At 37.9% G+C, this 288358-nt stretch overlaps 1 protein-coding gene across 4 annotated transcripts; it reads right to left on the bottom strand.

Moving 5' to 3' along the window:
• Positions 1-60519: 60519 nt before the first annotated feature.
• LOC124284587 (zwei Ig domain protein zig-8-like) lies at positions 60520-287374 on the bottom strand. Of its 4 annotated transcripts, none has more exons than XM_046720689.1 (11): positions 287308-287374; positions 206050-206648; positions 197977-198211; positions 130570-130700; positions 91112-91331; positions 87641-87661; positions 85705-85725; positions 79578-79868; positions 76845-76889; positions 68807-68830; positions 60520-65204 (listed from the first exon to the last, which is right to left on the bottom strand). In XM_046720689.1, the coding sequence occupies exons 3-11, from the start codon at positions 198095-198097 to the stop codon at positions 65089-65091; spliced, it is 990 nt and encodes a 329-aa protein (XP_046576645.1). In that variant the 5' UTR covers positions 198098-198211; positions 206050-206648; positions 287308-287374; the 3' UTR covers positions 60520-65088. The 4 variants fall into 4 exon arrangements, with proteins under 4 accessions (XP_046576645.1, XP_046576644.1, XP_046576647.1 ...); XM_046720688.1 differs by lacking the exon at positions 287308-287374 and adding an exon at positions 248586-248915; XM_046720691.1 differs by lacking the exons at positions 76845-76889; positions 287308-287374 and adding an exon at positions 248586-248915.
• Positions 287375-288358: the final 984 nt, after the last annotated feature.

The raw sequence follows: 288358 nt of genomic DNA, 5'->3' as shown, positions 1-288358 counted from the left end.
CATATTATGAATAAAGGATAATTGGGAATATTATACAAATAATGACCAAAACCTCGTATAATAAAATTTTCAAATTTATTTATAATATATCACATTTAAGATACTGAAACAGACTAACAATCTCTGTTTCGTATAATTCTATTTTAATGTTAACCAAAATTAAAGTCATGTTTTCACTCCCTCAAAAAAATCGCGTTTGAAAACAGTGTCTGATTTGTTGAACCACTCCATTTATTATTCAATGTAATACGATGCTGATTGCTCGGAGGTTCTGTAAACGTTAAAATGCAGATTCATACAACATGCTTGTTTAACATGTTGATGTCAATACGCAGGTAGGCTGCACAAAAAGATCACTTCTCTAAATACTGGCAAGGAAAACTAACCATTTACATTGGTGACTCGATCCGTGAAGATCCGGGTTAGCGTTGATCTTCAGTAACCCATACTTGTCGTAAGAGGCGACTAACTGGGTCGGGTGGTCAGGCTCGCACACGTGGTTGACACGTCATCGGTTCCCAATTGCGCAGATCGATGCTCCTGCTGTTGATCACTGGATTGTCTGGTCCAGACTGGACTATTTACAGACTACCGCCATATAGCTGGAATATTGTTGATTGCGGCGTAAAACTAAACTCAATCACTCATTGGTGACTCGATTTTTGGCACGAAAAGTAGCTGTGTTTCGCCGTGTTTAGCAATATGGTAGTATTATCACCGACACTGAGAATGGGTTTCTTTAACTGTACTCGCGGTACTCAACCAAGACTAATGAAGGTCAAGTGATCATTATATCCACTGGCAACCCTCGTCGCCATAAAAACCAGAGCACATGTTACCATTAACGGATGATACTGTATCAAACAATTGGCTGCCACAACAGATATAGCCTGGGTGGCATTTAGCTATATCGCTGTCAACTGTTATTGCTTCAATGAAATTGCGTCACAATGTACTTTGCAGGCTATCATGCCACAATGGATTCATAATCAAATGCCAAACTATTATTCCTGCCTGGTTAGCTATACTGTTGACACTCTAAGCTATACTTTTGACACTCGCAATCGTGTGTGTATGACTGAAATATTGCCAATGTGTGGTTAACGTTTAACTTACACTCAAGACATTACCCATTACTGTCACAAAACGGAAACACTTAAAGGATTGTTTCGAATAATAAATAGAATCGTGGCCTTGTAATTTTTTATCATATTAAAAGAGTCGATGAAAGTTTCCAGTGTTGTCACCGATACTGAGAATGAATTTCCTAAACTGATCCTCGGAATACCTGGAATCAAGTGATCGCTTTAACCACTGGGCTACCGCCGTCGCCATGTAACAGTAACTGATGATGAGATTAACTGGTGACTGTAACCTCTTGATCGGCATGGTCAGTTTCATGTACATGTGGTGCATTCTGGATAGTTGAGTGAGTGAGTGAGTTGGGGTTTTACGCCGCTTTTAGCAATAGTCTGCAAAATCACGGCGGGGCATGACGAGTGAACGCTTTAACCACTTGGGTACCCCACCGCCCCTCTGGATAGTTGTTTCGCAGAGTGAGTGAGTGAACGATTGCTACAAACGTGTTTTGCTATCAATACACTTCCTCCTTTCGTCATAAACCGAATATTGCGGACGTTACTACAAACTGGCATAATAAAACCATTTGCAATCGCACGGTACGATAAGTTTATGATGAATTGATTTCAAACCGTTTTAAACATGAAAGACTCCGCTCTTGGAAGCATTTTATTGAAATTGCTTTCAATATTCACTTTCAAATTTATGATGCGTTTTATTATAGCACGTAACAACAATATTGTATCGAACCCATTCGACCACAGACACGTGGAGCAAGCATTTTGGTGAAAGGTTCGGGAATTTCAACATCAATCAATATCAAATGTCTTCAAACACATTAGCAAAGCTGAACTTAACGTATTTTCAATGGTATGTTGTTGATACAATACGTAGGGGTGTTTGGCCAACCACCCGCCCCTACCAGAAAGAGAAGAGAGCGACAAAGAGAGAGCTATTGGCAAAGACTTACGATGACCTTAATGCTCTTAACGCATGCTAGTCATCAGCGGGCGTCTAAGTGTTATGGTTTTTTGGTGCTTTTCAATGCACTTTTTAATATTCCTGTCTTGCGACGTCGGATTTTAAATAACCGAGTATGAACACACCATTGAGAAATGTTCATGACATGCCAAGAAGCAAATCACTAATCCACCAATCCTGAACCATCCTGCACGAGCAGCATAGGTTGCAAGGTACACATTCCATCCAGGGATCTCCAGGGGGTCTTTGTGGGTCTGCGTTTAATGTTCATAAATATTGTTTGAATTCATATTTATTCTTTAAATAGCGCAGACACCATATGGCTGGAATATTGATGTGTGCGGCGTAAAACTAAACTCACTCACTCACTCACAAACAGTGCAGCTCGAGAGGTCATGTGGGTAACTGGCCAGTAGTTACTAAAATCAACATCAGTCACTGGTTTCATATAAGGTACACGTGTTAAGAATAGAACTAAAGGGTTCGAGAGGATTCAGTAACCGATGGACCACCCAAGCTTCATCACCTTCCAGGATGATTATCGTGGTGGCATCTGCATGTAACCATACTATCTAACTACTCAAAAAAGTTTAAATAACACTCAACTATTTCATATCATCTATAAACGGTTTCTCGTGGGTTCTCTCCAGCTTTAATTACTGTCAGCTGATGAACTATAGCACTGTGAAAGAATGGCGAGTTCTGTAACCTCTTTAATAGTATTTTTCACATGGAAACATACCTTTGCTTGGCATCATCAGTATCGACAGAAGCAGTTGGGATACGATGACATGTGTCAATCACGTCACGGAGCCTGGAGAACCGATTCCGTTAGTCACCTCTCACGACAAGCATTGGTTGCTGAAGATGTATTCTAACCCGAATCTTCAATTTAGAGACGGTTGTAACGCTGAGGTGACTTTAGGGAGCGGGACCGGTCCTCTGACCAAACTGATCGTTTGAAACCAATGGTAAATGTTGTTTCTAGCACTGGAAGGGTGTGTATGGACCAGGAACACACTCGTAAATAGCTGACTTCTGAATTCTTTCACATACATGGTGTTCAGGCTTAGACGTTGTCTTCAAATTAACATCTCACAAAATGTCATCCACTGTTAAGGACGACAAATGAGATTGCATAAGGTAAATACATTTCGCTCCCCCTTCTACTCTAAGGGTGTGATGGTGCCCGTGTCAGGACCTGTGACATTTAATCTCACATGATGGTGAAACTTTCCGTGAAATCAATTTTGCAATTTAATCGCATAATTTGCTTCTATTCTACAGTAGCCGAATTTGCCTTTCCTGTGCAGTGAAAAATGGAATCGCTTTTACCTCGAGCTGTGTGTCGGAGCTTGGAGTAGCTCAACAAGATTTTCCGTTCACATTTAAATGACTTTGCCGCCAAATTGATAACATTATATTTCGTGCGTGTGTATTTGTGTACTGGCATATGTAATTAATGGTTATTTGAGGGGAATGAAGTTAAAATCTACTGACTTGATGATGGGGTGGACTATGTAACCATCTTCAAGTCAAACAAAAAGCTCATTTTAACTTCCACCTCATTTACGCGCTGCTTCCAATTTAAAATCATTGTGAAAATCGTTCACTCTGAAGAGAAGGTTTATTCATTTGAATCATCTAGTTATATTACATAGTGTACGTTAAGCGGAAAAACTACGTGCAGTTTTAAAGCTAGCTCACTAGACAAGGAACCTTTTTTAATGTCTGTTTCTTCTATTGATCCTGATAACTTAAGCGTTATTTCTGTATGGCGAAAGAGTGTCGCCGTGTTTGGGCATGAAACATATCGTCTAGTTTATATTGAAACGTGGATGTATAGCACTGTTTTCTGAGACAAATCTGTCACTTGAACCCACAAAGATTCTTTAAATGTACAGCATACGCACTGTAATGGGAATAGTAATGTTTCATACTGATGTACAGCATATTTGCATGCTTGTGTTTGCTATGTATAGCTTCACCAAGGCTTTATACGCCCGCAAGGTAACGAATGATTTAATGCCAGGCACATCATCCCTCATTCACCGATGCGCTTAGAAGCATCATAGCTTTATGTTGTCTTCGGATAACGTTATCGTCTTACTACAGATCATACGGGACAACGAACAGTTTTCATATAGACTGGATCCCAGTTTGCTTGCGAAGGTGTTTTAGAGGGCGTGTCGTGGCTGGTTTGCTGCCTTGGTTGATGCATGTCATCGCATCTCAGTTGCGTAGACCGATCTTCATGATGTCAGTCTGTAGAAAATCTGCCCCAGGCTTGATATTTTCCAGATCGCTGACATATAGCTGGAATATAGCTGAGTGCATCCTTAAACAACAACAACAACAACAGCCAATAATCAGATTCCATTACGAGCCGTTTAGTATAAACATACTGAGCCTAGATTTTCGAAGTTCTCTTGGCGCTAAGATAGTCGTAAGTTAATGTTAATGTATGGCACTTACGACTATCTTAGCGCTAAGAGAGCTTCGAAAATCTAGGCCCTGGGATAGGGGGGCCTAGCCTGTTGCAGAATCCATCAATCTGCTATCAAGAGTTAAGTCTAGCATAACATTAAGAGGATGTTTCGGAACTGCTTGACGAAAGGAGATACAAACAACTTCAATTACCCATTCTGAAGGATTATTAACAATGGCGTTTGGAAAAACCCTTCTGTCAACCCTTTCGTTGAACAAAAGACGATCCATCCCCTTGACAGGCAGTGAAACATCAAGTACCGCCTTGTTACATATTTTAATGATATTACATGGCCTAGGATCGAACCCGCCCACCTCGGCTCCCCGGGAAGACACCCTATCCATTACACCACGTCGGGTTTACAAGGTCATAAAACAGTACATACAATTGCTAATCGTTAGCACATTATTAAACTGATTCATGACCCGTTATGATTACAATAAAGTGGCTCTCCGCTGCCTAAAAATTATCTTAAAGTTCATACACAATGTGATCTCACATTACAAATGAAACCCGGCCTACATCTAAACAAGCTACTGGACTGGTTTTTGTTTTAAAATTCCCTACCACTTTCACCACCATTACTCAAGCAATGTATCTGAATAGTGGTGTAACGGTTCTCACAATCCAACATTCACCTAATCATTACAACCAATCCCTCGAACGTTATATGAATTTGGATTCCAACATCGGAGAATTTGTGAAGTGTGTATTTTACGTTATGGTGTCGTGATGGCCACGCATTCCCTAAATAAGTTTTCAGAAACGTTCATTTCAATTCAATTCAATCATATCATCACTGACCTCAATTTCTCCAAACACTCAATCCATTCATTTAGAAAACTCACCAGTACCAAAAATCAGTTAGATGTGCGTGTAGGGAAAGATAAACCGATTCCATAGCCATTCCGAAGAATTTTCCCATTCAACCATTTGCTGTGTAACAGACTGAAAAAAACAGCGCCGGACCCAATAGGCACATTTGACAGGATTTGGAAAATTGCTTCCAAATTATATCTTAACCCAAATAGCATTGCGATGGATGGGGTTCAGCAATTAGCCTCGTTCTGATCTTCATCAGTGTGTTTGATAGGCTGTCAACGGCAGCAGCTCAGCCATGAGACGGATCCGCTCACAAAGATAGTCAATATTCCTGAACGCCACTCATAAATACCAGTCAATATTTCCTCTTCCTGCTTTAGGGAAGTGGCCCTTACAACGTCACTTGAATGACGTTTTCAATGCCAGCGTTTTCATAGAGTAACGTCAATATTCTTTGAAGAGAGTAGTACGTGCGTGAAGGTTCTATAGCAATACTGTGCGTCTGCGCGTGCATGCTCGCGTGCGGGTGTGTAAACTCATGCCTCATGATTAGCTAGTCTTTGCAATCCAAATAATCTTTAATAATGTTTAACAATATGTGTTGTTTAATAATGAAAAGAAGAAGTCCAGATAATCTTTAAAAGAGAAATGTAATGTTAATGATAAAATTAATCCCTTTCATTATGATGTCATGCACAATATGTGTGTTGCATTATTGACATAAGTACCCCGGACAAACATTCATACAATTATATCAACTTCAAACCGTCAGGGCCGATGGGGTAGCCTAGTGGTTAAAGCGTTGACTCGTCACGCCGAAGACCCGGGTTCGAATCCCCTCATGGGTACAATGTGTGAAGCCCATTTCTGGTGTCCTCCCCCGTGATGTTGCTGGAATATTGCTAAAAGCGGCGTAAAACCAAACTCAGTCAGTCAAATCGTCAGATAGTCTCCCTTTCAAGAAGCCAACCACAAGTGCCAGCCAAAAGTGACGAACCCCTGCAGGGCCTCTTTTCCGAGTAACATGACCCTCAGATGAACTTCGCAGGTCGATTGCCCAGTTGAGCTGATAAGAAATACTGTTTGATCAGCTTACCATATACGTGAATAAATGTGTTTACGTGACAGCCAGCAAAAACTTCAGCTTGTAATGGAGGTTCGTGGCCTCGCGATATTGTACAGATATAATGGAAAAACGTTAGCTCAGGAAGTTCATAAAAAAACAGTTGGGTTACATGGATATTGAACGTTTGATTGGGTTGGGTTAGTCTGGGACAATGCAACCTTAACGAAGGAAGAAGATGAACATGGGCATGGCGCAAGCCGGCCATGGAACTTTATCGGGTCGAATCTTGCAACCACTCCAAATACCAACCGATATCCAGAGCAGACCCAGAATCCCCACCCGGAACCCAGCCTTCAGACAGCTGTATGACATATGACCGCCAGTACCTTTGTATCGAAAACATAAGCCAACTAGGATTAAATAGTCGAGGAATTAATAGATTTGTGATTTATTGGATGTACTATGGCCCTGGCAGTGGGTAGAGAGGCTGGCAGTTGTTGGAGAGGTGTGTCAGTTGGTTGTAAAGCGCGTCAGTTGGTAGAGAGGTGTGTAAGTTTCTAGGAAGTAATTACAGTTGGTAGAGAGGTTTAACAGTTGGTAGGGAGTCATGACAGTTGGTAGGGGAGTCATGACATTTGGTTTGGTATAGAGGTATGAATGTTTCTGGAGATGTGTGACTGTTGGTATAGAGGTGTGGCAGTTGCTTCAGAGGTGCAATAGTTGGCAGAGCGCCATGGCCGCTGGTGGAGTGGTGTGACAATTGGCAGAGATGTGTGAACGTTGGTTGGAAGTCATGAAGTTTTAGGGCGGTGTGACAGTTGGTATAAAGGTGTGACAGTTGGTAGGGAATTATGACGGTAGGGCGATGTGACAGTTGGTATAAAGGTGTGACATTTTTTGGTAGGGAGTCATGACAGTTAGTAGGGAGTCATGAACTTGGTAGTGCGATGTGACAGTTGGTATAAAGGTGTGACAGTTGGTAGGGAGTCATGAAGTTGGTAGGGCGGTGTGATAGTTGGTATAAAGGTGTGACAGTTGGTAGGGAGTCATGACAGTAGGTAGGGAATTATGACGGTAGGGATGTGTGACAGTTTCTGAGGACTCATGACAGTGAGTAAGGTGTGACAATTGGTAGGAAGTCATGACAGTTGGTAGAGAGGTGTGACAGCTGGTAGAGAGTTGTGACGAGGTTTTTATACTTTGGTCAGCATCAGTGCAGCAATGTGAAGGCGGGACTACGTTTTGGCAAGTGTGAATAAGGTTGTACGCCTTGTTAAGAAACATCTCGGTGGATGGACGTTTCAAAGAGTTTGTTCTGATGTTTAATACTATTCAAGAAATACGTACAGTAATATTGCACTCAGCAGCATTCCAGCTATATTACGGTGGTCTAAACGAGTGTGGACAATACAGTGCTTGTCATAATGAGCATTGATGTATAAAATTGGGAGGACATGCATCAGGTCAGTGCCCGCTCGATCCTGCAGGCTGACTCTTACGACGAGCATTGGCTGCGGAAGACCAGTTCTAGATTGGATCTACAAAGTGAGTGAGTGAGTTTAGTGTTACGCCGCACTCAGCAATATTCCATCTATATGGCGGAGGATCTACAAAGTCCTGCTGACTGAACTGTCTTACTTGTATCAATGTAAGTGTAACATGTGAGGGAGTTCCAAGCGTGAGAAGTTGACGCCTTCAACAAGTTTACAACACTATCAAGCTGAATGTAGCGATCTACGATAGTGAATAATATATGGGCTTTATTCAACAACCTTATAAACTGCTTCACGCATGCCCATTGGTTCAATGTTCACAATTCAAGGCTTATTTACAAAGGTTTAGGGAGTGCATGAGTTGAATATCTAGTTAAGCAGCAATCCAGCCATATGCCGTGTATCTGTTCTGAGGTCTGAGCATGTAACCAGTATAGTGTGCCATCCTAGTTTACCAATTATTCGTTCAACACAAGGAGAGGAACTAAATGTTTTCCCAAGTCTATCCCCTGGGGATTCGAACCTGGTCTTTGCATACCTCCAGAATATCGCTCAGCCTCAAGATGTAACTGCCAAAGAATGAGCTAATAAAGTGGAAACATTTCATCTGCATTTAGACAGTTTTCACCTAATACATCTAGCAGAACAGAACAGAACTCATGGATGTTAGTTTCACATTATCTAAGCATTTTTTCAACGCTGAGCAGAAATTAAATTTGCTCCTGGAAAACTTTCGAATACTTTTTCATCGACGCATTCCGGGGTAAGATTTCCTAGCAATCCGATAAGGAAAATAAGGACAATTTCTACTGCAATTGCCTTGTTTATAACTTGAACGTTAATTCCTCAATACTCGATGGAGCCTTTGGTCTTGCGCAGACATCTATTATTCTGAATCCAGTAGTTTGAAGAGGTTCATTGCATTCAGAACGGAAATTAGCTCTTACAATTTCCTGTGTGGATGCATTTTGAACTGCTCGGGTTTTAATCACGTGTACAGTACTCTGTGACTTGAAACTGATTTTGATTGTGAAACATGATGACATCATTCTTCAATGAAATTAGTCAATCTGAACCTTTCGGAAGTAAGTGGTCGATTGTGTCTCAAAACGGCCGATAACTCGAGTCGAGGGGAGTTGAAATCACAAACTATTGTGGACGACGTTTATTACGAAGTATTACTCTATGCAAATTCTTTAAATTGTTCGGCAGATTAGTGTGAAATCTCCTCACAAAAACCGACACTTGCGTGGGCTTATCACTTATCTTCCAATCGGAATGTCTGTAAACCTTCGTTTTTCTTTGGTTTCCTAGACTCATATTAATATTTCTATATACATTATAAAAGATTTATGGCATATTTGATCTGTTTTGTGGTAGAAACAACCAGAAATGAAGATGAGCATGCCTCATTACATGGTGAGGTTTTCTTTTAAGTCAATGCCTCTTACAAAGAAAGTGTGCTGGTGCTGTTTATGACACTGGGCAGATGCTGAAACTTAGTCTCACAGTCCCTGAACCACATTATTTTCCCTACTGCCTAGCCGTCCCTGCAATGCTAAAGCCCTAAAGCAGGACTAAATTCCTTCAGATTCTGACTTTCACATCTAGCTCGGGCTCTTTTTAAATCCAAATGGGTTTATTTGTTGCTATCCAAATAATATATATTCAGAGACTAAGCGTTAGTCTAACTGTGACATAATATTTATCAGAAGTGCACCAGGACCTTTTTGTTGTTGTAATCTACCAGAAAGTATTAATTTTGTAACAAGAGCTTCTGTTTAGTAAGACAATATTTATGATATTATCAGACACGAAATGTACAGATAATATGGTTTTTGTTTGGCAAATTCGTAAAGATGGGTCGTAAAGGATTTATGGCGTTCAAGATTTTATCACTTCCATGTTGACGTGTTGTGTGCATGTGTTTGCACGTGTGTGTATGTGTATGTGTTTATGTGCGTGTTTGGCTGCTTGTACCAGCTTTGACTAATGCCCGTTTTACAATGCCAGCCCACAGAGATACCGTGCCCTAGTTTAACAATGGACACCAAACTGAGACACGGTTTACTGACTTCGAGAAAACCAGTCGTTGTTTTCTTATCTTAACACCAGACAGGGTAACACGTTCCATCTTTTGACGTCACTGAGATTGACCTACCCCTCTCCGGGCAGACACCCTATCCACTGGACCAGCGATGTGATATAAACTCAACGAGATGACTGATGGAATATGCCGCTGTTGTAACACACTGACGCCAGGCTCAAGTAATCAGTGGTTGCTTCGGTTCCATTCAGCTTTCAATACTTCTCCAGCAATATCGGAACAAGTTAAATATTCCAGCAATATTCCAGCAATATCACGGCAGGGGACACCAGAAATGGGCTTCACAAATTGTACCCATGTGGGGAATCGAACCCGGGCCTTCGGCGTGACGAGCGAACGCTTTAACCACTAGGTTACCCCACAGCCCCTTGTCGTAAGATGGTCTAACAGGATCGGATGGTCATCCCCGCTGACTTGGTTGACACATGTAATCGTATTCCAATTGCGTAGATTGATGGTCACATGATGTTGATCACCGGATTGTCTGATCGAGACTCGATTAATTATAGACCGCCGCCATATAGCTGGAATATTGTTGAGTGCGTTGTAAAACTAAACTCACTCTCTCATTCAAAAAGGTCAAGCTAGTTAGGAAAATGTAGCAAAGAACAGGTAACGATGTGACCAAAGGCATTGACACCCAAATTATTATCTCTACTTACTTAGGCTGTATAGGCATAAAGCATATTTTGTAACGAACAAATGCTAGTAGTTTTGGGGGTTGAGTGTCATCCGGGATTCGAAACAACACTCAAAACGAGACACTTAATTTGCATCGCATTAAACATGTTACAAGATCAGACTCAGTATTCACGTGTGTCCTCTTTGTTCTTTAATACATGTTGAATTTATATTCAATGTCGTGGCATAAATATACTGAACATCATTGAAAACGCACCACTTATAAAAGGTCAGATTATTCAAAGCACGTATAAGGAATTGATATTTTTTGAGTGGATAATAACAGATGGACGACTGACAAAAACAGCAACACAGAAAAAAAGCTCATTCATTGAAATGTTCCACAGTCAGAAAGGATCAAACATACGTGGGGTCAAATCGAAAAGTCAATATCGCGTGTGACCGCCATTTGCATTGACACATGCAGTTCAACGTCTCCTCATTGAGTCAATAAGCGTCCGAATAGAGTTCTTGAGGATGGAATTCCACTTCTGCAGTAGTGCAGCCTCAAGTTCCCGGATGTTTCGCATCTGTTGTCGCCGCGAAAGACTTTGACCAATTTCGTCCCACAAGTGATCCATGGGGGATACATCTGGCGACTGTGCTGGCCAATGAATAACCTGGATGTGTTGCTGGGCCAGATACTGCATGGACACGTAATCGGCCGTCAGCTTTATGTAGATGAAGAGACTCGTCAGTGACTACCACACCATGCCATTGTTGTAACCTTTACTGAAAATGCCTGCTAGCCCATTGTATACGCCCATCACGGTGTCTGTCAGTCAGAATTGGTCCAACGTAAGGACGTCGAGCATGGAGCCCTGTAGCGTGTAGACGGCGTTGCATGGAGTCAGCGCTGATGACCCCCACGTCAACCTTGAACTAGTGCAGCAGTCCTGGCAGTCGGCAGTGTTCAATCACTTATACGGACACGGTCAATATGGCGATCCTGATGGAGCGTCGTAACACGTTGTTGCCAAGGTCATTGAAGGTCACGGCAGCCTGTCTACTGATGTCGTTTATGAAGCCTAACGATGGTGGAGTGGCCAGGTCCAAGTTGTCGAGAAATATCCCTGCTGCTGGTGCCAACCTGAATCATGCCTCATGCACGTTCTCTTCCGTGAGGTGTTAACCCCGGCATCTCTGTCCTCGTTTCACAATCGTTAGTGAAGCAATGAGAATCGGTTCTCATACACCTGCTTTTAATGTCACAGTCAGTATGATTTCAGAATGAAATTCGCGCTTTTGTATGGCGTGGCTGCATGTTGATGCATTTTGGAATTAAGAGTCACACTGTGGACAGGAATTTGTATCTAAAGCATTTTTTCAACTGGACATGCCCTTCGACTTCATGTTAGTTATATTCATCGATCATTGTCATGCTGAAATCCATCTTGATGAAAATATGGACAATTTTAGATTGGTGCGTTTTCAATGATGTTCAGTATATATGTTTGTTTTCGGATTCCAACGTAACGAATGAATGTTGTTTTACAACACCTACATCATCTGAGAGGGACTTCGAGAGGACATGAGGTTTTCTAAACAGAGCGTTCATCTTCACCGAAGAGAAAGTGACCTAATGTTACAGTTGGAATCCCCAAGTAAACCTGAAACGGCTTTTAGAACTAGATATACATGTATTTACACTCTGTGTCATAAACAGTAGGATAAATCGTGAAAAGCGCATATCTTTTTAGGCAAAGACTTAAAAAATATTCATATGTCTCTTAGAAAATATGGGATTTCCATTCAATTAGGCACTTACAAGTAAAGAAAGTTTCCAAACGCTCTTCACATACGAAACATTTCAAAAGAAAAAAAATCATATTACTTCCGCATGTATCAATCACAGGACCATGCTGGAGTCGTCTTAACCACCCGAATAGAGTCTGAATCACCATAATATATGAGATACGACAAGTGTTGTAATCTCGAAATGTTAATGTTGTCCACAGAAATACAGCGACAATATTTTTTCTATTCGTAACTGGAATAGAACGAAGATGGCCGAGTGCACCGTTCATATGGAGATAATTAAGAGGTGAATTAGCGGAACGAAACTTGGTCATGTTCCAAGCTGGCAGCTTAGTTGGAAAATGAGGTTTCTGTCAGATTATTACTAAACAAACCCTTTATTTACACAGTTCAGTTGGTTACATATTTCCTTGTGGTCGACTGTATAAATTCCAAACGCCAGTTGCAACGTAATACCACGCGAAACTGCATGGTCTCCTTCACAAACACATGCAGAGCCTCGTGAATGGATCCTCTAAAGAAGAAAAACAGAAACTGGGAAAAGAAGAAGAAAAACAGAAACTGGGAAAAGGCGAAGAATGGGATCTGAGGATCAGAATGTAATGATTTCGTTCATCTCATTGTATCATTATTGCATACATCGATGCTCATGATATCAATCACTGGGATGTTTGCTCCTGACCTCTATCTAGATGGAATATTGCAGAGTGAAAACTAACAAACAAACATGTTACATATCTACGCACAAGTCTGCACTCGCCTTGCAAAAACCTAAAGTTGATTACAGAATCTAAAACGACTTAACCACAGTATTTGAGGTCAGGTTGTACAAATCTCATGAAACTCAATACAGGATGATGATGACGAGACAAAAAGCAACTAAACTACTTAGATAATTGAACGCAAAAATTAAGATTTCGCTTTTGCTCCCAATGTGATTCCAATTCGTCTCTGATGCTGGTTCGATATTTGGTCGAAACAGATTATGTTACAGATTCAGCTCCAACTCTTTCCTCGACTGCCCTGATTACCTACAAGATAAATAATCGTATCTTTCAAAGAAACGTTTCACATGAAGACTTAAAAAATCGTACCTCCTTAAGTTTGAATCATTTCTTTGCAGTCAAGCTAAGTGATGCGTTGTTTGGCAAGACCCATTCGGAAGGCTAGGCTAGTTTTAACTCCACTGATTCCGATAAATCTCCAGGTTCGTTGTAACTACACTCACTCACGGATTCTTTTCTGTTCTGCGTATCGCCGTCTGCACAAAAAGCAGCAGCGGACGGATTAAGGGAAATAAGAAAGCTATTCTTGATTTCCCAATTTCTGAGTTCTTTTAATACAATCATTGCTCGTAACCTGTTTCTATTAATCAATTATTCCTTAAAACTGGTTTCTATGACTCAAAAAAGGTTGGTATCGTGATGAGGATCTTTTATCAATGATTATCTTTATTTCGAGTTATTTGTATTAAATACCATGTGACTAAAGACATTATGAAAACAGTTAAACGTTTTAAGCCAGAGCCATTCTTAATAAAATATGTCTGTGTTTCGAGTGTGTATTTTTATTCTATAGGGAATTCTTGTGAAGATCTTGATGCCAAACTCACATGATTCAAGATGATTATAATCTAAATTCTGATTCTGAAGTTTGATTTAACAAGATATGGTTTTACATTACTTCTTTCAACTGCTTGCTAATTAACTTTCTTAAATAGGTAATAAGGAACAGAAACATTTTGCGTCTCAGTTTTATTTGTACCACTAAAGGATAATATATGTAAACGGAGATTTAAATACGTTCTCAAAATTACTAATTTCGAATATGGTGGACTCAATTCCGGGATTACCTTTTACCAAAAAGTCATGCTTTTATTTTAGTTCAAAAGCGTGTAGACTGTAATATCTTGTGGATATCGTCCCACAAAACGTCGCAAATACGACGTTTAGAAAACAGACATTGCACTGAAAAGAGTTTACAAAAACCTTAGAGTGCAATTAATCAGTTCTCGTGTGTACACAATATCACCACGTCTTGCACAGGTCGTGGAGGGAATGAGATTGGATGATGTAATGTCAGCCCATGAAACCGATGCGTATTTTACACGGGATAATATAAACGTCCAACATTTAAACACGCCTTATTGTAATTGCAAAAGCATGTAATTTAATCCGCTGTGAAATATGGTATGCCGGAACGCATGTGTTGAAATTAGAAATTCGATATATTGAAGTGCACGTATCAAGGTTCTCACGTGCATAGGGGTCGTATTATGAGCACTCGGGAAAGACAAAAAAGGCTTTCGACCAATGATCAATCTCCTAAGGAAAACAACTTAAAACCAAGATCAAAAACGAGCAAATCTCTTCATTTTAAGTGCATTATCTAACATTAACTATCTGGTCCTTCAACAGAATAGAACAAGACACCCTACGCTCTTAGGTATCTGATTGAACTGTCGACTGTTTCCATCCTCTTGACAAAATGAAATCTACACGCATAATATGAAAATAATTTCAAACTTAATCACAAGATATAAGAGCATGGTCAGTTAACGGTGAAAGACAGCAGGGTGTGAATGTCAACCAGACATTTAATCTGACGAAGATAGGAAATAAGAGTCTCTGTGTCCCTTCAACACAGCAGGAAGCCAAAGCACATATTCGGTGACTCTTTTATACAGGCTTTGTTGCAACCACACTGCGATGTCAACTCTCTGTTAAGTTGAGTTGAGTTGAGTTGAGTTGAGTTGGGTTTTGCGTCACGTCGGCATTATTCCAGCCATATAGTGACGAGAACAAGTTTGCATTAATAAACATTGTAAGTATATACTCGGAATGAGTTTTATTTCAAAAACATATATTCATTACATTGTCATTTAAAATCAGAAAAACTCATAGCGCCAAATTTAAAGGCAGGCAATTTGTTAGTCACATTTCACAGTTACGATTTATGATAGTCACATTTCACAGTTACAATTTATGATACAGATCAACTTCCCTCAGGTAGTACTTGTTATGAATTACCATGAAATAGTAAGGATATTAGGTGTTTGCGGAGCGTTGTCCCTTCACAAACACATGCAGAGCCTCGTCAATGATTCCTCTGAAGAATGAAAACCCCAAGCCCACTGGGAAAAGTCGATGAACGGGATCGGATGATCAAGCTTGGTGACGTGGTTGATGTCATAGCATCCCAATTGTGTGGACCGATGTTCATGATATTAGGCACGGATTGTCTGTTGAATATAAAGAACGTTGTCAGATGTAACATATGTTATATTTGGGATTACACTTTCTTACTAAAGTACAAAATCTAGTACTTTTTTATTTGAGCCCCAACCCACCAACGGTGATACATGAGAAAGGTACAATATGCATTCACATATGATAATATAATCAAGATGACAAGGATATAAGATAAATACATAATAGTGAGTGAGATTTTCAATGAAATATGACAGAATTAAGTTCACATGATTGCTTTAATCCAAGACCAGTATCTCTTATTGTGTTGGTTATGCTAAAATATCCATCTGTATTTACTTCGTTGTCATTATTCCGCGTTGGTCAAGTCACGCGCGTCTCACGTATGCATACGTGTCATATTCGCAACTGGTCAGCTATCTTACACATTTATCGTCAATGCAAGGGTCAAACTAAATGATGTAATTCTGTCGAGACATTTGGTGTCTTCTACTTTGTTCAATCTTTATCTTTAATCTATTGTACCTGAACCCTATGAACCCTTGGCACCACTTTTAGGTCCATGTGGAACTATGTCATGCTTTGTTGAATTTCTGCTTCTGCCAGTTTTCTTTTGGTGAAGTTTTCTTCTGGTTTTTATGATATTTCCAAATTTACGTGTATGTTGTGATTAGGCCAGTTGATGATATGGTCTCAGATGGCTGATTTTCGGTCTGAAATTGTGATACAAGTTAAGTGTTCTTTGATGCTGATGTTTATGGGACCAAAAGAAAACTGGCCGAAGCAGTTCAGATCCGCCGACAGAACTTAAGCCTTCAATTTACAGAGACCAATGATATCTCATCCCATCTGCATACAATGAACTGATACATACAGAGCAGAGCACTTCAATGATAATTTCTAATTAATCCTCTCAACCGTGTATGTTTTGTTACGCCTCATGAACAGTTGGCTTCCTCTTATAGTCACTGATTTATTACCAATATCAAAAATATGGTTGTTGTAAATCCTTGTCATGCATACCCCGCATGTTGTCTTATTTATTCCCCTGTTTGATGTAATAAGCCTGTTCTGTGCTGCAGTGTGAGAAAATTACTGTTCGTAATACTTCTAGTATTCTGTTTACTTTTGAATATGTATTCTTTCTATATATGCAGTATACATTGTGTGACTGACCACTGTGACGATGTACTAGGTTTAGTTGGTCAGACATTTGACATTCAAACTGTTGTGTTAAGTTTGAACGCGTATCAAAAAACACTATCTAAATTGTGTGTTTCTTTTTATTACTGCTGTCCCTTGAGATGTACTTTTACAAGTAACATAAACATAATTTAATATTGGTTTGCAAGCATTAGTTTGTTAACTGATCATATATAAATCACACTGACTAATAAACTCATTCATTTTTATACTGAGGTCTTGTGTTGTGTTGTGTTGTCGTGTGAGTGAGTATGGTTTTCACGCCGCTTTTAGCAATATTCCAGCAATATCACGACAGGGACACACAATGTTCCAGCAATATCACGACGTGGAACACCAGAAATGGGCTTTTCACATTGTACCCATGTGGGGACTCGAACCCGGGTCTTCGGCGTGACGAGCGAACACTTAGACCACTTTGCTACCCCACCACCCCGTGTTGTGTGGGCTGGTTGTGTACATTGTCTCCTCAGCTGCACGAGGTGATTTCAGCACGTTGGGACCCTGAGAGGTTTTTAATCATATGTTTGCGTGCATGAGACAGTTTGGGTAGATTGTGTTATGCATAAATACCGTATGTTTGTTAGGTGAATTGTACGTCGATGAAACAAATAGTTGTTTCGTTGATTACAAGCAAAGAATTTTGCACTCAGCATTCTGCCTGAGATGTCCATGTTATACTGGTGCGTGCTATCGGACTGGGTTAGTTCTTTATAACCTTCACCAGTCCGGACTAGTACCCATAGTCTCACATGTGAGTGGAAATTCTTCAAAGTGAAGTCCGTTTCACCATATATATATATATATATTGCATAGATAAATAAAAACAGAATGCCTTTTTCTCCAACATGTTTCGTTCTTTACTCTTCAGGGAGATTGTAGCGGTTAGAATTGTAACCGCTACAATCTCCTTGAAGAGTAAAGAACGAAACATGTTGGAGAAAAAGGCATTACTTTTTTATTTATGCAATATTATATGACTGAACATCTATACTACTTTGAACATTTTGTATATATATCTATATATCTATATATCTATATATATATATATATATATATCTATATATATATATATATATATATATATATATATATATATATATATATACAGGATGGCATGGTCGTGTTTGCGTTTGATATTCATATTATTTTGGTTTAAAACAATTATCATATGGTAAATTCAACATATTGTACCACCACTCATGAAACGTCCGAATGTATAAATACACTGCCTGCTAAATGTGTCTCCCAAAATAGCTCATGTTTCTATTTTACGAACGATTAAACAGTTTTTTTAAATCCTCTGCTAAACTTCTATAACCAGATAGTTTTTATCGTCGTCTAATAGTCTGATATTTTCAATGTTTTCGCACAAGTTTAAAGTAAATTATAGATTTGTTACCATTCTTTCTGCATAGTTATTAACAATATAACATGTTAGAATTACAATATCTTTTAAACTCGCTTAGACGAAAGCTGGAGGGAGAAGTTGTTATGCAAACTATCTGGAGCCATCAGTGTTGTGTTGTCGGTTCAAAGACATATATTAATACACTCCCTCAAAGAAAACAGAAACGCATAAGAGATAATGACTATCTTTTGCTTTTGTTTATTCATGAAACTTTAAAAACCTTTGTAGCCTTATAAAGCAATTCAATGTCAAAGAAGAGTTTGTCGACTCAATGGAAGTGGTAAACATCATGCTGCCAGTTGCCACATCGCCGTAGGAGGATTTTGAAGCAGGAGAGTACCAGGCTGCTGTTGCACGTCCTTCCAAAGTACACCACCTTATCATTCGGGATACGTATACACACCTCAATTCAACCCATGATATAGTTCGAGAAGTGGAAGACCAAGGGTTGGATTAGATCGTTACATCCAGGTGTTTCATCTACGTCATCGACATGAAACTGCCACCGAGACTGCACAGCATGGGCCTGGTTGGAGGAGGGTATCGGACCAAACAATCAGAAATCGCCTGAGTAAGATCCATCAGTCCGGTATTTGTCTCTGTATTGCAGAGGAAACAATGTATCCGATAGCGTAGTCTGTCTCACCCTCCCTGAACCATATTATTTTCCCTACAGGCAAGCCCTTCCTGCAATGTTAAAGCCCCAAACGAAGCAAGTCTAGATTTTCCCAGGTTCTGAATCTCCGGTCTCATTGAGGCACTTTTTCAGTTTAAATGGATTTACAATCAAAATATATTCAGAGACAGCGTTAGTATAGCGACAGCGCAACGCTAGTCTCTGAGAAACTGGCAGCATGTGTGGTTCAGTGATGAATTACGATTTTTTCTCCAAAGCCGAGATGGGAGACCGCGTGACTGCCGACGTCCATATGAGATTTTTGCACCGAACCTCGTTCGACAGGTCGACAGATTTGGTGTCGAAAGTGCGATGATGTGGGAAACCATACCGTCCACGTGGAGATCTGACTTGGTGGTGGTACAGGGGAATCTCACAACAAATCTGTACATCGACCAAAGTTTTCAAGTCACCTTCTTCCGATTATCAACCGACACAGGATTGTTTCCACACGTCATCGATACCGCATGTCACTGTCGACGTTCTTCTTTCAAACGTCATTGTCTAGAGCATGGTCAGTTAATGGTGAAAAACTGCAGGGTGTGAATGTCAACCAGACATTTAATCTGATGGAAGACAGGAAATATGAGTCTCTGTGTCCCTTCAACACAACAGGAAGCCAAAGTTTATATTCTGTGACTCTTTTATACAGGCTTTGTTGCAACCACACTGCAGTAATGATTCCATATATCGTTCATAATAATACCATGCAGTTATTGTTGGGTTAAGCCAGACTATGTCATGTTAGTAGGACAAGGGCGGTTGGAATAAATATCGCAAATAGAAGCCAACAAAATACTTTTCATAATCATAGAAAACCTCTGCAAAAAAACAGTGCCTATTGTATGATGCCAACTATCTGTTTTGCACTTGTTATGAATTATTTGATGTTACCGCTATCCCTTCACCAACACAGGCAGACCCTCGTCAATGGTTCCTCTGAGGAAGAAAAAAAGACAGAAACTGGGAGAAGGCGATGAATGGGATCGGATGATCAGGCTTGGTAATTTCGTTCATGTCATTGTATCATTATTGCATACATCGATGCTCATGATGTCAATCACTGGAATGTTTGCTCCTGACCACTATCAAGATGAAATATGGCAGAGGAGGCTATTGAAAACTAACAAACACACATGTTACATATCTACGCACATGACTGAACTTCCCTTGCGTTGATTACAAATTCCAAAACGACTTAACCACAGTATTTGAAGTCAAGTTGTACAAATCTCATGAAACTCAATACAGGTCATGATGACGAGACAAAAAGCAACCAAACTACTTAGATAATTGAAAGCGAAAAATAAAGATTTCGCTTTTGCTCCCAATGTGATTCCAATTCGTCTCTGATGCTGGTTCGATATTTGGTCGAAACAGATAATGTTCCGGATTCAGCTCCAACTCTTTCCTCGACTGCCCTGATTACCAACAAGATAAATAATCGTATCTTTCAAAGAAACGTTTCACATGAAGACTTAAAAAATCGTACCTCCTTAAGTTTGAATCATTTCTTTGCAGTCAAGCTAAGCGATGCGTTGTTTGGCAAGACCCATTCGGAAGGCTAGGCTAGTTTTTACTCCACTGATTCCGATAAATCTCCAGGTTCGTTGTAACTACACTCACTAACGGATTCTTTTCTTTTCTGCGTATCGCCGTCTGCATAAAAGGCAGCAGCGGACGGATTAAGGGAAATAAGGAAGCTATTCTTGATTTCCCAATTTCTGAGTTCTTTCAATACAATCATTGCTCGTAACCTGTTTCTATTAATCAATTATTCCTTAAAACTGGTTTCTATGACTCCAAAAAGGTTGGTATCCTGATGACGATCTTTTATCAATGATTATCTTAATTTCGAGTTATTTGTATTTAATACCATGTGACTAAAGACATTATGAAAACAGTTAAACGTTTTAAGCCAGAGCCATTCTTAATAAAATATATCTGTGTTTCTAGTGTGTATTTTTATTCTGTAGGGGATTCTTGTGAGGACCATGATGCCAAACTCACATGATTCAAGAGAACTGAGAGTTCACTTTAAAAAGTATTATAATCTAAATTCAGATTTAATTTGATTTGAAAGGATATGGTTTTACATTACTTCTTGCGACTGTTTGCTAATGTAGTAGCAATTAACGTTTTTAATAGGTAATGAGGAACAGAAACATTTTGCGTCTCAGTTTTATTTGTACCTCTAAAGCACGATATCTGTAAACGGAGATTTAAATACGTTCTCAAAATTACAAATTTCGTTTATGACTGACTCAATTCCGGGATTACCTTTCATTATAAAGTTATGTTTTTATCTTCGTTTAAAAGCAAGTGGATGGTAAAATCTTGCGGATGTCATTGCAAATACGACACTAAGACTTGAAATATAGAAATTATACTGAAAGTAGTTTACAAAAACCTCAGAGTGCAATTAATCAGTTCTCGTGTGTACACAACATCGTCACGTCTTACACAGGTCATGGAGGTAGAGAGATTGGATGGTGTAATGTCAGCTCATGAAACCGATGCGTATTTTACACGGCATAATATAAACGTCCAACACTTAAACACGCAGTATTGTTATTGCAAAAGCATGTCATTTAATCCGCTGTGAAATATGATACTAGTATGTTGGAACGCATGAGTTGAAATTAGAAATTCGATATATTGAAGTGCACGTATCACGGTTCTCACGTGTATAAGGGTCGTATTATGAGCACTCGGGAGAGACAAAAAAGGCTTTCGACCAATGATCAATCTCCTTCCAAGGAAAACAACTTAAAACTACAATGAAAAACGAGCAAATGTCTCCATTTTAAGTGCATTACCTAACATTGAGTGCCCACTATCTCGTCCTTCAACAGAATAGAACAAGACACCCTACACTCAAAGGTCTCTGGTTGAACTGACGACTGTTTCCATCCTCTTTACAAAAAGAAATCTACACGCATAGTATGAAAATAACTTCAAACTTAATCACAAGATATAGAGCATGGTCAGTTAATGGTGAAAAACAGCAGGGTGTGAATGTCAACCAGACATTTAATCTGACGAAAGATAGGAAATGTGAGTCTCTGTGTCCCTTCAACACAGCGGGAAGCCAAAACACATATTCGGTGACTCTTCAATCCAGGCTTTGTTGCATCCACACTGGGAAATGCTTCGATAAATCGTTAATATTAATGCCATGCAGTTTTTGTTGGGTTATGCTTGACTCTGTCGAGTTAGTAGGACTAGGGCGGTTGGCAAAGATCTAGATAATTAATAACCCTTTCCATAATCATAAAACATGTCCTCCCCAAACAGTCTCCACTGAACGATTTCAACTCTCTGATGAGTACTTGTTATGAATTACTATGACATAGTAATGGTATTAGGTGTTTTACATGCAAAGGGCTTGTCAATGGTTCCTCTGAAGACGAAAAACAAACTGGCAAAAGGCAACGAACAGGATCGGATGATCAGGCTTGGTGACGTAGTTGATGCCATAGTATTTGAATTGTGTAGACCGATGCTCATGATATTAATCACGGATTGTCTATTCACGCCATAATGTGCAAAACTGTCATCCTATACCTGGAATATTGCTGAGTGTGTCCTTAAATTACAAAGAAACGCAACCTGGGGCTTTCCTGAACCGGTAAGCCTACAGCATGGCACCAGCGAAAGAACGTTGTCAGACATGACATCTCAAGGCTAAATGTACAGTGTCTACTGGCGGCGTTGCCCGGATGAGGAGCTCCCTGTCGGGATTTAAATGGTTGGTGTTAAAGTCAAAATATCTCGATATTGTCATGAAGCAATTCAAATAAAAGTCAGTCTTTTACAAGTTCGTGTAGTGACTAAGTGTACCCAGGGGTCTAACACGTCATATGTGATCTGTTTCACGCTAAGAAGCCTCTTTCCAATTAAGTAATATCCCACATAGAAATCTTTCATGTCACATCAGAATTTATGATCAAATCCAAATTGTTTTAAAAAATGGTGTTTCTGGCTATAAGGTGTCAGACATCTTTGAATTATTAACATCTCGCAGTTATATACGATACTCGCCACGATAATTTCATTGGAGATAAGCTATTTACAGCATCAGAAACATATGTGGAGAAAAACGCAAAACAACACTTGAATGTATACTGTCAAATTGTACTGTTGGATGGTTGTGCAACACATCTTTCATACACAGGAAGGTACCGGAACGTTATAAATATACTTGTTAACATAAATAGGTTAAAACAAAACGGAAACTTTTTTTGGCCTCTTTGGAACTTTCGATTTCCCCAAAGTGCTTATCTCCCTACATATATTCATTTACAAGCTCTTCACAGCGACTGCCCGTTGGTCGATCACTCAATTCAACATATCTAGAGGGGAAACAATGTCCAAAGCGCTAGTATTGAGCTTAATTAAATAAGAGATATTTCACCTTTCCATGATCTATTCTACAGCGTAAAGTATCAGAATAGCGGAAAACTGTAGTGTTGGCAAAAATATTCGTAAAGATGTCTTTAAAACAATTCAGATTTTCACTTGGGAAGCACAGTAACCTGAAGGAGAGTTGTACACATGTATATTGTGGAACACTTCTTTTGTTTATGAATGACATTCGTTTTGTGCAAGACTGCATATCAACAAATTAAAGTAATGACGGAAAACCTTGGCCCCGAGATCTCCCATCACTAAATGCTAAAAAAATGACCTCTGAGTTGATCCTAAGTTCCTGTATTTGAGCTTCCTTCCCACATTACAGGTTCTACATCATAATAAACATGGGGAGCTTGGACATAGTTCTATATGCGATTGAAAATTGTAAATATTACGGAATAACTGACCATGTTCACTATCTCAAACCTGCAAAGATCACAAGTGATAAACATCATCGGACATAATCCAGTTTGTTTTGTTCTCAGAAGAACCCACCAACGGTGGTACATGAGAAAGGTACAATATAAATTCACTGGTCAGCTATCTTACAGATTTATCATCAATGCAACGGTCAAGCTTAATGATATAATTTTGTCGAGATAGCACTACTAAAGTTCACAAAAATAGCTTTTGGTGTCTTCTACTTTGTTCAATCTTTACCTTTAATCTATTGTACATAAACCATATGAACCCTTGGCACCACTTTTCGGTCCATGTGGAACTATGTCATACTTTTTTGTATTTCTGCTTCTGCTAATTTTCTTTTGGTGAAGTTTTCTTTTGGTTTTTATGATATTTCTACATTGACTGAGAATTTTCAATTTAAATGGATTTACAATCAAAATTAGAAATATTCAGAGCCTGAGCGTTAGTCTAGCGACAGCGCAACGCTAGTCTCTGAGAAACTGGCAGCGTGTGTGGTTTAGAATTACAATTTTTTTCTCCAACGCCAAGATCGGGGACAGCTGACGTCCATATGAGAATTTCGTCCCGAAAACCTCGTTCGACAGGTCGACAGATTTGGTGTCGAAAGTGCGATGATGTGGGAAGCCATACCGTCCAGGTGGAGATCTGACTTGGGGTTAGTACAGGGGAATCTCACAACAAATCTGTACATCGACCACAGTTTTCAAGTCACCTTCTTCCGGTTATCAACCGACACAGGATTGTTTCCACACGTCAACGATACCGCATGTCACTGTCGACGTTCTTCTTTCAAACGTCATTGTCTTGAGCATGGTCAGTTAATGGTGAAAATCTGCAGGGTGTGAATGTCAACCAGACATTTAATCTGACGAAAGATAGGAAATGTGAGTCTCTGTGTCCCTTCAACACAGCGGGAAGCCAAAGTATATATTCTGCGACTCTTTTATACAGGCCTTGTTGCAACCACACTGCGGTAATGTTTCCATACCATGCAGTTATTGTTGGATTAAGCCAGACTATGTCATGTTAGTAGGACAAGGGCGGTTGGAATAAATATCGCAAATAGAAGCCAACAAAATACTTTTCATAATCATAGAAAACCTCTGCAAAAATCAGTGCCTATTGTATGATGTCAACAATCTATTTTGCACTTGTTATGAATTATTTGATGTTACCGCTATCCCTTCACCAACACAGGCAGACCCTCGTCAATGGTTCCTCTGAAGAAGAAAAACACTCGTAATTTCGTTCATGTCATTGTATCACTATTGCATACATCGATGCTCATGATGTCAATCACTGGAATGTTTGCTCCTGACCACTATCAAGATGGAATATCGCAGAGTGTGGCATTAAAACTAACAAACACACATGTAACATATCTACCCACAAGACTGAACTTCCCTTTTGCGTTGATTACAAATGCCAAAACGACTTAACCACAGTATTTGAAGTCAAGTTGTACAAATCTCATGAAACTCAATACAGGATATGATGACGAGACAAAAAGCAACTAAACTACTTAGATAATTGAAAGCAAAAATGAAGATTTCGCTTTTGCTCCCAATGTGATTCCAATTCGTCTCTGATGCTGGTTCAATATTTGGTCGAAACAGATTATGTTCCGGATTCAGCTCCAACTCTTTCCTCGACTGCCCTGATTACCAACAAGATAAATAATCGTATCTTTCAAAGAAACGTTTCACATGAAGACTTAAAAAATCGTACCTCCTTAAGTTTGAATCATTTCTTTGCAGTCAAGCTAAGCGATGCGTTGTTTGGCAAGACCCATTCGGAAGGCTAGGCTAGTTTTTGCTCCACTGATTCCGATAAATCTCCAGGTTCGTTGTAACTACACTCACTCATGGATTCCCTTCTCTTCTGCGTATCGCCGTCTGCATAAAAGGCAGCAGCGGACGGATTAAGAGAAATAAGGATGCTATTCTTGATTTCCCAATTTCTGAGTTCTTTTAATACAATCATTGCTCGTAACCTGTTTCTATTAATCAATTATTCCTTGAAACTGGTTTCTATGACTCAAAAAGGTTGGTATCTTGATGAGGATCTTTTATCACTGATTATCCTAATTTGGAGTTATTAGTATTTAATACCATGTGACTAAAAACATTATGAAAACCGTAAAAGGCTTTAAGCCAGAGCTATTGTTCATAAAATATGTCTGTGTTCTAGTGTGTATTTTAATTCTGTAAGGAACTTCTTGAGAGGATATTGATGTCAAACTCACATGATTCAAGAGAACTGAGAGTTCACTTTAAAAAGTATTATAATTTAAATTCAGATTTAATTTGATTTGACAAGATATGGTTTTACATTACTTCTTTCGACTGTTGGCTAATGTGGTTCCAATTAACTTTTTCAATAGGTTATGAGGAACAGAAACATTTTGCGTCTCAGTTTTATTTGTACCACAAAAGCACGATATCTGTAAACGGAAATTTAAATACGTTCTCAAAATAACACAATTCCGTGTATGACTGACTCAATTCCGGGATTACCTTTCATAGTAAAGTTATGTTTTTATCTTCGTTCAAAAGCACGTGGAAGGTAATATCTTGCGGATGTCATCGCAGAAAACGTCGCAAATACGACGCTTAGAAAATAGAAATTATACTGAAAATAGTTTACAAAAACCTCGGAGTGCAATTAATCAGTTCTCATGTATACACAACATCGCCACGTCTTGCACAGGTCGTGGAGGGAGTGAGATTGGATGATGTAATGTCAGCTCATGAAACTGATGCGTATTTTACAAGGCATAATATAAACGTCCAACATTTAAACACGCCTTATTGTAATTGCAAAAGTATGTCATTTAATCCGCTGTGAAATATGGTGTGTTGGAACGCATGTGTTGAAATTAGAAATTCGATATATTGAAGTGCACATATCTCGGTTCTCACGTGCATAGAGGTCGTATTATGAGCACTCGGGAGATACAAAAAAGGCTTTCGACCAATGATCTTTCTCCTTCCAAGGAAAACAACTTAAAACCAAGATGAAAAACGAGCAAATGTCTCTATTTTAAGTGCATTACCTAACATTGAGTGCCCACTATCTGGTCCTTCAACAGAATAGAACAAGACACCCTACACTCAAAGGTCTCTGGTTGAACTGACGACTGTTTCCATCCTCTTTACAACATGAAATCTACACGCATAATATGAAAATAATTTCAATCTTAATCACGAGATATAGAGCATGGTCAGTTAGTGGTGAAAAACAACAGGGTGTGAATGTCAACCAGACATTTAATCTGACGAAAGATAGGAAATGTGAGTCTCTGTGTCCCTTCAACACGGCGGGAAGCCAAAACACATATTCGGTGACTCTTTTATACAGGCTTTTTTGCATCCACACTGGGAAATGCTTCGATAAATCGTTAATATTAATGCCATGCAGTTTTTGTTGGGTTATGCCTGACTATGTCATGTCAGTAGGACTAGGGCGGATGGAATAAATATCGCAAATAGAAGCCAACAAAATCCTTTTCATAATCATAGAAAATCTTTGCCGAAAAACAATGTCTATTGTATGAAGTCAACTGTCTGTTTTGCGCTTGTTATGAATTACTTGATGTTTGCGGAAGGTGTCCTACCGCTATCCCCTCACAAACACATGCAGAGCCTCGTCAATGGTTCCTCTGAAGAAGAAAAAAGAAACTGGGAGAAGGCTATGATTGGGATCGGATGATCAGAAATGGTAATTTCGTTCATGTCATTGTATCACTATTGCATACATCGATGCTCATGATGTCAATCACTGGAATGTTTTCTCCTGACCACTATCAAGATGGAATATCACAGAGGACGCCATTGAAAACTAACAAACACACATGTTACATATCTACCCACAAGACTGAACTTCCCTTTTGCGTTGATTACAAATTCCAAAACGACTTAACCACAGTATTTAAATCCAAGTTGTACAAATCTCATGAAACTCAATACAGGATATGATGACGAGACAAAAAACAACCCAACTACTTAGATAATTGAAAGCAAAATGAAGATTTCGCTTTTACTCCCAATGTGATTCCAATTCGTCTCTGATGCTGGTTCGATATTTGGTCGAAACAGATTATGTTCCGGATTCAGCTCCAACTCTTTCCTCAACTGCCCTGATTACCAACAAGATAAATAATCGTACCTTTCAAAGAAACGTTTCACATGAAGACTGGGCTAGTTCTTGCTCCACTGATTCCGATAAATCTCCAGGTTCGTTGTAACTACACTCACTCATGGATTCCCTTCTGTTCTGCGTATCGCCGTCTGCATAAAAAGCAGCAGCGGGCGGATTAAGGGAAATAAGGAAGCTATTCTTGATTTCCCAATTTCTGAGTTCCTTCAATACAATCATTGCTCGTAACCTGTTTCTATTAATCTATTATTCCTTGAAACTGGTTTCTATGACTCCAAAAAGGTTGGTATCCTGATGAGGATCTTTTATCACTGATTATCCTAATTTGGAGTTATTAGTATTTAATACCATGTGACTAAAAAACATTATGAAAACCTTAAAACGTTTTAAGCCAGAGCCATTCTTAATAAAATATGTCTGTGTTTCTAGTGTGTATTTTTATTCTATAGGGAATTCTTGTGAGAATATTGATGCCAAACTCACATGATTCAAGAGAACTTTAAAAAGTATTATAATCTAAATTCTGATTTAATTTGATTTAACAAGATATGGTTTTACATTACTTCTTGCGACTGTTTGCTAATGTAGCAGCAATTTAACTTTTTAAATAGGTAATGAGGAACAGAAACATTTTGCGTCTCAGTTTTATTTGTACCGCTAAAGCACGATATCTGTAAACGGAGATTTAAATACGTTCTCAAAATTACACAATTCCGTGTATGACTGACTCAATTCCGGGATTACCTTTCATTATAAAGTTATGTTTTTATCTTCGTTCAAAAGCACGTGGAAGGTAATATCTTGCGGATGTCATCGCACAATACGTCGCAAATACGACGCTTGGAAAATAGAAATTATACTGAAAATAGTTCACAAAAACCTCAGAGTACAATTAATCAGTTCTCGTGTGTACACAATATCAAAACGTCTTGCACCGGTCGTGGAGGGAGTGAGATTGGATGGTGTAATGTCAGCTCATGAAACCGATGCGTATTTTACACGGGATAATATAAACGTCCAACATTTAAACACGCTTTTTGTAATTGTAAATGCATGTAATTTAATCCGCTGTGAAATATGATATGTTGGAACGCATGTGTTGAAATTAGAAATTCAATATATTGAAGTGCACGTATCACGGTTCTCACGTGTATAAGGGTCGTATTATGAGCACTCGGGAGATACAAAAAAGGCTTTCGACCAATGATCAATCTCCTTCCAAGGAAAACAACTTAAACTACAATGAAAAACGAGCAAATGTCTCTATTTTAAGTGCATTACCTAACATTGAATGCCCACTATCTCGTCCTTCAACAGAATAGAACAAGACACCCTACACTCAAAGGTCTCTAGTTGAACTGACGACTGTTTCCATCCTCTTTACAACATGAAATCTACACGCATAATATGAACATAATTTCAAACTTAATCACAAGATATAGAGCATGGTCAGTTAATGGTGAAAAACAGCAGGGCGTGAATGTCAACCAGACATTTAATCTGACGAAAGATAGGAAATGTGAGTCTCTGTGTCCCTTCAACACGGCGGGAAGCCAAAGCACATATTCAGTGACTCTTCAATCCAGGCTTTGTTGCATCCACACTGGGAAATGCCTCAATATATCATTCATGCGATGCAGATTTTGTTGGGTTATGCCTGACTCTGTCGTGTTAGTAGGACTAGGGCGGTTGGCTAGATCTAGATAATTAATTACCCTTTCCATAATCATAGAAAATGTCCTCCCCAAACAGTGTCCACTGAATTTTTTCAACTCTCTGATGAGTACTTGTTATGAATTACTACGACATAGTAATGGTATTAGGTGTTTTACATGCAAAGGGCTCGTCAATGGTTCCTCTGAAGATGAAAAACAAACTGGCAAAAGGCAACGAACGGGATCGGATGATCAGGCTTGGTGACGTAGTTGTTGCCATAGTATTCGAATTGTGTAGACCGATGCTCATGATATTAATCACGGATTGTCTGTTGACGCCATAATGTGCAAAACTGTCATCCTATACCTGGAATATTGCTGAGTGTGTCCTTAAATTACAAAGAAACGCAACCTGGGGCTTTCCTCAACCAGAAAGCCTACATCATGGCACCAGCGAAAGAACATTGTCAGACATGACATCTCAAGGCTAAATGTACAGTGTCTACTGGCGGCGTTGCCCGGATGAGGAGCTCCCTGTCGGGGTTTAAATGGTTGGTGTTAAAGTCAAAATATCTCGATATTGTCATGAAGCAATTCAAATAAAAGTCAGTCTTTTACAAGTTCGTGCAGTGACTAAGTGTACCCAGGGGTCTAACACGTCATATGTGATCTGTTTCACGCTAAGAAGCCTCTTTCCAATTAAGTAATATCCCACATAGACATCTTTCATGTCACATCAGAATTTATGATCAAATCCAAATTGTTTTAAAAATTGGTGTTTCTGGCTATAAGGTGTCAGACATCTTTGAATTATTAACATCTCGCAGTTATATACGATACTCGCCACGATAATTTCATTGGAGATAAGCTATTTACAGCATCAGAAACATATGTGGAGAAAAACGCAAAACAACACTTGAATGTATACTGTCAAATTGTACTGTTGGGTGGTTGTGCAACACATTTTTCATACACATGAAGGTACCGGAACGTTATAAATATACTTGTTAACATAAATAAGTTAAAACAAAACGGAAACTTTTTTTGGCCTCTTTGGAACTTTCGATTCCCCAAAGTGCTTATCTCCCTACAGATATTCATTTACAAGCTCTTCACAGCGACTGCCCGTTGGTCGATCACTCAATTCAACATATCTAGAGGGGAAACAATGTCCAAAGCGCTAGTATTGAGCTTAATTAAATAAGAGATATTTCACCTTTCCATGATCTATTCTACAGCGTAAAGTGTCAGAATAGCGGAAAACTGTAGTGTTGGCAAAAAGTATTCGTAAAGATGTCTTTAAAACAATTCAGTTTTTCACTTGGGAAGGACAGTAACCTGAAGGAAAGTTGTACACATGTATATTTTGGAACACTTCTTTTGTTTATGAATGACATTCGTTTTGTGCAAGACTGCATATCAACAAATTAAAGTAATGACGGAAAGTCGTTACCCTGAGATCTCCCATCACTAAATACTAACAAAATGACCTCTGAGTTGATCCTAAGTTCCTGCATTTGAGTTTCCTTCACACATTACAGGTTCTACATCATAATAAACATGGGGAGCTTGGACATATTTGTATATGTGATTGAAAATTGTAAATATTACGGAATAACTGACCATGTCCACTATCTTAAACCTGCTAAGGTCACAAGTGATAAACATCATCGGACATAATCCAGTTTGTTTTGTTCTCAGAAGAACCACCAACGGTGGTACATGAGAAAGGTACAAAATAAATTCACTGGTCAGCTATCTTACAGATTTATCATCAATGCAACGGTCAAGCTTAATGATATAATTTTGTCGAGATAGCACTACTAAAGTTCACAAAAATAACATTTAGTGTCTTCTACTTTGTTCAATCTTTACCTTTAATCTATTGTACATAGACCATATGAACCCTTGGCACCACCTTTAGGTCAAAGTGGAACGTGTCATACATTGTTGTATTTCTGCTTCTGCTAGTTTTCTTTTGGTGAAGTTTTCTTTTGTTTTTATGATATTTCTACATTGTCCAACTTTACGAGTATGTTGTGATTAGGCCAGTTGATGATATGGTCTGAAATGGCTGATTTTCGGTCTGAAATTGTGATACAAGTTAAGTGTTCTTTGATTCTGATGTTTATGTGATCAAAAGAAAACTGGCCGAAGCAGTTCAGATCCGCCGACAGAAGCCCTCAATTAACAGAGACCAAGGATATCTCATCCTATTTGCATACAATGAACTGATACATACAGAGCAGAGCACTCCAATGATAATTTCTAATTAATCCTCTCAACCGTGTATATTTTGTTACGCCTCATGAACTGTTGGCTTCCTCTTATAGTCTCTGATTTATTTCCAATATTAAAAAAAGGTTGTTGTAAATGCTTTTCATGCATACCCCTAATGTTGTCCCACTTATTCCCTGTTTGATGTAAATAAGCCTGTTCTGTGCTGCAGTGTGAGAAAACATGCATTATGTCGGAAAATGCACGTTAAATATCCAAATCCTCCTCCTCATGCAGTACTTCGCTCTTGCTTGACAACAGTAAATGAACCTATTCTGAAACCTCGTATCATAACATGATGAAGAAGTTGTCATCCATAAAGTACAGTACCTTTCTTATTATTCATCAACTTCTAAAATGCCAATCAAGCAGATTATTCTCAGGTGGCACTGTTCATAATATTCTATTCTGTTTACCTTTGAATACTAGCATGTATTACTCATTCGTTTATATACTCGGGTCTTGTGTTGTGTTGTCGTGTGGGTGAGTATGGTTTTCACGTCGCTTTTAGCAATGTTCCAGCAATCTCACGACGGGGACACACAATGTTCCAGCAATCTCACGACGGGGACACACAATGTTCCAGCAATATCACGACGTGGAACACCAGAAATGGGCTTCGCACATTGTGCCCATGTGGGGACTCGAACTCGGGTCTACGGTTTGACCACTAGGCTACCCCACCACCCCGTGTTAACGTGTGGGCTGGTTGTGTACATTGGTACCTCGGCTGCACGAGGTGATTCCCAGTTCGTTTTTATATCATGTTAAATACAGCACGTTGGGACCCTGAGAGGTTTATAATCATATGTTTGCGTGCATGAGACTGTTTGGGTAGATTGTGTTATGCATAAATACCGTATGTTTCTTTGGTGAATTGTACGTCGATGAAACATAGAAGAATGAGGATAATTTTAAGGATATACAACTTCTTTATTCTGTATAGGCGACGCTTCGACATTGATTCTAATGTCGTTGTCAAGCAAGTTGCATATCCACAAAATTGTTCTCATTCTTCATATCCTCAACTTCTGGAATGCCAAACAAAGAAGATGAAACATATAGTTGTTTCCTTGATTACAAGCAAAGACCTTTCCACTCAGCATACTGCGTGAGATGTCCATGTTAAACTGTGGCGCGCTATCGGACTGTGCTAGTAAGTTCTATAAAACCGGCGCTGGTCTGGCCTGGTACACATACTCTCACGCATACTTGAGTGGCTGTTCGATAGCAAAATTCTCCGTTTCACCATACAGCTGAGCAGTCACGAGTCCAGGATGGCATGGTCGTGTTTGAGTTTCATGGTCATGTTATTTTGGTTTAAAACATAATTATCACATGGTAAATTCAATACATTGTACCACCACTCATGAAGCGTCCGCATTATAAATACACTGCATGTAAATGTGTCTCCCAAAATGCTTTATGGTTCTATTTTTCGAATGATTTAACCGTTTAACAGTTTGCTTAAATCCCCGGCAATCACAAGTGGCCCCAATGGCCATCTATAACCAGATAGTTTTATTGTCGTCTAATAGTCTGATATTTTCAATGTTTTCGCACAAGTTTTAAAGTAAATTATAGATCGGTTAGCATTGTTTCTGCATAGTTAGAAACAATATAACATTTTAGAATTACAATATGTCTGAAATATTACCAAAGGAACTTTAAACTCGCTTACACGAAAGCTGGAGGGAGAAGTTGTTATGCAAACTGTCTGGGTCCATCATTGTTGTGTTTTCGGTTCAAAGACATATATTAATACACTCCCTCAAAGAAAACATAAACGCATAAGATCTATATTGACAACTCTTTTGCTTTCGTTTATTCATGAAACCATGAAAACCTTCGTAGCCTTATAAGCAATTCTGTAAGAGGACAATGTCTTGCAAAGGAGATTAAGAGCAGAATGCACGTGCAAGTTGTGTCATTTACGTGCCGTGACAAAGACCATATGTCAAAGAGGAGGTTGTTGACTCAATGGAAGTGGTAAACATCATGCTGCCAGTTGCCACATCGCCATAGGTGGTTTTGAAGTAGGAGAATACCAGGCTGCTGTTGCACGTCATTCCAACGTACACCACCTTATCATTGAGGATCCGAAAACACACCTCAATTCAACCCATGATATAGTTCGAGCAGCGGAAGACCAAGGGTTTGATTAGATCACTACATCCAGGTGTTTCATCTACGTCATCGACATGAGTAAGGTCCATCAGTCCGGTATTTGTCTCTTTATTGCAGAGGAAACAACGTATGCAATAGCATAGTCTGTCTCACTGTCCCTGAATCATATTATTTTCCCTATAGGCGAGCCCTCCCTGCAATGCTAAAGCCCCAAACGAAGCAAGTCTATCTAGATTTACACAGGTTCTGAATCTCTGGTCTCATTGGGGCACCTTTTCAATTTAAATGGATTTACAATCAAAATTACATATATACAGAGCCTGAGCGTTAGTCTAGCGACAGCTCAACGCTAGTCTCTGGGAAACTGGCAGCGTGTATTGTTCAGAATTACAATTGTTTCACCAACGCCAAGTTCGGGGACAACGTGACTGCCGACATCCATATGAGAATTTCGTCCCGAACCTCGTTCCACAGGTCGACAGATTTGGTGTCGAAAGTGCGATGATGTGGGAAGCCATACCGTCCACGTGGAGATCTGACTTGGTGGTGGTACAGGGGAATCTCACAACAAATTTGTACATCGACCAATGTTTTCAAGTCACCTTCTTCCGACTATCAACCGACACAGAGTTGTTTCCACACGTCAACGCTACACTGCATGTCACTGTCGACGTTCTTCATTTAAACGTCACTGTCTTGAGCATGGTCAATCAATGGTGAAAAAGAGCATGGTGTGAATGTCAACCAGACATTTAATCTGATGGAAGACAGGAAATATCAGTCTCTGTGTGTCCTACCGCTATCCCCTCACAAACACATGCAGAGCCTCGTCAATGGTTCCTCTGAAGAAGAAAAAAGAAACTGGGAGAAGGCTATGAATGGGATCGGATGATCAGAAATGGTAATTTCGTTCATGTCATTGTATCACTATTGCATACATCGATGCTCATGATGTCAATCACTGGAATGTTTTCTCCTGACCACTATCAAGATGGAATATCGCAGAGGACGCCATTGAAAACTAACAAACACACATGTTACATATCTACCCACAAGACTGAACTTCCCTTTTGCGTTGATTACAAATTCCAAAACGACTTAACCACAGTATTTGAAGTCAAGTTGTACAAATCTCATGAAACTCAATACAGGATATGATGACGAGACAAAAAGCAACTAAACTACTTAGATAATTGAAAGCAAAAATGAAGATTTTGCTTTTGCTCCCAATGTGATTCCAATTCGTCTCTAATGCTGGTTCGATATTTGGTCGAAACAGATTATGTTCCGGATTCAGCTCCAACTCTTTCCTCGACTGTCCTGATTACCAACAAGATAAATAATCGTATCTTTCAAAGAAACATGTCACATTCAGACGTAAAATATCGTACCTCCTTAAGTTTGAATCATTTCTTTGCAGTCAAGCTAAGCGATGCGTTGTTTGGCAAGACCCATTCGGAAGGCTAGGCTAGTTTTTGCTCCACTGATTCCGATAAATCTCCAGGTTCGTTGTAACTACACTCACTCATGGATTCCCTTCTCTTCTGCGTATCGCCGTCTGCATAAAAGGCAGCAGCGGACGGATTAAGGGAAATAAGGATGCTATTCTTGATTCCCCAATTTCTGAGTTCTTTTAATACAATCATTGCTCGTAACCTGTTTCTATTAATCAATTATTCCTTGAAACTGGTTTCTATGACTCAAAAAAGGTTGGTATCCTGATGAGGATCTTTTATCACTGATTATCCTAATTTGGAGTTATTGCATTTTAATACCATATGACTAAAAACATTATGAAAACCGTAAAACGTTTTAAGCAAGAACCATTGTTAATAAAATATGTCTGTGTTTCTAGTGTGTATTTTTATTGTATAGGGAATTCTTGTGAGGATCATGATGCCAAACTTACATGATTCAAGAGAACTGTTTAAAAAATATTATAATCTAAATTCTGATTTAATTTGATTTAACAAGATATGGTTTTACATTACTTCTTTCAACTGTTTGCTAATGTAGTAGCAATTAACTTTTACAATAGGTAATGAGGAACAGAAACATTTTGCGTCACAATTTTATTTGTACCACTAAAGCACGATATCTGTAAACTGAGATTTAAATACGTTCTCAAAATTACAAATTTCGATTATGGCGGAGTCAATTCCGGGATTACCTTTTACCAAAACGTCATGCTTTTATTTTAGTTCAAAAGCGTGTAGACTGTAATATCTTGCGGATATCGTCCCGAAAATACGACGTTTAGAAAACAGACATTGCACTGAAAATAGTTTACAAAAACCTCAGAGTGCAATTAATCAGTTGTCATGTGTACACAACATTGTCACGTCTTGCACAGGTCGTGGAGGGAGTGAGATTGGATGATGTAATGTCAGCTCATGAAACCGTTGCGTATTTTACAAGGCATAATATAAACGTCCAACACTTAAACACGCATTATTGTTATTGCAAAAGCATGTCATTTAATCCGCTGTGAAATATGATATGTTGGAACGCATATGTTGAAATTAGAAATTCGATATATTGAAGTGCACGTATCACGGTTCTCACGTGTATAAGGGTCGTATTATGAGCACTCGGGAGAGACAAAAAAGGCTTTCGACCAATGATCAATCTCCTTCCAAGGAAAACAACTTAAAACTACGATGAAAAACGAGCAAATGTCTCTGTTTTAAGTGCATTACCTAACATTGAGTGCCCACTATCTGGTCCTTCAACAGAATAGAACAAGACATCCTCAACTCGAAGGTGTCTGGTTGAACTGCCGACTGTTTCCATCCTCTTTACAACATGAAATCTACACGCATAATATGAAAATAATTTCAAACTTAATCACAAGATATAGAGCATGGTCAGTTAATGGTGAAAAACAGCAGGGTGTGAATGTCAACCAGACATTTAATCTGACGAAAGATAGGAAATATGAGTCTCTGTGTCCCTTCAACACGGCGGGAAGCCAAAGCACATATTCTGCGACTCTTTTATCCAGGCTTTGTTGCATCCACACTGGGAAATGCTTTGATAATCGTTCATAATAATGCCATGCAGTTTTTGTTGGGTTATGCTTGACTCTGTCGTGTTAGTAGGACTAGGACGGTTGGGAAAGATCTAGATAATTAATAACCCTTTCCATAATCATAGAAAATGTCCTCCCCAAACAGTGTCCACTGAACGATTTCAACTCTCTGTTGAGTACATATGTACTTGTTATGAATTACCATGAAATAGTAATGGTATTTGGTGTTTTAGATGCAAAGGGCTCGTCAATGGTTCCTCTGAAGACGAAAAAAAACTGGCAAAAGGCAACGAACAGGATCGGATGATCAGGCTTGGTGACGTAGTTGATGCCATAGTATTCGAATTGTGTAGACCGATGCTCATGATATTATTCACGGATTGTCTGTTGACGCCATAATGTGCAAAACTGTCATCCTATACCTGGAATATTGCTGAGTGTGTCCTTAAATTACAAAGGAACGCAACCTTGGGCCTTTCCTCAACCGGAAAGCCTACATCATGGCACCAGCGAAAGAACATTGTCAGACATGACATCTCAAGGCTAAATGTACAGTGTCTACTGGCGGCGCTGCCCGGATGAGGAGCTCCCTGTCGGGGTTTAAATAGTTGGTGTTAAAGTCAAAATATCTCGATATTATCATGAAGCAATTCAAATAGAAGTCAGTCTTTTACAAGTTCGTGCAGTGACTAAGTGTACCCAGAGGTCTAACACGTCATATGTGATCTGTTTCACACTAAGAAGCCTCTTTCCAATTAAGTAATATCCCACATAGAAATCTTTCATGTCACATCAGAATTTATGATCAAATCCAAAATGTTTTAAAAAATGGTGTTTCGTGCTATAAGGTGTCAGACATCTTTGAATTATTAACATCTCGCAGTTATATACGATACTCGCCACGATAATTTCATTGGAGATAAGCTATTTACAGCATCAGAAACATATGTGGAGAAAAACGCAAAACAACACTTGAATGTATACTGTCAAATTGTACTGTTGGGTGGTTGTGCAACACATTTTTCATACACATGAAGGTACCGGAACGTTATAAATATACTTGTTAACATAAATAAGTTAAAACAAAACGGAAACTTTTTTTGGCCTCTTTGGAACTTTCGATTTCCCCAAAGTGCTTATCTCCCTACAGATATTCATTTACAAGCTCTTCACAGCGACTGCCCGTTGGTCGATCACTCAATTCAACATATCTAGAGGGGAAACAATGTCCAAAGCGCTAGTATTGAGCTTAATTAAATAAGAGATATTTCACCTTTCCGGATGATCTATTCTACAGCGTACACATGTATATTTTGGAACACTTCTTTTGTTTATGAATGACTGCATATCAACAAATTAAAGTACTGACGGAAAGCCGTGGCCCCGAGATCTCCCATCACTAAATACTAACAAAATGACCTCTAAGTTGATCCTAAGTTCCTGCATTTGAGTTTCCTTCCCACATTACAGGTTCTACATCATAATAAACATGGGGAGCTTGGACATAGTTGTATATGTGATTGAAAATTGTAAATATTACGGAATAACTGACCATGTCCACTATCTTAAACCTGCTAAGATCACAAGTGATAAACAGCATCAGACATAATCCAGTTTGTTTTGTTCTCAGAAGAACCCACCAACGGTGGTACATAAGAAAGATACAATGTAAATTCACTGGTCACCTATCTTACAGATTTTTCATGAACGCAACGGTCAAACTAAATGATATAATTTTGTCGAGATAGCGCAACTAAAGTTCACAAAAATAACTTTTACTATCTCAATCTGCGTTAAATATTTACCTTTAATCTATTGTACATAAACCATATGAACCCTTGGCACGACCTTTAGGTCCATGTCGAACTATGTCATACATTGTTGTATTTCTGCCTCTGCCAGTTTTCTTTTGGTAAAGTCCTGGAGGTTGTTTTATAATATTTCTACATTGTCCAACTTTACGAGTATGTTGTGATTAGGCCAGTTGATGTAAATATTGTATGTTTCTTTGGTGAATTGTGCGTCGATAAAACATATACAGAAATGAGGATACTTTTATGGATATACAACTTCTTCGTTTTGTATAAGCGACGCTTCGACATTGATTCTAATGTCGTTGTCAAGCAAGTTGCATATCCACAAAATTGTCCTCAATCTTCATATCCTTAACTTCTGGAATGTCAAACAAAGAAGATGAAACATATAGTTGTTTCCTTGATTACAAGCAAAGACTTTTCCACTCAGTATTCTGCGTGAGATGTCCATGTTAAACTGTGGCGCGCTATCGGACTGTGCTAGTAAGTTCTATAAAACCGGCGCTGGTCTGGCCTGGTACACATAGCCTCACGCATGTGCCTGCAAGTGGCTGAACGATAGCAAAATTTTCCGTTTCACCATACAGCTGAATAGTTCCCAGTCCAGGATGGCATGGTCGTGTTTGAGTTTCATTGTCATATTATTTTGTTTTAAGGAGGGTATCGGACCAAACAACCAGAAATCGCCTGAGCGAGATCCATCAGACCGGTTTTGACCCTGTATTGCAAAGGAAACAACGTATGCAATAGCGTAGTCTGTCTCACCGTCCCTGAACCATATTGTTTCCCCCTACAGGCCTAGCCCCCTAGCCTTATAAAGCAATAGCCAGAATGCCCTCTACAATGCGAACGCCCCAAACAAAGCAAGTCTAGATTTTCCCAGGTTCTGAATCTCTGGGGCACCTTTTCAATTTAATTGGTTTCAAAATTATATACATATATATTCAGAGACCAAGCGTTAGTCTAGCAGCACAACACCGCTCTCTGAGACACTGGCAGCATCTGTGGTTCCATGAAGAATAACAATTTCATCTCCAACGCCATGATCGTGACTGACGACGTCCGTATGAGCCTGTTGCACTGAACCTCGTTCGACAGGTCGACAGATTTGGTGACGAAAGTGCGATGGTGTGAGAAGCCATATCGTTTGGTGGTGGTGGTTCAGGGGAATCTCACAACAAATTTGTACATCGCCAAAGTTTTCAAGTCACCTTCTTCCACTTATCAACCGACACAGAGTTGTTTCCACACGTCAACGCTACACCGCACGTCACTGTCGACTTTCTTCATTCAGACGTCATTGTCTTGCCGTGGCCTTCCAGATCAGCGCTTTTGAACCCGATGGGATGTGGGATGGACTTGATAGACGTGTACAACAGTCTAAAAATTAGCAAGATACTTGCACAACTGGCCAACGGGTTGCAGGAAGAATGGAGGAGAATTCCACAGGGTAAACTCCCAAGGCCTACCAAGGAGGTGTGGAGTCTCAACTCAGAACTCACCTTCCCTATCTGTGTTAGAAGCGATAGACGTGTACGTCAACGTCAACATACACCACAGACACTTGCACAACTGGCCAACGGGTTGCAGGCAGAATTGAGCAGAATTCCACAAGGTAAACTCCCTAGACTTACCAAGGAGGTGTGGAGCAGTGATAACAGCACGTGATGGTCACTCACCTGATCAGAACTCTCGTTCCCTTATAGATGTACGTGACGGGATAGTTAGTATAAGCATTATGTCACAGATATGTGACTACCATCATGTTAAGTTCATCCTTGTATCATCCTAAGATGAAGAATGTTTAATGGAACACAGTGAAAATATTGAAAGTTAACGTATGCGGTTTAGGAATGTATCTAGATCATTTCTTCTATGTCGCAAACTAAATATATACATGATACATGAAAAACACGTGCACCTTACCCATTAAATCCATGGGCACAATTGAAGGCGTTTAAGATTACGCCTTATGGAGCATGAAGGTGAATATTTCCTTATTGATATGAAAGTGTCATCATCGCATCCTTTATTATGTATGTTTTGTCAATTTGGGATACATGTATGAACACGTAAGATATGTGTTATCGTAATACCATATCGAATACCTTGCCATCTACAATCTTAAAGATCAATGTATAAACGACTACAACAACGATATCGCTTAGAACTGTCTCTTTCTATATTTTGACCAAATCTAAATTAGGTATTTCGACTCTTTAATCGAAGTACGTTTTCCCACACGTCTTGTCCACAGTGACACAGCCGAGTCGCCATGTGAAGGATCAGAAGTCCGCCTCAAGGGTACGGACACAATCCTTTCGCTACTCGATCTCTGTGACATTGAAAACGTCAACCTAAAAATGACGGCCGATATCCTGTGGCCGTAGCCTTCGTCTGCCCTCCTGCCATATCTAGATTTGCAGTGGCGGGAACTGTCATGAGAGGTGGCGTTCTTTTGTTCCAGATCCGACACAGACAGAAGGAGCAGACGACATCAAATACCTAGTCACATGCAACAGTTGCTTGGAGATAGAAGTGTCGCTGTCAGACACATTCACGCGCAGGAACCAGCTCAGACATTGCCCAACATCCATTACACTTTCATCTTTTGGGGTCGTAGGGCGGATACGTCACCGCATTTGGCTGTAGTGACTCCTGATGTCGCGAGATCCATGTCACGACCTTGGGTACGGAGTTCACTTTCGAATTATATAAGAGAAATTAGAATCGAACTCAGGAAAGCGGATCCGGACGCTGCTACAGCACGGTAACAAGTGCACCAAGATCAGTAAAGGGTCGCTTTATGGAATGAGACATGGAACATGTCTACCATCTGCAGCTGTTGTGATTTCAAAATGTTCATGCACGAGTGGGGTGCGTATATGGTTAAAGTAAATGCCATTCAGTTCTGTGATTATTTACAAGCAAAGGCGTCCACTTATGAACATCATTTTGAACTGCAGGGATATATATCAATGATCAAATTTGTTAAAGGTTATTCATGGTAGTCATGTCACATCAGGTAGCCTAGTTGTTAAAGCGTTTGCTAATCATGCTTACCATGCATTGGTTCGATTCCCAACATTGGTACGATGTGACATTGCTAGAATGCAGCTGAAAATTGCATAATAGCTAACTCTCGCAAATACAGATTCAGTTCTGATTTAGTACTTCCATACGACTTGAACCATGTGAATTCCAATGTACGTGTTTCTATCACAATTGCACCTACATACCCCTCCCCCCTTTCTGGCATCTGACACCAATTCAACCACCGAGGGATTAAATGTTTCTTTATGATGAACAATTATCTGTTTGAAAAAAATACACATCCAAAGTCAAACATCAAACAAACCATTTCAAATGAGATTATAAGTTCAAAAGAACATGGGCGTTTTTTATTCAGCAAAAACGTCATGACCTTTGCCATTACATCTACATGAATGCAATCGGACTGATATAGGTTCGTTCTACGTAACTCGCGCTCCACCAAAACCAATAACTACACAATTGTTATCTATATTAATCATTTACCACATACATTCTTAACCGATGGAAGGAAAACACGGCTTGACAAAAGTCGCTATTCTTCTTTTGATCGTCTATTCTCTGTAGGGAAATGTCCTCTGCGTGGTGTACCCCCTACCTGCCTCCATGGATTATATATCTGACTCCTGTAGTAGCAACAATAACCTATTCCTCTCCTGCAGCGCCCCCTGGCGGAGATGATATGTACATCCCAGTGGTTGATATATACATTATTGGCTAGTCTTGTAAACAGCCAGATCAATTGACTTGCGTCCGTGCTCTTATCGCCATCTACTAGCTCCAGTGGCTGCTAATCTGAATCAGTCAATGTCTCTTTGATGTATGTGTTCATATGGAGCAGGATAAATAATGCATTTTGGTAGCAAGGTTGGCATCCAGTGTTACGTGAAGAGTTTTCCACAGAATAATGGAAAGGTCACCAGCATGAGCAGCCGTTCGTCTTGGTGTGTCAAACTGTTCATATGTTCTGACACCGCAGGGACGACACTGATGCATTGTTCGAGCAAGTAATGGGTTCGAAATGATAGCTCAGATACATACGTCTGATCCTAGGTTAAAAAGGTTGTCTTTGTTGTATATGCTCGTCCGAGGATATTTCTTTTCGGAAAAATCTACACCTTCCAGCATCTTTCGGCCGTAAAATGCTGTGAAGGTTTCTTGTTGTTGTCTGATCTGGTGCCAGCCTGTATCATATGGTTTTATATGGTGACAGAACCTCCCTCACCTTTATCCTTCTAAGAACACAAAGCCATTCTGAATTCTATCTTCGGTCGAGAACTATGTGCAGTGGGAAGAAAGTCAATTGCGCCATGTTGAATAAAGCATTCATAAAAAGAGTGCAAGCTTTGATCATATACTCTCCCAAAACAGAAACGCGTCGTGAAAATAGCAATTTCATGTAGCAATGAATTAAAACGTGATTCATTTTACAAAAGGTTTGGCTCTGTTTATGAGTCCTATGGTGTTTATGTTTTGAAACATCACAACAAAACGCACCATCCGTAAAATACCCGTATTTAACAGCATGATTTTCAATTTCGGCGTGTAGTGTCACAGAATACAGTGTCACATGCAATGCACGTGAAAGTTTGGGATCAGATAGTCTCAATGATGGGTATAAAAGGTTGATCGCTGTCTGTCGATTATTCACTGTATTTGGAATATTGTTGACGAACGCAAAATGCCACGTCTAAGTGAAGCCAACCGTCATATCGCCATCGGTTTTTGATTGAAGCTGGCCAGTCAAACGTGCAGTTGCCAAAGCACCATTTCACGGCTCTGGGAGAGATATCGCCGGCAGAATGCGGTAGCAGATGCCCCTCGTAGTGGGCGACCTCGAGCGACCACTGCGGCGCAGGATCGCTACATCCGGGTACATCACCTGCGTCATCGAACAGCTACGGCGACCAGTACCGCTCGACAAATACCCGGATTGAGGAGGCTTTCTGCACAGACCGTCGGGAACAGGTTGAGTGAGGCTGGTTTACGTGCCAGAAGACCTTTTTTTGGCCCTGTGCTTCGACAACAACATCGTCGACATCGACTTCAATGGTGCACCAATGTTCAGGCCTGGAACCTACCGAATTGGCGTAGAATATGGTTCAGTGATGAATCACGATTTCTATTGGAACGACGGGATGGAAGAATGCGGGTGTGCAGACGTCGACGTGAACGTTTCGCCGACGCTTGCGTTCCCCAGGTGGACGGGGAAGTGTTATGATGTGGGGAGTGATCACCTGCCGTAGGAGAAGTGATTTGGTGATGATCCAGGGCAACCTGACAGCTCAACGGTACTGTGACGAAATCCTTCGCTCACACCTCCTTCCAATGATTGATCGCCAGAGGGAGTTGTTTCAACAGGGCAATGCCAGGCCCCACACAACACGTCACACTAGAGACTTCCTCCAGAACCACAACATCAATGTGCTCCCCTGGCCCTCAAGATCACCGGACTTAAACCCGATCGAACATCTGTGGGATGCCCTGGACAGACGGGTACGACGCCGTAACCCTCAGCCCCAGACACTTCAGCAACTCGCACAGGCACTACAGGCAGAGTGGGCTGCGATTGGGCAACACGAGATTCTGAGACATATTCGTTCGATGCCGAGGCGATGCCGTGCAGTTCTTGATGCCCACGGTGGTCACACGACGTATTAACTTCAGCGCCACCACACGTCTCCATGTGACACTCAAACTGACTTTCCTCGAGTCGGTGCCAAAGACGGATCAGTCTGCATTCCCAGTGTGCAATTTCGCTATATTTCATTGACTCATAAAGCCTACAACATGTTTCAAAATAAACATAAAAATACAGTTGAAATTCCTATATGCGTTTCTTTTTGGGGAGAGTATATTATACCTTTACCTTTTATAGATACTCGTTAATAAGCTATGTTGTCTAGACACTGTAGACTCCATGAACATCAGACAGAGACATTAGAGATACATGATACAAACTTCAAGTTTGCTTATTGAGTTGTTTGTTGTCCACTTTGGCAAAAATTTCGAAGTAATCTGTTGGGCAAAAGAAAACAAACCCTTAAAAATTACATTTGACCCAAACATTGCAAACGTTACTCGGATGAGATAGTCGTTGTTGGAATTCATGTAAATTCTCCTTTGATACCTGTACCATCGAAAAGCCATATCGTTTGTTCCATGTTAGCTATGATCAAACAAGCTGGTATATATAATGTTTCTCATTACTTTAGTCTTAACGCCTCAAATGGCATGATTCAACCTTTGTTAAAGATTAGTAATTCTGGGAGGGCACAATCACACGTTACATGTTTGAACACAACATGGTCATGCTCGGAAGCTATACAGTTGTATCACAATATCACACAGTTTTTGTGACATATGACGATAATGAATAACGAAAGTCGTCCAGCTTACCATTACCCACTGAGGTGTCTCGCTCTTTGGACGGAAACATACAGCAACGGTTATATTGATCCATGTTCTGTCCAGCTGAAGATTTGACTTCATTTATAACTTGGCCCTGGTGCGGTATGTTAGTTGGGTATTTAACCTGTCAGTAGTGTGATTGTTAATGGTTGACTCTTGTGGAACCCCTTCAGATGTTAACGACCTTCACCCCTTCAGATACAGGAAGGACAACCTATTCCAACTATGAAATGAAGGAACACAATAAAACTTTGGCTTTTATTATGATAGATTGTTTGCAAATTTAATCTTATTAGATGTTTATTTACAGTAATCAAACGTCACCAGTTTGTGTCGTAAGAAAGAAAAGAGTCCCATTTCATTGGCACTATTGCCAAATGAATACTGGATAGTAATATCCGTTTTTCTGGTCTGTGTTCAGATCAAATAGGACTTAATGTGTTCATTTCCTTACACATTTTACGACTCTTTATGTACACTCTCTCAAAAAAGAAACGCAACCCCTATCTAAATATCTGACATCATTTCTAGAATAAAGATGGTGAATGTAAATTAGAATTTTCTTCAAAATACTGTTAATACGTTCCCATCTGATCAGTATAAGCTCCCAAACGGAACCATTTTCACACTTGATGACCTTTGTAGCCGTGTTATTTGAGAAAGTGCGAAATTGTCATCTACAAAATGCTAAAAGCCTGTTGCACGTGCAAATCGTTGAAAACACAGTTCATGTAGAGGGTTTTAAAAGCACGCATAGTTTGTAATTTTTCTCTCATAACTTGCTCTGCAAATCAAGTTCGAAAATGCCCCGTTTGAGTACAGCAAAATCGAAATATTGCCATTGGTCGCATTGAGGCCGGGGAAAGCTGGAACAGTTGCCCGTCATCTAAACGTACACAAAACAACAATCTCACGACTTTGGAATCGTTACACACAGTTCCATGCAATTGAAGATCGTCCCAGAGCGGTAGACCTAGGATCACCACACCGGCTCAGGATCGCTTTATTCGACTCAGCCACCTACGTAATCGGCATGCCACACCCACCATCACTGCAACACAGGTGCCAGGTTTGAGGAGAGTATCGGCCCAAACCATCAGGAACCGTTTACATGAGGCAAATTTACGTGCAAGAAGACCAGTTGTTGGGCCCGTCTTGAACGCCAACATCGACGCCAACGTCTCAGGTGGTGTACTAACGTAAGGAGATGGACCCTAAGAAACTGGAGAAGAGTCTTGTTTAGTGACGAGTCTCGTTTTCTTCTTCAACGACGTGACGGTAGACAACGTGTCTATAGACGAGCAAATGAACGTTTTGCACCGAACTGCGTTCGACAGGTCGACAGATTTGGAGGAGAAAGCATCATGGTATGGGGAGCCATGTCTTACAACCAACGGTCAGACTTGGTCATCATTCGTGGCAATTTGACGGCACAACGGTACATTGATGACGTCTTACAGCCACATCTTCTGCCGATAATCGACCAACAGAGGGAGTTGTTTCAACATGACAATGCCCGCCCTCATACAGCTCGTGCAAAAGTGGCATTCCTACAGAATTCAAACGTCAACGTGATGCCGTGGCCCTCCAGATCGCCAGACATCAATCCTATCGAACATCTGTGGGACCAGCTGGATCGTCGTGTTCGTGCACGTACACCACAACCGCACACGTTGGTTGAACTGGCCGCAGCACTCCAGGAAGAGTGGAGAGCAATCCCCCAGGAAAACATCCGCCGTCTGATTCGTTCTGTTCCGAGGAGGTGCACTGCTGTGATTAGAGCTCGTGGCTCTACAACGAGATACTGAAGACAACGCCCCCTATCGTAAATTGAGAGTTCGATACTGACCTGCATTAACTGTTACCTTATACCGTGCTGACCTAAGGTTCACCATGTCAAATTTCATGGCATTATCTTTAAAAATACAAATGTAAAAACCAGTTAAAATTGATATAAACATTACCAAAAAAAACAGGGGTTGCGTTTCTTTTTTGAGAGAGTGTATATTGGTATCCGCTTTGCGATTTTAAAGCGCAATTCTCTAGAATTCGGCTTCGTAAGTTAAACCATACCGACTCATATGATTGGTTGAGTCAATATGTTGTTTTTGTCGCCTTTAGCAATATTCCAGCGATATCATCTAGATGGATACCGGAAATGGGTTTCACATATTGCACATATATGGATCTTCGGAATTTCGGCGTGACCAGCGAACGATTTAATTCCTAAGCTTACCCACCACCCGACATACCCGGGTTAGAATTGGTCTTCAGCAACCAAGGCTAGTCGTTGTGCGACTAACGGGATCGGGTGGGCAGGCACGCTGACTTGGTTGACACATGTTGTCGTATCCTAGTTGCGCAGATGGATGCTCACGCTGTTGATCATTGGACCAATGGATTGTCTGGTCCAGACTCGATTATTAACATAATATTGCTGAGTGCGGCGTTTAACAACAAACAAACAAACCTCCCCATAAGTCAGGAAAGATTTAAAGTTTTGCTCTTCACTTGTATGAAAGACTGACTGAGTTTTGGTTTTACGCCGCTTTTAGCAATATTCCAGCAATATCACGGCGGGGGACACCAGAAATGGGCTTCACTCATTGTACCCATGTGGGGATTCGAACCCGGGTCTCCGGCGTGACGAGCCAACGCTTTAACCACTAGACTACCCCACCGCCCCTTGTATGAAAGAAGAGGTACATTTAGGATATGGTCATGCCTCTCACATCTAGTTTTTCTACTTCTTTCACATGCAAACGGCGGCCGACTGGCATGATGAAATATATACATACAGTTAATGTCGCCCTGCACCACAGACGTAATGAAAAATACGGGGTAATATAAGTACAAGGCCAAAGATGAATATTGTAGCCTATGCATGTACAGTTTTATCAGCGTCTCCTTGTCAGCATCATACCTCCGCCAGAGTGGAACATGTCTGTTACCCGTATCACTTTAGGCGTTTTCCCCAACCAGTCGTCATGACGTTATCTAACTAACTGCTTTTATAAGTGACCCACTAACTCATTGTATATGTAGGAAAGCGAACTCGAAGAGACCAATCATAAGACAAATCATTAGACCACTGAGTGTGGTCTTGCACATTGACCATACACAGTGCGGTAAGTATCAGTTATATTATTTATAGAATATGTGGACCCATTTGCGTACATTGATGCTCAGAATGTCAATCACTAGATTGTCTGGTCCAGATTATTTACATATAGTTGGAATGTTGCCGGAGGCGGCATGAAATAATAGACAAATAACTCCACACATTCGATTTGATATAATATAATGATAACATTTATATCTTTGAGTAGGAAGTGTATGGTTATTTATTCATTACCTAAAAAACTATACTTGTAACTGATTCATATATTTCAGTAATTTCAATTTTAATCGTGCTCTTACATGATTTAGATACAGTTCACATACACGGCATACAGTGACTGGAAGATATAATAAAACTTATGCCAGATGTATGATGATCTCTGGAAACAGTTCTTATCGGCTAAATACTATGTAAACCCTACTCTATAAAAGTTCAACATATCGATGTCTTGCGAAAGTGAACATGTAATTAGAAATGTGGATGCATTCATATACTATGGAATGCGCCCGAGAATGGCATTTTGAGACATACAACTATAAAACAATTGTATTGAATAATGCTACGTGTACATCTGTGCAATATGATTGGTTTAAGTATGGTTTGATGATACATCCTTGTTTGATATTGTGTGATGTATTTATCTATTTTATATGGACCAATATTGTACTATGGGCCGATGGCCTACATTTGTGCAAACAAAGTGAATGAATAAGAAGAAATGTATATTGTAAATTTGTGTCAGTGTCATCGCGCAACGTTTCGAATTAAGTTCTTGTATGGTAACCCAAAAACAGAAAGGTTCACAGTCCATAAGCGTGTGTTCGTCACTTCGAAATGCCCGTTACTTTGAACTGCGTTAGGTTTCATCACTACATATCACCTGCCCGTGTGTCTGTGGCATGGTCACTGTGACACGTCTAACGCTGGTATATCTCGATATAGAAGCAACATTAAAGTAATCGAGTACATATCAAGTTAATGTCCGACCACGACAAATGCTTCCGTTTTAAAGGGCAAGACACGCTGTTATTCCACACAGATCTGAAATAGCTCCAGAATTACAACTAACAAGGGTCAAGTCAAAGAAAAAGTTTATGTTTTGAAAGATCAATTACAAAATTGTTCTTGAACCTCTTTACACGGTTATGTTTTGTCAACACAACACTTTTCACCTCCAGGGCTGCTTCCTCCTGTGTTTAAAGCAGGGGCTCTTTTAATCAAAGCGAACGCGAACACGAAGGAGGCTACGCGAGTCATTATGGTACAATGGACTGGTGTCATGCGATGCTTCTGGTGGGGCAATTCATGTGTCTTTGTGACTAAATACTTGAGAGACATGTTTCCTCACGAAGGGACTGATTACTGCCAAATTACAGCCTTGGCATTTGGTAGTCCTCGGCCAGATGGGCAACTAATGAAATTTAAAGAGATTTGGTGGATATAAATGGAAGTTTGTACTCGCAAACATTAAGACTGTTTGTGAGTTTGAAAGTTTTTATATATGTTCATATTAGTTTCGACACAGTTTCCGAGGCATTTCTTGAACCCGAATTTGTATTGCCTTGGATATACCAACATGTTCTAAGGCGTTCTGTGGTACTCGATAATATACTACGAAAATAAGTTACGGATCATGCCATGACAGATTTACTGTTGTAATAGGAAAGAATATGTTGATCCTTAACTTGGATTTTAGTAATATACATGGGAAATTCACACGAAGGGATTAAGTATAGTGGCATGGTTTGTCATGGGCACTCTTTTCTTATCGATATGTTCATTTAGAGAAAACATGAAAGGTCCAAAAGTTGTATCATGTCTTACTAAACCACCGTTCAAGGCTTTCAAATGATTGATATAACGCCGTATTTAGCACTGTCGAAATAGACGCTGTTGAGAAAATGCCAATTTTTTGGCTTGACAGAAGGTGTAGTCAAGATAAATCTTGTAGTCGTACTCAGTGAAAATTGTCGAATTCTTAACAAAACTTCATACCAATACGCAGCTGTTTACATGCACGATATTTGAACATGCTTTTCAGAAATGTGATGCATGACCTTGTGCAATTCATCTGCATAAGGCTTGCAGTTGGTTCCTCCAAGTTAATGGAGAAATTCATCTTCGATGTAACCATATATATACTAGTATATTATGTTCATAACATATAGTGAGTGAGTCTAAACTTTTGATGGGTAGTATATATATATATACCTTACGTGTCTTTTGTTCAAGATGTAATACTGAGGCATTACTTGACAATTGTTTACAAGTAATAGTTTTCTTTTAATCAGGCACATATTTAGCCATTGTAATCAAGTATTCCAAATTAAATGTATTTCTTTTTAATTTTTAGTAAATGGATCGAACTGACGTCACGTTACGAATGAAAAATATCAAGAATAATTGCTTTAAATGTTTACCATACACGAATGCCACCTACTGAGCTACATGCAGGACGCACATCCTTAGTTTCAAGTTTGACCTTGACCTTTCCGACTTCTGAACAACCATTTTGGCCACCTGAACTAAAGAGGTTACGCTAGGTTAGATAGTATTTATGATCGTATTCACTCGCACTTGCAAACTGCCAGGGTTCCAGTTACTACACGGTCAGTGGCTGATGAGGCTCCAAGTGCCCAGTAGCCACAGGCTTCCCTTTAATCCTAGGCCGTTCCCTTTGATGTGATATGCTTGTCAAGTTCATTCATCACGTTAGTGGCGTGTTTGTATCAGTAAGAGGAATACATCAGTTTTGGTGTCAACTGTAGAAGTGGATAGGTGCTAGATGAGAGAGAGAGAGAGAGAGAGAGAGAGAGAGAGAGAGAGAGAGAGAGAGAGAGAGAGAGAGAGAGAGAGAGAGAGAGAGAGAGAGAGAGAGAGAGAGAGAGAGAGAGAGAGAGAGAGAGAGAGAGAGAGAGAGAGAGAGAGAGAGATAATAGTCCCTCTCAATAGTACCGGCAACAGTGTACAAGTCATGACGTTATTCATACCATAACCATCACCCATTGTGTCCACCCAATCCACACGTGATTCTACACGGCGTACGGGAAACTTAATAACCATCCCCAAATCCTCACATCAGGAAGTAGCATTAAAATGAATACCTTCAGAAGTAATAGAAGCATCCGAATCCATGCGGAAGATAATGTTTCACGGTACATCAGCAATCATTCATCTATTGGAAAACTGGTAGTTGTATGTGCATATCATCCATATAGACGCATCTACGGTCGCTTCGAAGAGCATGTTCATTCCAGTGTGTCAGACTCAAACTGCTTGGAGATCTAAAGATTTTAAATATGGTAACCTCAAAATGTCATCCTTTCATGGCTGTTTTGAATTGTTTATTATTTCTGTTCTGCGCTACTTGCCATTTAAAACTTCGTATGACAGTCCATTAAGTACTGACTATAATTCATGGAGTAATGGAAGTGAAAATTAATGAGCCTGTGTTTCCGGTTTCAAATGGCTTTCTGAAGTCTAAAAATGTTTCTTCAATGCTTCTTTCAGCTAATCGTGACCATTATTAAATCTTGCTGAAGTATATCTCATTCACGGCAAGTTAAGATTTGTATTTCCTCGGTGAGCTATAGATCTGCTGAAGCATGCTTATCAGCTTAGGAAGTCGATGTTTTGCAGGATTCGTTGTGGATATTGACAAAGGTTGTCCGAGTGAAACCATTGAGGAAACAGATAGGGAATAAATCTAAGGCATTCCTCGGTTAGATAATTCTCAATGTCTTATGTAAGTAAGCAGTTTTGCGCTGCATGGTGCTCCACGGGAGCATAGGTTCCACAAACCTCATATATAATAGCCAACTGACGTTGGGATTGGGTGCTGGACTCACTGAGTCGTGTGCCATTGTACATTTATGCTTTCAGAGTTACAATCGATTTTGAGAAACCATACTTGCAAAGGGCAACTATCCGATCGGATAGACAGGCTTTGTTGACTGCAGGCCATCATATCCCAGTTGTATAGAACGATGCTCATGATGTCAGTCACTGAATTGTCTGGACCAGACTTGATTATTTACAGGCTATCGTCAGATAGCAGGAATATTGAATGTATAAGTAACATAAGGATGAGAGGTTTAATGGATGTCAACTTCTTTATTATGAGGAACACAATGTTTCGGACTATATCCTTACTCTTTCCATACTTCACCTGATGAAGGAGTAAGGATATAGTCCGAAACGTTGTGTTCCTCATAATAAAGAAGTTGACATCCACAAAAACTCTCTTCCTTGTGTGTATCACTTCTAAATGCCATTCAACGACATATAAGTAACAGACAACCAAATATATGTAATGTTTCTGTTTCTGATTTTTCTTGGCTCGGATACGATTGGGTCGTGCCGTAAACACCAGTCACTCACACAACCAAAGATAGACACTGTGTTTGTAATCGGTGACAAAATACGGCCGAGTTGTAGTTGCGCCAAATATCCTATATAAGTAAACTCAAGTCAGTTTGAGGTGCTACCAATGAACATTCATTAACAGATATATATTACAAAAAAAAGTATTGGAACACCCTAAATTTGATAGACATATATACACTTAAACGTGGTGAGGTCATTTATACTCTAAGGTAAATGCAACTTTTTGTGTGCTTAATGGGCACTTTCAACGACATGTTAGAACATGCAGTGACGCAGCTGATTCCATATTCGTTGTGTTTGAGTAAAATGAAACATTGTCAAAAACAACGAAAAACAAGGGTCCTGAAACACACCAGCACCAACTTAGATTCAAAGGCCCAAACACAACAGCTTAGTGCATGTGGAAGACAGACTTGCCATGCAGCGTGTGGCAGTGAAGCTGTAGACAGTATTGAAGCCTCACAACTTCTTCACCTTGCCACAGCGCAGACCGTTCGGCGCCCACAACAGAAGCAGGGCCTTTGCAAGGTTACAGGATAGTGAATCCATAAGAAGTATTACTCACTGTCTTCAGGTGTCTTCCTCTGTCCTTCACAGACTGAGGGACAGGTTCCAGGACACTGGTAGAGGACAGGGCAGAATTCTCTCTTGAAGACCCAGACATCAAGGGCAGATGACCGATGTGATTTGTTCCAAGAACTTCGGAACCGATTCACAACTGCCAGTGTCCAGTTGCCTCAAGCTGCATGTGACGTCTGTCTTCCACATGCACTAGGCTGTTGTGTTTGGGCGTTTGAATCAAACATTGTGCTGGTGTGTTTCAGCACCCTTGTTTTTCGATGTTTTTGATAATGTTTCATTTCACTCAAACTCAACGAATATTGAATCAGTTACTTCATTGCATGTTCTAATGTGTCATTTAAAGTGCCCATTAAGCACACAAAAAGTTGCATTTACCTTAAAATATAAATGACCTCACTACGTTTAAGTTTATATATGACTATCAAATTTTAGGGTGTTCCCATACCGTTTGTTTGTAGTATATTATTTTACTTATATGCAAAATGAAAACTGGCTGTAATGACCATTCTCTTGGATCGCTACGATGAACAACACGGAATGGACAGTGTTTGCTTTGGGGGTGGTATAATAGTATACTCAGACGCACTTGTATTAAAGTAGACCAGACCTTGAAGTTATCAAACGAGGTGGTTTAAAATTAATCTTCCCATGAAATATGTAATTGTATGTTTTATCTACCGCCCAAATGACCCGACTGTTTGTTGGATTGTCCTTGGAACACAATAGTCATACTAGAAAGCGCACTTGATGTTTATCATGGTTCTTGTTGGTGACCTAAATACAGACTTGCTAAGTAATTTTAAAACGTCAAAGCCAGAAAATAACCAGTCAGTATTATCAGCCATTCCACAGGGCATAAAAGACAAAATATTGGTGAAAAAAGTATGAAAAACAGTGTTCAACAAATACGTGATATCATCACCAGTAACCATTTACGAAATGTGATCATGGAACCTCTCTGTCCAACACGAAGACCTTGACATATCTTATCCTCATCAGCAATTGTTATCATATACTTGTAGTTGTTACCAGTTTTGCAAACCAACAACAAATGAATGTTCGCGACTGAATTAGAAGATAAAGCTACTGTGTTTTCAATTTTGCGGTCCTTTATCGTTGATTTAAGACCGCTAAATTAAACATTTAGTGGTCTTTAAATCAACGATAAAGGACCGCAAAATTGAAAACAGAGTAGCTTTATCTTCATTCTAGCACGACTGATAAGCGTTCTAAAACCGAACTGTTTGGTGCGCAAGAACACAATGCGTGAAGGGGCCTTTTTCCTGGAAATCGCTTGGAATCGTCCCGTTGAGGGACAGGTTGTGTAATGAACAAAATACGACATTTTCAACAACATAAATGCTTTATTTCAGGAACCAGTATGCTTGTAGCTAGTAGCATACATAAATATAAAAAAATACAGTTTATACTGTGAGCAAGTACAATTATTTGATTTTTCTCAAGCGAATTATTGATCTCTCCTACTGTATGACAATCGACTCGCCCCAATTCAAGCCCGTGAACTCGCCAAGTTTAGTCGCCGCTCAGTTTTTATTCACGGAAATAATTGTTGATAACCACCCTACTATTCCCAATTTGGAAAATACCTGACATGCCACGTTTTATGTGGGATACATGGACAGTGGAAATGGAAGGACTGGGCATTACGGCCGGGACGGAAGCGGTCAGGTTAAGACGTGTGGGCCGACGTGTGATCTGGACCCGGTTTGAATATACTGCCGCTTTTGCGCTGATGACGGATTTTCCAGCTTCGTAGTTTCTTCACTGGGATTAGGGTCTAGAAATTCTTCTTCAAACCATTCGCATTTTACTTCAAAAACACCAAAGATGCTGCCGAGGTAGAAATTGCCGATGTCCGACATGTTTGTTTACAAACAATAGGGTCAACGGGTTCGTTGTATTCATACGGTGTGAATCGGTCACTTTAATTAGCGGTCTTAAACTGCCATTTAAGTACGGTTTTGATGAGCTCTCAGCCAATCAGAATCGAGTATCACACAATGTCGTGCTAGAATATTCTTTAAAACACAAAACATTCATGTACAAACGGCCTTGGCTTTAGAGACAACATGACCTTAATAAACTCGCAAACACTTAAATGTTGAATTATTGAGATGCATGTAATATCATCAGCGACTACTGATATTGTCGAGGAAGACGCTGAAGATCGTTGTGATTGTTTTGTTTCTATAAACCATCAAATCCATAGACTAACGATTCTTGAATATCAGACGAAACAGATTCGATTTGGCATGAAAAGCAAAATGATGAACAATATATAGATGGATCACTGACAATCTCTGATGACACCAAGTGCCCGCGATGAATAACGTTCAAGTTACTGATCGGCTACTTCAAACACTCGTTCCTTCCTGATATCACGATGCATGAACAAGACGTCTTACCATGTAACATATTCCGTAGTCCCTATAGCGTTAATCAAAGACTGTTGAAGTTACTAGCTGATACAAATGAAAACCAATATGCATTATCTTCATTAAATTCCACAATGCTCTACATTTCCGTTTGACTGGAAACTAGCTCACGGCATCTCATTGTATAAGAAAGGAAACACATCCCTTTCCATATAATACAACCATTTTCTTTGAAATACGTTCTTTTGTAAGGTTACATGTGGACTTATTCCAGGACATCCTACTGCCCCACTATTACTTGAATTCTCTGATTATATTTTTATCTGATGGCCTGCATGAGTGCCATAGTATGATATTCTGTGATATCACCAAAGGTTTCGATAAGGTTTGGCACTGCTCAAGGCTGACGTCATGATTTTGAAAAATAAGGCATTAATATTTTTCATGGTTAAAAGATTAATGTTTTAAATGTAGTGTTAAACCCAAAATAATTCATGTCCTTGTTACTGCTTTGTTTTTTGTTATAGAAGAGTCAATTTACTTCGTTCCCGTTTAAGATTTTGCTGTAATTCCTTCAATACAGTAATACTTACAGTAGAAAACAAATGTGGAAATACATGCGAACACAACTTTTACACTTTTCTTAAATGACCTCAATATGATGCCATAAGAAGTATATTGTAAAACATTATATCATCAAATAGGGTAAATTATCAATCAATGATTTGGGACAATATATAGTTTGAAATCTGGCGCTTCTCGACCTTTTAATGTGACACCGTTTTCATCTATGTGAGCGAGGTGGGCTCCAATTTAGTTCTGAGCCTTGTAAGGCTCGCGTCCTCTATGTTGCGGGTTTCCATACAAAGTAACATAGCTACACTCTATTAGTGCCTATATGCGAAACAGGTATACCAACGTAAAAAACATATATGAGAATATACACTGACACACTTAATTGTAATATCAATGCACTCAAATCTACTCGATACAACACAATTAAGACACCCCAATAAAAGCGTCAAAATATATTTCCATGATCATAATACGTCTCTCCTAATGCCAGAATCCAACGTACACTTCCAACTACATCTTAGGCAGATGTTCATGCATCACGATCAAATACATGAAGTGTTTCCTTCATCACGTTTGACATGGTAGAATGGAGACAACTATACTGTTTAGAGTGTAGAGTTATGGCACCTGCAGGTTTGACTGTGCTAAATTTGATCACACTTACGGTTCCAATTAATCGACAACAAACTAGCATGAAGCAATTATACACTGGAAACCCTTATCACCAACCTTCCTACATGATTTTTGTTTGCTTGGAAACTACAGTGTGTTCATCCTCTCATCAACGACATGAACCTTCAAGATCTGTTCATCTTGCAGGACGGCACCTATGTGCTACTGTGTCTTGAGGTGCCGAGATCTGAGAAAGAGTCTGTCTGAAGATAAGGTTTGAATCCTTCTGAAGACATTTTCTTTGAGGTGTGTTCTTCTGTGTCCTTATCATGACCAGTAACCGTTAAATCATTTGTTGAAGGGAAGAATGAACTTTCTGATAGCATGTTTATTTTGCATCAGCTTTATGTGGATCAGTCAGCGTGTGATAGTGTTGATTTTCATGCAAGGGTCTACAATCCCATTCACACGACAACCTCACGAAACATAACATGTATTTGCCCCATTGTTGTAAAGGAGTCACCTCCAAAAGGACTAAACATATAGCTCTGTAGTCCTGACGAGCATGCACTTTCTTTTTGTTTGCAAGGGTGTCCAAGCAATGTCATAATGTGATCCTACAGTATCGATTTCAGATGATGGTCACCATGTTTTCTGATACTAATCCATAATGGAATGGTTCACTGTTTATCAAGACACACCGCCATCAATGATCTGTATCATCGCACGTCTTATCACAACAAGGATTCAAATGGCAATCAATACCTAGACATTCAGTTATTTTGTTCTTTTCCTTAACGGTTCCGCTATATTCAAGCTATATGACGTCAGACTGAAACATATTTTGGTCCGGGCAACCCATGCTTGCCGTCAGAGGCGACAAACAGGGTCGGGTGGTCAGGTTCCCTGACTAGGTTGGCACGTGTCGTCGTATCGCAGTTACATAGATCGAGGCTCGTTGTGCTAATCACTGTTTTTTCTGGTGAGATTCGATTATTTACAGACCGCCGCCATATAACTGGAATATTGCTGACTGCGGCGTTAAAAACTAACCAAACCAAATCTTACCCAACCCAACAAAAGTACTAGTATCTGTACTTTACTATGAAAGAGCAATCCCAAATATAACATGTTACATTTGATCACTTTCTAAATGGCATTGTGTATTCAGATCTCTCACCTTTTCTAAAATCGACAATCGTATGTTCATATGACCAATATGGACTGATGGAGTCCTATTCTAATCTTGAACCCCCGCATGGGTGAAACGAGTCGAGCTGGTATGTACAGCACCTTTAATTAGCGCTGAATGTACAAATGGTCTTGGACCAACCAGGATTGCTGATTTTAAGCAGGGATAATCTATATAGTCTCCCTGTTTTAAGTTAGATCTAAGATTCCTCCTTTTCATTATTCTGTGTTGGTCATCAGCATAATATCCAGGCCCAGAAAAATGCTGAATGATATTCACACTTTCCTCTATTAGATACGTGTTTTTTTATCACCAACATTGGATTCAAACCAACTGACTAAAAAGCGGGCAGTGTCCAAGGTAACAACATACAAAATCGTGTCTTTAGGTGTCCTGTCATGATGAATTCTCACGGAATAATAATAATTACTGTACTGTTGTTTTGTGTAATATTACCGACAATTGCCGACCCTTGAACACAAACAATAAAGATCTAAAATTATTGGAGTTTGACCGAAAAAAATACGGATGGTGGAGAAATAACCTGTAAAATTGAATCCATCATCACATATGGAGATAAGTATTGTACATTGGGACAAAACTCATGTCCTGGCCATTGAGAATGGCAGCCAGATCATTGTATTTGGCTTACCTGTTCTTCATGTTGGACAGTAGCCTAATAGACACTTGACTAACCCAAGAGCAGTGTATGTGGTTGACAATCAAAGATCACAAATTTTCCAATCCATGATAAGCAGCTTCTGGTGTGACTATGCGAGGCAACTCTGAACAGGGAGCTGAAATGGCATGTTGCCACCAACGGCTTTTATACATGTACTCTAGTCAACAGAATAACCAAAGATTGCTGTTGTAAAGTGATCAGCAAACTTGGTAGCAAGACGATGATTGCCAGTTCATCCTGACATTGAATATCAAAGTCACAGATTGTATTGAAACCATTGGCATCAACTGCTTGGTCTGCTGGTGAAGCAGGAAATACTTCTCCCTGATGACCAAAATTGTTCAAAATTAGAGAGACAGATCTGCTTCAGATGGGAGATATTCGAGAGAGAGAAAGATTACTATATATTATCAGCCTTTTTCTAAAGAAGACTTTCTGATCTTTTGTCAGTATGTTGGAAAAGGTTAGTCCATCTTAATTTGTGTTTTGGAGTTTGACAGCATATACATTCTGGATCATATATGATGGGGAAGCCTAATACCCTTATTGTGATTGCATCCTGGTATCAAAGTTTATGTATTCTTTGATGGTAATCATCTGTGATGATTAGGGTGAGCCACTTAAGGGTGAGCCATGGTGGGTGTTGCCCTGATTCCTAAGCATAACAACATAAAAGCAAAACACATAATTTGTTTAATGTTTACTTTAATCAGATATCCTGATATTTATGTCAGTACATTGCACACAGTCTTCATGCGAATCAACATTTGAACTAAATACATGAGACTTAATCTCTTACACAAATATATCCTTGTTAATGATTGTGATGGAAACACAAATAGAAGATGACCTTGACCTTGATAAAGTGACTTGATTAGCTGAGGTAGAGCAAGCAGCAGCCATGGTGATGCACCATTGTATGCTAATCAAAAACAAATAACAAAAACATAACAGAATAGAAACGCAACTGGTCTATACTGATTTGATAAATTTGCTGTTTCTATTTACAACAGATGAAACAAGATCTCTGTTGGTCACTAAAAAGCTAGTGCTAACACCATATTCAAACAAATCTTGTTGATAGCATAACTTATTTCCAATGCAGTGAACTTAGACTACTACACCAAGGTATTCCAAAAAGCTATTCTAATCCTAAATACATAACAAGAGCATGTGTTTGTTTCATCTGGTATACACAATGTGGATTCTGTGAAACTTCACTAATCCTGAAAATGTGGCCAGTGAAACTGTTTGGAGAAAAATATATGTGACACAATGTTCCTCAGTGTGTTGTTTTTATGTTTCTTTGCATCTTCTTGATGTTCCCTAGCAAATTTGGTGTTCCAGGAAGTCTCTGGAAAGGTCAAGACTTATACAGTTAACTGAACTTGAAAATTAATATAAGTGATTGTAAATCATTTGTTTGAGAAATACTTCAGCCAAAGGCATTATTATTACAACAGAAATTTGATCAAAATATCACAAAAATACTTACCAGAAACCAAAATTTGGAAGAATAAATTTAAAAATCTGAAAAACAATTTCAGTATGTGTCACAGTTGACTTGCTCTTCACTTTAACATTGGATGTATTTTCATGTTTGGGGCTAAAACAAATGAGAGTAACATTTATTAGAGGTACCCAGTTCAGAGTATATTTGCTCCCCATCATTTTCTGTTCAACCAAATGTTGTCTAGCTTAACAGGATTCACTGCTTGAAGATTCTAAAATTATTTCTCAAGCCTATCTCATTATTTCCTCAAACCATGCATTTCAAGTGCTGTGTCAGAAAGGTACGCAGAAATCCATAATTCAATCTGTTCTTATAGACTTCTGAAAAATCAGTATCAAATAAAGATTTCATGGTTTATTTGACACAATGAAATTTATTTCCATGTAAACATTATCAACAAGCAATGGTTGGAATGATGGTTTTAAATGTAAAAAAATTACCAGTTCCTGCATATTTTGCTATTTTTCTTGCATTGCCTTTTAAGTAGAGTGTCAGACACAGTATGAACATACTCGTGGGGTCTCTGCACTCCTCCTCAAGGTAATGGAGTGAAACCCACAGAGGAGATTAACGAGGAGAAGACTGGAGAAGATGCGTATACAGCTGACGTCAAATCTGCTTTTTTAATCAGCCGCGTTATTTTGAAGTTTCATCTGTATTTAAGATGCATTCTTTAACACTTGGTGATTTGGGCAGAAAATGAGAGTTCAAGGCCTATGACTTAGATTTCAAACACTAATATTGTGTTCCCATGAAATATCTTATACCTGGGATGTATTTTTTAAATTTATTCAACTTCTTACAATCAGGAAAAAAAGTTAAAAGTAACGGGTACCTTAGACAATACTTTTTAAATGTACAATTATTTTCAATGCCAACATAAAATAATTCTATATCATAAGGGCAGCCTTCAAGAAGTTATGAAAATATTAATTAGTATTAATCAAGAACTTTATGTGACAAAATATATAATATAACAAAACATGGCATCCATAGAAGCCTAATCTATGCATCATTTGTCAGTAAACATGTGGAAGTTGTCTTTTTTCAAACAATGTGAATAGAATTAACTTAATGTTTTTTATATGATTATGATGATGATTATGATGATGAATAAGTCTTGATCAATTCATATATGTACATCAGGCTCTGATAAGTGTAAAAAAGTCCAGTTTTGAAATATCCTCAAGATCGCAGGAGTACCGGTATTCAAATTTGTTTTCACTCATTAGTGAAAAAAACCCAACAAATATATATTTCAGCTTGAAACGTTTTCCCGAGTTCTTGAAAATATTCCCTTCAATGTGCTGTAATGTAATGTCAATGGATAAATGACAACCATTGTGACCAGAAGGAATACTTTTGGTTTTCAAATAGAAAGGTATTTTTATTATGAGTTATTACTTGCATGAATCTAATAAGTTATAAAAGTATTAAAAACACAACAGTTCCCAATCAAGATAGATGTTTTTGTACAATGTCTTGATATCAATTTAACTCGTAGAGAACAAATAATAGATCTTTTGAAATATTTTAGTTTAAAGAAAAACACAACCAAAATAGGACAGTACCAGTACTGACATGACAGCTGATCCATTTCCAACAAATGAAATAGAAACTGTTTGAAGCATTTCAAAGGAAGACAGAATATTACTATTTCTTGACATATTCACAAAGTCTGCTATTAAACTGATCTGATATTCACCAGAAATACCAAGTGGCTAATTACTTTATTTTTGTTAAATACTAAGTAAGGGTCCTTATAACGTGAAAATAATAACTTATGATGTCAATGCACAAAACAAAACAAAACACAAACACATGCCATGGACACAAATCTACACTGACTTTTGCACTATTCAGGATTGACCATTTAATATCCTGTGGATGAAGAGGGGGTGGAAATATTTTTGTTTGAATTTTAATATTTTTTTTGTCATTTTTTCAAAATACAAACATACTTCTAAGACACCTTACAAAGGAGAGACAGAGGTATACTGTTTGTTTTCTCTCATGAGACTTATTTCAAGAACAGTAACTTGACTAGCCTTTGACACATGTCACTGGAAAGGCAAGATATATTTTCGGCTTTTATGAATTTATCATTAACACATGATTATGATATAGCCAGAATAGTACAGTGGACATTTGGTTTGATTTGTTTATTTAGTTTTCACCTCTCTTTAACCTTTTACACCCAAATGGAATATGTTTCATGAGATAATCAAGTAGTTTGTCCATTTGTGTTAACCCTGGACAATATTAATTTTCCCCCATGTTTTCTGTGACAAACGTTTTTTTTAATGCCATACTCTGCCCCTCAGAATGGGAAATGGTCAATACCTTACAGCATAAATAACTAAATGTTGTAGTTCCAATATTTCAGCAAATCCTACTATTTGTTTGTCCATTGTTCAGGTTATATACTCAGGGAAACAAATAAGGGAACACATGTAAGCACAAGTGTTCCTATATTCTTTGCCATGTTCCTTCACAAACTTTGTATAGCACTGTGGGTGACAACACAAAAATACATACAGGAACACTGATGAAGTGGTGTTTCCTTATTTGTTTCCCTCAGTATATTTACATCCATTTCATTACAGATGCAACATTGCTAATCAGCTTGATATATTCTGTCAATACCTGATTGACATGATGATCAATCCTAAGATGGTTGTTGTGTAATTGAATCACAACATTCCTATTTAAGCCTAATTTGATTGAACTGCTTGATGCTTAGCATCAGTCAAACCTACAGAAAGTGATCCAACATACATCTTAGTCATATATATATTTACTTTCAGAAATTATATTTCTTATATGATTAAATGAAAATACAAAGTTAAAATCATTATCAGGTATAATTTATTATATAACACTAAATTTTGAAGCATGTCATGTTTAAGTTCAGGAAAATTATAAAATATTTGCTATATGATCACTATTTATTTGATTCCAATAGCATACATTTAATTTCATATAAATATAAAACAAACATATATTGTTTGACAAATTTGTCAGATACGAGTACCTTCAAAGTTATTGTGTAATTATATATGTTCAAATTTATACGGTATATAACCCTTTTTAACATGTGCATATCACAAATTCCTGATATATTATACAGTGTATACTGTACAACAAAATCTAACCTATCCAATCTGTACACCTTTGAACTGTACATGCCTCTCTGTACATGTAAATGTGAATACATACTTTACAAATTGTACAACTTTGTTATTGACATTTCTTATATACAATTATACTGTTTGTGAAAGAACACATTAACAGCAGTTAGGAAATCAGTATATCAAGATGTACACTGGGGTGGATCTCAAGCAGTCACTTTCGTGAAATCTTGATTTTTTTCCCCTAAAATAATTGGTGTGGCAGTTGGCGAATAAGTCGGTCATGGAGTCAGTCTTCAGGAGTCACAGTCCTTTACCGTCAAAGCTGTGCTTGTCTTGTGGTGCATCTAATCTCATTTCAAAACTTTGTTCTTGATTGTTGTTTTTTAACACCATGTTTGTGAAAAAATGGGAAGCCGTCAACTCCAGATCCCAAAGAATTCAATTCACTGAAAAATGTTTCAATGTTCAATCAAAGTCAACTTTGGTCTCTCATTGAACAAATTACACAGTTTAAACTCATGCCTGAAGTGATGTTTCAGCCAATCATCCAGCATCAACCTTGCAAATGTGTCTGTGCAAACACACCTGATTTGCAAAAACTGAATTCCCAATGAAATGCAGTCATCACAACCTTTGAGAAATGTTCCAAATAACTGGCATTGAAATCAAGTCCGTAATGTCTCTGAAATATACAAAGCTTGAATGTTTATGCCCCGATTCAAGTTGAGGCGAAACTCGGAAGCAAGCAACATATACAACATGGCTGACAGACATCGTGAAACATCACATCTGTGTTAAAGGACACAACTCTAGTTTGATGAGTCCAATTCAGTGTTAGATGTTAGTCAGAGAACCTGTTAAGTACAATGGCATTGTATGAAATTTAATTTGGGAGAAAGAAACAGTTCTAGGCCTCCGTAACTGAAGTTGACTCATGGACAGCTTCTAAAGAAATGTACGAGTTCAACATCAGCCTGTTATGCTGCCTTATTCCAAACCAGCCAATCATGGCTGGAGGTGTTTCATTTGCACCAATCAGATTGCACAAATCCCTTTACAGGTAAGGGCTCAGGTTATAATGTAACTGAAGCTCTTCTTCATCTGACAGTTGATGTGAGAACAGATTGCACTCTCCCATGTTATTATTAAAATTATCCTGTACAAGTTGGGTGAAATATTTTAGGACATAAACATGTCTTGTCAAATCAAATGTTTATTTTATGGAAGTCTCACACTTGTTTAGTCATTGGAAGGTTTACCTCCTTAGATTTCATTTCACTTTCACAAGCAACATCACTGGATCCTTTCTGACCAATCAGGTGAAAGCTTTCACAGATCTTCCTCTCTCATTGGCTGTAACTCCATCCATCTTCCCCTGCATTCCATTGGTCAGTGTCAACAACCAATAGAAACCAACCTCCAGCCTGTTTGATGTCTCATTGGTTGATTTGAAAGTGGAAAATAGATTGCACCAATCATATTGCTGACTGCTTGTTCAGCTACATGTACACCAGACTGTATAAGGCACAGATAACTTGATCTAGGTGTCAGTGTCATAAGACACAGGGGACTAGGACAAGGGAGACAACTAGTGACAACATCAGTGATGTTTTTGCATAGCTTGAGATAGACACCCCAGCATGGTTCGGATGGATCTGTGAACCAGTACCTGCAAAAGACAGATGAGTTTATTGTCACTCTGTATCTCTAAAATGAAGCAGATGTTGAGAATTTTTTTCCAGATTTTAAATCTATGTACCAGGGCCAAGTTTCACAAAGCGATCATACATAGACTTACGCCAGTCGTAGCGCTACGATCACTCTGTGAAATGGGCCCCTGATCTTCAGTCTAGTACATCAAATGAAAACAATTGTTGCCATGCACATTACCTTTAGTAGGCCCTTGAAACGTTGTACAGTCAAACACCCTTGTGTCACACTTGATTTGTTTGTTTAACGCCACACTCAGCAATATTCCAGCTCTATGGTGGTGTTCTGTAAATATTCTAATCTCGACCAGACACTCCAGTGACCAACATCATGAACATTGATGTACATACTTGGGATATATGATGACATGAGTCAACAAAGTCGGTGAGAAAGATCACCACCCGCATAACTATAAGTATGGGTTGCAAGGGTCACAGGTCAAAGAGACATACGTAAATACTTTGAGTTATCCAAGGGTTCACATAAACTGATGACTTAATAAAGAATATGCAGTGACTAAGGTATTACTTCAAAACAACCATATCACAATAGTGTTTGACTGTACTGATATCAATTTCTGAAACAGATAAGTCTCATCTCACAAAATTGATCAATTTGCATTTTTGTCCTGTTTGCATCCTAGTTTGTTACCCTTAAGATAAATTTGTCGAATTCTGATGTGTCAGTAGTCAAAGCATACGTAATCATTTAGGCGGATTTGCCAGGGTGTACAAACCGTACACCCCGTCAAATCTGTCACGTGACACACTACGCAGGTTGTACAAATGACCTTGACCTTAGATGGAATGTGGCTGCCAAACGGCTGATTGCTTCGAAATTTTAGAGTTGGTGTATTCAATTATGAGCATAAACAGAGTAATAAAATTGTTGCCATAATTTCTTATTTGTTTGTGTCAATAAATATATCCAAAAAATAAAAAGTTATGGCTTTTCACTTGTTGTTTAACAAAAACTCAAATTCGATAATTTTGTCATAAACTAAGCCATCCTAAGTTATCTACCTTTATGACCGTTCGGGAAAAATCATGGCGAAACGATTTGCATCTCATTCTGCCGATGATTGAATGTTGTTGTTTAAAGATAAGCTAAATAAAAAAGATCTTAAGGGTAATAAATTCGTCACACAGTGTTTTGAAAGGGTGTACGGGACTGTAAGACCCTTGTAAATTCCGTATTTCCTGAGGCTTTCACTTACTGAATAATGCAGTTACTTTGTGTAACAATCTATAGCAATTCCTGTCCCGTACACCCTTTCAAAACACCGTGTAACTAATAGTATGGCATAATAAATACAACTTCATTAGGTCCTCATCTACAGCTCAACTGTAGATACACACTGTATAAAGCAACAAGCCTCCTTTTGCAGTCATGATCCTAAATTGCTTGACTTGCATTCTACGAGTTCGTGAGCACAAAAGAAAACATACAACTTTATTGATAACAACTTCCAATAAACCAGAAATTATCCACAAATTTGTATGTATTTTTATTATGAGACGATTACTGTATACAAGCTACAGAACAAAATGAGGAAACATGTCTCCACACCGTAATAATATTTGATTAGCTTGTTAGAATAATGACTACAATTTCCAATTTTACCCATAGAAAAACTATGTGTCTTGGACTGGAAGGAACAGAGCACACTGTGAAATCAGAGACAAGATGCTGTGGGACTACAGATAAATATGCCTGTGACTTAGAACAAAAGGAATAGAGTATGGCAATTGCTCATTTTGCCCATACCTCAGCAATATTCCCATATGGCCTGACAGTGATCTATCAGCTGAAGTGCCTTTGAAACACAGCTCTAACACCAAAGCAATCTAAACTTCTAGGAACTAGTTAACAACAGCAATAAACATAAAAGATATCAATTCAAAAACATATTGTTTTACTTAGATTTACTTCATACAGAATTTATCATCCACAACTGATTAAACATGACAACATTCAAACTAAAACCAAATAATGGATCACAGAAAATGTATAATTAGATCTTTATTTCTCAATATTTCTTTGAAATATATCAAAGATAAACCTTGGTATTTCAGTGTTTGTTCACATCTGATAGCATTATAATGACATACTGCTTTAGGGATGATCCCCTGTGATACATTTCCTGACTCAATATGTTTCCTATTTGCCATCATCAACAGAAATCTCCATCACGTTATCACTACATCCTTGTTCCACCCACCCACACTTCCATATGTCAGTGACTACTCTGCTAGATTCTAGGAAGGGTTCATAGCCAGGAACTGCACTGTTCTTTGCTGCCAGAATTTCTAAAGAATACTTGTTCCAGATAATAGACTGATATTCCTAGAACACTGGCTGAAGTCCCCTTGGTTATCTGGTAAGCTAGTAGGACGTAGGGATGAATAATGCAGTCATTTTGTGTAACAATCTATAGCAATTCATGTTGGCTTTACTACAGTGTGTATCGATACATTTAGGCAACAAAGAGAACTGACTGACTGACTGAGTTTGGTTTTAGCCGCTTTTAGCATTATTCCAGCAACATCACGGCGGGGACACCAGAAATGGGCTTCACACATTGTACCCATGTGGGATTCGAACCCGGGTCTTCGCCGTGATATGCCAACGCTTTAACCATTAGGCTCCCCCACCGCCCCTCAACAAAGAGAAGGTACCGAGGGTTGTAACTAGCAGTGTGTACACATGAACATAAAATTTTGGTCATTTGTGCCTTCATAAATTATGAATAAAGACGTAGGCATTTGAATCATTAATGATTATACTTGGGTAAACATAATTTTGTCTTGCTTCCAAAACTGTTGCAATTTATTTTTGTACATTGTTGTTGTCTACTTTCTCAATACTTTTTACATTTTTTTAAATAATACTTTAAAATGGTTCAGCAAGATTGTATTTATTTACACCATTAGATAAATTGCAATGCAGTGACCTAGAGCATTATTTTATTGTTACATCTCTGGCAGAAGACATGGATGTTTATTTGGCCATCAGAAGTAAACAAAATTGTTTTGAAGTTGATAATTAACAATTCACATTTGATATCCACTAGCCAACAATGTCTTTATATTTCAAACCAAATAATCTACACAGGTGTCAATTTTTAAACATGAAAATATTCCTCGACAATATTTTCATTCACCATTTTAATGAATTTAAATCTTTTGCTATCATTTGTCTTTAATGTAAACCTAATGTAAGAAAAAAACAACAACAGAAAAAGACATGCAAAAGTTGTTACACACACAGCATCACTGACAATCTTTGAATTAAAAATACAGACGAAACAAAAGAATTTGACATAAAGGTACATACTATAGCTAAATACTGAATCAAGTTTAGAAAAACGTCAGATATGCATTCAGTACATAAAAAGGTAGAATTGTTGAATCATGATTACTATTCAACAGTGAATGAATTATTGATTGAAACATTATGTACAAAAGGTGCATAAGATGTGCGATACAGATTATACTTCTGAGATTTATGTGAACTGCATGCATAATTCTTGAAAACAAAGGACCAAAAACATGTACTTACCACGTTTTACATTTGTTGTGTCAGCTGAAATGAAAGAATAAATACATAAAATATAAAGGAATTATGGTATACGAATGACATTTCTCTCAAGTGTTTTGTAGTTCATATCCATAAGATATTCTTTCCTAAATTGTTTGGACATTGACACTTTTATCATCTGAAGTTTCACATGAATGAATACAAACTATGAACCACAAACATGTATCTTGAAATTAAAATAGATATAAATGGATACTTTCTGTAGGTAACAACAGTATGAGAGTGTAATTGGCAAAGGAAACTTCAATAAAATAGTTTTTCATGTTGAAGGAAGAGAGATCCTGATACAGTGGGTGTTCTCAAGGATGATATTCACTATATTCTCAAGGATGATATTCACCATGTTCTCAAGGATAATATTCATCATGTTCTCAAGGATGATATTCACCATGTTCTCAAGGATGATATTCACCATGCTCTCAAGGATGATATTCACCATGTTCTCAAGGATGATATTCACCATGTTCTCAAGGATGATATTCACCATGTTCTCAAGGATGATATTCATCATGTTCTCAAGGATGATATTCACCATGTTCTCAAGGATGATATTCATCATGTTCTCAAGGATGATATTCATCATGTTCTCAAGGATGATATTCATCATGTTCTCAAGGATGATATTCACCATGTTCTCAAGGATGATATTCATCATGTTCTCAAGGATGATATTCACCATGTTCTCAAGGATGATATTCATCATGTTCTCAAGGATGATATTCACCATGTTCTCAAGGATGATATGCATCTCTTCCTACATCTCCTTGGCAATCAGAAGAACACTCATTTGATGTTGAATTGATTTCACTCAAAAGGTGTGTGGAATAAAATGTGTAGATAGAAAGAGACAATATTCAAACACTTCACACAATTAAATGTATCATTAAGTAATATATTTGCCTACATGAACTATTAATACTGAGAACAACAGTAAATATAGTTCAGCCATGTTAGTTCACCTATTTTGTCAGTATATTTACTGTTGTATATAAATGAATTAATTTCATCAAACAAATATCTAACAAGTATTGTCTACTGAAGTTCTTGGTAAGCTGAAATAGTAAAGACAAAAATTCAAAACACCAAAGAAACAAAATTAATCTCACCTATCTAGGAAATGAAAACAGTCTACAGGTAATGTGACCCAAAGGAAGGATTCTATTCATAAAGCAAGAGAAGATCTGTGTTGACCAACGTATAATTTGGTTACAGATAGAAAAGACCACAACCAAAGTATTCAGTAAGAATATATTAAATCATACTATGATAATATCATGTGTATTATATAAAGTTGAACAAACACTGTCTTCTTAACTAGATTTGCCATACATTATTGATAAAATGGTTTATGAAAATCTTTTTAGACCAAAGCTAATAACCAATTTCTAAAATTTCTATTAGAAACAGACTGCTTATATATTATATATATATTATGATGACATATTGTTACTGGATGGATTATTGGGCATATATATAATACTATGTCTATACTTCCATAGATTTACTGTTTGAGCCGCAGATAAAATATCATTGATGTTATAACTCTGCAATATGCAATATTCCAGCTCTGTCATGGTAAGGACGGAAATATGTGAATGTTGTTTCTCGAAATAATCAACATATTAGCTGTAATGGAAGTGTTTGATTTACAAGACCTCATTTAGACAAACAGTTTACAATGACACAATCACTCTGAATACCCAAACAATCATAAAAGCAAAAAGCACTTTTTGAAAATCAAAACTGTGTCTCCATGCAAGTATGGAGGTCAAAGACCCTACTGGATGTCATATATTGGCAAGTTCTGTATGTCTATGGAGGACAAAGGTGTTGATGGATGTCATGTATTGGCAAGTTCTGTATGTCTGTGGTAAACAAAGAGGCTAAAACATGCAATGTATTGGCCAGTTCTGTATGTCTGGAGAACAAAGAGGCTAAAGGATGCCATATATTGGCAAGTTCTGTATATCTGTGGAAGACACAGACGTTGATGGATGCCATGGATTTCAAAGTTCTGTATGTCTGTGGAAGACAAAGACGTTGATGGATGCCATGTATTTCAAAGTTCTGTATGTCTGTGGAAGACAAAGACATTGATGGATGCCATGTATTTCAAAGCTCTGTATGTCTGTGGAAGACAAAGACGTTGATGGATGCCATGTATTTCAAAGGTCTGTATGTCTGTGGAAGACAAAGAGGCTGAAGGATGTCATGTATTTTAAAGTTCTGCATCAACATCAGTAATTACAAACTGATAATTCTGCAGATATATTATGTGAAATGTTTCTTTAGAAACATGATTTTACACAAAAGGGCTGAATGAAATCTGCAAACAATTTTTTTTGTTAAACTCTATTTTCCACCTCTATGGTTGGTTCTTTACATGATGAGCACCGAGCCATGTCACTGCTCGTGGAGTATGCCGTGGTAGTATTCTGGTCATATTCCACGACTAGGCGCTGTAATTTCATCATGTCCATAGCATATTGATATCAAGAAGACAGAGCAGTGAAGTCATAGTGCAGACTATCTAAGCAATCAGTCTGGACTAATTTGATCCAATTCCTCGAGGACTTTGTTATAACAATATTTACAGACTCGTCTAGATTCGGGACCAGTGAAAGAGAAAGAGACACTATAATCTTCAGTTTTAGTCAGTGGAGAGGAGGTGTTTGAGTGGGGAGAGGGATTTGAGTGGGAGGGGTGTTTGAGTGGAGAGAGGTGTTTGAGTGGGGAGGGGGTTTGAGTAGGGAAAGGTGTTTGAGTGGGAGAGGTGTTTGAGTGGAGAGAGGTGTTTGAGTGGGGAGAGGGGTTTGAGCGGAGAGGATGTGTTTGAGTGGGGAGGGGGTTTGAGTACAGAGGGCTGTTTGAGTGGGGAGAGGGGAGAGGCTTAAAGCTAGGAAGGATGTATATTTTTGCAGGGCGTAAGGCTGGGCAGAGTGTAAGGTTGGGCAGGGTGTAAGGTTGGGCAGGGTGTAAGGCTGGGAAGGGTGTAAGGTGGGGAAGGGTGTAAGGCTGGGAAGGGTGTAAGGTTGGGCAGGGTGTAAGTTTGGGCAGGGTGTAAGGTTGGGCAGAGTGTAAGGCTGGGAAGGGTGTAAGGTTGGACAAGATGTAAGGCTGGGACGGGTGTCAGGCTGGGAAGGGTGTAAGTTTGGGCAGGGTGTAAGGTTGGACAGGGTGTAAGGTTGGGCAGGGTGTAAGGTTGGACAAGATGTAAGGCTGGGAAGGGTGTAAGTTTGGGCAGGGTGTAAGGTTGGGCAGAGTGTAAGGCTGGGAAGGGTGTAAGGCTGGGAAGGGTGTAAGGTTGGACAAGATGTAAGGCTGGGACGGGTGTCAGGCTGGGAAGGGTGTAAGTTTGGGCAGGGTGTAAGGTTGGGAAGGGTGTAAGGCTGGGAAGAGTGTAAGGTTGGACAAGATGTAAGGCTGGGAAAGGTGTAAGTTTGGGCAGGGTGTAAGGATGGGCAGAGTGTAAGGCTTGGAAGGGTGTAAGGTTGGACAAGATGTAAAGGCTGGGACGGGTGTCAGGCTGGGAAGGGGTGTAAGTTTGGGCAGGGTGTGTGTAAGGTTGGGCAGGGTGTAAGGCTGGGAAGAGTGTAAGGTTGGACAAGATGTAAGGCTGGGAAAGGTGTAAGTTTGGGCAGGGTGTAAGGATGGGCAGAGTGTAAGGCTGGGAAGGGTGTAAGGTTGGACAAGATGTAAGGCTGGGATGGGTGTCAGGCTGGGAAGGGTGTAAGTTTGGGCAGGGTGTAAGGTTGGGCAGGGTGTAAGGCTGGGAAGAGAGTAAGGTTGGACAAGATGTAAGACTGGGAAGGGAGTAAGTTTGGGCAGGGTGTAAGGTTGGGCAGAGTGTAAGGCTGGGAAGGGTGTAAGGCTGGGAAGGGTGTAAGGTTGGACAAGATGTAAGGCTGGGACGGGTGTCAGGCTGGGAAGGGTGTAAGTTTGGGCAGGGTGTAAGGTTGGGCAGGGTGTAAGGCTGGGAAGAGTGTAAGGCTGGGAAGAGTGTAAGGTTGGACAAGATGTAAGGCTGGGAAGGGTGTAAGTTTGGGCAGGGTGTAAGGTTGGGCAGAGTGTAAGGCTGGGAAGGGTGTAAGGTGGGGAAGGGTGTAAGGCTGGGACGGGTGTCAGGCTGGGAAGGGTGTAAGTTTGGGCAGGGTGTAAGGTTGGACAGGGTGTAAGGTTGGGCAGGGTGTAAGGTTGGACAAGATGTAAGGCTGGGAAGGGTGTAAGTTTGGGCAGGGTGTAAGGCTGGAAGGGTGTAAGGTTGGGCAGGGTGTAAGGCTGGGAAGGGTGTAAGGTTGGGAAGAGTGTAAGGTTGGGAAGGGTGTAAGGCTGGGAAGGGCTTAAGGCTGGGAAGGGTGTAAGGCTGGGAAGGGTGTAAGGCTGGGAAGGGTGTAAGGCTGGGAAGGGCTTAAGGCTGGGCAGGGTGTAAGGTTGGGAAGGGTGTAAGGCTGGGAAGGGTGTAAGGTTGGGCAGGGTGTAAGGTTGGGAAGGGTGTAAGGCTGGGAAGAGTGTAAGGCTGGGAAGGGTATAAGGCTGGGAGATGTGTTTGAGTGTGGTGGAGGAGTATGTATGGGAAAGGCTGCTTGAGTGGGGACTGGGGTGTAAGAGTGTGAAGGAGCGTTAGTGAAGGGAGTGTGGAAGAATGAGAAAGTGATGATGGGTGGTGCTGATTATGCTCATCCTGATCAGGAAGCTAAGTTCTGGCGCCAGACTGACGCACTTAAGGTTAAATTTATCTTGTACTGTTTGTTCACCCAATCTAATCATTAAATAGCTGTTGCATGAGCAATTTGGCCTTGTGGCTTGTTAAACGAATATCAAACATGCACTAAGTGAATCAAAAGTCATGTAATGGAATAAAAACAGATTAGCAAATTAGCATCTTTATGTAACACGGCCCTAAAGTTTAAGAAACTACAAGAAGCTTCATCCAATAATTGGATATTAATTTCATGTGTCTTTGGCTGCACTCGCAGTCTTAATTCTTATAATAGCTTTTATCATATTGATCTTTCAATACTCCTCATTTCTCACATCCCTATTTCAGACATTTGGGAAGCATGATATGATCTTGATTTTTAAAGTTAAAAAACTGAACAAAAAATTTAACAGAAATGGTATCCTTATCATCTTTATCAAACAGAATTTGACAAACATTCATCCATCAATGTTAATTATGGGCTTGAAACCAGTGCATTGGTAACTGATGTCACTAACAGCTTGTTTATAAATCATGATTTACAGCCATTTTCGTATTTGTCAGACTTACAGCACAATCACTGACAATTGTTCAAGATGATTCGAATCCCCACATTGGTAAGATGTGTGAAGCCCATTTTTGGTGTGCCCCGCCGTGATATTGTTGGAATATTGCTAAAAGCGGCGTAAAACCAAACTCAGTCAGTCAGTCAGTGTTCAAGATGATGATGGGGACAATGTTGATGATGATGTTGGAGATTTTATGGGTGCTTTCAGTGGACCTGATTTTGCACTTGGATGTTGTGAGTGAGTGAATACTGTTTGCTGGTACTGTCGGCAATATTCCAGGCAAACCAGTGGTTGAGAGCATGAGCACAGTATTGGTTGAAAGCATGAGTACACTATCAGTAAGGTCACTCAAGTACTTTTATTTTAGGTGACTCTTGTAAGAACCATGAGCACCCCCTCCTCCCTACTGTCAACAATAGCATAAAACCCCGTAAGAGTGAGTGAGTAAGTAAGGTTTTATGCTGATTTTAACAATATTCCAGCAATATTATGCCGGGGGACACCAGGAATAGGCTTCACACACACCTATGTGAGGATTCGAACCAGGGTCTTCAGTGTGACGAGTGGTCACTTTAATCATTAGGCTGCCCCACCACCCCCCAACCCACGAAGAGTACACAGGGATATATTCTGACCACAGTGTATTGTACACTTTGCTTGGCACCAAAAAGCCAATTACCACTAAAAAACAAACCATGAAAAGCTTAGATTTGACCTTCCTGCTCCAATAGGGTTGACATGCTTGCAATGACATGACCAAACTTATGAAAAAAGCCACAAAAAGAACAAGAAGTCACATACACCAGAACCAGACAACACCATAAACAATTTAGTCAAATTGCTGGGGACTACTAAACAATGTGTTCTCGGAATGGACTGATTTTATTGTTTGTTGGAGTGATCCTGCAAAGACGCACCAAAAGGGACACCACATTTGCTTTGAAAGATATTTCAGATATATCATGTATGTCAGCTTGTGGGGAAAAAAGCAGAAGAAACACAGGTTGAAGACCATAGTCTCACTCCACAAAGCCATCGTAGCACTACGACTGTCGTAAATCTGTGTTAAAGTATACGAGTTACGATAATCTCAGGGCTAAGATCACTCTGTAGAATTGGGCCCAGGTGGATCTACAAATGATGAATTGGGTCCCAATCCACAAAGCATTTGTAACATTACGACCTGTCGTAACTATACAGTTTACCATGGACTTACGAATGTCGTAGTGCTACAAACGCTTTGTGGATTAGGATCCTGACTCAGGCACAGCATGGGGATACACCTCAACACAGTTACACACTACAAAGCATATAATTGCGAGCTGACCTAAAAAAATACCTTGCTTCAAGAAAATCCTATCAATCTCTTTAAACTAGTGAATGCAACAGTGTCAAAATAAATTGTCCGCTACTTCAGTTTCGCACCTGACATCAACCTCAAAGGAATAGTATACTAATTTGTTTACAACAGTGACAGACATAAAAGCACTTAACGATGGCCAAGGACAGAGTTGTTACCCAGAATTCATAGACTGCCTGTATCGTAAGTTAGCCATCATTCACTAAAGTATGTTTGGTTGCAAATGAGACTGTAACACCTACCCTTCTAGAACACAAGGGACCAGCAGAGCTAGACATTGTAATAGATCCTTGTCAGACACAGAACCTGTACTAAACAGCGTAGGGTTGTACCGTGTACAGTGTCACTATTCAGGCAGCTCAGATTGTGATTAAAATGTATGGCTACTTACTCCCTACCTACATGCAACCATTTATCACATCCTGTTTGATATACTGATAGAGTAGATCTTACTGAACTTATCAGAGAGCCTGACGACCTTGAGCAGTAACTGCCATACATCAGTGTTCAAGTTGTTTGAGTTAAGGAGTCATAGAAATTGGTGTCTAGTGGTCTTCACTGTGCAGAGTTGTGTCCCTTTGCCATGCTAGGATTACCAACACTAGGTTTAGATTTTGGGTTATAAATGAGTGAGTGAGTGGTTTTACGCCACTTTTAGCAATATTCCAGTAATATCACAGTGGGGAACACCAGAAGTGGGCTTCACACATTGTACCCATGTTGATAAATCCAACCCAGGTCTTTGGCATGACGAGTGAACGCTTTAACCACTAGGCTACCCCACCACCCCTGGTTATAAATGAGCTGTCAGCACCATGTATGTGCTGTGAGTTTAACCAATACGCCAAATGTCTAAAACCTGGACAACATTTCATCTTTCCTCCCACATTAAGCTGACATGTCACAATAATCCTGAAATACTTTTCAAAGTTACACTAACCAATAATTCTAAAATAGCTTTGTGGTACAGGCCTTCAAGACATACCCTGCTTTCAACAGGCCCAGGATACATAATTTCAATCTTCTGGATCCTAGTGTGACAATCCCTACAGACTGCAGGTATTGAAGCAGTGTTGGACAAAGGACCATAACAATGATTCTTACCCAGATATTTTGGATCTATATCACGGAAATATTTCAATGGTGCAACAGTAGCCAATAACACAGAGGTGCAAACAGATGACTAGGACAAATAAACAAACATAAATTAACTTACATCCACTACCTATGTTTTAACTATCATGGTTCAAATTGAAATTGCACTTTAATAGGATCTTCTTTCATTTCGCAAAAAAGATCGAACAAAACAAGATTCAAAACCAAAGACAGTGCAATTCCAAATGTGCCGACCATCGAGGACAAAATACTCACTGCTATAATTTGATTTCCGCTGAAATCGTTCTAGTACTGTCGATGCTACAATAAAATTTACAAAATTCTGTCAAATACATAACCTTGGATATGACTTTTACGATAGTTTATTTTGACTTGATTTACATGAGGAGGACCAATTTTCTGTTCAAGTATGGACATTTGAGTGACATTATTTTTAAATAGATAAAAAATATTGTTGATTGATGTTTCAGCAGTTTGACCTATTAGCCATACTTCTATCTAAACTTTTGCCCACTACAGCCAGTTTAATATTGCTTACTTCTTGAAAGAGAATTCCCCTATGCCTAAACTATTAAAGGCCAACAGATCCTTTCGGAAAAAGATTTTCCGTTACCAATAAAGGATGAATTGTTGTTATAGGATAGACATAATGTCATTTGTACTTTTGAGGTGTTATTAATCCATATCAACAAATCATATTGCATTTATACTGTAGTTTTCTTGATAATACACTAAGAGATGAATAGTTTAACATCTGTAGAGACATGCTTTTTTGTTGCTTTTTTGTTGGCTATTAAAACTTTGCTTCATAATTATGTTAGGGAAGTCAATATCAGACATCCTGGTCAGGTATTAACAAGGTGTGTGGCTGTTAAAACTTTGGTTTTAATTATGTCACTCAATATTCCAGGTGTATGAATGTGGCTTGAAATAACCAAGCATGACATTCAATCCTCTCAAGACCGGAATAGGTTTATGTGGACCTATTCTAACTAAAGGTCTTACATATTAGTATACGAACATATCAGTGTATATAGACTGTATTCATCAGACTCTTTGTCATCACCTTGGTTCCTTTTTGATTGCATTTAGAAGAAAAGGGTGAGCAAGAATTGTTTCAGGACACTTTAAGCAATATCCCAAAAATATTGAAGTTTTTTTTTGCAGGGTTGCAAGAAATGGGCATTATACATTGTGCCCATGTGGGATTTGTTTGTTTTGGTGTGATGAGCAAACACTTTAACCACAGGCTACCTCACTAACCCTTAGTTGTGAGGGTGTCCAACAAGAACAGACATTATTAACCTGACCAATGAGAACTGCATGTTGATGTTTGTTGTTAGCTTCAAACATATTTTTCCCATCACATCTTTTTCATGATGTATAGATTTACAAGTATGCAATTAAAACATATAATAAAAGAAACAAAAACAGAGAAAACATTAACGAGAAACATTCACATCACTCACTGAGACCTTTTTGAATGATTTATGAATGTATGTACTTCACATCTTGTAATGGTTTTTGCTTTAACATGATTCGGTAAAAGTGTATTGCTGATTACCATATTGTATAGCAATATCTTCAGGTTAATCTGAGAAAAAGAAAGCAGTGTCATGGTACTGTAGCTCACCCATATATGTAAAAGAGTATATAATCTCAGATAGAGTGAATGAGTGAGTTTATTTTTACGCTGCACTCCGCAATATTCCAGCTGTATGGCGGCGGTGTGTAAATAATTGAGTCTGCACAAGACAATCCAGTGAGCAACAGCATGAGCATCAATCTGCACAATTGGGAACCAATGACATGTGTCAACCAAGTCAGCGAGCCTCACCACCCGATCCCGTTAGTCACCTCTTACAACAAGCATGGGTTACTGAATGGCAATATTCTAACCCGGACCTTCACGGGTATAATCTCAAATGGACACAACATAGGTTGATATTCAAACATTTTCTGTATAAACACTAAAATCAAATATATATTTTTCTAAAATGCAAACCAGCTTCAATGGTTTGAAGTTTGCGCAAGAGGATGCATGATGGAAACTGGATGTTGGATGTCTGACAAACAAGCCTTAACATAAGATCACTTGAAATTCGGCCTGGTGAACTAGTGAAATGAAAATGTTTTTCTAACAGAAGTTTAGAACTATTTATCCCTTTTCCATACAAAACATGATTTAGCAAACACCAGTATGTTTCATTTTGTATGCAAATGTTACATTTGAGTTATTATGACAAATAACTGAACAACCATTTATCTATTAAACAGAGCTGTCCAGAGTACTCTCACAATGACAAACAATATTCACACCCTCATGGCTCTGTATCTACAACCAGCTTACAGATATATACATATATGACTACTGTGAGGTGAATTCCCATCTCTTATTGCAAACCATTACCCAGAAACATGGAATTACCAGACTCGCTAGTCTTCAGTCCTAACAAGCTGACACAAATAGTTCAAACACTACTTTTACTATCAACTCAAACATGATGCCGAATAACAATCAAACAAAACTGAATACCCGATTATTATTAATATTTTATGTTCTGTGATGTCGCACTCTGCAATATTCCAGGTGTATGACAAGGATTGGTAAAAAATGTAGTCTGGACCAGATAACCCTGTGATTTACATCATCATCTTTGATAGAGTAGTTGGGATACAAAGACATGCATCTACCAAGGCGGTGAGTCTGAACACCCGATCCCAATATTTGCCTCTTACGACAAGAATGGATTGCTCAAGACCAATTCTAATCAACATCTTCCTAGGTAGAGACGCAATGTGTCAAAGGCTTACAATGATTAACATATCTTAAACTAGGTATCAAACCATGGAGATAATCTTTAAGGGAAAAAACTCTAAAAATATAAGGGATTTTAAAAACTACATGGCTATGTCTATGGGAAGGTTTGAAAGATTTTCTAATAGGAACAAACAACAATAATGCACAGTTTATATCGACATACTGACCAACAAGGACTGTGACTTTAATGCTGGCGATGACATCTTGTGAGCTTCTGCAGATGTATGTTCCTGAATGGTCAGTCGTGCTTCGGTCCACGAGGAGCTCACTTGTCATCGACTGTAACCGCAGTGACCGATATTTTGTTATAACAATATCATTATATTTGTGTGAATCTATTTTATCTCCATCCTTGAACCAGTCAATCTCTTCGGGTATGTGCGGCCCTCCAGTCGCGTTACATATCAGCTTGATTGGGTCCCCATAGTCCACATAGGTACTGCCGATCACTGAAATTGCTGAAAAATATTTATAAGAAGGTGTAAACAAACAACTCCAAAATACAAATGGTCATGCTTACATTAAACTAAATGAATATATTCATAAATCAGTTATACTTACTTTATGCTGAACTAATATATTCATAGACCAGTTCAAGGAATATGTTCTTAATAGTTCAAAACTCTCGTTGTATTTAAGTCTAAACTTAACAGATCCAATTTCCATAGTGAGTCTGCTTTTAACATGATTAGATGGGTGTGTTGATATATATCCCATGTATGGCATTACTCAAACAAAACAAACACACGAGTAACAAAATGAAGCATTTGTTTTTTAGTAATATTTGTGTCAATAGAATGATGTTTTCAAACAGAATGGTATTATTTATTACAAAAATAAATCACTGGAACCATGAATAAAATTTAGATCTGTAGGAACCCTGACAATCATGCACTTACTGCATAAATGCCTACCGATAAGGACAATATGTACATGGTTGGTCTTAACATACACTGCTACATAACACACTATTCTGATGCCTAACATGATGCTATGACACATTAATGTGTTGATTATTACAAGTGACATCATGCTTTATGATTTTATGATCATATTCAACCTGCTAGTGAACTAGGGTGACACAAGGGTATTACAGGTGTGTGAATGTGTACACAGAAATTACAGGCTCTGTAGCTCACCTTTATAGCTACATGACTACATGTAAAGCATATTGTACACAAACATCCTTCGTAACTTGACTAAAGTTTCATTAGATCAGTTAGGCTCAGGTTATTACACTTTCGTACCAACATTTTGATTTTTTATTCTGTTAGCTCTTAGCTCTTACAACAAACATAGGTCACAGACAACCGGTTCTAGCCCTGGGCCTAGATTTTCGAAGCTCTCTTAGCGCTAAGATAGTCGTAAGTCAATGCTAATGAATGGCACATACGACTATCTTAGTGCTAAGAGAGCTTAGAAAATCTCGGCCCAGATCTTCACAGGTCCACATGCTACTGGTTGGGCAGAACACACTTCTTGTTGACACCAGGTGTCATCACAGATTTATAATTTTCTATTCATATAATTTTCATAGTTATTTTGCCTTTTAGTCATTGTTATTCTGTGGCATTGGCGTTTCATATTTACCTCAAAACCCTAAGCTATTCATCAATAAAACCCAAAGATTTTTTTCATGTTCTGCAACACACAGACAAACTAGTACAACTGCCAATATACTGTCTGCAAATTTCCAATGTGCTTGATTACATTGACAGACTCATTATATGCCAGCTTCCAACATTAGTCATATGAGCAGCACACAATTTGTGAAAATACCATCTACACCGGCAATAACTTTGAGAAGTAGATTAGTTGCCTTGGCACTTTGTTTACTGTTACCTCATGCAGTGACTTTCAGCAAGAATTCACCTACAACCGAAAACAAGTGCCAAATCCTAGTAAAATACATGTCTGCTGAAAACAGAGCTTCATGATGTCCATAACCCTTCCAGTTTGTTTCTTTGTTGTTAACGCTGCACTCAGCAATATTCCAGCTATATGGCAGCAGTCTGTAAATAATCGAGTCTGGACGACAATCCAGTGATCAACATCATGAGCATCAATCTACGCAATTGGGATACGATGACATGTGTCAACAAAGTCAGTGAGCCAGACCACCTGATTTAAACCTTCCAGAAGCATGCTAGATGGAAAACATAAGATACAGTTTAAAAAACTCAACTGGTCTGTGACCAGCGGAGCTAAAATTAATTTCAGTTGCTTTATCAGAATGACGTGTGAACAAACATGGAGAACGTGAAGTATGAGGTCTGTGTCAGTGTCACATGTGATAACACGCTTTCTAGGATGTTGAAACACAAAAACAATAATTGTGAAACAATGAAAATTGCAACAAAGATTTTGTAAAGTGATATAATACAAAGAACGAGTGATAAATGAAAACATTAATGAAATTCAGTGAAAACTTCTTTAGGAATTTATGGATTTTGATCTAATAATTCAGAAAAGTTGGTTATCTACAGAACATCAAAGGGAGATCATTTATTGCCCATGCACAAATAGGGTCAGAGTGTAACAGCTTTGGACTTTTAGATGGGGATGATTTGCTGCTAGTTGACCATGTCAGTAGAATCATGCTTATTCTTATTTTGAAGACTTCAAGGAATTGATCTTGAGACACTAAGCTCGAAACCTCCACAAGATGGTGGTAGCACCTATGACAGTATTAAAGATAATACAGGAATACTTATTACATTTCTGCATAGCTTCGAGCTGTGTTTCCGTCACATGTGTGACAAACACAATCTGGAAGAGTAATAACACGACCTGGCAGGCGTTGCCACAATATGCGCCACGGCAATCCATACCTTTATGTCCATAGTGTTCAATTAGCATGAAATTATCATTTTAGGGGAAGCTTAACTGTAACATTGTATGAGTATAATCATGTTAGATGTGCCATTCATTTTGACCTGTTTCCTTAGGAATTTCATTTCAGCAGTGAGCTATCTCACGAACAGGAAGCAAAGATAAATACACATATTCTTTGCAGATGGAAAATTGTAAACGCAAGATTTACAAGGCAATGGCCCACTAAAATGATGCTAAAAATATTTCCTGCAAACTTGGTAACAGTCTCTGTCATGCTTTCTGTGCATGAACAGCAAAGCGAGTTATGTCCATGTGTAAGAGGGAAGCACTAATGGCTACAAGGGAGTGCAATTATGACCATTTAGAGTTGACCAAATGGATCTGTGGTCAGGATCAGTGGTGTGGTTGTTTGTGTGTCTTTGTACCACAACAATGTAGACTGTTGTTCACAATATCGACCACTGGGTTGTTGGATCCTTCTTGATTAATTACAGACAGGAATCATGTAGCTTGAAGTATTGTTCATTGAAGCTATATGTGTTTATATGCATGCATGCACACACACACACGCACACACACACACACACACATCTGCTGTGTACAGGATTGCAGTTATCACTCAGTGGATGAAGGCAGCTGTCTTTGCCAGGAATCTCTCAAGGAACAGATAACAGAAGTTGTGATCAGTACATGCTTGCTGACAATACTGTGTACTTAACAAGCAATAAGATATTTTTAAACCAGAACCTGGTCACTATCACTAGAGAGGTTCACTACAAATCCCAGGGGTGAAATGGTGAATGGACTCTCAGTTTCAACTACTGGTCAAGGATGAGTGTCCAGGAACAGCATCAGTAGGCAGTTCCAGCTGCCACTTCTGTCACAAGGCTGTCAGTGTATCAGGCTGCTACATGAACAGGCAGGCATCTTTGACAAGGATCAAAATTGAATGGACCTTCAGAAGTTTTTGAACCACAAGGTGACATACATTGGAGTAACTGCTGCCCCAAGATGTATAACAGATAAGAGAAATAACACCCTCTCTCACTCCAAGACACATGGACTGTCATCTTGTCCCTGTCCCTGTAGCCGCATGCTACAAGAATTGGTACCAAAGGCCACAGTGAGATCAAGCCAAAGACTAGAAGCTCATTGCTGGCAGGTTAGACAATCATGGCTACAGAACAATAAATTATAGACCAGTTTAACTTATGTTCTTGGGGAAATATTGGCACACAGAATCATAAACTAGGGATAACTACAATTTAATAACGCAGTGCAACATTATTATTTATATTCAAATATAATTCCTATTCCTCCACCTCCCTAACACCTGGATGACTAGGTAACTGCACGTACTACCTGTCGGCATCATCACAAGAGGAATCTCAACATACAATAGAGGATGAAGATGAGAGTGAGTGAGTTTAGTTTTACATCATTTTGATCAATATTCCAGCAATATCACAGTGGGGACACCACAAATGGGCTTCACATATTGTACCAAAAGGGAGAATCAAAGCCGGTCTTCAGTGTGATGAGCAAACACTTTAACCACTGGGCTACCCCATTGCTCATTGAAGGATGAAGATGAGAGGCAGTATTATGAGACTTGAAGGATGGGGTATAGAATGAAGGGACATAAGGAAACTAGCTATAGCTCCCACTATGAATGAAGGACAAAGAATGCAGCAAAGTTTGTCTTCACCATTCAGATGTGCTGCCAGAACAAAGAGAATAAGAAGGTATTGGCTCAGAAGTTTTGCACAGGACATTGAGCATGGAAAGTATGAAAGCAGGGTTCATATATATATATCATCTCTGTGTTCAGACACAGGTAGGTCAACAGACAATCAGAACACAGAAGAAATATCAGATGATATTGCTAAAGAGAAAATATATTTTGGTTCAGATCTGAATTTGTGTACATAGTACCAAGATATTTCTTAATACCCGAGCCATGTTGTTTTGATTTTGTTACAAGGCAATTACAAGTGGATCCTTCAAGAATTATATCGTTCAGAAATTATACAACTGTACATGGTACATATCAAATGTTCTTGTCTATGTAATGACATTATTCATCTTAAATAGAAAACATTCATTTTTCATACAGAAGCATTTATAGGAATTATTGTTCATAGGGGCACATTTTCTATGAAATCATGATATATCAAATCACAGGATGTAAGAATGCAAGGGCACATGTCGTTAAGTTTAAAGTTCATCTTTGGGGGAATACCATACTCCTACTGTTCTAGACTTGACAGAGACAGGACCAAGACATGTGAGGGAACTGAGAACAATTCATGCTGTTAGATGTAGGCAATCAGAAGCACTATAATCTACTATTCAGGACATCCGTTCACACATGCACGAATTGTTCCACTTCATCAAACATGTACTAGTTGACACAAGAGTTGGTCATGCAAGAAATTATTTAGCATCCCACCATGCAGTGCGAAGACGTCACAGGTAGTACGTACATTCTGAATATTTAATCCAATTTTTTGTTACTTTCTCATGGTGCTGGTATTGAGACGTACCGCTACATTGATCTCATTCCCAGATGATCTGTTGTTCACTATTTGTTTCAAGTGGTTGATCAAGTGAAAGATTTGTGAAAGAAAACTGAATTAAAAGAAGGCATAACAAATCATATCTTGCGTTGGAGTCAGAATTTTCTGGGATGAATATAGTGTGAAACAAAATCCATAATTCCATAAACAATTTCCTCGCTCTGCTGGCATGGTGAACAACAATTGTATTCTACCCATCATGACACTGCTTGCCATCATAACAAATATGAACAATTTCACAAATACAGTGCCAAGTGAAAAGTTTGTTCTTGTGGGCTTGTTTGGAATGTTACATATAGTCCATCATGAGATCTGTCTCTAGAGCCTTTACTTCTTCTTCACTTCATTTGACCTTGAAAACCTTTAGAACAGTTATCCAATTGTCAAGACTGTTTTCACACCATATTAGACAGGAGCTGACTTAACTTGGCTTTGTCTTTGGTTGCCAGGGAATATAACAAAGAGCAATTTTTCACTTGCCAGATTTGACATTGGAGCAGAGTTTATATCCTCATGATGATTCTCAGCTCGGGTTGTCAAGGTTACAAAAGACAGAAAGTGTGTTCATTTTTAATTATTTCAAGTATAACTGCATTTTGTCATTAAAAATAATTTTTGATAGGGAGAGGATGATGATATCTCTGCACTGCATGAAAAGCAACATTTTATTTAATCTGAAATTAAACAGGGGAACATATACCAACAACCTGTTATGCACCATGCGTTTTTAATCTACAGCCCAATCCACTCTTTTAAAATAAACAAATCGAAACCAAGATAAAAACACCAAACAGACAGTGAAAGCTAAAACATGTAAACGTGTGATCACGTGACGAACACACAAACTGATGACTAGCACCACAAACTGTGCTTTATTCACCTGGTTTGGAAGTGCGTATATCTGTGTTAAATCAGAAATAAATATAGATAAGCTTATTGATGCCATAGACACATTCAGGATCAGCATTCCAGCAATTCAGTAACATTTGGTACCTCATGCACCAACAATCTGCACATTGGTACTCTCCTAGACGACTGGTTCAGTGGATTTCGTCAGCCCACAAACGGTTTGTTTATCGATTCCCAATGAACCAAAATCCACAATATTCAGCTAATTTCACACAATATGCAGCATTATCTGCAGACTTAACACACAATATTACACTTAACAAATTTTACGTGGCACATGCTGAGTTAACAGGGCACCTGACACTAGACACATAAAGTTTCAGTAAAATAAATATGATGCGTACAATATGATCGAAAATGACATTTTTAAAAATCATATATCATATATCATTTATATGTATTCATATAAAAACCATTGTAAGCCACATATGAACCATAGCGAAATTATTTCAAACACAACCAAAAAACTATACTCCATATGGATGAAGCTGCTGAGCTGGTCGATCTGATGACCAGCATCAATATTCTATGAAAAGAGACTGGCTTCAGAGGCTGCACTCATGCATAGATTACTTGACTGTCCTGTTATGGATGCTAAGAGTAGCATATGGGGAAATATCCACAGATAGTAATGCCTTTTTATATATTTATGTGGAAAGAAGCTACTCATTTTCAGTTTTAACACCTTTTAGTAGGCATTATTATTGATGGTAAAAACAGTTTTAACATAGAAAGTGAATTTTGGACTATTTGGAAACTTTATTCATTGGTAATTCATACCTTAACCACAAGATCAGAGATTTCTTGAAGTTGTTTGTTTCAAAGTTTAAACAAAAATATATTAAATCTATTTGCTTTTTTAACAATTAGAACTAATCTAAATGGATATCATTATTTGAGACAAAAATATTAAGAAATAAGTTAAATGACAAAGTAGAGTTACTGCAAGCGTACACAATCTTGAGGGAAAATTAAATCTTTCCGCAACATGAAAATATATCTGTGTTCTAATTAGTAAGCATAAAATGATTACATTTCAAATCGTAATCAACACAGATCCTTTGAACCAGTTCTGTTGCAAAAAAACATGGACTTCTGGATAGGTAAAAATATGAAAACTTTATAAGTATTGATGGGAACGCTTGACATATTGACAAGAAGTAGACATGCTATAGGATTGTGCGCTTTGATTACATGAGTCAGAGGATAACATGACAGGTAGTCAGTCATGGGATTGATTTAACAAAGATAAAATATCTTCCTGTTCCGCTGCCAAAATGTTATCCAAGTATTTTTCCAGACATGATTCGAAAGTGAGCATGAAAAATAGGATGAAATATCAAGGTATATCAAAATGAAACCAAAAGAAAAAATAAATTTTCTGAAAGTAATTTGGAAAAGTTTAAAGGAATATTAGGATGAAAAATTAAATGCTATAATTTGGAATTTTACCAAAAATATAATGAGGGAACTAATAGAATTTACAAAACTTTTTATCATTTTAATACTTAATATTTCAGTTGTATTAGTTGTTAGTAAGCTCAATGGATACATATATTATATAGCAAGACTATCCAAAGTTGTTACAAATCATAAATTATTTCAACTCTAGATTATTCTTAAAAAGATTATTTACAAACATATCAGATTATAACATCATGTCTCAAACATTTTATCATAAATTTACAAATCTTTTGCGCAAGTGTAACAACCTTGAAGACGTTTGCTATAAATTCATATGGAGTATGAAGATCTTCCATGCTTCCCTCACTTCCATGCAAACAGAGACTTGTATCATGGTATTTAACATACACATATGAAAACAGACTTGTCAGTTGATTAGTCATCATGGAAATAGTACCAAAATTAGACTTAACTAAAATTGTGTATAAACAATTTTCACTTACCTGGGTTTGTGATTGGTGGACCTGTTGAGAAGAAATCAGTACAATATTATTCAAGGCCAAATGTAACATTTTCGTAACATTAATCAAACAAACAAAAAACATGTCTAATGGATGGTCTGGCCATTACGTGTATTTTCCAAGGTCAGACAATTTTTTCTGATTGATAATCAGAATATGTTTTGTAGAAAGAAGAAACACGCATTTGGCAGGCAGACCAAAAAGACATAAAACAAAAGACTGATAATAGTTTGTCTTCACCGATATTGAGAAGACGTGATTTCTCTTGGGCTTTGATTACAGAAAGTTTGAAGGTTTGTTTGAAAAAAAGACACGTCTGTCGGAGGCACTGTAACTTGTTAAAAAAGGTCTGTTCAATATAAATGCCAACCAAATTCACAAAGGGTCTCAGTGACTGTTAGACAGTTCTTCATGGGAGGATGGAAAATTTGAAATTTATCAGCTCTAAGTTTCAAACCACAGAATGTGAACTTCTGAAATAATGTTCAGAAAATGAGTTTACATTCAAGAATGTCAAACTTACTAGAAGAGATGTATATTGCTCGAACTACAGTGGTTTGAAAAGTTACAATTATTTTTGGACAACATCTTGTTCAAATGCGAACCTGGTTTTTAATAAGAAGCACAGTTAAAAATTATCTATATGACTTGAACTCTTAAATAGAGCTTTCAAGTAAATTATGGATACAAGCACAAGGTATAGTTTACCATATAAAAGTGTCAGGGAACACCAAGAGTGAGTGAGGGAGACAATGAAAGCATTCCCGCTATGTATGACATTATCTCAGCAGGATTGGACACCTGGTGTCATATTCATCAGTTGCATACAGGACATACATTTCACACCTTTAGCAATTCCCGACAGCAAAAGGTGTCATACCTTGAAATCTAATCTCCTGAACCTTAGACTGGCTATAGAGGGTGAGTGCTACAGCATTTGTAAGTTTGGATGGGTCTGAGCCTACACCAATACAGCCAGACCACACCCAAAAATTATCCATCTTGGGAAGCAAATCGTCAAAGAATGTAAGGAACACTGCACACCTTTACATATTATTCATCTTGGAAAGATGTGACATTCATAATATTTGTGGTGCCATATTCAGCAACGTTAACTTGTGTATAATACATCCTCTTTAAGAGAATTTCCACTTCCTTCAGGCCATGAATAGCTGTAATATTGTTGATGCGGTGTACAGCAATAATTATTCATTCATTATTCACTTCTTTCAGATACTGTCCAGAATGGTATGGTACAAGGTCACAAACTCAAGACCTCTGAAAGGTCAATCCCCCTTGACCATCTGGACAAGTGATGCTCTAACTCAGACCAAATTTGGTTCCATTTAATCCCCTTCACATATAACCAATTTTGCCTCTTCCAATACTAGTTGTAAGGTTTATACCCTAACCCCTGGATTGAAGCCTGGCCTCTTACACTAAAGACAGTCTTGATAGTAGCCAGGAACTCTGCTAATACCGGGTGATATAAATTACACTCCAAGCTTTCAAAGTGACCCCAACACCTGGCTAATTCCTCGCGCAGCTTTGTGAAGCATCAGGGAGTTTACTGGGCTAATGAGTTCACACATACATAATGGTATACTGGTAATTGTCTGGAAGTGGTTAGATTCAACAACATTGTTACATTGTTATGTCAGTTGACATGTACTGTTACAATCAATTTTACTTTTGCAACACATGTACTATCATAACGAATGTTAATCTATCATTTATGGTTGTTTTGTTGTTTAACATCGCACTCAGCAATACTCCAGCTATATGGCGATGGTCTCATGACCTCATGCAGTTTTTAGATGTTTACGACTTTAAGGAAATTCATGACCCGGGATATGTTGCTGACAAACACTGAAACATGATCGGGGCGAAGATGTGACATGAATATGCATGAAGCCTTTAAGTTCATATTAAATTGAATATTAATATTTTTCCAGTTTTTTTCCAGCTATTCCTGAATCAGCATTGAGAAATGAACCAGTGAACAGGAACACAAAAAGACAAGGGTAATGGCCCATAAGTTGTATTCACCGAAAATCATTTCTGCATCATTAACTTGCTCACCAAAATGACAAGCAAAGATGGCAAAATGGACAAAAGATGCTGAAATTGTTGTTTATATCAATTTAACAAGTTGCAAAACAAAACTAGTGCAAAAGGTTATCTCTAACATCTGAACGTACTGCGATCACATATATGCATCGTCATACAGCGTGTGTAACTAAGTGGTCATAGCTGATTGTGCAATGTTTAGTGCTTGACACATCAGCAATGTTTCAGCAAAAAGTATTACTGATCATGTCACATCAGCAAGGTTTCAGCAGTATAGCATTACTGATCATGTCACATCAGCAAGGTTTCAGCAGTAAAGCATCACTGATCTTGTCACATCAGCAAGGTTTCAGCAGTATAGCATCACTGATCATGTCATATCAGCAAGGTTTCAGCAGTACAGCATCACTGATCATGTCATATCAGCAAGGTTTCAGCAGTACAGCATCACTGATCATGTCATATCAGCAGGGTTTCAGCAGTATAGCATCACTGATTATGTCACATCAGCAAGGTTTCAGCAGTAAAGCATCACTGATCATGTCACATCAGCAAGGTTTCAGCAGTATAGCATCACTAATCATGGCATATCAGCAAGGTTTCAGCAGTATAGCAGCACTGATCATGTCACATCAGCAAGGTTTCAGCAGTATAGCAGCACTGATCATGTCATATCAGCAAGGTTTCAGCAGTATAGCAGCACTGATCATGTCACTGATCATGTCATATCAGCAAGGTTTCAGCAGTATAGCACCACTGATCATGTCACATCAGCAAGGTTTCAGCAGTAAAGCATCACTGATCATGTCACAACAGCAAGGTTTCAGCAGTATAGCATCACTAATCATGGCATATCAGCAAGGTTTCAGCAGTATAGCAGCACTGATCATGTCACATCAGCAAGGTTTCAGCAGTATAGCAGCACTGATCATGTCATATCAGCAAGGTTTCAGCAGTATAGCAGCACTGATCATGTCATATCAGCAAGGTTTCAGCAGTATAGCAGCACTGATCATGTCACTGATCATGTCATATCAGCAAGGTTTCAGCAGTATAGCAGCACTGATCATGTCACATCAGCAAGGTTTCAGCAGTATAGCAGCACTGATCATGTCATATCAGCAAGGTTTCAGAACAATATAAGCTTTGATCATTCAGCAAATTGTGACTATGGCCAAATCAATGTGGGTAATTGCTATTTTCACACCCCACTGAGCTTAATGGTCAATGTGCTATAATCTGACAAGTACCATAATGGTTTGATGGTTATGAAAAGATTGCCATTCATATCAAACACACAAAACATATCTACCAACAAAGATATATATATTCTTCAAGGGACAAAATGATATGTAATGACACTGAGCCCCAGCATGAACTTACCAACGACATTCAACTGTATGTGATATGCATATTCCCGTGTAGATGTGATCTGGCACTCGTAAATCCCTGAATCGTTGGCCTTGACATTTTTTATCAACAAGTCCCATGTAGTTATGTCCCCTGGCTGACTTTCATGCTCCACCATCATATTGACTTGCTTGATCCATGTAATCTTGCCAATTGTCAGAAACTGGTCAGAGTTAAGTCGCCGCCAAGCTACCTGAAAAATGGTAATAGTACATTCAATGAATGATCACAAGGATGGAAATAGTTATCTGAAACATATCAATTTATATTTCGTAATATACAGCTAAAAAATATATCATTTGCAATAGGCCAATTTAAAGGTAACCTGAGGCACAGTAGCTCACCTATACAATACACCATGGACAAGTTCATTTTGAGTGGTGACATTTACTACAGCATTCAAAATAGATGACTTATGATGAAAAAGATTCCACAAAAGATGTCTTCACAGGTAACCTCCATCATCTCACCAAGCCCTCAGTGTCACTCAGTTTCAAAGAGAAATTGGTTCATCATTTTCAAATTCAAGATCTTTTTTCAAATTTTGCTATTTGGACCTTTTCATCTGATAGTTTCTGAATTGGAAAATGATGAATTACTTTGAAATTTCTGTCATTTGATTCCCATGGTAACAAAAGTAACATGTTCTGAACCAGTTGCAAAGGTTCTAGCCTAGATACCATCACTTTGTGCTTCCTGCATCAAAGAGGATGATGGACATTTTGGTGGAAAGAACAGACAATTTAAAGGATTGAAAGCCAGATCTCAACTAGCATAGTTTAAGTATTGGTAGAAAGTAATGTTTCCAAAGAAATGCTAAGAAAAGGACACAGACGTAATATACCAGTTTGATAAATCGTCATGACAACACATTACCAAACAATCTTCATTTATTTCAAGTAAGATACACATAATGACAGTAGTAGCATTTTTAATTCAAAATAATTTGAAAACAAGGTATGATGTATTATGTCAAGTAGCAATTTAAGTCCTACAATATGAATTATTTGCCACAATCTTCCTTAATCACATTTTTTTTCATTTCTTTGCAGACTGCTTTGACTTCATGTGTGCTGCTTTGATGAATGAGGATAGGAATATGAGGGAAACTTAATTTCATTACCAAGCTATTTCCTGACCTTTCCAGAAAGAAGTAATGAACAATGTGAAATCAGCATCAATCTTGTCTCAACATTTATGTTTTCAAACGTATTGGTTACACAAATGAATTATATTTGAAATCTTACTTCAAGGCTGTTTTGTTTTCTTACAAGATACAAATGGCAGACAAATTAGACGGCAACATGCAAAAACACATTTTGATAGGAGCTTTTGACCCTCTCCACACAAACAGGAGCAGGTCTCAGGTCATGTCTTATCACTGACATCACAACAGGAAATAAGTCTGAGATAATACTTTCCTGATGAATTATTCATTCAATTACGGACATGCCACTTTCCTAACAACATCTCTTATCTGCACAGCAATGAAAGGATTCCTCTGCTGAATGAGGATGAAGGGAATGAGCACTTTAGTGCAACATGTTAAAGAAGCTGATTCCAATGTGCAGGACGATTATGGACGTAAAGAGTTGGGTGAATGAAATCATCAATACATGGCTGATTCAATATCAGACTGACACATCTGGAATAGTTGCCTAACCCTTAGTATTGTTAAATAATTGCTGTACAATTGCCCATTTGTTCTCTATGTATAATGGAAAGAAGAATATAAATAATTATTCTGGGACTATCTTGGAAGTCTCCCTGCTTTGAGGTAGGATATCCTTAAATAACACTGAAATAACATAACCCTGATATCAGTTCGAAACAACCTTGGGATTATTCTGAAGCAACTCAAAAATAATCATGACAGTAGCTGAAACAACCATCATTTGGAAACAATTGTGAAATTACCCTGAAATTACAAAAAGAATAGTCTGAATTCTGAAGCAAGAAGTCTGACAACTAAATGTTCACTGTACAAGGATTGGTGAAATAAATGAACTCTTCAAAATAACAACTTGTAATGAAGCAAGGAACTCAACAACTTCAGAATAGGCTGTAAAGATGACCAGGGCATTATCTGTACCGCATGAAGTGACCACTTTGATGATCCTAATTGAAGCCGAACACATTCTGGCCCCTATATATATTTCAGTGGCAGCAGGAGGATTTGAGGGCTTGTAGCTTTGAGGTTAAATAAAGCACAGACTTCTCAATCATGCAGCACACCTGCCAGCTCACTTCCCTACACAGATACAATTTGTGCAAACTCAGTACCTATGTCCATCCATCCACCCATCCATGCATCCGCCCACCCATCCATCCCCCCATCCATGCATCCGCCCATCCATGCATCCGCCCATCCATCCATCCATCTATGGACCCGCCCACCCATCATCCATCCATCCATCCAACCATGAGTTAACATTGAAAGTCACTTAGGCATTTTTTCAGCCATTTCATGACTATGAAACTGATACCTTAAAAATGATACATTTGGACAATATAACAACCTGCCAGAATGTCTTAGAAACCAGACTATGAATAATGAAGTCTTTTTGAACAGTATATGCATTTATCCACTGGGCAACTTCAATGAACATATGCATTACTGGCTGACCAAGATGCACATTCCCTTCCAAGTGAACAAAATCATTGCAATAATACTTGTGTCCAAAGGGAGTTTCCACTCCATCATCAAAGACAAAAATTTGCACTGTCTTGCACAGAAAATGAGATTATGGAAATCACAGGAGGGTATTTGAATAGCCATTTCATTGTCTAGACCGTCTAAAGAGAGTTGTACAGAATTACAAATTACCAATCTGGTCAAAAGTAAGTACTACATTGTGGGACAATGCCATATGAGTATACATAATGCTTATAAAACACGAATATATCTCAATTACAGGAAAATGTCCTTTGTTAATAGAATCTGAACAGATTTCTGAGGTGTGTTTAGGTCAGGGTCTACGCAGGATGTAGTTTTGACTGAGAGATGTATGTATAACAGAAAACCTGAATCAAAGCCATGATGCATATAACGCAAAAGTTTCTTCAATATTGGCCTGAAAAAAAAAGTGGCCATAAACTTTCACTCTTTTAAGGAATAGATTTAAAAATGTCTGCAGGAACATCTGGTCAGTTTTACAGATTTGTCTTTTTATATGGAATGTATTCCTCTTTGGCATTTTTTTAAGTGCAAGAAATGCCAGAATTTGAACAGAATTGAATATTTTTGTCTTCGTTAATAATGTAAATGCAATATGACTGTGGAAGGGACATAATTCAATCTTGATCTGATTTGCAATTTCAAAGAGTATTCCAGTCATATTTTTGTGGTAATAATGGTATCTTTGACACCAATCCGGATGTCTGATTGCCTTGCCCAGTAGAGTAGAAGTATTGAAGCCTCTGAAATTTCTGTAAGGTACAGCAAGCGTTGTAATTGCTGAAGATGGTGATCAGTTCAGAACTGTAGATGAATGTAATTAGTTGTACTACAATCAGGTCCATCCGCCCACTAATCTAACATTCATGAGCTGCTTGATTACAGGTGCTGAAACTAGCACAATGACAACTGATTAAAAGAAAATCTATTAACACAAACTATGCCCCAATTTCTTAAGTGTAAATCTTGTAAGAAAATAGCTGAATTGGTGTTTGATAACATTTTAACAAGATTAAATCTTGAACAAAATAAAAAGAGGAGGAATCAGTAATGTTTCTTGGAAACTTTGTTTTCGAGTTCATGCATCTTTGAAATGAAACTGGTGGCTTCAGCACATGTAGTTATTGTAAAAGTATTGAGTTGCAGACAACAAAGGTTTTAATTCTTCACAGTGATGGCACTTAGAAAGGGATGTTAGTTCACCTACATGCTTGAGGTAATTTGTGAGCATGAGAGCAGGAGGGTGGATACAGATTGCAGCTGATTAACAGCCATTCCAAACTTACAAAGCCCCCCAAAAAAATTTCTTTCATGATGGGCAAAGAAGTTAGGTTTTATATTGCTTTTGGTTTTATCCTTTCCATATCTTGAAATGAGACACAAGATTACAACCAACTATACCTACCCATGTGGACAATCAGAACGAGGCCCTAAAATTTATTTATGAGAAATGCTTTTTAAAACTATTTCTTTCTTGATTTGATTTTAATTGTACTGTGCTCTACTGCATATGTGATGTAAATTAGCCTTGATACTATTCAACAACATATCTTTGATGGGCAGATATGCATGGCAAAAGGATCTTTGTTTGCAATAGGGCGTATTCCTTAAGTAACAACAGATATGACCAGCAAATGAAAGTGTCTCTTGTAAGATGGCCTTGGTGATACAAGTGATATCGATGATGAATATTTCATCAACTGTTTGGGTGCTCACTCAATTATATCCTTATTCCTCAGCAAAAGTAAACTTGGATAAAAATTATAAAAATCCAAGCTTTCCTTTTCACTGAGTAGGCATTAGCACCAAATTCTGAAATCACACATTTCTATTTGAGTCAAATGAATGCTTGTTCTTGAACCGTAAGCTTTATCGTTTTTATACAAAAATGATTATGCAATTTTCAAAAGGAAATGATTCAGGAATCAAACTCTGAAAAACTGAAAATTATTCCAAAATAATTCATCAATACAACCCAATTGTAAGACAGTACTAACTAGATCCTTCAAGAAATATGCTTTCCATGGTTCACCAATTCCTGATGGTGTCCCAAAATGTGATTGATACTGGCTCACAACATCAAAGGTGGAGAAATTGAATGTCCCTGTATGCGAACATTTTAAAGCATCTTTTATGTCCACTTCTCTAATCTGGACTTGTTAAAAGCACTGACTACGACAAGTTGTTGGCGAAGACGACAGCTATTTAACCTGAAACTGGCATTTCCGCAGCACGTACTGTAATGTCAACAGAGTTAAGGCACTAAATAGTTCCTTTTTTGAATATATTTGCCGAAAAGGAATGCAAAATCAATCATAGATATTTGAACGTCAGATATTCAATAACTGCTGGGAAATGAAATTTATAGGAATGTGAAATATTTACCACTTGAGTATCGACTATATCTTCAGATATCAGCATTCATGACTTCAACAAGTAATTTGTTCAGAACTGAAGTCAACATCTTAAAAGGATGATGGAAGTGTTTACTTAATAGCCAATTAAATCATCTAGTCATCTCACCACACAGACCAGACATACTGGCCAATACAATAATTGATAAATTTGTTACGATTCATTACGGATAGACATTTACGTCCTCCTCCATTTATTTTTCCTCCTGAAGTGGCTTAGTTCAAATCTTAAATTTCACTGATGACAGCTTCTGAGAATAAATTGTATAGATGGTAAAGATGTACTTAAGATTGTCAATAAAACCGCTAATTTGTGCCATTATCTGAAGAGAAAATTACATACACTTGGCTGAATCACTACAATGTCTAAATGATGACTTTTCAATCAATGTCTGATCATGAAGTTGTTTGAACATCAAATGTATTACACAGCTAAGACCACTCTCCAATAAACATGTCAGTGAAAGTTATATTTTGTCTTTCTGTGCATGTAAATGTGGGTGATTGAGTTACAATACGAATGATCAATATTATGTGTATCAACATCCACTGCATGTAGAGGCGGTGAGGTAGCCTAATGGTTAAAGCGTTCACTTGTCATGCTGAAGCCCAAGTTTGATTCCCCACATGGGTACAATGTCGGAGGCCCATTTCTGGTGTCCCCTGCCGTGATATTGCTGGAATATTGCTAAAAACAGCACAAAACTCACTCACTCAACTGCATGTACTTTACATCTTCTCTACTGGATCCGGGCGGTGGGGTAGCCTAGTTGTTAAAGCGTTCGACTCATCACCCCGAAGACCCGGGTTCGATTCCCCACATGGGTACAATGTGTGAAGCACATTTCTGGTGTCCCCCGCCGTGATATTGCTGGAATATTGCCAAAATGCGGCGTAAAACCATACTCACTCTCTCTACTGGATCCAAGGTGTGGATAGAGCAACTGCCCAGAGAGTGGAATGGTGATGGTTTGATCCATATCAGAGAAGCCAACCCTGAATCTAAGGAAATCCAGGCCTGAGCACCAAAGGTGTGAGTTGTTGAGCGCATGGTCGGCTCTGCCATTTTGTTTTACTTTCATACGGACTATGACATGCATTCAAAAACACTTTGTGAAAGTTCATCGTCAATAACATACAATATAGACAATCCACACCAAAAGGATCACATGCTAAGCTTCTGAATACTTTTACCAGTGTTTACTCAAATAAATCACCAGTGACTTACGAAATTGTATACCATAAAAATAAATTCAGAATTTTTTTCTAAAGAAATCAGAGTTTTTTAAAGAGAAATCGGAGAGCATATTATGTGTTTGAAAATCGGAGTAACTCTGCCCAAATCAGAATGGTTGGTATCTCTGCCATATCATACCACAATGCATAAATCACTGTTATATGTTGTTGCCCTGACTGGCGGTCGGCATCAAGGGAACAGAACAATGACTGGTCAGCTAAGGGTCAGCTTACTGTGACTGAGAGGGATACCCATGCTACTGGAGGCATTTCTATTCATAAGAATATATGCTCAACAATGCCTGTGGCTTTAACAGGAATACCCTTGTCACTTCTCCACTGGAACCAGGGTAAACAAGTGTGGCTGCATTACATGGCTGGCATCAACAAATGATTTGTAGTTGGTTGTAACATATAGGGGCATATCTCATGGATATCATTATGCTGTAACACTTGTCAATTCCATCGATCAAATAAACATTTGCTGATCATGTTGACAACAAAGAGAAACTGCATGATATTCTTCATAGAAAATTCAGTCACACTGAAGATAAACAATTGTTAAAGCTCATCATAGCAAAGAGGACTATTTGACACAATGACCATGTTTTTGCAACTGGAAAATCAATAGATATTTGTCAAATTGAACAGAAAATCTTTACCAACTGTATGCAGTGACATGTGTTGAAGACAAAATGTCAATATCTTGTTCATTGAAACTATATTTGATTCTTATTACAACAGGCAGTTAAAAAAGCTCTGACACTGGATCACAGGCTTGGGATCAATGGCTGTTATTATTTCAACTCTGAAGTCAGAGATTGCTGTTAATGACAACTACAATTATATGCCATTCCAACGAACAATTTAGTCAATTCTGCTAGAACAAATATGCTAATGAAATGTTCTTATAGTCTATTAATATCCGATACCAGTTGCCAATAGCTGCAAAATTGCTGATGCGGTGTAAAGCCACTTTCACTCACTCATATCAGCTACTGATGAAATTATAAAATAATCACAAACTACGATTTAAACATTAAATGATAACAAAGATAAATGAATTCAATAATTATATTGTTCCACATATTCACAAAATACATTTTGAGGAAAATCCTTTTTCCTTGAGCAGGACCGAGAGATATCTGAGGTTTTGTGATGAGGCAAGAAAGTCCAAACCAATTAAGACAGCATTATAGATGCATAGCAGCATGATTACATAGACACAAAGCTAACAACATATGTGTACAATTACAAATGGAAATGTATTTCCTCGGCAATGATTAATAACAATTTTAACAATATACATACAGCATACATGTACATTACTAGGCATTGCGACTATCACTATTTAAACTGTCTACTTGAAGAAATAATGGAGTGCTCCTCTCTGTCAATTCAAACTTTTATAATGAGAGTAGAGTCACAAGGCTTAAATTCCTTGATCCGACTTTGATTATCACTTCTTAAAGTAACCAGGAAGTGCCAAAGTGTGAACTGAGTCCAACGTTCGTGAGAGTATAAGGTCTTTTTATCTTGATTGGCAGGTTTCTCAGCAGAATAAAGCCAACAGATAAAACCATATGTGTTGGGGTTATATGTAGTGAGTGAGTATGGTTTTACGACGCTGTTAGCAATATTCCAGCAATATCATGGTGGGGAACACCAGAAATGGGCTTCACACATTGTACCCATGGGAGAAATCGAACCTGGGTCTTCAGCGTGATGAGCGGACACTTTAACCATTAGGCTACCCCACCACTCCTGGGGTTATATGTATATATGGATAGGAATCCAAACATGAAAGGTCGAATAGGGACCACTTTCCATGTTCCACAAAAACATGGCATGGACCTTGACAGAATTAAAAATTGGGAATATGGAAAAACTATGATGATCATTACTATCATCATGAAAACAATACAGTTAGATACTGAAAATGAGTGTCTATCTTGAACCCTTCTCGGGCAGTTTGAGCAATTTGGCGATATATAATATGAAACAATCTACTGGTGACACAGGCCAAAGAGGATCACTTACTCAATAATGCTTACAGAGCTCTGTAACTTTGGGCCTTGTTCCTTATTTAAAAGAGATTTTTTTCACCAAAATATGTCTCATTTGTTACCTTGTTTAATCCTGTTGCTGTGTGTACATCTCACTCTGCACTAACATAATGACAGGCCAGGCAGACGTGATGTCTCCTTGACTTGGGTTAAAGTAGCTTCCCTTTGATAAAGGCCTGTTATTCAAACACGCAGATCGATGGATTTGAATGAAAAACAAGTAGCAAGAAAGTAGAAAGTAGAAACAACATATTTCGGCAATGATTATTTTGCCTGTATGTAGTTATGCCACAGTCTTGTCAGTTGCATCTATATTGACTTACGTCACAGTCCAATAGACAAATCAATGACCATATGAAGTAATATATATTAATGAGCAACGTCCACAGAAACTTACAATGTTTGGCCAATGTTGATGTTAGATAAGAACTGGTATTTCAATAACAGAATTTAAAAATGACATTATATTAAAAAGAGTAGGTGAGTGAGTTAATTTTAATATCAAATTTGCAATATTTCAGCCATATTGGACCCGTGAAGATCCGGGGTAGAATAGGTCTTCAGCAACCCATGCTTGCGACAAAAGGCAACTATGCTTGTCGTAAGAAGCGACTAACGGGATCGGGTGGTCAGGCTCGCTGACTTGGTTGACATATGTCATCGGTTCCCAATAGCGCAGATCGATGCTCATGCTGTTGATCACTGGATTGTCTGGTCCAGACTCGATTATTTACAGACCGCTGCCAGATGGTTGGAATATTGCTGAGTGCAGCGTAAAACTAAACTCACTCACTCACTCAAACTCACTCAGCCATATCGCCATGAGGACAATTTATACATTAAAAATGAATAATGTAGAGCATAAAAACCTGTTGTGATAACAAATTATCATATGGGTACGTTTTAGGATGGTAAATATCATTAATTAGGAATAAACACTATTTTTTGCTTGCAAGAGCAGATAAAATGCAATGTGTTTTCCTAATACAGCCCAAAACACACTATTATGACAACCTTATCTATTTAGCGAGGTGATTAAGACGGGAGAATAGGTTCACGATATGGCTATATTCAACATGATGGGAGTTCTTGATGAGGCTTGACTGTACATAGACGATCATGTTTCAATCTATAGTAATATTATCCTCTGTATAAACCCAAAACATGAAACACATTTTCAAAATCAGTCTGAAAGACTTTCAAGAAATGACGAGTGTTCAAACTAAGATGGAAATATAATCCCATTCCACATGCACACTGGTGAGACATATGACTGTATTTGAAAAAAATAAATTCATAAAGGACATTTCTCTTTGTGACTCATAGCCCAGACTGAACTGGGAGACTACATACCTATTCATTGTTATTAAAAGTAACAAATCGGACGAGTGTACCAGTCACTATGAACTTTATCATCATTATAAAGATGATTTATAGGAAAGTCCTTTCCTTTGATGCTTCATAAAACATTGCTATGGACTACATATAAATCATGTACTATACGCATGACAAAAGTTAGAAAGTAAATAAATATTTCATACTTGAAATATCTGTACAGGGGACGATGTGCACTGTGAAATCCTCCATTCAAGGAAGATGATTTTCGTCACTGACAAACAGCACTACAAAATGCGGCATCATTATCGAAGCAAATAATCTACTTTGAGTTTCAAAATAGACATAACTCACATAATGAGAAATCAAATTGAGCATATTCTTGAGCAAAGAATAGAAACACAAATTGAAAATTTCATGTCTAATTCATCGATAATTTGTCCCAGAATGAAGCTCACAGTTTTATTTACAGTAGAGTGATGCATAATAACCATGCTGAATTTGTTTGAATCCAAAGCATGAGATTTGTATATCAAGTAGAAATTTTAGCACTGACAAATTAATTGCAGATGTGCCTCCCCTGAGCAATGTGTACATCAGAATACATATTGACGCGTAACAAAAGAACCCTCAATTAATGCATCCAGTCAATGCTGGTGATGATGAACAATTCTGATTCGGCCAGGAAAACGGTCTATTGGGAATCACGGCCCAGATTCATTAACGAACCTCCAGAAAAGTCATGAAAAATTCAAACATTAGTCCTTATCATTGGCGGAAAGTGAAACGAGCCACTCTGTTTTATCCCATTTACCATGTAGCTGCGAAATACGTATTTCGGCTTGACTGTTCTGGTTAAGTGAACAGCACGAGCCCAGGTATAATGCTTAAGGTTTAAGCCACCTATGAATCTCCCCTTTCCCATCTTCTATTTCTTCATCCAAGGATATGTGAAACAGAATGTCAAGAGCATCAGTATTTCATACATAGTTTCATTGAAGCTTTAACAGATTGGTTGAGAGAATGAAGGGAACAAAATATCTGAGGATGGATCATGTTGAAAAGAATTAAACAAGATTTGAGATCTCAAAACAAGTATCAATTCATGATGATGTTGAGTATTAAAGGTCCATAGATCCATATTTGAAGGTAACGGATCAGGTTGAAACAATTAAAAATCACTTGAGAAGAGATACCGGTAAACCCATGCTGATGGTGAGGTGATGTTCAGTAACACAGGACTCACATTCAGACTTCAACAATTCAACACAATAACAGTTCATTTTTAAGATACCTTAACTTCAGCTTTTCCAGATTAATTCATTCCACTTTGGAACAAGGTGAACTGAAATGAACTGCATGCTTTCTTCTGAAACAGGCCCCTTATAAGTTATGCTGATTATTTCAACAACCAACAATACCTGTTCTTGACCTGCTGAAGCAATGCACAAACTAGAGAGTCAGTGAAACCACAGGATCAGAGGTAATTATCGGAAGTAAAAGAGTCAGAAATAGATTATGACCATTAGTGAGTGAGTGAGTGAGTGAGTGAGTGAGTGAGTGAGTGAGTTTACTGGATGTAATGCAGCTTTGATCACTATTCCATTTCTACCACAGCTCTCAGCTTACTGTAAGAGAGAGCACCAGGTAATGTACATCTCCAGCATTTACCATTTTTGGGAAACCGACAAGCATGATCAGGGAAAATGGAGATTCAAACACGCAATCACATGTTTAAAGGGACACAACTCTGCACAGTGGATTGCAATGCTTGTATTTTATGGTCTCATCTGAAAGTCAGCAGATAACACTTTTTCACTTTTTTCTGCGACAATATCTGATAAGTGACTGACATATGTTGATGAAAGCTTGTGTACTCGACTTCGCTTATTTTTAGAGAATCAGACGTATCTCAGCATGATGTTTTTCTACAAGACATAAACAAGGTCATCAAGTCTCAAGCTCAGCCTCTACCATCTCTCAATCTAAATGCCATTCAAAGGCTTAATATCTCTCAATCTGTTCTCTAAAATACTGTTCTAATCCTCTGTGAATATGCTGCTTTTATATGTATTTTTCTCCCCTGGATTTACAGAGTATGTTCTCATGGCCTCGACATTCTGGAAACGAGTGGTAAGAAAAATTCCTGATGTGCAAAATGTAACTTAATTCTGCCATTACGTCATTCAAATGTCATATAAAGATTTTTCACAATGAATTGATTGAAATTAAAACCTGACTTAGAACATCACTGAATACTTAAAGAGAAAAGGAGGATGAAAGCTATACCCATTCTTTACCGGAGACAATCCTCACGGGATTCAGGGCCTCAAAGCTACAACTTGTCCTGGGAAGCAATCCTGCCCTGTAGGAATACTGTACTAGGCAAATATTTGTGCAGTTTGTTTTCTGTCCAATTTTAAACAAAGCAACAAAATGGTCAACTGATGGCAGTTTGTTAGTTGTATGACGCCACACTACTCAATATTTCAAGCTCAGGACCATGCACTCCAGTGAGTAGGGGTGACTATTGCGGGGGAAACAACTATTGCGATAGTGATAGTCTATTGCAACATACTATTGCGACCAACTATTGCAATAGTTTTTTTTCTCTCCTTGAATTGTCTCATTTGAAGTCATTTCCCAAACGAAGGAAGTAGTTTCAGTCTCTTTTAATAACTAACAAAAAAACTTGAACAGGTAACAGGGGTGGATAACTCTAAATCAAAGTGAACCAATCTGTTCATTTATCAATGGAAGTCAATTACTAAAACTATCGATAGTCAAACATACATTTTTTTGTTTCTACCATCGATTAATTGCTATCGGAGGCTCAACAACTGCAATCCATCGATAGTTTGATGCATCGTTACACCCTACCAGTGAGCACGGAAAATGCTGCTTTAGCAATATTCCAGCAATATCCAGGCTTGGGACACCAGAACATTGTACCCATGTTGGGAATTGAAGCCCAGTCTTCAGCATAACAAGCAAACGCTTTGACCACTGGGCTACCCCATCGCCCAATATGCAATACTGATACAAAGACATGGTTCCATCTGGTCACTGATGCCGACCACCTCATTCTGATGGTTGTCTCAAACAACAAACATGGGTAGCTGATGACCTTTCTTTATGATTGATGGTGGCCTGTTAAAAAAAAAAATTAACAAAACAATCCAATGATTGATGCTATGAACAATGTTCCACACATTCAGAATATGGTACATGTAAGATGCAATCATAGTTATAACTAAAGTAATCCCATGTAAATTCTCACAACAAGCATAACATATTTTGATGATGCGAAAAAGCATACTGTAGAAAGGTGAGGTGAGGTGAAAATGGGTTTATCGTTGGCTTGAGAATATTTCGCTCATAAGACGACGTGCATGCGTGTGTATGGGTATGTGCGGCTGCTTGTACTAGCCCAGACACCGCAGTGAAGCATGAATACCCCACTCAGACACATTATACTGACTCCGAGCCAACCAGTTCTTGTTGTACCCATTGATGCCGAGCGCCAGGCAGGGACCAACAAGTACCATATTTTAACGTCTTTTGGTATGACGCGGTCGGGGATTGAACCCGCGACCTTCTGCTCTCCGGGCGGACGCTCTAACCACTACACCACGGAGACTGTAGAAAGGGGGCAGCTTATGTAAAGGTACCACTTTCATCAAACTATTTTTCTAGTGGTTCCAAAATTACGTCATGAATTGCTTCATCTACCCTAAGCAAGGGACTTAACTGAATGTTATGGTCCTCCTGGGTTCCTCCCCTGCTGACCGAGGCTGGATTAACAAATCAATGGATTTTCAATGGCATAGAGGGGACATAACTCATAATATCCACTTGTAGGGCTACAACCAAGTCATGGAATTCCAGCCTAGTTTGACAAAGGTGAAAACAGGACTTTTATTACCAATTAACTCCCTTGCCTGGAAGCTACAGAGGTTCCAGAATTTTTAACTAGAAATTTGTTTTTAAGTTGACATGATAGCATGACATGTATGTGTAAGAAAAATCATGTTTCTTTTCCTGTTTCATAACAAATTTATTGCCACTGTATTTAGTTTTCAAAAGGAATTAACAAAGTTATGGCATTTGCTGAGCTTAGAGGAGAGAGGCATTCAGCAAATGGCTAAAACATGAAGATTATCTTCTAATAAATATCCATCTTTCTAAATAACAGCACAACATAAATCCAGCTTTCTTTCCAAAACATTCATTATGCCAGAGTTATGTATGGAAAACAAGAAATTTTACATTTTCAGTGACAGTAAATTTAAGGATTATTGACTGCCTAATGGCAAAACTGTTTTACATGATGGAGAGGATCTCAATAAATCTAACAGTGATGATGGTTTCAATGTAATTCACTTGTGCTAAAAACATCACTATGATTTTTCATCTTTCAGAAAACAAATAAATAGATAATCTCACCTGATTGTCTCTTGCTGTCAAATATATTACCAGTAGCAAACAACAGCTTTAATCTCTAATCAACTCATGTTGACCTATTGGCTATTAAAAGACTGGTGAGATTTTGTTTGGCATCCCAAATCATTCCTAAAGTTTGTTCAGTTTGTAAACAGTACTGACTGAGTTTGGTTTTATGCCGCTTTTAGCAATATTCCAGCAACATCACGGCAGGGGACACCAGAAATGGGCTTCACGCATTGTGCCCATTGTAAACAGTAACAGAATAAACAGTGTTTTGAGTGTAAAAAGTAATCCTAACCAACTTTAGTGGCAGAGAAATTAGAGATGTCATTTTAAGTCTTTGAACGGAATTTAGAAGACATATACATAGAGGCGAAAATAATGAATAATGTCAACTTCGTTATCTGAGGAACAGTGTTTCAGAGAGTATATTCTTACTCCTATATCAGTGAAATGTATCTTAGTATTCCGCCTGATGAAGAAGTAAGAATATACTCTGAAATGTTCCTCTAAATATAGAAGTTGACATCAATAAATTTTCGCCTCTTAAGCGTCATTTAATTGTGATGGTCAAAATTGTTAGCAAAGCATTGTACTGCAGTTTCAGTGTAGTGATATCTCGTAGGATTTTCAGGATCTTGTTTTGCCGTTAATGCCCAAGGGAATCTGTTTCATCAGAGTTTTTCTCTGTCATTTACGATTTATATTATCATCATGAAAAGGGTTCCCTGGCTTATATTGTCAGGATCATAAAATGTAAAGATGTGAATATGTATATATTTTGCCCAACCAAAGCTTTATGATTTACAATGAGACAAAAAGATGCTATGAAAAGCATCACAGATGAAAGGATCAATGTGTTTATCAAAGGTATCAGTCATTTTTAATTATAATGGATCAATTTCTACAAAACCAACATTCATGTTGAAACATCTGTGTATTCTTTTGACAACCCTTCAAAAATATTCCAAATATAAATATTGCTCAGCTGTGTATTAACAAGCTTTATATTTTGCAGACATTGTAAACACTATCATAAACAGTGTCATGAACATAAATGCCATGGACATTTCCAGGCTCTTATAAAGGTTCATATGACTGAATTCATTGAACTTGACAGCAACTCACAAGCGGCACAGAAGTGTCAAGATGTCAAGACTGCATTCTCAAGTGGTCAGTGTGTGGTCATGTTTACACTGACCACAACCCTACAAAACAAAACATGACATTTCCACTCTCTCTTGACCATTGAGGACAAACAATACAATGTTTCCCCAGGGGATGGTTAGCTGCAAGATAGATACATGGGTGGTCAGAACCATATGTCGTATGAATTGTAGGATTTTCACTGAATGCCTGCTTTCTAGTCTCAGAGTTCAAGAAAAGTCACATCAAAGGAAACTATTAACAGTTTCTTTTGTCATGTAAACCATGGCAGTGGCATTCTCCATGACACCCTGAGTATATCTTTGACACTTTTTCACAGTTATTTAATCTTATTAAACATTTAATACAATTGCTCCAGAAGAACAAAGACAAATGGTGACCAGATGTGTTGTAGCTCACCTATACCTAAATATTAAATATTCAGCAACCTAAACAAACAGATATAAATTTCCAGTATTTTCTACTTGTTGCTGAGGATATTATTTAACTCATTTTCTAAATGAGCAGGAATCTTTTTAGGGCTTCCACATTGAAAGACAGACAAAACAAAACACACAATACTTAAAAGTTCGTACAGATGAAATTTTGAGTGTGAGTGAGATAGTTTTACGCTGCAATCAGCAATATTCCAGGTATATGGTGGCAGTCTGTAATTAATCAAGTCTGGACCAGACAATCCAGTGATCAACAGCATCAGCATCGATCTATGCAATTCTATACGATGGCGTGTGTCAACCAAGTCAGCGAGCCTGACCACCCGATCCTGTTAGTCACCTCTTACGACAAGCATGGGTTACTGAAGACCAGTTGTAGCCCGGATCTTCACGGGTCCGAAATTTTGAAATTGTACAAAAAAATCATACAGGTTGAAACACACAGACACTTATTGGGAGCCTGAAAAGGGGTACCAGGCAAATGACAGCTGAGATTTGTTTGCTAAACATGTTTTCCCCCCTAATATTGTCTTTGGCTGTTTCAAAAGATGCACTCACTAATTCATATGACCTTTCAAAATGGTAATCCTTTACAAACTTTGAGGAGTATACACAGATATTGTGTTACATGGTGAGCCAAAAACCTTTCAGCTGCTGTGCACTTTCTTTTGATGTTTCTTGCCTTTCACTTGTTGTTTTTTAACATTTCGAACATAAACACTTCCACATTGTGCACTTGAAATCCAAACAGTAAAAGGTTAAATTCAGTTCCCAAGACTGGTATAGATTTTATTAAACCCAAACGTGAATGCAGTACACCTAACAATGCGAAATAATTCCAAAATGTCATGGCTGTCTTTCATAGATGCCATCTCTCAATAAGGTAAATTCCCCAAACCACAAACCTTATCCAAATCTGCCTTTGACTTAAGAAATTAGCAATTTAATTGTAAGGGCACATTCTGCTATTGCCAGGAGCTGAATATTGATAGATAAGTCTGATGTAAAACACCATGTCAATGGCAGTGAAATCCATCACAGGGCTGTGATTGACAAGCAGACTATTCAATTTCAGCTTGTATCTTTCCTCTAAATGACATACCATTACATTTACTCTTGTGTCTGTACTGTCCGAACAGCTGTACAATAAACACAGCAAGAATCTAATCACAGATATCACTGTTAGATAATCCTACCGCCCTGTTCACCTGTTTTGGATTAATTTGGATTGCAGTTTCAATAATCATGCATACATTCTCTGAGACACTAAGCATTAGAATCTTCTGATATTAGTGAAACATACCTTGATTTGTTGTTGGGATGAAATGGGTGGAACAACAGTGTAAGATTACAATTTGGTGTACAGACTTTCATCTTGAAACCCAGGATTTAGGGAAAGAGTTGGCATGAGAGAAAGTAGGAGATATTAGTACTGGGAATAATCAGAGAGGAGAAGAGAGGTCAGGATGAGATGAGAAGAGTGAGTGAGTGAGTTTAGTTTTATGCCGCACTCAGCAATGTTCCAGCTATATGGCAGCGGGAGATGAAAAGAGCTGGAGTAAATGAGTGAGTATGGTTTTATGCTGCTTTTAGCAGTATTCCAGCAATAGCACTGTGGGGATCAGACAAATGACCTTCACACATTGTACCCATGTGGGAAATCGAACCCGGGTCTTCAGTGTGATGATCGAACGGTTAAACCACTGCGCTTCTCCACTGCCACTGGATTCAGAGGGTGACAAGAACAGATGCAGGCAAACCAATCTGTGCCAAGACTCTCTGCTACAATAAGGCACATAAAAATTCTTGAAATATCATCCAGACTCATTTAATTCTAAGATACCCTAAAATCACCATCTTGTACAAACAAATGGGACCCATGAAGATCCAGGTTAAGATTGGTTTTCAGCAACCCATGCTTCTCATAAAAGGCAACTAACTGGATCAGGTGGTCAGGCTTGCTGAGTTGGTTGACACATGACGTCTCATCCCAGTTGGATAGATAGATGCTCAAGCTGTTGATCAGTGGATAGTCTGGTCCAGACTCGATTATTTACAGACCACCACCACCAAATAGCTGGAATATTCTTGCGTGCGGAGTTGTCAAACCAACTAATAACAAGGGGCGGTGGGGTAGCCTAGTGGTTAAGGCGTTCGCTCGTCATGCCACATGGGTACAACGTGTTAAGCCCATTTCTGGTGTCCCCTGCCGTGATATTGCTGGAATATTGCTAAAAGCGGCGTAAAACCAAACTCACTCACTCACTCACTAATAACAAAACACACAAATGGACATCCATTTCAGAAGGACCTATGTTGTCATACAAAAAAGAAAGACAACATTAAATACAGGAATATTTTTGATGAACATCAATAAATTATTCCTTTCAATAATCACCTGCCTTTTACGGATTGAATACACAAACCACACAAATGGCACCTCTCATTACTCTCAAGTTATTCAAATTGCTCATAAAATGTTTGTGCCACTCTGCCCTGCACTCTTAATGGGGTGAAGCAACCCATTTCAATTACAAATCAAATCCATGAATGTTGGTACTTTTAAGAAGCATGTCTATGACGAGGAAGTACATGCCATGTGCATCAGAACATTGGTCCACAGGGCAAAGGACTGAAAACTTCATCTTCATCATAATCAATATCTCCTCATGATGAACCATGTGTAATTAGCAGAGCCTTGGTCGCTGGCCAAACAGTTGCCCTTTCCCTCACCCACCACCAATCACTGTCAGTGGTAATACCTGGACATATGTCAATATCCGGGCGTTAATTTCTGATAGTCCATGCTGCTACTTGCTACTGGTTACTGAGGACTAGAAAATAGACCTGTATGGTCACACTGATGACGAGGATGAAGACCGCAAGGAGAATGTATTGAAGCATTTGTTGGAAGAGACGCGCAGGTATAGACAATGTTGAGGGGTTCCGAAAATAGGCTTTCATTATGATTTGGTTGTTGAAAAGAATTTTATTGACGGACAGAGTATGAAATATTTAGGGAAGGGAGGAATGATTGGGCACATCGATGAGGAGGTGTTTTATTTGCATTAGACATGCACAGGCAATGCAAAAAGCTGTAGAGGCTAGGAACTGGCTTCAGAGCTAATTTCAAACTTTACCCAACTGTACATGTTGCAGCAATAACTGACTTAATTCCAGTGAACCATTTAGGACATTTGTATAACAACTGGTAATTGTCATATAGACACATGAGTTGGAAATGGGTTTTTTAAAAGGAGATAAGTTGGACCTACTAGTTAACATTGGGTCAGCTTAATGTGGAAGGTGACAAGTGTGCACAACCTTGTGGTGGTGAGTGAGCGAGTGAGTGAGTGAGTGAGTGAGTGAGTGAGTGAGTGAGTGAGTGAGTGAGTGAGTGAGTGAGTGAGTGAGTGAGTGAGTGAGTGAGTGAGTGTCAGAAGCTAAGGTGTGGTATCACTTCAAGCCTGTAAAAGCTCCATGTATTGTTCTTATGGTAGTGATGCCACCTTTAGCCTCCATTTTCAGAAACAAGGGTAGATCTTTTACATCTGCCAAGACAGTTTGGTGGTAAAAATATTACAGTGAGTGTGGATTTACCTCAATCTCAGATGTAATAGCAGGATAGCAATAATGAAATTCACATATTGAACCCATGTGGGGAATCAAACCCACATGTTCTTTAATGAGTCAACACATTAACCACAAGGCTACCCCACCCTGTTTTTGTTTCATTACAAATGTGTCCTAAACTTAGGGTTTCTATACCGTAATTGTGTCTGAAAAAAAAAGATATGAACTTAACTCCCTTTTATGACTTGAGTTTTTTATGAAACTGGACTCAGTGCTCTGATATTAGCAGTGATGCTGACGAAAACACAATTACCATGCACCAAACATAAGGAAACGCCGAGGTTCTAGATGTTTGGATCAGCAATTCAGGTCGACCTGAGTGGTGAAAGAATGTACTGGGGATGAATGACAAGGGATTCAGCTCTCAGGATTGAGCAGTGCAAGTATGAAATGGTGGCTAGGCTATCACCCCTGTCAGGAACATACAGAGCCAGCAGATTAATCAGGCTGAACATAGCCTAGGGATGTCATTTCCTTGGCATTGTGTGTGCTTATATCTAGATTCCTGGGAGAATTTCTGATGATAATTCTGACTTGTGTTGTCATCGAGTAAGTCATTTATCACAAAACTGGAACACCCTATCTAATTGAATTTTATACACAAGGCAGATGATGTTAATTTCTAGCCCCTTATTCTCTCAATACTGGGTGACAGCAGCACTTTTCAAGGTCTTTGGAATATATGCAAGGACTTTAGATTAATTTCATTTGAATACATCTGCAATTTCATTTCAATACAATGTTTCTTAATTTGCAACAACAAGGAATAACAGTATTCTATTTACTAACATTTTTGCAGACTCTTTCCAATAAATATTTCCAATCATGTGCTTCTAGCAAAGGCCTATATTCACCAAATACTACCCACCTACCAAAATTCTATTTCATAATGGACTGAAATTTCATTTAAAAATTTATATTTCTGTTAGATATGGATGTCAACAATTTTTATTGAGGTCTTTGGACAAAGAATATCTGATGCAATGTGGTCCTGTTTTTCACTGAATATATTCCTCCTTCAAAAAAATTCCAGCTGACATGTGTCAACCATGACAGCCTGAACACCTGTTTCCTATAACATTAATTCACCTACAAGATAATAAAACCTATCTTCACATTCAACACAGAAATGAGCTGTTTATCACAAGCAAAACATCCATGACACCTGTTTCCTATAACATTATGAAATGAACTATATTCCCTATTTCACAGCTACTGTACATGTATTCATCTAGAAACAAGCTGTTTCTTACTATATTTATGCATTCAACATTACAGCTGATACAGTTATGGTTTTGAAAACAACAAAGGACACACGTACCAGAAACAATGGAGTAACCTCTGTCAGAAATATAATATTATATGTCTGTGATTAATCACAGGGACAGTGACAACACAGTGATATAGTTGAAAACAAAACCTATTTCTCCAGACTCCAGGTTAGAATTGACCTTCAGTAACCCATGCTTGTCGTAAGAGGTGACTAACGGAACCGGTGGTCAGACTGGCTGACTTGGTAGACCACATGTCATCGTTTCCCAATTGCGTAGATCAATGCTCATGCTGTTGATCATTGGATTGTCTGGTCCAGACTCGATTATCTACAGACTGCCACCATAGTTGGAATATTGCTGGATGTGGCATAAAACTAAACTCACTCACTCACTATTTCTTTAGACAGTGCTATAACTACATATTGGCAAAATGCCCACACGTTTTGGCTTCCATAGTGCCACCCACAAGAGTAATTCCCCTTTATCAAAGGGAAGCTACTCTTGTCTATGATATGATACTTGCTGTTTGGCAGTCATAGTGATAAAAGCAGTCAGTTATCCATTCAGCAAGAACAATTTGGACATATTTGCGACATAAACCAAATGTTTCAAATGGGTAAAAAGAAGCAAAGGTACAGAGGTTTACAAACACAGATTTGGACACTAATCCAGCTTATCTCCTCTCTGAATAACTTTGCATTTTCTATCTCCACACTGCAATGCAAAATGACTCCACTACTTCCATTTTAATCACTTATTCTCATTATTTTGATAATGACAACAATTATCCCAGAAATTTCCCCAAATCCCTGATGGATTTGCCCATTGATTATAAGACATTGTGAGGGCAAGAAAGTAGTACCACCTGACCTTTTATGTTTGCATGTAATCTCCATATGACCCTATAACATACGGTTATCATTACAATTCATTACCTACACCTTGCTGGGGCAGTGGGGTAGCCTAGTGGTTAAAGTATTCGCTTATCATGTCAAAGATCTGGGTTCAATTCCCCACAAGGGAACAATGTGTGAAGCCCATTTCTTGTGTCCCCCACCATGATATTGTTGGAATATTGCTAAAAGCAGCAAAACAAAACTCACTCACTCAATCAATTAAACAAAATCATGAACAACCCAACATGAGGATCTAGATGTTCTGTGAGCTGACTCACATGATCTTTCAGATGCTTTCTGTTCCCCAACCTCATCCTTTTCAATAAATACCTCTGCCTCTCCACACAGGGCGAACACATGCCTGCATTGCCAATATGTAGTACAGGCATCATGAGCAACATGACAGGCACCAATATACCGTCTGTCATATTGGGACCCAACCACAACACTGATCAGCAGACGCGTGATTAATGTCACCTTGACCAAGGATGTCAATAACATCAGTAATCAGACAAGCAAGGCATCGGCAATGGAACCAAGGAACATCAAGCATCACACATGCCAGTCAACATGCCACACTTCTGGACAAAAAACATAATTGTTCCTGGAGCACCATCCCAAATTACAAATATGGAGTCCAATATTCATTGCATAAAATACACTCATTTTTCACATGGAATCATTTAAAACAATGACACTGAATATTTCTTTGTTCATGTCTGAATGTACAGTAAATGATATCAATGAATGACATTATGAGACTGTAACTGCGCAGATGTCAGTCTTTAGTTTGGTGATATGACGTCCCTTTGATAAGAAAACACATCAGCAATGCATGTCAGGTATAGGTCAGACAGAAGAGAAACTTCCAAACGACTACTTGTCTGACAAGCTTGTGTTCATAATGTACCTAGGATGCCTGGCGATGCTGTCAACATAATACTTCAGGGAGCCAATGCCACAATCCACTTTTCTTCTTGATAGACTCCACAACCCATAAATCTTGTATCCCTATTTTAATACTTATTGATTATGAAAATTCTATAATGTAAACCCATGACAAGAATTCCTAGAAGCTCCTTGGGGAGACAGAAATGAGTCAATCAGTACACATCTTGTCCTGAGTGCCAGTTCCACATCGTTCAGCCATCCACTTTTGCCTATGCCATTTGTGACATAATTACCTTAAAATGACAAACATAAAACCCCCGAGATGAACAAGCAAGAAGTTCCAAGATGTCTAATAGCCTGTTATCTTCTTGTATATGGCTAATATCAAATTTCCCAAACTCAATTTCCAAGGTACTTTGGACCTCCTGAAAAGGCTCTGAAGGAAAGAAGAAACTTTTGTCAAACAAATTCATTAGCACAGTATTCAACTTGACATCAGGTACTTATCTTTATATTCATATTGAAGGGAATTTATTCCTTACACTCTGGCGTTATAAATGTCATGTTGTTCTAAAAGAAATGGAATATATCTCAATACATACCAGTATGACATCAGTTTTAAAATCAATTAAATAGTCAATCCATGGAACCCCTTTGGGCATGGTTTTTCCTTTTCAAATTAACATAAGTGTGAATCTATACCTGGAGAAGAGATTACCATGCTTGCCTATTTTGGGGCCTAAATTATTAATCAGGTCCTTAAGAAATGTACAATATGGTCATGCTCTGCATATACACAGCAACAGATACAATATTCATCTATTCTATTATGTATGACGCCTAGTACCAAATGACAGTAAATATGTAAAACAAAATTAACTGTCTATTTGCAAAAGTATGTTTGGATGTTTGGATGAATCATTTGTAAAGTCTCAAAGTCTCAAAATGTCAATATGTTTCTTTCATATTTCAGAAAAGTTTTGTCAAACGCAAAATACTGATGGTGAATCAATTCAAGGAAATGATGCATGTCAGATGATACCAGATCATTATATCAGAAATTTATTTTCGACAAAACAGATTAAAGTGTAATACCGTTTGAAGTTTCTGACAGTGTTGTACATAGATCATATTTCAAAGATCTTCAAAGTGTTGTGTGTGAAACTGCTATAGTATTTTTCAGAAAGAATTTTGGAAAAAGCATCTGTCTTTAGTTGATTCTAAGCTCCCTTTGATTCCATGAAGTTTTAATATAAAACTTAACAATATCTTGTCATTTGTAACAGATCCTATTGTGACATTTTACCACCCCGTCCTTCCTTACTTGCAAAATGACCACAGAGAGTGAGAGAGATACAGAGAGAGACAGAGAAACAGAGAGATAGACTCAGAGATAGTGACACTCAGAGAGCAAGAGAAACAGAGAGAGAGAGAGAGAGAGAGAGAGAGAGGAGACTCAGAGATAGTGACACTCAGAGAGCAAGACAGAGAGAGAGAGAGAGAGAGGAGACTCAGAGATAGTGACACTCAGAGAGCAAGAGAGAGAGAGAGAGAGAGAGAGAGGAGAGAGATAGTGACACTCAGAGAGCAAGAGAAACACAGAGAGAGAGAGAGAGAGGAGACTCAGATATAGTGACTCAGAGAGCAAGAGAGACAGAGAGAGAGAGGATAGACTCAGAGATAGTGACACTCAGAGAGCAAGAGACAGAGAGAGAGAGAGGATAGACTCAGAGATAGTGACACTCAGAGAGACAGAGAGAGAGAGAGAGAAAGAGAGAGAAAGAGGAGACTCAGAGATAGTGACGCTCAGAGAGCAAGAGAGACACAGAGAGAGAGAGGATAGACTCAGATAGTGACACTCAGAGAGAGAGAGAGAGAGAGAGAGAGGAGACTCAGAGATAGTGACACTCAGAGAGCAAGAGAGACACAGAGAGAGAGAGAGAGGAGACTCAGAGATAGTGACACTCAGAGAGCAAGAGAGAGAGAGAGAGAGAGAGAGAGAGGATGGACTCAGAGATAGTGACACTCAGAGAGCAAGAGAGAGAGAGAGAGAGAGAGAGAGAGAGAGAGAGAGAGAGAGAGAGAGCACTGAAAGTCTGCCACTAATTTTTATTGGCGAAAATTTGAAACTAAAAATCCACTGATGACCCTCTTTCCATGTTGTAGGTATAAAATTTGAAAGCAAACAGAAAGAGAACAAATATAAACAGCCTCAAACATGACCGCCTCTGTGTTGGGCATGTTGACTGACATGTTGGTCTTGTGAGTAATTTTAAGTAGAAGCAGGCTTGTTGTATTTGGTGACACTCTACGTGAAATCCAACCCTTCTTATTGCTATGGATATAGGAATCTTCATCACCTGTTCTTTGTTATCCATTGAAGAAATTGCTGATGTTTTTCTCAAACAATTTTTTGCTTGCAACTTCCTCAACAGAACATAGTTTTTTCAGACAAGCTTTTGTTTACACTCTCATATAGCTATTTCTTAGATGCTTGTATGCAGTCTCGATACCATCAGAATGTCTTGACTACAAATTTACACATATTTGCATAGTATGATATTCCATATATATAGCAGGCAGAATGGGTGGTCATATGAATGGTAGAATGGTAGTTTTTTAGATGAGTTTCATTAAGAGTTATCTCCCCTTTCCCAGGTACAAAGAATGTTCACTTGAGTTGTAGATTAAATGACATCTGGTCTCTTGTTTACAGAAACAATCGGGAAATCTTAATGTGAGTGAGTGAGTGAGTGAGCAAGCGAGTTTAGTTTTACGCTGCTTATGGCTTGAACATACGGCTTGACTAAAACAGTTGAATAGTTAAAAGGATTCCCAGTGAAATATGTTTCAGTCTGTAGACTGGCTAACTCAGTATGGTTTTACGCCACTTTTAGCAATATTCCAGCAATATCATGGCAGGGCACACCACAAATGGGGCTTCACACATTGTATCAAAGTGGGGAATCAAACCCGGGCCTTCGGTGTGACGAGCGAACACTTTAACACTAGGCTACCCACTGATCCCTGTAGACCACACCTCCATGTTTGGAAAGAAAACAAGTTTGAGTGAGAAATGTCTGTACACCTTTAAGACCTGATCGTGCGACCCAAGATGCCTGACCTTCAATGCTCACACATATGTTATCCCACATCGCCCAGTCTACATCCCTATAACACAGTTGTTCCAACCGATGTCAACTTCTATGTCAGCTTTGATTCTACAAAGCACCTCTGTGTACTGAAAGATTGGCTTGTCTCCTGATAAAAGCACACTTGACTGACTGTTTTTTAACTTTTTTCATGATAAGAACGCAATACAATCTCGGAGTCTTATTCCACGTAATGGCTATCACAGTGTAAAAGTACTTACATTCATCTATCTTCAGGCATGGTAATCTGAATTTTCTCAACATATCATCAAAACTGAGACCAAACACGCAAAAATGATTTCAATGTTTTCTCCCTATTGTTTAAATCTATTTTTCCAATATATATGTCGCTACATACAGATAATGAATAAGTGAATTATGTTTGTGTTTCAGTTTTTTTGAAGACATGCCAGCAATGTTTCCCGAATACATTCTCCATTACAACTGCACATTTTTCAGATGATTAATCATATTTGGAATTGATTATGAAGGAGTGACTCATCAATGTTTTTGATAAAAGCCAACATATTGATTAAAATCTTCAAAGCAGTTTAAAACTATTTTGCAAATTAGAAGGAAAAAAAATGCATTGAAATTGAATTGAATATTAATGTAGACTGGTTATTTTGACACAAAAATATCTGTCAATAAATTCAAATTATATTTACTCTTTATGAGGGTGACACATTTTACCTACAAATGATTATCCTGCTAAAAAAAATAGAGTGAGTGAGTGAGATTAGTTTTACGCCACACTCAGCAATATTCCAGCTATATGGCGGCGGTCTGTAAATAATCGAGTCTGGACCAGACAATCCAGTGATCAACAGCAGGAGCATCAATCTGCGCAATTGGGAACCGATGACAAGTGTCAACTAAGTCAGCGAGCCTGACCACCGAATCCCGTTGGTCGCCTCTTAGGACAAGCATGGGTTACTGAAGGTTCATTCTAACCCAGACCTTCACGGGTTAAAAAAATGGAAGTAAGAAGATATGGTATATGTTTAATATATATGTCATTATGTAAATGATGTATATCATGTTTCAAGAAAGGTCATACATTAAAAATATATCTTCTTCATCATAAACTACCAACACATATTAACAGGTAACAACTGAAAGTGATTAAAATCTTCATAAAATATGTTTTCACAGAAAAATCTGCATGAATTCTAAAAAAACACCTTTATCATAGATATCATGATAATTTAATTTATTTTCAATTCAGGTGAAAATAGAAATGGTCTGTAAACATCACTCTATAAATTTCAAGTAGCACCTGCTGATAGAGATCCATACAGCCTTAATACCAGTAGCTCTTTTGCTCTTTTATCTTTTAATGAAAGTCATGATCTGATATCACACAATGTCAATGATTCTGACATTTCTTACACTTTGAGATTTTACACATCTGCAAGGGCGAATCCTCAAAGTTACTTCTTCGGTCTGTAAGGGCTGTTTTTCCTTCAGGAATTCTCCACCAACAGTTCATTTAAAACTGAAGACAGAAATAATGAAGAACACCTGTCTTTCCCATAATATGGATTTATGCCACCATAAAGACAATCCCATGGCTCCTTGGTATAATAACCTAATTAAATCCCAGATAACAGGCTTACCTGCCTCATTCTCCATCACAAATCATATCAATATTTCAATCTGGGATTGTATATGGTCCTCTCATGTGCAGGCAATATTCCCCCCTCTTCTACTGCAGAGATGCAGCACTCAACAATTTAGCTATTACAAGGCAAATTATTGCTGTTGTTACTCTAAATATTGAAGATGAAAAGAAGCAAATGAACAATGCGTCCCTGTTAAAATCTGGAATGAATGGAAAAATTGTTTCTTAACTATCAATTAATTCAGTGCAAAGGAGGATCAAATTGTTGAAAAAGGTTGAAACTTCCTGAAAACTACAAATAGAATGTTCTTATTTTCCATGATGAATGTATGCAGATATAGGTGTGTCAGTTAAATTGGGCATTGTTGTATTAGAAGTGTGTTTTCAAAGGGGAAAGTCTTTCAGAGATGGTTGTTACATGAATGATATTGCTTACAGTCATCAAGGTCTGCTTATGGTGGTGGGGTAGCTGTGTGGTTGAAGTGTTTGCTCATCACAATAGACAGGGGTTGATTTTCTACATGTTCAGAGTGTGAAGCCCATTTTTGGTGTCACCTATCATTATATTGCTGGAATAATGCTAAAAGTAGTGTAAAGACATACTCACTCACCAAGTTCGTCAATCTTTGTCAGATGGACAAAGTTTCTTTAAATGCATGCACAAACTCTACTGCAGTGACTTTTTCAAGTTGGTAAAGTTGTGCAAACAGTTTGATACTTCATCTAGTTATCGCTTGAAGCATTCGTAACTACTCGCCTATTTCCGTGACCTACAAGAAGACTCGTACCCGTATTGTATACCATTATTGCCAAGAATCGTGGCAAACCAATCAAATCGCGCGTAGTAAAACTCATTTCGAAGGATGAAAATGGCGGCACCATTGAACTTTGAAACTTCGCTAACTATGCAAAGCACAATTTAAACATAAACTTTGAGCTAAAGGATCAGCAACTTTCAACACTGAAACATACTTACAAAGGGAATGACTGTATAGTTGTTTTGTCCACGGGATATAGTTATAGGATATTCTTGGAGTAGCCATGTTTGGAAATTCAGAGTTATCGTTCCTTGGTACTAGTATTAGACTATTTTCATCTCTGTGCCCGTTTGCACTTAGACAGGGCCTAGTCGTAAACATGGCCCTTGCCAGAATGACACGAGTAGTTACGAATGCGCTTGAAGATGATGACTTGTTTGTGAACATTGGAAAATAGTGAAGCACTGTGTTGATTACATTTCTGGGTTTAAAACATTTCAAGGTATATTTTTTCAGATACAATACACTATAGGAGCTTACTGTAAATGTTGACATACCAAGGATTAATCAGGGTGAGTCTGGGATTGACAGCCATGATCGGTCACTACACAACACCTTGGATAACTAGATCACCTTTACTCATTAAATGAACAGATTATGGGTGTCCGTTGATGGCTGAATTGCGAAAGGCTGTCTGTTGATGGGTAAGCTGTGGGTGTCTGTCTGTTGATGGGTGAGTTGTGAAAGGCTGTCTGTTGATGAGTAAGCTGTGGGTGTCTGTCTGTTGATGGGTTAGTTGTGAAAGGCTGTCTGTTGATGGGTGAGTTGTGAATGGTGTCTGTTGATGGATGACTGTTTAGCATGGTGGATGGGTGAGTTGCAATGGTGTCTGTTGATGGATGAGTTGTGCATGGTGTCTGTTGATGGGTGAGTTGTGAATGGTGTCTGTTGATGGATGAGTTGTGCATGGTATCTGTTGATTGGTGAGTTGTGCGTGGTCTGTTGATGGGTGAGTTGTGCATGATGTCTTTTGATAGGTGAGTTGTGCATGGTGTCTGTTGATGGATGAGTTGTGCATGGTGTCTGTTGATGGGTGAGTTGTACATGATGTCTGTTGATGGGTGAGTTGTGAATGGTGTCTGTTGATGGGTGAGTTGTGAAAGGCTGTCTGTTGATGGGTGAGTTGTGAATGGTGTCTGTTGATGGGTGAGTTGTGAAAGGCTGTCTGTTGATGGGTGAGTTGTGAATGGTGTCTGTTGATGGATGAGTTGTGCATGGTGTCTGTTGATTGGTGAGTTGTGAATGGTCTGTTGATGGGTGAGTTGTGCATGATGTCTGTTGATGGGTGAGTTGTGCATGGTGTCTGTTGATGGATGAGTTGTGCATGGTGTCTGTTGATGGGCGAGCTGTGAATGGTGTCTGTTGATGGGTGAGTTGTGGATAGTGTCTGTTGATGGGTGAGTTTAGGATGGTTGGCTGTTGATGGTTGACCCATGAATGGGTGTCGGTTGAAGTTGTGATGGTTGAGTGGTGGATTGGTGAGTGGAGGGTTGTTGATTGATGGACAGGCATGTGATATGGGTGGTTTCATGCTGTATTCAGCATCACCACAGCTAACTCCCTGCAGATTACAGCACAACCAGTGATCTGTTAGGTAACAATCGAAGCAGAGTATTACATGCTACTCGTATTGATTTCCACAGCGAAATATGCGAAATGCAATATTCCCTCAAGATTCAGAAAGTGTACATCCAGTCGCAAGTCCTGTACATCAACAACAAACTGCTTAAAATATTTCATTGTCTTTCATCATGCTATTTGAAGAGAAAGAAAAACGTCAGTTAACCTTACAATATATTGTATTCAGGCAATGTCAATAACAGAGTCACATATCTTGCTTTCACTCACAAACCCATTCAAGTGCTAGCCATGTCTCTATCCAGTGTTACCAAATCCATGTTAGTTGCCCGCTCAAGCTCAAACTCCACTTGGATTTTGAAAAATCAGTAAGTTTCATGTGACTTTCTGTCATTCATAGTAGTCAGTGGACTGCAACAGGAGACTGAGAGAATAACATAGCACGTTGTGGATGAACATGTGCCAGTTCAGGTTTCTTCAAAACACAATGGTGGTGAATCCATTGTTAGTGGTTTAACATACCTACAATTGGGGAGGTGGATGGTAGGCAAGTGGGTGGGTGTGTTGATGAGTGGGTTGGCGGGTGAGTGAGTGAGGTTGTGAGATTGTAACTGAGTGAGTGAGTGGGTGATCGAGCGAGTGGTTGAGTGAGTGGTCGAGTGGTTCAGTGGTTCAGTAGGTGAGTGAGTGAGATTTCAATTATATAACACCACATAAGCATAATCTCTCTAACATGTACCACTTTGGTGAAAGTGACAAATTGGGACAACTTATGGTGCTAACAAACCAGGAATCCTCCAGGATTTGATCCCCCACACATACCCCAGAAGCACTGATGTCATGTGTTCCAAGCCATCTGGCCACCAGGTCTTCAGCCCATCCGGCCATCAAGTCTTCAGCCACAAAGAATACAAAATGCTGCAACTGTTGTCTAACATAAACCTTGTCACAAAGCAATTTTGGATGTTTCATGTTGTTTAAAAATGGCAGGCACAATCCCATATACCTAAATGTATTGTACTACATGAGTTATTCAGAAGCACTCAAAAACGCCAGGAAGTCAAACAGACAGAAATTGCTCCCATATTGGAAATTTGCATGTAAATATGAAATAATAATGACAAGCAAAGCTAAGTGTCTCTCCAAAATGTGCACAAAGCTAAGTCTCCCTCCGAAATGTGCATGTCAGCAGTTGCCAGCTCTCATTTTCAATATTAAATGAACATGCGATGTTTGCAAGAGTCAAGATGAATACATAACAACATTTAAAAGTTTCAAGAAACTATTTGCGTAACAATATTTCCTTCAAATCGCATAAAAATGATTTTTTGTCAGATATGGCAGAAGACATTGAGATGATTTACAACATGAAATTTAAATTAAATTGAACTTTTCTGTTACTCGTTACAGATCCATATTTAATGATTACTGCAGTTTACAACCACTTAACTGAAACGCTATGAAATATACTACAAAAAGAAAGTTGAGGATCACCTGACTATTTCATATTACCATAGCTAATCAGTCAGGGCATTAAAACTTTGGTAACTTGTAACTTTTGTAACCAGAATCTTTTGGAGTGGCATATACTGACACGCAATGAACGAAAAAATAATAATGGCAGACCACAAATTTTTTCTAAAGCTAAAAGTTTATGTGGCATTAATACGATTGACTCACTGAGTTGAAACCAGGATTAGAATTGGTCTTCAGCAACCCCTGCTTGTCGTAAGAGGCGACTAACAGGATCGGGTGTTAAGGCTTTCTGACTTGGTCGACACATGTCATCGCATCCCAATTACGTATATCGATGCTCATGCTCTTGATCACTGTTTTGTCTGGTCCAGACTCGATTATTTACAAACCGTCGCCATATAGCTGTAATATTACTGAGTGCGGAGTTAAACAACAAACAAACAAACATTAAGTTGAATGGGGAGATTCATGGGGAAATTTGGTACCAGTTATCAGATTAATTAAATGGCAACAGTTGGCAGTGAATAGTGATATTGTTTGGCTTTTCTCACTGTATCATCTTTCCCATGAGATAGAAGCAAGAAAAGGTATTGTGACTGTGGAGAATTTAGCATGTACACGCACTGTATACTTCTCTGGGAGCTGAGAATGAAAATAGTGAGTGAGTGAGTTTAGTTAAGTTTCACTCCACTTTTAGCATTATTCCAGCAATAGTGAGTGAGTGAGTTTATTTTTACGCTGCTTTTTGTATTATTCCAGCAATATCACAGCAGGAAACAGCAGAAATGAGCTTCGCACATTGTGCCCATGTGGGGAATTGAACCCGGATCTTCAACATGATAAGCGAGAAAGATAATAGAGTGAACAGTGATCCAGTGACCCGGTAATAATAAAACGTATCATGGTATAAGTGTGTTTGAGCTGTTATAACATGGAAAGTTTTCTGTACAGATTCATAATATGATATACAGCCATGGATACACCTGGGGCTTGATGCTAGAGGGACCTGTGAAAACACAAGGTTATCCGAGATTCAATGCAACTGTGAAAAATATGGGTCCAAGCTTATATTTCAAGACAACGATATATTCAACACATCAAAATTTGACACAACAGTGTTTGAATGTAATATTAAAACCAACACTCATGCTATCAATGACAATTTCATCACTATTTACAAACCAGCATGATATAGATGTAACACTGCTGTTGTCAACATGAATGAGTGAGTGAAGTTTTATGCCACTTTTAGAAATATTCCAGCAATATCACCGTGGGGGACACCAGAAATTGTCTTCACACATTGTACCCATGTGGGGAATCGAGCCCGGGTCTTCAACGTGACGAGCTGAACGCTTTAACCACTAGGCTACCCACCCCACAACATGAATGAAGACAAGAGACCAAGTGCTAAGCATGGCATTACTTTCTCTTAGCCTCTTACCTTCTGACCATGATAGTCAAAAGCTTTTGCTTTTCCTAAATCGGTTCTCCAGGACTTCAAAGAGTATGCATCAATATTAGCTTCATGACTATAAGTCATTTACACACAACTGGAGGTTCAAGCTTTAAGTATGATCCTCCAACAACGAAAATAAACTTTTAATAGAAAACAAAATCAATATGAACATTTATCCATCAGGCTAGATATTTGTAATACCACTGATGACTTTAAGAGAAAACATGCAAGCTATTATCCATTTTAATCACCTCCATAAACAAATCCATTTTAACGGATCATGTGTATTCAGCTAGAAATGAACAAGTTTGTTCCACGAAAACACATTTATTCTTAGAACAAAATGAAACGAATCTTAATTAGATAAAGACTGATTCATTAAGATGACTCATGTCAAAAATTTCAAACCATTTCTGATCTTAATTATAGAATTAAGGGGGATGGTTAAAACATATCCATTTCAGCAGAAAATATTCACCGAAGAACTGATATCAACATTCTTTTCAGCAGAACCATTCATGTGCAAATACATTTTTGACCATCTCATATCTATTTATATTTTTTTTATAAAAGTTGATAAATGTGCGTCTTAAAACAAATTCCATCATCAGGTCAATTTAACTTTTTATTCAAAGATAGTTCCTTCACACTCAGCACAAAATTCTACTTTTATTACCAGAAACCGGTGCCAGTTTCAAGTGAGAATATAAAGTGGCTACTTTTGATACAACCCCCTGTCTATTTCACTCTAATTATTGTCGTTACAGTGATTTACATCCAAGAAGACTTTTCAGTGCTGTCAAAATGAGGTGATAAAATCCTTAAGCCATTACCAAGAACTGTGAAAATCAATTCTTGTTTAGAAGTTTGTTAACAGTTAAATTCACAAGCACTTTTTCACCAGTTAACAATACTTGGGAATATCCTGAGAGAAAATAAAGAAGCTGTACGTATCATCTCATGAGAAATTGCATGTTAAAATGCCTAAAAACATCCACTCTGAAGAATTTAACACTACTCAATAGAGTAAATTAGTTGATTACAAGGTTTCTCACTTTTTAGTTTCCAGAAAAAGAAGCTCTATCCATTATCGATGCGTTCACAAATATGGTGTCATCTTTGTCACCTTAAACTGAATGTTAAAATGTAGCCGAAGCTGCTCTTAAGCTGATCACACATCGGGAGGAAGAGGCAGGCTTGAGGACTAAACCAGTGAATAGCTCTCTCTAAGCTAGGCATAAACTCCACACACATGAAGCTATGTTTTAGTTTATTGTGCCAAAATATAACTCTTCAGATTCTTCAGCTAGGTTCCTCAGCTTCATGACATCTGGCAATAAATTCCTAGGAATTTATGCCCATGTTCAGATATCTTATATCTTTTCAATACATATTCCTCATTTTGAAAGTTCAGATTGGTGCCTGGCTATATTTCTTTGCTATCTGATACATGTTTCATGTTGAGAAAAACAAGATAACGACAATCTAAATTACATCCATGGAAACATAGAAAAACATGTACATGAATCTGGTATTCAATGACATAGAATTCCCAAAGTAAGGATAAATTCCTGCCAGCCCTGTTACCTACTGCTTAATCTCTCATTTAGGAGCAACCGCAATTAACAAAATATACATTTCAAATTAAAATGAAATAAGATTACAATAATGTGAATGAGGGTTGAATTTCATGTTCAACTCCAACAGGGTATGTGGAATATTTGAACCATCAGACCCTCAAAGCGTGTCATTTAGTGGGCATAAGCCAAGTTTGAAAAAAAACAAATTCCCAAAATACAAAATTATGGATTGATTTTTTTGTTTTAATGACTGATTTATCTTACACAAGCAGCCACTGGCTCCATGTTACATCAAAGGCTTCAAATGAAGACCATGACTGCTTTAGGGCTGAGAGGGGAAGAGAAGGATCATTTACTACCACGGAATCACCGAGTTATTTGAGACAGCATCAAGCATCATGTGTAGTTCGGCCTGAAATTTGTCACTTTAATATAATGCTTCCAAACACTAAACCATTCCATAGAGAACCTACATGAGTGCAGTCATACTACCAATGACCCAGTGGTTTACATGACGCTTGAGAGAATCACTAAAGTGAACATCTGTAGATACACAGGGGATTCCAGGGAGGTACTTGACACTCTCTGCTTCTGATAATCACCAGGGACATGTACCCTTGACACTTGACTCACCCTCAAAACACCTCCCTGACAGGAACCTGGAATCTCTGTTAAGGACTGGAGTCCCCAGGGACCACCCCTGACACTCTGGATCTGCCATTCTCACCTCAACTTTCTGCTTGACCCAGCATCATCAAATTGTCTGCTAACTTGTTTCCAGTATCTTTGAGCCGAGACAAGAGGATGCTCTCTAACAGACCTATTAACACCCACTGGTTCCGAGATAGGCGTTTAAAGTAATTTCTGTTGTACGTAACCACTATGGGATATGAGGTAATGAGACAATCCAAATTGCCTTGCTGTTTAAACTCAGTGAACAAGCCAGTGACATTTTACTGATATAATCACAGTTTGGTATTCAATAGGTCAATCAGGAAATGGTTTGAACCATATTTTTAAATAAAGATTGAAATTTACCTACTTTTACTACAGGAGCCACATCAACATCTGCTAGTGTTTAGCTAGAGTAACACTTGGTTCTTGAAAATCAATCATTTTGATAGAAACAAGCGACTATATTTAAATGGAGAAGATGTCCGGGTGACAAGAACCTATGGAAAATCCTGACTTGCTTCATTTAGAGCCATAGCACTGTAGTAAGGTGGAAGGGAAAATTATATAGTACAGGGACCATGGGACAGACTAATTGCAGTCAAGTCAACATGAATTGCTATAGATTGTTACGTAAGTAACTGCATTATTCATTCCCATGTCCTACTAGCTTACCAAATAACCAAGGGGACTTCAGCCAGTGTTCTAGGAATATCAGTCTATTATCTGGAACAAGTATTCTTTAGAAATTCTGGCAGCAAAGAACAGTGCAGTTCATGGGTATGAACCCTTCTTAGAATCTAGCAGAGTAGTCACTGCCATATGGAAGTGTGGGTGGGTGGAACCAGGTTGTAGTGATAAAGTGATGGAGATGTCTGTTGATGATGGCAAATAGGAAACATATTGGGTCAGGAAATGTATCAAAGGGGATCAACCCTAAAGCAGTATGTCATAATATGCTATCAGATTTGAACAAACACTGAAATATCAAGGTTTATCTTTGATATATTTCAAAGAAATGTTGAGAAATAAAGATCTAATTAGACATTTTTTGTGAATAATTTTTGCTTTAATCTAAATATTGTAGTCTTTAATCAGCTGTGGGTAATAAAGCGTGTATGGAGTTATCAAAGTAACACAATAATGTTGTACCTTTGAAAATCTGAATATCACATGGCACATTCTCTACTAAATTAGTAGTGATTGCGATAATGTTTCTCCTCATACACACCAATTAGTAGAAGATTGAACATTGCCATAATTGAATTGACATGCTTGTGTTACAGCAATAGCTAGTTTGAAAATGATGAACTTCCACCTACACTGTAACAAACTTCATCTTCTACAAGGAACTCATCTTCCTTGAGACAAGTACAAGACTTACAAAAGGACTGTGTTACCTCATTAACATGGTAAAGTGGGCAATGTGGAGGGCATACTATTGCTTTATATTGGTGGAACTAGTGCATTTGGTACTTCCTGTACTCAACACACAGAGCTGAGGTGAGAGAGGAGACGCGTTTACTCAGCTTTAGGTCCTTCAAGGACATAACTGAAAATGAATCCCTGTGAGGGACAGGGTCCATGCTTGAAACACAAGTGTCCCTATCTATGACACAAGACAGTCCCTACCAAGAGTTGTAACTTGTAACATCTGTAACCAGTAACTTGTAACAACTGTGCCAATAGGTACAGGTGTGGTACAGAAAGATGGATCATGGTAAGGATTTGGTCCTTAAAGAACATAACTTACAAAAGTGTCCATAGTCCCTAAGTGGTACCGGGTCCATGCTTGAAACACAAGTGACCCTATCTATGACACAAGACAGAGTCCCTACCAAGATGCAGCACTTGCGACATCTGTAACCTTTGCTACCACTTGAAGCCCATCAAAGCAGGTTTTGTACAGAAAGATCATGGATAAGGGTCAATGGTGTGGTCCTTCAAGGACATAACTGACAAAAGAGTCCCTATACCCCATGTATGATAGGGTCATACTTGAAACACAAGTGTCCCTATCTATGACACAAGACAGACTCCCTACCAAGAGGCATAACTTGTGACATCTATAACCTTTGTTACCATTTGATGACCATGGTTACAGGTCTGGTACAGGAACATCATGGATCATGGTCAATCTGGGATTGAGAACAATTACAGAGCTTTAAATCCTTCATAGATATAACTGACAAACAAATCACTTGTCCCTGTGCAAGACAGGTCTCTACCTGAAACACAAGTGTCCCTATCTATGACACAAGACAGACTCCCTACCAAGAGTCAGAACTAATGACATCTATAACCTTTGTTACCACTTGAAGACCATGGTCACAAGTCTGGTACAGGAAGATCATGGATCATAGTCAATCTGGGATTCAGTACAGTTACAGAGCTTTAGATGCTTCATAGATATAACTGACAAACAAATCACTAGTCCGTATGTATGACAGGTTCTATGCTTGAAACACAACAAGGATGACACAAGGCAGAGTTCCTACCAAGAGGCATAACTTGTAACATCCTTAACCTTTGTTACCACTTGAAGCCCATGGGCACAGCCTAGTACAGAAAGATCATGGATCATGGCTGATGTGGGATGTGAATCTATAAGTAGTAAGTAGTGGCACACTAGGACAATTATCCCTGTATAGTGAATTTCAGTGCAACTAGGACACTCATGCCTCACTAGAAATTAATCCTGGTGGACTACAAACCTCATGGGTAATTGTGGTTCCATTGACCACCTTATTGCACATTGTCTAAAGAAGTTGATTTCCTTAGAGAATAAAACATCTGTCAGTGATTGTTTCTTTAAGAACATGCTGACCAAAGACATAATTTGAAATATTGTTAAAAAGGTAATTAAATCATTATTAAAGAAAGGTTTCTATTTTGAATTTCTTTTTTCTGACCTCGTTCAAGTTAACTATTTGTGATTTACTGATTAGAACTTTCTTTTCAAAGTAACATGATACTTCCTGAGGAAATTGCCCATGAACATGAAATTTGTCAAAAGTTTATAATCATTTGCCGGCCCTCATGACAGACAGGCAATTACATGTTTTCTTAGATCAAAATTGATCTATAAATACACATGCAATTTCATCAGTAGTAAATTTTCAACACAAAAATCATTCATCCATCTATCTTAGTCAATGCTTCAAACTTCTCTGGGGTTCTACGCACGGCTTTTGAACACTTTTTTACTTAATATCAGCAATTAAGGTCCATGGAAGAGAAAGATACGCCCTAGATATCTGGTCATTTCTCATCAGAAGTTATGATTAACATGTTAACTTTTAAAGAATATTATCATGTGTGATGATTCAAACCATTCTAACTCTATCGTGTCAAAGCATGTCAATTTTTAATCATTTCAGAAAATGAATATTAGAATCCATTTCAGAGCCAGAGCTATCTAAAACTGAATGTGTTCTGAATCTTAAATTTTGTACATACAAAAACTAACATGTGAACAGTTTCAAGGAAAGCTCATGGCACAAACCACCCAATTTCCCAGGATACTTAGCTCATCAACTTTTTCAGCAACCTGCAAGCAAAGTTATCTTGTGAACTGTCGCTGAGTGATTAAGGTATTGACAGGATTGAAAAAAGAATTTCCCAATAGTCTGAGGAAGACGCTTCGAGTCATGGAATCACGACCTTGAACCTGACCATGTCAAGTTTGGGGTAATGAAACTACTTGACATGAAAATGTTCACTGCTCTGCAGTGGCAGCTGAAACCAGCGCCATAATCAGTGTCCATGTTTAAAGGAAATCAAATTTTGTTTTTATAAATTTGTGTGTGTGTGTGTGTGTGTGTGCGTGCGCGCGCGTGCACATGCATGTGTGTATGTATGATTGAATAGTAAGTAAGTTAGCTTGAATAGTAAGTGTGATCAGTGTGTGTGTGCTTGCATGCGTGTGTGCACATGTGTGTGTATGTATGTATGTATGCATGTAAGTTAGCTTGAATAGTAAATAGGAAGTGGTGTATGATTCACTTGCATCTTCCAATATGCTTGTACCTTTCCAAAATAAATAGAAAGCTCATCGCCAGCACACAAAGTCAGCCATCTAACCCACTCAGCCATCACAGTTAGAAGCTGACTTTGTATGCCGGCAATAAGTTGTCTGAGTGTTGGTTTAAATCCTGGATGGGACTCAACCCAACAAAAGTACTAGAATCTGTTCTTTACTGAGAAAGTGTAACCTCACATATAACAAATGTTACATTTGACACCTTTCTAAATGGCATTGTGTATTAACAGAAAGCTCTTTACACAATAAGAATAATTGGGCCTTCCAATAGGAGTGAGTGAGTTTGATCACTGCATGTCAGCTTCCCATGGGAACAAAGCCCAAAGTGACTCAGGTCTCAGATCTCTACCACTTCAGAAAACCCACAAGTACAGCCATAGTGGTCACAGACCTAAGAACATTAGCACAAACCAGGATTCGAACAAAAAACAAAAGTTTCTGGAATGCCCAAGGGAAGCAACTCTGCAAGGTAATTGTGGTGCCTGAGCTGATTGGTCCACCTGCTCCCTGACTCATGGTATGAGCCTTTGTTTAGAAGGGATATCAGTATTTGTTTCTTACCTTTTTAGTTCCTAAATTTCTTATTTTACAGGGTAAAACTGCCATGGCACCCTGCCTCACTGTAACGTTCATATTTCCCGGCAGGAACTTGGGAGTTGGTGTCAACTGTCGTTTGACAGACTCACTGCAACCTGTGAAAGATAAAACATAAAGTTTCAGATCAACTTGTTCTGTGGTGATGATTCAGTTTACTACAAAAGCTGAGAAAACAAATTCCATGTTCAATTAATTATGGTAAAACTTGGTTACAAAGTTTTCATACATTAGTATGTGCAACTGTACTGAAGTCCCAGTGTGCTGGTGAAAGTCTTTCAGAGTCACTCACACGGACCTATTTAAATCAATAGATGCAAATTTTATGCAGGATCTGACATATTCGATGACATGACCTCCGGTAGGTGTTCCACCAATCATGTCTTAAAAAATAGATATGTTTTTTTGCTCAACACATACAGATGTAATTTTACTTGTGTTGTTCGTACTGTTTTTCCCACATACTGTAGAGGTACTGGCAGAAATATTCAGCTGAACAAAGTAGCCTAAGTAATCATCATGAGTGTCCACTTTGGGAACTATCAATTCTCCCTGGGTGTTGGAGATTCTGAATAATGTTGGTAACTTTGTAAATGTAGGTCACGATATACTGAGTAGAGTTCCATGAATGCCAATTAATAAGAAATTCCTTCATGAATCTGCCACATTGAAATTCAACAGAGCCACTTCATATTGTCAAACATGACATGATGTCCCTACAGGCAATGGATGGCTATAGCACTGTATAACAAGGATTGTCTTGAATAACTATGGTGCCAATCGAAAGTGAAAATGCTTGAGGAAAATAAAATATTATGATAGTATCAATATTATTGGGAAGGAAATGATATGTTACCATTTGAGTTTTGACTGGCAGTGTCAACTAATTAAAAAGTATACAGGTATCACACAAGGATATCCTGGCTACCTAGGTATGACAATGTATTTACAGACACAAAGATGAAACACACCTTTGTATGATCTATAGCAGATCAGACACATCCTCACCATCTTGACCTTTATGATGGGAACCATTCACTTATCATATCATTTGGGCATGAAAACACAAATACTCATTAAACAGATTGTAATATTGTGAGATCACAAATATTCAGTGACAAGATAATGTTATGAGAATGACAATAGAAGAAAAAGAAGCAGATGTTATGAGAATGGAAATATGCAAGAAGTAGATGTCATGAGATCGGGTGGTCAGGCTCGCTGACTTGGTTGACACATGTCATTGTATCCCAATTGTGTAGATCAATGCTCATGTTGTTGATCACTGGATTGCCTGGTCCAGACTCAATTATTTGCAGACTGCCATCATATAGAAGGAATATTGCTCAGTGAGGCATAAAACAAAACTCACTCACTCACCCATTATGCTAGGGGCAGATGTCATGAGACGAACCATTATGCTAGAGGCAGATGTCATGAGATGAAGCATTATGCTACAGGCAGATGTCATGAGATGAACTATTATGGTAGAAGCAGATGTCATGACATGAACCATTATGGTAGAAGCAGATGTCATGACATGAACCATTATGGTAGAAGCAGATGTCATGACATGAACCATTATGGTAGAAGCAGATGTCATGACATGAACCATTATGGTAGAAGCAGATGTCATGAGATGAACCATTATGGTAAAAGCAGATGTCATGACATGAACCATTATGGTAGAAGCAGATGTCATGACATGAACCATTATGGTAGAAGCAGATGTCATGACATGAACCATTATGGTAGAAGCAGATGTCATGACATGAACCATTATGGTAGAAGCAGACTGACTGACTGAGTTTGGTTTTACGCCGCTTTTAGCAATATTCCAGCAACATCACGGCGGGGGACACCAGAAATGGGCTTCACACATTTTACCCATGTGGGGATTCGAACCCGGGTCTTCAGCCCGACGAGCCAACACTTTAACAATTAGGATACCCTAGAAGCAGATGTCATGAGATGAACCATTATGCTGGAGGCAGATGTCATGAGATAAACCATTATGCTACAGGCAGATGTCATGAGATGAACCATTATGCTACAGGCAGATGTCATGAGATGAACCATTATGCTACAGGCAGACTGACTGACTGACTGAGTTTGGTTTTACGCCGCTTTTAGCAATATTCCAGCAATATCACGGCGGGGGACACCAGAAATGGGCTTCACTCATTGTACCCATGTGGGGATTCGAACGCGGTCTTCAGCGTGACGAGCCAACGCTTTAACCACTAGACTACCACTAGACCGCCCCGCTACAGGCAGATGTCACGAGATGAACCATTATGCTACAGGCAGATGTCATGAGATCTCCATTATGCAAGAAGCAGATGTCACGAGATCCCCATTATGCAGGAGGCAAGATCCCAATATACAGAACCCAAACAGTCATGTGACGTTAGCTGATGCCAGCTAGTCATAGCCTAACACTGAGGCAGTTCCCTAATGCAACACACTGACCTGTTTCACAGTGGCCCTCCTACCTAAAGTATGTAAAGACCTCCTCAAGGCAGCATTACAGAGATCAATGGTCTTACTGGCACTGCAAGATTGCGTGAGACTCGGAGTATCCTGCATACATAATCTCCCTTGGGGCAATTCCCTCTCCTTAGTGACATCCTTACTATATCATCTACACGGGGACTCCACTTGTTGTCTATGCTATCATTTACTGTCACAAGACATGAAACATTCGCACTTAATTAACTTTTATGATGCCAAGAAACATCAATGGTTACTGATGGACAATGTGCCAATTCTGACATTCCATACTTTAGTTAGGTGTTTAGGTACACGAAAATCAAGTTTCTGAAATGAAAACCAGCATAAAGAAAAATGTAAATTTTCTTAACAAAACCTCACAGTCTCTTCATTTTCAGCATTGATCAATGGATTGTCCAGACTCGATTATTTACAGACCGCTGCCATATAGCTGGAATATTGCTGAGTGCAACTTAAAACTAAACTCACTCACTCATTTTCAGAGAGAGCAGTAATCAAAGCTTGCCAGCTATTGCTGACTTGCATTGGGTATGTCTGTCTCAGGGTCTGTCAGATGGACCAAGGTGTAACATGTAATGGTATCACAGTGGGGTAGCCTAGTGGTTAAAGCGTTTGCTTGTCACGCCGAAGACACAAGTTTGATTCCTCACATGGGTACAATTAGTGAAGCCCATTTCTGGTGTCCCCTACGGTGATATTGCTGGAATATTGCTAAAAGCGGCATAAAACTAAACTCACTTACTCACTCACTCATGAAATGGTGATGTGAACAGTTCCATTCTGTAATAACGATGACAAATTGGAACATAACCATCTACATTTTTTTTTTGTCATATACTTTTACATACAGGCATATCAGTATAGCACTATAGTTTGTTTGTGTTTGTTTGAGCAACATTCTTTCTGCATCATCATTGTAAAGTGTAAGTGATTACAATAAGCAAACACCTCCCATCCTATTTCATTTTTTGAAACCATTTTTTGCCTCAAGATCATTATCCAAACTGTGAACTTTTGGATACTTATTTGTCATTCTTTCTCTTCCAAAGATTCCAGTGTTCATGTTATATTAAAACATACGGAATAGTAGTAAAACATGTTTGCCATTCTTCATGAGGGAATGTGTCTGAGTCTAATAAGGAATTCAACATTTTCAGTATTAAGATTTGGGTGGGGGGATGTTTCAAAACTTAACAATTTTTTTATGAAACATTATTAAACTTTTGAAATGGTCATATTTTAGGATAAAAAGTCAGAATCCATTTGCTAAAAGAGCTTCATTTTGTCCAAACAGAATGATGCTGATACTGAATATCCAGTAATATTATCCTCATGTAAAGTTCTGCAATGTAAACAGTTTGCTATTTTGGCTTTATCATGAACATTGTTGTCATGACAGTATGTGTACATTATGACAAATGCCTCAGTTTCAACTCTATTCACTGTGTCTTTGAATGACTACTAAATAGTGATGCTACCAACAGTTAGCAAAGAGTGATGATAAGCAAATGTTCAAACCACTGGCCTTTCCTTCTGCCATCTATTTACATGGAAATGGGTTTTAAATTTAAGGTTCTTGAAAAATTAATGTATTCTTTAAGCTATGATTGCGAGCAGGCAAAATGAGATCCTTGAAAGTCCTGTGTCAATTGCCCGCAATTTTTGTGCAAATCTTCACAACATAAACCAACCATTGTCAGCACAATCTGCATGTTATTAGCAAGCACACAATTAAACCAACAGCAAAACTGAAGATCCATCTTCCAGAAGATCATCAATCTAATTTTGTCAGAATTCTCTGCCCCTTGGGTCTTCCTGTTCTGATTTTAATTGCCTTTCATATGAAGCATGGGTCAGTGGGGAGTTATTCTATCTCCAAGTTCCTATAAATGTTGACAAATTCAATGTCAAAGTCATAAATATATACGACACAAATGCCATTTCCATCTGATGTATTGTTAAAATTGCTTATTTGCCGATCTTGCCAAAATATTCACAGCAATATTCACAGAATAATCTACAAGTGCTTTGACAATCAATATAAAATCATTGACTATTCCTTCAGCAGTACCAAACAGGACAGTTTTCAGTGGATGTCACATTAATTCAGTTGAAAAAGAATCACAAATGAGGCAAAAACATCACAAAAATGTGTTCATTTTCTTCAAGTGTCCTCTCTTGTGCCTAACGGACTACAAGACATCAAGGCTTAGATCTGACACTGTCAGCCATTTCTCATGGAAATCACTACTAACAGTTATGTAACATCATCACAATGATCATGCAATGCCATCATAATAATAACTGATGTTGTCAAACTATGACAAATTGCTTTAAGAGTTACCATCATGGGACATTTTATGCAGTTATTCAGAATTTCTTAAGTTTCTATTGAATCTTGTGTGCCTTTGAACCAAGAAGTTCATGACAGCCTCGTCTCAGGAGAGACATAATGGCTGCTAGAGTATAGACTGTTTATCTATGTATTGGAAGTAACGCAGTGTAAAAATCACTTTATTTTTTTTAAAGCTCTTGATCTCATCTTGGGGCATGTCAGGAAATGGGTACAAAGTTCTTTGGCAGTTCAAAGACACATTTCAAAATCAGGAATCAAGATTTTTACTTTTGCAATTTATGATAGGGCCAAGAAAACCCTAAGAGCTAAGATGGTAGAGAGTTCATCCCTTATAGCATACATTTTGACATGAAACAAAGATAATATAGAAATCAATACACTCAGATGTTGTTAAAATATGAATTTATCAATTTTAAGATCACTGGTATAGGATTTTTCAACCAAATCAAAGGCATCATACTGAGATAACATGCTTCAGCTCAACATAGATACTCCAGTCAGATACAGCATCCTGGCTGCAAGCTGGCCAGTCATTGTCTTTATTGTAATGCTGAGTGCCAGACAGTCCGTCATACAGACCCTGAAACAAACATATCAAAGAAAGCCCATGCAAGTCTAGATTATGTGGCAAGTCTAGATTTCCACAGCTTCAGGAATGAAAATGAAAATGAAGAAAGTCTCAGGTCACCTTTTCATTATATTTTATGTTTTTTTATTATGAGCTGTTTTTATCTGTAAAATATGTTCATTTCAGAGACTAATTGTTAGTCTAAGCGCCAGACAGTTACAAAAAGCACCACTTTTACCATCTTTCGGTGTGCTGCAGCAATGGCATGAAATCACTCACTCACTGATGCTCTATTGACTACACAACGATGTCCCTTGCACCACACTCAGCAATATTCTAGCTATATGGCAAATCCTAAATCAGTTTTAAACCAGACAGTCCGGTTTTTGACATGATCAATGTTTACAATTTGGATATTGCTGTCAAACAAGTACACAAGCCTCACAAACTGATCCTGTTAGTCACCTCTTACAACAAGCAATGGGCAGTCAGTCCAGTGACTGACATAATGAGCATCAATGTTTGCAATTGGCTATGATGCCATGCATCAACCAAGTACACAAGCCTCACCGCCTGATCCTGTTAGTCACCTCTTACAACAAGCAATGGGCAGTCAGTCCAGTGACTGACATAATGAGCATCAATGTTTGCAATTGGCTATGATGCCATGCATCAACCAAGTACACAAGCCTCACCACCTGATTATGTTAGTCACCTTTTACAACAAGCAATGGGCAGTCAGTCCAGTGACTGACATAATGAGCATCAATGTATACAATTGGATACGATGCCATGCATCAACCAAGTACACAAGCCTCACCACCTGATCCTGTCAGTCACCTCTTACAACAAGCATTGGGCAGTCAGTCCAGTGACTGACATAATGAGCATCAATGTTTGCAATTGGCTATGATGCCATGCATCAACCAAGTACACAAGCCTCACCACCTGATCCTGTCAGTCACCTCTTACAACAAGCATTGGGCAGTCAGTCCAGTGACTGACATAATGAGCATCAATGTTTACAATTGGCTACGATGCCATGCATCAACCAAGTAAGCAAGCCTCACCACCTGATCCTGTTAGTCACCTTTTACATCACTTACAACAGAGGAAGGGATGTTGAAGACCCAAGTCTAAACTGGATCTTTCTTGGTACTGAGATGTAGTTTCCTGAGATACGCACATCTATATTGTACCTGTATACGCCTCCAATATGATCAGATGATCTGGGAATATCTAGGAATCAATCATGATCCTATGGCCTTTAAAACCATTGATTTACCCATAGATCCTGTCATAAACAACCCACAGACTGTAATGAAACACTGATGTCAGTAATAACTAAATCTGGTCAAGAAAAAGTAATGTTTTTCATTACTGAAAATATTAATTCATAGATACAGACATACATTAATCTGACATACAAGTAACAAGGTATCTTCTTTTATCCAGCAAAGACAAATGGCTACAGCAGGCTGTACATCATGACTTTATCTTTAATAATTAGTTTTGTTATAGTCAGTTCTCACCTCAAATTGGCATCTTTATATGTTTGACCTTGTGAGATGTCAATTAGTATGACCTGTGATATATTGAACATTGAAATGTCATCTCCTGTGTACTTTCATGAATTCATTTGTAACTGAAATGAAACTACTTACTCTAATTATATTGTCAGTTGGCAATAGCTGCTATATGCCTTTGAGTAGGTGGACTTAATTATGGCAAAATGAGGAGAAGATGCTGACGTTTGCAGTTGAAATAAATTAACACTTGTGGAAGACCAAGTGTATGAGTGAATGTGTTGAGTTAAATACCAATAATGACTTTATTCCAGTTAAACCATTCCCATATACAGAGCATAATGTCATGCAGTAATTATGCATTTATATTTATAATATAAGTCAAGCATGTTAAATATATATGGAAACTTCAGAATCACACTTAATATTTCATCAATGTATTAACGTTTAAGTTTTAGGACTAAAGCAAATGAATGCCTGGATTATATGTAGTTTGAATAGAAGAATGAAAACTTACACAATCAAATGTGAGGAAAGTGCCCTTTTTAAAGTCTAGCAATTTGTTGACAATGAATTGTTTGTAAAACCCTGTTAGGGGACAGTCGTCCATGTAGCCCGCAATCAATGAGTTTAAATCCATCAAAATCTAATTTAAAATCTCCTGATAAAAAAAAGCAATCAAATTAAAGTCCCTGCAACTCTTAGGGACTTCTATGTCTTTAATCAATGTCTGATTAGCTGGTGGCCATTTTGAAATGCAGACCGGAGATGACTGCCTCTCAAACTGCTACATTGATGAGGAAGGACGATCGCTGCCAGTGCCAATGATGTTAGATAGGTCAAGCTTAATTACAAACTGATCAGTGACCTATTTCCTTATTTGGATTGGTTTCTTGGTTCACAGTCTGGTGATAGGTTCCTGACGCGCCAGCTGGATTAATCCACATATTATTGGAAATATTGGGACAAATATTAGTCTGTGTGAAGCTAGACATAGCCAATTTCATATATCTTTTTAACATTAACAGGAAATGAACATATTTGTAGCATTCATAAGATGACTCAGGACTGTAGACATCAAGAGAAACATCAGCAAAAAATTATCAAATAGGAACATTTCAGTTTTATCTCTAACTAAATTACAATACTTCTTCAACAGAAAGGGTGTAGCTAGTGAAGCATTAGCTTGTCCATTCCTCACATGGGTACAATGTGTGAAGCCCATTTCTGGTATTCCCCGCCGTGATATAGTTGGAATATTGCTAAAAATTGGCATAAAACTAAACTCACTCACTCTTACACATACACAGGTAGGGAAGAAAAATTTTACAAAATTTATAGAAATCCAGTATTCTTCTTAAATGAAAAAAACTTCAGAATTAAAATAGTTCATGTAAAAAATGAAAAGTATGAGACAGAACACATCAAATGGAAGATTTTCAGGCGTAAAGGACATACTATTACTTTCATAGCTGCCATTGCTCATCTGTCAATGTTTACAGCCAGGACAACAAGCATAAATAAGATCAAAAGAAACCATGACAATAAAAGCAAGCATGATGACAATACATAATTCTTCATTACATATACACCTCCAGGAAATAAGCATACTTGAATAGATTCCCATGTTCTTTGATTATAGTTGTGTGACTAATGCTCGAACTGTGCATACATACATCAAGACTGATAAAGCCTGGACATACATCAAACTCGTTGATGCCTAGGTAGTTTGCATCTGTCCACAGAACTGCATATTGCAATCAGGAAGATAAATGTTTTCGTCTATTTTTCATTTGTGGAAGTTTATTCCTGTTATATATAAAATAAATGTAATGTATTGATCCCGGTGCTTCTCATTTATCAGCCATGACATGCTGTTCAGACAGGGATGTTTACTAGTGATTACATCAAGCAGTGAGTTTGGTTTGAACTTTCATTAAATAAAGCTGGAATGGATACAGTACTGACCAAATGTTATCTACCGATTGTCAAATATGGTGGAATTCAAAACATAAAAGAGTTAAACCCTTTTAATTCATGTGCCTCTTTACAATATTTATATGTACAACAAAAGAACCATGTCTACACATTTGTCATGACTTAAGTTCATACTCAAGATAATTGCACTTAAATAGCATTGTGTGTGTATGTGTGTACATCTGTGTGCATGTGTATGTGTGCATGTGCATGCGTGCGTGCGTGAGTCTTTTTGTCTGTGAGTGTTTGTTTGAGACAAATACCATTTCTATAGTGCCAGCTCAATGAGATATGATACAGCATTAACATGGATACCCCATTCAGATACAGTTTACTGACACTTAGCAAACCTGTCCTTGTGTTTTACATAATGCCAAGTTCTAGGCAGAGAAATAACAAGTACCATCTTCTTACATCTGGTCTAATGTGACCAGGAATCAAACCACTGACCATGTGCTTACAGCAGAATGCTCTACCCACTAGACCACGGAGGCAGTCCATCAGTATATACATGGTCTCTGAATGGGATATGTGATTTCAGTTTTATGCTCTTAGAACAGTGTATTCAGATACATGTTAATGTAACAGCTTCACTCGTGAGGAAAACTAAAATGTTTTCGGGGTTGTAGATGTGTATCTCCAAACAGCAAGCATACAATGCTGACAAACCCATGATCACAGGTCAGATCTGAGATTCAAACCCAGAACAGTTGATACTTGCAAGGATATCATGAATGCAACTCAGAAAACAGGACTGCAAGGACAACATGGTCACAAGTGCCTCCAACTTTCAATAAGGAAATTCTCGTTGACCAAACTCAGTTTTGAAAGCCTCAACCAAAATCTATTCTTTCAGATAACCTCTAAAAGTGATGCAGTCTGTTAGTGAATGACACTTGATGGTAAAGAGAAAAGATGTTGAGTATAATTATACAGTATAAAAGAGTTGGACATGTAAGAGAAGCACTCTACAGGTACATAAAATTCAATATGATATCAATATTAAACTGTTTATGTTATGGCCTTGCAATAGACTATCATGAGCTAATTCATCTAATTTTATACATTTACAATTAAGTTGAATTCTATGACCTTGTGACAGTGCTAAGACAAAGGAATATATATATATTTACATTTTCATGCTACAATATCAGCATTTGTGTGATTACCGTGTTAGAAATTAAATAGTGATAGTGTTAATGCATAAATATTATATTTTTTGTAAACTCAAACTGAAATGGGCAGTGGGGTAGAAGTTAAAGTGTTTGCTCATCACATGGAAGGCCTGGGTTTGATTCTCAAAATGGGTACATTGAGTGAAGCCCATTTCTGGCATATCATTACTGGAACATTGCTAAAAGTGGTCTAAAAGCCAACTCATTTAATTTCCAAGTTTCATGTAATAAAGGAGCACTAATTGCTTTACATTGTACAAGTATCATGTTATTGCTGTGTTCTAAGTTCAGTTGGATACGAGTAGGGGTATAAGTATATGTCCAATAAGAAGATTTGATCTGTGACTGATGGATGAATATATACATTGCATTATTCTGTAATTTGCAGAACATGAAACACTTCTATGCTCAATTTATCGCTCTTTTTACATACTCCCTACCAACGCCTGATGCACATATCTTGACAGATAAATGCCTCCATCATGAAAATCAAGTAGATCCCTGCAAAAACCTGGTCTGAGAAGGAGACAAGAATGACAGCAAATGAGGATTTTTCTTCCATGATATCAGAGTCCATCACAACATCCCCCAGAAGGTGTGATTGAAACTTGTACTAAACTACCACTGTCGGCATGAATCTCAATGGTAAAAAGAGCCTGTTAAGCTTCAATAAAAGCATCCCACACCTATATGCCGGAGATAAATTGAACCATTTTGGTAATCACTCCCCATGGCTCCTCCGTACAGGAAGCAAATTTAGCAATATGCCGATTTTCATTTGTGAAAGGCAGAGGTAATGACTGGCAAGGGAGAGCGAGTATTAGGCACCAGGTGATCACATACAGTTCCTTTTTTCTTTAATCTTGAATTTGTCATGAGAGTGTTGATAAGTGCACCACTGAGAGTGCAGTGAAATATAGACATATCTTCAAGGGTAAAGTTAAGGTTGGAAAAAGAAAAGTGTCTGCAGTGTAGGCGAGAGTTAATCTAAAACATCTTGGCAAGGACCATTATGTGCTCATTTTGAGGGTAAAAATAACATCTAGACACATTTTTATTATGTGGAATCCATTTTTGTATCCTATCAACAGGCATGGATTTTAGTCCCCCTTCAAATGGGCTTCATTCACTATGTCCATATGTTTTTATCTGTATTGTGTGTAAACCATTTTCTCTATTCAAAATTTCATTTCTCATTATACTTTGACAACTCGCATATCACAAACATCCAAACAAAAATGCTTTTGTTGACAGCTTCATTCCCTGTTGTTTGTTTTTTAAATTTCAAAATGAAGTTTTCAGTAACTTTCTGGTACCCCTTTACAAAGATGACATGGTGTGTGAAGGAGTTTTATACCTTGCATGAATTCAGGATGATGGATCAAAAGCTGTATTGAACAATATTTCAGTTTTACACTACATTAACTGCGGGAGGAAATGAAAACTCAAAGTCAGTCATGAAGTTAATAATGCCACCACAATATCACCTTGAGCACAGGTGAGCCATTCAGGATCATAATTTCTCTGAAAATGAGATAAATCCATTGGTAGTAGATTCACACAACAAAGGGACACAACTCTGTCAACTGCAGTACTGAAGACCACTAGCAGGAATACATTGCTCAGATTGGCTGACAACTCTCTACACCTGACAATAAAGATCTTATTTCCTGAAGCAGCAAACCTTCTTATCTGTTGCAGACAGGTACTTGGTTGCAGAGATTACATAATTAACCCAGTCTGGCATCAAGTTACTATCCAATTACAATCAGCTCCCTGGGGAGGCTACACTAAGTATACTTGACCACCTTGTTTGACCCACCTGATACCCTCATCGCTCTTGGGAGCTAAATTATTCCACACATACTTGATTAGGCGGCTGATTCACATTTACCAATATCAACTAAAGCTAGCCTTGGATTATGTTTCAAAGAGTCATATGACCCTTCCTTGATCAAGGTCACAACATTCGAAGCCCTTTGTTTTATGACAGACATGTGGAGGATATTCTCATTTGGGGAAACGGTGACTGTCTGATGCAACTGACTATTTTGACATGTAAAAGGAGTTCCTATGGTTCTTCAGGTAAAACCAATTGATTTGCCTTTGCGTGTGTTTGTAATGGGTGCCTCGGTAAGATAGGTTACATTTAACTAGTGTGAACTCCTGGTATCATCACTATTTGATACTGATCCATAACCACATGCTAATGTATAGTTGAAATCATGCAACAGAATCGCATTTAGCATGGATGTATCATGGTAGCTGAAAAGTGGTTGTGACACTATTATTTACTATCCAGGACAGCAAGTCCTTTTTCTGTTGGGCCGGTGGGGAAGCCTAGTGGCTAAAGCATTCGCTCATCATGTCAAAGGCCCAGGTTTGATTCCCCACATGGGAACAATGTGTGAAGCCCATTTCTGGTGTCCCCCGCCATTATATTGCTAGAATATTGCTAAAAGCGATGTAAAACCATACTCACTCACTCACATTTTCCATTGCTGGACGTACCAAATGCTATTTATTTGTATCATATTAAGAAATATGGATGCTGTTTCACTCCCAGTCAGCCAATTCCAGATATCATGCACTTTTTAAAAAATGCTAGGCCACCCAAACAGCATAAGCAACCATGACACTGATTGGGTACAATGGCCCATAACTGGAACAATCCACAAATACTCAGGTTAGAATCGGTCTTTTATAGCAACCCTTGTTGTACAGGGTCATCAGACTCACTGAACTGACGAATGTATGTCTCTGTTTGCCAGTTATTGCATATAGATGCTCATTATGTCAATCACTGGATTGTATGGTCCAGACACAATTATTTACAGATTGCCATCATGTAGCTCTGATATTGCTGAGTGCTGCATTTAACAACAAACACATTGTAACCAACCAGAAGTTACTACTGTTTGTTTATAGAAGTAACTTTACACATGTCATGTTTTCAATATTGCTAAGATACATTTCATCAAAACAGGCACAATGATTCATGATGGACTGTTTCAGAAAGTATTGCCACAGTCATATTTAAATTGAACAAGAATATATGAACATGATTATTAACAAACAAAATGCTACTATTCATGCAAATATCATTATGAAAAATATATATTGATATTCAAGCACAATAGGTGTAACAATGTCATGCTTTGAATTAATACAGTCCTGGAAAGCACTGAACCACAGTGCTGATACAGACTAACCATTATTAGCCATGGTGCCAGACATGCAATAATGGATTAACTTTGAGATTGCCATCTTGCCCACTTGCTTCAAACTACTCCCTACTTCTTCTTTTCATCAATGCATAAATTAATGTGAGAAAAGTGAGGTTTGCAATTAAATTGGAAAATATATGTTTGTGGCCATCCTTTTGAAACCATATTTGGCGCTCTAATAATTAGAGATAAGCAGGATTTGATCAGCTGTTGTAAATGAAGGGTACAACTCCATGCCCTATTTCCAGACACAAATAGCCATGGAGTACATCCCTTGTTTTCTGACCTAGATATGGCAGATAAAGGGCAATTCTAGGAATTCATATGAGATTCAAACCTTCCAGCTTAGGGACTGCTCCAGAGCTCTGTGCTGCACAATAAGTAGCATGCTAGTAGTATTTCAGTGACAGTTTTCATTAGAATTGAACCATAACCATTTTATTCTCTTTGTTCCATTCCCACAGGATTCCTTGTACATTGATAACAGGAAGATGGCCTAACTCTTCTTCAAAACTGGAAACGTTCCATACAGTGGATCTGACACAGAACTTGACAGGCACCAATGGACAGTTAAAGTTTGTTAGTGACACAGATACAGATATCAATTGAATCATCGACACACTTTGTAATGGTATAACAGCTCCCAAGGTTCTAGTTCTGTGCCACAGATATTAGTTTCAGTGTTGTTGCCAATGGTAACCACTTTCTGAAAAATGGGTAATGATGATGCTGTGAAACATAATGCTGCTCTGTGGAGATTAGATAATTTTATTTACCTATGTACATCAAGATCATTAGTTGTATTTAAACTAACATGAAATTATATCTTATAATGCAGAATAATTAACAATAATGGTTTAAGTTTCAGTTGTCCTATTGCTGTACTTTGAGTGAGTGAGAAAGACTTCATGACAGTATTGTAGTACATGTATTCTTGAATTCTTGAAGCACTGGACATGGTAAATGGGTTTCACATATTGTACTTTCCAGGTCAGCAAGTCCTTTTTCCGTTGCTGGACAACCAAATGTTCTGACCACTGGACTTTATCACTCCTCTACACTGAACTCCAGCATCATACATATTCAAAACAGACTACCATGCATTCACTTTTCTAAGCATAATCAAACCAGTGTTGCCTTAAAAAGTGTCTTCAAAGGAATTATTTAATTTTTAGTGTGAGGCGAGGAAATACAAAAATATATTTTGTGTTAGTTTGGGGACAATTTATCTGAATACAATGAGATACAGATTCATTCCATTGTAATATGCAATACTTTTAGAAAGGGCTTGCTTCATTTCAGATTCATCAACAACCAAGCTTCTAACACTAGTATGGGTCCACCTCTGGTATCTGGTTATGTGTTCAAATTCATTTCTTTAGGTATCTTCAAGTGCAGTACAGGACAAAACGATCATAGTCAAAGTACACACACCTAGTATCTGGCAATGTATTCACATGTAAGTCCTACAGGTATCCTTCAAGTGCTTTACAGGACAAATTGATGGAACAGTAGCACCTTCTGACAACATCAACATAACTGTAATAATAATTTAACAAGGGACTGATTTCAACATTTTCTTTGTGACAATAAATAGAATACTAGCCTGGCAGGGGATTCATTATTTTCTATTGTTTATGTTCGGTAAAGAATTTTAAATCTGATACTGTTCCTAAATTGGTTCAAGTACATTTCCAAATCCGCTGTTGATGATAATTATCTATTATACATACTTCACTGTCAAAGTATATAGCCTTGCACCTGTCTACAACGTACCTGTATTGTAATATCGGCACACAACGCAGATACGTTACAATTCCCAGTGGATACCATGCCAGTGGCACCAACGTCAGATCTTGGTGCTTTACCAATCCCGGTGGAATGACTAACAGGATTAACATGTTAACTTAACTGACGCATGCTCCTCTTGTGTACAACTTTATTTGTGTATGCAGTAACAATCAACTTCTAATTCAATGTCAGGGGACTAGAATGGCATTGGCACTGTATCAAAGGTTATTTATATCCACAACATTTACTTTTTAATGAGAGAGACATGTTATTTTATTAGTACTATGTAATTGCAATCAAGCTTTAATTCGATTAGCTCGTTATCATACAATTCAAGGCTATTTACACCCAACATTTTAAACAAAGGTGCAGGTTATTCAAATAAACCCATAACAAATAACTGATGGGGTATACAAATACTCTAACCATTGCCACACAAGTCAAAGGGAAATAAAGGCATGTAATATAGGGAAGCAGGTGGATGTGAGCCTGCGTTTGGCAAATGAACTCCATAGTTTCTAGTGCCAACACTTACAGACATGTTGTAAATGTGGTGTCCCTCACATGGATGATTTGATTACAATATGTTTCCGATTACCAGCAGTAAAGGGGTACCCGAGAGGATGAGATGGTAGAAGCATCATGGCTTATACATTCTACAGAAGTTGAGAATGAAAATGGCTGTTCAAACAGATAAAAGGACTTCGGTTATAGTGAGTAAGTGAGTTTAGTTTTACACCGCATTCAGCAATATTCCAGCTATATGGCGCTGTAAATAATCGAGTCTGGGCCAGACAATCCAGTGATCAACAGCAGGAGCATCGATCTGCGCAATTGGGAACCGATGACATGTGTCAACCAATTCAGCAAGCCTGACCACCCGATCCTGTTAGTCGCCTCTTACGACAAGCATGGGTTACTGAAGATCAATATTCTAACCTGGACCTTCACGGGTCACTTCACTTATAACAATGTAAAGTGCCTTTGAGCAGACAAGATGCCATTATTAGATTATGTCTATCAGAATCATTTGTTAAGTGCAAAGAAATATATGTATGCATAATGTCGTGATACCAAGTTGAGATGTAAAACATTAGATACATGCTACAACCTACATATTATTCTAATTACTCGAGAAACAGAAAGAATCCATTGGGGGAGCATACTACGAGCAACTGCTCTTCGATAATCTCGGTCAAGAACCTGGGGAGATGCTTATGCAAATGTGATGTGATTGTAAGTCACATTCACACAGACTTATAAAAGTCAAAAGATTAAGGTTGCTCTGTACAGTGGTACCATGGATTATACAATACAGAAAAAATGCAAACTAATGAATGGAATTTCATTGCTTCTATTTGAAAATACATAGTAGAGATTCCTACAGAGGTTAAAGATAGAATAAGCAATAGGAATCATTCAACATATACCAGGATCCATGAAAGTGAGTGAGTGAGTGAGTATAGTATAGCCCCGCTTTTAGCAATATTCCAGCAATATCATGGCAGGGGACACCAGAAATGGGCTTCACACATTGTACCCATGTGGGAAATCAAACTTGAGTCTTCAGCGGTATCCATGAAAGAATATATTGGCAATCCTCAAACAGCTGTATCAAGAATAACAAAACAATTAAAAACAGAAGGTTCTATGATGATGAACTTTAGAATTGTATTGTGGATACAGATGACCCTGCAAAAATGGAAAAGACATCTTACCTGGGAGTTTTATTCATCTTTGAAATATCATCTGGCAAACAAAAACAATTCTCAAACAATGAACATTAAAAATATTTAATTACTGGTTTCTCTTTTGAACTGTCAGAGATTTCAGCTTCTTTTGGAACTCATTCTAAGCAATTGGAATGACGCTGCGCGAATTCAGATGAGACTTGCTGATTTTCAGGAGCAGGTGAAAACCAGCGACTTGTCAAAAGGATGGTCATGATTGAAACCATGGTTTTGGTAAGACCAGCAGAAACCTTGATCCTAAGGCCATCATGATAATAATAGCTTAATCAAATGTCAGCATGTCCACAGTGATAAATGGCTCCCTGCTCCTCCAGACACCCACACATATCTCCGTCAAAGACTAATTAATCAACAGGGAGGTTCTCTCCCTCTCACTAACCTCCATGGACCACAAGCCACAGACATTGTTCCTTCCCAGTCAAACAGCCATTGAAAAAAAGGATCATCAAAGATTTTGGGAAAAAATGTTTAATTACTAGCAACTGTTAAAAGAACTTTGGGCTTTCTCAGAGGTGTGCTGCAGAGTGAATGTTGTTTTATGCCTAGGTAGCTATATTCAGTTATATATTACAACATGAAACCAATCATAACAAGGTAAAAACAGTTTAAGCAAAACAACATGCTGTAAGACATCATGATTGGTTGGTTGGTTTGTTGTTTAACGCCCCACTCAGCAATATTCCAGGTATATGGCGGCAGTCTGTAAATAATAAAGTCTGGAACAGACAATCCAGTGATCAACAGCATGAGCATCGATCTACGCAATGGGATGCGATAACATGTCTCAACCAGATCAGCGAGCCTCACCACCTGATCCCGTTAGTCGCCTCTTACAACAAGCATGGCATACTGAAGACCAATTCTAACCTGGATCTTCACGGGTATCAGACATCATGACACGCACTCAGACAGGTCAAATATATATACTGTGGCCACCTTGTCTTCATACAGTGGTCGTCAACCTGTATTCACCAAAAATAGCTGCAAACCGCAGATGCAGCGTTAAGCAATTCTCACTCACTCCCTCTTACAGCTTGTACAAGAAAGTGTTGACCTCTTGTTAAGTCCCAGTGGGAGAACGTCATGCCCAAACGTTTGGCAACAGTAGTTTATACTTGTTATTGATCAGTCTGTCAATGAAATGACTTCATACTTTCTTGGTTATATTTTCTTATCAATAATTCATCCTTGTAAACAGGACTTTACAACAGGAAACTGGGCAGTACAACTGAGTATTGGTTTGTTTTGTTTAACACTTAGCACCAGTTTAGCAGTCACTATAGCTCAGTGTGATTGCTCTGTTGTAAAGAATTGGTTTAGTATTGGAACAATCCAAATGTGCTGTTTCAGAGTACATGTATATGCCAACTCCTTCATTAGGTGAATGAATGTTAGAATGCAGAGTGTATATATGTGTACATACAAGAACACAAGTAATAGCAGAACGAAAGTCAAGGCTTTACGAGGGAAGTCAACAGTTAATTAGTGCTGAATGATGAAAACAACTGGAACAGGAGTTGAGTTCTTTTGGTAATAAGCGCTGATAGTAAAAAGAATAAGGAAGACAATGGGTAAATAGTAGAGGTATATAATTCTCTTCTCTCAATTAGTGAGTGAGTGAGTGAGTTTAGTTTTATGCCACTTTTAGTAATATTCCGGCAACATCACGGCGGGGGACACCAGAAATGGGCTTCACACATTGTATCCATGTAGGGAATCAAACCCGGGTCTTAAACGTGACGAGCGAACGCTTTAACCACCAGGCTACCTCACCGCCCCTCCTCTCAATTACATTTTTAGGGGTACAGTGTCTTATTCCTTATTACTTACTTGTTCATTTTTTAGTTTGGTTTGGTTTGGTTTGGGTTGTTGTTTATGCCATACTCAGAAATATTCCAGCTATATGGCAGCAGTTGGTAAATAATCAAGTCTGGACCATACAATACAGTGATCAACAGCATGAGCATCGATCTGCGCAATTGGGAACTGATGACCTGTGTCAACCAAGTCAGTGAGCCTGACCACCCGATTCCATTTGTCTTTCCTACGACATGCATAAGTTACTGAAGACCAATTCTAACCTAGATCTTCACAGGTCAATTTCATCAGTGCCATACGCTTTGGCCTAAAGCCGATGTTAAAATGATAATGAAAATTAATTCTCTCCCTTTTGGGTATCAGTGATAAATACTATTCAAAGTCTTAATACAGCAATGTTCTGATTGACGGATGGTCTTCCTTTGTGGGTGGGGCAGTGGGTAGGGCAGTGGGTAGGGCAGTGGGGGCCAGTGGGGCCCAGCAATTAAAACTTCTGCTCGTTACAACAAAAGAATGGGTACAATGTGTGAAGCCCACCATATCTAGCTTCCCCTGCCATGATATTGGTGGAATATTGCTAAAAGTGGCACAATACCCAGCTCACTCACTCACATACTGATAATAAATCATAAACATCTGATATGCAGTCTAGAAACTCTCCCTCAATCCAGTGGGGTCGATGCTTCAATACACATACAGGTCATTCTGACCAGTCCTTTTAAAAAAACTTGCCATCCATTCATGTATAAAGAAGCACATCTGGGAATCCATATTCAATTCAAACACACACAATTTAAATAAATTACTTTCTGTATCAGATTATCTCCAGCAATACTGTGAGAGTAGGCACATGGGTATTATCCTCAAACAGCTAAATTGATTGGGATGCAGTTAAGCGTCATGATACACATATCCTCCACAGGTGAACTACACAACAGGTAGACATGGCTCCTCTGGAAACAAAACAGATTTTGTTTTGACTGACTGCCCGATATTGGGGATCTGCCCCCTGAATGAGTAGCCTGTAAAGCATGGCATGAGGGAGTGAGTATGGTTTTACGCAGCTTTTAGCAATATTCCAGCAATATTACATTGGGGACACCGAAAATAGGGCTTCACATGTACCCATATCAGGAATGGAACCAGGGTCTTCGGTCGAATGAGCAAACACTTTAACCACTTGGCTACCCCACTGCCCAGTATGGTGTAAAAGATGCATTTATACATGCACTGACCACAAGATTAAACTTTCCAATGTTCGCTTAAAAGACCATTTGCATGATGCTTTCCTCAGAGCTATATATTAGTATTTTACTGCAGCAAATGACCATTAAGACTGATGTCTATTGAACATGTTGTATTTATTACCAATAAACTCTGTTGGTGGGCCAATAAAATTATATTGCTAGCAGACATTTCTATTAATACAATTATAGCTGAACCAAAGAATTAATGGTCAGAATTGTGGGGAAATCTATGGTAACATGTTCTTTTATGAAGGCATCATCATAAAGCAGCATGGCATAGTAATATATAGTGCTTCTTCGTTTCCTTCACAGACAAACATGACAGTTCATTCATTAAAGCCTTTAATGCTTCAACACTTGAACACAATAGTACACATTGGTCAGATGTTCCCGAACGTCATTACCGTGACACACTTCTCACACTAAAAGTGATTATGGCAAAATGTCAAAATCTAAATATATCCAAGTATTGTCAAATTGGAATCATGGACCTTCCAACATGAACATTTCTCCTCATGCCAACAATGAAGTGGGTTTGAAGTTACCACGATTTGCATGCTTATACCAAAACATCATAGTATTGTTAATTTTTTGTGAAGGTCGACAGAATGATATCCTGACCTTAATTTCACACATCACAGACAACATCACTTCACATCTTACAGGCGGTAAACCAACTATGACAGACAACACATATAAAAATAATTAGATTTTGGGGTCTATGGCCATTGAAGATTCATTAAGACCAATGTCATGATTACAAGGACATTAAAATGCTGAAGCCCAAAGAAATCTATCCCTGGTAATCAAAGGTTTCTGACCTTTATCTCATCTGACTGTGCCTGGTTATTTTACCATAATGAGGAATTTATACAATTAACCCTAATATGCAGCGAAGGTCAAATGACTCAATAAAAGGATGCAAACCATAAACGAATCTTAATTAAAAATATCCTTCATAATGACCAAACATTTTATCATTAAAGATATACAGTAGTTCATAAAACTCTATATTCAGTGCACAACATATACTTAAAGCATCAAATTGAATTTTCATTGTGAACATTGTAATTATTATAATCTATTTGGCCAAACTGATCACATGATATTGCATTCATTCCCTAATGAAAAAACTATTAAACCACGCCCATCAAAGTGGACTACTTTTACCAGTATGGATTGTCAGAGGATCCCACTTACAGTCGAGGGAATTCTTGTTCCTGATCATTAAAACCACATGTGTTCATACAGTCAATACATCTGTTTTCGATTTCATACCTCAATGAACAAAAAAACAAAGTCAACCTTCAGGTATAATTTGTTAAATTGGTCAATAGTCTTAACATATACTGCCCTAATTTTATTTAACAGTAAAACTTGGGTTCCTATCATTGGACATACAGGATAAAGTACATTAGCAGTAGCCCAAGTATTAATCTTCACATAAAAGGTAATTCAACAAGACACAGGCTTTGTATAACCGATCCATGATTCCATATAATACAGGAAAGCCCATAACCAAATATACAGTAGAAGTCATGATTGTGATAAAGCTACCAGCCCCTGAGGGAATCGTTCTTCTGGCCACCTATCTCAGTGTTGACCATCACTTCATCTGGCCACCATCCCTGTGATGACCATCACATCACGTTCTTGTAGTTTCATTATGCATCCCCAATTGACCATCCTCCTGAAATGCATGGAACTAACAAGCTCCAGGAGTTCAGTGTGTTTGGTTTATGTTTCCGCACACACAAATAATCCCAAAAGACGGCCCTCACCAATCAATTACCATCTCCTGCTGGAAACAGCTAAACACTCTGGTTGTAAACACTTAGTAAACTAAGCCCAGAGGACTATAGTTCATCTTTGTTTAATGTGTCCTGATAGCCTAATTAATTCCAGAGAACCTTGTATCCTATTTGATGAAGGCCTTTCGCACATCCAGATACTCAGTGGGTCTTCCTCAGCCTGAGGAACACAACCTTCTTAGGGACACTTTTCATCTGCTGATACCAAAAATGGAGGAGGTTTAAGTCTAATCTTTCAAGAATTTGATTTAAAAGGCAAAGAACTATTTATCAATGAACACCCTTCAGAGGAAATATGTAAATATCTCCCAATGTTTCAACATGGCTATCACTATTCAGAGGACTACACATGGGACGCACTCATACATACATGAGAAGAACTAAAGGCTTAACTTTGATCATTGCAAAGTTAACATTCCGAAGAGTATTTCGCTTCAGCGGTACATACATATTCCTTGTCATTTGACACAAGTATTGGTATAACTGAAACAGGAGACCTTGTTCCTGGAATTCAGAAATAAGGACATTCATCAATCAGCAAGACATATATTTTGAATGTCTGTTACATATTCAAAATCATGAAGTTGATTTACAATCCTGTTTCTTTGAAAAATAGCCTTGGGATCATGATTTTGCTTCCTCATCCTTCATAGGAATTGTTATGCAATACTTTTGCAAATATCTCTATGGTTTCCTGGGTTTGGTATTCATCAGATGCCAGTTTGGACATCAGCTACAGAATGATAGAGTAACTTCACTTATGTAAATATATTACTTACTTGGTCATCATGGTTCTCACTTAAATCATTTCATTTCAATACATACACAATGAGGATTATTTTAATAAATTTACAGCATATAAAATCAAACCAGTGATAGCAAAGAAATTCTTCCTAGCACATAGGTATTGCTGGTTGGTGCTAACAGTTTAGTTTTGGATCTATATCATCTTGATATTTGGTTATATTGATTGTTCCTAGACATCTATACTGATCTACTGAACAACCGGACCACAGTGGTTTTCATGTCTCCTCTCAGATTCAGTGAGTGAGTGAGTGTTTCTTCACACTGCCTTCAGTCATTCCATTTTTATAATGGCAGCCCCAAATAATCAAGTTTGGGTCTGATAAACAGACATGATAATGTTTCCAAACAACTGGTGCCTGTTTAAGTTTTGAAGAATTTAATGAATTCTGTCCATGATATACTATGAGTTCTCCTTGCATAGTTCATTATTATCTCAACTCAAGCTAGGCTCCACATTTTAAATTTCAGCATAATGTGTACAAGAGTCATTTGAGTTTCATTCCTAACTTAAAGCTTAGATGCAACCAACAAAATACACATAATTAAAACACAATTATCATTTAATATACATTGAAAAAATAAATAAATAAATTTGTAAGTGTACAATCGCAAATCAAAAGTGCAATATTTCGTACTTGGGTTTACTACCCTCGGAAGAAGCACCTGGGATACCAAACCCAGTCAGAGCGGATGGGCGTGCACTTAAGTGTAATGAAGCCTTTCATTGGCTGGTTCATTTGCTGATATGCCCAGGGCTCTTTGTGTGTGTATGGGCATCCCAGCTCAAGCACTGCAAACCTATTCACTGCGCATGCGCGCTATGAGCACAGCGCAGCACAGCTGTTGAAACCACTTTTCACCCCAGCTTTTTTTTAGTGAATCGTTTGAACTCCGATTTCGCGTTATTTTTTTCATAGTGTTATTTTGCAACTTTATAAGTTGAATTTGCATTTTTTGATAATTTGTTACTGTAAGTCCATACCAAAAGGTATCAGAATCTGCAGAGTTGTATTTTGCATTGCATGTGACCATTAGAATAAAACAAAACGCAAAACTCATCTGCTGTTATCACAGAACCACCATAGATGTGAAACCCTTGATTTCTGCCTTGACAATAGCTTTGTACTCACACAATAAAGTGTCTCCAAGGTATCATCAACCTACTGTTGTTGTAATGATTTATTTGACTCTTCCCTTCTTTCTCCCATTATCTGGTTCCACTCTTGTATATTTCATGGAGATGTATTGAAAAACGTCCTTAGGAACCAATTCCATGACTTTGTATGTGACACACTTTGTCTCTCAGAGGTGCACTTACAGGAAGGTACATAATGCACAAACACAGAGGTCTGAGGAGATATTTTTCATGATCCGGATTGGAAATCTTCTCATGATCGGAAAAAGATCATACAGATTTTTAAAATGACAAGTCCTTTGAAAGACAATTTAAAGAATTAGTAAGTTTGTGTTGTCATAATGAAGAAAGCAACCTAACCACTACACTTTCTTTTGTTTCTCTTTTCAACTGTAAACTGTGCTAGATTGATGCACAGGTACCTTTACCATGATACAAGCAATTTCCCCCAAGTTGATATGGTCTTTACAGTCAGGCAGGTTGATGATTTACAAGCGGTATTGAAACTTAAATGTGTAATAAATAACACAGCAGAGTATATTGGTGATAGTGTTGCAAAGACTGTCACTCAAATCACTCACTCATTCATTGTAGACCTTGGAAGCATTTTCTACTTCAATAGAGGTCAAAACGTAACTTCCCTAAACCCCTATTCACACACCCAGGCATGATGCAAACAGTTTTATTGACTACTTGACAAGTTAAAGACATTTTTTACACTTGACATATTTGAATTTAAAAAGGATGGAACTGCATTTAGCAAAGAAAGAAAGATAATTTTGTTGGACAGGACTACTGGTACTTCAGTAGTAGACATCGGGACTCAGTAGTATTACTGTCAGCTGATGGAAATAACTGCCACACACTAGCACCAGCAGGTCTCTTGACGGTCTCTCCTTCACTTTCAAACTTGGTATGTGTAATGACAAATATGTGAGTGAGTGGGTGGGTTTGGGGTGAGTGAGTGAGTGAGTTTAGTTTTATGCCACATTTAGCATCATTCCAGCAATATCACGGCGTGGGACACCAGAAATGGGCTTCTAACATCATACCCATGTGGTGAATCAAACCCGGGCCTTTGGCATGATGAGCAAATGCCTTAACCACTGGGCTACCCCACCGGTCTGACAAATATATACCGATACATGGTATCTGTATTGCGATAAATTGCAATACAAGTATCCACACTGCGATATATTGGGAGGAAAAATGACTCTGACTGTACATGCAGGGCCTTTTTTCTACATAATATGGCCCTAAAATTATGTTTTACAGATCTGATAATAGCAATCTCACAATTTGGTTGGGTAGATAGGGATTCTTTGTTTCTTTCAGTACAATTCGTATTATGCAACCTATCCCGGTTTGTCATTTGCTTACAAAGATAAAGTTGTGAATGAAAACTGTACATTTTACCTTAACCCATAGAGATGATCATCAAACTTGTTACATATTTTTACCCAATATAACAGTACTCAGAAAAATGTTTGAAATACATATTACTTGAAAAGGGTACTGTGGCATACCGGTAATACCAAAGAGCACATTTGGAAGTTTGGTTGTATCTCTGAATTGGGATTCCAAAATAGTTACAGGATTGTCCTCCCTTTTCAAAAGCAGAATGCAAGGAAACAGAATGATTGTTTCTGACTCTAACAATTTTCAAAGTTGAATTTATTTGATTTCTTTAGTTACTAGCATTTTTAATTTTCCACAATTCATGTTTTACTTCTAAGATAAAGTGTTTTACTTCTATCACTCTTTAACAGTAATGGGCAGCCAATTCAAACTATATCACACTAATCAACATGAGTTATTTTACCATTAGGTGTGGCTTAAAACTGTACCTACATAAAAGCAGTACAAATTCACTCAAGACATTTCCTAATATGGATTGAGAATATACACGATGATAAAATGAAATAATACATTTAGTATTCCCTGGTGTAAAACCAACATAACAGTACAAGGGCAGACCAATTCAATTACCAAATGGCAGCTGGGACACAAACATGAAGTTTATGAGGAAAGTGGGTACCATAGACCTAGTCCTAACCCAAGGGTTAGTCGTAACGACTAGTCACATTGTACAGGGAATCAATAACGAGAGAATCTAACTTTCATCCATCAAGATATGACAAAGATATTCAAGTTTGTCTAGATTTTTTTGCGTGCTGATTCAGGTGTTGGCGACAGTGGAGGAATGATTTTGATTTATTAGATTTTGGAAATGTAATATAAGTTGTTTTTTTCAGGTTACCAAGAACATATGTAGGAATGTAATTATGGTGGAAGATGTTCGATAAATGCATGCATCACTGTAATCTGTTTTATTACTAGGACTCATTAGTCTCTGATTTTTACATCTTTGATAATGGATTGGTTTTAGTTGCGGGGATGCCTAGTGTTAAACTGTGGGAGATCGGAGAGAAAGATGATGGTGTCCACTGGTAGGGCAGGACAGCTTAAACTTTTTGTGAACACCTGGTGTCATAACTGATTTTCAGTGGTTTGTTCCTATTGTTTTCAGAGCTGTGTTTACCTTTACACCAAATTGAATGATTTCTGAACAGAGTCAAGACAGGCTATTCCTTTGCACGAACATTTGATATTCAAGACGATTGTGTTAAGGAGATTAGGAAAAAAGCAAAGGGTGTCTTAACAGCATGGTGTTAAATTTAAGGAAATTATAAAAAAAAGTAGAAAATTGTATGACTGGATCAGAGGGAAGAGTGTGGTGCATGTTTGTTATGTTTTCTTGTTTGTTTGATGTTTATGGTTCTCCAGTGCATGATAGTGGTCAGTCAATAATCAACTCTGGGCTAAGCAATCCAGTGATTTAAAAAGTGTGCATCAATCTCTGCAATTGGAATATGGTGACATGTGTGAACCAAGTCATGCATTAACCAAACTCTTGATCCTGGTGGATCCGAGAGAAAGCACATGAAGGGTGAGGAAGATGGAGTTAAATTGTATGGGTGGAACCAAGAGGAAGAACATGAAAAAGAAGTAGATGGTGTTATATTGTACGTGTGGATTCTGAGAGGAAGAACATGAAGTGTAAAGAAAATGGTGTTCAACTGTATGGGTGGAACCGAGAGGAAGAACATGAAGGGTGAGGAAGATGGTGTTCAACTGTATGGGTGGAACCGAGAGGAAGAACATGAAGGGTGAGGAAGATGGTGTTCAACTGTATGGGTGTATCCAAGAGGAAGAACATGAGAGTGGGAAAGATGAGGTTAAAATTGAATGTGTGGAACTGAGAGGAAGAACATGAAGGTGAGGAAGATGGTGTTCAACTATATGGGTGGAACCGAGAGGAAGAACATGAAGGTGATGAAGATGGTGTTCAACTGAATGGGTGCATCCAAGAGGAAGAACATGAAAGTGGAAAAGATGAGGTTAAATTGTATGTGTGGAACCGAGAGGAAGAACATGAAGGTGAGGAAGATGGTGTCAAATTGTAGTGGACAATAACACATAGTTAAACAGGTTGTGATATGGAGATTGACAGACAGATGGCAGATAAATAATGGGAGAATATACATTTTGTTTTTAGATTGCAATGGACATGCATGAGCTGCTGGAATAGCCAAAGAGATAGATGAGTGAATAACTGCAAGCATGATGCCTTAGTCATCAATATCAATATTTCCAATATTAACAGTCTATCCTACTATCATTAATATTATTATTTAGCCGATATCACATCATGATAGGCATCTCCATCATACACACCAATCTACTCCAGCTTCAGATGCAGCAATTTTGAAACATTTACACAACTCTCTGACAATATATATGCCATGCAACATTTAGGAAACATAAACAAGTAAGGTAAGATCATTACTCCTTATGGCTACATCAACATAATCATTTCTGGCCAATCCATCAGGTTGCAAATCATTCAAATGAGACTTCAACATTTTTAAACCACACCACCCTGTCTGTAAACCACACCACCCTGTCTGTGGTCACTGTAAACAAGTGCATACATATAAATGGAGAGTTATAATATGCATCACCATAGGAGCTGAATTCCATGAATATGCATGACATCAACCTTCTCCTTTATGTAAAGAGCTATACGCTTGTGTAACAGATTTTTATGCCTGACGAATAAAACTCTCTTTTATCAGTGATAATCGACAAGCCAAAGTGAGAAAATGCATTCCAAATGAGGCATGACTCTGATGAGTTGGTTGTACCTCTGTTCTGTCCTGTAAAATCATTCAAATACCAAACAGTTCTATCATCGCTGGTCAAGACATATTCATTGTCAATCTGTTAGAGGTATATTGGAAAAAGAATCTAACCTAAATGCAAATGATTTTATCCATTATGTCGAATCAATAGCAGGTACCGATTCTCCAACAGCTGTTAAAAGGATTCACTTAAAAGTACTTCAAACCAGCCTCCCTGGGCCCTCTTAAGAAATAAATCCCATGCTATTTATAGCTGTCCCACTAACCAAAAATGGAAGAAGGTTCTGAAATGTAAAGAGACAACCCTCCTAGAAAAAGTTTTGATTTGACAGCCATAAGTAGTGTTTGAACCTGATAAAGGCACCGTTGATGAAGACACCCCATAAGCAGTATGCCAACGGTATTAATAATCAGTAATTGTATATTATTCATGCCAATGCACATGCATTTCTCCATTTTTTTAAATCCTTGAAAACCACAAACCAGATGATCCAAAATGACTGAATATTCCAGCTATATTCTATAAAAAGAGACATTTATATGGTACAAATACTTTGAATGCAATGTTTTTCCCAAGCTGTGACTACCTCAATTTGTCGTACCTCAATTTTTCAATTTCATAAATGTTATTCGCTGGGGTTTGATACAGGAGCTTGTTCATTCTCTTTCTGCCATTTACCAATAATGACAAAGTAATTGAAAGAGGTAAAAGCATTCATGTAATAATTTCATGCCTTAAATTTTCCCCACTTCTTTGAGAAGGGATTTTGAAAGGATTCTGGAATAACTCTGCAATGACTGCATGCTCATTTGGGCCATAATATCTTTGAAGCTAAAGCATGGAGAGGGCATCAAACCTGATTAATATCAATGACAGAAAATACTGAGGGAAATCTACATTCAGATATGGCACTCACATTGCAATGGCTAAGCCAGAATTTGCTTTTCTTTAATTCAAATCGTAGGAAAGCAGTCGGAATGTTTCTGGCTGTTAATTTGTTTGGATGGACAAATTCATCAAAAAATCATCAATGTGAGTAGCAAGCCTCCAAACTGAGACTTTTTTTTTAATTTCTGAAATTTGATTCAATTGATGAAGTTATTGATGAATATATTTCAAATCATTTATGACATGAACATGATGAAATATGATTATGATATGAATATGTTGAATGAACAGCACTGAAATAATGGTTGACACAAGAGTTAAAGGTCAACTTTGTTTATGATATGAATATCATTGGTATAGCACTGAGACAGGACATTTTAAGTCAACTTTGTTTATGATATGAATATCATGCATATAGCTTTAGGACAATGATCACATTCATAAGGCATTTTAATCCAACTATCTTAGTACAGGTCAGGTATATAGCAATAGAGCCATGCATGCCTAACACTGACAGAGGAGATCGGCTTAATGTTAATATTCCACAAAGCAATGTATTTTCTATTGAGATGAGAACTTTAAAATCGATTCAATTCTACAAGGTTATTTTCAAATTGATTGACAAATGACCATTTTTTCCCTAATGTTAGAGATCTCATGAAAATGGTGATGTAAAAAATGAAGGTCATTAATCAAGACTTTAAATAAAAAAATTACACAGGAATTCAAATTCCAACAAACAGTTGGCAACAAGGGCGTGACTTTACAAATGTTTCCTGCTGAGAACTGCAAGTAATATGTTGCTATTAAATATCAACCAATTCTTTTTAGGCCCTACACTGACTCATTCCCCAATGGGGTTGTACAGTCTTTTGAGGAAACATCACCAGGATGTTATAATGGGTGTTTAGCACCAAAGGCAGAACCAAGCCATTTTCATGATTAACTCTAAATTTAGTGGACACTTTTCCTGTGTCCTCCCTGCGAATATGCCAATTGCCACAGTTTTTCTTGCACTGCATGTCATAATGCAGTGACAGATTCTCCACACTCATGCAAGATCGGCCAATTGTCTCTCGTCATACGCTCATTATTACAGGGTATAGGCTTCGCCTAACAAGCAAAATAGAAGATAATTTGGCATGATGCCACGAGGAACGTCCTTTGTTTGTAATCCTGAATTTTCATCTCTCGGCTAAATGAGTATGGTGGGAGCTCACTGCTTTTCCTGACATGAATGTGAGATGTCGTAACTGCAAGGCAGCTTGATTAGGTCTAATGCCATTGACAGCACTGATTTGAACTAAACACTGAAATGAGAGAACCAAAAATGTCATAAGGACAGGTTGGGTGACCTTGGCTCAAGGAAACATTTTTGAGTTTCATTTAAGAAATAAAAAAATGGAATAGATCAAATGAACTTCAAACTTTAAACTACCATGTACACTAAATAATTCTTGTATTTAAATGAAAATATCATTATTTAGTTAACATTATGGTTACATACCGAAGCATATATATCTTCTAGCCTCATTGAGATATTTTTCTGGGCTGAGTAATAGAAAGATTATTCACTTGGCATATTAGCTAAATATCAAATATTGAATGATACAAATTTGTTGATTAGCTCACCACAGCTATCTTTCTATAATTATGTGCATATATGATGAGGTGGTATACCACTGATGGACCTACCTCAAATTAATCACATGACCCTGGGATCAAATGTCATTTCTCATCTAGGTCAGTACACCCAATCAATTACAAGTTCTAAGGTCAGTGGGTTAAAATGATTTGTAATTAATTCTTCAGACGAGAATTGAGTTATCCCAGAGTGTGGGGGCCATTTTTCAGTTATATCAAGACATTAAGCTTAGTGGGTCTTAAGAGCTTGCAACAAATAAAATCAAAGCCTGACACAAATTGGCTTTAAAGAGACTATAATACAGAAGAAATTGGTAAGATGCATTCCCTGGGTAATGTTCAATATGCAATTTATCATGCATAGGGTATTTGATAAAGGAATTTTGAACGAAAGAATGGCTTTGTTCTGATTTATACACAGCTTTCATTTGTACTGCAACAATTTATCAAAAACTGGATCAAATTTATGAGCTTTGCCCACCAGCGGAATCAAACCCTGATATTTAGTGGAGTGAATTAAACTCTAACTGCTAGACTACCCCATCATTGCACTTACCTATTGAAACTGACACTGAATCAATATTGGTCAACGTTTTTCCTTAACTGGTCATTAATTAGAAAGGATTACAGTCCAATTCTGGTTATTGTCTGTCTGGGGATCTTGAAGAGACAATATTTGCTGTCTAATATTGCAAATTAATAGTCTCTTGAACACAAATTATTTCTACAAATACTCTCGTAAAGTGCAATATCGGGATAAAAGTCTGTAGAAGTTTATATAAGACTCCATTCCTGCCTTTATTCTGAAAAGTTTGATCAAATACCGTGACAATGTTTTGTACAACCTCCGGGGCATTTACAAATGCAAGGGATTATCAAAAAGTTTTGAGCCTAAAATACTTCTGACATGTGCATGACGTAAATAACTGTATGATATTGAAGAATGGTTTATACCATTCACATAAACATAACATTGACAAGCTCATGTCGCTAGTTTCCGGTCACGTGACATCTAATCACATGTACCCCTATTAAAACGGCAGAAATGGATAAGCTGTGTACAGAGCAGTCATAAAGTTTTTGGTCCTCGAGTACTCAAGTGATGCAGTATTGACAGTAGTATGAGTACCGAGTCCCATGGTCGCCTACATTCCCTCTTCAAGTTTTGTACAACCTCCCAGGTATTTACCCACAAAAGCTTCAATACCTATCTCTGTTACCTTCAAGTTTTATACACCCTCCCAGGTATTTACCCACAAAAGCTTCAATCCTTTTCTCTGTTACCTTCAGGTTTTATACACCCTCCCAGGTATTTACCCACAAAAGCTTCAATCCTTATCTCTGTTACCTTCAAGTTTTATACAACCTCCCAGGTATTTACCCACAAAAGCTTCAATCCTTATCTCTGTTACCTTCAGGTTTTATACACCCTCCCAGGTATTTACCCACAAAAGCTTCAATCCCTATCTCTGTTACCTTCAAGTTTTATACACCCTCCCAGGTATTTACCCACAAAAGCTTCAATCCCTATCTCTGTTACCTTCAAGTTTTATACAACCTCCCAGGTATTTACCTACAAAAGCTTCAATCCCTATCTCTGTTACCTTCAAGTTTTATACACCCTACCGGGTATTTACCCACAAAAGCTTCAATCCCTATCTCTGTTACCTTCAAGTTTTATACACCCTCCTGGGTATTTACCCACAAAAGCTTCAATCCCTATCTCTGTTACCTTCAAGTTTGATACAACCTCCCAGGTATTTACCAACAAAAGCTTCAATCCTTATCTCTGTTACCTTCAAGTTTTATACACCCTCCCAGGTATTTACCCACAAAAGCTTCAATACCTATCTCTGTTACCTTTAAGTTTTATACACCCTCCCGGGTATTTACCCACAAAAGCTTCAATCCCTATCTCTGTTACCTTCAAGTTTTATACAACCTCAAGGATGTTCACCCCAAATAAGCCTTCAACCCTACCTCTGTTCAGAATTTCCCTGTTTTCATACATTTTCAGTTGTTTGCTGAAGTTGTTTTGCATTTAGTTTTATAATGAGTTTAAAATATATTTGATATTTTCTATTGTGGTAAGACACACAAGATTCTTTCAAAGTAATCACTAAACTATGAGATAAATCAAATTAATTTCCATTTAACAGTGCCATCTATTTTCAGGAATTGTCTTAATAACTGAATATGACTCTGAGTTCTGCAAGCAATTTAATTAAGAACATCACTGCCTCAGAAGTATTGATGATATCTGTAAACCTATATTAAAGGTACAATTGACAGAAAATGGATTTCACAAAAAGTAACAGCAGTAAAGGTGCAAGAGCATTTTCTGCCCTTTCAGTAGAAACCTTTAGGTATCATGATGGACAAGTGCTGTTAGTGATAAGATGTAGTTCTCAAACCAGCAAGGAGTAATGATTGTAAAGATGATTTGTCATGCACCAATAGGAGATCCTAATTCAGATCCCAATCATCATGGTAGTTGTTAGCTTGGTCTCCTGTCTCATATTGGGATCACGTATCTTAGTATGACAGGTAGTTAAGCTTGGAAATTGATGGATGGAATGAAATATTGTAGACCAGGATATATTCCTGAGAAATAAGGTATCATTCTTTGATCATAAGTCCCTTATTAGATTTTTGCATTTTGTTTGTAAATGATCTGACATTACAACGACCTGTTGCTGGCTCTGAAATTGGGATTTAATCTTGACATCTGATACTTGCCAGGGAGGTTTACAATGCAAAATATAATACTGGGGTGTAATGGAATGCACTTTTAGAATGCTTTGGAGGAGTCCACTACTACTACTACTACTACTACTACTACTACTACTACTGTGGGGCAGTGGGGTAGCCTAGTGGTTAAAGGGCTTACTCGTCTTGCCGAAGACCGAGGTTCGATTCCCACATCAATATGATATTGCTAAATATTGCTAAAAGCAGCATAAAACCATACTCACTACTCACTATGAGATATCATTATTTTTTATTTCTCTGTTATCTGTTCTTTTGTTATATGTTTGGTCTTGTTGCATTTGATTAATCTCAGTAAAACTCAATAAAGCTTTTAATCAATTTCATGCCAGAAATATAGTGTACAGTTCCAACTTCTATGACAAAAACAATGTCAGATGCAACTGCCTCTTTAGACTTGTGCCACATCTTGCCCTGTTATTGTAGCTGAATTGAACTGCCTTTGCATGTGGTTGTGATGGGTGCCATCACTATAGTCTGTTTGCAGTGAAAACGCACTTTAAACAAAAATTTAAATCGAATAAAGTGAAATTAAGATTGAGAATCCTCATAATTCTACCTTGCCAATTAAACATTTAAATCTTAGATTTTTATTCCACTTAGGAAAAAAGTTGTTTAACAAACGATCATAGTTTCAAATCGCTCATATTGGTTTGTATTACAAGGGGGTAAGCGCAGTAGTTGGAACAGTGAAACAAATGCACGTGCAGTACGTGATGAGCGTTAACTTAGACCAACCCTCCTTGTTCTCGGTGTTTCATTTAATGTGCATACCCCCTTGTAATACAAACCAATAATACCGATTTGAAACTATGATCATTTGTTAAACAACTTTTATCATAAGTTGAATAAAATTCTGAGATTTAAATTTTCAAATGGCAAGGTAAAATTAGGAGGATTCGCAATCTGAATTTCACTTTATTTGATTTACTTTTTTGTTTATAGTGAAATTCATCGGTACATTTGCACCGCAAATAGACTATACGACAGGATACATCTACTTTTTCCCGAACACCTGGTGTCATCTATATTTGTGTAGTTAGTTTCTGCCAATACCGATAACTTATGGATATAGAGCTGGTTTGGTTGTGATCTTTTGTGTTCCTCATTGCCATAATACCAAATTTGGCTGTTTTTCAATACAAATTGTATCACAAGGGGTAGACATGGTTTTATGCATCCTGCAGTTCTATACAAGCCTGAGATGAGCGGTATAAAATCTATCAAGGGAAACATAAAACCACATATATCTAGCCTGATACTGCTGCAAACAATTTATCTCACCAGCATGATTCAATCTGCCATTGCAAAGGAATTAAGAGAAATTGAATACTGATAGAAAACGGTTTCATTTGAGCTCAGATTAACTTGTAGCATCACGTGACTTTCATTGACTCGTGAGCTACATGCTGCATTGTGCTTCAGCATGGGTATGAGGAACATATTCTGAGAAATCCACGAGCAGCCTGTTTTCTGTGTGGAAGGTAAAAGCGATCTATTCTCCTGTTCAAAATTTATTTCTCTCACAGGTGTGATGAATATTATCTTATCAAGATCACATGAACCACATTTCAAAATGGTGGAGAAATAGTGAGTGAGTTGGGTTTTACGTCGCTTTTAGCAATATTCCAGCAATATCACGGCATGGGACACCAGAATTGGGCTTCACACATTGTACCCATGTGGGGAATCGAACACAAGTCTTCGGCTTGACAAGCGATTGCTTTAACCACTGGGCTACCCTACCACCTGGTGGTAAAAAAAGATCTTACTGAAAGCAGGTTGATTTCAATAATATCTTCGTACAGCAAAACAATCAGGAATCATTGTTTTGTAAAATATGTTACAAAAATGAAAAGAAAAGAAAACAGAGAGACCATAAAATATCTGGAAATATTGTCCTTGTTTTGTAATAGCAATATCTATCAAGTCACAGACAATCCTGACAATATGCCAGGTGTTTGACGTGCATAATCTGTTTACATATTCATTTGTCAAGCTGAGGGTGGCAGCGTAATCATGGATTCCACTTGAAACATCATTGGTGACTGCTAATCACTTGATGAATGAAAGTTGAGATAGATCGGGTACAGAAATCAATCGACTATTGTTCTTTAGCAATCCACTTACAAGTGTCCCACACTTAGCGAAACATCTTCAGCTTGGCGTAATTATAATTACGACCATGGAAAAACATATCACAGAAGAGCTGTGACAAATTACGCTCTAAGCACGTTGCATGTGATCCGATTATGCGAAAAGATGCTATCAAATCAATCATGACTTCGGATAAAGGATCTGAGGAATTCATGTCAACCAACAATGATACCGGATAAAATCCACATTGACTATGCTGAACGTCATTTGTGAACGTCATGTGACACTTGTAGAAGTCCAGACATTCTCATCAAGACTTATTTCGCTATTTACGATGGTCAGTTTCTCAATGAATCAATTACTGTTAGGCTATTGTAAACTGGACTGAGCCCGAAGAGACATGATCAGACAGTATTGAGGCATAAGATGATTATAGCGATACTTGAATGATTGCCAACAAATCAGCAAGACTCTTGCATGATGTGTTTATCAATACTTTGGTGTCTATAGGTGATATATAGGACAAGAGGATAAAGACATGAAACAGGCATCCTCACAACTACTTGTTCTTTGCCTGTCGTTCCAGTCATTATCATTTCTGATGTTTGGGTTTGATTCAATAACACTGATTCATCAAAAGGAAATGATATGACCGTCAAATGCAACACATCGCTTAATTGGTTAATTAAGTTATATTAATTTCTACTGATGTTTATATACATCCTTTAATTACAGACATTATGGCAAGCAACAAATGTTTTGTTGTGTTTGTTAGCTATTTAATGCCACAATGAGTAAAATTGTAGCTCTATGATGGGTCCTAAATAATCATATCAGGATGACAGAAACAGTGATTGACATCATCAAAATTGATCAATGCAGTTTGGATACAATGTCATGCATTGTTAAAGCCTGTGCGCATGACCACCAACCATTTGCTGAAGACCAATTTTTCACCAGACCTACATGGTCTAATCCACAAATGAAACATGCTGACCTTCATAAAGAAATTCAACCTAAAAATATATACTGAAGGAAACAAATAAGGGATCACATGAAAGCACAAGCGTTCCTATATGTTTTCCCAAGGTTTCTTCACAAGCCTTGAATCGCACAACTTGTGAAGTAACCTGGAAATAATAAAGGAACACTTGTATTTTCATGTGATCCCTTATTTTCCTCCTTCAGTATATTTGTATTGATACTTTCACAACGTATAATACACAGTATATAATTTTCATTTCAATCACCTTGCACTAACCAGGTTAGAACTGAACTACTGCAGTACCATATATGTACCTCCTAAAAAACACTCCACACAGGACAACATGAACACTCTCTCAGTAAGTGTTTGCCTCGTTGGGATGATTGCAGTTTTTTTTAACTTTCTCTCACTAATAGGTATTACAACAGCGCAACAAAACATATTCCCCTTGGAACTGGGGCCATTTTCTGAACCTGAAAATGTTCCTGAACAAGTTGATTGCTTCCTTTGGGACAATTTTGCGCAAATAGGAATTATTCAGAGCTGATAGCCTCTACCAGACAAGGTTTTTTTTAAAATTCTATAGGAATGTCTTCTTGGGCCATAAGTAAGAATTTGGGTTAATCAACTTTAAGAGATGCCTACTTGCATTTGGCTTCTCCTGTGATGATGGTGATTAACTACATTGGTCAAAGAAGGACACCTTGTTGAAGACCTCTATAGTTTAAAGTGAGTGAGTGAATGAGTTTAGTTTTACGCTGCTTTAGCAATATTCCAGCAATATCACAGTTGATAAGGACAAACTTTATGGATGAACATCTTCTATATTCAGGTAATGCAACCTTTAGATATAGCTTCTTGTATCATTGTAACATTGACAACAATACAAGAATCTGTATTGAAATGTCGCATCACCTGAATAAAGAAGTTGTTCATCCATAAAGTTTGTCCTTATCTACTCTCCAAATTCTAAAAATGCCACTCAAAGAAGTCAATATCACAGTGGGGAACCTATAGTTGAAAGGATAATTGTTGACTCCAGAATCCCTGATTACTTTAGGGGAAGTGTATGAACAGTCTGCCCAGAGAATGGAAGATTGGTTGTTCAATCCCCTGCTCGTCACACAGTGCTACTTTTTCTTACCCTGCCTGGTGTTTGACATTATGGGAATAAAACAGGGACTGGCCAGTATACTGTTCTGGTAGGATATCCATGTTCTACTGTGCTACTGCATTCAAGTCATTTGGATGGTAGTACAGAACCAGCAACAGTAACAGACCTCAACAAGAGCCACCATGCATTCACATGTTATTACGCAAATGCGATAAGTTTGAAAGAGACATTAAATACCATTTCACCCCATCACACCCCATCACCTACCCCAATCAGCACCAGATGTTTATACGAACACTGAAGCAAGACATTGAAATTGTAATGATAATGTGTATAATTGCTTTGTACTAATGTCTTTCGCAATAATCATGTAATCTCATCCAGGTAGTGTCAGGTAAAACAAGCACCTGCAACAAATGTGGCAATTAGTGTTTCCTCAGATAATATAAGCTTTTATGCAGTCTGACATATAATAAAAATCAGCAATATAATATTGATATGCTTTAGCTACATACCTAAAGCACTGTTGGAAGAAGCCCTTAATTTTTATCCAATCAACTGACAATAGTATACTGCAAACCAAGAATCCAAGAAGTGTCAACAAAATTTGGATGAGTGAGTGAATATGGTTTTATGCTGCTTTTAGCAATATTCAAGCAATATCATGGCATGGGACACCAGAAATGGGCTTCACACATTGTACCCATTTGGGGAATCGAACCCTGGTCTTCGGCATGACGAGTGAACGCTTTAACCATTAGGCTACTCCAATGCCCCCATCAACAAAAGGTCCACTGGTTATGTGTTGGGTTTGTGATAGTCACAGAATCTTGGTAACAAATAGTGGGTCAGTGTGGGAGAATCGAACCCTGGTCTTCGGCATGAAGAGTGAACCCTTTAACCATTAGGCTACTCCAATGTCCCCATCAACAAAAGGTCCACTGGTTATGTGTTGGGTTTGTGATAGTCACAGAATCTTGGTAACAAATAGTGGGTCAGTGTGGGAGAATCGAACCCTGGTCTTCGGCATGGCGAGTGAACCCTTTAACCATTAGGCTACCCCAATGTCCCCATCAACAAAAGGTCCACTGGTTATGTGTTGGGTTTGTGTTTTTTACAAGACAGAGAACAGCTCTTTTTTATGCAGTACCTTAAATTAATTTCTTAAATGTATATATTCCACAAAAGTATAGTATTATAGTTCATGCATATATGTATATATACCATGCAAATATAGTATTTCTTTGCAACCTAATTTAAGAGCTAAGACAAGCTGGTTGTTGAAATAATTTATTGTCTCACTAAGTGCTAAGAATTGATTCCTGACAATATATGAAGCCAGTTTCTAGTGTCTCATCATTATACTGGTGGAATAACAAAATACACAATGCCATGAAATACACGATGACATTTAGAAAGTGGTCAAATGTACCATATGTTATATTTGGGATTACACTTTCTTTGTAAAGTACAGATTCTAGTACTTTTGTTGGGTTGAGTCCCATCCGGGATTCGAACCCACACCCTCAGAGTCAGGCACCTAATCGCCAGCACACAAAGTCAGACGCCTAGACCGCTCAGCCACCGCGGCTTCCAAATATAACATATGTTACATGGTGGAATAACGGCCATGTAAAACCACACCCATCTTGTAAGTCACAGACTTTTATTTCACAGTATAGTTTTTTCTGTTGCCAATAACGTATAAGCGGTAGTTGCATTCTACTTGGAAGCCCAGTTTATGACTACCTTGACTCCAATAGTAACCAGCCCAGTTTATGACTAGTTCCATTTCATATGACAATCTGTAGTCTAGTTTATTACTAATTTTGTTTCACTAGACTGTGGCCAAGTTTAGGACCAGTTTGATTATGCTGTTCAATGACCTAATTCATGATTCGTCTGAGTCAGGATAGGCAGCATGCTCTTTGGGTAAACATGTTGTGTGAGCTATCGATAGAGTATGGCGACTTCAATATGCTCACAATGCACTTAAAAGCTAGCTAGCATGTTCGTGAAGTCTGTGCTAGTTGGACCACATTGGTGTTGTTCATGCAAACTTCTCATTGGCTGCCATGTTACATGGGGAAGCAATGGACTTCAATGGACTTGAATGTTTTCAAATTCTGACCTTTAATGTTCTTAAAGGCCACACCAAACAAATGACAAATTGTTTCGAAACAAAGCACTTTGAATATGTGTTGTGGGTTTCTGGGCGAATTTTATGAATGAGTGTCTTGGAATGTGTTAGTTTAAATGCAAATGACATATGTGTAGAAAGTTTAATGTTTCAGAGTTCATGCTATTGCAGACAAAAAAATTATAAAGCATTGCTGGCATTTACATTTGGGTTCATGTTAACATACACTCAGTTGTCTTGTAATCTTTATGAATTTTGCTTGAGAAAAGTAAGACAGTAAAATCTCTAGAAAATCTTGATGGATCACAAGCTTTGTGTGGATAATTAATATGTTATTGAATAGCTCATTCATTAACAATGACTTCATCTACAGATTGATGCACTTAGAATTTGTGATGACCTTGTGGCAATGGGCAGTTTCTGGTGTGGGTGTGGGAAATGGTCGAATTGGTGCAGTGAAAGTGGGTAAGGGGTGCAGTTTGTGGTGAGGGTGGAGGTAGAATGAGTGAGTGAGAATGGTTTTACGCCACTTTTAGCAACATTCCAGCAACATCACAGCAGGGACAGTGGAGGTAGAGGTGGAGGTGTTAGTGTTAGAGAGGGGTGCAGTTTTTGGTGTTGACAGACAGACAGGCAGAGTTATTTCTGCAATTTTATGCCAAAGGCCCATAATACAAAAATGCAGGCACATTGGTACATCATATTGTACATGTTTAAGTGTTTGTACTGTGAATAAAATGAATTACATATTGTAATATCATCCTTTGGATCAGGGCATGGATGTGTATGTAGGTGAGGGTGTGGGTGAGGGCACAGACAAGGGTGTGGGCCAGGGTGAGGGCGTAGGTGAAGGCGTGAGCGAGGACGTTGATGTACATGTGCTTTAGGTGTGATTGTGGGTGTGGCCATGGGCATGTGCAATGGCAAGGGCATAGCATAGGCATTATGTGTGCATGTGAGCATGGTAGTGTAAATGGGTGTACATGTTGCATGTGTGAGGTCAAGCAAATGGGTGTTGGTAAGCAGCAAAGGTCGTTTCATGGGAGTCATATTACTACTGACCTTACGTCTCTCTGTTATCTGGTGTGAGTAAACGCTAAACAAGTTCAGAGATCCATTTGAATACACAGAAGGGAGGTAAGCCATATTGGTAAAATCTCTTTCATAATGTTGATTACAAAATCCCAAATATCATTTCATGAATTCTCAAGTGTAAGCAGGGAAATAAAACCTACATGAAGTTATTCATTGTGTTAAGCAACTGTCAACCTAATTTGGACTGCAGGTGGCCTGGATAAACATCTCCAAGCAACAAAAAATCACCTGTTAAGCAACTGAAACCCAAAGGCCTGGAGCACAATCACTGTCCAACTTCTGGGAATAGAAGCCATTATCTGACAACCAACTGCTGGCAGCAGACATCACATCTCCTTTCCTTTCCAACTCCGAAGTTACCCAAGCAGATAAACATTTGATTTTACCAACCCTGAAACCTGCATTATTTGGTAATTTGGTCATCAGTTGTAGACAATCTGGAGCTGATGGGGGTCATTTGGAGATCCTGACATTCAGTCAGCTGAAGACAAAACATGACGTGATTACACACCAAACTTGACTGCCTGGTGTGGAAGATGGCCCGCAGCCAGTGGAAGTATCCTTATGGTCAGCATTCTATATTCGGAGTTTGAACAGCAGATGGGCTTTGTTCCAGGTAATTTTAATTAAACCTAATGCAACCCCAAATTACAGAATCATGTTGTCAGCATGTCGTTTCTTCTAGCTGTGTTTAATGTCAATAGGAAACCCTAGCTAGGAAACAAAGACCAGATGGATTTGATTAAAAGGTTAACATAGAGGCTGCAGCTGGCAAATTGAATATTTCATGGTAGTGGGTTGTCCTGGGATCTGCGTTTACAAACAGCTCCTAGTCAAACTGTCATCATTCCACAGACAGGAGGCAGGTGGTTTATGAATAGTTGATGTTTCAAATTCTTCACAATATGAAGGACTGGTGTAACGAAGCGTGTAAGGTGAATCAGTGGATCCGACTGCTTTTTTCCACGCAATCAGGATCAGATGGAAGAAAGTGACATGCCGAGAAGCCCTGCTAGGTCAAACAGTTGTCGCTCACTGAGATTCATGACTCATTAAATCAGATAAAAGATGATATCTTAGCAGCTATGAAATTAACTGATCTGTTAACAATGACAATTGATACATGAGTGATTTATTGATCATAGCCTTGTTTCAATCATATTATAATCTGATCAAAGTCAGCAACACTAAGGGCAGACAACTGGCTAGCCAGCACGGCTGTATGAAACATAAATACATTCTAAAGATCATTCCCTCCATAATAAATATGACTAGAGGAATTCTTATACAGGGGTCGACTGACACTAAGTGCTCCCAGTCATGAGATTTGAAAGGGCAGATATATAAATATTGAAACAGAAGATAGAATCTGTGAATTATGTAAACCTGATGAAATTGACAATGAGTTTGTTTCGCCAGTGGGCCATTTAGACAGAAGAAACATCTTAACTGACAAGGCAATGTTTTTGTATTTTAAAGATTTTTGCTAACAACTGACATTAGACACAATGTTTGTGTGTCACTAATTATTTTCTATTACTTTCTAGAAAATATAAAATAATTATTTTCGGGGGGTTTTCACATTACATTGTAATGTCCGTCAGTTAACCAAGAAAAAGACAATTTGAATTTGAGTTTTTCAGCAAACTGGCAACACATATTAAATTGTTCTCTTTACAAGACAGAGTGAGTGAGTCAGGTTCAGTTTCACTTTGAATAGTATTTCAGTCATATCACAGCATATCAGATTAAAGTGGGATGACATCTAAACTAATGCTACGTCTCTGAAAATACAAATTCTGAGAGAAATAACTCCATTATATTTAAAAGGAGCCCCATTGACATGAGTTATTCAGAACCTGAGGACATCTAGACTTGCTTTATTTCAGAGGGATTCATAAACACATGCTCTGTCATCATATTATCAGTGGATTGTCTGGTCCAGACTAGATTTGTCTACAAACAACATCGTACAGCTGTACTACTGCTGAAACAAATATATGCTCATGATATTGTCACAATTGTACAATCGACTCTGCTTTTAGCAGAGATTTCATATTGATATGGAAGAGTTACAGGAAGAGTGAGTGAGTATGGTTTTATGCTGTTTTTAGCAATATTCCAGCAGCATCAAGGTGGGGGGAGACCAGAAATGGGCTTCACACATTGGACCGAAGTAATCTGGGAAATAAAACACCTTACTGTTTTCATTATATTTTCTGACTGACCATCAAATATGAGTAATCAGGGATATAGAACACCTTACTGTTTTTATTTTATTCTCTGATTGAGCCTTTAAGTATTGATCAGTCAACTTAACGGAACAATAAAAAAACTTATCCCTACAATTGCACCCAAGTTATCACCTAAAACACTAAATGAAAAATACAGAAAATATATAACCTACACAAAATACACAAAATTTACAAAATATGGAGATTAATGTGAAATCTGAACTACATTACATGCAAAAGCAATTCACAATATTTCCTTCTGCTTGCTCTAGAGAAATAACACATCAGGCCAGACCAATTTTATTTCTTGTTTTACGGATCCGCCGGTCGTATTTTTTCAAGAATAAGAAAAAAAAATACAAATTATGAAAAAATGAAATCATAATGCTTTTATTGGCCATAAGTGTAAACTTACAAGAATTTTGGGGGTATTTTTTTTGCCACATATACACTTCATAAATTGCCAAAAATAAAATACTTTTAATATTCAGAAGGAATATTACTTTGAGTGGTTATTTTTTTATTTTTTTTCCCTACTGCTTTTTGGTTTTCTGAGGACAAAAATCTGTAAAACAAGAAACAAAATTGGTCAGGCCTTTGTATATAAAAGTACATGAAAGTGCACTCCCATCACTTCTCTCTGTTTGTACGAGGTGTGAAATCAATCACTTACACACTGTTTCTCTATCACAATAGAAGCCTGATTATGTGCATAGAGGAACGTGTAAGGTCAATATGAAAACCAAAACATCATTTTCTTCATCTTAATTTCCCTTCAGAGCATATTAATTGAGTTCATTTCAAGCAATTTCCTTTTACCATACAAATCCCAACCAAATACAGAAGAAGTAATTTGTCTCATGGAAGATAATTTGGTCCTTGTTCAAAGGTCGGAGGCGATATGTCTCTGGCGACAATACTCTGCCCTTCATTAGGATATAGCTTAATTGCATCATGTGACCTTCAGATACTAATCTGACCTTGAGTCAAATGGATTTGCAATTTATGTGTAAATGATCTCATAGATAGCTTTTGATATATGGCTTGTCAGATGTAAGTACTACAATGGTCAGGACTATGTGGTAAAAAAGTAGAGATTCAACATAAATTTTAACAAAATGTACTCTGAAATATGTAATGAGTAAAAAGATATTGGTTTTGGGTTTGTAACTGAGTGTGTGAGTGAGTAAGTAACAGTAAATAACTGTGGGTGAGTGGTTGTGTTTGAGGATTAACTATTTACGATACATCACACCATATTGGTTTAATTTCTCTAATATAAGCCAAAAGATATTGGATTTTGGTTGGTGGGTGGTGGCTGGTTGGTGCGTTTGTTGAGTGAGTGAGTGAGTGAGTGAGTGAGTGAGTGAGTGAGTGAGTGAGTGAGTGAGTGAGTGAGTGAGTGAGTGAGTGAGTGAGTGAGTGAGTGAGTGAGTGAGTGATAAAAGCTGGTTTGGAATTGAAGCAAGAGGAATAAGTGACTTTGGTTTTCAGAAATATTTAAAACATAATGGTACCTAGATCAGGAGTCAAACTCAGTCCTTTTGGTGTGACAAGCCAACACTTTAGCAACTAGGCTACACCATACAAGCAAGGATGAAAAACTGAGCAATGGGCATGATAATTATCTTGTTACATATTTGCCAGAATTTCTAACAGGCAAATCAACCTTCACAAAACAGAAATTGACCACATGCCAGGTTGCACATAAACATGCAATTCATTCCACTTCAAGATAACTATCATTCAAGAAATTATATAAATGTCACTCATGGAACCTGAAAATATTCCAAAATTTATCAGTCCCTAGCATTGTGCTGTAAAAACATGTGTCTAGTAGAATGTTTAAGACCACGGTAAACATCCAAAGGAGGACCATGCTCCTTAAAGTGGATGTCAAGGAAAAGCTATCAAACCAGCCAGAATCACATAAAAATCTGCTTTTGGAAACAAGGTCTGTCATAAAAATTGCATCCTTGGTGTAGAAAAGCTGTGTAATTGTTCCATGAAATGATTGTTGAGATCTTTAAGATCATTCTGATTTCCAGGTGAAGAAATGAGAAGCAATAAAGAAAACATAACTCCTTGTTTATTGTCGTTCATATCCTTATTACAGTTAAAGACTGAGTTTGGTGTTACATCACCTTGAGCAGTATATCAGTTATACCAGTGGATGTCAACTTGATGTGAGATGAAAACCCAAAGTCATGCAACTCTCAGACATACATCCTTTCACATTTCTATTCAGAGTGAGTGATTATGGTTTTATGCCGCTTTTAGCAATATTCCAGCAATATCGCGGCGGGAGACACCAGAAATGGGCTTCACACATGGTACCCATATGCATGTGGGAAATCGAACCCGGTTTTTCAGCTTTAAGAAAGGAAGCTTTAACAATTAGGCTACCCAACTGCCCCTAATTCTACTGGGATATGTCAGTAATGTTAGCAGTAATGCCTACAAAGAAGACCTTGAAAGTCTCCTGTAATGACAGACCAAATAATTTTCTTGTGTTTTTTATGGATTTTCTTCAGAAAACCTTGCTTGTTTTTTTATGGATTTTCTTCAGTTTCTTCACCTGGTATCACCACCATTTCACAGTTATGACACAAGCTCAGGACAGCCATGTACAATCTACTGAGCCTTGGGATCAACATCGTAAAAATGTGGCAAGGGTTTTGTATCTTGTGTTTATTGGAGAGGCAGTCACAAAACAAAAACTGAAAAATGTTGTCAGTTTTGAGCTTAGCTAAATTCCCAAGAAACCATCATGTAAGAAATAGCAAAATACAAATACACAAAAACAAACAAAATACAAATACACCAAACAAACATATCTGCCTTCATTAACAGCATTTAAATATTTTGTTCCTTCTACTTGTGAAGCAAATTAGGACAGGCACATTTACAGACTATGAGAATATATTAGTGTTGGTTAAAATCTCATAACTGATGATTGGTCCATTACAACCGATCAATAATCGAAAATAATTGGTTAGCATCATTTATCAAATGTTCCTCTTATCTTTGTAAATGCACAAAAACAAAAACAAAAATAAAGAAAAAACAAATAGTTCTTTGAGTTGTTGTTAAATTGCACAAAATGCATTTATAAAAGGAGGACTAGCATGTTCGGAACATAATTTTTCTGAAGATTTTTAGATAAATTTAATCATGACTTGGAACGTAGTGCTTATGAAATGTAAATTGAATGACACAGACAAAACCAACCTGGTGAAAAATATTGTTAATGCAAACAAGTGTTCCAAAATTGTTTGTGTTCGATTATGCGAAAATATGTTCGATTGCTTGGTTGTCTAGTCAGTGCAACCAATCTTCGATTATTTCAATTGATTCTACCACCACTAGAATATATATGTTTTGAAAAACATTGAATATGGTAAAAGCCATAAAACTAAAAGCTTCAGATACTCAAAAAAAAAATAGACTCTATCTGAAACAAAAAATGAGTTCAAGTTAATTGACAAAGAAACTGTATGCCCTCATCCATTTTTCATGAAACCATGATAGGAGAGTTTACCGTTTACTGTTTCAGCCATTAGTTGATATCATAAATGGTTAATCGGTGTTATCGTGACATATATATGTTCTCAAAGAAAACGAAGGTAAACGAATTAACTGATTTTTTAATGAACCTCACTTAAGCAAATGTATTCAAAACCATTATATGTAATTATCTAAGTAATTCATAATTTAGCTGTAAATCATTGCAATGTGTTATAAAATATTAATGTCATAATACTCAATTTATCTATGATATTTAACTTAAATATACAATTGAAACATCACAGAAAACAACAGTAATTACTTCATTAACCTTTACAATCACACATAGATAGCCCTTAGTTCAGGTTGGTCGGTTTGCCAAGTGGAGAAAGTTTTTTAGCATTGCATTTCATTGACTGGGTTCATTGACTTTGTACATGACATGCATGTGTGTGTGTGTGCGTGTGCGTGCGTGAGCATGTGCGCTCGTGCGTGTGTGTGGTAACTTACATTGTACATGCTTCTCCATAAAAATCATCATCACCCCCTCTAGCCATAGATTATGAATGGTCCCTAAGCTAAATATTATCCATAAAGACCTTCAACCTAAATATTCATCACCTTTTTGAAGTTTTGGAAACAGGCAAGTACACCCCTACACAAATTCTGTCAGCACAGGACTATCTCACAGTATCTCAATCACAACAAATATCATCAAAATTTGTATTTTGTTCATTTTTATTCATTTGAAATCATTCAAATAACAATAAGCATTCAATTAGAAATGAATGGAAAATATGTTACTCTCATCAGCTGATCTGTAAATTGCAAATTTAAATTCCTGCAGCTTCTACTTCAGAGTTTCAGAACTGATCAAGCAAGAAGCATGGTCCCTAACTATCATACGCTGTAAGAATCAAACTGGGTACTGTGCATGGCAGCTACCTCCAGGGATGTATGGACTGTCAGTGTCAGACAGAAGGTCAGTGGGATTTCATTACCTAAGTATATAGACATCAAAGGAAGACACATTCTAATTTGCCATTGATTTTGTGGACATGATCATTCATTAGAAAGAGTATCACCCATGCAGGTGTTTCAGTGTGGAAACATAAATATTTCTTTCAATAAGTTTCCCCTTTTGTAAGGGAAATTCAACAGGTGGGGAGAGAAATCAATACTTGTCACACATGAAGATTTGTAAGGAGTGAGTGGAACTATACGGTATATGTACTGACATATAAAGACGTCAAGCATTTTGTCTACAGGCTTCCGTTAACCTCTCAATGTAAAGTGCAGTCAAAATATACCCCAAACATAACAACCTTAGTCTGTTGTGTGTGCTAACACTCAGATCATCATTGTAAATATGTTCCCAGCTCATCTCTCGCCAAGCCACAGCAAGTATTTTTGTGATGTCGATATTTCCTCTTTGGGCCTAGGGGGCCCACTAGAGCACAGCAGATTTCAACAGGCTGTTTAGAAGTCATAAAATTGCCTGCGAGAGGTATGTGGCAGCTCAAACAGCCCCAACAACTGCAAGTTTCTTGTGGAAGATCCACGAAGCGCCTGTAGCAAAGCATGAAGGGCTCCTAACGTGTCTTCTTCTGGTTCCACCATTGCCGCCAGCAACAATGGTAAAATAACAAACAATAATTACTTGTTAGGCTTCCCTACAGTTCCCTTTGGACATGACACTAACAGAGCATAAGAATTATCATATGTTCCAAATACAATTAAGATGTACAGAATAAAATATTTATCATTTCAAACTGGGTAATTAAAACTGTAAGAAACATTCCCCTTGTGTTATTATTGCATTAATTTTCTGAATCAAATGACTTCTGAACAGAAATCATCCAAAATTTAAAATAGTTTTGAAGCAAAGGTAATTCATCCATACATTAACTATGAGGTTAGAAAAAAACTTCAAAGTTCTGCAATTTGTACATCTGAACAAATGTGATATTAACCCAATTCACATAAATACGGAAACATATATCAAAAGCCCACATAACCAATATTTTGAATGAATGAAATGTCAACATGTTTTCTGAAGTGTTTGTTATTTCCACAGACTCAACAGGAAACACAACCCTAGGAACAGCAACAGCAGCACTCTACAGGTTCACAGCATGCACACAGCGCTGCGGTGAGCTCCTGCACAGCCCAGCTTGTGTGTCTGTATGTGCCCCCTCTATGCCCTCAACATCTGTTGTTTCACAAAGGAAACCTTAGTTTATGCAAGCTTTTGTCTTTTATCGCAAACAACAGGTCTGTGAGAATGTCTTGGACCTGATCCTCTAGCTGACGTAGTTCCATTGAATCTCTGAACAGAGACCACCTCTAATTACTGACAACTATGTGGAGACTGCCTCAGCGTGAACTAGAGGAACATCTAATGAAGACTTTACAGAGGCTGAGCAAGGAGGGAAAAACATCCATGGTCTTGCTAACTTCATTAATTCCTTGGCATTTGAGTGTTTGTTGTCAGTGCCTGTTGGTGTAATTCTCAACCAGGACCAAACAAACCACTCAAAATGTCATTGTATCTTGACAAAAACCAGAAAATATCTCCCTGTCTCGAATGGAATTCAATTTGCTGTTGTGTTCAACTTGCAACAGATATTGGGTGTACATCTTCTGATCATATATCAACCAGAAGTGTTTGTAAATGTTTTTTTTTTTTAAGCTCATACACACATTTTGAATCCATTGTTTGAACTCAAAACAGATCTATGTTAAAATTGAAGTATTAGACCCACAAATGCATTAATTAATTGTCTTTTGACGATGACAGTTTTCTTCTGAGTGAGATTGTTTCAAACAAATACAGAATAGTGTTCAAAAATGACATTATTCATATGAATACATTTAGGACATAAACATACTGTGTTGGAAAACCAGAGGTATCTAACGAAATTATAATAGCTCTAAATTTGATTTAATACCGAACGCGTAGCGTGAGGTTGTAAATAATTTTTTTTAGAGCTATTATAATTTCGTTATATACTTCTGATTTTCCAACACAGTACGTTTATCTCCATTCTACCATAACTGCGTTATTAAGATTTTGCAAAAAATACATACTGTGTTGGAAAATCAGAGGTATGTAACCTGATTATATACCTCTGAATGACTTTGATTAACCAATCACAATCCAGTATTTACTGAAGTCATGGTAGAATGATGGATGAGCAAAACAGAATCAAGAGGTCATTGTGTTAATAAGCATTGGCTAAATATTGACAGGACACTGATATAACGTGCAAAAACGTTTATTTGATAATAAATGGAAGTAAATAGGGTGTCGTGAAAATTCTGAAAGGCATCAGGGAAATTCCCTGAAGAAAACGTTTTCATTAAACAGGATATGAGGAAGTTTTTTCTTCTTTGTTTCCCCAGCTTTGAGTGACATCTCTGACTTTCGATAGATAATCGTATAGTGGCATTGAAGGACTAAATTTCCAACACAACTTTGATAATTATGGCTCAGATCCTATTTTGCTTGTGATAGTGTCAGAGTATACATCAAAAGTAAAAACATATGGGCTCCATTAGCTATTCTGATTGTAACTGACCATGCTTACGATATCCATGAACACCTGGTGTCATGCATTTCCAGTGATCAATTCACATAACTGATTACCACCGACCTTGCTGTTTTTGTGTGTGAACACCTGGTGTCATCAAAGGTGAGGTGAGGTGAAATTGGGTTTAATGTCGTACTTGAGAATATTTCGCTCATATGACGATGTGCATGCGAGTGTATGTGTATGTGCTGCTGCTTGTACTAGCCCAGATTTAAGCTGGTTTTATAGTGCTAGCTCACTGAGATACCATGCCACAGTGAAGCATGAATACCCTACTCAGACACATTATACTGACTCCCGAGCTGACCAAACCTTGTTGTACCCATTAATGCCGAGCGCCAGACAGGGACCAACAAGTACCATATTTTAATGTCTTTTGGTATGACGCGGTCGGGGATTGAACCCACGACCTTCAGCTCTCCCGGGCGGACGCTCTTACCACTACACCACAGAAGCGGTTCGTGTCATCAAAGGAATGACAGTTATATATTTATATAATCGATTGTTAATGACAGTACTGACCATTTTAGAACACATGGTGTCCTCACTGGTTTTAGTGATCCACGCAAATGATTGACCACTATTTGCCTTTATGACCAAGGGGATAATTTTAGTGGTTATTCTACACAGTTGATATTTTATATTTAACAGCAGGAATCAACTTAAGATATGCACATATATTCATAACATGTTCATCATATTAAACAAAAAGGGAATCATGCAAAACAAACAATTCAAAACTATTGTATTTTATGACTGACTTTTTACAAAGTTTTCATATGTTTAAGAAAAATACAACCATAAAAATATGAGCTGATCCGCCCTGTCCTCTTTCTACACCATATACTTGCAAACAGTCTTTGGGGAGAGAAGATTTAAAACATTCCACCTGAGAATACTTAACAACTATTAAAACTGCCTTCTTGACAGTAACCCATTCTCGAGGAACACAAAACATAATTGATTCTGCAGAAAAAAGATAACGTATGAATCGTTTTGGATGCAGATTGCATTTTGAGAAAATTCTCTGCTTTCATACATAAATCCATATCCAATTTTGCTGAAATGCATTTTCTGGCAGCCAAACTAACATATGAAGAAGCAAAATGTAAATATATTTAGAAAACATCTTCAGAACATTTTGAGTTGCATGAAAGAGGCAAATTTACAACAAAACTGTGTTCATTAGGGATGAACAGGATGAAATTGATAGGCTTGTTCCATAGGTATTAGTTTGCGCAAGCCATTTAAAACTGCTTCAGAATAGATCAGGTATTCTCTGTTTTCTTTACTTTTCTTTGTTGAAGAACCCATACAGCTAAAGGTAATTAACCTTTCACAAAATAAGTGCCTGTAATTACTTGACACAAACAATTACTGGTTATTAACCAATAACTGATGAAGGGCCATTACTATGCCCTTTTTAGTACTGCCATAATGAGTGTTTTAGGGAGTACCCATAATATCAGTTGACATATGTCAAATTATGTGTCATCTATGTCAAAGTATATGGCCAATTAGGTCTACGCAGCTTAATTCCTGGGCCCTGTAAAACCAAATTCCAGAGCCTTTCAGGAGTATACCTGCCATCAATAAACATGGCTTTTCCAGAACGGAAGTAGTGTCAAGTGTAAGGTGAAACCTACAGGGCAGGATATGTTCGGCATTTTCTGAACACCTGGTGTGATCATTGTAAGTTAACATTAATTCTTGAAGAATACAGCTTAGTAATTTGTCACAATTCATTTTTTCAAATATGTTCTTTCTCTTGCGACAGAGGTACAAGTTATACCTTAAGTATACCCTTATTATAATAGGCATTACCTTCATTTTGCATTCTTGTCAGCACACTTGACTCTATGTCTAAACATCCATATCATGTTATATCTCAATGACAAAATTAGAATTGTGTCATTTGTTGAGGAAATATACATCACAAGTGCCAAGAAACAAAAATATGATCACACTGAGTGTTTTCTTTTATTTGCTAACTCTCCTGATCCAATACCTGTGCAAGAATTTCCCATTTCCTCCAGCGTGCATTTCAACTGTCTGATGGGATACTGCTGGCATTCACAGCCCAGTGTTGTCTCAATCAACATGTAGACTTAAGGAGCTGTTACTGTCGATGCTGCTCAAGATGAACAGACAACTAGCCCCCACTTGAGGCTATTTAATACAAGATTTTTGACATGAGTGATAAAAACATTTATCAGGAAGGGTAAATACCCTCCAACTATCCTCAACCCGGAACCACTGTCAGAGTTGATTCTTGCCTCCATCCATTAGCGAACAGCCCAGGTGGTCTGGATAGTCGCATAGCTCATATAGAGTTACCTGCCCTTGTCCTAAAGCTGCACATGTGCATGAGTGCACTCATATGTCTATATACCTGCAGCCACAACCGTGTAGAAAATGTGCATAGTTGCACTAAAGCTACTGGTGGTTGCACTCTAGGTTTCGAGGTGCCTGCATAAATGGTTTCCATTAAAAGCGTTGATGAACGAATCACGTCAGCTCTTGTGTTATTTACAACTGTAAATTCTGATTATAAATTCTATTACATGTGTTACACTGCTATAAATACATGCAAGCTATCAAGGATAAAAAAGCAACACAATGTTGTGTAAGGAGCTGATAAGAGTTTGCCAGTTGCTTGGAGAGATAGAGGAATAATGATTGGGAGGTACGATGGGTTCTGCGTAAACAACATCCGTTTTTAAATCCTTGATCCTGTACTTGTCCTGGCTCTGAACATTCAAAACAAACTGACATATGTAGGCCTCGTTAACATACAAACAACTAGTAGTTATAGGTGAGAAATGATCTGTTAATAAAATGAGTGAGTTGTGAGTGAGTATGGTTTTACACCCGCTCTGGGCAATATTCCAGCGATATAACAGCGGGGGACACCAGAAATAGGCTTCACACCTACATGGGAATCGAACCTGGGTCTTTCGCATGATGAGCGAACGCTTTAACCACAAGGTTACCCCACCACCCCTGTTAACAACATGACAAAACTTACGAAACAGGATTTATACTTGATTCAGAATTATCACAGTTAAGTGAACAAACAATCTCTTCAACATAAAACACATTCTGACTCCAGCAACGAGAAAGAATTACTTGATATCAACATAATTATCATTGATTGAACATCACAGATGTTGTCGATTTAATAACAGACATTGATTTAATATCACCTTTATCATTGATATAACAACAAGCTTAGATAATATTTCAAAATCATATACCACAATTAAATCATATCAAACACATATTTTCATGAGGTTCATTACAGCTTTTCAAGGTGGTGTAGATCCACTATATATCAATACAGTTTTCACACAACTAGTACACAGAGATTATTATTTCAATACATTTAAAACCCTGGCAACGCGTCAAGAAAATGGATATGAAATATGGGTCTTGTACACATCTTTAGCTAATTGTGTCTTGCCATAAATTAATTACTTCCCTGTGCAGGCGTAAGCATATTGAACAGGATTAAAGCTGAAAGGAGTACCTTCCTATAAAACTGTCTGCATAGTTTCCCCTGGTATATAATTGATTGCACTCTCTCAACACCAGCATCAGAGGATCTGAGACTGCAGTACCAAACAGATCATAGCTGTAGCAGATCCAATTCCATACACTGTGGGTTACCATGAATGGTGCCTATTTTAATAAACTAATTAGTCTTCTACAGCATATATGCTGCACCATAAGCAATGAAACCATGTGTGTCTGGACTGCTTCAAGTGAAATCTTTGGGTTATTAGAGTTTGGGGTGAAGAAATAATGTTGGTCTATATAATATGTCCATTTGTACTTAACCTCAGTGGGGCAGTGGAGTAGCCGAGTGGTAAAAGCATTCACTCATCACGACGAAGACCCGGGTTTGATTCCCCACATGGTAACAATGTGTGAAGCCCATTTCTGGTGTCCCCTGCTGTGATATTGCTGGAATATTGCTAAAAGTGGCGTAAAAGAAAACTCACTCACTATAACCACAGTGTTTGGGGACTATCATGTTACACTGTATATGCTCAAGCGGAAGTTTTTGTTTTCATTTTAAAACATGTATATTAGTCAGAGCTTTGTCTCATGCAAACAACAAATTATGTCAACTTCAGCAACATTGGTTGATAGTAGATGGATTGGTAGCCACACCATTTGGTAAGTTTCACTCCAAATTGTTTCTTGAGCTCCAGTCCTTCCCCCACAACAATGCCCATGAACACATTGCAGTTAAGGTAAGAGTCTTTGTTAAAAATATTTGTGTTCTTGCAGCAGTGAATGGGTACCAAACAGGGTGTGACCATTAATCTTCTAGTGCTTCATGAAGCAGTGTAGGCTATATGTTCCCCAGGGAGAATTAAATTCCCGTTATTACCGTTCAAGGATGAAATATTGTTATTGGAGGTAACCAGGTGCAGTAAACCAGTTCTGCCAATAACCTTGGAGTAAATCTTAGCCAGATTCATAACAGACAACATGCCAATAGCCAGGTTAACAAAGTTCCTTATAAACATCCATAATTTCTGCTATAGATTATTTTACCTTTTAAACTTTGAGGGGATTAGGAAGCTAATCAAACAAACATGGAGAACATCAATTTGCGTACACTGATCCACTTCTTATGTATGTTAACTATTGCAAAACATTCTGCTTTGTTTATTGTTTAACATACTGCACTTACCAATAGTTCACATATATGATGGCAGTCTGTAAATAATAAAGTCTGGACCAGACATTCCAGTGATTGGTGTCATGAGCATTGATCTATGCAACTAGGATACTAAAACATGCATCAACCAAAACAAACAGGTCTGACACCCAATATGATAAACAGGTCTGACACCCAATATGATAAACAGGTCTGACACCCAATATGATAAGCAGCCTCTTACAACAAGCAAAGGTTGCAGAACACTGATCTTTGCGGACAAAAAGATTCTGGTAACAAAATAATTATTCTATTTAATTATAATTAAAAAAAGGGCAGGAAAATCGAACAAAATAGACAATAATTTGTAGCAAATACGATTGTCACAAGGACCAAATGTCCACACCACCAACTGACAGGAGATGAATCAGTGTTGGAGACACCCTAAGCTATGACTTGGGGTTAAAATTTTCATTTCATTTTCTGTATGTGTCTGTGGAAACCACAGCATTAAGGCAACCATAACTGACTGACTGAGTTTGGTTTTACGCCACTTTTAGCAATATTCCAGCAACATCACGGAGGGGGACACCAGAAATGGGCTTCACACATTGTACCCATGTGGGGATTCGAACCCGGGTCTTCGGTGTGACAGGCCAACGCTTTAACCACTAGGCTACCCCACCGCCCTAAGGCAACCATAATCCAGAGGAAATGTTTACGCTATAATTATTATAACCATTCTTATTCAGGGACACATAACACAGCAAGAATATCTGTATGAGATTTTTAAATAGAAAGACTGCAGTTTCACATTCTGAATGGCATAGTTCATGTTGTACCTTGGTTTGTCAATACTTTCAAAGAAATTGATGAATACAGAATAAAAATATTGATACACTCTGGAGCTTATGACAGTTAATTAGGTTTCCATATTGAACAGCTTTGCAAAATTAATTTGATTTCTACAGAGAGGCATCAGAGTATATATTACTCACACAGAGTAATGATTAATGTAATGGAGCTTCATAAAAGTGGCTCAGGCCTAGTTAATCCTGTTAAAAACAAATGACTAATAAAATCAATGTGTTCAGTATTGGTTAGCCCCCGACACAAGCAATAACAAACACTGTCGAAACTGTTCCGCAACACATTCATCACTGTACACGCTATGACAGACTTATATACCAAAAAATGTGAGCAACAGGACCAGGTGCAAGGTTGTTTTTTTTCATTTCTTTAAAAAATCCCAGACAAATTAAGTGAAGTATGCCAGGTTATGCAGACTGCTACTGCCAGCATTGAAATTTTCTGCACAGCAGTAAATTTAGTAGGATATTAGGGGCTATATTTGCTAGCTTTTGAAAGTCAAATATGTTGAAACAAACGGCTAATTACTACGTCGTAAATATTTCATTACTGACGATGCTACGCCAAGGGCCACAACTGTGTAAATAATCAGTCGTGTTTGTTTTGGAAACATTTCAAACAGCAAATATAATAGAATCCTCAAAACTTGCTTGTAAAAGATTAAGAATATATCTTTTGAAACATTTCTTGTTTTGTTTTATTGCTTATACTGTGTCAGTTTTTACAGTAAAACACACACTTTACTGAGAAAAAATGTTACTGAAAGAGTGAGTGTGGTTTCACTCAATATGTATTTACAATTTTCTATGACATATTTGTTGGAGGAAACCAAGAATGGGATTAGAACATATTTGGGGAAATGCTTATACATAAGGCTAATGGTCAGAGCCTTTAACGTCAAATTCATCCTACAAGATCATGTGTCCATATATATTGAGACCATAGTAACTGATTCTTTTGTATTTGAATATATTCACATATGAAAAAAAGGTGCAAAATTCTACACTCAATCACAAGAAATTGCTCCTAAAATCAGAGTCCTTCTTATGATCCCAACTATACCATGAGCAAGTGTTTATGAATAACTATCAAATATTGATGATATAATGTGTTTTTGAAAAGGTGAGCTGCTGAACTAGTGGCACTAATCACAAACACATGCAAAGGCAAGACAACTGTCAGCCTGAACAAAACAGCGAAACATATGGAACAATTCAAGCTATGGAATTGCATCAGAAATTATTTTTGTCAAACTTGGAAATGTCCTCCACACATGTTCCACAAAATGTCTTGAAAGCTTTACATTTAAAGGCGTTTAAACAAACAAACTTTTTCAAAATCGTATGACTCTCTTTGAACTATCTTCATAACACACTCAAACAAGGGGTAACAAAGTACAACATTTTGTATCACATGAATGCAAACAACCTTCCATAGAGAAGTGGTCGTTATCAAAATGGACATATTTTGTAACCCTGGACACTGAAATAGACCATCCACACGAACTGTTTCCCTTCAGGCGAGCCGAGTCCGGTTCACCAGTGTCTGTTATCCTCGCAGGAAATGTACCAACTATGCAATTTGGTCTGAATTAGACATTAATATCTATGTACAAGAACAGACATACCACTAGGGGTAGACACAGGGCTGCATGGCACAGAGACAAAATGGAGTCATTCTCATATAATGGAAACAGCAGTGGTAATTGTCCATACAAGTTATTCCAGGAACATGCACTGCTGTGCAGTTGGTGCATGGATTTCAGGAATATTGTTGACCGCTTCCAATGCAATGTATGCCACATAATGGTTTAATTGTGCAATTAATTAGCACGTGTTCAAGTTCAGGATCCAGATGTGGTCACATCAGAACCCATTTTGTTACCTATCACCAGATGCAGGAAATTATTGGCAGGTTTTTCCCTGGTTTGAACAGTGCTTTTACATCGAGACTTGACCTCCATGCTGCTCAATGGAATACCATCATCAACATCTTACATATCTTGTTCCATCTGCGCATGTTTTACTTGTAAAATTCAGTAACAATATCCAGACAGAAATACACCGAATTCTCAACATATGCCGAACGCCCCGAGTGTGTTCAGTATCAAAAACAAGCTGAACGGCCTCACTTTCATCCAATTCTTATTTTCCTGATACCATTTGCACCAGTCTGACAGATATTGCAAGATTCATTTGTTTATTTTGCTAAAAATGTGATTAGAGGCAGACCGGGAGTCTTAAATATTTGTAGGAAATCAAGTGCATTCCTGTAAACACAAAATGATTGAGTAATCTGGTCTAGTGCTTTCGATTACGATATGTGTTTAGTTTATTCACAAGTGATAAAGCTATCACCCTGCTGCATCCTTTGAAATCCCTTTTCATTATGAAATTGCCTCGCTTTCATGTATGAAATCTATCATCCATTAACCCTTGCACTGTCATGAAGTTTCTCATTGAATTGAGTAAAGTATATGTTATAAGCTGAATTCAAGAACATTAAAACTTATCACATTTTTAATGGTTTTGTGTTTTTAATTTAGTATTCATAATTAAAATATCATGTTTTCATGTGTGGCAGAAACATCGAGTTAATGTCATTAACAGTTTCAGGGGAGTTATAATTAAACCATTACTCATCAAAGAAAGCTGATAGTTGGGAGTATATTATTCTTTTGAACATTTTTAGGACTATCTTCTGACAGATAATAACTTACACTTTGAAATCTGCAGCTTTCTTAGATTTGGCAGTTTATGTATTGAAGACGTATCATCAAGTTTTTGCTTGGAGTTTTTCTTTCGAAAACCTCAGAGTGATGAATAGTTTAGCTCATGCACCAAAGAAACTTGCTCAAAATCAATAGTATAAATTAATATGTTCAAGTAATTTTGCCATTGCAATACATCAAATTCGAGAAATGTCATTTTAACATCTTAAAAGATTAAATTCTCATACCTTAAAAACATATCCTTTTTAAAAATTACTTCAAGAGAAATAGGCCGACGTGCAATCTCTTTTAATGTAATGCATAATTCTATTTGAGACTGTCTCAAATCACAGCTGCATTGCATCAAGAGAAACAATGCTTTAAAAAGAAACGCCAAGCATATTGCCATGTGTGAGTGAACAGAGGCTGGATTGTTGTTATATTGATTGGTGCGAAGTCTCTTCATAGCAATTTAAAGATCACTGTGACTTAAACACCCGCTCATGCCAAATGAACAAAGTGGAAAGTACTTTCACCTTGAAGTTGCCCAGCTTTGAGAGCAGCGAGGGACCCTTTTACGCAATACCAAACCACTGGGAGATCATCTTAACTGAATAGACTCACCTCTGTTGGTGGTAACAGGCTTGGCTATTGTCTATGCTGTGTTTGATGTGGAATTAATTCCATTAGCTAGAAAACGACATGTTCCAGAACAGTCAAAAGTGGATATATAACTCGAAGACATTGAGTTTGGTCCTCAGGCAATGGCTCTTTGCTTTTGTCACACAAATGACAAACAGTTAGATCAGAGTCATTCTGACCTACAAAACTAGACCACTATACCCAGACACTTAACTGTTCAATATAGGACTTTAATCAAGGAACCGATACAATAACAGATGTGATGTCCATTCTGGACATCTTCATTAACCTTTAAGCACAGATGTAAAACATTGATTCCTGTTCTGCCATCAGTTCAATTCAATGTAAAAAATATATTCTTGTCAACTATCAACAACAAATTAAATCAATAATCATAAAACAGAAAAAATATTTATCTGATCTTTTTATAAGTCCAAGTGAATCAATGCCTATGTTGGAGAGTCTTATCATGTTTATTCACTGAATATACTATGTGCCTAAACACTGACTATCTGGTTGTGGGAAACTTTATGCGTATCCACACACAGTACGAGGGATTTGGTAGTGAGACAATATTGTTCTACTGATTAAAAGCAGTTACATACACCAGACTTCGTGTTAAATAAGTATCAGGGCTTTTCCTTAAAATAACATATCCCTTCTCAGACTTTTGATTCAATTCTGACGGGACATGGAGAGCTTTTCGTAGTACCGGTGATCCTTACATCAATACGTCAATATAATCATGGAGTTATTCATGATATGGCAACCCTCAGTCTTACATGATCACATCCTTTGCGATCAACACTGTCATTTACCACATCTTGTACGGAAAGGATAATTACTGGCTAAAAAAACATGTTTTTCATATTTTTGTAATTGGACATGACATGTTGCTAGCATGCTGATATTACTGATTGAATATTTTTGACATATGTTACAATGCAAAACTGCAGATGTTGTTATGCCAGATTTCAACTGCTGAAATAATCCAGATATTCCAAAGCCCACTTCTTCTGCCATAAACTATTGATTTCATAACATGCTACATGGATGGGTTTTATTAATATGGCCATGATCCCACTGAGATATGATATTTGCATGACTAATCTTGTGTCATGTACAAATACTGTCATAATTGTTCATGCATGATAATATTTAATTTTTGTCATGTCAACTATTGTTCTGCAAGATCGCTAACAGGAAAGGGTAGAATTTGGGCATAACTTGCGCAATGTTAATAAACTGTTGTAGTAGTAATAAACTTTCACTATGGTAATAAACTTTCACTATGCTAATCTCCCCATCCCCATCCCATGATATTGCTGGAATATTGCTAAACTCACTCACTCACTCACTTCACTAATAAACTTTCATTATGATAACAAACTTTCACTATGGTAATAAACTTTCACTACACTAACAAGCTTTCACTATAGTAATAACTTTCACTATGGTAACAAATTTTCATTATGGTAATAAACTTTTGCCATGGTAACATCAAGCACCATGTTATGGTCTTACAGAATGATGCATGCCAGAGACTGAAACAGTAACATTCCACTCCAGACATTCCATCAATCACACTACATAAGCAATACAGTAATATTTAAGTAATACAGTTCGCTCTACCACCATGTATAGTGTAATAAAACACACTTTCGCCCTGAACTATTATAGTTAAAGTACGAGGACTCTTTAGTTTCTGCAAACCAAGAAACGGAACGCAACGGAGTAGTTTACTGTAGGAGGCCGTATGAGGCGATGACAACTGACATGCATCGTGACGTTGCTTACATTGTGACGTAATGTAAAATGGTTCGATTACGAGGGGGCACACTAGAATGGCGCAGTGATGGGATAACGTCATTCAATTGGTACGTCATCAAAAAACTATACCTTTATTGTCTGATAATGTATTTTTTGTTCGATTGTTCTAACCGCTAAGCATCTTAGAAAAGTATTTTGAAGTGTCCTGAATTGAAATATATTGTTATATTTCTCCTCGTCTGGCAATCTGTGATGAAAGAAAGTACTTATTGGAGTGATATCAATACATGTTCATTTTTGATGCCCAAACTGTTCATGGTCTAATTCTGTAGATGTAAACACTACAGTGATTAAGTATACTTAGGTGTCCTAAACAGACATCATTATTATAGGATATTAATATAGGGCACATATCCACGCAACTAGTACATGCTCAAGGCGCTGGTATTTTTCCCCCTCCATTATTGGATGTCATTCTCAACGGCACATCGTATTATCAATATCAACTCACTGGGGAGCATACAACTCTTGCAGCCACTAGGCTCACCGAGTTATTGTGGCTTTCCCATCCTTACAAGGTACCCATTCACAGCTGGGTGGACTGGGACACATAGTCACAGTACTTTATCCAAGTTTGCTGCCCGTTGATGTACCCCCAACTAGGTGTTTGCACGTATTAATGTGCCAACCATCTGGTCATATACCAATGGATTTGTAGGTTCTTTTATGTGCACGGGGTTGTGTACTGTACACTAGGGGTTGTGACAACAATGAAATTGATGTGTATCTCTGAGTTTAGCAGTCTGTGATGGAAACGAATACAAAAGTACTTACTGGCGTGATTTCAATATATTTTCATTCTTGAAACCAAACTGTCCATAGTCTAGTAGCTTATATGTCAAAATAGTGATGATTTCTTTTTACTGCCAGTCCATATAACTTAATGAACTAATGATCTTTTAACTTGTCGCTGGTTTTTGTACTGTCTCTATATATTCTATTTCAATGTCAAGTGTTCTCGTCACGATATGGCTGAAATATTGCCGATGTGACGTTAAATAATAACTCACTCACTAACTCACTCTTTTAACTTGTCATCGATGAAGTACCATCAGGTGATGGTCAACTGAAATTCTATGGTAGTGCCATCAATCATTACATCCTTAGTGAGAAATATATTATTAATATTGCTTTATTGACCTACTGACAGGCTATAATGGAAAACTTACAACACCTCCCAATATCAACATCATAAATGTGATATCTTGGACTATGTACAGAACAATGACTCAACTCTTTGAACCATGATACTAAACAAACATGATATTTTGATCCTTCCTGTTTGAACTGAACTACACCATATCCTGATGAAAATTGAGGCTACCCCTTTTATGCCCTTTTCAGCATTCCACTGAATAAATTACCTTTTCCATTTCCTGTGTTGTATTTGCAAAGAGTGCCATGAAATTTTGTATTAGGAAAGTATTGGGAACTTCCTTTTCACCATATTCCAATTCCAGTTCTAACTGAAATGACTGTTTGATGTTTGTATGGGTCATAAGCTTCTAATGATATTTGCACATTTTCACACTGAATGATCCAAGTTCAAAATGGGGGTATGCCGTTAATATCTCGCGAGATCACAAACGACTTAAAAAATCAATAACAATTGTCATTATATTCAATATCGAGACCTTTGATGCATTGCGTCATGTAAGCGTGTTTTGCATAATACTCATCAGCTGGAACAATCACATTGTCACGGAATGCCCGGAGAACCGAATTGTGCTTTTAATACTACATGTATATGGCTTTCATATGGATCACTGATTTAAATATGAACAAAAGATGTTTTGTTTTTATAAAAGCATGATTCTGTTAAGTGAAGCTGCATTATATGCCTCTATTACTGCACTATTGGGAGATGTATGTATAAATTATTGATTTGACTAAAAACAATCTTATCATTCTTGAAGTAGCTGGGCCATATATCAAAGAGAATTCTTTTATCATTTTATCAATTTACATACTTCCTTAAACTCAGACCGTTCATAACAAAATCTGCATGTAATTCATGAAGTAGTGAATTGTACACATGGAAAATTTAAATTTATTGCCATAGAAACAAATTCAAATAATTGGGAAACTAAAAATCTTGAAGTGAAAAGATTTCAATGAATACCTCCCACGGCCTGTCTTTGCTAAACCTATACAAAAACAGTTGCTTCATCCCAGTTTCAAAATGAGCATTTGAATTTCAAAATACAATATTTCATTCTAATAATCGCTATGAAGCACACAACACCAGCATGATTTCAAAAAGAGGCTAATTTTATGAAATATTTAAAGAGTTTTGGATAATTATATGAAAAAGCAACGTAGGTTTTAATATTGGTAATTGAGTTTGTCTGCCTAAATAATGCACATGAGGTCAGTTGAGTGAGTGGGTGAGTGGGTGAGCAGGTGAGGGAGTATGGTTTTACGCCGCTTTTAGCAATATTCCAGCAATATCATGGCAGGGGACACCAGAAATAGGCTTCATACATTATACCCATGTCAGGAATTGAACTCGGGTCTTCAGTGTGATATGTGGAGTAGGGCTGCAACGATTTGGTTCGATTTATCGAAAATCGAAACTGACACCTTAGTATCGATTTTCGATAACCATTATCACTATATCGATTCAATATTTGAATATTGTTTAAACACCGCAGTACGTATTTTTGACTCCAACTCGAGCAGCTCAAATCAGGCAAAACGTGATTGGTTGACGACGGGTTTATTATCCAATGAGAATCCTTGTTAATAGACATCGCCAAGTTAAGGATGGATTTCACGCTAAAAAAGCCGACTATGAGAGTTAAATGAAATGGGATGTGTTTACTTGTATGAACACTCGAAGTGAAAATGATCGTATTGAAGGTCCACAACTGAAAATCAAATCAAATTGAGGTCTGGGTGAATTGTTGCAAGTGTGGACGAGATGATAGATGAAATGAAAAATGGGAAATGTGTGAAATTGTGTGATTGTACTATTCCGACCATATCACTCGCAGGTGTTTGCAACAAGGTGAGTTCATCCTGCATCAGGTATCTATGGTACAAGTCCAAATAGCCAATTATATTGGACACCAATTTTGTCAAGTTTGGAAAAGTTGTCCATATGTCTACCATAATGTCTTACTGAGACCTTCAATATTGTAACCCACCATATAGCTCTAATATTGCTGAGTGCAGCGTTAAACAACAAACTACCAATCAATATTGAAACCTTGATGGAACAACTTCTGAGAAATATGAAGAATGACGTGTTAAGATTGCAACAGAGTGAGTGAGTAAATGTTGTTCTAAGCTGCATCTGGAATATTCACAGCTTGGTTGCAACAGAACAATTGTTTCTGTGACAGAAAAGAAATGCCATGGTCTCCAACAGAGATCCCATGACAAAAGATTGGCTTTGACAGATTGCATCTGTAGATAAAGATGATGGAACTCTATGGGGTATATAGGTAATGAATGACTGATGAATAAATCATTCAACAAACAATGGCATGGTGCTGGGTTCCTGCAAGACTTTAAATGGAATTCCCTGTGAAGAATGACAAATCCCATGGTAGACATGGGATATGCCAGGAATATTTGTTTGTTGGGCTAATAGTGTCATAGGGGACTCCAAATGAGAGTTAACTGTCATCTGATTGTGCTTTTCGTTCAAGATGACAGATCCAGGCGATCTTGGGAATTACAAACTCTTGAGACTTCACTGAATTAAATGCTGACCATTCCTCAGAGATCATTCGCTCTAACTACATTGTCGCTTGGTGGCAGTAAATCTTCTGAAAGGGATAGACATTCGCAGTGTATTCAGGAACTTTCTTTAACGTAACTTGGTGCATACAGAACTTAAGCGACCAAATTAAAGGGCTTTAAGGTTCTTTAATGCTTTGCTTTAACTCACTTTATTATGGAATGTTCCAACTAGATCCCCATAAGGGAATCCATGTGGAATTCACATATACACCAGTACATGACAAGAAATAAACATAGTAAGGTAATTGGTGAGTACATTTTACTACTTTTCTTGTACAATCAATTGCAAGCACACCCTGTTAATGAAGATTCCACAGGTAGGGCAAAATACCAACACTTTTCATAACATCTGGTATCATCACTATTTCATAATGATCATACAAACATACTTATGATCTTTTGGGATTTGTACAATAGGATCTGATTTCATTGGACATTTCTAATCATGGTGAGTGAGTTTAGTTTTACGCCACTTTTAGCAATGTTCAAGCAATATTCTGGTGAGGGACACCAGAAATGGGCTTCACATATTGTACCAATCTGGGGAATCAAACCCGGGTCTTCTGCATGGCGAGCAAATGCTTTAACCACTAGGCTACCCAATCACCTTCTGATGATCATGGAAATGGTTTAGTCACATTTATTCGACACTTTAACCAAAAGTCTGACTGTCTAAATTATTCTTGTCAAGTAAGAGCCAGAACACATTGTTATGATAAATAAATGTTACATATTGACATGAAATAAATCTGTTCATTTTTTCAGTGCTTCTCGGTGTCGTGGGGAGTGTTACAAATAACAAACTAATTCCATCCAGGTGTGACCTACCTGTTTCACATCTCTTTCACAGCAACAGGAAGGCTTTGTCATCATGTGTTACACATTATCTTTAATTTATATGCAAATCCTCTATCAATATCATTATCATAAAAATCCTCGATACATAAATAACAAAAATATCCAAAATATTGCCCGTCTGACGACATACACTTATCTAGAATAATATTTAATGAGAATATGCTCAGGTGATATTCTATTTTCACCCTGATAACTAAAATAAATGTTCATTTTGGTTTGAGTCGTATGAAATATGACCACAATGGGAACAGATCTTGCCACTTGTTTTGAAATGGCTGTTGAATAATGGCAAATAAAATCTGAAATTGGGACCTTAAGCGGATGCAATATGTGTGGGACTGGGTATTATGTTTCATGAATTGATGTCCCTGCCAATTGCAGCATTTATCATGAAATGTTTGCAAGGATGATACACATAAAAGATATGTATTTATGTATTATGTTTGTCTTTTCCCACCCACAAAAGTACTCATTGTAATCTGTCTACTGAGTGTGAGTGAGTGAGTTTAGTTTTATGCCACACTCAGTAATATTCCAGCTATATGGCAGCGGTCTGTAAATATTTGAGTCTGGACCAGACAATCCAATGATCAATAGCATGAGCATCGATCTGTGCAGTTGGGAACCAATGACATGTGTCAGCCAAGTCAGCGAACCTGACCACCCGATCCCGTTAGTCGCCTCTTACGACAAGCATGGGTTACTGAAGGCCAATATTCTAAACCGGACTTTCATGGGTATAATCTGTCTATTAAGCACTGCTATAACTTCTGCACTGTTGCAAACCTATTCACAAGACGTTTCACAGTTTTAATAAATATCAAATTAAAACTTACTAAAAATTAAAATTGACTAACTTTAATTGAGTCTGGACTTTTCAAAGTTACATTTCCACATAAAAATCCAATAAATGATATGATGGTTTATTGACTTTCATTTTCATACAAAAATAACTTCAAGGAATCACTGGCTATCTTGACAAGCTGCTTGATGGGTGAATGGTTGGAAGATTGACTTCACAGCAAACCTTGGATCGGTTTTGTACACAGCACACATTTGCCATCAATGTCCTGCTAACAGTACACTTATATAAGCATGGTATTTTTCCTGTTTACATAAAAGGATTTAATGTTATTGGTCCCACAGGACCCAGATAAGATATCTAGTGGATACTGCTGTACTATCTTACAGTGGTGGAGTTACCACCACTTCAACCCACTTGGGTCTCATTCCACTAAGCAACATAAACGCTATACCTATCATAAATCTTATGCTTACAACCATAATATGGACTTACGCTTGTTGTATTGCTAAGATCGCTATTGGAATCAGGCCCTTGGCACAGTTCTTCCCAGTGATCTTAGCACTACAGCTAACGTAAGTCAGCTTAAAGTATGAGAGTTATGAGAATTTCATACGATCGCTTTGTGAAAGGAGCCCTTTGATCCCAATTCAACAAAGGTCCATAGTGCTGTAACCATCGTAAGAGTCAAAGAAGGTGAGTTACAACAAACTTTCAGTAAGGTCTCTTAGTGGAATAAGACCAACGTTCATCATTTGCACAATAAACACACACTCACTAAACAGGAAATGTAACATAATTGCTGGGATTCAAATCCACGAGCATGGGATTTTAGGATGCTCATGGGTACAACTTCACAAAAAGAATTGCATCTCCCATGAAATTTGTCAACCTATGACCTTCATTAGCCATTGACAGACACAAGCAATATGGTCAGTGACCATTTTCTTTCAAGGTGACTTCCTCATTTGTTAATAAATAGCAGCCATTGAGAAACGTTCATCCAAATTTTTGTCAATTCTTGGAGGAAGATGAAGGTTACAGAATTATTTCCATGGATCCAGTTGGGACTTGAGAAAGTATTATCACAAACATCTGGTTTGATCATTTATATTTACAGCCACCATAGAGACATAACCACAAATGATGTTCCCATTAAAATGGGTGAAAACCTTGTCTCTGGTTTAACATCCACCCTGAAAAGCAGTCCGGTTGTAATTCAGCATTTCTCATTTTCTGGACATGATGCAAGTGCTGCCACCTACCTGAGAGTGCCACAGAGATGACGAGGAAGATGAGAAGCTGTAGTAGACGACAATACAGTGAACTGATCACCTGCCACGCCCGGCAGATGCTACTCTTCGGCTGACCGGCCTCAAACCTCATCTTTGGCGGTCAACACTCATTAGACCACTGGTAAAATCCCACAGCAGGTCAGATAGTAATAAGAAGTATCCAAAGATTGTCACTGGACCTGGGTTACTTGGTCACATTTCAGATCTGAAACAGGGATTCCATGTATTACAACATCAGCTTGATGCTGGTCAGAGTACAAGCACAGCTTATGGCAAGGTAAATAGGGTCTGGGTCTGACATGAACAACATAGTCAATGACAGTAAATGGGGTTTTATACAATCTGTGTCTGACACAAACAAGCACAGTCAGTGAGAAGGTAAATGGGGTTTTATACAATCTGTGTCTGACATGACCAAGCATAGTCTATGTCAAAGTAAATGAGGTTTTACACAATCTGTGTCTGACACAAACAAGCATAGTCTATGTCAAAGTAAATGGGGTTTTATGTCATCTGTGTCGGACACAAACAAGCACAGTCAGTGAGAAGATAAATGGGATTTTATACAATCTGTGTCTGAGATGAACAAGCACCGAGTGAGTCAGTGAGAAGGTAAATGGGTGATTTATATCATCTCTATCAGAGACGTTCAAGCTCAATCAGTGAGAAGACAAATGGGGTTTTATACAATCTGTGTCTGAGATGAAGAAACACTGTCAGTGAGAAAACAAATGGGGTTTTATACAATCTGTGTCTGAGATGTAGCTTGGCAGTTGAAGTGAAAATTTGAGTGTTTTCATTTACAATCACCACTAACAAAGTGCTGAGTTGATATTTTAATTTTTTGACCCATCTTCTATTATTGTGACAATTAAATCTCCATTTTAGGCCTCTTTTATCTCAAAGATCTGAAAGAAAGCTAGAACTAGAAATCATTTAAATGTTAGCTCAACTGTGCTGTGTTGACCAGAACCCAAGACTGGCTAATTTGGATGCTTTACATACGATTTCGAATTTGGCATGGGTCTTCATTTATCAAAAGTTCTTTCACATGGAAAATATTATCTTTGACAACTGTAATATTGACCAAAATCGAGGGCAATTAAATTCAGTGAAGGACTGCTAAAAGACCTAATGTTCAACTGTTTTTGTAGAAGTTATATCATAAAGAAGTCAGTCTTTGAAAAGTTGAAATGAACATAATGTAACCTGGCACCTTGCTAACAAAAACACCATAATTCTCATTTTCCTACATGTAACTCCTACATGTGGTTCCAATTATCATTATCAGGAAACCTTTCAGATACCAATTTCACAATAGCTATGGCCATTCCACTCCACAAATGGTCATGTTTCTGTTGACATCCTAACACTGATCAGCTTTACCTCGCCTTCATCAGACATTATGCATACACAAAAGTTGGTCAAAATTCAAATTTTGTCCAGCAACAAAAGGTGACAATAGATGAAGTTGACCTTGGATGAAGATGCATGACGATGACAGATGCTGCCACTCTGCTGGTCCATACCATTTGAATATAAATGAAAGTCTTCATTAAATCAGAAGGCTAGCTTGACCAAAGTTGGCTTCACTCTGTACAACATTTGTTTCATTTGCTTGGCTATCACTGTTGACATTTTTAAATGTATTACACACAAAAAAGAACACACCAATGACTGACTGACTGACTGAGTTTGGTTTTACGCCGCTTTTAGCAATATTCCAGCAACATCACGGCGGGGGACACCAGAAATCGAACACACCAATGACAATAGAGAGAAGTTGGAATTAGGATACAGCTACCATGCGTTTAATTTTTCTAAATTCTAAATCAATGAAGAAACACTATGTCAGTTTATAATCTACACTGTTTATTTCATATCAAAGTTTCAGTGAGTTTGTTTGTTTGTTGTTTAAGGCTGAATTCAGCAATATTTCAGCTATATGGCAACAGTCTGTAAATAATCAAGTCTGGACCACACAATCTGGTGATCAACAGCATGAGCATCGATCTACGCTATTGGGTTACGATGAGATAAAGTTTAAATGAGAATATCCAACTGACCATGTGACAGTTATATATAACCCACATTTATTACATGCAACAAGGAGGCTATTTCAATACAAGTTTCGTTTCTACCTCAAATACACACTGACAAATGACCAAATTCATTCAAACACAAGCACCAGAAAATCAATATAACTGTCCTTCGGAAAGTACCATCCATAACAGTGTAGTGTCCAGAATTTCAACAGTATTACAACTTTATAAGTGGCAACGACATTTGAGGTAGGCAGTTACAACCCTCGTATCTCACACCTGCTCTTGGAATAACCTGACCTTCTCCTTTGCTCTGTGTCTACATGCTAGCACAAAACATCACCTCTTTATGGCTCACATGAAACTGTGCTTGAAGGCTCAATAGGCTTGTTTCATTTTAATCAGTGCTATTCTGATACGATGGGTAATTTTAGCATTGGCAACCTGTTATTTTTTCACTTCTTTCACACAATAGATCCTCTCAACTCACGCCTGGTTTATAGGGTAAAAACCAGATTGAGGTTCACGGATTTCATTGATTCAGTACTAGTCATAGACTAACATATGGGAGCGCCTCCGTGGTGTAGTGGTTAGAGCGTCCGCCCGGAGTGCGGAAGGTCGCGGGTTTGATCCCCGACCGCGTCATACCAAAAGACGTTAAACTATGGAACTTGTGGGTCCCTGCCTGGCTCTCTGCATTAATGGGTACAACAAGGACTGGTTGGCTCGGAGTCAGTATAATGTGTCTGAGTGGGGTATTCATGCTTCACTGCGGCATGGTATCTCAGTGGGCTAGCACTATAAAACCAGCTTCAGTCTGGGCTAGTACAAGCAGCCGCACATACACATACACACGCATGCACGTTGTCATATGAGCAAAATATTCTCAAGCACGACGTTAAACCCAATTCCACCACCACCACTAACATACGGTCTCTGATACAAAAATAGTTTACAGAAAAATACAGTTGTTACATTGTCTTAACAAAATATAATGAAAAGTAACCCAGAGTTTCTTTGTTTGCAGACATCAGTAATCTTGACTTCCACATATTATAGATTTGTAAGTCTGGTGTTGGATATATTAGTTTCAGGGTCTGTCTGAAAGATTACACTAGTTGAAGAGGATAATGTTTCACACACTTCTCTTCAATCCTGGATATATGCTGTGTACATCTTTTAACAATATACTAGCCATATCACAGAAAGGGACACCAGGAATGGTATAATTATAATTAATGATTATAAAAATGAATGGTGCTCATGATGTTGATCACTGGATTGTCTGGTCCAGACAAGATTATTACAGACCACCGCCATATAGCTGGAATATTGCTGAGTGTGCCATAAAACTAAACTCACTCACTTTAATAATAATATTAATAATTTAATCTATATTTAATTGCAAATATATGTGGGTAAGACAGATAAAGCTGCATGACCCTCATGGTCCAGCTTTTGACTGTCGATGATTATTTTCCAGGACCTTCAGTTACTTTTTTAGTAGGTACACTATTGATAATTACTGGAAAAAAATGCTAGAACAAAGTAATAAAAAAGAAATATATGACAAAATGGAATATCTTCACAATAGAATGATTCCTAATTGAAAAATAGGAGCTACTTTTAGTATAACTGAACAGGTGAACAGGGTTAGAGGACGACTAACAGGATCAGGTGGTCAGACTCACTGACTTGGTTGACACATGTCATCGTATCCCAGTTGCGTAGATCAATGCTCATGCTGTTGATCACTGGATTGCCTGGTCCAGACATGATTATTTACAGACCACCATCATATAGCTGGAATATTCTTGAGTGCAGTATAAAACTGAACTCACTCACTCGCTTGTATAACTGAGTCAGACTGAAAGTAAGTGTTTTAATAGGCCATCAATGGTTATTTTCATCATGTCATCATTTCATGGCTAACTCCATCATTAATTCAATGTGTTAATTAACTGAAGGATGTCCTTGTGTGTAGTAGGGGAAATGTTATATTCCACCCCCCCCCCCTGTGATGCCATCTATTATTTCACTATCTTTTTAAGTTTTCACAATTCAGATTTGAGAAGAAAGGATATATGGAACTATCATCAATATACTTATACACAATATTTCAACTATTTTCTTTTAGTTTGGTCACAGTGACCAACCTTTGCAGAATGAGGACAGATATCATCAGATTAATACATATATATACAAAATTATTTTCACTATTGTTAGTTTTTATAAGAATAACTTTTTTACAATCTTTATCACTCTACATTACAAAACCATACAAACCACTGAACAATGTCTTGATCTAAAATTGCATGCACATGATAATTATTAAAAAACAACTTCTTCTCAAATCTTTCACTTGATGGTCATGGCAACTGTAACTACATGTTGTACATCTTTAATGCTTTAAATTGTAACTCTGGGTCCTTCAACAGCGAGACCTTAGTGCTGTGATTGACAAAAGTCAAAAGGTATGATTAACGATTATCTCAGCGAAAGACTTTTTTTTATCCAATATGATATAGTTCATAAATAATTAAACTGCAATAAAGTTCTACTGTATTTGACAGGAATATCACAGCTCAAATATTGCTAAAAGTGTCATGGAAATACACTCTCTTATCTAATTAGATTGTTGTATATTGGCCACGTATTGGCTCCACCAAAGCACTTAACATAAGGATGGGTAGGAAAAGTCAACTATAATTCCCACTTCGGTAATGACAATAAATACTGTATTCTCCCCAGGGTGTTGAGTCAATTATGTGTCACGACAAATCACCAAACTGAGATAATGATGCCATTTGGAGCCTTATAGTATTAACAACAATGTGGTATACATTCAGTCGTTGTAAACAGATCATTAGCATAACAAATGGGATTCTGAAACGGAATGCCACTTCAATTACGAAACAAGCGGAACATAAACATGACTCAATCAGAAGTCCCAAGCTCTATTTCCAAATCTATGACACTTGAACTCTAAAGACTGCCAACACAGCAAAGATTGCATTTTTCAACCCATCCCTGAAATTAATTTGTTGAAGTTTTGACACAGCATCGTTCTGCTTGTTTCACGGCATCATGCAAGCCATGCAGACAGCATGTATATTCCATTGTTTGTTCCAAGAACCAAAGCTAATGATGCTGGAGCTTGATATCTTAAATTCAAAATGTCAATGTCAGAGAATAATCACTTTCGGTTATCTACCGAAACAGATTCCATTGATGTGCAGTATGTGGGCTCTTCTCTGCCTTTTTCTGAATTCCCAAAGCTCATCACATACTATTTCTTGCTTATCCGATATAAACAGTTTCAGAAACAGCTGGAGTTCCATTACTCAATATGGCTACCTGAATCACCCCCATTTGTCTGTTGCAGTACTTTCATGCCTCAAACTGCATAAGGTTTTGTAAGAGATGTTCGACTCAGTCTAACAAACGACATTGACTACAACATTGACTTTATTTATAGTGAGTGAGTGAGTTTAGTTTTACGCCGCACTCAGCAATATTCCAGCTATACGGCAGCAGTCTGTAAATAATAGAGTCTGGACCAGACAATCCAGTGATCAATAGCATGAGCATCGATCTGCGCATATCGGAACCAATGACATGTGTCAACCAAGTCAGTGAACCTGACCACCCGATCCCGTTAGTCGCCTCTTACGACAAGCATGGGTTACTGAAGATCAATATTCTAACCCGGATCTTCATGGGTATATATAGAGTTATAAGGCGAGGTAGTGCCCCTTAATATTACTAGAATACTTACAATGTTACAGATCAAATAAAGTAACATAAATACAGAAATCAAGTAAGCTCAAATAGTGAGTGAGTGAGTTTAGTTTTCCAGCAATATCACAGCAGGGGATACAGAAATGGGCTTCACACATTGTACCCATGTGGGGAATCGAACCTGGTTCTTCGACACGACGAGTGGACCACTAGGCTACCCCCACCACCCCATAAGTTGAAATAAGATCATAAATAAACACGGAGGTCAAGAATAAAACCTACACAAAAAGTGGGGACAGGTTTCAACAGAACAGAAATATTTTGCGTACTAATACATAAAGATATGTATAATTTGCTGAAGACATTTCAGGGTAGAAATTCTTTTCTTATTGCACCAGAGGCGAGACAAAAATCATGACAGCACAGAAATAGGCATTCCTCATGGCTGAAAGGCACATTTACATGTATTATACATTTGAAAAACTGACGGTCAGAAAATTGGGGAAAATTGATGATTTGTATTACATAAAGTCAGTGAAAGCATGTTCTCTCACAAAAGTTACCACAAAAGCATTGAACATATTTATATACAGACATGTTTCATCAAATATAACTGGGGATTTAGAAGTTAAAGAAATGCTATCAATATCAATTAAAAGAAAGAAGATAAAACTTTCATTACAATTGCTTATCATCTACAATGTATATACAATGTACATTTTTCATGTTGAAATGACATTTCCACATGTCAGATGCAGATGGACCAATATTCTTCTTGTTGCTACACTTTAATCCTTACATCATACAAAAGTACCTTTTCAAAAGATTAATGTGACTGCATTTAAATATGGCTGCTGAGCTGGCCATTAAAAATGACGATAAATGTATAACACTGTCCTGTACACTCGAAGGGACAACACTACAGCAGAACACTGTCGACGATGAGACATCTGATGTAGCATCATTTGAAAACAAAAGATTAATATGACTGCATTTAAATATGGCCACTGAGGCAGCCATTAAAAATGATGTTGGAAATATAACACAGTCCTGTACATACAAAGGGACAACACTACAGCAGAACACTGTTGAAGATGAGACCTCTAATGTAGCATCATTTGAAAACAAAAGATTAATGTGACTGCATTTAAATATGGCCGCTGAGGTGGCCATTAAAAATGATGTTCGATGTATAACACTGTCCTGTACACACAAAGGGACAACACTACTAAGTCTGTTGAAGACCTCTGATGTAGCATCAGGTTTAAGGGCTATATGTATTAAGATTAAAGCTCATATATCAGGGTAAGGGCAATAGTGTAGCCTAGTGGTTAGCATTCACTCATCATGGTGAAGATCCAGGTTCGATTCTTGGGTACAGTGCATGAAGTCCATTTCTGGCATATCTCACCATGATATTGCTGGAGTATTGCTGAAAGCAGCATGATACCATACTCACACCCCATATCAGTGTACAATATCACAATTCACCAATACCTACAACATACTTCTACAAAATAAACATAATCACCATATATTATCGTTAGACACAAATCAATAAACAATGGAATAAATGGTTCGCCAATGAGCCAGGCTGGTGTTTTGGTGACCATAATGACAACTGAAGTACTGACAAGCTTAAAATGAAATCAAAATCTGATCCTTGTATTCCTAGAAACTAATGTACCATTTGTCAGATTGTATATGCAGTAATATGTATGCAAGGCTTAATTAAAAGTTAAGTGTAGGTAACAGCTGTGTTATAGTGAACAAAGTGGCAATTATTGAACAAACTAGCTGTTAGATTTGACATCTGTGTAGTGAAGGTCATTATATCGTTATGAAGTAATCATTATTCCTTTTTCATTACTTGTCTTGACAGCATAATAATAATAACAATGTTAAAATTTGTATAGCGCCTGGATCCAAGGTTTGCTTTAAGGCGCTTGGTCGAATGTTCTGTTGAAGGTAACTGTTTTTAGTTCTTTTTTGAGAATTAATTCGATTAGATTCAATGATATTCAATGTGAAACATGTAATCAACTTTTCAAATAAAATGATAACAAAACTGATAATAAGATAATAATCATAAATCTGCACTTATATTGTGCATCACTTCACACAAATATATGCAGATAGTTCACTGTTAATATTTTGATATCAATATAATTCAAACTGTTAAAGTTCAACATGTAATAAAGCAAAACACAATTTGTTCAATTTATGGGGATGGGAAGATTATAATAAAACACCTCCTCACCTCTTTAAATAGTGTCTTCTCTCTGTAGTGTTCTCCAGTGTTGACGTTCACACTGTATCCGAATCAGAGATCCACCACAGTATTGGTCACACGTCTCATAAATGTCTAAGATTCTTCTATATCCCAGAATACAGCCTTCAGTCACCTGATCACATTGTACTTCACAGTCACCAATACTCCGATCGCTCAATTGAAATGTACATTCATTGTACAAGAATATCCACTGTTAAAGTATTTTGTGTGAAACCTAAAGAATTATGAAATATATGTCCTGTTCGCAAGACTTTCGAAAAACAGGTTATGAAATACAGCCGTATTCACATGCTTGGAATGAGGGATGAAACGCCTTCCTTGCTGTGAACTGTATTAAAATCCTTGTAGTCAAGTTTTCTGTTAACACACCTGGTGCATAATCAGCTCCTCTTCCTATCACTCCTTCCGTCTGTCATTCAATCCCAGATTTTCTCTGACAATGTGGAGGATTACTTTGAGCAGAGAGTTATCTGCGTAATTTGGTCCATATCATTGCCTACACGGTTTCCGAACATGCACTACTTAATCCAGCCTGCTCCTAGTCTTGTACACCTGCGGTTCCCAACCTGAAATTCACAACAAAGTATTTTGATTAGCTTAATTACACACCACATTACCTCCAGGGAATGAAGCTCTGGTCTCAACGTGGAGGCGAGAGTGGTTTGTTTACACTACACCACACATGTCAAAATAGTCGTCTTCAAACAAACAAATTAAACCCAACTGACATAAAACAGAGAAGAGATTCTTCTCCAGGGATTCTTCTCTGTCTCCAGTGACAATGCACTAGTCTTATGTAGCTAGAAATATGCATGTATGCATATATGCATGATACAAAAGAACTCTCCTTTGAGTTTTGAGTATAATGTTGTGGCAATAAGAAAAATCCTTTGATAATTTTGCATGAAAAGATCTTGACAGACAATTCTAGATTTGAAATGGCTTCTTAAGAAACCTAGAGCCACATAAAAATGTGTTTTCAGTCTAGCTATGATATTGCAAAAGAAAAGAATAATCACTGTATTGAAAACACTTTTTTTGGGGTGATAAAGACCAACTTTATGGATGAACAAATTCTTTAATCAGGTGATGCGATGTTTCAATACAGATTCTTGTGATTCTTGTCTCACAGTCAAGCAGATTCTTGTATCTGCTTGACAACGAGACAAGAATCTGTATAGAAATGTCACATTACCTGAATAAAGAAGTTGTTCATCCATAAAGTCTGTCCTTATCTGACTCTCCAACTTCTAAAAATGCCATTCAAAGAAGTCATCTTTGTGCATTACTTTATAACTTTTCTTTCAAGAACTAAGTTATTTAATAAACCTCAAATCAATGTACACAATCTTTAGTCTTTTGGCATTATAACAAAACAACCAAGTAAATGTATGTGGAATAAAGATGATGAAAATAATAAAAATGGAAGCATGAGACCTATTGTCTGGAAACAGATGGGAAATCTTAAGGTTAAAAAGAGTGCTAAAAACTTACAACGTGACAGCCTGAGTTAATAGTCCCTTTTAATATGAGTAACAAGACTATTCAGGTTAATGATACTAAGAAAGTGTAATCTCAAATATAACATATGTTACAAGACTATTCAGGTACATGACTTCAAATTAAGAAACATAATCATTGTGATTTCAGAAATATCATCAAAATGTGTTCATGATACAGAATGAAGCATGGAGAACACCAGGTGTTAAAACCATCTGGTTATCTTAATGACAGCATAAACTGACCCCTAAATCTATGTGAATCTACTTTACATTGTGTACATCAGTAAGGAGCAAAAGTCTAAGCTGCAATATATTATTAAATTGTGACATTTGCACAGACAGACTGATTGCTTATTAATTTACTTGTTTAAAGTTATTTGTGGATATCTGCAGACAGAATGGATATATTATTAAAGAATTGCTTCAAGAATGTCTTGCCAAGTACCAAATCACTGTCAACTTAATATTCGGTTCTTCATCTTCAATTTTTCCAACATGTTTCATCAACATCTTTTTTTTTCATTTTGGAGAAACACATACTTCTTTCAAGTACATATGATCTTTTAGGTTCAGACTGTAAACAGACTGTGCTGTAAAATATTAATGACATGTTTGGTAAATGGTTTTGAAAATGTAGTTCCTAAATAAAATAGCAGATCAAACATAGCAAGATGCATGCCCTGCTGAGATAACAGAAGAAATGTATGTATCACCAAAATCCATTTATGAATAATTCATATTCATAAAATTATTATCTCAAAATGGTTGGATGCAGTAGATTTTACAACTGGACCACAGAGATTGGACTGTTTTATGAAGTCAATTTTCTAAACAGTTTTATGCAGCAATTTAATTTAGACAATTTGAGTAGAATCCCAAACATTAAAATCACATAAGGAATTTGTGTCAAAGTTTATTCTGACATTCCTGCTTAAGTCTGACATAAAGTTTAAATTTGTATTATCCAGGGAACAATATTCTTTTAATATTACTACGCTCTAGTATTGAGTAAAATGAGTAACAAGTAAAAGTTACATTTGTTAATAAAATACTAAAGTACAAAATATATGAAACTATTCAGCTCATAATAACAAGGTTATATGTATGTTAAAAACGGTAAGAAATACCACAAGAGTCGTCAGAAGATAAGAAATTCACCAAACCCCTACCAATTCAAAAGAAAATATAATCTTTTTGTGACACCAAGCGAACAGAGAATTCCTATCTCATCTGTCTGTCCGTATCCAGGAGTGTTATTGAACACTCATACCAAGGCCACAGACTTGGGATTTGGAATCTTGTATTTGTGTCTGGTCCTATTTTGCAAAGATATCACACAATATCTGAAATCCTATGAAGATTTAATAGCACCAGCTTACAATCTGGTCATTGTACATGTTTTGAGAAATAAATAGGTACTTTTGGAGGTATGCTCTGGAAAATAATGCGTTGAGCCAAAGTCAAACTTGTTGAAAATGAACAAATGATATTTCTAAAATTCCTAAATAGCAAAAAGGCAGCAATTGACACCATATCTTAATATGTGCAATTTTTCCTAAAAGAATATCTGTTAGTCTTAGAATTATGGAGCAATCAAAATTGATTATGACAGACAGATTACTATAGTACTCCATATTATATGATTTAAAAACATTTCAGATAATAAGAACAATTACTCAAAACCTTTATCCTTTAAAAACATCTTTAAAAATGTATTGTTAATGTATGCATATATGAAGTGTTTTGAATGTCAGGTAAACTGTAACGTGAACACTTTCAAGGGAATGGATCTTACATCACAGGTAAGGAATTGATGCCTGTAAGTACAGTTTCATGCACAAATAGAGACAATCAGTATAAGCACAACATTCATGTCATATTGGAGACAGATAGAATTACTGAAGGATAATATTGGGGAAAGATTTATGATAAAACAACACCAAACCACACTAAAACACTGATAATCACGCATGCCTGGTAAATTGTCAAATATTAGCAGCTTGTGATAAGATGCTGACTATTCTTCTCAGGTGTTCCACAGTAAGTAAGTGAGTGAGTGAGTGAATGAGTATGGTTTTATGTCACTTTTAGCAATATTCCAGCAATATCGCGGCAGGGCACCAGAAATGGGCTTCACATATTATACCCATGTGGGGAATTCGAGCCCGGGTCTTTGGTGTGACGTGTGAATGCTTTAACCACTAGGCTACCCCACCACCCGTCTGTTAAGAGTAATGTTTTGATACTGTAAATAATGGCGTCTGGACCAGACAATCCAGTAATGGACATTATGAGCATCAATCTTCACAATGGGATATAATGACATGCATCAACCAGGGTAGCGTGTCTGACTGCCGGGTTCTGTTAGTTACCTCTGAAGACATCGAGTGAGTAAGTGAGTTTAGTTTTATTCGCACTCAGCAATATTCCAGTTATATGGCGGACGTCTGTAAATAATAGAGTCTGGACAAGACAATACAGTGATCAACAGCATGAGCATTGATCTGCACAATTGGGAACCGATGACATGTGTCAACCAAGCCAGCGAGCCTGACCACCCGATCCCGTTAGTCGCCTCTTACAACAAGCATGGGTTACTGAAGGTTCACTCTAACCCGGCACCTTCATGAGTTAAGACATCAGGTACAGGTTATAGAAGTAAAGACAGTTCCCCACTAAACTTGTTACCCTATTCTGCTTTCTGCAAGCCCATCTGCTATAGTTTCATAGGCCATTACATGCCAACATACTATCCATTAATACACTTTTGTGATAACATCAGTAATGTTTACATGTAATAGTGTAAACTAATGTTCACTAAATGCATGAATGCAACAAGTTCATGGTTATTCACCTTATGAAAACAATTAAGCAAATTTGATGAAAAAACATAACATATCATGAAAGATATATTATTATATATCATGAAAATATTGGCTGCATTCCAGTGAGAATGATCACAACATGATTTGAATAATATCGAAATACATCTTGTTACGCATAGTAGTAGTGATAGTGCTGGGGTTTATGATCATCAGCGATTCATACTGCTGGGGTTTGGTGGTCTTCAGTGATTCATACTGCTGGGGTTTGGTGGTCTTCAGTGATTCATACTGCTGGGTTTGGTGGTGCTCAGTGATTCATACTGCTGGGGTTTGGTGGTCTTCAGTGATTCATACTGCTGGGGTTTGGTGGTCTTCAGCAATTCCTACTGCTGGGGTTTGGTGGTCTTCAGTGATTCCTACTGCTGGGGTTTGGTGGTCTTCAGTGATTCCTACTGCTGGGGTTTGGTGGTGCTCAGTGATTCCTACTGCTGGGGTTTGGTGGTCTTCAGCGATTCATACTGCTGCTGGGTGATTTGGGGTTTGGTGGTCTCTTCAGTACTGCTGGGGTTTGGTGGTGCTCAGTGATTCCTACTGCTGGGGTTTGGTGGTCTTCAGCAATTCATACTGCTGGGGTTTGGTGGTGCTCAGTGATTCATACTGCTGGGGTTTGGTGGTCTTCAGCAATTCCTACTGCTGGGGTTTGGTGGTCTCAGTGATTCAGGTCTTCAGTGATTCTCATACTGCTGGGGCTGGGGTTTGGTGGTCTTCAGTGATTCATACTGCTGGGGTTTGGTGGTCTTCAGTGATTCCTACTGCTGGGGTTTGGTGGTCTTCAGTGATTCATACTGCTGGGGTTTGGTGGTCTTCAGTGATTCCTACTGCTGGGGTTTGGTGGTCTTCAGCAATTCATACTGCTGGGGTTTGGTGGTCTTCAGTGATTCATACTGCTGGGGTTTGGTGGTGCTCAGTGATTCCATACTGCTGGGGTTTGGTGGTCTTCAGTGATTCCTACTGCTGGGGTTTGGTGGTCTTCAGCAATTCATACTGCTGGGGTTTGGTGGTGCTCAGTGATTCATACTGCTGGGGTTTGGTGGTGCTCAGTGATTCATACTGCTGGGGTTTGGTGGTCTTCAGTGATTCATACTGCTGGGGTTTGGTGGTCTCAGTGAATTCATACTGCTGGGGTTTGGTGGTGCTCAGTGATTCATACTGCTGGGGTTTGGTGGTCTTCAGTGATTCATACTGCTGGGGTTTGGTGGTCTTCAGTGATTCATACTGCTGGGGTTTGGTGGTCTTCAGTGATTCATACTGCTGGGGTTTGGTGGTCTTCAGTGATTCCGTACTGCTGGGGTTTGGTGGTCTTCAGCAATTCCTACTGCTGGGGTTTGGTGGTCTTCAGTGATTCCTACTGCTGGGGTTTGGTGGTCTTCAGTGATTCCTACTGCTGGGGTTTGGTGGTCTTCAGTGATTCATACTGCTGGGGTCTGTTGTGATCTTCAGTAATGGGGTTTGATGTGATCATTGATTAATACTGCTGGGAATTGATGTGATCATGACTGATTAGTAGCGCTAGGGTTTGATGTGATCATCTTTGATTAATACTGCTTGGGTTTGGTGGTCCTCAGTAATTCTTAACCATCTGATATTGAATAATGCACACTTATTGATACAATTTCTATCATTAACACAATCAAGTTCATAGAACAGATGACAATCCTTAGAATTGTTTTCAAAGCGTTCATACACCTAGCACTCCATGTCAAACACCTGGGTAAACAGTATGTACCTTGGCAGTTCATGTAAAACACCATATCATGTTTGCCTGATTTGTCGTCTATGATCTCCTGGTAAAGAGAAAAAGAAGCACACACTGTCATCTTTCACTGCTCAAGCCCATCTACGATATTCATAAAATATTCATGACCAGTATTCATGGCTAAAGTCATACCATCACGCTACCTCAATGGCTAGACAGAGATGACTGTTTTTAATAAGCCTGAGTTTCTAGTTTAATACTTAATGTAGGGAGTATTGTTTAACTCGAGACACTCTACAAATGTAACCGTACAGTGATGGAAACAAAAGCCACAGCCTTACACAAGAGAACACCTAAAAATACTGTGATTGAAATATTGATGGTAAGGAGGTGGAACAAGCAGACCTGTGAGATATGCTGGCTGATTCATGACTACAGCCTTGTGGTCCTCAACTGAAGCATAATACTCTAATAGTTTACTTTCGCATTCAATGTTGTCCTTACCTGATGAAGCATGATGTATAACATATCTCCATTGCTGGAGGCGTTACAAGGGGATTAGCCCTGGCGAGATAACAATAGTCGAGATTCTATTATCAATGGCTGTTTGTTTTCATGGCCATGATAAATCTCTAATAAGTGAAATGGACAGTGGGCTCTTATGTGGGTATGGTCATTAAATAAAAGGGAGATGGTTTATTTACGACAATATATAATGGAATAACTGCTCAAGAGCTACGTTTTCTTGTACAACTATGTAGTTAGTTATCATGAAATGCACATGTTACATCAAGAGGAACAATAATTCTGCCTATAAAAGTTATACCTACTCTTTTTTTCTTAAATCAAGCCTTATGCCACTAATCAACATTATTATACCTTTGTAGGATAAAAGATTGGTCCTGGTATTCCTCATGACAGGACTGATGAGTTGAACTTTCTATTGTGAAATCTCAGAATATCAGTTTCAAAATTTGTAGTTTACAACGAGGGAGATTTTTGTTTACTTGTTTATTGGTTAATGCCTCATTGAGGAATATCCCAGCTACATCATATGTTGGTAAATAACTGAATCTAGAGCAGACAATCTAGTGATTAACATTGTAAGCACTGATCTACATATTTTGGATAGATGACATGTTTCAACCAAGTCAGCAAGCCTGACCACCCGATCCCTCTGGTTGCCTCTTACGACAAACATGTGCTGATGAAGGACATTCTGGTTCTGGTTTCTTGTTAAATGCAATATTCCAGCAATATGGTGACAGTCTGTAAATAATAGAGTCTGGACCAGACAATCCAGTGATCAACAGCATGAGCATCGATCTACGCAATTAGTAAATCCTGTTAGTCACCTCTTACGACAAGAATGGGTTACTGAAGACCAATTCTAAGTCAGATTTTCACAGCTGTGAGTTTGGTACACAGAAAACCATGTGGAAATATTATTAGATCTGAGGGATCTCGGAGTGATAAATAATGAATGTTTACAGTGTGTTAACATGCATTGTGTGTTACTATCAATCTCCATAAACACCCACACATGCCCACACGAATGATACTGTGCACGTGCCATAATCTTAGAAGGGATGTTAAACCACATGCTATTTGTCAGCATAAACCTCAATGATACTGAATAATTATATTTTAACATTCATGACTGAAAATGACAATGCATTCAGATTTAATAACATTTCAATACAACCAATTTTCGCAGCTGCCATATTCTTAGAAGACCATCTCCAATATGAAATATTTCTCCAAGATACAATTTAAATCAATTATTGTTTAATTTTATAATATTGAACTGTTGAGCCAGCAAGGAAACTTACAAAGAAATGCCATTTCAGTACACAAGAAATGGCACATTTATCCCAGAAGGATATCCTCACCCCACCTCTATCTATCCTACACATTGTGGTAACCACATTTGGTAAAAGTTCAGGTGGTGCCAATAAAAGCTAATTGGTATTTGATAAATGCATGAAGTTCCTTGTAGTGCACATTTATGAGTAAAAGATAAATATAGTTCAAAATGGCCTTGGCACCTCATGAAGAGAAGAGAGAACGGCAGGAGGCTGACGCTTACCGCCCAATATGCCAGCTATAATGGTGAAATAAACAAGGTGAAAGTCTTTGAATAATTCAACTTTCACAGAACACGTGAGGGGAAAATGTACCGACTTTGAAAAATGAAACACAAAAAGTGGGTTATATTGTTTTATGATTGTGGAAGAGTTTGTATTGGCTGCCAGCATATTGTGTTGCTAATTATTTTTTCTGAATAATCTGTAAGGAGAAATTCATGCATTCATGAATATATCAATATTCATAGATCTGGAGGTATTCAATAACATAAAACAAATACTTTCACTGCACTGTATCTCAAATGGGTTTGTTAAAATTTGTTTCTTTGTTGTATAAAGCCGCACTAAGCAATATTCAAGCTATATGATGGCAGTCTCTAAATAATCAAGTCTGGACCAGACAATCCTGTGATCAACAGCATGAGCATCGATCTATGCAATTGGGAAACAATGACATGTGTCAACCAAGTAAGCAAGCCTGATCACTTGATCCTGCTAGTCAGCTCTTACGACAAGCACGGGTTGCTGAATTCTAACCCAGATCTTCAGGGTTCACGAAGACATATCAATAAAAGTTGTTATAACCAGTGCTACCTTGGCAAAAATACTGACGAATAACATACACTGTAAATTATGTCTTCCTGAAGAGATACATACACAGAGATTATTCAGTCTGGCGATTTCAGAAAAGAGGAGACGATGATAAGCCAGACAAATATTAATGCATGAGTGATGCGAGACATCGTACAAACAGGCCATGTGACATAAGCTCCCTTGACTTCCTAATGTGCTGTGTGATGGCAGTATCATTTCTATTTCAGTCAGGACACAATTTTACCACCGAATTCAGCATTCAGGCCCATTTCCAACTCAAAATATTCTAAAATTGAAAACAAAATATTTACCAACTTCCTCCAATCACCAGTATGTTTACATGAGACATAGAAATGTGCATGTACAATTAGTTTCAAAGCTGAATTCTATAATGTGACATTTTCATTAAGTTCACAGATCAGACAGTCTGGAGCAAGGAAGAACACATGTATACCTGTTGGTTTGTCTGACAGCATCAAAGTATATAAGCCAATAGTCAAAACACAATACCTGACATATGTAACAAGCTGTATGATTGGTTCTTAAAATGAAAAAAACCTCGAGGACAATTGGCTTAAATCTGCACAGATTTCAGAATCAGTTGAATCATGCATTCTGATTGCAATTCTGAAGATTAGTAGTTTGAAGACAGTTTGATGGCACTGGTGGCTCTGCTGTCACTGTGGGGTGGGTGGATTTATCTTGGAGTATTGTTCCTGGAAATGTTATCAGGAAGACTTCATAAAGGAAGACTTCCACAGGTTGATTCCAATGATGAGTCCAATGATGAGTCCATGATGATTCCACAGATCATGACACAGGATTAAAGCAATGATAATGTATTGCCTCCACAAGCTGACAACCTGGCTCATGATGAAAGCCATAGTCTGTCATACAGACCCTGAAGCAAATATATCTAAGAAAGCCCACGCAAGTCTAGATTTCCACAGCTTCCGGAAAATGAAGAAAGTCCCTGGGCTCCTCTTTATTGTATTTACAATCTTGATTTAAAACTTTTATTTTCTGTAAAATATGTTCATTTCAGAGACTAGATGTTAGTCTATGATAGTCATATCATAACAACCTACATTAACAGAACACACTCTCACACCATCACATTGTTTGTTCCTCAAAGCAAGATAGAAATCAAAGGACCATGATTCCATATTGACAAACCTTTCTCTCCTATACTGTTGTCATGTATAAAAATGCTATTACAAAACATGGTCACATGGAAATAACTCACAACATAATTAAAATCACCACAATTATTCCTTTAGGTATTTAGATGTAAAATGCTCAAGGCAAACATATAATTATGCATCTGTTTCTGAACACATTTTGTACTGGTAAACACTGATAACAAATTCTTATGAATTTTCATGTGTTGTATTCGACAATAACGGTTTGGGATATTCATGGAATGTATTTACTTAGGTGGGTGAGGTGAGGTGAGGTGAGGTGAAATTGGGTTTAACGTCGTGCTTGAGTATATTTCGCTCATATGACGACATGCATGCGTGTGTATGTGTATGTGCGGCTGCTTGTACTAGCCCAGACTTAAGCTGGTTTTATAGTGCTAGCCCACTGAGATACCATGCCACAGTGAAGCAAGAATACCCCACTCAGACACATTATACTGACTCCGAGCCGACCAGTCCTTGTTGTACCCATAAATGCCGAGCGCCAGGCAGGGACAAACAAGTACCATATTTTAATGTCTTTTGGTATGACGCGGTCGGGTATCGAACCCGCGACCTTCCGCTCTCTGGGCGGATGCTCTAACCACTACACCATGGATGTATTTATTTAGCATTGATGAGATCATATAGGGACTGTTAGGAAACCAGCTTTTACCAGTCATTAATTGAAAAATATTTGTAACAGTGTTTCAGACTTGTACAAGGATCTAGGGGCCTTCAGTATTGAAAGACAAAAATGTACAACCAAATCCTTTAATATTTTACCAGGTTTTCTGAAATCTGAACGTCCTTTGTTTTCAGTCATGTCTACTACATGAAAATAGTTCTGTTTAAGACTAAAAAGCTTTCAAAATATGTTTGCTTTTCAAAATGTAATAGGATTGGGTTACTATGTCTTCAGTGATAGTTATATTTGTCTTGCTGCAGAACCACTTGTCTACAATGTGTGAAGCCCATTTCTGGTGTCCCCGGTCGTGATATTGCTGGAATATTGCTGCAAGCGGTGTAAAACTAAACTCACTTACCCACTTGCTGTTGAACCATTTGTTACACAACAATATAACCTTCATATTGCATACACAATTCTTGTGATAGTGTTTTTCAGACGTTGCTTTCAACAAACTAAAAGAAAATCCATAAACCAAGGCCTATATAAGCATCATCATTCTCCAGTGATCAGTTAGCATGTATCTGAGAGAGAAGTGTTTTACACTCCTTTACAGCAATGTTCAAGAATTATCCTTGTAATGTACAACAACCAAACTTGAGTTAAACTTTGATCAGTGTGTGTGTGAGTGAGTGAGTGAGTCGGGTTCTACACCACTTTTAGAAATATTCCAGCAGTATCACAATGTGGGATACCAGAAAACGGCTTCACACATTGTATCCATGTGGGGAATCAAACCTGGGTTTTCAGTGTGATGAGTAAACACTGTAACCTCTAGGATACCCACAATCCTTTGATCAGTTAATCCTTGAACCCTGATCCTACTCTTTATCCCAAAGTGTGTGATGTTACTATATATAAATTTAACTGAAAAAATAAAACAGAAGAGAACAAAGAAGAGAATAAACCGTCTTGCATATCTGCTGAAATCGACTCAGTTGGGTATAAAAAGCAATATAGTGGTGAAAACTATATCGATGGATCATGAAAAATCATTGGTGTTTGCAAAAAGGGTTAGCATTTCCTCCCCATCTTGTAGCACAATTTGTGTTAATGCAGCTTCTTTACAAAATACTCCTTGAGGACCGCTCTCATGAGCCTGTAATCATACTGAATGGGCATCAGATAAGTTAAATTTGCTGGAAAAGAAAAGATTTTCGGAAACCTACATGAAAAACAGTTGCCCCATATTTTCTTGACTCTTTCCCAGAGTGACTACAATGTTGCATGACATGAAGCACCTAATGCAGTACCAGAACAGTTGATGTCCTCAAATCACGGATGAAACACACTTTCTGACATTGTTTTGTGTGTTTCTGAAGAGGCTGACTTGGAGTTACATGCCATGGATTTAATCTCGAAGCAGTCAACGCAGTGTGTAGGGTCGGTTTGTTTACGCTGAGTTGAAAGTATCTTAAGCAATGCTGTCATACTTAAGTGCTCATTCAGGGAGGCTTGTGTGAGTCTTGTTTGGAAGTCACATGACCAACATTCAATCCCAGGATGGCTTAACTTAAACAGTAGACTTACTCAAGGTTTGGAAACAGTTTAAGGAGAATGATACAACACCATTGACATGCCTGTGTATGGACTGAGAAGACAACAACCTGGAGATAATGGACACTGGATATACTGGACAGTCCAGTATGCTCTGTGTATCAATGATCAGATCCGGGAAATTACAGAATATTATTTGTGTGAGCGTGAGTGAGTGGATATGCTTTTACGCCAATTTTGGCCATATTGCAGCAATATCCTTTTACCTACATGGGAATTGAACCTGGGTTTTGGCAAAAAGATGAGCATAAGCTTAAAGCTCCAGGCTACCCTATTTTTTAAGTTCTTGAAGGGCATTTAGAAGTTGGATGAACATTAATACATGACACGTTTTTATGGATAACAACTTTTTATTCCTTATACAATGTTTCAGAGCTAATTCTTGCTCCTTCATCACCTCATCACCTGATGAAGGAGCAAGGTTAGCTCTGAAAAAGAATAAAAAGAAGTTGTTATCCATAAAAACATGTCATGTATTCATACCCTATTTTTCATCATTAGATTGATAGCTGGCCAAATTTATTTTTCTTTGTGAATCTATCTGCTATATAGAATAAAAGCAGGCATTCAACAAGCAAGTCAACGTCCTAATAACAACTGAAGATCTGAAATACCCACCAAAGTTGAATTAAACATTCCGCAGCTTGTGAAAAGCAACATAATACACTCATTAATTCCGGTTTGCTTACTTTTCCTTTCTTCATTGTCTCAGGCACTCATTCCCAACTAAACCCTGGGCATTAGGTTCTTAATCCATGGAACAAACAGTCAAACAACCAGAAAACAAACACAGTCATGTTTGTACTTCCTCCTCTTAATTCTAGATAACATGTTGGCCATACAGTCCACTCCAAGTAAAACAAAACTGAAAGAGCTTCAACCTTAGTTCATTGTCTGCAGTTTGTTATTCACATCTAAAGCATTTCTCATCATTGCATGGTGATAAGATATGCTGTAAATTATATTTGCAGTATCATCCTGTAGAATTGTTCAATACAGAACTTGTTGAAGTCATGATATTGATTTGTGAGCAAGTGAATATTGATATTTATATCAATATTCCACATGCCAATGTATGTATAACAGATGCTTGTAAATAATCCTGTCTGGTGTCAAATCTAGTGGTTGATAACATGAACAAACATCAAGTATACTGGGGTATGTGACACATGATGAGTGAGTTTGGTTTTATGTGCTTTCAGCAACATCCCAGTAATATGACAGGGGACACCAGAAATGGGCTTCACACTTTTTACCCATGTTTGACTCGAACTCAGGTCTTCGGAGTGACAAGTGAACACTTTAACCATTAGGCTACCCCACTGCCCTTGTGACATATGAGCAGGAAGATATTTACATTTAATAGTGTCATAGACTTCTCAACCCGAGTTTCATCCCATGGGCATGACAGAAATCTGTGATTATGGGTCTGACCAAAGTGGAAAGTGTATGAGACATGCATCACTTTCGGTTTTTCTCCCAGAGTGAACCGACACACCATGACATAACTCGGATACTGTATAGTGAGTGAGTTTGGTTTTACGCTGCTTTTAGCAATATTCCAGCAATATCATGGTGAGGGACACCAGAAATGGACTTCACACATTTTAACCATGTGGGAAATCGAACCCGGGTCTTCGGTGCGACGAGTGAACGCTTTCACCAGTAGGCTACCCCACATCCCTGGATACTGCATAAGTGACTGAATAACAAACTTACTCACTCAGTGGGAGTACGTATGAGAACCAGTATCAAAGACCGTTTTAACTTAAACTAAAGCAAACAGGTCATTTTCAAGATTCTAGATATAGTTAGAATATATTATCATATTCAAACATTCATTTTTTACACATTCCAAACATATTTCATTCTGTAGAGGTACTTCTGGTATGCAAGAATATTATGTATTACACATTTCTTGCTTGCGACCGCCTCCGTGGTGTAGTGGTTAGAGCATCCGCCCGGAGAGCGGAAGGTCGTGGGTTCGATCCCCGACCGCGTCATACCAAAACACGTTAAAATATGGTACTTGTTGGTCCCTGTCTGGCGCTCGGCATTAATGGGTACAACAAGGACTGGTTGGCTCGGAGTCAGTATAATGTGTCTGAGTGGGGTATTAATGCTTCACTGCGGCATGGTATCTCAGTGGGCTAGCACTATAAAACCAGCTTAAGTCTGGGCTAGTACAAACAGCCGCACATACACATACACACGCATGCACGTCGTCATATGAGCGAAATATTCTCAAATACGACGATAAATCCAATTTCACCTCACCTCACACATTTCTTGCACAAAATTGATTCAGGGTGAAGTTGTACAGTATTAAACACAATATTACTAGGGATACATTCTTGCCACATGACCCACAAGGTGGAAGTACCTAGACTACATAGTAACACTGCCTTATAACACCTCCCTCTACATTCTCCTGTAATCTCCTCTCAAGCTACAACCGAAATCCACCCACCTGCCAAAATCCTGACAAATTTTCTTAACAATATGCCGGACACTTTCTTCCATCTCGTGGCCACATGTTGCTGATTGACATAAAAATGCGTAAATAATTGACAGAAATCCATGTTGCACCCCAGGGTCTGGTGCCTAAGCAGGTTAATCTTTGTGTACCATCGTGTAAAATTCCCCTGCAGTTTAAACACAAGATGTTTCCACCACAGCAAACAATGCTGACTCGTGGGGCAGTCGGTACAGAGTTGGTTGGCTACGCCATCATCGGTACACGTTCACGGTGAACATACTTTCAAGTCCAAGGATACAAACATCCAGCGTCAAGAATTCTTAAGTCAACACCAATACATGCATGACTTGGAACCAATTTTACTTACTTGTAGTAAGTTTTCTAAGACTTACGGAAGATGAAAGGAATATTCTATTCCACAGGGATTAGTGTGGCCTCTGATCTTTTAGTATTGGCAAGTGCCACTAAGTGTCCCTGTTCCCCAGTTTAATTTAAACAGATAACCTGTGTGAAAAACAATCCGAGTTGGCATTACATAACATTTTGATAATACGAACACAAACTGTTGCACATAGATATCATGTTTTATTGAGCTTGTAGTCTTTCTAATGGGATAGATATATCACATTATGTCTCTGAGGGAACTAGACTAGTATCGGGTGATGAGTTACATCTTTATAGTCGAGTGCTGCTCATGGGGATGAAGATAGGGACTAGATTCTATCACCAGGCAATATGTTTCCCAGAGACCATCCTTGACAGACTGATCAGTGAGAAGGGTTGTAGCAGTGGAGCAAAGTATGTTAGTTTATATGTGTACAAGCGTTCTATAAGATGATGCTGGTGTGAGGGTTGTTGTATGATGGAGTGAGTGAGTTTAGTTTAGCTTTACGCCGCTTTTAGCAATACTCCAGCAATATCATGGCGGGGGACACCAGAAATGGACTTCACACATTGTACCCATGTTGGGATTCGAACTGATCTTCGGTATGATGGGCGACGCTTTAACCAATAGGCTACCCCATGATTGAGTGAGTAATATCTGATGAATATGGCAGTAGTGTGAACTCAAAATCTTTATTGAGTCTGAGCACCCGATTTCATTATTTGCTTCTTGTAAAAAGCATCTTCACAGGGGCTACACACAGAGTGAGTGAGTGAGTTCAGCATTACACCGATTTTAGCAATATTCCACAATATCATGGCAGCGACACCAGAAATGGGCTTCATACATTGTACCCATGTGGGGAATTAACACCGAGCTACCTCACCTCCACGGCTACACACAGAAGCAAACTGAGTCTGGAATAGCTTTGCCTTTGCATGTGTTTGGCATGGCTGCCAATGGTGGAGCAGGATATGCTTAATTTTTTTGTGAACGCCCTGATATTGTCACTAAACACATGCTCATTATATAGTTGGAATTACACAAAGGACAGAGTTGTTATCATTACGGGAAAAAAAATGTTGCTTTCATTGGTAGCATCAATGAAGAATGTCGCCATAGGAACAATAACTCACTAACAAATGTCAAATCAGACATTGCAACACACGCGACAAACCTTTGGTATCAGAGATTGGCTTTCCCTGGAATATCCAAAAGTGGAATGCGGAAATGAATGTTATTTTACACTATAATGACCGAACACTTTGATTACACCTGCCTAGAAAAGACAAGTACTTGGTAGTATGAGAACGGTGCGCACATGAGAGTAGAATGACACACAATCAGCTATACAGTTCCTCAAGTTTCACTAACTTCAGTAGCCATTACAGGTTAATCCAATCTTGCCACACTCATCAATATGTACAGTGCTAATCCTGGACATTTCAAAGCTGAACGACTGCCTCCGTGGTGTAGTGGTTAGAGCGTCCGCCCGGAGAGCGGAAGGTCGCGGGTTCGATCCCCGACCGCGTCATACCAAAAGACGTTAATATATGGTACTTGTTGGTCCCTGTCTGGCGCTCGGCATTAATGGGTACAACAAGGACTGGTTGGCTCGGAGTCAGTATAATGTGTCTGAGTGGGGTATTCATGCTTCACTGCGGCGTGGTATCTCAGTGGGCTAGCACTATAAAACCAGCTTAAGTCTGGGCTAGTACAAGCAGCCACACATACACATACACACACATGCACATTGTCATATGAGCGAAATATTCTCAAACACGATGTTAAACCCAATTTCACCTCACCTCAAAGCTGAACAATACATTGTACACAAAACATGAATCCCTCAAGACTTTGGTCATCTTCGGGACTATTTTAAATTTTCATGGGGAAAGTTGAAGCACTTTCAAATGTATTCATCTATATTACTTGTTTATAATCATAATCTGACAAATGATATCAACCCTAGTACCGACAAATAAGTGGATGACATAATTCAAACCAGTGGTGGATAGCATGAGTAACACACAGATGATCATCACTCATAATAATTGCCAGCAGTCAAACAGCCACCCAATCCTCAGCTTAGTTTTATATTGCAACTAATAAAGCTTTTAATGTAGATGGCTTTGAATGTTTTGCAATAGTGTATTTTTTCTAGACTATTTATTGTTTCATTTTTGACAAATGACAGTCCTGTAAAAAGGTTCTGTCAATGTGAACTGAATTTAGAAGAAAATGGTTTTCTTGTGAGACAGTTATCATAAACTTATTCCTCCCAAAGGATCCAGCCTCTACACTAAGCTTGTTTTATGGATAAAGAAATTGAAATTATGTGTGTTTAAAAATATCCTTTAGCTGGATAACACAGGCACACCTGGAGGACATTCAAACTCCAGCTGTAAGTGTAAGATGGATTTCATTCAAAGCTATATATGTTTAAATCCCTTTATTCTAGATCTGTGCGCTGCTTAAGACTTTCTCCATCTCATCATCTTCTCCTGTCTTCATCTTAGTAATACAGGCTGGGAGGAAGATTGGTACCAGTTTCTGATGATTTATTCACACAACCTACAGGATGAGAGTTACACTTTCTGATAAGTCTAATTGTGAAAAAGGCTGAAGCACTATCTAAATGTGGTTACATACATATGCTATGTTTTATGCATCTCACCAACAAATGGACTCAGGCCTAGATGTAATTGAATCATGATCAGACAAAGCAAGGTCCATGATGAGTGAGTGAGTGAGTTTAGTTTTACGCCTCTCTTAGCAATATTCCAGCTACATGGCGGCGGTCTGTAAATAATCGAGTCTGGACGAGAAAATCCAGTGATCAACAGCATGAGCATCGATCTGCGCAATTGGGAACCGATGACATGTATCAACCAAGTCAGTGAGCCTGACCAACCGATCTCGTTAGTCGCCTCTTATGACAAGCATAGTCGCCTTTTGTGGCAAGCATGGGTTGCTGAAGACCTATTCTACCCCGGATCTTCATGGGCCAGGTCGATGATGTGATCATGCACAAACACTTGTTCTTTCCGCATCTGCCATATTTGTTATTTTACTTAAGCAAACACCTGAAGTTAATTATACAAGGTTAATCTCACAAGGTTAATCTCTGTGGATCCGCTCTATCTGAGGATCCATTCTATTGTGGATCCACTATATCTGTGGATCCGCTCTATCTGAAGATCCACTCTATCTGAGGATCCATTCTATTTGTGGATCCACTATATCTGTGGATCTGCTCTATCTGAAGATCCACTCTATCTGTGGATCCACTCTATCTGAAGATCCATTCTGTCTGAAGATCCACTCTATCTGAGGATCCGCTCTATCCAAAGATCTTCTCTATCTGTGGATCCACTCTATCTGAGGATTCACTCTATCTGAAGATCCACCTAATCTCAAGATCCACCCTATCTGGACCAGAAAGTCCAGTGATTGACATCATGAGCATTGATCTACCCTACTGGGCTACAATGCATCAACCAAGTCAGCGAGCCTGACCATCCCTTCCCCTTAGTTGTCTTAGAAGCCAATTCAAACTCAGATCTTCATTGGTGTGAGTCTGGTACACATTGGTTAATGGGGAAGTGGTTAAAGCATTGGCTTGTCATGCTGAAGATCCGGGTTTGATTCCCCACATGGGTATAATGTGTGAAGCCCATTTTTGGTGTCCCTAGCTGCAATGTTGCTGGAATATTGCTAAAAGCCGCGTAAAAACCATACTCACTCACTCATTGGTTGATGCACATAATAACAAGTACAGCGGAAACTACATTGTGCTGTTATTGTTATTACATAAAACACAGCTCCTTATCACAGCAGTCTGGGACTTAAAATGAAAAGTCTGGCCCAGCCCGATGTTTCATGTCTTCAAGGTATGAAGGCACACTACAAATTATGTCTTCTTTGAGTGGCATTTTAGAAGTTGGGCAGTACAATATAGAACAAACTTTATGGATAACAACTTCTTTTTATTCGTGAGTGCGACGTTTCGATACAGATTCTTGTACCGTTGTCAAGCATAATGGAACATGAAGAAGGGGGAACATCTCATTATTATTTGTACATCATTGGCTTCCACGCCTGTCCTTTGTCTACTCTCTGGCTTCAACTTTCTGCCTAGCCAATTATGTTAATTATGTTGTTTTCTTTGTTACATTGTTACATCCAGTATATATACACTTTCCCCTTCTTCATGTTCCATTATGCTTGACAACGGTACAAGAATCTGTATCGAAACGTCACACTCACGAATAAAAAGAAGTTGTTATCCATAAAGTTTGTTCTATATTGTACAAATTATGTTCTACATACTTATATCACACCAGGGTACTAGAGACCTACTTTGACTCAAATCCAATATATCCTATACTCCAATGGGATCAAACATGATGCATGCGTACATAATTTTCCATAGCTTTAGACTTAACACTCTGAGACCAAGCTAGTGCATCTCTATTAGAGTGAGCATTGCGTTTCATGTCAAGTTTAACAGCATTTCAGCCAAGTTACACAATACCTGCAACTTGTCAGAAGAAAGCCTCAAGGACCTAAGTCATAAATATTTACCAGCGAAGTACTGCATACACTGACAAAGGGTCCTTGCTGGGACAAATTTGAGATTCAAGTCTACGAGCGGCACATCCTGGGACGGGATGGGATGTAACTGCACAGGAAGCTTCCAACTCATGCCACGAAACCACCTTGGCGATCCATCATTAGACTTGCACAAGTCTCTGATGTAATAATTAATAGTTCAAATGAAAATTTATAAAAACATATAGATAGCAGGCTGGCTGCCTTAGTCTTAATTACAGTCCGCTTATCTAGACTTGCCTTCTTAGAGGATAGAATTACAATACATCCATGGACTTAGCATTCAGTACAACCTTAAAAAAAAAGCTTAGAGCAAGGCTAATCTATCATAAACTGACTGACTGACAGTTTTGGTTTTACGCTGCTTTTAGCAATATTCCAGCAACATCACGGCGGGGGACACCAGAAATGGGCTTCACACATTGTACCCACAGGGGTATTGGGGATTCGAACCCGGGTCTTCGGCATGACGAGCCAACACTTTAACCACTAGGCTACCCCACCGCCCCTATCATAAAATAGGTGCTAAACACATTACAAAATTATTGAAATACTAGTATATATTAAATGTACATAACAATAAATATTTCTCATATAACATAAAAGCTTCTGAAATAATACCCAAAACTAAAAAAAAAGAATTTACGATTAATAATGTTTTTTCATACTTTCCATTTTTATAATCACATGTAGAAACAAAGCTTCCTTTTCATCAGTCAGTAGCAACATTAGTTAACAGAAACATATACATTTATTACTTCTCGGTTATTAGTTATTTGTTAAATTAGTTATTTCAAATTCCATTATGGCTTTGTGATGATGCGTGCATGTAATGTGACAAATACAAGATTGTTTTGCCAGGTGTACATTTGAATATATGTGAAACATTATTTGATTAGAGTGCACTTTTAAATACTCATGACCATGGCATTTTAACATACAAACTGGAACTCACCTATAAACAGATCTAGAATGGTATTGATGGACAATTCACATCACTGATTTCAATATGCAACATCTGGAAGTGTGGCAGCAGAGTGAGTGAGTTGAATTTGATGCTACAATGACATAAAACTGGTTAACCTGACAATTTATCGAACTATGACGATCGAGTTCATTTGGTGAAACTTTTGTGTACAATGCTCACAGGCCAAGGAATTTAATCAGAGCTGGGTAATTACAATAAAAAGCAAACCCTAGTATGGGTAAGGGACACAACTCAAAACAGATAACTACAGTCCTTAATGCCACCCTCATTCACATGCACTCAGTCTCAGGAACTGAGAAGAGCTAAATGGGATTCACATATTGAAACCCTATGGGGAACTAAACCTGAACCTATATTGTAACAAGCACAGCCTTAACCACTGGGCTACCCCACAATCAAAACTGAAAAGACCAAATTGAGTGTGTGATGATAAACAGACAGAAAGTTCTACAAATGTCATAAACTACAAAACAAAGTAATCCTTGTTATCCTGGGAAAATAAGACATCCGATCCATCGAAATGGCAGCATCTCCAGTAACACCTTGCTATAATTATACCATCAACCAATGTCAGAAGCTCATATTGCTTTTCTTTTTCATCCTAAAAACACTGCTTCATCACATTTAGTTTTATGCGAGTCTGTCATCGAAAGGAGTAGTATCTCAAAATGGTGGTTGCTCCAGACCACTGATCTCTATACTGAATAATACAACTATTATATTACCATATCGAAGTGACAACTGGTGAAGTATGCTGGTGCTGTTTAAAATACTGAAATGCTTTATCACCATAGACTATGCATGAAAAATCATGTCAAAGTAACCCGATGGTTTATATCAGAATTGAACATGAAATATTCATGGCTTCTTCTGTTTTCCATACACCAGTCAAGCCAAATGGATTTCGGGGGTTAAAGCTAATCAATTTCTCCACTTCTTATCATTTTCCGCAGATCAGAGTAAGCTATAACATGGCAGACAATGGGCTATAATGTTTTTACATCAGTGCCGGTACTCCACAACATAGGCAATGCTGGATCATTCTTTAACACGCTTCTTCGTGGGTTCACGGTTCTAATCTCCTTGAAGATTTATTTTGTAGATCAAAGGTAATGTTTAAACTAATTGTGAATTACAGGTATGTAAAGTTACTGTGTTTGCATAATTGGCAGTATGAGATAGCATTTCAGAATAATGACCCCATTAAGATTCATTAAGGAAGGTTTGGTCGAGTCTGCTGGAGCTGGAATTGACTGGTTGGATGATTGTACAAAGCAATAGCAGCATGGGTTGGGGGGCTTGACCAGTGGATTTGGTCAGAATTGGTTGGTCAGGGTAGAGAAGCATCAAGGAACTATGAGAAGGGTTTGATGAGTCTGAAATGGTGAGACTTGCTATGAAAAGCTGCATCTTTGCTGATGTAGTACAAGGATGCATTCATTCATTCCTAAAATGTCGGGCAGGGTATAATGTGTTGGCGTTGCTTTGAAGGTTGTGGAGTATGGTTATGTCTGGATTGTGTTGGGTTAGGTTGATTGAATGTCTGGTGCTGAGAGAGTGAGTGAGCTTTTATGCCGTTTTTAGTAATATTCCAGCAATATCACAGTGGGGGACACCAGAAATGGGCTTCACATATTGTACTTATGTGGGGAATCGAACCCGTATGGTGTTGGTCTGGTCTTGACATCATAAGCATTCCAGCAATATGACAAGTGAGCGCTTTAACCACTAGGCTATGTTTGTACGTTGTGCAATACTTCACAGCAATATTCCACCTGTATGGTGTTGGTCTGGACAGGACAATCCAGTGACTGACATCATAAGCACCACAGCTGGGTTACAGTGAGTGAGTGAGTTTAGTTTTACGCCGCACTCAGCAATATTCCAGCTATATGGTGGTGGTCTGTAAATAATCAAGTCTGGACCAGACAATCCAGTGATCAACAGCATGAGCATCGATCTATCGCCTCTTACAACAAGCATGGGTTACTGAAGGTTCCTTCACGGGTGGGTTACAGTGACAAGCAAAAACATGTAATGTATCTGTCCAACAAATACCCTTAGTCACCTATTATGTCAGACTCGGGTTGAAGAATAAGCAAATTTGGATCCTGACTTGGCAAGGGATACAATTCTGTTGAGGGAGATGACTTGTTATTATTGAGCAGACTAAGGTGAGCCACAATAGAATGAGATGAAGTTTAAGTAGGTTGACAAAGGCACAGATACAGCTTTTTGAGACAGGGGGGAGCTGCACAGTTCATTTTCACCCGTTCTTACAAGAGTACAAACGGCCATTTCATAAACTTTCAGAACAAAGGGGGTACACACCCCTGCACCCCCCACCCCATCCTCTGTTGACACAACTGTGAGGGATACAGTGAAGAACAGCGTTTATTCAGGCTTGAGGCTTAAAAAATAAAAAGTCAGGTGCACTTACGTCTTACTTGACTTTTAGTGGTATCCATTTAGGGTATTGGTTGACTTCAATTACCGGTAACATAGATTCAGAGATGGTGAACTGACTTGAGACAGTGCATGTATTGGACTTGCTGCTGTGAAAGTAGGTGTGGGTTTAACTGTGTCTGATCTACTAAGAATTGGTCCAGCTGTGTCGTACAGGGCTGAGTTAGATCCGACAAGTTCAGGAATGTGAACTGGATGAGCTGCTCTAGGGTAACAAGGATATGATCTACTAAGAATCGGTCCAGCTGTGTCGTACAGGGCTGAGTTAGATCCGACAAGTTCAGGAATGTGAACTGGATGAGCTGCTCTAGGGTAAGCAAGGATATGATCTACTAAGAATTGGTCCAGCTGTGTTGTACAGGGCTGAGTTAGATCCGACAAGTTCAGGAAGGTGAACTGGATGAGCTGCTCTAGGGTAACAAGGATATGATCTACTAAGAATCGGTCCAGCTGTGTCGTACAGGGCTGAGTTAGATCCGACAAGTTCAGGAATGTGAACTGGATGAGCTGCTCTAGGGTAGCAAGGATATGATCTACTAAGAATTGGTCCAGCTGTGTTGTACAGGGCTGAGTTAGATCCGACAGGTTCAGGAAGGTGAACTGGATGAGCTGCTCTAGGGTAGCAAGGATATGATCTACTAAGAATTGGTCCAGCTGATGAGTAGATCCGCAGGAAGGTGAACTGGATGAGCTGCTCTAGGGTAGCAAGGATATGATTAGGAGCAGGCCCACTGAGTCGGTTGTACTAGTTATGAATCTGGAGGTGGGGTGGTAGTGTGTTCGGTAATAGATAGTACAGAGAGGATCCTGATTGGTCAGCTCTCAATGATATGTTCCCATTTATCTACATCCCAATGTAACTACACATTAAAAATATAAATTAGGAAATAATACCAGCAAGATAATTATCATGCAGCAGTGTCTAGGATTTGGCTGTCCTAACCTCATAGTTTAGAAAGGAATGCTAACATGTAAGATAACAAAATTATCTTAATGTTTTACACAACTGTATCATATAATGTGCAGGTTTCTCAACTGGATAAACCCATACAAATCCGAGTTAGAATTGGTTTTCAGGAACCCATGCTTGTCATAAGACTGACTGAGTTTGGTTTTACGCCGCTTTTAGCAATATTCCAGCAACATCACGGCGGTTGTCATAAGAGGTGACTGATGGAATGAGGTGGTCATCTCGCTGACTTGGTTGACACATGTCATCCCAATTGTGTAGATCAATGCTCATGATGCTGATCACTGGATTGTCTGGTCCAGACTCAATTAGTTAGAGACCACCACCATGTAGCTGGAATATTGCTAAGTGCAGCATTAAACAACAAACAAACAAACAAACAAACAAACACTATTCCACAAACTAATCACACCTTTGGGCGTAATATATTAATGTGCACATTCCAGGAAAAACTTGCAATGTTTACATACTGTATGTGAGAGATGAGAGTACTTTTTCCACAGGTGGAATTTAATGATGTCGTTTTTTGATAAAGAAGTTATCATGAGTGTGTGGTTTGGGGATGGCAAATATCAGGTCTTAGGAATAAACACTTCCAGTTGCCAGGAATTGCTGTTGTAAAAAGTAATCTTTCTGAATTTATATCATGTGAACTTTGAGTACTTATTAAAACAAATTCATAAATACACTGAACACCGCAAATTGTGGGATTGCTTGTAGCCTGTCTCACAGCCCCTGAACCACTATTTTCCCTACTGCCTTGTCCTCCTGCAATGCTAAAGCCCTAAATGAAGTCTAGATTGACTCAGGGAACACATGGAAGTGTGGTAATTCTATTCCTTAAAGATGCAAGTCTAGGTAAGCAGACAGTCTAAAGACCCCAGTCTGTTATTTATATTTTAGAAATTTTCATTTACACTATTAATTATTAACTTAGAAACTTGTGCAAGTCTAGGAACATCCCATGTCATTGAGCACCTTTAAAAATGTAATGGGTTATTTGTTACTTTCAAAGTTATATATTCAGAGACTAAGTGTTAGTCTAGATTGTTTGTGTTTGTGACTGACTGTGACTGTAACTGTGACTGTAACTAACTGTGACTGTAACTGTGATTGTGACTGTGACTGTAACTGTGATTGTGACTGTAACTGTGATTGTGATTATGAATGTGATTGTGACTGTGATTGTAACTGTGATTGTGACTAAACTGTGATTGTGACTGAACTGTGATTGTGATTGTGACTGTGATTGTGACTGTAACTGTGATTGTGACTGTAACTGTGACCGTGATTGTGCAGCAGTGGGGGGCAGATCTCCACCATATTTCTGTCTTCTAGGAACACATATGCATTACATTGAGAAGTCATTACTGAGGATCGGCTACTTGAGCTGCACGTGTACCACATACCACAGATCCTGCAACATCAACATCAACGGTTGTGGGCAAGAAAGGGATATAAGATGAAACCCATCAGTCTTGACTCCGTTAGTCTGAAGATCCTGCTTTCCTGACAATTACTGCTTGTGGAGGCTAGATGTCATTAACTCCTTGGGGACCATTAAAGACATTTCAAGTAATCAGTAGTTGGAATCAAATGAGAGCTTGGAAGACAATATGCAGTGGTGATAAGTGATTGATTCGGCATGGTTTTAAGCTGTTTTCAACATACTGAGTTGTATCATGATTTATCAGCTTGATATTTAAGGAACTCCCATGAGGCAGGTTTTAAACATTTAGGTTTAACAGGACTTAAACCCATGATTCTAGATTCCTGCCACACCTACAGGAAGCTACTCTGTACATATAGTTTTGTCACTTAGGATGACTTGGTCCTTCCACATACGATTGGGCCAAGTTGTAAAGCTATAATGTTACGGTAAGTTGATTAAGCTCTGTAACGAGATCCCAATGTATAATCATACTTAATATAGAAGCTGTTTTCTGCAACAGTGCACTCAAACCACCATCCATTCATTCATTCATTCATTCATTCAAGTAATTTCTTCACAATATAGACTAAATCCGACAGCAATGTCCTTTGGTGAATATATATAAATCCGGAAATATAGCATCACTTGCCCTATCCATTAAGCAAGGTATATCAGTTCTTTGAGAATAATATGTTAACAATATCATGATTTCCTGAAAATATAAAACATGCATCTCAGTTAACTGTTCCATAATGTGCCTCTTGTGTCATATTGTGCATTGACCTTAACAAAATTAGACCATTTAGACATGCTAATGGTTGTTGATGTGTATGTATTGCAACAATTACCGACAACACATTCAGCATCAATGCATGCAACTTGAGACCTTTCTAATACGTTCATTTTTTAATAACATCGGTAACATTTTGCTTAAACCTGCTGTGTAATAGTTATTTGAATATTTCTGCAACAGTCATTTATGTAACATATATTTGATGTGTGTATACAATTGTTTTATGAGCTTCTGGTTGGGACTACATGTGTTTCTTTTAGTGAACACCTGGTGTCATCACTGATTTTCAGAGATCTACTTTTACAAGAACTCAGATATGGAATCGGTTTCTTCGAGTAATCAAAACCAGTTATTCTCTGGTATAGACCTTTCATACTGAACTAATTTAAAGGGGTATATTGTTGTCGCTGAGAACCTCTCACAGCAATGGAGGCGGTGGGATAGCCTCATGGTTAAAGCGTCCGCTTGTCACGCCGAACACCCAGGTTTGATTCCCACAAGTGTACAATATGGGAAGCCCATTTCTGGTGTCCCTCGCTGTGATATTGCTAGTATATTGCTAAAAGCGGTGTAAAACCATACTCACTCACTCACACAGCAATGCATATCATGTCCAGATCATGTTTTTTAGACAATCAGGGTGTACAAGAACAGAATAGCTAACTAAAAAGACTGAAATAATTGTTCACACCAGACACATATGCACCAACTCTTTAGACTTCCGAACAGGAAGCGCAAAAAACCACAAAACAAAGATGGTATGTGTAGATTATCCTACACAGTGCTGTAATGATGATTTAATGTCCATGTATTTTCAGGAGACTTTCTGTCCATGAATGAAAAGTTGTGAAAACAAACCTTTTCATAAGAGTGATGGGAAAATTGTACCTTTGTATATTAGTTTAAATATTAATTTACAAAAAATTACATTTAAATCAAGTTTACTTATCTCTGTTTTAAGCACATATTTCTCAAGATCATAAATGGTTTTTTTTATCCTACCTACCTAAAGGCAGGAATTATTCAAGTGATCTGTCAATATATTTTACTGCTAAGCTCTAAAGTAAATAAATTACTACAATGTCATCAATATCATGTAAACTGTAAAGTCTTCTTATCACATTAAAAACATATAAGTGAAATTCTCAAAAAGGCCTATTTAAAAAAACCAGGTCAGATAAATACAAAAATCAAAGATTTTCAGATAAAACATTTGACAAAACCAAGAGATAAGCATTATTTTATAAAAGGTTTCATAAATTTGAAATTCATTTTAACGACAAAGTGCATTTGATCTTTTCTTTCCGGAACAACACAGATATTTATGAAAATCATTATTTCATGGAATAAGACATGACTTATAACTGGCAAAAATCCAGTACCACGTACATAGCAGCAGTAAGGAACTGAAACAATGCTTGTAGATAAAATCAGCTAAAACATTTCTATTAACCTTTGAGAGCAACTATCTCATATGACTAAAAGCTAATCATGAAATGTATTTGGTGAAAACACAAGCAGAACTATAACGCAAGTTTCGGCTGAAAAATGAAGACTTGAAACAAAAGCCATTGCACCACTCAGCAGAACACCCCAACATGCCATTGCCAATCATGTTAAAGTGTCTTTAGCCCATAGCTCATTCTAGCAACAAAAATGTCTAAGATTTTCTGGGTATTTCTGGCTCATTGCGATGTTTTTGCCATATGCTTCCATTCTAAAAAAGTCTAAGAGGACAAACTTGGACATTTTTGCCCTTCCAAAGACGGTTCTCAGTGAAAATGTTTATTTTCATTTCCATTGAAAACTTTACCAGTGTGAATTTACAGAAAATACAACCTTTGCTGTGTATGTGGTTGTTGAGAGAACTGTAGACATAATATGAACTGTTCATGAGATTTTGTGATTTGAATACAAGATTGCTACAGCAAAAAGAAGTAATATTGTTATCAGAGTGGAATTCTGCACTGAAATGCCATACATGCAAACTAAGATTTAAACTGAGATGAATGTGTCTTTGGATTCTATGCATGTACCCCTGAAAAAAAAAAAAATATTGAAAAAACCCAATCTCAAAATACTCTCAATCCAAAGAATCCATGACATTCAATACATTCATATAATATGCATCATGGAAGGTATTTTTGTAAAGCAGCGATAATTTTTTTAAAGATTCATGTCAAGAGTCTTTATGAAATTGAATGAGTCTTTTAGCAAAAATATCCCAATACTTCATAAAAGTAATAATCATATATGAGTGAGTTTTAGTTTTATGTTGCTTTTAGCAAATATTCCAACAATATCACAGCGGGGAACACCAGATATGGGCTTCACACATTGTACCCATGTGGGCAATCGAACCCGGGGTCTTCGGCATAATGAGTGAATGCTTTAACCACTGGGCTACCCAACTGTCCCTATCTTATATGAAATAAGGTAAGTATAACAATTGTACAACATACATGCACATTGACAAAATATCTCTCCAACCACATCTGACAAATCAAATCAAATATTTATTGTGCAAACGTTCCAAACAGAAACAGTGACATATCATTACATTATGACATTTTCAAAATGCTCTTTGTGAGATTCGCATTTAAATGACCTGAATTGAATTCCAGAGTATGTAGTTACAGGTCAGGATGAGTCATAAGGGTTTCCTAAAGTGGATCCTGAACTTGGTGACATGGCTGGTATCATTACATCATCCTCATCCTTAGACTAACAACTAGTCTCTGAAATGAACATATTTTACTGAAAAAAGTTCATAGTAAAAAAAAAATATATAATGAAAAGGAGCCCTGAGACTTTCTTCATTTTCAGAAGCTATGGAAATCTAGACTTGCCACATTTTCTAGACTTGCGTGGGCTTTCTTGGATATATTTGCTTCAGGGTCTGTACGACAGACTACCTCATCCTCTACCAGTCTAGTCCTATGTTGACTGTTTATACCCTGCTGTTAGGCATTCACTCACTCACTCCACACATATCCCAGGGGTTAGTGAGTGGGATTACTCTGGTTTGAACAGTATGATCTATCCTGGCTTACAAAGGCGATATTGCATTGATCAAATGATATCAGTCTGGAAATTATCACTACGATGAAATGGCATCACAACACTTTACAGGTCATTGTGACATCGGTTACCATGATATCAGAATCAAATAATGTCAATAATCTCTCTGCCACTGAAGCTGTAGGTTAGTGTAGGTTCAATGGCAGAGCCAAGGTAGGGTACAGGGGGCTCAAATCCCCTGAACCACCCCACCGCCACCCCTTCTTAAAAATTCCTGGATGTACCTATGAGGTTTGACACTCAAGAAACTTCATATTACGGTTTGCAAGTGAAAAAGTATTATAAGGACTGATTTGAGGTGATAAAGAGAATCTCACCCTTTTACCAGCACATTTCGATATAAAATATATCAAGACTCGTCAATAAAAGTTTAAAACTCCATCTTAAGTGTATATACTTAAGGTGAGATTCTCTGTACATGGTCATCTGTGAAGGTTCGGGTTAGAATTGGTCTTCAGTAACCAATGCTTGTCATAAGAAGCGACTAACGGGATTGGGTGGTCAGGCTCGCTGACTTGGTTCACACATGTCATCAGTTCCCAGTTGCGTAGATCGATGCTCATGTGGTTGATCAATGGATTGCCTCATCCAGACTGGATTATTTACAGACCACTGCCATATAGCTGGAATATTGCTGGGTATGGCGTAAAACTAAACTCACTCACTCAATCACTTTGCCCAAGTGCATGCTGGACATAATGAGCCACGCAAGACTACATACCTGCCAGTTGTACAAAGTATCCCTTACAGTCAGATCTCAAAGACATTGAAACAAGACAGCCAGACAAGCACACCCCTGCTGTTATATATGCAGGAAACATCTGACAAGAAAACAATCCTCTAGTCACTGGGAGATTAACATTATTGGAAGTGAAATCCGAAACCAGCTCCCAGTCCACAAATATTGCTTATTTCATGTTCAAAATTATCCGCAGTATCCGGAGAATATAATCCGTAATTACACAGCGTGTAAGCATCTAGCTACAAGCATCAGAAGGGGGTGAATATTTACATATCAAACAGCTTCGAAGGAAAGGTTATTTGGAGAAACAAACATATAAATTGTGTTGGAATGTGAAGTTGGAGCAGATATACCGACAATCTCTCACTGTGCTTATTGGTGATTGTCTTGTGTTCTAACCTTTCCCTACTATTTACTTAATTCGCAGAAGAAACTTGCGCTGCTTCAAGCATCCCTCCTTACAAGACTCTGTTAAGCAAACCCTTAGCATCCTCTCCATCTTGTATCAATAAATATCTTCCAAGGAGTGTCCCTAACCACTACATACTCTCCTTGGGATAGTTTGTTGTTCCTGCTGGAACACCTCTACTGGGAATAGTCATTATCTTAACTGTCCCAATCAACACATAATAATCATAATTCATATGAACTTTATGAATATTGTATAGGCAAAAGCTCTTAAGATATAAGAGATTTTTTTTTCATGAATTGATTGCCCATATAAACTAGAGTCCATTATCATGAGCCTTTGAAAGACATATCAACCATCAGCACAAGAGAATACCCACTCTTCATCATCAGTTGAAACAGATTCCATTGGGTTTAAAACAAAAAATAGCAGTGAAAGTTATATGAATGGATCAATCAAAATCTGTGATAACACCAAGCATTTGCAATAGGGTAAGCACTGCCTGTTCTGTGGTAGTTCCTGCAGCACATACATTTTGCTTAAAAAATGTTTCTTTGTTGCCTTAATACTGCCCAGTGATAGAGCAATCCAGCAGCCGCCTAACACTTTGGGGTGGTGGGGTAGCCTAGTGATTAAAGCGTTTACTCATCACACCAAAGGTCCGGGTTTGATTCCCCACATGGGTACAATGTGTGATGCTCATTTCTGGAATGAGCGATGATATTGCTGGAATATTGCTAATAGTGGCGTGAAACCCACCTCACTCACTCACTCTAAACATTTCAGTCATCACTTCAGAAAAACTTCAAAACAAAATATGTTAAAAGTTAAGTTTCCCTGTTTATGAAAAATGTCCAAGATAAAAATATAAAATATTTCAGGTATTTCTGTCTATATGACCTGTGTGTAATTCAATGGTTTTGTCTTTGATTACCATTCCATATATATTCATCCATGCCTATGAACAGCCTTGCAAAGCATGTCCTGTATAAACATATCATTGTACTGTTATCATGGAAATCAGTGGTGATGGTAAGTTAACTGGTTCATATCATGTGACCTGATTGTGTGACTTCCACACATTTCTCACAACAATCTGTTTGTACTGTTACAATACTCATTATAATAATTAGAGTACTGTTATAGCACCTCATCCACATCACTAAGGGGCATGCTGTAAGCGTGTACAAGTCACAGTTCATTATGACCCCAGATAACCCAAGTCGCCTGTGAGGCACTAGAAGGTTATAGTCACATGACTTATCCCACCAGGTACCCATTTTCTGCTTGGTGAACAGAGGCAATTTTGAAGAAACTCACTTGGTAGGACCACATGTATCACATGTGCTTTGTTGTGGGGTAGGACCTAGAAACTCTCATGAGTCAAGCTGCCAAACACGGTCACCCATCCATGACTCTGCACCCAACGTTGCTTAACTTCAACTGATTTGTGACCTGAGCATTATGAGCATTATACAACTGTTACTATGTCATTATACAAAGGACAAAAAGTAAACATTCAATTCCATATGTAAAATCATTAGGACTTGCTTAGACTAACGCTTAGTCTCTGAATATATGTAATTTTGATAGTAACAAACAAGTCCGTTTAAATTGAAAAGGAGCCCCAGGGAAACCAGAGATTCAGAACCTGAGGAAATCTAGACTTGCTTTATTTAGAGCTTTAGCACTGCAGATAGGGCTTGGCAGTAGGGAAAATAATGTGGTTCAGGGACTGTGAGACAGACTAGGACTTCCTAAGATGTGTTAAAGAGCATCGAGAAGCCTTGTGGTTAAAGCATTGGCTCGTCACACCCGAAGACCAAGCTTCGATTCCTACATGGGTACAATGTATGAAGCCCATTTCTGGTGTTGCTGGAATATTGCTAACAGTGGCGTAAAACTAAATTCACTCTCTCACACGAGACTATTTTAAATAAGTTTTCATTCTGAGGCCTAAAATATTTTCATACAATCAATTTTGTTTCCAAGATTATTGATGTTCAAGAGGATTTTAAAATTGTTTGTTTGATTTATGTTAACTGATGTCTTCAGTTATATTACATTTATATGACATCAGTCTTTACATAATCGTGTGAGGAACAGACAATCTAGTAATGGAAATTGGGCAATAATACTGTTAAACCAACCAACCAGCCAAGCCAGTGAGCCTGACCTACCAATCCAGGTAATTGACTCCTACAAGCATGGCTTCCTGAAGACTAATTCTAACCCAGATTTTCACAGGCTGATTTGAAGTAAAGACTGCACCAATGGAAGCCACCAAGAGCATACCGTTAAAACTAGCGTGGAAGTAGAATACAGTCAGGGTTTATTAAAATGTCTGTGGTAATTTACAATGTTCAAGCTTACAGTTGCCATTGGGTCAAAGCTAGAATAGTCTGACTTACTGAGGTTGTTCAAGTGGCGCCATGGCTGACTGACATTAGTGGTAACAGTTTGGTCTCACATGTCACTATAATGTCCTATTGTAATGGGGAATTTGTTTGCAACTAGTGCTAACAGTCTGACTGTCACTGCTGTTTTCAGATGTGACTTTGATATATAGAGTGAGTGAGTGAGTTTAGTTTTGGATGATTTTTTAACTGTGTTTTAAGCAAGGTTTAAATGTATGAATCACACTTTCCTCACTATAACACATCAGTTTTCAAGTCAACAAAAACACTTGTTCATAGACGGACATGTGATGAAAACATGATACAACCCCTCCATGTATCTTGTAACCTTAAAGTTGTCTTAAATATTTTAGACTGTGTTGCGTGAGACTGTGAGTGAGTTTTGCTGTACATTCCTTTTAGCAATACTCCAACAATATCACGGCGGGGGGACACCAGAAATGGGTTAACCACTAAGGCTACCCTACCACCACTTGACATATAGATATACTGAGAGAAACAAATAAAGGATCACAGAAAAATTCAAGCGGTTCTTTAATATGTTCCAGTTTTCATCACCACAGTGCTATTCGAAACTGGTGATGAAAACTGGAAAATATTAAAGGAAGGCTTGAATTTACCTGCGATCCTTTGACTCTTTCAGTATATATGTTACTGGCACAACTAGTTGTTGGTTAATGCTGCACAAAGGAATTGTCCACCATTATGGTGGTACAGATACAGGGGTTGATCCAGAGGGGCCACATCCCCTTGTCCCCCCAAAAACATTCCCTGAGGAGCATTTCCCCTAACCTGGACTTCATGATTTATGTGTGACACCCCCCCCCCCACTTCTCCAAACTCCTGGATCTACCCCTGATAGATAAATGAGTCTGGGGTATGGGGTACTGAACCAGTGATTGACATCATGAGCACTGATCCCACAATTGGTATATGATGACTTGGAATCAGCAAGGCAGTGATTCCTGACCACCAACTCATCTTAGTCATGATGACACAATGTCATCTTAGTAACCTCTTACAGCATGGGTTGATGTAGACTAGGACCAGGTTCTACATTATTATTTGCAACTAGAAACGCCAAAACACCAAATTAAAAAATACAGCAAATTTGTCACACATATACAAATTCAAGGTAGAGACCAATATATTTCAAGTAGTTCACAATGAGGTGCCCACTCAAGCAGGAAAAACAGATCTTTCAGATTCATTGCTTCATAACGTGAATCCCTTGTATTTGAAAAGCCCACACACTCAAGCAGAATATGCTTGATGGTGAACACCTCATCACAAGAGACACACTTGGGAGGTCCATCTCCATCTGTTTTGAGCAGATTTAGGTAAGACACATTGAAAACAATATATTTCACTAAAGGATTTCAAAGATACCTGTTACAAACTCCCATTAAGAGCATATCTGGTGTGCTTTTATTCTTTTAATACTAATGGATTATTTTCCAAAGAAATGCTTTAAGCCATTAATCTGTTTAATCAAACCAGTTGAGTATATAGAAACTAAGCTGATGTCTTTATTATTTATCGTCCCAATACAAAAACTTTGAACAAATCTACTGTAGAGATACTTCTTTAAATAATATATCAAATAATGTTTTTAGTTCCATTGTCAAACTTATACTCTATATTACATTGACGTTTTACTGTTACATTTAAAAAAATAATAATACAATATTCATGATATTATAGGTCCTTGATTAACCACACGACAGAGACAGTAAATGTCAAATGTAACAGTCAGTAATAGCCTTACTTTGAAGCCAGCTTTGTAGAATTTCCTTCTGGGGTCATATTTTCATCTCTCAAAACACAGGGTGCTCATTTCCTTTAGTGCCAGCTTCTTCTGAAATTGGCCTTTGCTTTCACAGGATTCTTCACACACTGAGATAAAAAGATCCACAAAAACGAAAAATTTGACTGAAACTCTCAGTGGCATTCCAATCAGCAGGTTTTTGTTGAAAAGTGTTGAGTAACTAAGGACATTGGTTCCGTGCAAAGCAGGTTTCTGTGTAAAGCAGAGTATGATCACTCGGTTGCTTATTTGATCTGTCATTTTTGTCTCTAGTCTGTGTCTAGCATGTTTCCAATTTCTCCAACCTGTTTCAAATCTGTATCAAACAGTCTTTAGCCTGTGTTTTATGTGATTCTAATCAGTCCAGACTATGTCCAGCAGATGTGTCTGGTTTGTTGGCACCTGTGTCCACCATATGCCCAATCTAGGTTCTCATGACCCATCCAGAATATGTCCATGTGTGTAGCTACTTATAACATTTCTGAGTGAGTGAGTGAGTTAATATTTAACGTCACATCGGCAATATTTCAGCCATATCGTGACGAGAACACTTGATATTGAAATAAAATATATGTATATTATAAAACACCTGCCGACGAAGGACAGAAAAGCAACTAGAGTATCACAGATATACATGTAAAACTAGTAATTGAATCTAAAACATTTTAACTATAGGGGACAACACATATAAAAATGGGCTATAAATCACCACCAACTGAAGGTAGATCACCATACTAGGGTCCATGGGGACTTACAGTACTTTTGCTACCTGCATGAATCCTAGCTGGATTTACACCATCCCTTCAGCCGCTGGCGATTGTAGGAACATTTAGCCAACAGTTAAAAGAACAAAAATACTACGTTTAAAATGTGATAATTCATATTTTACTTTGAAAGTTTTGGGACTTACTATAACATTTCTGTCTTATGCCCATGTTTTATGAGGATCTAAACTGACAGAAACAGAGAGAATCAAGTTTGTACACTCCAGTAGAATGGAAGCATATAGTTTGTTAAAATGTTTTCAAAAGTAAGTATCTGCTACATGGAAATAAAGTCTACATTTTCCTTTCACTGATAAGGTGCCACAAACAGTCTTATTTTTTTTGACAGAGATAATATCAGTGAAATATGCATTATTTGCTTTCAAAAGCTGTTTCAACATGCAAGTTATGGAATATGTCATGGGAAAGTTTATGACACATCATTTCAAATCATTCAGTTAATGAAGGGAATTCTGAAAATTCGCATTCCAAAATGTAAAGTAAAACGGCACGGAATAAGGCTGTGGAAGAGTGAAACTGGTGATTTACATCAAGCCATTTCAACCATGTTCTTCATCTTCAAAGCTGGACAGCCACTGCAACTGAAACTTGGCATCACTTGAGACTGTCCAGGATCTGGGAGACTGCCCATCACCACAACAGTCCAAGATGACTACATCAGGTTTTTCATCTTCAAAACTGGACACTCATTGAAACCTAAACTCTAATATGAATTCCTGGTGTACATCCTTATCTGCACAGACTCTGCAACCGTTTACAATGTTCCTGAACCCAGGAAAAAGGCATGCTGCTGGCATTATTTTACCTCAGCATACTTGACTTCAGTGGCTGCAGTGGTGTCGATTAAACCATCCATTGGCTTTTCCAAAGTTGGCATACCATTTGGTTTAGTGACAAATATCATTTCCTGCTTCAACGGTGGGTGGGTGAGTGAGTGAGTGAGTTTTATGCCACTTTTAGCAATATTCTAACAATATCATGAAGGGGTTCACCAGAAATTGGTTTCACACGTACCCATGTAGGGAATTGAACCCCATTCTTCAGGATGACGAGCGAATGCTTCCACCATCAAGTTAGCCTTCTGCCTGCCCTGCGCACACATACTCTGTATTTAACTCTTAAAGTACTTGCAAAAGCCACTGAATGTATTGCTTGAAACCACAAGAAACTGTTTCTTTCTAGAGGGAGAATACATGTTGACATGTGACATAGCTCTGCACCTGTGTCTGTCCTGAGTTCTGACAAGTGACACAGCTCTGCACCTGTGTCTGCCAGGAGGTCTGACAAGTGACACAGCTCTGCACCTATGTCTGCTCTGGTTTTTTGTAACCCAGATCTTCACAGGACATCATCCATGTTGGAGTGTTCAATTGAGAAGTTCATATGCCATGTACATACAAAATCTGAATTGAGACAACAAAACAAAGGCAAACAGTTGTAAAATATTCAGAGATGTGCTGTTCTGCTTTACTGACTGAGTGAACACCTCGAACACTTTAATGACAAAGAACAATTACCGTGAATCAATACTTGTAAGGTTGTAGTTAAACTCACTCAACATGATAATGTGACTGGTCTTATTTTGTCTGTCACCTAGATTCTTGCTTTGTGATGATAAGACAGGTCAACTTTAGTTGTCCGTCACCTAGATTAACACATCGTAATAATGCGACCGGTCTAGTCATACTAACAATTACCTGGAATACACAACGAAATGATATGCCCGGGCTGGCTATGTTGTCTGTCACCTAGATTAACACTCTGTGATAATGTGACAGAGCTAATCATGTTGTCCATCACCTAGAGTCTTGTTCTGTGATAATAAGACAGGTCAAGTCTAGTTGTCCGTCACCTAGAGTAACACATCGTAATAATGTGATCTATCTGGTTATGTTGTCTGTCACCTAGATTAACACTCTGTGATAATGTGACAGGTCTAATCATGTTGTCCATCACCTGGAGTCTTGTTCTGTGATAATAAGACAGGTCAAGTCTAGTTGTCCGTCACCTAGAGTAACACATCGTAATAATGTGATCGATCTGGTTATGTTGTCTGTCACCTAGATTAACACTCTGTGATAATGTGACAGGTCTAATCATGTTGTCCAACACCTAGATTAACACATCGTAACCGGTCTAGTCATACTAACAAATCACCTAGAATACACAACGAAATGATATGCCAGGGCTGGTTATGTTGTCTGCCACCCAGATTAACACTCTGTTATAATGTGACAGGTCTAATCATGTTGTCTGTCACCTAGATTAACACACTGCAATAATGTGACTGGTCAGGTCATGTTAACAATCACCTAGAATACACATCAAAATAATACGCCCAGTCTGGTTATGTTGTCTGTCACCAAGATTAACACATCGTTGACGGATATAGTTGCGTTGTCCATAACCTAGATTAACACATCCTAACAACTTGACAGGTCTAGTTGTGTTGTCCATAACCTAGATTAACACATCATAATAATGTGACAGGTCTAGTTGTGTTGTCCATAACCTAGATTAACACATCATAATAATGTGACAGGTCTAGTTATGCTGTCCATCAAGTAAATTAACACATCACAATGCAAATTACAAATTCTAATCACACAGACTTTCAGATGATTTCAAGTTTGTTGACTCTTGTACCAAGTAAGTCTGACAAGAGTGCCCTGAAGTGAAACACCGTGAATGCCATCCATCTGTCTGCAACATGCATAAAGTATTGCAGTGTCACAGGGTCTGCTGTTAGCAGGGCTGCCTACCACGGTGGAGCAGTGCACACACTGGTGATGGGGGAAGGGGGAGCGTAAAGTCAGGGAGTGTGAAAGTGATAGAGTGAGAGTCAGCAGAAGAGGAAGAGGAAAATGAAAAGGTTAGGGATAAAGTGAGGAGTTAATATCAATATGGAGAGAGAGAGAGAGAGGGAGAGAGAGTGAGTGAGTTAAAATTTAACGTCACATCGGCAATAGAGGGAGAGAGAGTGAAAAGGAGGGAGGGAAAGAGAAAGATAGGGAGGCAGGCAGGCAGGCACACAGACAGAGCACATAGACTGGGAGAGAGAAAGAGAGAGAGAGAGGGAGGGAGGTAGGGAGGGAAAGAGAGAGAGGGAGGGAGGGGGGAGGTGTGTGAGAGGTGTGTGAGAGAGATTTCAATAGAGCGTGAGTTCAAACAGTAAAGGGTGGGAAAAGAAGACATCAGAAGAATCAGAGAATGAATGGGAGGGAGAGTAAGGAAAGAAAAGGAGGAGGGAGATATATCAACAAAAGGAAAGAAAGAACAAGAATGACTGATCTGGTGTGAGAGAGCTTGAAGCTGGCAAGATGTTTGAGGACAAGGACCCGCATGGATATGTTAGAGGGAGCCTGAACACGCTGCCTGGGTTCAGATAGACTGGATTGTAATGGGGCATGTATTGGGGTATACTAATGAGTGTGTGGTGAATCAGTACTGGAGAAACTGCCAAATTAGATAGCTGTATAAGGAGCGGGCAGCACACTTGGATGTGGGAGAGGCAGTATCAGTAAGAATAGTAACAAAATAAGGAATGTCGAGCTATTTCAAAGATCACACCTTTAAATCTATAAGGTGACTTATAAATATATTCATAGTGTGAGATGACAAACAACTCGGCATTCAAGCTGCATTCACTTTATGAATATGGCCCATTTTGCAAACATATCAAATTTCACAAAAAAAACAAAAACATTTTCACAAATTATGAATGAATGTGTGTAGGAATAATTCATGTTATTTCAGCAGACCCAGCTGCTACAAGAGACATGAGTTTGACAGATTATGACTTGTAGTGTCAAGATAATGAGTAGTTCTGTTCTTAAGGGAACAGCAAGGGGATCTTGTCCAGACAAATTAAGTATGCAAGATAAAGGTAGACCATTACTCATACATCAAATAGACCATATGACACTGTAACAAGAGGTGATACAGACAGACAGATACTGCTGATAGGATACTATGAACAGATATTGCCCAGATGTGACTAAACAGACATAAGGACAAATATTGATTGACCAATATTGCTAAAATGATATATCAAGAGAAATAATGTGAAACAGATATTTCAAGACAAATACTGGGAAACAAATATTGCTTGACAAACATTGCTGAACTGATCTCTCTGAAGAAATACTGCAAAACAGATATTTCAAGAGAAATACTGAAGAACAAATATTGCATGATCAACATTGCTAAACTGATATCTCTGAAGAAATACTGCAAAACAGATATTTCAAGAGAAATACTGCAAAACAGATATTTCAAGAGAAATACTGCAAAACAGATATTCCAAGAGAAATACTGCTAAACAGATATTTCAAGAGAAATACTGCTAAACAGATATTTCAAGAGAAATACTGCAAAACAGATATTTCAAGAGAAATACTGCTAAACAGATATTTCATGAGAAATACTGCAAAACAGATATTTCAAGAGAAATACTGCTAAACAGATATTTCAAGAGAAATACTACAAAACAGATATTTCAAGAGAAATACTGCAAAACAGATATTGCTTTGAATATTACTAAACCGATTCTGCCCCAGACATATTGCTACACTGTTATTACCAAACACATATTGCTATGACAACATTTCCAAACTGATATGGCCTGACAAATATTGAAAAACAGTTATTGCTCAACCAACATTTGAAAACAGATATTTCTTGATAAATTCTGTTTGTATTGAACAACTGTCCATAACAATTCAATATTTCAATATATAAAAAAAGAAATAGGCTAGCGTTAAGGGCCACTTTTATCATGACAGGTTAACTATAGCGATATGAAAGAGTCAGATGATGCTTAAAGTTTTTGAGTAGTAGTACCATACTATGTACATGAGACTCACACCAAACTGTCGCTTAAGTTGCTCTTACAATGGAAAAATTTATGGCATGTTTTGCACATTGCTAGTCATTATGTATGGAGACAGCTTACTTTACAGAGAAATACCACATGTGATTTGTAAGCAGGTACAAGTCAAGCCATATATCGATCTTACATAAAGCCATGACTTCGACAAAAAGGACAAAAAAGCGTGATCATAAAATCAGTCCTGACAGATGATGTAAAACATAATCTCACTTTAACTGTGCAGTGGAAAGACGTTTTTCATATATGTTCCCACTTCTTTTTCTAGACAACGTGAAAAAACCTATCTGGAATGTTCTGATACCAGTGTTGTAGAGGTCCAGAGGTATAGGTATCCACAGCCTCATAGTTGGAGAGAGAGAGAAATATGCATTAAAGTATGTCGACCACACCACAATGCAGTGCCAGTCACTGAAGTGTTACATATATATATATATATATATATATATATTGATTTTACCACCAGAACAACAAAAATATAAACCCAGATTCATTTGAAACAAATATCAAGTATCACATTATGATCATACGCAACACATTTAAATTCAACCGAACATTGGATCTGAAATTGTTTAGAAAATGCTCAGATGAGATTAGAATCAAATAAATTGTTCACTCCCGAACAATTACATCGTGACAAAAAATGACCTACAAAACAGTTCAGACTTCCATGGAATTTTGCACTTTCTAACTCTGAAAGTTGCCCATTATGCTCATTAGATTTGAATGGGAAAAGATATTATCAGTAGTTTGTGAATATGCATAGCAAATTATGAATCCCTTAACATCTAGCTTGTTAATGAAAAGCAGTGAAAATATACATCATTTTACAGTGAAAATAAAAAGCAGTGATGCCTTTCACAAATGTTTATTATAGAAATGGAAAACCTGTACTTAAAACATCACATCTTTCTTTTCTTCATCAGATGGTTAATGTCAAGCATTCCGTATATGACCTTTCACTATTTATACTTCAAATATTAACATTCATCAGTAATGAATGCTTTATAAAAATGCATGGTTTTGCAATATAACCTTCAAAGCCTCTTACTTGCAAATGTCATAAAAGGAATTCTCTTGATGCTTATAAGCAATACCTTAATATAAAGGTTATTCTGCTACCAAAACTTCTTTACAGGAAATGTTAGCACTTGAAATCTCTTCACCACCAATCTCCATTTAATGATCAGAAAATGATTAAAGAAAATGATTAAAGAAAACTGCAAACAAACTTAACTATTCATAACTTATACCAAAATATGCTAGAAACCAATTAAATGTAAAATCTCATTACTGAAAAAATTCTTTCCACATAATTTAAACTTTCTGTAAAATATGGCTATGTAGCTCATGATCAGAACTACACAATATTGTTGAACATTTATCTCTCCCATAAGACTGGCATATAACAATGAAATACACAAGAAAGAAAACACCCATTCATTTGAACATTTCCAAATTTGAACCATGGTACATTAACTAAACATACCAAGCATCTTACTACCTTGTTACGACAACATGCAAAAAATAGCTTAACAACTGTCAAGTGACAAAGTCCCATTTGAAAACCAATATCCTGTGTAAAAGCTTTTTTCTAATCAGGAATGGACAGGCAACCTTTCCCCTACAGCAGACTATCCTAAAACTGTCGCCACAAACTACTACTGGTGTGTTAACAGCAAACTAGTTTAACAACTAGCCCCAGAACAGCTGTTAGCCATTGGTTGTTAAAATCCAATTTACAAGAGTTCCTTACATAACCCTGCTCTTCATTGCGACAATGCCATCCGATCCCTTCATTACAGTATAGCTGAAATTTGTTAAAATCAACAAACATCTCCGATCAAAATCAATACCCATTTATTGACTAGCCTTCCTAATATTTATAAAATACATCTGTTTCCATTACTATCAAACAGGTAAAGTCATGAAAAATGTTATACAGTATCCTACCAAAGTGCTTCTACAAAAGTTGTGATGTCAAACATACGAACCTTCCTCCTTTGACGACTGCAGAGTAAATCCAAAAGTTACAACACACAGACAACTTTACAAACCTGGGATAACTTGTCCGGTTGCAGCTAAATCCAGAGAAGGGGATTAACCAACACTAACTTGACACAGGACCAACAGAGAGACATGCTGTAGCACTGGTTACCTATCAAGTCATTGATAGCTCACACTCCGATGCAGAGCATAAGCTGCCAAGTATTGTTACAAACTGGCAACACGCATTACAATGGACTATCTCCACTCGGGAAGCCGGCTATGTTAGACCTCTGTGCCAAACACACGTGACAGACTTCGACAGAGTTTGGTGGTAGAGTGGTCTATCAGTTGAGTAGTCTAGCGGAGTGGAGTCGTCTCGCGGCAGAGCGTCTTACTCCCTGTCTGTCCATTGCTTCTATCAATCAATAGGAATCACGCATTGGGTTCTCTGCGTTGGGCATGGGTCCCTTGGCACCCTGCTTTACTGTATGCTGCTTGTGGAAATCAATGAGTTTATTATCCAGGTCTTCTTTGGGTAGACACTGTGTGCTATCACAATGAAAAATGCTCTCACTGAAGTGTTACGTTATGTGGACAAGGACGTGGGTTTGACGGAAACAAGTGGGAAGGTAACAAACAACTAAGCACTCCTACCACTGTTCGATCACTGATGTATAACTGACATTTAAACCCTCCTCTTGATCTGAGACACATGACTGTCCGAAGGTTCAGTATAATTTTACCATCACATGGTGTTATTTATATGTTTTATAAATAGTCGTAGTGTGAATAGTGTGAACTTGTTTGTCAATTATTTCAAGTGTCAAGCTGACACAGGTCATTTTTAACTGGGGCCTAGAATTCTGGCAGGGGATTCTTCAAATGACTGAGTGTCAGGGAGCTTAACTTTAGAGTTTGCAATTGGGCCAATTGGTTGGGTAACCACAATTTCGACAATAAATCTTCCTGACAGTATTGATGTTGTAGTATTCTTCTCATTCATGCCTTAACACACATGGCTGTGTCCAAGAGCTTGAATATAAATGTGCTCATTGTAACAGTTTAACTGTTAACTTTCTGTAATTAAAATAATTCAGCAGTTATGGTTTAAATCTGCATTGTACGAGAAAATTTGTGGAGGAAAATGACTTTTGAAGATGAAAATCATGGATTTTATAGCAAAGCCGAGCAGTGTAAATAATTTATCAGTTCCGGTTCTGTTTGTGAGGGAAGGGAGGGTGTAAGTTACAGAATGGAGACTACAGTCAGCAGTACTGGTGACAAGAGTATTACAGTTGTGTGTAGCAATAGTGACAACAGTGTACAACCAGATATGGTGATGCAGAGCTGAATGGATGGCTTCAGCTGAATTCTACAGTGGTGAAAGTACTGATGTCGGTTGTTTGGCCCTAGTGGCCTTTGTAGTGGAGGTAGGTGCAGTTGCATAATAGTAGTAGTAGTAGTCGTCATCGCCGTAGTAGTAGTAGTTGTTGTAGCAATAGTAGTAGTAGTAGTTGTAGTAGTAGTTGTTGTAGTAATAGTGTAGTAGTAGTAGTAGTAGTAGTAGTAGTAGTAGTAGTAGTAGTAGCAGTAGCAGCAGTAGTAGTATGAGTAGGAGTGAATGAATGACTCAAAATTTAACTTTACATCAGTTTCAACCATATAGCAAGTACAGGTTCATATGTATATAAATATACACACACTCACAAGTGAGGCATCAAGTAGTTTTAGTAGTAGTAGTGGTGGTGGTGGTGGTGGTAGTAGTAGGAGGAGTAGGAGGAGGAGGGGGAGGGGGAAAAGGAGCATTTGTGTGTGTGTGTGTGTACAAATGAGGCATGACATAATTTAGGAAGTAGAAGTAGCAGTAGCAGCAGTAGTAGTAGTTGTAGGAGAAGTAGTAGCATTAGTAGTAACAGAAGTAGTAGTAGCTGAGGTGGTGGTTGTAGTAGTAGTAGTGGTAGATGACCCTTGTTCAGTGTCTTTACACATTATTTGACTAATACAAAGTATAAAAGCATTATCATTGCTATCACAGACATCGTCCCTTGTGAACGTCCACACTACATCCAACTCAACCTGATAATATCCCATTACTGAATCGCACATTCACCTCACATTCTGCACACATTAACCAGAAAGTGACAAAGAAAAATTCCAGATATAAATACATCAAACTACTGAGTTTAAAGTAAAAGTCCACAGGCTGTAGTGGTGCAAGTCTTCGCGACGGAGCCTCTCATTATATCATCTGCTATGAAGTTGTCAATAACGATCTCGCATGCTGGCTTGCATGAAAAGACACAACTAGAGCTAGAGCGGCCGTAATGAAGCGATTTGTGGAAAAGGGCCTAAGGCCGGAGTGTATGATGCTTAGCCTGGCCCAGTGCAGGGATGGGATATCTTTCTTATTGAATTGTCTCGCTGCTATCATGAGATATGGGAGACAGGCATATTGATATATGTGCTGATATTTCAATTTCTGTTGAGAAATATGTAACTGTGTATGACCACAAGAAAATAATCAATGAGTTTCAGAGACTCGCTCAACTAATAGTGTTACTCCCTGGGTGATGAAGGTTGACTCGGGTTGGGTAGGATTTCATTCAGAAACGATTGTAGTAGGGATCAATGTATTTATTGTGTGAAACATGTAGTTGAGGCAAGCTAGCTCTCTTCTTGTAGTGATCTACTTCTAGTAAGACATCACCAAATGGATCAGATGGTCATGCCATAGTACCTATTTGTGTGAATCGATGCTCATAATTTCTATCACAGGATTGTCTAGTCCAAATATTTTACTTCCTGCCAACAGGTAGTTAGAATATCACTGAAGTCATTGTTAAAAATAAAATCCCTTCTTTTAAAGTCAATTTACAATGTTACTTGTCTTAACTTCTTTGAGTGGCAAAGACAACGGGACAAAAATCTGTATTGAAACGTCACACTCACGAAATAAAGAAGTTGTTATCCATAAAGGTTGTCTAGTTTTTTTACTTGTCTTGTAAACAACTAAGTCCAGCTCTTGCTATGGTTGTTATTTGACAATTTCTTATATATCATACAGCATAAAACATTAATAGAAAAAGCACAAGTTTAAAAATATAAATTTAAATACAAAAATGACCAACAGCTGTACTGTGTCAAAATGCATGATCTAGGAACTACCAAGTGTGCATTTCGCAGTGTTGCCACAGTCAAATGTTTAGTTTACTAGGGTCAATTGTTTCTACATTTAATTGCTCTTAATAATTCATATTGATTAAACATTCAGTTTCAAAGTATATATATATGTCATATCTAAAACATTTCTCAATTCAAAATCATAGGTGTATCTCCTAAATGAGGAAATATCAATAATAAACAGCTACGACAAGTTGAAATGAGCTGTAAAATTTATGAAGGGTTCTAGGAGTACAATACAGTGACGTCAGGATCAAGGGAGATAACTCAGGGGTAGATTAGGTATACCACTAGGAATAGCTATGACTTAGTGTTAAAATTTCTTTTGATTTCCTGTATGTATTCTGTGAATCCACAGGATAAGGCTACCATAATCCAGAGGGAATGTTTACGTTATAATTATAAACAGTTACGACAAGTTAAAATGAACTATAAAAATTCACCAACGTTAAGAAATAGTCTTAAACATTAAAGCAGTACATATCATTTCAGGAGTTGCAGTGCAGTAAATGTTATTTGATATGGAATAGACTATTATGAGTGGATGCAGTAGTTGTAACTCGGATTTAAACAGTATTTCAGTTATTTCAAGCTGAGTCAGAAGGATGTGTCAGGAAAGCCAGAATTTGATGCACATCTTACATAATTTATCGCTTTTGAGAAACGCTCAAGCAGGAATATGGTGTTGACTACCTTGAGTGAGTGAGTAAGTGAGTGAGTGAGTGAGTGAGTGAGTGAGGCTTGGGAGTGAGTGAGTGAGGTTTTATGCCTCTTTTAGCAATATTCCAGCAATATCAGTGGGAGACACCAGAAATGGATTTCACACATCGTACACAGGTGGGGACTATCGAACCCTGGTCTTCGGCATGACCTGCTACCCCACCACCCCTTGACTACCATAAAGCGTAATAACGGTTAAACTGGGATTCAAACCCACAGGTTTCGAAGCGATGCAACAGTCAGCTGCATACTGTAGTGCAGCAGTTTATCACCTCACAAAAGTCATGAACCATTGCATATTCCAATTCCATTGCATATTGCATATTGATTCATCTGTGATAAAACACACCAGTGTGAGAATACAGTAGCGGCCAACAGTTATTATACAAGGCTTGGAAATAAAATGCCACAGGTGTGTTGGATAACACATTAATTTTTAAAGTATCATGAAAAATTATACCTGATATTGAGTGATCATTTGTATTGAAAAATGTGAAAGGTAGTACAAATTAGCATTTCGATCTGTCTCATGTAAAATGTAGAGTTGTTTAAATTTGGGGTTTGGTTTCCATTATATGCTTGAATTCACTGATGTGCAAGGGGTTGTGACATAGTATCCCTAGTATGGAGGGGTGCAAATAATGTCTGTGTTATAGCGGATTTGTTGAGATATTTTAGGGGCCGGTCACTTATTATCAGGGTGGGTGGGGTCAGAGGGAATCAGGGGAGGGTCAATAAAAATGTGACAGATCATTAAAACAAAATACACATTTTGGGGACCGTCATGAAAAATGGACATTTTATAATAAAATAATATGCTTTCCATTTTAAAGGAAAGCCATGAAACAAATGTACAAGGACATCCAAACATATCACAAGCATTATGGGAGGGTAACTACTTTCAGTATATTTGTTTATCTAACATCTCTGATCAACTACCCTTGTATTAAGTGACTGATCCCTAATGTATTTATGTGTCAATGTGTCAGGCATTATCTTAACACCTATCTAATGTTGCACAGGTGTTATGTTAACACCTATCTACTGCTACACAGGCATTATCTCAACACCAATATGATGTTACACATGCATGATCTTAACACCTATCTACTGCTACACAGGCATTACCCATTTGATTTCAAAGGAAATTTAAAGACGATCAATTCGGTCAAACATTCATCTAATTTCCAAACACAGTACATTTATCTCCTAATTCTCTGATGCCATAAAGGCATTGTCTTATCACCTATCCTTTTACACAGACATTTTCAGAACTTCACTGGTCTGTGCCCAAAGTATGTTCTTAACATCTCTGCCCTGATGGCAAATTGCCTCTTGAAATTGATGACTGAGTGACGACTGACACTGAGAGTGAGTGAGGTGTGAGTTTAGTTTTATACTAAGAAGTGAGTTCACATTAGTAGTATGCCTTTGAAGCATTTTGAAGTTCGATAAAGTTAGGCTGTTTATCTGCTGTTCAAGGCCACAGTCAACAATATTCCAGCTATATGGTGGCGGCCTGAAACAATCAAGCCTGCACCAGACAATCCAGTGATCAACAGCATGAGCATAGACATATGTAACTGGGATATGGTGACATGTGTCAACCAAGGCCTGACCATCCAATTCAATCAACAAGCATGGGTTGCTGAAGACCAATGCCAACCTGGATCTTTCCAGGTTATGTAAGTTATGCAGTATATAAAGCAAGAAAAGTGGAATTAAACAATTGTTCTTGGTTTTTATCTCCCAAAACTTCTTCATCCACCATATTCATAATCAGAAAGTTTCCAAATCTGAGGATTCTGATTTGGATGTGTACCAATTACATTATCAACTTCACAGTGACATGCAACCACCCCATCAATAATAATGGTTACAGTGACCTTGTAACCTTGTTCTTGGACCGATGGTCTCTGACCACAACCCATGATACAGTAATCCCAACCAAAGCAGTGATAACAATAATATCAAACAATTTAATCCCTCCATATATTTCAATTTCTTCATTTGACGGACAGGTTGACACTGTATCTGACAAGATTAAGCCTATAAGTGCTGACAATGCATTTCATATACACACTGGGTCATAATGATTATCATTCAAACTGAAACAGCTATCAACTCTGTCTGGATTGGCAAGGTGACTGAAATGAAGCAGGACACAGGTGATAATTTACGTAGCAGCTATCAATAGTACTGTAATCTGCTTTTCACCATTATCAGAACCATCGCCACTTAATAACATGTTCCGGCAGGATATACACTTAATAACCACACACTTTGTTCAGGTTGTCAGTCAGATGCTAATGTTTCCGTTCATCAAATGACAGGATTCTATATTGTAATAATTTCCTTTTCAGCTTTAGTTTCATATAAAATTCCCACAAGTCATTTCAAAAGTTATTATCCATTTCAAAAATAACAGAACATTAAAATTAAGATTTAATTTCAATATGATTAAAATTCCAATGATGAAAGAATACTTTAATCTTCAAATGCAAAATTTGTCAATGTCAGTTATATGAAAAAAAATGTTTTTAAAGAATTCAATTGCAACAATGTTAATTCATCAGTTATCTTAGATTTATTGACTTTTTGCGTTGACAGGGGTAATGTTTCCATTATTTATCTTGATCATTGGCACACATATTGCATATTAAGTTTAAAAAATATTGTGGCAAAATGAAAAATGTAATTCTTCAGATGGTTTTAGATGGACTCTGTCAATATGCATGATATTATCATGATAATTTAGTTTCAAAGTAAATTTCAAATTTAGTTTGTAAACGATTTATCGTTCAATAAAGAATCCCTTTTTGGAGAAAAGTGAATATTAGGTTTTTAATAATATCATTTTGACTTTAAATGTTATAAAAGGCTTGCATTAATCATGATGCAAATGAATAAACTGCAAAACATGTGACTTCAATAATAGCTTGACAGCATTGAAGTGGCGGACTTCATCAATCTCAAGATTGCTTTGTTTTATAAATTATCACAGAATTTGTTATGTCAGAAACGCATATGCAAACTTGCATGTTGTTATGTGGTTCAAAAGAAGCAATCTAACTTCAGAATTAGATAAAGGAAACATAACCACATTGCATTCTTTAACCTACACACTTGAGTTTGGAATCAAACTCGGGTCTTCAGCATGATCTGCAAATGCTTTAACCACTGGGCTACTCCACCATCCCCAACTAACTAGAAGGGTTTGGGATGAGGATGCTGAGGCTTCACACAGCTGACCACAGTCCCTGTTTCATGGGTATTAAAACACTTTGATACTTGTGTGCATCCCTTGTTCATTTTTCATAATTCATGCTTGTCCATTAGCCTGAGACTACTAAATTGTGCTGAGGACAAGTTAAAATTCATTGATAGTAACTCTCACTGACCAGTACCAGTTGAGGGTAAAGCAGTTCTTGGCCCTGTAATTTTGCTTCACATTTTACTAAAAACAGAATTTGAATGTAAATATAGTTAACTTTTGTCTTGTTCAAGTGGAACTAGCTATGAATTCTGTGGATTAGTGAAGCAAGATTAACACTAAGTTCCCTGGAAAAACACCTCTTCAGATGCTTGGTCTGCTGTAGATTTTATATATACAAACCATGTAAACTCCATGCATTTGTTTGTTTGTTTTGTTGTTGTCTAATGTCGCTCTCAACTATATTCAAGGTCTGGCAGTCATGTACATAGTTAAGTGTGTACAGGACAATCCAGTGATCAACATCATGAACGCTGACCTACACAATCTGGACAAAAAAATAAAAGTTTTTCACCAATTGGGCAACATGTGTTATGAACTTGTAAGTTTTAGATCACTTGGTAGTAGTATCATATTGATAATGCAGAATAAGCCATTTTTCTTTCTGAAACAGTTTTTAATGAATGTAGATGAAGAAATGTCAATCTGACCAGATGTTTTCATGAGTGCTGGAGGGTAGAAGTATTTATTATCAGAATGAATCAACATCAGAAAACTTTTCATTAAACACAGAAAATTATATATGCAGACAGCCTCACATCGAAGACAAAGTTTTGTCTCCTTTCAATGGGACCAAAATCTGAAGATACTCATTTATTCCTGATCCTGCCTTCATATCATGAATGGTGTCAGATGTCAAGTTTCCATGAGGAATCACTGAATCAGCAAGCAATTAAAGTAATTAAAGATACTATTCCTATTAAACAAAATAACACCTGGACATGTCTAATCTTATCACTGTGATACAAGGATAATGCTCCTACCTAATTAGGAAGATCTACGACTTGTGTTAGTCAAAAGTTGACACTGTGTAATGAGCTATTGGTTACGTGGACTCAAACAGAGCTGACCTTTATTTCAGAGTCCCGAACATTTAAGTCTACCTCTGACCTGAGCCTGTTGAGAGCAGACCATGATAACACCAAGTCCTTAGATCGTAACACAGATACACATGAGGGCTTTGCCCCACTCTTGTCACAGACATACACAGTTAAATACTTTTATGATTGGACATCAAACATTATAGTTTGATTTAAGACTTTCCGCACCGACAGCAACTGATTGCAAGCCTGTTGCAAACGGACAAGAAAATCACAATAACACACAGGTTTAACTCGGCTTGCTAAATCATCCATAACAAAAGATTTCGGAAGCTGATTTCAAACTTTTATCATGTAATGTAAACATGGGGACTTGGCAGTGACATATAATGACATATTTATTGCAATTGGTGTGCCTCCACGTGTCACTTGATCAAATCCTGTCATTTATCTCCACTTGTTTGTGATTAAAGCCTGACTTGTCAGTTGCATGAAAAGAACATGATAAATAATAACAGATAAACTAATAACCTGTACTAGTTTTAGACTTCACTTTCCAAGACGCTCTTATCTAAAAGGTAATTTGAAATTCATAAATAACAAACTCTACTCAACTTGAAAGGAATTTCGATGAGACAGACTCAAATCTTTATGAAATTTATTTTTCAGACTTGTGAGCACGAACTAGATATCATAAACGTTGTGATAAATTATGCAGTCTCATTATAATTGCCTGGATTCTGTCCTGCTAGTCCTCAAGGTCAGTTATGACAAACCAAGGTCACCTGTGATGTACCTTAAAAAAATGGATATTTTATTGAAAAGATCGAACTGTATTTATTTGCCTGAATAGCATAATCCTTCAGGAAAGCAATTTAACACACAGAGGAAAATCCATCTGAAAGCTATTTAATGATCTTTATGTCAGTAATTCTATTTGGTTACAGATATATGCTTTGAGCTACATTTATAGTTGAAGTCATTGACATTCATAAATAGTATTTCACAATATATCTGTCAGTATCCCATTGATACAAATGTCATTTTACTTCAATTTGCATTTGAAAAACTTTTTTTTTTTGTAACAGCATATTTAAGTACCTGGCACTCCTAAAGTACCAGTGAAGACCCCCTTTAAGATCAACAATGTCACGAAATGCTCATGGATGTATTTAGAATGTTGACTCCTGTAGTAGCGTGGTTTTATTTACAAATAATCCTTGTGTTCGGTAATTAAACAGAGAAATGACTACAGAGTGAGTGAAAACTTGAACTATTGATTTACATGGAGATAATTCTTCAATGCTAATTCCTGTTGTTGTCTCACTAATAAGGGACCTGGTTTTACATTGACACTATTCAATTACTGTTTTTTCAGTTCCTGCAATACAATCAGGGCATAGTTTACACCTTGGTGAAATATATGCCATAAAACCCTTCCCATATCATACCAGGCTCCAATTTCTCGAAACAAACTTTGTTTGTGAAATCTGGATCTAATGTGACCAGCGGATGACATCCATTATAAACACATGCAAAGGCAAGGTAACTGTTCACCTTAACGAACATGAACATCAGTATGGTAATGACGAACCTAGATTCATAATCAAGGTGAATCTTGGCCTTAAGCCCATATTCAGATCCATTCATAGGTGAGCGATTTCTTGAGGGGCTTGAGTGAGTGAGTGAGTATGGTTTTATGCAGCTTTTAGCAATATTCCAGCAATATCATGGCAGGGGACACCAGAAATGGGCTTCACACATTATAGCATCTACATGTGAGCATAAACACGAGGAGGTTCTGCATTGGCAGTATCACCATCCATAAGTTTCATCATTATAGATACAATTTCTTCATCTAAACTATCATAAAAATAAGCATTTTTATCACCCTGTGAAATGGCGTGAAGAAATGTGCACACAATAAAAACGTTACACATAATACTGCTTGTAACAAATACAGATTCCCCTAAATCTCACCAACACTCTGCTCTACATATGTTTCCAAGTATTAAAATGATAACAACTTTGTGTGGCTAGATCAAACATGGATTCAACGCCAAGGGGTAGCTATCAATAACCATTGACTTCCTCTCAGCATAAATCAACTTGTCCAAAATGTCATTTATTGCCGTAATATTGATAAGAAATCCTTAACCAAAGATGAGCATCCCCAACACATGGGGTGCGCATGCAGGAGATTATAGATGGATGCACCAAGACATGACAGATGACCTCATTCACAACTGTACTTTTACGTGTCACTCTTGGTGGTCCAAATTCTTCAAATATTGTCAGAAAATGGAATAGGTCTGTGACTTAGAAAACATCCTTGAAGTAGAGAAATTAACTGTTTACATGCACTCTCTTGCAGGTAATTTGTGCTGTTTCATATGTCAAGTCTCATGTTTAAGGAAATACAATCAGGAGTGCACGATATATCAAAGAAATTGTGCAGGTGTTGTTTCTATATATCTGACGATGGTACCTGTCACAGTGTTGTATACACTATACAGCAGCAGGTACCAATGTACTTACTGCACAATATGTAATCAATACTGCTCATATTATGTTCCATAATGGCGGCAGTGATGCATGCATGCAATTAGTTCTGTTGCTCAATGTTCATGCCTTTTAAAAAGAGTGAGTTGGGTTAGAACAGAGTGAGTGAGTGAGCGAGCATGATTTTACGCTGTCAGACCACTGGCCCACCTGTGCTCCCCTTCAATACAGGAGTTGTCTGTTAGTTAAGGTTTTGTTTGTAAGAGGGGTAGGGTGCATGGTTTGTGAAGTGTTGTAACAATTATGGTGTGTGAAGTACAATAAGGTTAGCTGTGAAAACCAAGTAAGGTGACTGCTAGTGAATGTGAAATGGATTAAGAGATGTAGAATATGACGTGGGGTATAGTTTGAGGTGGAGTATATGTGTGAAGTGGGTATTTAGGTGACTAGTGGGGAGTGTGAGCTTGAGCTTGAGTAAAGTGGAATAGGCATGTGAAGTGGGATAGTGAGTAGGCTGTGTGAAGTGGGTAGTGGGTAAGGGATGGTGGAGAGGATAGGTGTAGGGTTATTGTGAAGACCTAATGAAGACAGGTGCTGGGGTGAAAGCTTCACACTTCTACATCTGGTTCAAGAGTGCAGTGGTTTGTAATATATTGTAATTGGGTAGAAATCAGTTTCATTTATCTGCCAATTAGGCAAAATTGAAATTAAAAGCTTATGAATCGAGCAAAATAATCATGAAAAGTTAAGCATGCTCTGCTCTGCAGATGTCAGAAACCAGATTCCACTAACAATGACGTGGTGGTGTCAATGTCCAGAATACTAGTGCGTGTGTTTATGAATTGAATTGCTTCCTGAGTCCTGCACATAGATCACAGGTCCTTATAAATAAATCTTTATATGTGAGCGAGTGAATTTGGTTTTACACCACTTTTAGTAATATTCCAACAATATCATGGCGGGGGACACCAGAAATTGGCTTCACACATTGTACCCGGATCTTTGGCGTGACGAGCGAACGCTTTAACCACTGGGCTACCCCACCTCCCCCTATATATGAGAACCAGGACACATAAGCAATACAATATTACCAGTGATACCTGTCAGTACATTAGCATCATCTGAATAAACATAGACTAAATATACTTCACTACATCTCTGACTGAATTAACAATCCATACAACACTGTCAATTATCTACGTAAAATGCATATTTCAAACACAGAAGTTAAACAGAGAAAAATAATTAGTCTGTCATACAGACCCTGAAACAAATATATCCAAGAAAGCCCATGCAAGTCTAGATTATGTGGAAAGTCTAGATTTCCACAGTTCCTGAAAATGACTGACTGAGTTTGGTTGTACGCCGCTTTTAGCAATATTCCAGCAAGGGACACCAGAAATGGGCTTCACACATTGTGCCCATGTGGGGATTCAAACCCGGGTCTTCGGCGTGACGAGCCAACACTTTAACCATTAGGCTACCCCACCGCCCCTCTGAAAATGAAGAAAGTCTCTGGGCTCCTATTTGTTATATTTCATGATTATAATTTAGGAACTGTTTTTTCTGTAAAATATGTTCATTTCAGAGACTAAATGTTCGTTTAGAAAATAATATAATATGGTCAATAGTTACAATTTAAATACATCTGTCTGACAAGGCATGAAATCCTCTGTTATTCTATGTACTAACATTCCTGTATAGTTTACACTGCTGTGGTCCACCCTCAGCATGGGGGGTCCTTGACCTACAGTGAACCTGGCTTATCTCAAGTAGGGAAATGCTTCTATCATTCATATCGTAGTATTCCTGATAGAGATGCATTAAGCTGTCATCATTCCTATGGACCAATCACTGCATGCAGTAGCTATCAACACAGCCATACTGTCCAAATCCTTTTATCTCAAATCAGTTTTATCTCACACTCACCTTTAGGTGATTGAATTAATCTTTTAATTACATATTTGCCATCATAGCCTCTTCTGCATATAGTAGATGCATTTCTAAATACATAATTACAAATGTCTAAAGTATGATAAGGCAAATATAAAGTAACAGTCCCAATCAATCATACTTTCTATCAATAAATGCAGATAAGTCTAATTAAAAGGGGGCAGTGGGGTAGCCTCGTGGTTAAGGCGTTAGCTCGTCACGCTGAAGACGAGGGTTTGATTCCCCACAAGGGCACAATATGTGAAGCCAATTTCTGGTGCCCCCCGCCGTGATATTGCTGGAATATTGCTAAAAGCAGCGTAAAAGCAAACTCACTCACTCTAATTAAAAAAGTACCAGAGAAAATAAGTCTCTCTCTCATTACAAGCAACAACATGTCAGCATATATACATGTATCATAGTTGGGCATATTCTCAACATCAGATCACCACTTCTATAAAAGGTAAACCTTGACATAATACCATTTATTCATGATTTCTTATCACACATGTCAAAATAAACCATATAACACAGACAGTGAAATAATCTCCATTCCATCTGTTAAACGTTCCGGCCAAGTTATGTTGCACCTTCTACCACCATCTCTACAGTACAGAATGTAACAAGCCCTTCCCAATTTCGCTACCTGTGATATTTACCCAGGGACACGTGCCAAGCAATATCGTAGACGAGATTGGGTAAACTTTTCTATTAACAGTTTCTCTCAATGAGATTGTTTACACAGCTTCTAAGAAGCCCTCGGTTGAATTAATGGGCCTGAACGTAACAAAAAGTGGCTGCCAGTTGATGCTTACAGAGATGAGTTATTCAATTGGGCTGACCAGAAGCCCATATGTCCTACACAGCAGACCCTACATAGACCTGGGACTTAACAAGTACTTGCTGAATGTGCCAGGGATTAAAGTATTGACAGTCTATTTCTGTCATGTTGAAGAATTGGTGCACTGAAATTGGTTAACCCTTGGAGGATACATATCATTTATAACTCATTGAAATTATTCATTGACTGTTTTATTAATGCTTACAAATTTAAGATTGTTATATATATCCATATATCTTCAGATATACTTTGTTTAACATTCGTAAATTATCATGAATATTTACTAAATGAAATAGAAAGAGTTAATTATTAGTATTCTGTGATCTACTTGACACAGAAGTGATCACATGAATTGAAATGATCCATGTTTTTAGAAGATGGACTGCATCTCTGAATATAATGACCTTCTGTCATACGACAGAGGCCTAGGATGAACATTCCTCAGATACCAATTACTGGATATTGTCTCATATATATCCTGCCTGTCTTACACCCTGGGGACAGCATGTGGGCAGGGCATCAGGCATGCATACAAATACAACGGTGAGGAGTGTCCTATGGTGCCTTCATCTAATAACAATATCCAAACTGTGCAGGGGAAGACAAGGAGGAATGACAAGCATTCTCCAGTTTCCATCCAAGTCAGGTTGCTGTTGTGACTTTGGCTCAAGTTGTTCAAGATCGTTGCTGTTATAACAAGACATGGATGTAGAGTTCAAATCCTTCATCCTGGATCACATAAACCAGTGATTGAGAGCGAGCTCTGATCCTTCTCAATGTCTTGACCCACAGTTTAGCTCAGAGTGGTATTTCATAAACATTGTTCAGAGAAGTGTGTTGACCACAATACAGCTCAGAGCTGACTTTCAGAAGAACTGTTCAGAGAAAAGGTCTTGATCCATAGTACAGCTCAGAGCTGCATTTCCTAACCCTACACAGTTTCTCCAGTCATCATGACTACAGTTGATTTTACAGAATCCACATTGTACTGACATGGAAATGAACATGCATATACATGTATACTGAAGGAAAAAAATAAGGGATCACATGAAAGCACACTTATTTTTTTCTTCAGTATATATTCATACGTAAAAAAATGTATTTCTGTCAGCCTATGCAGAGAATTGGAGTGTTGCTTCAATCAAAGGTGATATTATCACCAGAATAACATAAACTCTCAAAGTGTATCACAACAAAGAAACATATCTCAAGCAGCAATCCTTTTAAAAAAGTATTGTTTTGACTTGAGTTGGGACATAGGTATAAGTTTTCATTCCTTCCAGAGTAGTTCACACATCTCTCAATATCACATATCACAAGGATAAAACACCAGAATGCTCATGACAAATATCCTTGGCAACACATACATTGCAGGGATAAAATACCAGAATCATGACAAATATCCTCAACTACTCAATTTAACCAATGTTCTCCTATGTATTGTATTGGGTCAGGAACTGAGAATCCCCAGCAATAAAAGCAAGCCTTCCTTGTACATGTGATATCTGATACTTTGCCAAATGTATCATAAATGTTATATTGATAAGCAGATTACCGTGGAGAGTGGAGAAATACCATGAGGATTAGCACTACTGCATGTTAGGATGTCTTCAATTAGAAGCATCATTCTGATGGATGCCAGTAACCCCATTACAACAACCTATAGCCACATCATACATACTGTAAATGGGTTTTAAGTTAGATTAACATGTGTTCTGTGATTAGGTTAAAACATGGGATTTGGTTGTATTTGATAATATGATTTACCTAGGTTTATGTATTTTGAGTCATATGTTTCTCAGCATTAATGGCTTGGTATCCCTGCCATGGAAATGGGATGCAGGCTGACAACACGGTGCATGCCATGTCATCAGAAGAGTTTTGACTACAATAAACAAGGATTTTAATAGTAGAAGCCTAAAGCCTACCTGAAGAACACAGTTTCAATTTTTAGAAGTCGAGGGATTTTAAGGTTAAGGTCAAAGAAATTTAACCAATGCTGCATGTATGTTTTACCAGAATAGAATGCCAGTTAAATGATAGAGGAGGCAACCTAACATATTGCTGTCTTTCAATTGTTCAAACTGACATACCTGATCAAGGACTTGCGCTGCAACTTATTTGTATCTAATGTGTGACATTCAGTAGAAACCATGCCATAACATTTACTGACTGAGAGGGTTTGAGTGTCTGAATGAAAGAGTGGAGTAATGGTTAAGCAGTTTTTCAGCTATACATATCATGACAAGTTCAGTCTACCCTGTGGCAGAAATTGTCTGCATAGTTTGTGGAAATGATATATCAGTTAGTCACATTCCCCAGATCTATATAGACCCAAACAAAGAGAAACAAAATGGGAATGTCATAAAGAGTAGAACTAAACCAGGAGAAAAGGGTTGACAGCATCATAAAAGAATGATAGTCAGGTATGGCCTCATAACAGAAAGAAACTGTCAGTGATTGGAATACAACAGAAAGTCAGTGTAAGTTTCATAAAAGGAGAAAATTAGTGGTAATATTATAACAGAAGAAAATAAGTGATATTATCACAGCAAAAGAGGAAAAATTAGTAATATTATCATAAGAGAAGGAGAAAATTGGTGATGCATGTATTATCAAAACAGGAGAAAATCACTGATATTATCATAAAGGAGAATAAATTTATGATATTATATGATGAGAAATGAGAGATAGTATCTTAAGATAAGAAACTCAGTTATAATATCATAACATAAGAAGAAAATGAGTGATCATAACTGAAGAGGAAAATTTAATGGTATTATCATAACAGTAAAACATCAGTGATAGCAGCAGAACAGAAGATGACAGTCGGAGTTAGTACAACTAAGTATGAGAAACTGAGACTCTTGATGTAAGAGTGAGTGAGTGAACATTGAATAGTAGTGCAGTAGTCAGCAATGTTTTAGGCTCTGTCACAGTATCCAGTATATAATCAGGTCTGAGACAGACAAAGTGGGAATGAAAGATTACAGGAGATTGATGTCAATTTGTAGAAGTTAGTTGGTTGGTTTCTTGTTTAACACCATACTCAGCAATATTCCAGCTATATGGCGGTGGTCTGTAAATAACTGTGTCTGGACCAGACAATACAGTGATCAACAGCATGAGCATCGATCTACACAATTGGGATATGATGACATGTGTCAACGAAGGCAGCGAGCCTGACCACCCAATCCCGTTAGTCGCCTCTTACGGCAAGCATGGGTTACTGAAGTCAATTCTAACCTGGATCTTCATAGATCAAATTTGTAGAAGAGGATACAGTCAAAGATAATATCACTATAGAAGAAATTACAGTAAATATTTGCAAAGTAAAAAATTCTGTCACAGTAGGAGTGATAGGTATGAAAACTTCAGCAGAAGAAATCAAATTTGTTGTATTCAATTCCCTTTCCAAGAGGAAACAAGCAGCAATTTCTGCAAGTAAACTCTATTTATAGAAACTAAATGTTTTTCTTTCCAATATATTTCTAAGTATTATAACACGAATAATGACATTGAAATTTGAAAGCGCTTGTATTATTCCTTCACTGGTATGTATGTGATTGATTGAAATCAACAAGCTATTGACCCTATTCACCATTACAACATGACTAGATATATTGAGCCATGCAAGCTAGGGGCACTTTAAATGCTTTAAATGTTCATTGACTTGTGTGTACAGTACAGGCTGCCATAACTAGGTATTGACTACTTTCAATCTTTCAATATGTACACAGTATATTGAAACTAATATACTATTGATAATTTCCTGTGTTTAAACATGAAGGAAGGATATTGAAACTACAAAAATTTGACAATTTCCAGTCGTCGAGTATATATTTCAGCTGTCAATTAGTACTTTAAAATCTGTTCACAAATTCGTACTCTGAACACATAAGTATATTATACAAAGTATAATTGAAATATGTTGAAATAAACAAACTATCAATCTTTTTTTCTGTCTTGCAATTGGTAACATACCTGCATTCAAGGCGAAATTGACAAGCAAGATATCTATGTCTATTACTTACTTGTACAGAGTGTATACTGATACATGAAATCTCCTTTCACACTGACTGGTCATAGAATGCACTCCTCCTACACAGGAACAGCCTTCCATAAGTGTATAGTTACAACATAATCCCGCGATTATTAACAAAACCTTTCTTTATCTGTTACTGAATGATAAGAGCACTGTTTTACCTCGATCACATATCCGTCTCACCGAGTCGAGCTTTCAGTGTTGGCTACTTGACAAAACCCTGTCACGAGCTCTATTAGGCAGGCTTTGTGTCCTTCAATGCAGCACAGAAAGCAATGCTATTTCTCTACAAGATAAGTGAATGTCTGCGGATGGTCTCGGCAGATGGGTCAGACAACTTCACTTTCAAGTCTTCAAATTCACCTGTTTTGTGTGCTGGCGTGAAAGTAGTGTTTGCATTACATCAGACCGTGTTCCGTGTGTTCGTAATCAAGTAACATATAGACACCACGGCTAGCAATGTGTGAAATGTGATTGCCCTCCCTTTACATGAACAGCACAGGCTAATGCACCTGAAATATTTCAATCTGCAAATACCTGTAGGTATATTTCAGCTTTTTCTGCATGTTAGACTAGCATTATTTATCACACATGTTAAACTATATTATGACGTAATTGGACCATCATTATAGCAAGCAATCATGCTAGAGAAACGCCTCGGTTATTTCATATGCATAAAACCAGCGTGTTGAATCTAATCCATATCATACTTCATTCAATACCATTACTTGTGAAGTAATGTGAAGTTTTTGATGATCATAGAATACAATTTCTATATATTTTATTGTAAACTCAAACATATGGATGGACCTAACTAGATTGTCATTATCCAGGAGATAGGAATTGATAGTGCATAATTAAAAGCTGATCAGTAGTGAAATTCTAAAAAAGAGAAATGGATATTTTGTGAAAACAGTGTTCACTGTACATGATGAATATTTCATCCTATTAATGCATAGGCAAACATGCTGATGGAGAAGCAATAGCCTGTATGAGATAAATCTACACTGCATGTCATGATCAATCAATTCAATAGGTGTATCCGATAATAGGCAGCAGGAAATGAATAGGACGCATTTAATTAAAAAATGTCTGGTCTATAGCTCTGTATCACAACCGCCTCCGTGGTGTAGTGGTTAGAGCGTCCGCCCGGAGTGCGGAAGGTCGCGGGTTCGATCCCCGACCGCGTCATACCAAAAGACGTTAAAATATGGTACTTGTTGGTCCCATGCCTGGCGCTCGGCATTAATGGGTATAACAAGGACTGGTCGGCTCGGAGTCAGTATTATGTGTCTGAGTGGGGTATTCATGCTCCACTGCGGCATGGTATCTCAGTGGGCTAGCACTATAAAACCAGCTTAAGTCTGGGCTAGTACAAGCAGCCGCACATACACATACACATGCATGCACGTCGTCATATGAGCGAAATATTCTCAAGCACGACGTAAAACCCAATTTCACCTCACCTCACCTGTATCACAGTTCTGCAGCTCACCTGACATTATTCTTCAACATCATAGTGACAAATATTTACTGCCAAAATAAGTGCAATAAGTTTTAGGAAAAACATTAAAATAGATACAGCAGCAAATTGACTTTGACAATGGGTGAGTGAGTGAGTTTAGTTTTATGCCGCATTCAGCAATATTCCAACTATATGACAGTGGTCTGTAAATAATTGAGTCTGGAACAGACAATCCTGTGATCAACAGCATGAGCATCGATCTACGCAATTGGGATATGATTACATGTGTCAGCCAAGTCAGCGAGCCTGACCACCCAATCCCCGTTAGTCGCCTCTTACGACAAGCATGGGTTACTGAAGATCAATTCTAACCTGGATCTTCATAGGCCAAATTTGTAGAAGAGGATACAGTCAAAGATAATATCACTATAGAAGAAATTACAGTAAATATTTGAAAAGTAAAAAAATTTGTCACAGTAGGAGACCAATGCTAACCCGGATCTTCACGGTTGTTCGACAATGATGTTGACTACTAACCTGACACTTTGAATAAAATTGTTACAATCATTATAATATTAGCAGTCTGTTTATCTGTAACCAAAGGCATGTTAATACAATCATGATGATTTGAGCAAACAAACATATTTTCCTTGAAACAAACATGCAAATTTCAGTTTTCAAACAGTATCAGAAGAATATGTTTGATAGCATAGTCAAAATGCAAAGGCACTTGGTCAGTGTTAGGGTTACTGGTAACTACAGGTTAAAAGTGAAGCTTAATTTAGCCATGACCACATACTCAGATCAAATACTTGTCAGAAGGGACCTGGTGGTTTCAATGCATTGGTGCTCATTTTGTCAATCACTAGTTTGCCACTAGATTCACTTATTGGGATTTTGCTGAAATCCTGCTGTCTGCTTGATAATTGAACATTCTTTCATTCACACTAAATTCACTTTCTCGACTAAATTCTTGACCACCGCCACATAGCTGGAATATTGCTGAGTGCGGTGTAAAACTAAACTCACTCACTCACTCACTAAATTCTTATATATGAAATAGGGGCAGTTGGGTAATCTAGTGGTTAAAGCGTTCGCTCATCGAATCTGTAGGTCCGGGTTCGCTTCCCCATATGGGAAGCCCATTTCTGGTGTCCCTCACCATGATATTGCTTAAATATTGCTAAAAGTGGCATAAAACCATACTCACAGACTCACTACATATGAAATATACACATCTGTAATGCCAATAAATTTCAAGCAAGAATTTTCCTGCATTGCAAATCCAGACATAAATTTGATTACAAGAAGTATTTGACAAATTTCGTGCCTTGTGCCACTGAGACAGTGTGTGTGGCTTGTATCAGTTACTACATGGCTTAGTTGATTAGATTTTCTTCTTCCGTTACCGATGTACAGAAGTCTTATTCAACTAACATACTAGTGTCTTCCTCTGCCTACAGAACCTGGAAACAATCATTGCCAAAAATAATGACAGAACTTTATTCAATCTCCATCATTTTTTACACAGTATGCCAGGTAATTATTTTTTTACTTATATTTTTCATTTACAAATGACTCATGTTTGTAACTCTAAACACATTAGTGTGGCATTTCTCTACAGATGTGTATAATTCCTCTTTTTGGTTGCATTATTCGGTAATAGGGAGAGCCCTGGCACAGTAATGCTGGTCTGCAACATGAAACTGTTCAGATGATGCTTCTCTTATTTCTCTTTGTTGTATCATTGTAACATCTTGCCCTTTCATCATCTGAAGAAGGTTGTAATCTTGAATCATCATTGATGAAAAAACGTCTTCATTTGTTTTCAACAAAATTATTTTAAAAATGAAATAATGAAACACATAAGCTTACATTTCTTAGACAACAGATTGGAAACAAAGATTGCAGAGAAAAGCTTAGCCATACTTTCAGTGACTCGGTGTTACAGTATGGAGTCTATTCAGAGGTGACTGAAAAGTTCTGAGCCTACCTTGGAATGATCTTTTGCACAACATTAACAGACTGCATGTATAAAGAACAATGTCTTCCAGGTTTAAGTCAACCAAATACTGCATCCAGAAGCATATTTTTGTAGACATCAAAGTGATATGATATTACATGTATGTGTTGATGAAAATGGACAAAATTAGCTACCATGCTCTCATCGAGTATCTCTAACAGAAATGGCCAACTATGACATGACAAAGTTATGTTTTGAAGCAGACATATTCGACTTTATCTTGCCTTCACAACTATCAGCCAGTCTAAATAATTGTCACTGGAAACATCTAATGTTGTCTCCTTCAGAGAAGGCAAAGTGTATTCTATAAGCAGGTGATGGTTTTCTTAGTACAAGTTTATTGTCACAATGCAATGAATTTGACCTCATTGAACACCCTGCATGTTCACTATATTTGACATTGTCAGATGTTCAGCTCTTCCTGAACTGTCTGGAAAGCACTATGTACATGATAATGACATCATTTCTGCTGTCAATGACATTTTACACCATCAACACAGTTCCATCAGAGGCCAAGAACCTTTGAGCCACGACTCCTAGGTCTGGAGACTTATCTGCATGACTTACCAGAAAAATACTTCCTGAGCCTGTGAACTGACCTTAGAGTATTAACTCCTTCATCCATTGGAATGTTGAAATAACTATCTGTACTTACAATACACATGTTTAAGCCATGTTTGTTTTCAGACATGTCTCGAAGTAAACTATGTGTTCTATATCCCAGGTAATGCTGGTATTTGACAACAATGCTTGAAATTCTTTGAGTGAGTGAATGAGTGAGTCGGCAATATTCCAGCTATATGGCAGCGGTCTGTAAATAATCAAGTCTAGACCAGACAATCCAGTGATCAACAGCATGAGCATCGATCTGCACAATTGGGAACCGATGACATGAGTCAACCAAGTCAGCAAGCCTGACCACCCGATCCTGTTAGTCGCCTCTTATGACAAGCATGGGTTACTGAAGATCAATATTCTAAACCGGACCTTCACAGGTTGTAATTCTTTGAAGGGCATTAAAAGTCGAATGCAAAAGAAAAGCAAGATTTATCAATGTCAACTTCTTTATTGTGAATAATACGACATTTTTGAGTGTATGCTTGCTCCTTCATCAGGTGTTTGCATCACCAATGTTTATCAACACCTCATCAGCACACTGGCCTCATGTTTGTATTGCATATCCACTGGCCTCCCTTCCTCATGTTTGTATTGTATCACTGTATCACTAGCCCCTTGTGTTTGTATTCTATACCCCATCACATATATTGCCATCTTGTTATAGTGTATCACTGGCCTGTTTGTATTACATTAGATTTCCTCAAAAAAATTCAACATTATTAAACATGTTTTCTTTGTAGTACCTCAATGTATGTATATATATCCCCCCTTGATACTTCCTACCATTCACCTGATGAAGGAGCAAGCATATATTCTGAAACTTCATGTTATTCACATTAAAGAAGTTGACATCCATAAATCTTGCTTTTCTTAACAATACTTGAAATTTCCATCTGATAATTCTAACTGACAGACACAGACAGACACAGACACAGACACAGACACAGACACAGTCACAGTCACAGACAGAATCACACACACACATTTATATTCCTTTGTTACAACCTGTGAAGGTCTGGGTAAGAGTGTTGATCTTCAGTAACCCATGCTTGTCAGAAGAAGCGACTAACGGGATCGGGAGGTCAGGCTCGCTGACTGAGTTGACTCATGTCATCGGTTCCCAATTGTGCAGATTGATGCTCATGCTGTTGATCACTGGATTGTCTGGTCCAGACTCGATTATTTACAGACCACCACCATACAGCTGGAATATTGCTGAGTGCGGTGTAAAACTAAACTCACTCACTCACTCACTTCCACATATTAGATATAATGTGATTGCATAGATATTATCCAAGTACTATCCGCATGTCATGAACCAGACACAGAAGATTACAGACCTAAAATCAGGGATGCAGTAAGCAGTGCAACATGAACCCAGCAACACTCATGGTACAGGGTTTGTCCGACATAACAAGCACAAGTTAAAACCCATGTTAAACACACAGGAACTGATCAAGGGGAACGTATGTAGTGTCTGCTCCCAACTCAAGACGATGTGTTTGAAGACCGGTGATCTCTGACTTGCTTGCACTGTGCTTGTGATGCTGATCCAGAGAGACAGACCGGGGCACTTCACTGGATGCTGACATTAACATCAAGCCATGATAAACCTCGGCTACAAGTCACATGTACAAAAAGGTCACAGGTACTTAACTGATTGATATCAGCATAACAAGGGACATTTGAAAGTTTTTCAAAAATGTTTTTGAGTTATTGAGTTTGGACTGCAACCCTGATATTTGGTTGTGAGACAAAGTGTTATTGTCAGTCTCTGTTTCATTATCTGCACAGGTCGCCAGTGAGCCACATAAATGTCACCAAGATATACAGGTATAGTTAAATTTACATTGTGTTCAATTTCATTCCTGTATTTTTGAGGGGAACTGGTCATGTGTAATTGACACATGGATTCATACATTCAATTCATACCACAAAGAACGAAAAACAACAGACAGTCACAAGTAAGCTTAGTGTGGATGTCATCCTCTCTTTCATGATCTGACCTGTGAAGATTGGATTTAGAATTGGTCTTCAGCAACCCATGCTTGTTGTAGGAGGCGACAAACTTGTATCGAGAATTATGATGAAATTAAGGTTTGGATTTGTAAGGTAAACATATATGCAGATTAAAACTGAACTTCTCTGATCTAAGACGAGAGTAGAAAATTAAGGTTTGTTTCTATTTTGTCATTGAATGATGCCGATGTAATATTTAAATTATTTTTATTTGTAAACCATGGAATAGAACTAAGAAATAATTTGTCTTTTAATTACCATACTCTAAAAAGTCATCCTGATTACCATCAATTGTTAAATGAATGTTATAATTTTTATCATTTCCACTGTATCTACCAATCGGTATATATTCTCACCCAGTGTATTTATGTAAACTTGTATATGGGCTGATGGCCTTTGATACAATAAAACATTTTTGACTTTGACTTGACTTTTGATCAATGAATCAGTTCTTTCACCCTACTGAAAATATTTGGCTCAACTGGCCAAAATTATTACAAATTTCCACTATTAACAGTTCAGATTTGTTCAGAATTGTGTTATTGCACAATGGCAATAAACCAACTGTGTTAACAATGTGGAGGTTTCAAACTGCAATTTGATACCTATAAATCTCTCAAGTTCAAATGACATCAAACATATGTTAAAAAAACAGCAGGCTTATCTCCAATGACATGAGACAGTTTGAGTGAGTGAGTGATTTTAATTTTACACCACACTCAGCGATATTCTACCTATATGGCAGCGGTTTGTAAATAATCAACAAGCATTGGTTACTGAAGATCAATTCTAACCAGGATCTTCACAGGTCTGAAACAGTTTGAAGTGTCAAATCACTGGTAAGTTGGTCAGAAAAGGCTAATGTAACTGTTTGCTACTCTGCCAAAATATATCAATATGCATGCAGTAGTATTTGAAATAAAACTTCAAAATTTACTTCAGTTGAAGAATATTTTAAAGAAAATCACAAAAAGCTTCTACACATCTTGGTAAAATTTTATCCCTAATGGATTTGTTGTTTCTCTGATGAAGATACTTAAAAGGCTTTCAGAATATGAATTTTTACATTAAAATAAGAAAAATATTGCATGATAAAATCTGAATCCTATTTTGTGTCTGAACATTACCACAAAGTTATAACTTCCAAAACTTTGCAGTTCCAGAGCAGCAGTTATTTCAGTTTTGTGATTCACGTTTTCAAATACTAAATTTATAATTATGACCTTCTTAGGCTATTTTCTCTAATTGTGCTGCAGCCAAAGTCAAATGTTAACATACAAATGGACCAACAATCAACAAACTACTCATCTTATCAGAAGAGTTGCTGTCTTTCTACTCTGGTGAGCTAACAACCTATTCAATTTGATCAATGCAACATGATCAAGGGAAATGTATTTAGAATAATGCTGAATCATTTTGTCTCATTTCTTCAAACTGATTAGCTTTTAGATTGTGACATTATAGATTAGTTGTCTGGAACAGAGTATTCTCAAATATCTATGATGAAATCAGATCTAATTAGTAATAAGTTATTAATTTTTCCATAGATACTGCAGCAAAAAGAATGATCTTAAAGGGACATTTTTGCTAACTAATATTTCAACAAGCTAAATGTCGAATACATAGTCAGGATGACATAGAGGAGACTACTATAGAACATCATGATAAGCATACACACAGATTTACTTTAATGGATTTTTGGACTTATATTCATAACAGAAAAGATAAACCCCTATTACTGTGCTCAGATGATGTTGATAATGATTTCCGTCATGGACTGTGTTGAATACAAACATATTGATAGTATTATTTAACTAGACAAATGGCCAGGACAATTTAAGTCCACATCTCCTTCTGTAGTCACGACACAATGTTGAATAACCAAGGGTAAATAGATTTGTAATGGGAATCCTTTGAAAGCAGTCAAATGAATTCTGGTTCCATATAAATAGGAAAACAAAATATGGGTGGACAAACTTTGAGAACAATGAAGCAATGCTGCTTACCTTGCTTAATGACATCATCTTGTATGATGAATCCTTGTTAACTCCATTAAGTCAATATATTGTGTAACATGATGAAAGTTAAGACTGACTGACTGACTGAGTTTGGTTTTACGCCGCTGTTAGCAATATTCCAGCAACATCACGGTGGGGGACACCAGAAATGGGCTTCACACATTGTACCCATGTGGGGATTCGAACCCGGGTCTATGGCGTGACGAGCGAACGCTTTAACCACTAGGCTACCCCACCACCCCATGAAAGTTAAGAACAAGATTAGTGATAGATAGCAATATTCCAGCCTTTTGTGTCTACATTTCAAAGGTTTTGAGGTAAATCGAGGTTGCTCTTTTCACAAATATTTCTAAAAGTGCTGAGCAGCTGCACAGGGTGTTGGCGCTATACAAATGATAGTGTAATGAGTATATATTTTTTTGGTCATCCACTAACTAAAAATCAGGCCTTCAAATCAGGTTAAAAATTCTGCAAAAATACCCAAGAGACATTGTGCAAGGAATTATTTGTTTCCTGGGACTTGAAGAGATCCCATAGTCAGGTCCTTCTTGTCAACCTGAACAACAGATTGTCATGGGATCTGTATATGGATGACTGATGCTCAAGATGTCACTTGTGAACGTTTTTCTCTTTTCCCCCGTAGATATATATGTGATCAGTACTTTATCAGGTTACATTGTGCTACATTGTGTTACATTGTGTCATTATGGGACTTGGCTGATTGTTCCCCGACCGCGTCATACCAAAAAGACGTTAAAATATGGTACTTGTTGGTCCCTGCCTGGCGCTCGACATTAATGGGTACAACAAGGACTGGTCGGCTCGGAGTCAGTATAATGTGTCTGAGTGGGGTATTCATGCTTCACTGCGGCATGATATCTCAGTGGGCTAGCACTATAAAACCAGCTTAAGTCTGGGCTAGTACAAGCAGCCGCACATACACATACACACGCATGCACGTCGTCATATGAGCGAAATATTCTCAAGCACAACGTTAAATCCAATTTCACCTCACCTCACCTCACTTGGCTGATTGTGTGCCATTGCGTCACAAATTGATAAGGGAAACTGATCATGATATTAAGAACTCACTGACCTTGTTCTGAAGTGATTTTTCACAGGCTGGTTTGCTATACCCAAGACATCAGTAACATATTCATTTGTTAAGCAACATTCACTAACTCTCCACATCCGTAAAGATCCGGGTTAGAATTTGTCTTCAGTAACCCATGCTTGTCATAAGAGGCGACTAACAGGATCGGGCGGTCGGAATCGCTGACCTGGTTGACACGTTATTGTAACCTAAGTCTCCTTTGAGTCTTTGGTAACAAATTATTCAATATGAAACTGAAGGGTGTTTCAAGTTAAAATTGTGTAAGTGAGGTTAGTTTTACATCGCTCTTAGCAAACAAGCAATATCACACCAAAACTGGGCTTCACATATTGTACCCATTTTGGGAATCGAACCCGGGTCTTTACCATGACGAGCAAATGCTTTAACCACTAGGCTACCCCTCCACCTCACTCAACAACACTCATCACTAGTTGCATAACAATGACTCAAAGTATATTTGCATGCTCCTTGCTTAATCAAACATTTTGCATGTAAAACTTGAAGTTGTCTCCCCTTAAAAAGTCTCCTTGAAATCATTAAATTCGCACGAACCTGAATCAATTCTGAAAGAGGCTTTATTTGATCAGAAGCCTTTGTAACACACTATCCTACCAAAGCGCCGCTAATTTCTACACTACACTATCCAAACTCATTGACTGGGACCAATTAATGCATCTGTGACAAGCAAATTGCTGTATTTACCAAAGTTGCACAAACAAATGATCTACTCGTGGTCTGCCTCCCATCCCAAACAATGGCATTGATGCCATCGATAGTTTAGTACTTATTCAGTTTGCAATTCTAACCATGGAATAATTATCCCAACTATGTTCTTTCTGTATAGGCATGTTGAGGAATATTTACAAACCAAGAAGATAATTTGTCCAGAGCCACCATGCTAATCAATCTTCCAAGAAAATCATTAGAAGTTCGTGCCATGGAGATGAGGAATTGTTGCCGTTTTCACACTGGTATGTTCCAACACACCAACTCAAACAGAGGCCTAAAGAACGGGGACTATGCACTATATAAACTATGCTTTATTGAAAAGGCGTCAATATATAACATAATCATGGATTTATAGGTTTTGAAATATGAAGCATCCTTTTGCCCATCTAGAAGAAGCAACTTATCCACTATCTGAAGCAGTCTTAAGATTGACTATACACAGCAAAATTATATTGACAAAAGCATTCTTGCCATGCACATTACTTTCAGAATTGAGTAAAGAAGACTTTTCTCCACTTCTCTGAAGATTTTCTTTTACAAGCTGATCCTGAAATCTGGTGTAAAGATCTAGAAAATGATCCACTCATCCAGTGAAGATGGCAAAAAGTTAATTACTTGATCAATATCTCCAAAGTAGTTCAAGGCTTTGATTTAACATCTCATTTGTAATGGTACTTTATCACATATCTATGAAAGGAAAGAGCTTATATTTCTACAATAATTCCCCATGGATCGGAAGCCATCAAAACAGCAGTGGAAACATCATCAAGTTGTGGTCTAGACCATCCTTAATTCACACCAATAATTCTGAGAAGTCGATTAGGCAGAACTCAAAATGCATCAGTTAATGATAATACTAGTATTCCATGAAGTAGGAGTCCCAGTTAGGATAATCACTAGATGTCTGGGGCATGAGTAGGAGGGATAATTGGGGGTGAAGGGGATGTGGTGTGAGTCTGGGTGGAAAATAGGTGTTGGTTGGGTTGTATGTCTGAACTGATGTTAGAGTGAAGGTAGTCCTTGTCTGAATAGGTGATGGGTTGTCATCAGTCTGAATAGGTGGCTTTTAAGTTGTACATATTCTGAATAGGTGATGGCTGGGTTGTCCACAGTCTGAATAGGTGATGGGTTTGCCTTAATCTGAATAGGTGGGGGTTGTGTTGTCCACAGTCTGAATAGGTAATGGGTTCGCTTTAATCTGAATAGGTGGGGGCTGTGTTGTCCACAGTCTGAATAGGTGATGGGTTCGCCTTAATCTGAATATGTGATGGTTGGGTTGTCCACAGTCTGAATAGGTGATGGGTTCGCCTTAATCTGAATACGTGACGGTTGGGTTGTCCAGTCTGAATAGGTGATGGGTTCGCCTTAATCTGAATATGTGAGGGTTGGGTTGTCCACAGTCTGAATAGGTGATGGAATGTCCTCATTCTGAATAGGTGGTGTTGTGTTGTCCACAGTCTGAATAGGTGATGGAATGTCCTCATTCTGAATAGGTGGGGGTTGTGTTGTCCACAGTCTGAATAGGTGATGGAATGTCCTCATTCTGAATAGGTGGGGGTTGTGTTGTCCACAGTCTGAATAGGTGATGGGTTCGCCTTAATCTGAATACGTGAGGGTTGGGTTGTCCACAGTCTGAATAGGTGATGGAATGTCCTCATTCTGAATAGGTGGTGTTGTGTTGTCCACAGTCTGAATAGGTGATGGAATGTCCTCATTCTGAATAGGTGGAGGCTGGGTTGTCCACAGTCTGAATAGGTGATGGAATGTCCTCATTCTGAATAGGTGGTGTTGTGTTGTCCACAGTCTGAATAGGTGATGGAATGTCCTCATTCTGAATAGGTGGTGTTGTGTTGTCCACAGTCTGAATAGGTGATGGAATGTCCTCATTCTGAATAGGTGGGGGTTGGGTTGTCCACAGTCTGAATAGGTGATGGAATGTCCTCATTCTGAATAGGTGGTGTTGTGTTGTCCACAGTCTGAATAGGTGATGGTTGAGTTGTCAATTGTTTGATTAGATCATGTTTAGGTTAGCTAGGTCTGTGTAGGTAATTGTTGGGTTGTCCACAGTCTAAATAGGTAAGAGTTAGGTTGTTGAAATCTGACTATGTGATAGGCATGAAAAAGAACAATATATTCTAACTCTGAATAGGCTTGGCAGAGTCATTAACCACGGAAAACTATCCAGCTATCCCAGTGTCTGTCAGAGATCCAATTAAATCCTATTTGCAATTAAAACTAATCCCTTACAACCTGATGTACAATGTCCAGGGGCAACAGTGATTGTTGAACTCCAGACATCATCTTCCTGGCAATGTGTCTGCTTCATCTACCAACAGCACCATCTCACAAGGACAATCCCATCCCAACATGAGTCCATCTTCATATTTCATAAGTCCATCATTACCTTCCACCCAAAATCACATCATCTGGTCGGTTCAAAATGAACATATAATCTAATATCTATAATGGAGATAGACACCCGATGGTGCAATAGATCGCCAGATTCCATACCTATCTCATCCCGAGAAAGATGTCTGATGCTATTATGAAAGATGATATTTCAACTGCGGAACAATGATGCTTGACGGGCACATTGATTAATATCTATATAAAGACCACTGATCATGTTAGTGATGATCTTAAAAGGCATATCAGTGGCATGGGCGGGGGGTTTTGACACACAGGAACAAAGCGCATGTATCACATGGAATCATTAGGAAGTTGATCAAAGAAGCAATGTTATTAATCTCTGTCAACATCAGTGTGAAGCAGACTTTGTCTGATTTGGGTTTATGTTTTCAGTAGTGATATATCTGCTGCTGTTACATCATCTGCTCTGCTGGGGTGGTAGGGTAGCCTGGAGGATGGAAAGAATTGAATCAATATCCCTGAGTAAAGTATTTTCTGATCCCTACTGCAAAATGGCTCTGATAAGGCCATAAGCAGCATAAATTGTTTTTCTCTTACTCAAAGCTATGCTGTCTGGAGTTGTTTTGATTACTTTCACAGTGCACAGAGGTCGGAGTGATTTGGAGCTCTAGTGATCAAACTGAGTCAATATTGTGAGCAACGTCACTGTCTGCTATGTTCCAGCCTTGTCCTTGAACCTGGATATAATTAAATCTTCTTAAGACAACGTTTTGGTTGATATTATGAGAAACTTTCATTCTGAGTGAGTGAGCTTAGTTTTAAGCCACTTTTAGCAATATTCCTGCAATATCATGGCGAGGGACACCAGAAATGGGCTTCACACATTGTACCCATGTAGGGAATTGAACCCGGGTCTTCGGCATAACAAGCCAACACTTTAACATCAAGACTACCCTACCACCTCTAATGTGTTTAAATATATGTTATTCATGGATGAAATATATGTGCACAAGTTATCACAACTGTAAGACAATTTTCCAAACAGGACTGGAAGGGAAAACAAGGAAAATGATAAGAAACCCAATATTTATGCAAATTGTATTCAATACATCAGCATCCTCATACTGGACTTCTTGGTAAGCTAAATGATGTCACACCACCCAAATGAAGGTGTGATCGTTAGCCTTGTGGTTAAAGCATTTGCTCATTATGACGAAGACGATTGGGTACAATGTGTGAAGCCCATTTCTGGTGTCCCCCACTGTGATATATTGCTAAAAGTTATAATACAAAACTTTCCCTTTCAGCTTGAAACACCCTTCCGTTTCATATTGAATAATTTGTTACAAAGGACTCAAAGTAGACTTACATCTAGTCTGAAAAAATATATTTTTGAAATTTGTTTGTTTTGTTTGTTGTTCATTGCTACACTGAGCAATATTCCTGCTATATGGCGGCGGTCTGTAAATAATCGAGTCTGGATCAGACAATCCAGAGATCAACAGCATGAGCATCGATCTACACAACTGGGATACAATAACATGTGTCAACCAAGTTAACGAGTCTGACCACTGATTCCCGTTAGTCGCCTCTAACGACAAGCATGAATATAAATAGACTTCTCCATTTAAATTGAAAAGGAGATCCATTCCGATAGGAGACTCCTGAAGCTGTTGAAAACCCAGACTTGCTTGATTTAGGCTATAGCAAGACAGTAAGCGATGGGTGGAAGAGAAATTAATATGGTTCAGAGACTGTGAGACAGAGTAGACCCAACGCATTTACTGAGAATGTGACTTGCAACTATATGAGCAATGAAAACACTCTACTGGAAGATTAAATAGGGAGACTTATTTCAATGTGTTTGAAGTGAAGAGAATATGCTGGAAACAACATTATAGTGATTGATGCGATTAATTGGATTAATCTGATTTGGTTTAACTCTGAAAACATCAAATATCTCAGTAAAGATGTGTTCTTAGAGACTGTTTTCAGAGCTGTAATCTTACAGTGATGAAGATTTACTTCAGACTAAAACAGTAATATTTCAATGAGCTTCACAAATATCGGCCACAGTAAGCTTCATTTTGTTTTTTGAAACTTTGATTTCTGTGACCCTAGAAACATTAAAGGACTTGATATCTTGTAAGAGGGACAAGGGCCATTGTGGCAGATTACTTCTCTTTATATTCTGTTCCAGATATCTTAAGGACACCATTTATCATACTTGAAAGGACAGTCTTCTTTGAAGAATAACCGTATCTCTACAAACTTGTAAAGTAATATAAAACCAAAGTAATGAAAGTGTCAATTCAATGAAACACTGTCAAATATTTCAAAAGCAAAGGTACAACCATAATGTACATTTTTTTTAAACAAAATTACATTTACTGTTTTCAGTGTTTTTAGGTTAAAGAATAAAAAATATAGTATCAAGTTCAGATGTGAAATATGCATTTTTGTAACGAAATCCATAAACCATCTCAGCTCAGGAACATTTCATTAAAACTTCCCATTTCTCAAAAGGTTCAATTTTGATGCTTTGAAAGTGATGAATTTCTCAAACTGTAATCATTTGATAAGATCAGACTTTCATGGTCTCTGTGAGATAGGGAACTGTAAACATAGTGAAACAATAAAACACATTCTACATTGTACAGATGAGATTCATTCATTCTCCCTGAAATCGGTACCTGCTAACCCTTACATGGTCAACAAGAATGGCTATAAGGAAACAACAGAGTACAGGGCAAAATGAACCTCCATGAAAACACCTTGCATTTGAGGCTTACCAGTAAATATTTTCTTAATTAAGGTATAACTGGATCATTGTGTGGACCAAATTAATGATTTGTTACCATTAAATAATTGCTGTTTTATTCCACAAATATTGTAATATTTGAGCATTATCATGACAGATTTGTACAATGTCAGCTTAAGCATGCCACAACCAGAGGTAGATATAATGAACAATAATATCCATGACATTATCAAACCATCAACTATCATTTAAATTAGCTGTAAATTGCATGTGGTTTCATAACCTTTCAGCTATTCTGCATCAGAATCCCGAAAGGAAATTTGCATACAAGTTGTTCATTTCATGGAGCCTAAGCAAGGCAAACCAGAGGTTGATAGAATGATCAACAATTGACATATGATGGAGCACATTTAGCAAGGTTACACAGTCTGACTACTGGACAACACCTCAGAGACTTCTTGTGGTGAGGGTGGTTGGGTTGCCTAGTGTTTCAGTATATGCTTGCCTTGTTGAAGATCCAGGTTTGATTGCACAAATGGATAGAATGTGTGAAGCACATTCTGCTGGAAGTGCTAAAAGCATTGTAAAACCTTACTAATTCAATGACTCTCCTGTGATGACATGGGATCCTCTGTATTGTGATGACATGGGATCCTCTGTATTGTGATGACATGGGATCCTCTGTATTGTGATGACATGGGATCTTCTGTATTGTGATGACATGGGATCCTCTGTATTGTGAACAGCTCACAAGGCAGGTGAAGTCAAACAACATAGGTTGTAAAGAGTAGTTGAAAGAGTGACAAACGTGCAACATAAATCAGAACAGGAAGCATCACTGTGAGCAAATGACCAAGTTTCAAATATACCTCTCTTCTTGCAGTAGTGAATGGGTACCAGAAAGGATGTAGTAGTAGTATTAATATTAGTAGTAGTAGTAGAAGTGAGTTAAAAGTTAACATTGTATCAGTACTATTTTGGCCATATAGCAATATATATACTAGTTGTAGTAGTAGTTGTAGTAGGAGCAGCAGCAGCAGCAGCAGTAGCAGTAGCAGTAGTAATAGTTATAAATAGTTATAAAAATTATAACGCACTGAGGACTATTTCTGATCCAATTTCAGAATAATTATATAAATAAAAATATGTAATAATATATATGTACTAAAAATACCTTCCAGCCATTTGAACAATATGTCTGGAACAAGTGAATGCTGAGTCTCCCAGTTTTTCAAGGAACGATTTTGCCATTTATTAAAATACTTTGCACCTAATTCGTAAATCTAAGCGTTGCAGTCTGATGTTTCACAAGCTTGATGTGAATTCTCAACTTGAATGGTGTGAGCTCTCAAACACAGAATAACTGAAGTCAAATATAAAGAAAATTTCCCCAGGGAATGTAAGGGTAAGATGCATTAAATATAACATGACGAAGCCAGCATATTCCTAGGAGACTCCACTTTCACAAACCAACTGTAAAAAACATAATCTAATACAATTTTGAAAAACAGCTTCATGCATTTCAACAGCCCCAGGATTAAATTATGGCCTGATCAAGGGGTGTTTAAGTCCGGAAAGAAAAGTATGGATCTGTGCATCATCATCATATGAACTGCAAAACAATCTGATTTTCAAACACAGCTGAAGCAGAATAAAATCAATATATTGAACTAAATTGATCTATTATCAGCTTTGATTGATGTGTTTGCCTGTGCCACTGAAGGTTGACTTGAGCTAATCAATCGGCTATAACAAACGAATCCACTGACTCCGCAGTGTCAAACTGTCAGGTTTCACATTATAATGTGTTAAGTATAATGCACTTGTTCGGATAGAGAAAGTGAAAGAACATGTCCCATGCAAATCTTGCATGAAAGTGGATATGTGCATTATATATGTATAAAGTGTATATCTCCCTCAGATCTATTGCAAACAATAGATAAGTTGAACATTTCACATACATCTTACGAACGGGAGAGATTATCTTCGCTGATATTAAACTGAAGAGGATAGAGTGCAAAGAATATCACACTATCTGATAACTGTGGATATTGATATGTGTAGGATCTATTTATCTGTATGAAATCCTTTTCTATTTTTCAATTTCGAAGATAAAAGTAAATATTTTTTATCTATAAAAGAATAAATAGAATCAAAATCTAACCTTTGGTGAAATGTTCCCACAGATGCAAGAATATTGGATCAGTCTGTACGAAACATTAGTTAAAGAATGAGGGATTTTTATTTCCATTGTTGAAGTACCCTATGTTTACTGAAAGATTCTTGCACTAACAAAACTTGTATTCATTTTTATCCTTAAAAGACAAGTTGATTTAACAGGATCAGGTAATCTGGCTTACTGTCATTGTAGCCCAGCTGTGAAGATCGATGCTCTTTATGTCATTCATAATATCAACCACTAGTACAATTGGTATGCCTCACATGGGCCTGAGCCATGACTTGTATGCTGGAACATACATAATTGAACCACCTGACTTCATTTTAGTCTCCTAATATAAAGCAGGTATAAGGATACTTCAAAACCTTATTGGTATAGAACAGTAAATCTATAGAGTCTTCTGTACTTGGAGGTTAATGTTCCAGTAAAATTATATAGAAAATGAACGACTCACTGAAATGACACGATGTAAGTTTGTAAGTAGTTAACAGTTTAAGTTGGTTGGTTGGTTTGCTGTTTTACGCCGCACTCAGCAATATTCCAGCTGTATGAAGGCGTCTGTAAATATTCAAGCCGGACCTCACAAACCAGTGGTCAACAGTGTGAGCATTGATCTACACAATTGGGACACAATGACATGTGTCAATGAAGTCAGCAAGCCTGACCACCCGATCCCATTAGTCGCCTCTTACAAGCATGGGTTAATGAAGACCAATTCTAACCCGGATCTTCATGGGTCTTACAGTTTACGATTTCAACAAAGACAGTCACTTCACAAAATGTGCTATCAGCACTGACCCTCCAATAGTTCAGGAATTAACATTGCATAAGCTGCAACAATCACAGTACTATTGGTTAGCACTGATCCAATTCAGTATAAATAGATATATTATACACAATATGTCAACTTCAATTCTGTACACATACCCTCTCATGAAATACATTTTCCTATGCATTAATTTTTTTTCCAACTTTTTGAAAGTTTTAAATTTATATTTTGTGGCTGACCTGATGGTGACAAACGTCAGCATATAGTATCAGAAGTTTCTAGTCCAGAGTTTAGATAGCTAGAGATGTCACATTAAATGCAAGAATGGTTTCAGCCCCAGCTAGAATGAAGGACATGAAAAATAAACATTCAATGTATCCACTTCGTGATTTGACTCTGATTGGCAGATCAGCTACAGAGTTTGGAAAGAAGTCTCCAGAGTTTATGTAGTAAATGGTAATTATATGTGTGACAAGAAATGTAAAGTTATCAGATTATGATACTATTTTCCACACCACCATGTCAGTTGGTGTGTAAAACCCAGGCACAAGGTAGACAGTTGTAAGAACCAAGATCTGTCTGAGACTGCATCCTCGGATTCTTCATCCTGAAAGTCAGTCTGACCCATCAACAGAGGAGGGCATAATCATGTCTGTAGATTTGGTGATAAAAGCTTGATGGTGATGAACCAGATGATAACATTTGTGTCTTTTAACAGGATCAATGATGTCAGACAAATGCTCTGGTTAATGCAAGTTAAAATGTCCCAGCTCATGTAACTATTATAAATGTCAGAAAGATTGTATATAATGCAACATACCAAGTCCTTTAGATAAGGTTTATCTCTATACACTGTAGAGTTCTACTTTTAATTGGTATCATCAATACTTCTTAAAGGAGATGCTTTACTAACTCTGTTATCATGTTTTTGTTATTAATTAACATCTCCTTTGTTATAATAACATCATTTTCAAATTTCAAAAAGTTTCATGGTTGACATTTAAGGGGAATTTCAAAATTTGACACATCAATGACACAAATGATATTTATTGCAACTCCATATTTTGGCTTCTGCCACACATTCCAGACTCTTTCAGGTGAGCAATTGACTAGCCTTTGCAAGTGTTTATGATGATGCCACCAGTGGGGCAGCATGTGCACACTTTTTAATCAACACCTGGTATCATGTTGATAATGATTCGTAAACACATGCTCATGATATAGTCGGAATTGTACAATCGACTCAGCTAAGATGTCTTGTGGATGTGGAGAGATTGTTTTATCGCTCTTATTTCAAATCTGCAAGTATCAGTTGAACAAATATTCTTATCAAGATGATTCCCTAAACTTGGTCAACAGTTGTTTTTTCCCTTCTAAAATACAAATTTGTTCAGAGCAACTTTGTGATTCGGAACTACGCCTTAAAGGCTCTTGATCCCACCAAACAAACAAATGCTGGTTACAGTTCATCCCTCCAACCAGACAGGAAGATAATCTCGTCACAGAATTAAGATATTTATCTCCTTGGACATACTCTATTCCTCCGTGGTTGAATTATCGACATGTTCATTGAACACAAAATGTCACACTTTCTATTTCCTGGGATGGCTGGATCAGAGCCCAATGGACTGGAGTCTGTGACTGATAAGACTCAACATTGTCTTGGAAAACAAAGCAATTGTGATAACTAATGTAAGCTAGCATTGAGGTGAATTACCATAGCCAGAGTGCCCCTTTGAAAGTAGGACAATCACATGGCAATAATTTAATTTATGCCAAAACATTGATAAAGAAATTACTATATGAGCATGTGTCATACTGATTTTATTAAATGAGTGTTTGAATTCTTGTATTCCCCAAGTGCAGTGAAATATCGTCATAAACAATCTCAAGGGACCACTAATTTTAGCTTGTTATGACAATAATTTTTCATCTGTTTCAACTAAAGCATACACCAAATAGCTGGTACCAAAAACACTTCATTTTTCTGTCAGTTCATCATGAGTGTATTGTTACAAATGTAGTTCACTGTTGTCCATCTGAGCTCCCTACAGAAAAATGCACAGATCACGACCACTGTGTTAGAAAACCAAAACTGTGAATGACATGAACTATCTCCAGCTGTGACATTGTTTCTTGAGTGATGTCATTCCAACCTTTCCACCCAGTTAAGTTCTTTGAAGGCCAAGTGATGAATATGAGTGAGTATTGCCTAATGCTGCAATATAAGTTCCAAGATCATGTGGATATCAATATGGTCTGAATACTATTTTGGTGGGGATGAAGACAATACACAAATGTACATGATGTGATACATACAGTTAACAAATCCTAAAGGTTTTTAAGTATATTTAATATAAAAAAATATGCAAATTACAGATAACTCAAAGACATATCTTTGTAACATTGAAATACATTTACATAATTTGACATGCACACTGACAAATTTTATAATTACCTCCCACCTTCCCTATCAATACCACTCATTCAAAGAAACAAATTTAAATTCTAAACCTCCACTGAAGTTCTGAATTCAATATCTGAAGCCCTAAAAAACAAACAAATCCTTGATGTGCTCCTGTTTTCCATTCAGAACATCCATTTTAATATGTGATGGATTTATCAATGGCATGGTGTTAATAGTGGTGTATAATATCTCTCTCTACGATGGACACTTGAGACACAAAGGCTTGGCATATAACTTGTGCTGCCAAGTGTTTGGTTAGTGTTGGCAGTGAAACCAAATCATCAGAGGTTGGCATGATGCTAAGGGAAATAAAATGTATCGGGCGAATGTAAAGTGGATTTAAATTTACCCTTTGTACAGGGACCATTACAAACTTTTTGAAACCCTCCAGGCAAATGAACCTTATTTTTTTAACTAATGTTCTGCCCAACATCCCAATGAATACCTAACCAGGGATGAATCATATTACAGTATCATGAGACTTGTATTAAACTGTTTTACAGAGAAGTAGTCATTTAATCATCGCTATCCTCCCACTCCCACTTCATCATCATCATCATCATCATCATCATCATCATCATCATCATCATCATCATCATCAGGTAAGCATACTGAGCTCTGTAACCTCTAACAAGTGCTAGAAGAAAGACCATAAATCAAAATGAGTTCTTCCATTCCAAACCAATTACAACAGCAAAGTGCATGAAAATACAATGAATCTTACCTTACCACCGGAAAAGCAGAGATAATGGTAATCCAGGTCAAAACCAACTTCAGAAGAAGCCTTATCTGCAAGAAACAATTTTATTCTTCAAGACAAAGTCTTCAAAGAATTCCTGCAAGTCTTAACAAATCAATTAGAAAACTTCTACAAGAAATCTGACACACAGAGAAAATCCAGTTAGGAGGTCCTTCATTTACGTACAAATCCATCCCATCAAACAGCTCTACTTAATGTGCTGACAATGCAGAGATCACATCCATCCATGAGGATTCTACCTCTCTCATTATCTCGCAATGAGGTACTGATTGTCATTTCTCTACAATCCTGATTTCATGGTCTGGAGGACTGTGGGAGACGAAAAAGGAGATTAAATCGGCAACTGAATACACTCCGATATTCTATCATCACTTCTATCAACACGCGTTGGCCCGTTTGAGACTCACACGCATGTATTCTTAGAAATTGCACTCACCTTTGTGAGAGAGAAATCAAAAATTGATTCCTATTCAAGACTTTGCACTTTGCATCCAGTCTCTGTTCAATGAATCTATGCTCAAATTTGGATCAGAGGCATTGATGGAAAAAAGGAAAGATTTTTTCTGCTCCAATAGGCACGGAGCGTGAGGGAGGCAGGAGGTATTTCCTCTTAAACAGTAACAGGGCAACCATTAATGCCACTTTGGTCAATAATATCAAATAATTGATTTTGCTGGATACATCTGCATATATAGATTCCAAAGAAAGCAAAATGTTAACCTAACAGTAAACTTGGCACAAGGCGGCTTACAAATACATATGTTATGGATTAAACGACTGACAATAGAGTATTGAGTATAGGTACTTCAAGTTAAATAGATATGCAATGATATCAAACTTTGTAAATACTTTCAAAAATGTATGTATATGTTCGACAGTATTCCACAATATTTATCCAGAACAACCACAAAGGAAAGGTTGTTGCTTCTCATTTTCTAGAAGAAAACGTCTTTGAAATATGAAACTCATTGGCTTTTGTGACCAACTTATCAAGAATTCTTTTCTAAACTGACTC

Source organism: Haliotis rubra, unplaced genomic scaffold, assembly GCF_003918875.1.
Source record: "Haliotis rubra isolate DU_JTF1 unplaced genomic scaffold, ASM391887v1 Scf34, whole genome shotgun sequence".
Taxonomy (NCBI): domain Eukaryota; kingdom Metazoa; phylum Mollusca; class Gastropoda; order Lepetellida; family Haliotidae; genus Haliotis; species Haliotis rubra.
The sequence above is the reverse complement of the archived record's forward strand: the minus strand, read 5'-3'. Positions and strand labels throughout refer to the sequence as shown.

What these genes read in the sequence shown, in the direction of transcription:
- LOC124284587 (XM_046720689.1), bottom strand. Translation starts at nt 198,097, where the DNA reads ATGAGGTTTGAGGCCGGTCAGCCGAAGAGTAGCATCTGCCGGGCGTGG. An exon ending in TCCACCAATCACAAACCCAG is followed by an intron (nt 85,726 to 87,640) that starts GTAAGTGAAAAT and finishes GATTTAACACAG; the next exon opens with ATATACGCACTTCCAAACCA. An exon ending in TAAAGTCACAGTCCTTGTTG is followed by an intron (nt 76,890 to 79,577) that starts GTCAGTATGTCG and finishes ATTTTATTGTAG; the next exon opens with CATCGACAGTACTAGAACGA.